The following is a 217,602-nucleotide window of genomic DNA, read 5'->3' on the forward strand; positions in this document are numbered from 1 at the left end:
ACTCTGTATATATGAAACTTCTAGAGAGGACAAAACTTACAGAGAAGAAAGCAGATCAATGATTGTCAAAGCCTCGGGCAGGAATGGGGATTGACTACAAATGGGAAGAAGAGAATTCAGTCGGAGAAAGAAATATCACATGATCTCACTCATTTGTGAAATATAATGGACATAAACTGATGAACAAAAATAGAGCCAGAGGAAAAATATTTTAGAATATAATAGAAGTAATCCTGTTACTTGCAGATTTTTAATATTTCTTACAACTTTTGTGATATTATACTATGTTAGTACAGTTTCGGTAATATGTTTAAAATATTTTTTCTTAAAATATTAATATTTATTGCATGTAATATTGTATTTAAAAACATTTTTCTTGAAATATTAATGTGTATTGCATATAATGGCTAATTATTTTGTATCTACAATCTGGTAATAGATTTATTTTGTATACTGGAAAAAATAATTTAAAAAAAGAATTTTTGGAGGTGATGAAAATGTCCTAAAACTGAGTGATGGTTGCACAACTATATAAACTTACTAAAAAATCACCAAACTGTACATTTGCAATAAATGAATTGTATGGCAGATGAATTATACCTCAATAAAGCTGTTACAAATGTTTTTTTAAAAAAGTAATCTCCTTATTTATTTTATCCTAACTTATGTTCTGTGGGAAATTGTGCCAGAGAACAATTGAATCTCTTTAGTGACAGAACTTCACTTTTTTTTTTAGAGCCTCAATTTTTAACTTGTCATCTAGCCAATAAAAATACCATATTTCCCAGCTCCCTTTGCAGCTTGGTGTGGTCATGTGACCAAGTTCTGGCCAATGAGATCTAAGCAGAAGTGATGTGTAGTATTTACAGGAAGGCAGTTTAAGGAACATGAGTCAGCTCCACTTTTTCCATTTTTCCTTTCCAGTTTTCCTTCCAAGGACATGTGGACTGGTGCTCCAGTAGCCATCTTGGACCATTGAAAGGAAAGCTAAGGATGGAAGAGCAAAATTACCAAAGCCTGGACTGCTCACAATACCACAGAGCTGCCATACCACTCTTGGACTACCTGCTTCCCAGTTTTCTTTAATACAAGGCAAAAAAAATAGACCTCAGTCTTATATCCTTGTTCTTTTTCTATTATATGTAGGCTAATCTAATCCTAATATCAGTATTAAATGAAAAGGGGGGGGGGGTCTATGGTCAAATAATTTTGAGAACTATTATGTTAAAGTTTAACAGATTTCATTAATTCTCAGAGTTTTTAAATATACTACTGAGCAACAATAGGAAAGAGCTGGAGTATGTGCAATTTACCAAGCCAACTTGACCCCAAAACCTCTTTCAATGGAGCATCTTATGGAATGATATGGGGCAAAGGGAAATGCTGCTTTAAAAAAATCCATATTTTTGCTTTCTCCTTTTTAATTCATCCTTCTTCTATGCTGCTAAAAATATTTTTCTTAAACATAAACTTGATATCATATCCCTGCTTAAAATCCTTGAGTGATTCCTGTAGGATATAGTTCAAACTCCTTCCATAATGAATAAGACCTTTTGTGATCTGGCCCTCCTCTGTAGCCTCATCCTAGCCATTTCCCTCTCACACCATCAATCATTTGCACTATTGAGAACAATGTATGTTCTCCCAAGTCTCTCTGCTCTTCACATGCCATGAGCCTCTGAATACACCACTTTCAACCTGCTACCTTGTTTGACATTCTACCACTGATCCTTTAGGATCAGATTCAAGTATCAGCTCATTCATACCCATGTATACCTTGAGCAGTGCCTACTACTATACGTCAGGCATCATATAAATACTTGGGTTACAAAGCCATATAAACATGATCCCTGCCCCTGAGGGACACAGATTTTTTATTATTATTTTTTAATCCTCACCCCAGGAGCTAGGATATTTTTCCCATTGATTTTTAGAGAGAGTAGAAGAGAGGGGGGAAGGAAGAAAGGAGAGAGAGAGAGAGAGAGAGACATCAATGTGAGAGAGACACATCAGTTGGTTGCCTCCTGCAGGCACTGGAAGGAACCTGCAAACCAGGTATGTGCCCTTGCCTGGGAATCAAACCCTTGACCCTCTGGCTTACAGGCTGTTGCTCTAACCACTGAACATACCGGCCGGAGCAGGGGCACAGAATTAAATGGAGTCAGGCAAGTACTGTATTAGTCAGTGTGCTAACAGCTGTGACCAACAACCTTCATATTTCAGTGACTGGACACCATGACACTTTATTTCTCCCTCACAGCACAGTCTACGGCAGGGAAGCACAGAGGTTCTGCTTCATGCAGTCAGTCAGGGACCCAGACTCACTCCATTGCCATTTTCTGGGATGGTACTTCCCAGAAATATCTTTGCATCTGGCCAGCTAATAAGGAATGGAGGGGAGCTTGAGGATAACACAGGAGGTCTTAGGGGATGCCCAGAAATGGGATATATCTATCACTTCTGTCTAAATTTCATTACCCAGAGCTCAGTCACATGGGCCTGACTGATTACTGAGAAATGTAGTTTTGCTATGAGCCTATGAGGAAAATGAAATGGGCTGATGAAAATAGCCTTTTCTCTGCCACAGATACATAAATAAAAACAATAAAGAAGCTCACCATCGAATGGAGGAAACAGACAAGTGAACGGAGGCAGGAAGGTAGAATGCACTTGTGTTTATGGAGTTACTATGAGAATGTTCCAGAACTGCTGGAAGCCCTCTGTGGCTTCACTTCAGAGCTCTTAAGGATTTGCTTTTCTGGGGATTTTGTAAATGTGGACATACTATATAACACAGAAAGTTGTGCGTTACTGGTGTCACCCCATAACAGACCTTCAGAGCCCCTAGTGTCAACCATCTCTTGTTCCAGCAGTTGCTGTGGGACCCAGTTCTGCATGGCCTCCATCTGATTTGCAGCTGTACCCTGATAATGCTTTAACTCACAGCCCTGAGTTTTGGGATGCCACAGAACCCCACTTGGTGCTTATTTGTGCACAACTGGAGTAAATCTTTTAGCCAATGGGAGATGAGCAGGTGGATAAATTTCCTTCTCTTCCCCCTCCCACAGGCTATACTGAGACTCATTTTATGTGGCTTCTCAGAGGGTAATCCGTGGAGTAGAAGCAACCAGCCACACTTAGTGGAGACCAGATGAATAACCACCCTGTCTTATTCCTTTTGCCTTTCACATCTGACCAATAGAACCAGATGGTGCATTCTGGTGAATCCAGGCTAAATCATCTCCATGAATGGGTATAGCTAAAAGCCCCTGAGCTGTCTGTTTCCCTTCCAGTGCCTAGCCACAGGTCCCTGGAAGCTGTGGAAGTATTTTAAGGGACAGAGTCCATTAATCCTGCACAGTCCTGCAAACCTGACTCTTTGAAGGTCAAGTCTGCTGCCTCTCCTGAGTGCAGCTTCCAGATCTTTCCATTGCTTATACCTGTTCCATTTATTTGTGAATCGATCATGTACTCCTCCTGATTTATTTAGTGACATATTGTGTCTCTGTGTGTGTTTAACTTATTACATGCTACTAACTTTACTCAAGTTTAAGAACAGGAATTATTGACAAGTCTATCTCCCCCCTCCCTCCTGCTCCCACACCTCCCAATGCTGTCTCTTGCTTCTATGCGTTGGCATATGTATACGGTGCTTCCTCTGTCTGGATCCCATCTTTTGTGTGCAAAGAGAGGGCTATGTAGAACATCCATATAGGATTCAAGTCTATCTCTAATATAACTTTGCACCCATCCCCTTTCCAGAAACTGAAGTGCACAAAGCTGAGCCCCATGATCACTCTTGAGACTTTTAGACCCCTTGATCCTGGTGTCAAAGTGAAGAGGCTGTGGCTATCAGTTGCCTGGTCCCGCCTTAGCCCCAGTAGCAGCTGGATCAGGAGAGCAAGTTCCTTGTCCCATGAGGCAGGGGGTAGGGGGCAGGGGACAAGCTGCTCTCTGCACACTCACTCACCAACAGCTTGGCAGGATTGGAGGTCCACAGGATCCATGTGTAAATCTCTATCTTGTCCTCAACTAGTTTATGGGTTCCCTGAGGATAGGGATGTTGTTGGCCTTATTTAATGTTGTATCCCTTGCGTCTGGAACAATACCTGGAACACAGTTGGTGCTTAATATTTGTTTAAGGAAGAAAGAGGAGGAAGGAAGTACCATGAGCCTTCTTTACCAGCCTGGAGTCAAGTGAGAGACAGACATGTACACAGGTGAGGTAGACAGGTAGCAGGGGGCTGCTATCTCTGTATTTTAAAACTGGTGAACTTTCTGGTATCTGCCAAGAAGAGAAGTGGTCCTCAGAAGAGAGTTAAGACCACAGGCTGAAAACCACAGGAACCCTGGGGGTTTCAAAGACACTAAAAATATCCTCTCTCAGGGGATGCAGTAAGGCTCTGCTAAAGCGTTATAGCTACCCCTGACAAAGGCAAATTATGTTTATCTGAAACTCCTCTTGAAATCATCAGGACTCAGGTCACTGATACTTTAATGAAGGTAAAAATGAGCCTCTGCAGTTAGAATCCAACCTTTTTTAAAAAAAATGTTTTTATTGGTTATAGAAAGAGGAAAGGAGAGGGAGAGATAGAAACATCCATGAGAGAGAAACATTGATCGGCTACCCAACTGGGGAGTGAGTCCACAACCCGAGCATGTGCCCTGACCAGGAATTGAAATGGTGACCTCTTGGTGCATGGATTGATGCTCAACCACTGAGCCACACTGGCCAGGCAGAATCCAATTGTGTGTGTGTGTGTGTGTGTGTGTGTGTGTGCGCGCGCGCGCTAAGAAAACACCCATGGTGGGGACAGGCAGAGAGTGAGGGGTCAGATGATTCACAAGGTCCTAGCAGGGGGGCATTCATGGGATGCCATACTCAGCAAGTCAGGGCAAACTCCCCATCCTTCCCTGCCTCCATATATTTTCTCCAGAGCATTTATCACTGCCTGCCCCTTGTATTTATTGTCTTTCTTTCCTATTAGCTTGCCTATTCCCTGCGGGCTTTGTCCTATTGACCGCTGTATCCCCTGTCTTAGATCAATGCCTGGCATTTGGTGGGCACTAAAAAATTAGCTACTAATGAACGAATGAAAAAATTTTAAGCAATTAGTTGAATCTCTGCCCTATGCTGGGCCCTGTCCTTGAGGATGCTACAAGGATGGTGCGGGAGAGAGGCCTGAAAATATATACACCATAGCGCAGACACCTGCTTTTACGCAGGTATATCCAAAGCGCTACAGGACCCCCAGGCCTGGAAAACTCCCGGGGTGTGCGAGGGCCTTGGGAAGAAGCAGGTCGAATGTCAGGGAGCCAAGCTCTGGAGAGACGGAAGATGTGGCTGGAGACAGAGCATAGATTTCCTTGGCTATTCGCTTAGCTTTTTGGCACCTTCTTTTCTTGCCCTGCGGGACCCTCGCCTCTCCTGGATTCTGTCTGCGGGACCTCGGCCCCAGCGGAATCTCTCGGTCGCGGGACTCCAGTCACATCCTTTCCCATACCCGGAGACGCCAGGCCCAGGTCTTCCAGATGGCTAGCCGGCTACCTGCGAGACCTCCACCTGCGGGCTGAACCCCGGCCCAGCTCGCGCGCTCTCCAGGTCCCCGCCCCCTGCCTGCTGTCTACAGACCCCGCCCCGACCCGCAAAGCCCCCAGGACCCCGGCCCCGCCCCGCCCCCCGTGGCCCCTCCACTCAGTCCCGGGGGGCGGGGCCGCGCGCAGCGGCGTCTCCAAGGCGGGGGGCACGAGGCAGGGGGCGGGGCGGTCCCAGCGCTGGCCAATCAGCGCCGCGCTCACATCCATGCAAATATGAGCACAATGGAGCGAGCCCATCACTCGCCCCTGCAAGCAAGCTTGAAATGGGCTTCTACCTGAGCGGCAGCCAGACTGACCAATGACTCTATGTTTTGGGCTGGCGAAGCCCAATGATGTGGCAAGGAAGGCGGGCCCGAGCCGGGTTAGGGTGTCCTTGCAGGGTGTCTGAGCTAAACTTCACCAAATAATAGCTGTTTGTATTTTGGCTGCTGCAGGAGCCATTTTAGGTAAGTTCTTCTCTTAACTTTTTATTTTTCTCCCCGGCCTCGGGGGGCCGGCCTTGTCCGCGGGTCCCCGGCCCCGCCCCGCTGGCCGGGCTGGGGTGTTCCTATGAATGGAGTCGGGATGAGGGGCTGCAGTGGCGTCGAGGCCCGGTCGGGCCGGGTCCGAGCTGGGCCAGCGGCGGGCTGCCTGGCGGAGGGCAGGCGGCGGCCTGAGGCCTGAAGAGAGGGGTCGGCCACTGCCGCGCCTCGCTCCCGCTCGCGCTCTGGCCGCGCTCGGGAGGGCGGCCGTCCTTGGGAGCGCGTTGCTGCGGGCTGCGCGGAGGGGCGGGGGTCCGGGCAGCCCCCGGCCCTAGGCCTGACGGGCGGGGGCGGGGCGTGTGGAGGACCCCTCGGGACAGGTCGAGGAGTGACCCCCCAACCCGGCCGCGCCGCGTCTTGGCGGGGGTGACCGCTATTCCGCGGCCGCCCCCGCGGAGAAGTTGCTCTATTGGCGTCTTGCGTCTGTTTGCAGGGGTGGAGAAGGGTGGGCTGGTGCCAGGCTGCTGCTCCGGGAGGGGGCGGGGGCCCCCGCGTGTCCTCCGAGCGCGCACTCCTCCGTCCCCTTCTTACGCACTAGCGCGCACTCGCCCCCAAAATTGGCACCCTGGAGGTGCCCAGCAACCCCGCAGCCAAGTTTTATGCTTTATTAGATTGCATGTTTGAGCTTTCAAAAACAGGCATCTGTCCTCTTCAGGGTATTTATTTCCTTCGCTGTTGAGAAGTAACGGAGTCTGTTGCTCCCAAATTTCCAGGGACGTGCCTGTCAGATGTGCAGAGCTTTGCCAGCGACTTGGTTTTTAAAAAGATGCTATTAGGAAATCCCCTCACTAGTGAGATAATTGAAATTTGAGTTTGTTTGCAGCTCCCGTTTTATTTGATCCAATTAAAAATACATAAGCAGGCACTTATATTTGTGTACATAAAGTATTCCTAGTTCCAGTTATGACTGATGGGACTGTGGTTTTGATAGTGTGGGATCTAATAAGGCAGTATAATTCAGTTTTGAACTTGTAGGCCCATGTGCTCCAAATTAGGGTTTATGTACCATTAGTAATCTGGCCAAGGATTTTAGCGAGTCCTTGGCATCTCCAGGCATCTGTGGGGCTGTGTGTGGGCATTATTCTCTCCCTCCCCCAAGACTACCCGTTTCCGGTATAAACAGGTCCATGAACAGAGAAAATACATACTTTTTTTTTTTTAAATAATTTTTAGAATGTCTGCACTATTTTTTTAAAAAAATATATTTTATTGATTTTTTACAGAGAGGAGGGGAGAGGGATAGAGAGTCAGAAACATCGATGAGAGAGAAACATCGATCAGCTGCCTCTTGCACGCCCCCCACTGGGGATGTGCCCGCAACCAAGGTACATGCCCTCGACCAGAATCGAACCTGGGACCCCTGAGTCCGCAGGCCGACGCTCTATCCACTGAGCCAAACCGGTCAGGGCTGAATGTCTGCACTATTGCCTGAAATTTTATTGTTTCTCAAAAACTGTAGAGGAATACCATCCTAGTAGGCCCCAAATTTTGACATACTTGGTAGGGATACATTTGTGGCCCTTAGAAAAGTCCGGACAGGAACCATTCTGTGGTCCTGAGGCTGAGTTGTCTTTCTTATTGCGGATGTGTACTCATTAACTGCATGACACCACAGAGTTTGTTGGTAAGCCAAATTGGAAGATCAGGTTGGCAAACTCAGGGAGAGAGTTTTGGTGAACTTTGTGGCTCTCTGTCGATAGAAAGGCGGTTTGAGATTCATGTGTGATAACATGATTAGGCATGAATCGTCAAGTAACATGGTTTATGCCAACCAGAACAGGTGGTTTCATATAAGCCATGCATGACTGTAACCGCAGGCCTGGGAAAATGTGGAGTGATAAAATTATTAGTTTTGGACTGCTTTCTGTACCGGGATAATTTCCGAGATGAATTATGATGAGTTATTTAAACATTTTTTTTTTTTATTAATGGACTATTAAAAGCTATCCTCTATAATTTACCCCCCTCCGTTTTGCTAACTTTGGAATCTCCCTTATCCAGCCGTGGGCAAACTATGGCCCGAGGGCCGGATTTGGCCCGTTTGAAATGAATAAAACTAAAAAAAAAAAAGACCATACCGTTTTATGTAATGATGTTTACTTTGAATTTATATTAGTTCACACAAACACTCCATCCATGCTTTTGTTCCGGCCCTCCGGTCCAGTTTAAGAACCCATTGTGGCCCTCTAGTCAAAAAGTTTGCCCACCCCTGACTAGACTATGATACTGTTCCTTCTGTAGTCTGGCTATGGCAAGTAAATCTAGACCTTTTGTGAAATTAATTGTGTCTTATCGTGGTATCACAGTCTGCCTGGAGTCACATCTTCTATACTGCAGTTATTTCTTTGCTTTTTACATTTAGCTCTTTTGTTGTTATAGCACTGAAAACTCTTTCAGTGTGATCACTTTTACCACAACTTGTTAATATTCTCTTTATAATTATTTTTATAATTTATTATTAGTAGAGCTGGAGTTCTCTGAACTCTTCAGTATAATACTTCATGCGAACCACACAAGAAGTTGAAAGGCCAGTTCTGAGTGAAATGGGGAAGCCATGACTAACACCACTGCATTCCTGGAAAATCCTTTGGCTGTTAGTTTTTTGTATTTTGTAATTTACTTTTTTTATAACTATTTTAAATACCAAAGAAATTCTGAAGTAGAATTATATCGCTTTAGAAACTAGATCTCATTTGTGACTGTTGCCATTATATTACAGGAAACCTATCAGAAAGACAGGCCCTTGGGCTACTGTGTCTTGGAAGTCTCTGATTTATAGAAGCTTCAAAGGAGTTTTTTGGTTTTCTTGAACCCAAGCAGAGTTTATGGTTATGTCTTCCTGTGTTAAACCAGGAGGGAAACTGGTTTCACATCCTCAGGCTTATTTTTCAACTTTTATGGAAAGACTTTGTATTAGTTATGACCAAATGGAGTCACAGTGGACCACTCATGTTCTGAATCCTTTCAAACAGGTTTTAGGATTCAAGGATTCTTCTACCTGGAAAAATATCTTTGGTATATGACAATGATAGCAATTAGGATAGTGACGGTATCCAAATCAATTGAGGTGACTGACTATTCTCTCCTTCCCTCTTCTTCCCCAGTATAGCAAGGCTTAAAATAGTTTTATTTTTAATAAATATTTAGTGGTTCTCTTTATACTGTCATTCCTCATACAAAGCTTTAGTTTAATTTTGTGGAAGAGCTACAGTGAATTTCATGGTACTTGCCTGAATTCTCTAGTACCAAGTTACAATGGTAGTCCCCCTATATCCAGATGGCTATATTCCAAGACCCCCAGTGGATGCCTGAAACCAAAAATAGTACCAAACCCTGTATGTACAGTTGACCCTTGAACAACATGGGGGTTAGGGGTGCTGAACATCTATGCAGTTGAAAATCCACATATAACTTTGACTCCCCAATAACTTAACTAATAGCCTACTGTTGACCGGAAGCCTTAGTGATAACATAAACAGTCTAATAACACATATTTTGTATGCTATATGTATTATATACTGTATTCTTACAATAAAGTAATCTCGAGAAAAGATGTTAATAAGAAAATCCTAAGAGAAAATACAAATAGAGTCTGAAAAAAATCTGTGTCTGAAACAGCGCCATCCAAATCTGTATTGTTCACGAATCAACTATACTATGTTTTTTCCTATACATACATACCTGTGGTGATTGAATTTATAAAATTGGTGCGGTAAGAGATGAACAACAAAAATAAAATAGAACAATTATAGCAATATACTGTAGTAATGTAGTCTCTCTCAAAATATCTTATTGTACTATACTAACCCTTTTGATGATGTGATGATTTAATGCCTGTATGATCTGAGGAAGTGAGTTGAACGATGTAAGCATTGCAACAGTGTTAGGCTACTATGAGGTATAAGAGTTACTTGAACACAAGTACTGCGATACCAAGACAGTGTCTCTGATAACTCAGATGGCTACTAAGTGACTAACAGGTGGATAGTGTATAGAGCATGGATAGGCTGGACAAAGGGATGATTCATATCCTGGTGGGACAGAGCAGAATGGTGTGAAATTTTTATTATACTACTCGGAAGGGTGCGCAATGTAGACTTACGAATTGTTTATTTCCGGAATTTTCTCTTTCATATTTTGGACTATGATTGACTGTGGGTAACTTGAAACCATAGAAAGTGAAACCGTGGATAAAGAGGGGCTACTGTATATTGAAAACTCTTTGAAATACATAAAATAATAGCTAGGGCTTAGATATCTGTTCCCTAGAGAACATTTTTGTTTGCAGAAGAATGTGGCATAATTGTAAAGGAAGCAAAAAAAGGAGCATTGAATGATTACCTGGTGTGTGTTGAACACTCAGCCAGGTATTGGGACTAGAGATGAAAAACTATTCCTGTTTTCAAGGCCACTTGGTGAGTCTGTCATGTTTTAGTGGTATGGTGCTAGGTAAAGTAACACACCTTGTCTTCGTTCTTCTATGCACACATCCATTTTTTTTCATTTAAAGAATTTGTCACTGGAAAGGCATATTGGAATATAGTGTGGACACCCTTTTCTCCCCTTGTCTCTACATTGTAGGAATGGTCTTCCTAGGACTTAGGAGTTCAGGCATAGCTGGTACAGTAATAACCATGAAATGCAAAAGGAGAGTGCAGTCACTTTTCCCTTGCCAATATATTCTTTAGTTCATTGTGTGGAGGCATTGATACCCCCATGAAAAATTGTTACTTATATAAAACTCCCAAAGGCAGTAAAATGATTATTTAATATCCATCCCTGTTCTCATTTCTGAACTAATTTATTTGCATAAAATGCAGAGAAAAATATTTATTTTTGCTCATAGTACCTGTATTAGTTGTTTCTATAGTTTTTAATAGTGATTCTTTACATCATCCTAAATTTATTCCTTACGTCACTTGCCATTATTGGGACTTTTAGAATCTTTGATAGTATATATGACATAAATAACTCCTATTTTGAGGATTTAAAAAAAATTGATAAATCTTTTTTCTTTATAGTCATGATGGAGGACTTAAAATTTTTAGCAAGGAAACTACTAATTTTTCAATAGACTCCCATTGTGCTTTTATCTGCTAGTTATTTCAGAAGAGAACATACCAAGACATAAGACAGTATTTGAAAATTTCAAGAAAACTGGAAAGTAGAATTTTAAGGTAACTTCAGGAAATGAATTGAAACAACTACAAAGTGATGGACACATATTTGAACTTTCTAAATAAGTAAAGAGAGTCTTTAATTTTTCTGCTCCTTTATTAAAATTCTATGGAGAGTATTCATTGATCTAATATAGTATTTTCTCAGTAAATTTATATATATACTAGAGGCCTAGTGCATGAAATCGTGTGTGGGTAAGGTCCCTAGGCCTGCCCTGCGATCAGGGCCATAGGCGGTTTGCAGACTGGCCACCCCCCTGATCAGAGTGGGGATTCCCGCTGGGGGGCAGGGCCGGCTGGAGCGAGGGGCTGCAGTCATTCTGGTCATTCTGCTGTTTTGGTCTCTGGGCTTTTATTATATAGGATACATATTACTGATTTTAGAGTGAGGAAGGGAGAGAGAGAGAGAGAGAGAGAGAGAGAGAGAGAGAGAGAGAGAGAGAGAATATCATTGAGTGTAAGTGAGAGAAACATGGATTGAACCTGCAACCTGGTTATGTGCCCTGACTGGGAGCCAAATCCACCATCTTTTGGTATACGGGATGACACTTCAACTAACTAAGCCACACCAGCCAGGGATCTCAAAATTTTTAATATGCTTTGGATTATCTTGTATACCATGTGACCAAGATATTTTATTTTTGGAATCTCTATTCTTTTTATTCAAAGATTCTTTATGTAAAAAGATCAGGCTTCAGGTTAAAAGAAGGTTTAGCTACTGTGGTAACATTGACCTTTAGTTCTTACCTTTTTAGATTGAGACTTTTTATCCTGGGCTTCATGGAACCCTAGAGTGTCTTTGGTCTGTGAACTCCCCTAAATGGTATGCAAAATTTTGTTTGTGTGTGCACTTTTATGTGAAGAGAATCTTTGCTTTTTAGGATCTTAGAGGGGTTTGTGACTCCTACTCTCCTGTCTCTCCCCCATCTCTTCTCACTCACATGCAAAAACAATAAGGATCATTGACTTAGGTTATCTCAGAACATTGGTTTTGTGTGACCATAGTGTTTTGCCTGGAGCCTGACTTCTTTTTTCCCCTTTAGCAGGACCTGCAGTCTCAGTCTGTATCAGTTGGCCTGGGCTTGGGGAAATACTTTTGCAACCCTCCTGGCAGCATCCAGACAAGGATCCTCCCCAGAATTCTCCCTTGCCTTGTTATACTTAGGAAGCTGTTCCACACTCTTGCCCATGCAGCCTGATGTGGAAAGGTTGAAGCGGGAGGCATGAGGGCAATTGCAAGACAGTCTTAGAGGGTCCTGGGCCTCAGTTTCAGCCATCTGCCTCTGCAGATGGGACTGGAGGGGTGGCCATGGCAGAAGCTCCTGACATTTTCTTACTTTGAGTACTATTTTTTATTCATTCTGTTACTCTTTATTCAATATGTTGGAAGGAAAAGAGTTTTCTTTCATACACTGTAAGAGGAGCAATTAAAAAGAATCCCTCCATTTTTGTGTTCTCCAGACTTTGTATGAGATACTTTGCAACTTCTTTTTTTAAGTAAATCTTTATTGTTATTGTTGAAAGTATTGCATTTGTCTCTTTTCCTCCCATTACCCCTCCCACCCCCATCCCTCCAGCAACTTTTATTTTAATGTGCATTTTAAGTGGAATTTATCTTAATATAAAGTCTAGTTGCGTGTATAACCTTATTTTACATGCATATCTGTCAAGTTCTATTGAACTAGCTGTTACTATAGGAAAAAGGATCACATATTAAAAGTTCTCTGAACCTTATTTTATAATTTACTTAATTAAAAGTCAAGCAAATTGGCAAAGCAAAATTCTAGAGGGACAAGAAAATCCTAAGATTAGTGTCTCTAGGAAGTGGTTGAACTTAAAGTTACCCTGAAGATTTTCATAAAAGTCCATTTGTGGGGCTAGACCAGAAGTTGAAAAATCTGTTTGACTTGATAGTAAATTGGGGAAATCACCTAAGTGTCAGGCAGTTCCTTCCTGAAGTGTACCTGGTAAAGAAGTGTACCTGGACTCTTCATTTTGGCTTCAGGGAAACCATCAGTACGCTAAGAAATCTTTTGCAAGACTATTCTGATAAACTAGATTCAGATTTTATTGACTGAAAGCAATTTTACATAATTTAACAGGGATTTTATTAAAGTTCATTGTGTATTTTGGCATAACACCTCTTGCAGTGTTAGCAGCCTAAATTCAACCATGGGTTAGCATGAAAAAGTCAAGCCATCATGCATGTTTTACCATGTGATAGACTTGGATCACATTATAACTGATGATGCCATCAGATTGCTTCTATAAGCGAACCCTGAATAGTGTCATTTTAAGGGCCTCAAGGGTATTCTGCATAATGGCATTAACAGTTGTGCCTTGAGTTGTAAAAATCCACTGAGGAAATGATAGAGGGTATGAAAGATACCATTAATGACCAGCTCCAGAAAGATTATTGTAAAAATGTAAAATAAGCCCTCTTAGGTGTGGGCTACTCAAAGTTAGTCCGCAGATCTGTGCAGGTCTATGGACTGTTTGTGACCTGTCTATGATGGGTAAGTCCAGAACTTGAAAGGAAGCATTTAGATCAGCGGTTCTCAACCTGTGGGTCGCGACCATTGGAAAACACATATAGCATATCAGATATTTACATTACAATTCATAACAGTAGCAAAATTACAGTTATGAAGTAGCAACGAAAATAATCTTATGTTTGAGGATTACCACAACATGAGGAACTGTGTTAAAGGGTTGCAGCATTAGGAAGGTTGAGAACCACTGATTTAGATGCTTTTGTAGCAGTTTTTAGAAAAAGAATTTTTCTGTTGAATCTAATAATAAAGAATGTAAGTTTATAGTGTAGTCCTTGTTTAAAAAATATTTTTTTCTGGTAATTCATTTTTCTAGTATTTTAAAGTATTGGTCCACAATGGATTGGGAAAAAGCAAAAACTAGTCCTTCATTAGAGTACACTACTCAAGATGATAGGCAACATTAGTATTAACTTGGAGCTTGTTAGACATGGAAATTTTTGGCCCCAATCCCAGACTGACTGAAATAAACTACCTTGACTGGGGACCCAGTAATTTGTGTTATAACAAGCTGTCCTGGTGATTTTTGTGCACATTAAAATTTGCAAAAGTGTTCTAGATCAGCACTGTCCAGCAGAACTTCATGATGTGATGGAACATGTCCTATGTCTGTGTGTGGCCTGTTAGTTACATGTAGTTTCTGAGCCCTCAAAAGGTGGGTAGTATGAGTGAGGGACAGAATTTTAAATTTTATTTACTATTAGTTAATTTAATTTAAATAGACACATATGGCTAGTGGCATTGGCATTTGACAGCAAAACTCTCTAGACCCTTTCGCTGCCTCACAACCTTTTCTAGGGGTGGGGGAAGTAGAATTTTTTTCTTCATTTAGAAAGGAAAATACATTATAGGACAAGACTACTCTTTAGCCTAAAATGAGACTAAGCAAATCATTTAGTAAAATTTGGCACTGTATACCCATTTATATTTACCTATTTATTTTTATCTGAAAGTTGATCTGATGTTAAGAAAATAGTAGGATCAAAAAATAAATTTAGATCTGTGCCTTGTAAGGTTTTGCAAATAGCAAAGCTGTTCCAGTGACCCTTCATGGCTGTGACTAACGTGCATGATGTCTTTCAACATGATTTCTGAAGCTTTTTTTCTTTCGTATAAAGATTTAAGACAGGCAGCTGTTAAAGGCAATACTGTATTTTTCAGTTCTCAATATAAAACACTGGTTATTGAGGGTTCTCATGTCTTTAGTTAATGGAGATTTTTCTATGTAAAGTATTTCTGGTTTTTCAACTTACTTAGAGGATGGTTTTTCAGTTTATAAAAGTAATCTTTGTTTTTAATAATATTCTTGAAGGCTCCCTAGAAAGATTGTCCCCAAATATTTAAAAATTGATTCATTAAAAGAAAGGTTTTTGGTTTTTTTTTTTACTCATTCAGGGTTGTTTATGCTTCCCTGCCTCCAGCCCCATCTTCCTGTAATTCAGTTTTTAAACTCTTAAAAATCAAGGGTAACAATGATTCCAACATATTGTTCAATATCCATTTCAAAATTGGAAATTATTTTGTGATTGACAAGTAGAATGAAACATGGCCATAGAAATAAATGAAGCGCTGGCCAGCATAACTCGCTGTTTAGCATGTTGGCCTGTGCACCAGAGGGTCACCCGTTTGATTCCCCCTCAAGGGCATGTACCTACCTGGGTTGTAGGTTTGATCCCCATCCACAATGGGGGCGTGTGTGGGTGGCAGCCAATTGATGTGTCTCACATTGATGTCTCTCTCTCTCTCTCTCTCTCTCTCTCTCTCTCTCTCTCTCTCTCTCCCCCTCTCCCTCTCTCCCCCTGTCCCCCAACCCCCCCTGTTCCACTCTATAAAAATTAGTGGAAAAATGTCCTCACTCCTCAGGAGAGGATTAAAAAGGAAAAAAGAATGGAAAATGAAGATCCACATGTGGAATCTTAGCTTTTTAAGATTCTGTTCAGGCATAATAAGATGAATCTTTCTAATCATACCATAATTTTATTAAATATATTTGCCAGGCTTTAGGTTTTCAAGCAGGAGATTGTTAGTCACTTAGGCAGTGACTCTTGAAGCATGAGAGGCAGTAAGGGATCCCAATGTGCTCTATATACTTACAGAATGTTGGGATCGGAAGGCTTCTTAAAGATCATGGATAGGGCTGCAGGAATAGCAGAATTATTAATGCAGCAGTGTCTGTTGCTTTGTTGTAATGATAGTCTTATATGCTCAGACATGGTTGTCTGGGCAGAGGCTTCTGTTTAATCGAAAATGACACAATTATCACTGATTGGGGCCTTATTGTTTTGTAACATGCTTTGGGCTCTTTTGTTTGACTTTCTCCCAAGGGTTTCTAGGCATATATTTGGATTATTGTGTTGGGGTCTTACGGGCTTGGAAAACCCGACCTGTTGGGTTTGAAATCTGATAGTTGACAGATCCTAAGCTTAGAAGGTTTGGAAGTTCCTTGCTTCAAGTTTGTACCCATCACTGTCACTGGTTCCCATAGCTGTGGCTGGAATGTGGTATGAGATGTTACTAGAAGATGGATTTCATAAGCCATTCCCCAGTATCAGTCTCCTTATTTATACACGATAGACTCTATTCACTCCTCTGTGCTCTGACTGCAACATTTCATGCTAGCAGGACTCTCCTTGGATACTCTGACTTTCTTCCATGTTCACTCTTGAAAAAAAGTTTTGTTGCCGCCATTATAGGTGTGGTCGTGGCAGTTATTTCTGGTTCAAGATTTAAGCATTATCAGGTTTCACACAATTCAGCATATTAACTAGGTTCTTCTATATCAAAGCCTCTTTCTAGCTTCTCAGAATTGCAGAAGAGTAGAGTGGGAAGGGACTTCAGAGGCCATCTAGTCCAATTATGAATGATGCACAGAGTCCTAGTCATGTAAATATTTTTTGATGCCATGAGTTGCTTTATGGCCAAGTCAGGATTAGAATTCGACTCTTTCCCTAACTGATGGTTAGGGTCCTGAAAACTCATATAGAAGAATTTCCCTTAAGAACTTTTGGGGAAAATATGGGGGAGGAGTGTTCTGAGATTAGAAATAAATATGTGAAAATCTACATAATCCTTTTTTATGTTCTTAAAAATAAAATAAAGATAATTATTAATGAAATTTTTCATGTCTTAAATGAGTAAGAATGAGTGGTACTATTTTGGTAACTCTTGTTTACTAGGAACATTTTGGCATGTCCTTCCCTCTTGGTAGCTCTGTTTACTATGTTTTGCCTACTAGAAACTTTTGGCATGTCTCTCTATGACATCATGGTGAAATTGACCTTTGCTTTATTACAAATAACATGCATGATAGATTTTTTCACATCTGCACAGCTTTATGACTTAGGGTTATTAGAATAGTTTTTTCCCAGACCCCCTCAATAATCATGATAATAATAATAATAGCAGCTATGCCAGGTATGGTTGTCGGTGCTTTCATGATGTGGTCGTCATTAGGACCATTCACCAATATTCTCTTTCTTCTAGGTACATTGTCAGACTGCATTTGTCCATCACCTTGAAGTTGAGCATGGCTGTGTGACTGCTTTGGACATCATTTCCACTCAAATTTCAATATCCAAAGCAGAGTGGAAATGATGTGAGACACTTTGAGGCAGATACCTTTTTTTTTCTGAAAGAAATCTGCAATGGTTATGTAATGTAAGCAAGTAAGCCAGTGCTTTAAACCACCAAGGCAGTGGTTCTCAACCTTCTGGCCCTTTAAATACAGTTCCTCATGTTGTGACCCAACCATAAAATTATTTTCATTGCTACTTCATAACTGTAATGTTGCTACTGTTATGAATCGTAATGTAAATATCTGATATGCAGGATGGTCTTAGGCGACCCCTGTGAAAGGGTCGTTCGACCGCCAAAGGGGTCGCGACCCACAGGTTGAGAACCGCTGCACTAAGGTTTTTGTTAATCCTCATCCCAAGTATTTCTTTCCATTGAGTTTTAGAGAGAGTGAAGTGAGGGAGGGGAGAGAGAGAGAGAGAGAAGGAGGGAGAGACAGAGAGAGAAACATCGATGTGAGAGAGAGACATCAATTGGTTACCACTCTGTGTGCACCCTGACCAGGGCCAGGGATCGAAACTGCAGCCCAGTACATGCTCTTGATCAGAAATCAAACCTGCAACCCTTCAGTGCGTGGTGCTAAAGCTCTAACCGCTGAGCATATCAGCCAGGGTGCCACTGAGTTTTTAAAATGGAGTTTTAACTGCACATAGCCAAGCCATCCTGATGAATGTATATGATTATTGGTTATGCTCATGGCTAAGTGCTGATACTAAGCCCATTCAACAGTTGAGTAAATAAGACAGGAATTAAGTTGTCTGTAATTGCAGAACTAGTAACCCAGGCAGTGTTAGCCCTACATTCTTAAGCACTAGAGTTTGCTGTCATTCTCTATGCTGTGCTATCTCAATACCCACTATTATATACAGACTATGAACTCTGCCCATGATAACTTCATGCCAAAGCTTACACTTACCTCTGTTTCATCCCTTCCTTCAGATGCCCTTAAAGTTTCAGTCTCAAGGGTGATTGTCTCTTATTAGCACTTGTCTTTCCCAATCTTATACTGCAAAGATCTCCATTCCTTTTATATTACCTGTTACTACTTTTACTGTCCTCTGGAATTCCATCTTTCATGTGATGAGGGTACTTTTTTGCCTTAAATATCTTCACATCTCTGATATTCTAAGTAAATTTCTCAGAAGGCCGCCTTTAGCTTTATGAATAGGAGGCTACCCAACAATCATGAAGGCATTACAACTAGTGGTTAAATGCATGAATTCTGCAACCAGACCTGGGTTTGAATCTTTGCTCTGCCACTTAATTGGCTGTGTGAACGTCTCTATGTCTAAGTTTGCTCTTCTGCAAAATGGAGATAAATAATAATACCTATCTCATATGGTTGTTTTGAGGATTAAATGAGTTCACTTATGTAAAGCCTTGGAATATACCTGACACATTCATTATAATATGGTATAGGTGTTGCATATTTTATTTTATTTATTTTTTTAAGTGTTGGATATTTTAAAGAATCAGGTACTATAGAACCATGATGAACGGAGATAGGTCATTATTGATCTTAATCTTTCTGATGTTAATATGACAATATTAAAGGTTTAAAATCACCTTTAATTTAATTTTTCCTTTTATTCAACAGGGATTACTGAAAAACTCTACAAGACACTATGCTCTGGAAGCCTGGAAGCTGAAGGTGGGGGGAGGGGGGGGATGACCTAGAGCTTGCCCTCAAAGAATTTACATTATAAAGGGGGAGATAAGATATACTTGTACACAAATAATTTTGCTATTAAATGTAGTCTGTAAAAGTGTTATAAGACAAGAATGATAAAGGGAGTTCAGAAAAGGAGAGTTGGGGAGTCAGAAAGCCTTAGAGTCAGATAGGACATTTGTTAGCGTTTGGGAGGATATTTGGGAGGATAGGCAGGATTTCGATGTGTGGAGACTGAGGTTGTCTTCCTAGGTGAAAGGGAGCATTAGAGCAGAAGCCTATAATAAATATGTTCATTTACCCTTTCAGCAAATATATATTGGTGCTAGGCACTGATATTAAACCCAAGGACAGACAACAAACAAAAGGAAGTTCTTGCTCTCATGGAGCTTATGTTCTAGTGCAGCGGTTCTCAATCATGGGTTGCGACCCCTTTGGGGGTCGAACGACCCTTTCACAGGGGTCGCCTAAGACCATTGGAAAACACATATATAATTACATATTGTTTTTGTGATTAATCACTATGCTTTAATTATGTTCAATTTGTAACAATGAAAATACATCCTGCATATCAGATATTTACATTACGATTCATAACAGTAGCAAAATTACAGTTATGAAGTAGCATCGAAAATAATTTTATGGTTGGGGGTCACCACAACATGAGGAACTGTATTAAAGGGTTGCGGCATTAGGAAGTTTGAGAACCACTGTTCTAGTGAGTATTTGAATATGCAAAACCATAATGTATCAAGTGGTGATAAGACTTAGAAGAAAAATAAAGCAGGATAATGAGACAGAGTAGATTTATATAACTAAGAAAAGCATGCTTAATTTCTAAAAAAATTTTAGGGTATCTTTTGAGGAAACCCAAGGCACAGCTAAATGGCTTTATCCCAAGCTCATAGTTTTCTGCCCCTTGCTCTTGGCCTAGCTAGGTATTTTCCTTCTTTTGAGACTTGAGAACAAGTCCCAGTGTCATCTTGGGGCCTTCCCCCTGTATATCTGCCAGAAGCACTCTCTTTCCTCTACATTTCTGAGTCAGATTTTGTCTCTATAACTAATTTGCATTTCATATTGAACTGCCTTTTTCTTTTCTCATGTTACTTGTTTATTCCACAGTATGTGATAGCTATTTATTTAGTAAATAATTATTGAACTTTCATTTTGTTTCAGCATTACTGGGCATGGAGAACTTGAAGATAAATGCACTTGATCTTTGTTCTTGAGGAATGCACAGTTTATTAGTAGAGATAGAAATGTAAACTGCTACTATAATGTCAAATTCCAGCTATGTAGAAAGTTTTGTTTGGAAATAAGAGGGAGCAACCATTTACCCAGGGGAGTTGGTTAAGGCTTTGGAAAGAAAGAAACTTTAAATTGCTTTTTGAAAGTTGATTTGGAGTTTCATAATCAGAGACTGGGAGTAGTGTTTGAGTTTAGAGAGTCTCATGCATAGGAAGTATTCTCCGAACAGATGGAGGCAAATGGTAAGTTCATTGTGGCTGGAGTATAATGGAGAGCTGTGGAATTGTGGTGGGCGATGGGGCTGGAGAAGTAGGTGGGAGACATTGCAAGGTTTTGAAGGTCATGGTAAGGAGTTTAGAGTTGTTTTGCCATCGAGGAGTCATTAGAGGTTTTAATGCAAAAGAGTAGATTATATTCTATACTCGGCCAGCTGAGGTTGGTTTATAACAGTGATGCTCAAACTCTGCTGCATATTAGAAGTGAGAGCTTTAGCCCTACCTGGTTTGGCTCAGTGGATAGAATGTAGGCCTGCGAACCAAAGGTCCTAGGTTCGATTCCAGTTCAAGGGCACATACCTCAGTTGCAGGCTTCTCCCTGGCCTGGGCCCTGTTCAGAGCGTGTATAGGAAGCAATCAATCGATGTGATATTTCTCTCTGTATTTCCCTCTCTCTTCCACTCTCTCTAAAAATCAATGGAGCCTGGCCGGCATGGCTCTGTGGTTGAGCATTGACCTATGAACCAGGAGGTCCTGGGTTCAATTTCTGGTCAGGGCACATGCTCGGGTTGCAGGCTCAGTCCCCAGTAAGGCATACAGGAGACAGCCGATCAATGATTCTCTCTTATCATTGATGTCCCTCCCTCCTTCCCTCCCTGAAGTCAATCCTATCTAATGGAGAGGGAATATGCTAATTGACCCTCATGCCATCACAAAGATGGCAGTGCCCACAGCCAATAAGGAGGGAATATACTAATTCATTGCCACGCCCTCAAAGATGGTGGTGCCCACAGCCACAAGATGGCAGTGCCCAGTCCCCTCAGCCCTGCCAGGGTGGCAGACGCATGGCAAGACTGGGCCCGCCCCCAGGCAGGCCTGGTCACTCCACGCTCCTGCCTCCAGAGTCCCCCAGTCTCCTCAGCCCTCCAGCCACCCAGGGCTGGCCCAAGGTGCAGGCAAGCCTCGAATGGCGGCTGCCCAGGGATGCCCGAGGCTCAGGTAATTAGGGGCGGTTGAGGCTTGTGCTGCTGGCAGTGGCAGCAGCAGAGATGTGATGGGGGCATTGCCTTCCCCTGATTGCTGGGTTGCCTCCCGCTCCTGAGGGCTCCCAGACTGTGAAAGGGGGCAGGCCAGGCTGAGGGACCGCCCGTCCAGTGCATGAATTTTCATGCACCAGGCCGCTAGTAAATAATACTTTTAAAAAATCAATGGAAAAATGTCCTCCGATGAGTATTAAAAAAAAAAAAGGAGAAAAAATACCAGTGCCCAGGCTCCACACAATAAAATCAGATTTTCTGGAGGAGAGACCCAGATATTGGATTTTTTATGAACTACCTCAGCTGATTCCATTGTGCACCCAAGTTTGAGGACTGGTGGTCCGTGAGGTCTGAAAGGTTGGCAACTGCTGGTTTAAGGAAACCTAGAGGTCTGATGGCAGGCTAGGCCTGCAGTGGCCTGGCTAGGATTTAAATCTTTGAATTGAGGCATTGGGAGTGGAGACAAGGGAAGATGGAGCCATTATTATTATTATTTTAAAAATATATTTTTATTTAAGCCCACAAATAAAACTGCTCTGGTGGCAATCAAAGGGCTTGCCTTCCAGGAAGGTGAAATGGGCATTTTCATTCTATGATTTGGGGTGCCATCATCCCTTCTCCCTTCTAAAATAAGAACGTGATTGTGGGGTCGGAGTGGAGGGAAGGAAGATTGATTTAATGTTAGATAGTAGAGCCTGAAATTCTTGAAATCCTCATTACTTAATTGGATTTATCCATAAGAATATTTGAGAGAATGACTATAGAGATCTGTGTGTTTGATCAATTTACTGTCATTAATCTGTTAAAAGGGGATAAAGTACTAAGGAAATGAAATGGGAAACTAACAGGGGGAGTCAGCAGTGTAAAAATGGAAGCGAGTGGTGGAAAGGCCCAGAGAGTACATTTGGCCCCAGTACCTGTCAGGGCAGGAATATGATAGGACCAGATAAAACCCAGACATCCCCATCCCATCCTAGAGCAGCAGAATCATTAGAGCAAACATTTATCAAGTGTTTGCTATATGCTAGGAACTAAGTGTACATTTATTCTCTCATTTAACCCTTTAAAACTGTGGGAAGTTGTAGGTTGTGTTATTACCCCCCATACCCCACCCCCGTTTTGCTAATGAACAAATTGAGTCACAGAGAGGTAACAAAACTGTTTAGGGTCACATCGTTACTTGTTCTTCCATATAATATAAGTGCAGGAACTTGGAGAGCCTGCCTTGAAGTGAATGAACCCACTGCTTCTGGGACTATGTCTGCTGTACCATACCTCTATCTTCTGGAGCATAGCCTGTCTGGTAGGTCCCATGATCTTCATTTAAGTCATTTAGTCTCTAGGTTGCTTCTCTGAAGTTCACTCTTAGAGGCTGTTGACTACAATACTAAAAATAACATTGTCCTGGAGAATATTTATAGTTTTTTTTCACTCACTCTGCTTAAGTACAGACTACGCCTTATCTGGGAAATACTACTTATTTTAGGACTCTGTAGTTAGACATTTAAATGGTAGGGTTTGGTTGGTGGTAGTTCAACAGATATTTGCATGCCTCCAAAGTACTCTGCCATGCACTTGGTGCTGGGGTGAGAGATGTGATTACAGTCTAGAAGTGTAAAAATGCCCAAATAAACATGATCAGTATTTAAATTTCAGTGTAATAAAGTATACAGAGCAATAAAAGGAACAGAGGAAAGTGCAAGGTTAAGAAGAACTTCCCAGAAGAGTTAACATCTGAATTAGGTTTTGAAGGATGAATGGGAGTTTGCCAGGTAGGCTGCAGAATAACCTACACTAATAAAAGAGAAAGATGCAAATTGATCATACCTTTGTGATGCCCACCAGCCAATCAGGAGTGAGTATGCAAATTAGCCCAACAAAGATGGCGGGTTAATTTGCATGTGCAGGCGCTGAGCGGCCGGGGGCGGTGTGGAATACCCCAGCAACTCCAGGCCTCTGGGCAGCGTGGGAAGGTGGAAAGGCGGCTCTGGGCCAGAGCGAAGGCGGTGCCGGCAGCCAGGGGAAGTAAGGCCCATTCTTGCACGAATCTTCGTGCATCGGTCCTCTAGTTAAGTCATAATTGCTAGAGAGTTGAACAGAGGATTCCTTCTGATATTATTGCCAATGTGTCTAGATTCTTAATGTGGTAGAACAAGTTGTGAAATTTCCTTTTTTCCGCTAGTGTCTTAAAATGTCATTGGGATTCTGTGTCTCAGCAGTAGGGCTGGTCATGTAGGGATTTTGCTTTCAGCCAGTTTTAGGAGGGAAAAATTGCTACCCATTTAGCACTTGCAGGCTTGCTGCAACTTGGGGCAGACGTGAGTTTCCTGCTTATGTGGGAATGATAATGTTCCCTAGCCTAGCTCCAGTTTAAGACTTTGATTGCAATGCTTGCTGAGACTTTTCTTCTCATATATGAAAAGAGTAGATTGATCATTGTTTTAAAAAGGTATTTAGGGCTCTGGCTAGTGTGGCTCAGTTGATTGAGTGTTGTACCATGCACCGAGTGGTTGCTGGTTCCATTCCCAGTCAGGGCACATGCCCAGGTTGCAGGCTCAGTCCGCAGGAGGGGGCATGTAGGAGGCAGCCAATCAATATTTCTCTCCCTCTCCCTTCCTCTCTAAAAAGAAAAATCAATGAGCCCTGACTGGTTTGGCTCAGTGGATAGAGTGTCGGCCTGCGGACTCAAGGGTCCCAGGTTTGAGTCTGGTCAAGGGCATGTACCTTGGTTGCGGGCACATCCCCAGTGGGGTGTGTGCAGGAGGTAGCTGATCGATGTTTCTCTTTCATCGATGTTTCTAGCTCTCTATCCCTCTCCCTTCCTCTCTGTGAAAAATCAATAAAAATATTAAAAAATCAATGAAAAAATTATTTTTAAAGGTATTTAGGCATTCAGCCACAAACGTTAATTGAGCACTGACTCTTTTGGATAGGAGGGTAGGTTAGGACCGTAACATAGAAATTGGGTTTTTTAAGTATAACATACATTCAGTAAAGTAAAATGGTTTTTTTAATATCTGTATATACATTTGTAACCACCACCTTCAGATTAAGATAGAGAACAGTTCCAGTACCCTGGAAGGTTCTCTCATAACCCTTCTCTGAAAATACCCATATTCCATTTCCCCCTTTCTCCACCCCCACCCCCACCTCCAAACACTGTTCTGACTTCTGTCACCAAAGATTGGTTTTGCCTGTTCTTGAACTCTATTTAAATGGAATCATACAGAATATATGTTTTGTATCTGGCTTCTTTTACTCAACTTTTTGATTATGAGATTCATCCAGATAGTCAGGGAACACTGATTACCAGACACACTGTTAGGAAGAGACCCAGAATAATCACATATGAGTTATGTCATTGAAATTTAGTATGAATTTATTGGTGGCATTCATTTATTCAGTACACATTAACAAGTACCATGCACCAGGTGAATTAAGATGAATAAGTTTCTGCCACCAAGGAGCTTTCAGGCTAATGAAGCAAATATCATTTTGGGAAGAATTTTTGGGGAAAACATTGATGTGTAAGTTTGACTGAAGTCTTAGGCTGGAGCCATGGAAGATGACCACTTTAGCAAATGGTTATAATGTATCATTGTGTAGAAGGCAAGGAATGGAAGTGAATTTTGGTGATTGCTGTGTAGCTAAGGAAAAAGCGTCCAGCAGTGTTTTATGAGGTTAGATAAAACTTTAGATGCTTATTATGAATGTGGCATTCCCCCCCCCCCGCCCCCATTATTGAGATGACTTTAGATGTTCCATTAAGCCATCAAAAATTTCCTAAGTGTGGCTTTAGATGCAGCATCTCTTCTTTAGTCAGGGCATTTTGTAGCAAAATGTGTTCCTGGTAGTATCAGTTTGCTGAGGCTGCTATAACAAAATACTAGGAATGGGGTGGCTTACACAGAAATTTATTTTCTTACAATTCAGGAGGCTAGAAGTTCACGATCAAGGTGGCAGGTTTGGTTTCTTCTGAAGCCTATCAGCTTGGCTTACAGTCTTTTCCACCTGTGTCCTCACTTGGTCTTTTCTGTGTGTTTGTGTCCTCATCTCTTCTTAAAAGGGTACCAGCCATATTGGATTAGGGCCATCCCCAGTGACCCCACTTTAACTTAGTCACCTCTTTAAAGGCCTTATCTCCAAATACGTTCACATTTGAATTACTGGGAAATAGAGCTTTGCTTCAGCATATGAATTTGGGGGGAGGAGGGCACACAGTTCAGTTCATAACACCACGTTTCAAAACCTACCATAACATTGTTGGACTGTCTGAGGGTTGTTACCAGAGAAAAGCAGAGGCCACAATAAGGTCAAAATAAGCAGATATCAGACCATTGTCTGGTGTGACCCTTGTGGGGCCTGGACTTGGTCTTAAAGTGCCATCTCTGTGTTCATAGTGTGTCATCTGCACACACAAACCCGTGAGCCTTTGGTAATATGTCTAACACTGTTAAGACTATGGTGTTTTATCCTCCTATATAATAAAAAGCTAATATGCAAATTGTCCCTTCGACTGGGAGTTTGAACAGGGGGTGGGGCCTGCCGGCCAACTGCCCATAGGCCCCCCCCCCAACCCATCAACCTCCTCCCCACCCCCACAGTCCTTCCCCCCGGCCAGCTGGTCCCATGGGCCCCAATCAGCCCTGATCCCTGGCCAGGCTGAGGGACCCCACCCATGCATGATTTGTGCACTGGGCCTCTAGTCTAATCTAATAATAAACAAACATGGTAATTGACCGTACCTTCGCTGCGCCTCCCATTGGCTAAGTGCAATATGCAAATTAACCACCAACAAAGATGGCAGCTAATTTGCATACTGCAGGCAGGGTGGAACAGCACAGCCGCCAGCGCGAGAGCCACCATCCAGGCCCCGGTGTGACCCCAGAAGCCGCCGGCCTGCTGCCAGTGATTGGATCCAATCCCAGCCACAGGCTGGCCTCAGAAGCCCCAGAAGCCAGTGATCGGGGGAGATGGGGGTCCCCTGCCCAGGTCTGACACCTCTGGCGGAGGCGTCAGGCCTGGGCAAGGGGCCGATCGGGCGATCATAGGGTGATGGAGGTTGACGCCTCTGGCTGAGGTGTCAGGCCTGGGCGAGGGTGGAGCCGGTGATTGGGGGGAGATGGGGGTCCCCTGCCCAGGCCTGAAGCCTGGGTCAGAGGCATCAGGCCTGGGCGAGGGGCCGATCTGGTGATCAAAGGGTGATGGGGGTCAATGCCTCTGGCTGAGGCATCAGGCCTGGGCCGGGCGGGGCCAAGCTGGCGATTGGTGTGAACTACAGAAGAAACACCTTTCTGAACGCTCATTGGCTAAGCTCCCTGTATGCCACTGGTAATATTCTTAGTAACTTGGGTAATAAGAATCCAAAAAGGTGATCTAGGTTTTTTTACCACACTCCTGGCGAAAAAAACGAAGGTCTGCTGCTGGAGGGCTAAGAAATGTCATATCCTGCCCTAGCTGGTTTGGCTCAGTGGATAATGCCTTGGCCTGCCGATGGCAGGGTCTGGGTTCAATTTTGACCAAGGGCATGTACCTAGGTTGCAGGCTCCTCCCTGGCCGGGGCCCAGGTCAGGGCTCATGCAGGAGGCAACCAATCAAAGTGTTCCTCTCGCTTTGATGTTTCTGTCTGTCTTTCCCTTTCTCTTCCACATTCTCTGAAAATCAATGGAAACATATCCTCAGGTGAGGATAAAAAAATAATAAAGAAATTATTATTATATGAAAGACACATCTTGAAAATGCCTAAAGAAAGTTGTCATTTTTTTCATGGTGAAGGGACTGGAGTCCGTGTTGATGAAAAAACCTTGCTGGCTGCGGTCACTGGCAGTGGCTGCAGCAGCGGGGTGATGGGGCTGGTGCCTTCCCCTGATCAGCCCGGTCACCTCCCATAAAGGGAGGCCAGACTGCGGCTTAGGCCCGCTCCCCAAGGGGAACAGGGAGCGGGCCTAAGCCATGACTAGGACATCCCCTGAGGGCTCCCAGTATGTGAGAGGGGGCAGGCTGGGCTGAGGGACAACCCCCCCAGTGCACAAATTTTGTGCACCGGGCCCCTAGCATTAATATAGTACTTGTGTTATCTTTAACTTGCTTAATTGTTTACTGAGAAATGAGGTCCTTTTAACAGATATTATCGAGTCATTGTTAATTCTTTAAACAAGACGGAACTTCATTGTTTGAAATGGGTCACAGTTCAAAAGTGTACCCAGAATTTTACTTACTTTTTGAAGAAACAAAATTGTCATTTTCAAAATTCTTCTCCATTTAGGAAACTAAACAGTAGTTCTTATACCTCAAGCAAATTAAATGTTTTAACTTTACAAAATTTTCTTTTTTTTTTTTTAATAAATACATTTTTATTGATTTCAGAGAGAAAGGGAGAGGGAGAGAGAGATAGAAACATCAATAATGATAGAGAATCATTGATTGGCTGCCTCCGGCACTCGCCAAACTAGGGATTGAATGTGCAAACCAGGCATGTGCCCTGACCAGGAATTGAACCGTGATCGCCTGGTTCATAGGTCGATGCTCAACCACTGAGCCACGCCAGTTGGGCCAAGTTTTTCTATTTTGTATTAATTCTGTTTTCTACCATTTTGTTCTACTCTGCTTTTAGATTTGACTCTATTTGCTTATTTTGATAATTCATTACTTTTTATTTTTTACTAATTAGATAGTTAATACTATTCTAGGAAAGTGTTTTTTAATCCATAAATATGCTGACTGATTTGAAATTCTGTGTACCTTGGTAGAGTGGTCTTATGTTTTATTGGCACCTTCCATTTATGGATATCCTTAAGCAGCTGCTGCCATATTTCTTAGACATGTCTTCTGACTTTCTTAATCTTTTTAATTAGAAGTATTTCAATAAAATAATTCAGATGGGCCCTAGCCGGTTTGGCTCAGTGGCTAGAGCATCGGCCCACGGACTGAAGGGTCCCAGGTTTGATTCCGGTCAAGGGCACATGCCTGAGTTGCAGGCTTGATCCCCAGTAGGGGGCGTGCAGGAGGCAGCCGATCAGTGATTCTCTCTCATCATTGATGTTTCTATCTCTTTCTCCCTCTCCCTTCCTCTCTCCAAAATCAATAAAAATATATTTTAAAAAATAATTCAGATGGTATCCTACCTCTAAGGGGAGAAGGGAGAGATGGGATTCAGAGGTAGAGTTGCATTGGGGAGTGGACACTCCCAGTGTAGTGTGTCTTTATACTACATAATTTTTCTAGATAATTATACTAGACTAGAGGCCCGGTGCACAAAAATTTGTGCACTCGGGGGGGAGGAGGGGTCCTTCAGCCCGGCCTGTGCCCTCTCGCAGTCTGGGACCCCTCGGGAGATAACGACCTGCTGGGTTAGGCCTGCTCCCGGGTGACAGAGGGCAGGCCCAATCCCTAGGTGCAGCCCCTGGTCGGGCTCAGAGCAGGGCCGATTGGGGTGTTGGGGCGCTGCACCCTGTCACACACAGAGCAGGGCTGATCAGGGGGTTGGGGTGCCTTCCCCCATCACGAACAGAGCAGGGCTGATAGGGAGGTTGTGGCTCCGCCCCCTGTCACACACAGAGCTGCAGGGCGATCAGAGGGTTTGGGCGCTGCCCCCTGTCACACTGATCCCGGTGCCAGGAGGCCTCTCAGCTCCGCTGATCCCGGAGCCGGGAGGCCTCTCAGCTCCACTGATCCTGGTGCTGGGAGGCATATTACCCTTTTACTATATAGGATAGAGGCCTAGTGCACGGGTGTGGGCCGGCTGGTTTGCCCTGAAGGGTGTCCTGGATCAGGGTGCGGGTCCCCACTGGGGTGCCTGGCCAGCCTGGGTGAGGGGATGATGGCTGTTTGCAGCTGGTCACACACCCTTCAGGGTGGAGGTCCCCACTGGGGTGCCTGGCCAGTCTGGGTGAGGGGCTGAGGCCTGTTTTCAGGCTGGCTGGTGACTGAAGCTCCCAACCGCTCCTTTTTTTCTTTTTTCTTTTTTTATTCTGGGCCAGCTTTAGCTCTGAGGCTCTAGCTCTTAGGCCTCCACTGCTGAAAGCAGGTTTCTGGCCTTTGTTTACCTTCTGTATTTGAAACAATGTTGCGATCCTGCTGGCTGAAGCCCAGCGACTAAAGCAGGTTTCTGGGGTTTTGTTTAGCTTCTATATTTGTAACATAGTTGCTTAGAGTTGCAGCTCAGAGGCCGGCAGCGGCAGGCGGGGAACGTTGGAGTCCTCCGTAACTGAAGCAAGCAAGCCTCATGTTCGCTTCCAGCTGCCTGGCTGCTGGCCACCATCTTGGCTGGCAGTTAATTTGCATATCGCCCTGATTAGCCAATGGGAAGGGTAGTGGTCGTACACTAATTACCATGTTTCTCTTTTATTAGATAGGATAATTTTTCTGATCTCTGTGTTTAGATTCTTTGAGTTGCAGTGAACAGAAATTTAGGCCAAGTTAGTTTAGAAAAGTGGTGTAGAGTGGTTGAGTTATTGGCCCTAAGTTTTGACTGTTGTAGTAATATTTCACATTTATACCCTTGCCATAACCTCGTAGTAGATGGAATCATGTCCCTACCCCTTGATTTTAGGCTTGACCTTGTGAGTTGCTTTGACCCAGGGGGATGTAAGTGGACATGATGAGAGCAGAGGTTTGCAGGACGCTTGTGCTGATGGGCTTGTCTTCCTGTGCTTTTGCCATCACTGTGGGTGAGAAGAGCCCTGAGTAGCTGTAGCCTTTTCAGGGTGGGCCTCAGAGGGAGGTCATCGAGCACAGCCACCATAGCAGACGTGAAGCTGAGCCAATCCAACTCAGATGCCTGAGGGAAAATTAAATGCTCTTGTTCTAAGCGCTGAGAATTTGTGGTCTTTTGTTGTGTAGTATTATTGTGGCAATAGATGACTAATGCTGGGCAGCTCTAGGCCTTTAGGAGCAGGCTTTTTTTGGATGGTCTTTCTTAGTACTTTGCCATTTACATGATGCCCAGTGGGTCTGCCCCACTCTACTCTTCTTACCCACTAGCTTCCTCACCCGATGTATTGCTCTCCTCTACTAGTACTTTACAGTGTCTGCCTACTTATATATTATGTTCTCTCTTAACTTTTCCATGTCCAAAGCCTCTTAGAGCTCCTCCAGGCTCTCTTAACTTAATGACTTCTGAGCTTCTACTGTTGTGTTTAATGCCTTGTTCTTTTGGTACTTTTCATTTCAGATTTCTGAGAAAACCGATTTTGCCCGACAGGGTGTTCCCTGCCTCCAGAAATGTCATGTCCTCAGTTGTTGGCCTTTTTTTAGGCATTGGCTGCCCTTGGATTAGGGGCCCACCTCTGGTCTAATTAGATGTGTCTGGGGTGTGTCTGGAGGAGGGACATGTCTTGAAATACATGGGTGCAGTAGCCTTATTAGTAGAGGCTGTGAATGTGTGGAAGGCTTAGTGATAAGACAAGTCTTTTACACAGTGTTGTATTTCATCTGGGGATTTTAGTATTAAAGCTTGTCAGTTTCTGGGTTCATCAGTCACCAGAAGGGAAGCTTTTAATTTGGATTTTGCAAGCTTTTAATTTTCTGGGGCTGCGTTCCATTTTTGTTTCTTAGTTCCAAGATATCAATCACACAGCATGAATTCTCAGGATGAATCTCTTCTAAGGGAAAATGTGAGGAAAGGGACCATCTACTGGAAGGAAAGCTTACTCATGAAAAACCTTCCAATGAGTTGAGAAGAAAATAAGTCAGCTTACTCTGAAGTTTTAGGCTATGTAGGCTTTACACAGCTTTTCTGTATAGAGGAAGAGACTGGTCAAATTAAAGCTGGTCAAATTAAAACAGTTAAAAGGTTGCTCTTAATTTTGATTTACCTTTAAGTACTTAATGTTTTGGGGTACTGTTGTAAATGGTACTTTAAAAAAATGTTAATTTATAGTCCTGGCTGGGTGGCTTAGTTGGTTGGAGCATTATCCCGTACATCAAAAGGTTGCGGGTTCGATTTCTGTCAGGGCACATACCTAGGTTGTGGGTTTGATCCCTGGTCTGGGATGTAACTAATTGATGCTTCTCTCCCACATTGTTATTTCTCCCCCTCCCCCCTCCTCCTCCTTCCTCCTCCCTTCCCCTTACCCCCTCTCTCTAAAAATTCATTAAAAACATATTCTTGGGTGAGGATTAGAAAAAAGTTAATTTATAGTTGTCCTTCCTAGTATATCAACACTAATCAACAAAGAGAAAAATGGTAATTGGCGTACGAGCTACCCTTTTCATTGGCTGATCAGGGCTATATGCAAATTAACTGCCAACTAAGATTGACAGTTAACTGCCAACTAAGATTGGCAGTTAACTGCCAACAAGATGGCGGTTAATTTGCATATGTAGGCACAATGCAGGGAGGTGAAAGGGAAAGCAGGAAGAAGCCCCCTGCCACTGACAGTGATCGGAAACCCAGGGGGGAGCTAAGAGCTGGGGGGCAGGGCAAAGGCGGCCCTGGGGCCGCCTTTGCCCTGCCCCCCAGCCATGATCGGAGAATCAGGTGCCTTTTCCGCCCTGGCCAGTGATAGCAGGAAGTAGGGGTGGAGCCAGCGATGGGAGCTGGGCACGGTCGAAGCTGGCAGTCCCGGGAGCTAGGGGTCCCTTGCCTGGGCCTAAAGCGGAGCCCACGGTCGCGGGGCCGCTGCAGCTGCGGGTCCCCGCTGCCCGGCTGGACGCCTAGGCCAGAGGCGTTAGGCCTGGGTAGGGGCGGAGCCTGCAACCGCGGGGAGCTGGGGGTCCCCTGCCCAGGCCTGACACCTCTGCCGGAGGCCTCAGGCCTGATCAAGGGGCCGATCCGGTGATTGGTGATTGGAGGGTGATGAGGGTCAATTCCTCTGGCCGGGGCATCAGGCCTGAGTGGGGGGCGGAGCCGGGGATTGGAGGGATATGATGGTCCCCTTGCCCAGGCCTGAAGCATGGGTCAGAGGCGTCAGGCTTGGGCGGGGGGTGGAGCAAGCGATCAGAGGGAGATGGGGGTCCCCTGCCCAGGCATGATTCCTGGGCCAGAGGCCTCAGGCCTGGGTGGGGGCCAGAGCCAATGATGGGGGGAAATGAGGGTCCCCTGCCCAGGTCTGACACCTCTGTCAGAGGCGTCAGGCCTGGGCAAGGGGCCGATCCTGCGATTGGAGGGTGATGGGGGTCAACGCCTGAGGGCTCCCAGTATGTGAGAGGGGGCAGGCTGGGCTAAGGGACCACCCCCCCCCCCCCAACACCCAGTGCACGAATTTCGTGCACCGGGCCCCTAGTAGATATATAATTGACTTTTGTATAGTGATCTTATATCCTATGACTTTATTAAAGTAATTTATGGTTCTAAAAGCTTTTTTTGTAGATTCTTTGAGATTTTCTACATTGATAATTATGTCAAATAAAGACATTTTTATTTCTTCCTGTTTAACCTATATTCCTTCTGTTTCTTTTTCATGTCTTATTGCACTGGTTAGGACCCCAGTGTGATATTGAATAGATGTGATGAGATTAGATATGCTTGCCTTATATCTGAGTTTAAGGGAAAATAATACAGTCCCATTAACTATACTTTTTTTGTGTCAGTGCTTTTTATCAGGTTTAGGAAGTTCTCTTTTATTTCTAGTTTGTTGAGAATTTTAAAAAAATTATAAATGGACTTTGGAATGTGTCAGATACTTTTTGTGTATCTATTGAAATGATCATATGGGGTTTTTTCCCTTAGTCTGCGAGACAAGGAAAGACAGAAATATCGATCTGAGAGAAGCACATTGATTGGTTGCCTCCTGCATGAGCCCTGACCAGGGCCTGGGTTGAGGAGGAGCCTGCAACCCAGGTACATGCCCTTGACCGGAATTAAACCTGGGACCTTTCAGTCCTCAGGCTGACGCTCTATCCACTGAGCCAAACTGGCTAGGGCACATTAATTGATTTTTTAATGTTGACTCCCTGTTGCATACCCGGGATAAATCCCACTTGGTCTTGATATATTATCCTTTTTAAATATTGCTGGATTCATTGTGATAGTATAGTTGATCCTTGAACAACACAGGTTTGAACTGCCAAGGTCCATGTATACACAGATTTTTTTTTTTTATATACAGTTGGCCCTTTGAATCTGTGGGTTTTGCATCTACATATTCAACCAACCACAGATCAAGTACAGTATTTTCAGTCTGCAGCTGGGAATCTGGATATGGGAGAGGGGGCCTACTGTAGGGATTGTTATGCCATCTATAATAATGAAAGCATAATATGCTAATTAGACTGGACGTCCTTCCGGACGAAGCCAGGCTGCGAAGAAAGCCCAGGTCCCGGGTGCCTGCTGGCAGCCACAGGGAAGCCCTGGTCCTGGGTGCTCGCTGGTGGTTGGAGGGAGTGAAGCCCGGGTCCCAGGTGCCAGAAGGAAGCCGGTGTCCACAGCCGGGGGAAGGAAGGCCTATTCTTGCCAGAATTTCGTGCATCAGGCCTCTAGTTTAATAAAAGGGACTTGAGCATTCACAGATTTTAGTATTCACAGGGTTCCTAGAACCAATCCTGCCCCCCTCCATGAATACTGGGGCAACTATAGTTAAGTTTGGGGAGAGTCAAAAGTTCTATGCAGATTTTCAAGGGTCAACTGTATTTTGTTAAGAATTTTAGTGTCAGTGTTTTGAACTTTGTCTTTAAACTATGGTTTTTTGTATTGCCATTGCTGGAGTTGGTGTTGGAGTATTGCTGGCCTCATAAAATGAGATAGGAAGTGTTCCCTTCTTTTCTATTTTTGATTAAGAACTTTAAAAAAAAACTGCATGTAAACTCTGAGGTGTCCAGAAAATTCATTTATGCAAAGTATTTTTTTTTCTGATTATGCCTAGTAAAAGGAGTGTCATGTAGAAAAGTATTTGGTTTTGAATGAGTTGTCTTTAAAAGGTTTTATGGGAACTGATTTGGCCTTATTAGCCATTTGTGAAATATTTTTATATACATTGGGGCTTGCTCCAAAGTTAACAAAGTTCTAAGGTTACTTTGGTTGGGGATTATGGATCATGAATTCATGTAAGTCACTTGAATCTATGTAGGTCATTTATTCTCACTACTGTGATCACATATTATTTTTCCTGTAATCCTACCTAGATGGCTGTTGTATAAATGTCAGTAGTAATATTTAACCTTATATAGTACTTCTATATGTCATATACTTTGTAATTTGCATGTACTAATTAATTAATCCTCGCATGATTATCATTCCTGTTTTACATATGAGGAAATTGAGGTAGAGAGATTAAGTAATTTGCCCTGATCATATAGCTAATAAATGGTGAGTGCCAGGATTTGGACCCAGTTTGGTTGCAGAATTTGTGCTCTTAGCAGGACAGAGTAGATTATATAGTCTCTCTGTTACTAGAAAAATACCTCAAGTGTACTGTCCTACGAGCCCTGGAGGATAATCAATATTTGTATGTAAATAATGTACATATATATTCTGTTTGCTGTGTGTGCCCCTCTCTCTCTCTCTCTCTCTCTCTCTCTCTCTCTCTCTCTCTCTCTCTCTCTTTATATATATATATATATATATATATACATATATATATATATATATATATACACACACACACACACACACACACATACATACATACATACACACACAAACATATACAAACATAATGTGTCCACATGGAGGAGCAAGTATGTAGGGTTTTCCCTTTAGAGAGATCCTTCTTATTCTAAAACCTTTTTTTGAATCTCTTAACTTGACATTATAGATAGAGGCATAAACAGCCCCTAGACTCTGGTAATATGCTCTGGTGTAGAGGGACTTATAAGGACAGAATAGATGGAAAGGTCACAAAGGAAACCTAGCAGACTGCTTGAGTCACAGATTCACTCACATAGGCACAGGATACTATTCTGGCCGGTAGATCCTTTCTGTCTTGAAGATGAAGCTGCTTGCTCTCTAAGCAGCCACCCAGATCTTAGCTACACAATTTCAAATTATTTTTGGAGCAAAAAGCCATATAACTAGTATCTAGTACCATAAAAACAAATTTTCAAATTCTCCAAGTCAGCGGTCACCAACCAGTGGTCCGTGGACCACTGGTAGTCCGTGAGGTCCGAAAGGTTGGCAAACGCTGCTCCAAGTCATGATAAATAGCAGCTATAGGTCTTGACTACAGAACCAGGAGGCAGGAGGCACTATAGATAATCTTGTCCCGTTTATCTCTACTGTCTCTTTGCCAAGTGATTTTTTTTTTTGCATTGATGTAATGTAGCTCATATTTTAACAAGCTATTAAATAATTCTCTTCCTCTCTTTTTCCGTCATTCTGTATTTACTTTAGCAAATGAATTTATTACTTCCACCAAATGTCAGTTCAGATGGGAACATTGAATAATTTGAGCGGTCATGTTCTTTCATAAAATATCTCTCCATTTATCTATGTTTTTATATTTGAATTGTGTGTGTTTTGTATGGGTCTGATAAGAGGTTAATCTGTGTGGGTAAGAAAATGACTAGATTCTCAAGAATGTGAACATTGTTGTAATAGTCTTATGGTTTGAACAGTTGGATATCATTGATAGGGGTAAGAGCTGAATGATAAGGATTTAGCTAGTTCTCTTTTAGTCTGTTTAAAGCTTCCAGCATTTGTGTGCCAGTGGTAAAATTTAACAGGAAAGACCTGAGTGGATTGATCCTCCAGGTATAAGAGTGAGTATGGATTTAAAAACAACACACTTCTTAATTTTGTTTTATTCTATCTATAGATTTAAATATTGACACTGTATATAACTTCGGTAATTATTATTGCATGGTTTAATTTTCCCCAAATTTAGAGAATTTCTTAAAGTACTAAATACTTTTTTTAAAAAGTAAAATGTTCTTGCCTTCTAACAGAAATAGATTTCCTGAATCATCTTTCTGACTTCTGTGCAGCTCTTCCGTTTTAATAATTTTGAAGAAAAAAATGAATTTATTACTCTTCTATCTTTAAAAAAAATCACAAAATAGTTTCTTATTCACCTAGAGAATGGAGAACTCAGTAAAGTAGGGAACATATTAATGTTTTTGCAGGATTCTTTTCCATAGTTGTTTTTTTATTTTCTCTTACTATGTAGCTATTATATGTACTGGAGTCATAGAATTATAGGATTTTAGGGCATAGGATTTTTAAAACCTTAGGTCAGGCACCCTCATTTTATAGTTGAGGAAAGAGTCAGTTCTTTAGTTTCTATTGATTTTTTTGAGGGTTTTTTATTTTTTTTATTTTTAGAGAAAGAGAGAGAAACATTGCTGTGAGAGTGAAGCATCAATGGCCTACCTCCTGTACAACCCCCACTGGGGATCAAGCCCACAATCCAGGCATTTGCCCTGACCAGAAATCAAGCTGGCAACCTTTCAGTGCATGGGGGACGTCCAACCAACTGAGCCATGCCAGCCAGATCAATTCTTAGGTTCATTGGTGAAACTAGTTTCATTGGTTCTGTATATCCTCTTGTTGGTTGCTGAGTGAGATGGCCAGCTCCTGAGATACACGATAAACCATAAAACGAGATGTAGAAATTTGAGAAATTCAAGATAATATTATGTTCATCAGGCTAAACATGGGTTGCCCTTGTGTGGGCTTTTGGCTGATTAGGTCTGTTTCAGTATGGTGCTAAACCATACTACAGGAGGTTGGCTCTCCTGGCTGGACTGTAAGTGGGCCTTTGCCTTGGCACCAGTCCCTGAGTAGGAAGTCGCAACCAGAGTAGTAGAATTGGTTTCACTTGGTATGCATGTCGTGACTCAGTAGCAAGTGCATACATGAAGCTTGAGTTTTTTTTCCACAAAGTTATTGATATTTGCATAAATATATTTTTACTGACCATCTTATAAACATTTTCTTGATTCTCATGGTTCTCAAATTATTTGTTAAAGGCTTAGAAGAGGAACAGTCACATCATATATAAATAATAATTTTGTATCTTTCTTTCCAGTTTATACATCTCATAATTTTCCTTCATATTCTCTAGAACGTCCAGAGCAATGCTTAATGGATGGTGTCCTTGTGTTGCAGACTTTTTAATAGGAGTGCCTTCAGCATCTGACCATAAGATCTGATTTTGTTGCAATTGGATATTTGTAAGGGTTGATACTACTTTACCCAGATAAAGTATCATAGTTCAGGTTTTGACTTTGCAAAATAAGGAGGATACAGAACATGGAAGGTTCAGGAAAGAGCAGAAAAATATATGGAGTATTAACTAATAATATTAACTATCTGAGAATATTTATCCTAGAGAAGGAAAAGAAAACACACCTATAGGATGATTTCATTATCCTCAAGTATAGGTACGACCTATGCTGGCAAATTAAAACTTCCAGATCATCTTTGAGAATGAGAAAAGTCTAATGCTCTGGGCTTGTGAATGGACCACCAGATAGATGTCCCTACATACTTTCACTGGTGACTCTGGAGTAGGAGCAAAAACAAGCAAAAGCACTGCACTCAAACGTTAAAGACCAGTTATCTTCCTCCTGCAATGTCCCTCCACTGCCCTCTCCTGACCAAGCTTAACATCATTCTGTGTAAAGGAGAAATACTTAAGAGCACAGTGCATTATCACAGAGCAGGTACTGAAGGGTGAATTTGGAGTTGAGAGGCAGTAGATGATAAGTATCACAGAAGCCACGACCAAGAATATATACTATGTAATTCCTTTTTTACAAGGTACAGAAACAAGCAAAACAAATCTATACTGTTAGAAGGCAGACTAGTGGTTATCCTTGGGGAAAAGTAGTAGTGATCAGAAAGGGTCATGGATAGGGCTTTCATTGTGCTAATAACCGTGTTCTGTTTCTGGATATGGATGCTGGTTAAATGCATGTGTTCATGTATATTATCGATATACTAGAGGCTCAGTGCATGAAATTCGTGCGCTCGGCGGGGGGGGGGGGGTGTCCCTCAGACCGGCCTGTGCCCTCTCACAGTCTGGGAGCCCTCAGGGGATGTCTGGTGGACAGCTTAGGCTGGCTCCCCAGGGGTAGCAGGCCTAAGCCAGCAGTCAGACGTTCTTAGCACTGCTGCGGAGCGGGAGAGGCTTCTGCCACCGCCGCTGTGCTCGCCAGCTGTGAGCCCGGCTTCTGCATGAGTGGCACTCCCCCTGTGGCAGCACACTGACCACCAAGAGGCAGCTCCTATGTTGAGTGTCTGCCCCCTGGTGGTCAGTGCATGTCATAGTGACTGGTCGTTCTGCTTGGTTGATTTACATATTAGCCTTTTATTATATAGGATAGGATATAAAAAGCTAGTGACCAGAACAACCGGAATGACCGGTTGACATGATGCCTACTATGGGCAGCCAACTGGCCTGATTGGGTGCGGGGCCGTCTGGCCAACCTCTCACGGCCCCTCCCCCTGGCTGGCCCTGCCTCCAATTGGCTGCCCCCACCCCGATCGGCCTGCAGCTCCTCCCCCTGGCTGGCCCTGCCCATAACTGGCCATGGGCCCCCTCCACTCCCCCTGGCCCTGCTCTCAGTTGGTCCCCCACATCAGGGGCGGGGGCTGTGGTCAACCTCCACGGCCCCTCCCCACAGCTGGCCTGTCCCCTATTGGCCCCCCACCCTGATTGGGGGTGGGGCTGGCTGGCCAACCTCCCACGTCCCTTCCCCCCCGCTGTCCCAGCCCCGATCCACCCCCATCAGGGTGGGCCGGCTAGACCCCAACTATGCATGAATTTGTGTACCAGGCCTCTAGTACTTCAATAAAAGTTAAAACGTGAAATAGTCTGATTCCAAAAGTAAACTTAAAAACAAGATTCTGTCTAGAATAGGGGAAATACAAAATAATCCCTGGAATCACAAACCTTTTTAAAAAAAATTTTGAAACCTATTTGAGGACTGTCCAATTTAATGTAAAAAAACAGGTATGCCTAGCTGGTGTGGCTTAGTGGTTGAGTATCATCGGTTCAATTCCTGGTCAGGGCACATGCCTGGGTCAGTTTTGGGCTCAGTCCCCAGCAGTGGGCGTGCACGAGGCAGTCGATTGACGTTTCTCTCTTTCCTTTTCCCTTCCTCGCTGAAATTAATAAAAACATTTTTTTTTAAAACTCCCACCTTAAAAAACAAAAACAAAACAGGTATCTCATTCGTTCAGCAAAAATATTAATTGTCAGACCACCTTTCTTTCCATTTGGGATCAAGTTGTTACTACTGAGGCCTTCTGTGGAGCAACTTACACTTCCTTTCAAATGCCTCTGTTCTTAGTCTAAATAAAATAACATCACTGGCAAGTATTAAAACTGCTGCAGATCAGAAGCTTTTTATTTTGATGTAGTCCCATTTGTTTATTTTTCCTTTGTTTCTCTTGCCCCTAGGCGATGTATCAGTGAAAATTCTGCTTCATGAGGTGTATGATATTTTGCTATGTTTTCTTCTAGGATTTTTATGGTTTCATGACTAACATTTAAATATTTTATCTATTTTGAGTTTATTCTTGTGTTTGGTATAAGTTAGTGGCCTAGTTTCATTTTTTTGCATGTACCTGTCCAATTTTCCCAGCATCATTTATTGAAGAGACTGTCTTGACTCCATTGTATGCTCTTGCCTCCTTTGTCAAATATTAATTGAACATAATGGCTTGGGTCAGTTTCTGGGTTCTCTGCTCTGTTCCATTGATTTATATGCCTGTTCTTGTGTCAGTACCAGCCTGTTTTGATTACAGTGGTTTTGTAGTGTAACTTCTTATCTGATACTAGGGGCCCGGTGCACGAAATTCGTGCACTGGGTGTGTGTGTGTGTGGGGGGAGTGTTCCTCAGCCCAGCCTGCCCCCTCTCACATACTGGGAGCCCTCAGGCGTTGACCCCCATCACCCTCCAATCGCAGGAACGCCCCCTTGCCCAGGCCTGACGCCTCTGACAGAGGCGTCAGGCCTGGGCAGGGGACCCTCATTTCCCCCCATCACTGGTTCTGCCCCCAGCCCAGGCCTGATGCCTCTGGCCCAGGCATCAGGCCTGGGCAGGGGACCCCCAGACCCCTCCGATTGCTGGCTCTGCCCTTGCCCAGGCCTGATGCCTCAGCCAGAGGCGTAGACCCCCATCACCCTCCGATCGCCTGATCGGCCCCTTGCCCAGGCCTGACACCTCAGCCAGAGGTGTCAGGCTTGGACAGGAGATCCCCATCTCCCCCTGATCACTGGCTCTGGCCCCCGCTCAGGCCTGAGGCCTCTGGCCCAGGAATCATGTCTGGGCAGGGGACCCCCATCTCCCTCTGATCGCTTGCTCCACCCCCCGCCCAAGCCTGATGCCTCCCAGGCCTGATGCCTCAGCCAGAGGAGTTGACCCTCATCACCCTCCAATCACCAATCACCGGATCGGCCCCTTGACCAGGCCTGAGGCCTCCGGCAGAGGTGTCAGGCCTGGGCAGGGGACCCCCAGCTCCCCGCAGTTGCAGGCTCCGCCCCTCCCCAGGCCTAACGCCTCTGGCCTAGGCGTCCGGCCCGGGCAGTGTGGACCTGCAGTGGCAGCGGGGGGGTGCCGCGATCGCGCGGGCTCCGCCCCTGCCCCTGCAGGACGCCTCTGGCTGAGGCGTCTGGCCCAGGCAGCAGGGACCCGCAGCTGCAGCGGCCCGACGATCGTGAGCTTTGCTTTAGGCCCAGGCAAGGGACCCCTAGCTCCTAGGACTGCCAGCTTCAACCCTGCCCAGCTCCCATCGCTGGCTCCACCCCTACTTCCTGCTATCACTGGCCAGGGCGGAAAAGGCACCTGATTCTCTGATCATGGCTGGGGGGCAGGGCAAAGGCGGCAGCTCTTAGCTCCCCCCTGGGTTTCCGATCACTGTCAGTGGCAGGGGCTTCTTCCTGCTTTCCCTTTCGCCTCCCTGCATTGTGCCTACATATGCAAATTAACCGCCATCTTGTTGGCAGTTAACTGCCAATCTTAGTTGGCAGTTAATTTGCATATAGCCCTGATTAGCCAATGAAAAGGGTAGCGCCGTACGCCAATTACCATTTTTCTCTTTTATTAGTGTTGATTGTGATACCTCCAACTTTGTTCTTTCTCAAGATTGCTGCAGCTATTCAGGGTCCTATTTTGGTTCCATATAAATTTTTGGAGTATTTGTTATACATCAAAAACTTATGCACAACAAAAGAAATCAGCATCAAAATTAAAAGGGAACCCACTGTATGGGAGAACATATTTGCCAATGATACATCTAATAAGGGGTTAATTTCCAAAATATATAAAGTACTCAAACAACAAAAGGAAGACAGTCCAATAAAAAAATGGGCAGTCGACCTTAATAGACACTTCTCCATCAATAAATCAACAAGCAACAGTGCTGGCAAGGATGTGGAGAAAAAGGAGCTCTGATACACTGTTGGTGGGAATGCAGACTGATTCAACCACTATGGAAAACAGTGTGGAGTTTCCTCAAAAAATTAAATGGGAACTGCCATTTGACCCAGTGATCCCACTTCTAGGAATATATCCTAAGAAGCCCGAAACACTAATCAAAATGAATATATGCACCCCTATGTCCATAGCAGCGTTATTTACAATAGCTAAGCTCTGCAAACGGTACAAGTGCCCATCAGTAGATGAGTGGATAAAAAAGCTGTGGTAGGTACATTTACATAATGGAATACTATGCAGCTGTAAAAAAGAAGGAACTATTACCCTTTGAGAGCAACACGGAGGGACCTAGAGATTATTATGCTAAGCAAAATAAGCCAGTCAGAGAAAGACAAATATCACGTGGAATCTAGTGAACAAAATAAACTGACAAAATAGATCCAGACTCATGGAAGCATGCAACAGACTGATGAATCTCAGAGGGAAGGGGGTGGGGGAGAGATTAACCAAAGAACTTAAGTGAATATAGGCATAAACATGAGCATAGACAATAGGGTGGTAATGGCCTGGGACGGGGGACAGGAGAGGGAAAAAGGGGCGAGAAGGGGAGACATCTGTAATACTTTCAACAATAAAGATTTTTTAAGAAGACAGCCCCTCCCTCAAAAAGAAAAAAACTGCTGCAGAAAGTTACCCCATGTGACAACAGAGCCAATTACTGCTCACGATGCCGTGTGATCATGTGCTAGTCATTTGCCCACATTGTTTATGAGTGCTGACTCTTGGATTTGAATATGTGGACTATAGTTGTAGATATGTAATATTTATTTATGTCAGCAAAATTACTCCAGTGTTTTTTCCAACATATAGCCTATTCACTAAAATTTGTTAAAAATAACAGTGAATTAATAACCAAAACAAATAAAAACCCCCAGTTAATTTAATTACAAGCAAATCTTGGTTAAAAGCATTTAAAAATGAACATGGTGTTAATTTTCACATATGGCACAGGGACCAGAAGTTTTGTCCATTACATCCAAAGTCCATTAAATTGAGGTCCTCAGAATTGTTTACCTGTTAGAAGTCAGTAGTTTTAATAATATGATGCTTGCAAATACATTAATTTAAAATAGGTTGACTACATATTTACCAATTTGTAGGCACATTAGATGGATCACCTATTATGTAGATGGTGTTACCGGATTTAGTTAATTGGCTTGCCTACGTTGGGTGGCTTCTTAAGTATTCTGCTTGTTGCCTGCAGTTTCTACTCTTGGTGCAGTACAACCAGAGTCAGAGAACCAAGGCATTGTATTAGTAGGAGACTCCTGTTGCCAGCCACCTGCCTCATCATTCAGCTTGCTTTTGCAAGGAGAACCTTTTCATCTCAGTCACATCTTGCTTTATGTATTCCCCCCCACAGACTGGTTCTGTATTTATCACAGCATTCTCTTTCTTTTAGGTTTCATAGAACGGGGAATTGAGGGTGAGAGAGGATTAAGAATAATTTTTTTTAAATCCAGAGCTTAAAAAATTCTTTGCAATTTCCATTAAACAGAAATCCGTAGGCCCTTAGGAAAGTGCAGGAGGTGCCAGCGTTAAACTGCTTTCAGGAGACAGAAATGACTATGGAACCCATCAGGATGCAGCATCCTCCTGGGTTGGCAGCAGGTGATTCAATGCAAGATGTGGAAGTTAGGTTTCAGGGTTGAAGGAAATTTGTGTCAGATTCAGAATCCGTTGTCTTTAGACAATAGGAGAAAACACTTCGTAAAAATCCTGGGTTTTTATTTTACTTTAACAAAACAGAGTTGTAGAAATAGGGGGAAACCCCATCTTAAAAGTGCTAATGTTAGTGGGGCCTGAGTGGCTCTGCCTCAGGCAGGCTTGTAGAGTGTGGGTTCTTGACTTTGTACAGGAAAAGATCTCACAACACAAGCGCAAGTAATTGTGAGAGTACGTTTATTAAAGCTGGGGACAGTGAAACAAAGAGGGCCTAGGGTAGAAGCAATAGGAGGGAGCCTAGGTGGGGCTGCTTTGCTCTCTAGAAATGTTAGGAAAGAAATGGGCCAAGGAGGGGCTGCTGTCAGCTCACTGGAAAGTCAGAAAAGGGGGCTTTTGGGACAGGTTCAGGGGCTTAACCTGGCATGAGCTGCTGCTGCCCATTGCTCCCCTGGTTGCAAGTCTCGTGGGGCCCCTTAGAGTTTGGAGAAAGTAAAAAGTTCACCAGGGTGTGTTCCAGAGAGAGTGCACCCTTGGCTTGTCTTCAGGGGTTTTATTTGCTTCCCAAAGGTGGGGAATTTAGGGGAGATTACAGGGGAGGATCTCAATAGAATATTCCCCAGTTTTTCCAGGTGTGATCTCCACTGATTGGTCAGTGCCAGGGGGTCATTAGTCATTACAGCTGGTCCTGGTGTCACCCCCCTAGTTTTGCTGCTTTTCTGGGCCTGAAGCTGAAATACAACTGAGGCCTACATGTTATCTCTTTGGAGGAAAGGTCACAGGGGTCTCAGCTGCATGGCAGCTGTATGTCAAGGAGGAAAGGCCATCCTGGGGGTGAGGTCTGGCACCAGTTTGCCTGTTACTAGGTCCCCCCGGGCTTTCCAACCCAGGTGAAGTGTATCTGGCTGTAAATTGCTCCGCCAATTTGTTCAGCTATCTGTCTTCAGTTTCCCCATTTGCCAAGGAATTTTCCTAGCTTCTTACTATCCTGTGCCTCATTAAGAATCCCACAGATGTAGTTGATAAAATGTTTTCATATTGTACAGTGGTTTGCACTTAGGCTCTTCTGTTTCATGTAGAATAGAGTGCATAGCCTGGATGACAATAAATATGTCATTTTTCTTTCATTTATCCCAAAGTAAAAACTCTGCTGAGTATTGTCTGTATTATGATTCTGTTGGTGTTTATTTTGTTTCCTGCTATCAGGTAGACTTTGTTCCTAACTGTAAATTGCCCCAAACAATTTTGTTTTTACAATTCAGTATTCAAATTGAAAACTTATTGAAAGTAGATAAATAATTTAAACAGAATTATTTGCAGTTATATCACTAAAGGTTTTATCTGTGTTTATCATATGAGTAATTTATATATTTTCTTCTCTTGTTTGTAATATTATCTGAAGGGTTCATCCGTCTTGTGTAAATGTGCTCAAAAGGTCCACATGAATGATAGTTATATCAAGCTGTTTTAATTGCTTCCTTTTTACCCCATGGATGGATCAAATAAATCCATTCTCTGCTACAGCCTGCCCCCCACCCCACTTTTTTTCCCATATGGGCTTTCTTTTTTTAGACTGTTGTAATTTATCTACAGAATAGCTTTCTAACCTCTGCCCACATCTCTGTGTCCCAACTAGAACATCTCCAAATTCTGACTTTTTACCTTATTTTCATTTGCCTACAAGGCAGCTTCATGTAGTACTAAGAGAGTTGAATTGGAATCCAGGAAATGTACTTCTGAATAACTTGTAAGCCTTTGGGCAACCAGGCAGCTTTCTTAGTTTCATTAATTTAAGATAAAAGGATTGCATTGCCTGAGCTTTAAGTTCCCTCCCTTCACTTTGTTGCAGTCTTTTTTTTTTTTTTTTTTTAAATATACTTTTATTGATTTCAAAGAGGAAGGGAGAGGGAGAGAGAGATAGAAACATCAATAAGAGAGAATCATTGATTGGCTGCTTTTTGCACATCCCCTATTGGGGATAGAGCCCACAATCAAGGCATCTGCCCCTCACTGGAATCAAACCCAGGACCCTTCAGTCTGCAGGCCGACACGAGTCTATCCCCTGAACAAAACCGGCTAGGGCTGTTGCAGTCTTACTATTCCTTCAAATTTAGCCCGTTCAGAATAGAACTCATCCATCTCCTCTCCCCAAAGATGGTTTTTGTCCCTATCCTACAAATGAAGAAACTGAGACCCAGGAAGATTGAATAAATTGTACAAATACTGCTACCTGAGTGAGTGTTCAGAACATACATATCTTCACTCCCAAATCTACAGGTTTTAATTTTTCTTCACAGCATTACTGGTGAGACCTGTTGAGTTTGAATGTGGAGTGTTATTTGTAAAACTTTTGGTCTTCCCACATATGGTTAGTTTTCATTTTCAGGGCTCTGATCCTTTAGTGCTGGACTGTCAGGAAATGTGATCATTTTTTATCTGGACAAGTTGTCTGGATTATGGTGTGTAGGGTCTAATGACAAAAAAAGTACAGTCAGGTTTTACTTTACAAGGTGATTATTTGAGAGCACTGATAGTAGTACCTGGTTACTTTCTTCTACTATCCTTAATAGTTATTCTTACCGAGCAAGTTGAATTTTATCACCAGATTAGGAGTTAAAATTATTTTCTCTGATTGAAAAGATGAACTGGTAGTTAGAGTTGATATTTCTTCTGTATTATGCAAATGTGTCTCTTTCATTATTAAAATCAAATGTTTGGCTGAAGTAGCTCAAAGGTCTCATTTACTTCTGATTCTGTGAATGCAGCAATGTTGAAATGTTTCTAGTCAATGGAGAACTTCCTTAGTTTACACCAAGCATGTCAAACTCTCGGCCTGCGAGCTGCACAAGGCCCACAACGAATATTTTTGCGGCCCAGCCAATATAACGGTATGTAAGAAGCGTGATAGACCCTCCCTTCCCCTCCCGACAGATCTTTCAGAACGTTTAATAAAAATTTTGTAACTTAATTTTTACAATATTATCCTGTTATACATAATTATTAATAACAAACTACAATGCTCACTAATGACTGATTACTATAATTTGTTGCATTCATTTCCCTTATGCGCCTTATGCGCAGGCACACCATCTCTCCACTAATACTAGCAGCGAATATTTTAGCAGCTGATTGCCACGTCATTAGTCTTGTACTGACTTGTTTGGTGTGCGCAACAGGAAATATTTTGCTTTCGGAGAACAAGAAAAATAGGTTTATTTGCGTTATGCATATTAATTTGTGCAGTTATTCAGTGTCTGGTAAATTAATGTTCAAGAAAACATATTAATTAAAATGTTCTATTATTTTAGGATAACGATTACTCATTTATTTCAGCCCTTTGTATTCAACATGTCTCTATTGAAATAAACCTACGTTTCTATGAAAATAGAAGCTTTTGTTTTTTTGTGGCCTACATAAACTTAAACCTTGTTTATTTGGCCCGTGTTAGCCTTTGAGTTTGACATGCTTGGTTTACACCTTTATACTATCTCAGGCACAACAGATTCTAGTAAGGAATTATACAAACACAAGACGGAAGTCATTAGTAATTAGTTTAAGTAACCAGAGAAAATTCATTCAGTTAGTAAAAAGCATTGTTTTGCAGTTGACCAATAAGAAGTCTTTCAAAATGGGGTTTTCTAAAACTTTTGATTCAGTAACAAGAGTTTACTAGAAGGTTATTATTACACTTACTGCTGACTATGCCTTATAGAGAAGGATTAAAATCACTACTCTTGATTTGCCTTTTGGCTTGCATCACCCACATATGGAGTATCACAGCTTTTATTATAATACATTAAATGTTTAAAACACTTGTTTTGAGGAGCAAAGTATATAAGTTAATGGTGGTGGTGGTAGTGTACTTTCCAGCCAGCAAGAGAGCTGCCTTAGTTTGGAAGTTGACAGTACTATGCCTTCTCACTAGTAATGTTTGGCTGTTATTTCAATTTAGGCATCTACATTTTTGGAGAGAACAGTGTTTAGTCCAAACCTGATATATATCCCTTACACCAGTATGATCCTTCTCTTTTGACCCTCCCATTGATAAATTTATTTGTAATATTAATATATTTAATTTATTGATTAAACTCTGTACTAGGAATTAGCTATATAGTAGTAGTCAAAATAGGTTCCCTCCAAAAATATAAATAAAAATTTAAAAAATAGAAAAAGCATTAACAACAAAAATAAACAAATAAATAAAAATAAATGAAAAAATTTAAAAAATTTTTAAAAAATACCCAAAATGATGAAAAAAAAAAAAAGGATAGGTCCCTATCCTCATGGTCCTCTTTGTCTTATAGATGTGAATGCTTTTGACATGTAGTTATGAGATTAAGGTGGTATGTTATCTCTAACCTGTAGTAGAGAGCATCAAAGATCAACCTATGCAGCTCATCCAGTGTGGCTCAGTGGTTGAGTGTCTACCCATGAGCCAGGAGGTCAGTGTTGGATTCTCAGTCAGGGCACAAGCCTGGGTTGCAGACTCAATCTTTAGTAGGGGGCGTGCAGGAGGGAGCCAATCAGTGATTCTCATCACTGGTGTTTCTATCCCTCTCTCCCTCTCCCTTCCTCTCTCTGAAATCAATAATAAAAAAACAACAACATATATACTATATCTATATATATAAGAGCCCAGCGATTGAACAGCAGAATGACCAGACCAGTCGATCAGTGGCTATGACATGCACTGACCACCAGGGGGCAGATGCTCAATGCAGGAGCTGCTCCCTGGTGGTCAATGCGCTCCCACAGTAGGAGCGCTGCTCAGCTGACCGGGATGAGCAGTTGCTCCTACAGCGGGAGCAGCCGCGAGCAGGCCCAGGGTGAGGTCGAGTCTCTGCACCTATCAAATACCTGAGACAATCCAGGCTCTAGCCTGATCCCACCAGCTGATGCAGGCCCTCTAAGGTGTGTTCTAGAAAGAGCATGGGGAGCTGGCATAGGTAGGTGGCAAGAGGGGATGTGACTGTGGACCCCCCAGGGAGGCTGTCCTGATGGCTGAGGATCCTGGGGCATGGCTGCCCTAAACATCCCTGATGGTGTCACCAACCTGGCATCACACATCAAGGACATTCACCGAGTGGCTTTGGGGTGCAAAGCTCTCCTCCAGGTTCCTCCAGGACACAGAACACGCTTTTACCCAAGACATTACCCCAAAATATCAGCTCAGACTAATTTCCTCATTCAGCAGCCACTCACAGGGCGGGTCCACAGCCATTCAGCTGACTGGGATGAGTGGCACTCTCACAGTGGGCTGATCCCCGCAGGCCACGCCCCCCCACCAGTGCAGGAATCCGTGCACCGGGCCTCTAGAGAGTGTGTGTGTGTGTGTGTGTGTGTGTGTGTGTGTATAAATAACATCTATATATATATATAAAAGCCTAAGTGACCATCGCAACCAAACAGATAACCAAACAGGCTGTGTGAGGCTACTATGCTGGCAGGGGGGTTAGTGAGGGGCAACCAAATGACCAAACAGCAGGCTGCGTGGGGCAAACAGGCCCACAGGGGGGTTAGTGAGGGGCGACCAAACAACTGAGCAGCAGGCTGCATGGGGTGACCAGGCCGGCAGGGGGTGGGGCAGTGAGGGACAACCTGGCCAGCAGAGGGGGGCAGTGAGGGGTGACCAGGCCAGTAGGGGGGCAGTTGGGGGTGACCAGGCCAGCAGGGGGGGCAGTAAGGGGCTACCAGGCCTGTGGGGGGGCGGTTAGGGGTGACCAGGCCAGTGAGAGAGGCAGTTGGGGGTGAATAGGCCAGCAGGGGGGCAGTTGGGGGTGCCCAGGCTAGCAGGGGGGACAGTTAGAGGCAATTAGGCTGACAGGCAGGTGAGCAGTTAGGAGCCAGTGGTCCCGGATTGTGAGAGGGATCCCCAGGATCAGGCCTAAACAGGCAGTCGGACTTCCCCTGAGGGGTCCCGGATTGGAGAGGGTGCAGGCTGGGCTGAGGAGACCCCCCCCGCCCCCTGTGCATGAATTTCATGCACCGGGCCTCTAGTATCCTATCAAATAATAGACAAAGATTGAAACTAACCGTACCTCCGCTACGCTTCCCATTGGCTAATCAGCGAGATATGCAAATTAACCGCCAACGAAGATGGCGGCTGGCAGCCACACAGCTGAAGCGAACAGGAGGTTTGCTTGCTCCAGTGATGGAGGAAGCCAAGGTTCCCCACCTGTCGTGGCCAGGCTCTGAGCTCCAAAAGCAACAAAGTTGAAATTATAGAAGCTAAACAAACCCCAGATACCTGCTTTCAGCAGGCTGTGGCCTCGGAGCTGGAGCGGCAACAAAGTTTCAATTATAGAAGGTAAATAAACCCCAGAATAAAAAAAGGACAGGCTGGGAGCTTCAGTTGCCCACGGGCTTGGCCAGCCTGAAAACCCTCAGCCCCTCATCCAGACTGGCCAGGCATCCCAGTGGGGACCCCACCTTAAAGGGAGTGTGGCCAGCCTGAAAACAGTTATCAGCCCCTCATCCAGGCTGGCCAGGCACCCAAGTGGGGAGCCCCACCCTGAAGGGGGTGCGGGCAGCCTGAAAACAGCCATCAGCCCCTCATCCAGGCTGGCCAGGCACCCCAGTGGGGACCCCCACCCTGAAGGGGGTGTGACCAGCTGCAAACAACCATCAGCCCCTCACCCAGGCTGGCCAGGCACTCAAGCGGGACCCCCACCCTGATCCAGAGCACCCTTCAGGGCAAACCAGCCGGCCCTCACCCGTGCACCAGGCCTTTATCCTATATAGTAAAAGGGTAATATGCAAACTGATCCTAACAGCAGAAAGACTGGGAATGACTGGTCACTATGACACACACTGACCACCAGGAGGCAGACGCTCAATGCAGGAGCTGCCCTCTGGTGGTCGGTGAGCTCCCACATGGGGGAGCTCTGCTCAGCCACAAGCCAGGCTGATGGCTGCCACTACAGCGGTGGTGGCGGGAGCCTCTCCTGCCTCCTCAGCAGCACTAAGGATGTCCGACTGCAGCTTAGGTCTGCTCCCTGCTGGTAAGTAGACATCCCCCGAGGGCTGCCGGGCTGCCAGAGGGATGTCTGACTGCCAGCTTGGGCCCGATCCCCCAGGGAGTGGGCCTAAGCCAGCTGGTGGACATCGTCCAAGGGGTCCCAGACTGCAAGAGGGCATAGACCGGGCTGAGGGACCCCTCCGAGTGCACAAATTTTTGTGCACCGGCCTCTAGTAGATTATAAAAGTTCATGTTCATTATGGAAAATTTGAGGTGTATCTGATTTTACAGTAGTTTCCCACATACTCTTTGTCCCAAAGGGCCTGACAGAGTAGAGGGGATGGGGGCCTGTTAACAGCAAAAGTCCCCAGGATCTCCTTGCATATAAAGGACCATGGTAGCCATCTGCTGTGTGCGTGCACTTGTGTGTGTGTGTGCATCAACACACACTCTTGTAGTGAAATAGACCAGGGGAACTGAGAGGCATTATTAGGGTGGCAGAGTTCTCAAGGTATAGTAAATGTAAATCTCTGTGAATGAATGGTGGAAGAGTGTGTACCTGTTTTATTATTTTTAATTGTCCATAATGGCACCAAGGAAGTTGAAATGGCACAAGCACTGTTGCAGAATTTTTGAAATGGAGAGAGACAGTAATAACAGTAACTTTCAAAATGTTTTATTTGAAACCTGGCACCCACCCATTTTTCTTAAGGGAAGCAACATTAGGTGGGTGAGAGTAAGAAGGAATGGGAATTTTTTATTGTTTTCTTTTTACATTATTAGCTTATCTTCTTGTGAAGGTAATTAAATGCTATATTCATACATAAGCACTGAAACACAGTGAGGAAGAGAGCAGGAGTCCTACTAGTTTTCATATAATTCAGAAGTTATACACATTTCCCCCCCTGCTGACAAATTTCTTGGTTTGCCCATACAGTCTGTATTATGTTCTAATTAAGTTGTGGGATGCTGAAGTTACTGTTTAATTTGTTCTTTATTGAGCCAGAAAAATTTAACCACAACTTTTGAGGAATGGCAATGCAGCAACAGAGGCTGCAATGCCATTTCCAGTGTTGTGCAGAAGTATGGGCTTTAGTGTGCATCTGTTCATCCACTCCTGCAACATAAAATTTCTCTTTACAAAAAGATTATGTAGTTTTGTATTTTTTAAATGTGCACCATAAAAGAGGTAAAAAAAAAAATAGAGGTAATTTAAGAGAGAGTGCTTTGTAAATCATTAGTTGCTGTTTGTAGAAATAAAAGTCATTCAGCACCTATTGATGTTGTTGATGACATCTGTTACGTTGTGGAGTGGCAGCATGCTGGTGTGTGACAGTCCATCCGGGTGCAATAAATGATTTCACAATAATAACATGAGGTTTGCCAAAGATTTCAGTGAACTAGAGCAGTTATTATTATAGTAGCATCACTTCCACTCCCTCAGAATTCACACACACACACACCTCAGAGTATGGGGTGGGGTTATCTGTGCAGCATGAATATCCCTGAAGGTGCAGGTAGCAATATCTTACATGTGAACAAATTGGGGGGAGTGGAATATTTGGTTTCCTTGATGTCTTTTCCTCCAAGTCTTCTTTCTTTGCTGAGTAATCTAATTCAAGCCATACTTGAGTCAGTCCCACCTCTTTCCCAGTCATTCCAGCCTGTGTTCTCTGATCTTCTCTGGCCCTATGATAACACAGGCCCAAGGAGTGGTGGTCCTGTGTGATCTCTGCCTGTGTGATCTCCGTGGCTGTCTCCAGTGTCAATATTATGTCACACTTCCACCTACCTCATCCCTGAGCTCCCGCTAAGGCCCGGGTTTATTTCCTCCTGACTTGTGGGATTGGCAGAGAAAAGGACTGCAACAGTTTACATATCTCATGGCACATTGCCCGAGTGCTCTTCAGAAAGCTTGAAAGAATTAAAAGTGCCATTAGCAGTGATAAGTTGGACCTGGTTTCCTCACATTCCTGGCAATGTTGTGGCCCTACTTATTTGCATGCTAGTTTGTGGTACTTTATCGGAAATTGTTTTTTGTTTTATGTGTGTTTGTGTGTTTTTGCGGTGAAGGGAGCTTTATTCAGTGCAAAACAGCTCAATTGTGATACAGCATGGCTGTAGGACAGCTCTGCTCTGCTCCTCCATGCTCTGCTTTGCCCTGTGCTGGTCTGCTCTGGTCTGCTTCACTCTGCTCTGGCGAGACATCTTCAGTGTTTCAGCTAAGTCTGGGAGACGCAGTCTTTATTGTTCGGTGGAAAGAAAGTGCGCTTGGAAATCCAGGCTGCGAGTTCGATCCCTGGGCTGGGTGCATACAGGGGCAATGGATTGATGTTTTTCTCTTTCTCCCTCTCCCTGCCCTTCATATGCCGCGCCCCCCCCCCCCGCATCCCTCTCTGTAAAAAATAAATTAAAAAAATTTTTAAAGGAATTTTTATTAGCATTGGTGAAATTTTTCTCTATTTTTTAAATGGTTGATTTCATTTTGTTGGGCAGAATGTTGAGTACATATGTCCGATTATAATATACTAGGGGCCCGGTGCACGAAATTCGTGCACTGGGTGTGTGTGGGGGGGAGTGTCCCTCAGCCCAGCCTGCCCCCTCTCACATACTGGGAGCCCTCAGGCGTTGACCCCCATCACCCTCCAATCGCAGGATCGGCCCCTTGCCCAGGCCTGACGCCTCTGCCAGAGGCGTCAGGCCTGGGCAGGGGACCCTTATTTCCCCCCATCACTGGTTCTGCCCCCAGCCCAGGCCTGATGCCTCTGGCCCAAGCGTCAGGCCTGGGCAGGGGACCCCCAGACCCCTCCGATTGCTGGCTCTGCCCCTTGCCCAGGCCTGACGCCTCCGCCAGAGGAGTTGACCCTCATCACCCTCTGATCACCAATCACCGGATCGGCCCCTTGACCAGGCCTGAGGCCTCCGGCAGAGGTGTCAGGCCTGGGCAGGGGACCCCCAGCTCCCCGCGGTTGCAGGCTCCACCCCTGCCCAGGCCTAACACCTCTGGCCTAGGCGTCCGGCCCAGGCAGCAGGGACCCACAGCTGCAGCGGCCCCGCGATCGTGGGCTTCGCTTTAGGCCCAGGCAAGGGACCCCTAGCTAACGGGACTGCCAGCTTTGACCGTGCCCAGCTCCCATCGCTGGCTCCACCCCTACTTTCTGCTATCACTGGCCAGGGCGGAAAAGGCACCTGATTCTCCGATCATGGCTGGGGGGCAGGGCAAAGGCGGCCCCAGGGCTGCCTTTGTCCTGCCCCCCAGCTCTTAGCTCCCCCCTGGGTTTTCGATCACTGTCAGTGGCAGGGGGCTTCTTCCTGCTTTCCCTTTCGCCTCCCTGCATTGTGCCTACATATGCAAATTAACCGCCATCTTGTTGGCAGTTAACTGCCAATCTTAGTTGGCAGTTAATTTGCATATAGCCCTGATTAGCCAATGAAAAGGGTATCGCTGTACGCCAATTACCATTTTTCTCTTTTATTAGATAGGATACCCCTTTTTATTAGCTGGATTCATTTCTCAAACTTTCTTCATTTCAGAATTTGTGACAGTTTGTTACTTGAGAATGGTTTTCTGGGGTTTGATAATTTAAAGTTGAGAAATAAAGGAGGTAAACTTGTACTAACATAATTTACCTAGAACTCATTCCACTAGTGAAGATTGAGGGGTAAAATTCATTTAACTACCTTGATTCAGAGCACTTACCATTTCTCTGGTATTTATAGTTTTCTTGAGGTGAATAATTGTTCCATCAGTTGCTAATCCTCACTGTGATTCTTAGAAATATCCCTTACTAACTGACTTTCCTTTTCCAAATCCCTCTCTGCCCGCCTCCCTTTCCCCTTGGTCTACTCTAGGCTGACTACACCCACTTTGAAGCTTGTTATTACCTCCTTGTGAGTACCAATATCCTGGCAGCGTTTTAGGGTCCTTTTTATAGAAAATGCCTCTGACTCTTAGAGGAAAAAACACACTAAATATACAAATATTAAACTGGTAAACTGTAATTGTGGCCCTAAGGATGCTTGGAATCATGAGTCCTTCATATTTCATCAAACACACCATGAATGCAGAAAATGGGACCATCTCACTTTCAAGTTCTGCTTAATTGCCTACATGACACATTGATTTGGGTATGAGAAATAATCGTGAACATAAGGATAATTATGTGCCTCTGATGGCTTCCTGAGGGTATGGTATTCTGTAGCTCTGTGGGATGTTTAGGAAATCAAAGTACATAATAAATATGAGGCAGTGTCTGTCTGGGCTAGAGTGGGCAGCTGAGACTCTATGACCTGTTTGTACACTGTATATGAGGGAAGGTGAGTGCTTCAGACCCCAGGCAGTACAACTAAATTACAGGTTTCCTAGACTAGGATTGTTCCTGTTCCCCCTGATGCGCAGTGCACCTCTGAGCCAATTGCTGGGCTCTTATTACTATGGTGCTCCAAAGTCATTTATTTATTTATTTTTAAAATATATTTTTATTGATTTCAGAGAAGAAATGGGGGCGGGGAGAGAGAGAGAGAGAGAGAGAGAGAAACATCAGTGATGAGAATCATTGATTGGCTGCTTCCTGTACGCCTTCCAATAGGGATTGAGCCCTGACCAGGAATCGAACTGTGACCTCTTGGGTCAGGGGTTGACATTCAACCACTGAGCCACACCTGCTGGGTTCTAAAGTCATTTATGAGGAAAAGGTCAGTGTCATCCAAGGGCATTGTGGTTGAAAATGGGACTTAAGTCCTGGGTAGCATAAAACCAGTCATTTAGAAAGTCATATGAGCCCAAGCTGGTTTTGCTCAGTGGATAGAGCATCGGCCTGCAGACTTAAGGGTCCCGGGTTCAATTCTGGTCAAGGGCACATGCCTGCATTGCAGGCTTGATCCCCAGTGGGGGGCATGCAGGAGGCAGCTAATCAATGACTCCCTTATTATTGATGTTTCTATCTCTCTCTCCCTCTCCCTTCCTCTCTGAAATCAATAAAATATATTTAAAAAAAATAAAAAGTCATATGAAATATTGGAATGGAATTTATTTTGTCAATTAAAACCATATATGCACATGGTTTTAAACATCAAGTAATACAGGATAGCATATTATGAAGTGCAAGAGTGACCTTTCCTATCTCACACCAGTTCCTCTCTCACTTTTTTTTTTTTTTGGTTAATCCACATTTTTTTTCATTGATTTTTTTTTTTTTTTTAAGAGTGAAAGGAGGGAGGGACGGAGGAGGAGGGGGGAGAGGGAGGAGGAGGGAGAGAGGGGGGGGGGAGGGGAGAGGCATCAGTGTGAGAGAGACACATCAATTGGTTACCTCCTGCACACGCCACGACCAGGGTCAGGGTTGAACCTGCAACCCAGGTATGTCCCTTGACTGGGAATTGAACTCTTGACCCTTTGGTGTGCCAGCTGAAGCTCTAACCAGTTAGAAACACTGGCCAGAGCTCACTTTTTCAAAAGAAATAATTTGAACTCTTTTACCTCTCATTTTTATTGTGTATATTTGTATTTCGTGATTTATCAATTACTGATATTATTTATTGATTTTCTTTCCAAGGAAATAAGAGCTTAGCTTATTTCTATCCCCTCTCCTCCAGTTCTCTCAACATAGTCATGCCATTTTTTTTTGTTCCTCTTCTGACTTCTTTTGTAATTTAATATGCCAGCATCTTTTATAACTTATATACAAAGACAGTGTCTTTTTTACTTGACCCTATCTGGAGAAATAAATTAGGGTTTGGGATAGAATTGGGTAGCACCAGGGCTTATACTAAGGGCTCTGGGGATTGTTGGACTAGAAGACTGCTGATTACAAATGTTCTGAAGAAGTATTCTTTTCTTTGTTCTGTGTATTCCTCATGTGTCACAGTTAATCCTGAGATAATCTAAAATATTTTATTTTGGATTTTATCAGAATCTTTGCCTTTTTTTATATTTTACAGAAATAAATATCTTCCTTCAATAGATGATAATGAAAATACAGAAGAAAGAGAAGCAGGTAGGTGATGTCACTTATCTTTTTAATTTTTTTAATTAACCCTCATCTGAGAATATTTTTCCCATTGATTTTTAGAGAGAGTGTAAGAGGGTTGGGGGGAGGGAAGAAACCCATGTGAGAGAGACACGTTGATAGGTTGCCTCCCACATGCACCCCAACCTGCAATGGGGATTGAACCTGTAACCCAGGTATGTGCCTTTGACTGGGAATTGAACACGAGGCCCTTTGGTGCACGGGCCGACACTCTAACCACTGCGCAGCCTGATTTCACATATCTTTTAAGTGAATGCATCTGGCATACACTTGTGCTTTTTTAACAAAAAGAGAGCCAGCAGTTTTGGATCCTATCTTAGTCTCTGGTAGTTACCCTGTTGCCTCTGTTTCCCATTCTCCATGTGGTAACTGAGAGCTCTGTTCTGAATGAGTTAATATATGGATTTCTAAGTTTTTATAAAGAGCAATGTGATCAATTATTTATATGTTTGTCACTTTTGATGTTTGGCTAAAATAAAAGGATTCTCATTTATAAATTCTGTGGACGTTTCCTTCTAGAGAAAACATTAACTATTTGGTATTTGGTTTCTGCAAGAGAGGGGAGTTGATAAAAAAAAAAAATTGGCCTCTGTGACCGATCCTTCCAGGATCTTTTTCCTTAGTTAGTACTTCTATGCTCCAGGTGGTTACATATTTAAAGGAACCCAGAGACCTCAACCAGTGAAGCTCAGGGAGGTGAGATGGGGGGACCTGCTTCTGTCTCTTGGAAACAGGCTATCTCTCATGGGCTGGTTTTCCTTTTATAGAATCAAATGACCACCTGGTAACTGGGGAGTTCTGAATTCCTGCCCTTCACTGGCCCCCTGTGCAAATATGTTGCGTGGGATCAGCCAACTTTCCTCTCCACTCTGCTCCTAAGCAGCAGTGACCAGTTAGATAAAGGGCAACTTAGGGATTTGGTTATAAGGACTACCTTCTGGTCTGTCCTCAGTGGATAGGTCCTTGTGAAACCAAAACAAACGACCTGTTTTGGGAAATTAATTGACTCATCTGCTGCCAATTCTTAACAGGAAGAGCAGTGATTTCTTCCTGTTCTGGCCCTATGGGGTGTCAGCTGGTAGACAAAAATGCAGTTACATCTGTCAGGCAGTTATCCTATGGGTATACTTAGACAGGTATGCAAAACTGTATTTACAGGGCTTTCATTGCTGCTTTGTTTAGAAAAGCAAAACTGGAAAGACTTACATGTCCCTCAAAAAGGAGACTATTTAATCATAGCATATCCACCTAGTGCAGCGGTTCTCAACCTGTGGGTCGCAATCCCTTTGGCGGTCGAACAACCCTTTCACAGGGGTCGCCTAGGACCATCCTGCATATCAGATATTTACATTATGATTCATAACAGTAGCAACATTACAGTTATGAAGTAGCAATGAAAATAATTTTATGGTTGGGTCACAACATGAGGAACTGTATTTAAAGGGCCAGAAGGTTGAGAACCACTGACCTAGTGGAATATTATGCTATTGTTAAAAAGAACTTGTTATGGAAGAGAGCCCCCAAACCCTCAAAACAATTGGCATGTTTAATTTTTAAGACATTCTTTAAGGCAGTGGTTGCCAACCTTTTGGACCTCACGGACCACTGGTGGTCCGTGGACCACTGGGTAATCTTTTATTTCAATAAAAACATTGTTTACCAGAATTACCTCTAAATGAATTAGAATTTCTTTCTTTTGTGGTTTTACTTGTTCATATTAAGACCTTTGGTATGTCAGCCAGCTATTGAGTAGCCTCAGAGGGGTTTTCATTTTAGGCTTCACAGTAATGTTGATAAACAGGGCATTATTTAAAAGTTAATATTAGCTGTGGTAGAGGAGCAAGTTAATTAAGTGAAGACATTTTCAGGAGGAATTGATTCTACTCCTCCTAGAGCACTGGTGATAGGCCATACTGATGACTGAACCACAAGAAGTTTCAGAGCGTGAAAACAGAAAATTATGATTATGCTAAAGCAATCCTCAGACTTCAGGACCGAGCGTAAGTGTAGAGAGTTCATTGCCAGAGAAAGAGGCACATAACCTTGGTTGCAGGCTCCCAGCCCTGATCAGGGGCATGTGGGAGGCAACCAATCGATGTGTCTCTCTCACATCGGTGTTTCTTTCTGTCTCTCCCTCTCCCTTCAACTCTCTAAAAATCAATGGAAAAAATATCTACGGGTGAGGATAAAAAAACCTATACCATTCCCCAACTGGCATGGCTCAGTGGTTGAGCATCAACCTATGAACCAGGAGGCTACAGTTGGATTCACAGTCAAGGCACACACCCGGGTTGTGGACTGTAACCCTGGAGGCTGGGCATGAGGAGGCAGCCGATCAATGATTCTCTGTCATCATTGATGTTTCCCTCTCCCTCTCCCTTCCTTTTTGAAATCAATAAAAATATTAAAAAAACAAAAATCCCACACCACTTCTGGTGGGTTATTGACAGATAATAAGTTTATAATTTTTATTACTAATATCTGCCTTTTGGGGAAAATCCCCCTTTTCATCATTGACTAATTGTGCTGCATTTTGTGGGTTTCCCTTCTCTACAGTGGTCGGCAAACTCATTAGTCAACAGAGCCAAATATCAACAGTACAATGATCAAAATTTCTTTTGAGAGCCAAATTTTTTAAACTTAAACTATATAGGTAGGTACATTGTTATCAACTTAATTAGGGTACTCCTAAGGCTTAGGAAGAGCCACACTCAAGGGGCCAAAGAGCCGCATGTGGCTCTTGAGCCACAGTTTGCCAACCACGGCTCGAGTATGTTCCAGCCCTGCCATTGCCTAGGAATGTACCATGACAAATTTCTTCATCTCTTTGAACTAATGGTCTTTTTTTTTTTTAAAAAATAAAGCTTTATTGTTGAAAGTATTACACATGTTTTTCACTTTGTGTAAAGTAGTGAGTCCTGCCAGAATGACCAGTTTCCCCTGGCTTTAGTTACGATAAAGATCCTCCCCCCCCACCCCCACCCCCAAAAAAATCCTTTCTTTCATCTTTTTTCTCCTGTGATTCTGAGTGTTATGCTTGGGAATAATCAGATGAGGGGAGGGAACTGGAAAGAACAGAAGGGGAATCATGCAGCTGAATTTTGTACTCTCCATCACTCTCAGGGTGGGCCAGGAAGTCTGAGCACAGATTGGGTAACCAGACAGACCTCACCACCTGGCAAGTGTCTGTGCCCTTTCGCATCAGCCAGGCCTCTTGTTAGGAGAGCAGGCTACTCACATGGTGCTGTTCCTGAGCCATCAAAGATCATTGTAACCATCTTCCTGGAAAGCCTGCTTGTCCCTCCCAGGTTCTCCTTAAGTTAGTTTTTTGTTCCTGACCCAAAATAAGGGAGTTATTTTGGTTATTACAGGAGAGTGTGTTGCTCTGTGAATCTAGCATCCATGTTTTTACCAGATTACTGCCAACCTTAGCTTAGTTATGAAATGACAAATGCACTTTGCCACACCAGACCTGAAAGTATGAGCTGTAACGTATGTTTCCAAGGAGATGTTTCTTTAAAAGTGGTAACTTTAGGAGACTGTACCTTTATTTGATGGTGCTCAAAAACAGCTTTGGAACTTCCTTTTTAGGGTTGCCTTTAGCCTCTGTGACACATTCTTTCTAATGGCATCCATTACAAGAAAGCTTTCTTCTATATGGTAGTTGTTTTTTTCATGTGGCCAAAGGTTGTTTGGTGCGAATCTGGTGAATAAGTTAGGCTATCATACAGTAGAACACTATTTTTACTTAATAATAAAAGGCATAATTTTGAATGATGCAAATTTTCTTATTGAAAATCAAACCAGCTGAATTTTGATGCTGCTTAATGATATGTGAGAGCAAAGATTTGGGGGATATAAAGCAACATACTGAGTTTGATGCTGCAGCCTTACCACCCCATTTAATATTACTTTTATACATGAACACATTTGAACAGAATTTTTGTGTATGAGCATGATAAGTGCAACTCTAGGTGAGAACGGTGTGCCTTGGGTTTGTTTCTGCTAGTGCCATCTAAAGGTATTTTGTGGGAAACTGTTGTTGTTACCTGTTTAACAATCTGGAGCTTAAAAAATGTTTCAGAATTTTGCATATAACGTGGAAAATCCTTGAGGTTTTTACATATGAATTTCTCACATAATTTCTTATTAACAATGACTTGGTATAGCTCCACCAGAGGAAAGGCAAATAATGTGTGTCCTGTTCGCCACCATATCCCCAAGGCCTAACCCAGGACAAACTGACACATAGTAGGAACTTAGTAAATGTTGAACAAATACATGCCTTCAAACTTAATAATGTTCCTTGCATGAAGCATGCAAAAGACGAGTAATACTCTTGTTTCTCTCTTTTTATAGTTGTCACATTTAAAAGTTCTGAATCACTCCCCAATGTCTGATGCCTCCGTCACTTTTGACTACAAATCCCCCTCCCCGTTTGACCACAGCACTGATCAGGAAGAAAAAATTGAAGATGTTGCCAGTCACTGTCTGCCCCAGAAGGACCTGTACCCTGCTGAAGAGGAAGCTGAGACCCTTTTTCCTAGGAAAATGACATCTCATAATGGGATGGAGGACAGTGGAGGAGGGGGCACTGGAGTGAAGAAGAAACGGAAGAAAAAGGATCCAGTAGAGCAAGAGGGGGCAGCAAAGGGAAGAAAGGACAGGGAGCCCAAGCCAAAGAGGAAGCGAGAACCTAGAGAGCCAAAGGAACCCAGAAAGGCCAAGGAGCCCAGGAGGGCCAAGGAGCCCAAGGATCCTAAGCAGAAGGATGGAGCAAAGAAAGCACGGAAGCCCCGGGAGGTCTCGGGCACCAAAGAGGCCAAAGAGAAGAGGAGCGGTGCTGACTCTACAGCCAGGACGAAGTCCAGGAAGGCCAGGTGCGTCCCTTTCACCCCATTCCGAGCTCTTGGCTCTGTCTCTGCCTTTGGGCTTACTCCAACCCCTGGACACAACTTTACTATGTTCTGCCAAAATGAACTATTTTCTCATCTCGTAATGAGAGCAAGATAACCTAGTACTGGCCCTACAATTTCTTGCCATTCCGTTTGAATTAAAAATTAGAGTATGTTAGCATGCACAGCATGGAAGGGAAGGGACGTCACAAGTGTGATTCAGGTATGGCAGCGGGTTTTAGAACAGCAGCAGCGTACAGCGGCAAAGAAGGGGTACAGTCCTGGGAATCAGTGGTGTAGGTGACCTGCAAAAGCCATGGGTGTGCACAGAAGAAAAGGATGCCAAACTTCCCTAGGCTGTGAGCTCTTGAGTGCAGGACCATTCATTCGTAGTCTTTATTTGCATTCAGTAATTAACACCGCACCTGACAGGACGTAGGTGCTCAAGAAATGGTGAGTAAATGAGACCAGAGGAGACCATATGTAGAGAGAGGGGAGATCAGAGGACATGGACGAAGTACGGAGTTGGGTGATAACTGAGGGCCCTGGCTGCAGATTCTATCAGGATCCAAATGCACTCAGGGAATTCAACATTTGTCATCTGTATACAAATGTAATATTTTATGTTTGGTTTATGTCTCAGTTCTTGGTGCCGAACATATTTTGAGGACATACAAAACAACAAATATATAACTTTTTATTATATTTAAGAGGAATTTAAGTTTCTAAAATCTAAGTGCAGAGGTAGAATATAGACCAGGGGCACCCATAAAAACACAAAAATGCAAATGCTAACAGAACATAAAGTAGTGAGTCCATCCTGTTTGAAGTGAGGCATGGAAGAAGTAACTTGAAGAGAGAAAGCATTGTAGGTTGTCTGCTGCGACTCTGAATTTACTATATGGTTCAGTTCATTTTCAGAAGGACAGTTGGTTGAGACCAGATGGATGATTTTGTAATCCAAGTTAAGACTGTCTTATCAAGTTCATTTCCTTCTGTCTGGTGGGAGATTTCATCTTTTGTCTATTGTAGAGGCTTGGGTGGGATCCTAGGAATGTCTGCCTGCCCCAGAAGGTCAAGACAGATAGGTAAAATCAGGATTTTGGCTAATGAGAAACTTGTGGGCTCTGTTTCTCAATGAACCTAGTGTGTATACTCTGATCTCTGATGTGTGTAGGGGGTGGCAGAGTGAGTTTCTGTCTTCTGCCAATAACTTTCCTCTTCATATTTCTTTGGGAAGCTGAAGTGGTTCTCAGGTAATAGCATGTGTGAAGAGGGAGAGTCAGATGTGAGCTAGTGGAGTGACTTATTTTGATTATTATAGAAAACAGAGAGGATCCTGAGGATAATGTGTTAGAATCAGGGTAATTGGAGGAGAGCTTCACAGCTCTAATAAGGGTCTTGGTTTGTATGTAAGGCAGTAGAAAGCCGGAAAGCCATAGGTGTCTGAACTCACTTTAGCCACTGGTGCTTACAATTTTCTTCCCTTTCTAAAAGGAATTCACATTCACTTTGGATAAAATGTGAAACAAGGTGATGAATACAGACATTGTTGGAAAGTCCATTTTGAGGCAAATGTATGTGTAGAAGATATTGAAGGAACCTGATTTTGATCTGATTAGTCTGTATATAATATGAGTTGGACAAGTGTTTGGTAGTGCTTTCAAGGGCTGCTAACTTAGAAAACAGAAATCTCTTGAGGTTTAGAAATTCTGAAGATACCCTTTGGGAGGATGCTGATGTATAGATAGGGCTAGTTATTCCTTTATAAATGTGGGCAAGTTCCATGAAGCTTTCTCTCTCTTGATTTTGGGACTATGTAAGAGTGACTTGTAACATAATAGAATTTTTCTGTGTAGCCCATTGGGGTTCTGGATGGCAAGTCTTTCACTTCTTGTCCTTTATATATTTATAAAATTGTTTTTGTTCCTTTAATTAATGACCCTACTGGTCAGCAAAAGCAATTTTAGTTATGACAGGGTGATTAATTGGTAAAAAATATATGTTGGTAATTAAGTCTCAGGTTTTTTTTAGCTCTTTGATTTATCAACTTGCAGATTGGCTCAAGTACATGTCTTGATGTAAGCAGTTATTGATTAGCCCCCAGATAATACTTGATGGTTACAAATGGTTCACTGAATGCTTGGATTATTGCAGTTGCTCCAGAAGTGATTTAGGGGCTTCCAGTCTTTTCCTCCTTCAGTCCATCTTGCTAGCTGCCACCTGGCTAATCTTTCTGAAGCACTGCTGTTTTCTTATTTATGTTTATAATTGGTGGTATAAATCAAACCCCCTCTTCCCCTCTCTTCCTTCACACCAGCTGAGAAATAGTCAACAGAGATGGAGATGCACTTATCAGCTTTATTACTGATAAACTGGATTGACAAATTTCCATTGGCTTGTTGCCAGAATCAGGCTTCTTGTAAGTTACTCGCTCCATTGAGTTTATCCACAGAACTGCAGGCTTGTCCCTGAGCAGAAAGGGCGCTGGGCTACACGTGCTCCATTCCTTTTCCGAGTCTCACTAGTCTGGTAGGTCCCCAGTCAGAGAAGTGAGAAGAGTTTGAAGAAAGGCTGAAAATGGGTTTTCAATATTGTTCCCTCCTTGGTAGTAAAACATGATTTTCCTCATGAAAACCCTGGGACAGGGAAATGAGATTTCCTCTAACATTTTATACCTGCTTAGAAACTTCTGATTGTTCCTGCTGCCTCCAGGACAAAATCCAGACTCCTTTTTCTGTTATATAAATCCTTTGGGGTCTGACCTCTCCCTGCCTTCCTGCCTTCCTGCCTCTGACAACAGACCTTGCCAGGTTGAACTCACTACCCCTTAAAGGTACTTGACTCATTTCTCCTTCAGATTGCTCTTGCTCTTTGTCCCAACATTATGCCCTTTGTCCTCCCAGTGTTCCAGGTCCTCTCCATTCTTCAGTTCTCAGTGCAAGTCCCAGTTCCTCCACAGAGCTTCCCCAAACCAGAGTGCTCACCCATCCCATCTCAATTTCCATGGCATTTTAAACCTTATTTTGCATTGTCGGTCAGAGATGTTTACACCCGGGAAGACTGAAAGAGACCTAGTCCAACCCTGTTACTGCAGCCAGGGAAATGGAGACCCACAGAGCAGTAACTTGTAAACAAGACGTCCTGACCGCCAGTTTTGTACACTTCCCTCTGCAGTAGGCTACCTCTCCATCATACACTGTTGTTTTTTTGTTAATCCTCATCAAAGGATATTTTTCTGTTGATTTTTAGGGAGAGTGGAAGAGAGAGGGAAAGAGAGAAATATCGATGTGAGAGAAACACAATTGATCGGTTGCCTCCTGCACACGCCTGACCAGGTCTCGGGCCTGGGAGGAGCCTGCAAACAAGGTATGTGCCCTTGACCAGGATTGAACCCAGGACCCCTTCGGTCCACAGGCCGGCACTCTATCTACTGAGCCAAACCGGCTAGGGCTGTGGTCGGCAAATCGCGGCTCGTGAGCCACATGTGGCTCTTTGGCCCCTTGACTGTGACTCTTCCACAAAATACCACGTGCAGGCATGCATGTACAGTGCAATTGAAACTTCGTGGCCCATGCACAGAAGTCGGTATTTTATGGAAGAGCCGGTATTTTGTGGAAGAGCCACACTCAAGGGGCCAAAGAGCCACATGTGGCTCGTGAGCCGCGGTTTGCCGAGCTGCAGTTTGCCGACCACTGGGCTAGAGCATACATACACTTTTGTTTTCATGTATGCGTGACTTGTCTCCTCAACAAAAGTTAAGTGCCTGAGATCAGGACTACCATGCTTTTTGTTTTTTTATGGTTCTGGGGGTCCATCACCAGAGAGGTTTGTCAGGTTATTGGCTACATAGGAGGCATAAAATTTATTTTATATAAATATATTTAATTTATATATAATGTAAATTTAATTTGTGTATGAAATATGTATTTATATAATACTAGAGGCCTGCTATACGAAATGCATGCACAGGTAGGATCCCTAGGCCTGGCCGGCGATCAGGGCCGATCGGAACCTTCTGATTGCCGGCCAGGGCCTCCCTTCCCCCACTGCCAGCTGCCGGATGTTGGCCGGGGCCTCCCTGTGTTTCATGCTGACCACCGTAGCGAGTGATAGAACTCCTGGTCAAACTCTCATAGGGACACTTTGCATATTAGCCTTTTATATATATAGATATGATTTTATATATTATTAACATACATTTTATATCCACACACACACACTAGAGGCCTGGGGCACGAATTCGTGCATGGGTGGGGTCCCTCAGCCTGGCCGTCAATCAGGACCAATCAGGGTGTCTTGCCCAGACCCCTGTGGGAGGTTGGCCGGGCTGGGGAGTGGAGGGGCTGTGGGAGGTTGGCCCGCTGCAGGAGGTTGGCTGGCCACAGGATTTTGGCTTGCCATGGGAGGTTGTCTGTGGGAGTGCACTGACCACCAGAGGGCAGCTCCTGCATTGAGCGTCTGCCCCCTGGTGGTCAGTGTGTATAATAGCACCTGGTCCACTGGTTGTTCTAGTCATTCAGTAGAATGTATATATTTATATATATCTATATATATAAAATTTGATTGTTTTCTTGGAACTAATGGATAGAGCTCTTCTCCCTGAAAATAAGATTCATATAACATAGCATATAATAACTTCCATTGTTCAATAACAGTAAGTGGTGTTTTCATTTTATAATTAAAGAAGTGAAATGTTCTAATGAGGCAACTCTGGGTGGGTTCCTGAATGGCTACTGGGGGGCTGGTCACTAAAGACCAACCCATGATTAGAAGCTTGGAATTTTCAGCCGTACCCCTTTATCCTTCGGAGAGGGGAGAAGGGCTAGAAATAGTTAAAATTGATCATGCCTCATGCTTATGTGAGGAAGTCTCCATAAAATGTCAAGTGTAGGGGATTTGGAGAGCTTCCAGGTTGGTGAACACATTCATGTGCTGGGAGGGTGATGCACGCCAGCTCCACAAGGAAGAAGCTCGTGTGCTCAGGACCCTCTCAGAGCTTCTCCAATGTATCTCTCCCTCTGACTGTACATCTTTGTCCTTCATCATATCGTTTATCAAACCGATAAACGTGCTTCCCTGGGTTCTGTGAGCCGCTCTTGCAAATTAATTGAGCCCAGGGAGTGGGTCATTGGAACCTCTAATTTATAGCTGGTTGGTTAGATCATGGGTGACAATCTGGGATGGTGACTGGCGTTGAAAGTGGGGTGGGGGGGCGGCCTGTCTTGTGGCACTGATCCCTTACCCTGTGGAATCTGCTGCTATCTCTGCGTAGATGATGTCAGAATTGAGTTAAATGCTGGTGTCCGAGAATTGTTTTTGTAGGAGGAGAAATGCTTGGTGACCAGAAGTGTCAGAAGTGAAGTGTTTTGTGTGAGTAGTAAAGGGACTCACAGGAGAGGAACATTGTAAGAACTGGGTTTTCTCTGCACAGGAAGGTGGAAAACTTAGTTTTTCCCAACACAAGCACCAGTTTCTGTGCCTCAGCTTTTTACCCTCTTTGTTGTTGTTTTGTCAGCTCAGAGCAGATTTTTCTCCCATCCAATAAGTTTAGTAACATCTTGGAAGTAAGGTTTTACCTTTCCTGATTTCCTTCTTGGATGGTTGCTTCTAGAAAGTTAAGCCCCAGAGTTTCTGATCATATAACCATTTGAGCTGTTAGTCAGCTGATAACTGTGGTTCAGGATGAGTAAAATTCAGTCAGCTCAGCTCTGCCTCCCTGTTTGAAGGTCATCTCCTTTGTAGAGTGCATATCTTTATTGAGGAACTAGAGGCCTGGTGCACGAATTCATGCACGGGTTGGGTCTAGCCAGGGGAAGGGGCCGCCCCCAATCGGGGTGGGGGGGTGATCAAAGGTGGGGCTGGTGTGTGTCGGGGAGGCTATGGGCAGCCCCACCCCCTGGTGGAACTCCTGGTTGGACTCCTGGTCGAGGGGACAATTTGCATATTAGCCTCTTATTATATAGGATTCTTAGGCTCCAGAGCAGTCAGTTGACCAGATTCTTTCTGTTTTTACAGTCTAATAATTTATTAGAAGAAAGAAGACAATGAATAGACACCTTGTGCTTTGAACCCACTGGGCTTTATGTTAAGTAGGGGAAGAATATAAATGATAAGGGCAGAGACCATCTCTGACGCTTTGGACTAAGTCTCCATTCCTAGTTTTCTAAGAATACCTGGAGTGCTTCCCCTGTAATCCCAGAGCTTTCTAAATTACGGTCTCATGTATGGTGGACTTTGACCTGATCGATAAGGAATCAGTTACTAAAATACTAATGCTTGATTTATTTTATTTTAATACTAATGCTTGATATATTTTATAAGATATATATTTTTCTGGTATATATTTAGTGTGTCCTGTGTGCCTTGCTTTGTTTATAAGTCCTTTTGTTGGGAATGGGATAGTTGAGGAAGGAAAGTGTCATAGAAGTATCATCTACAGTCCCTATATTTGAGGAGCTTTCAGGAGTTAGAGAAACAGCCTTGCAAGCATTCAAATAAAATAAAAAAATACAAGCAAACAAAAGAACCTAGTATAACTGTGTATAGGATAGCTGAAAGAATTTAGAAGATTAGGAGTATTTCATTTCTGTTCCAGGGAGTCCCTTGGAAGAGGTGAATATTGAGCCAGGTATTAAAGGAATTAGTACATGAGAAAAAATGAAGCAAAAGACCAGAATGCATTTAAATAAATGTTCTTTGGGGGGTATTTTCAATTTTATGATGGTAGACTGAGCATACTTTTATTTTCCATTCATTAAATCTTAATGAAATGACTGGAAGAACAGAGGGAGTACATTCTTCAAAGATGAGCAATGTTAGGAATTTCTGGATGAGGAAGGCCAGTGGTATCTTACTGATGAATAAATGCTGAGGAGGGAGTCCCAGCTCAGAGCACGTGCAGGAGCTATGCTTGTGGCAGAGGTACAAGTGCTTCCTCCTCATAGTAGACCTGCAGGGACTATCTGCAGAGTGGCAGAGTGGTTTGTCAGCTCTAGGCTGAAGTCAGGCAATTGCTCTAGAGCCGTGGTTCCCAATGTGGGGCACACACCCTACAGGGGGACAATTCGAGACTGAGATATTAACAGTGAATTTTTTTAACAATTTCTTAGTGTATTTCTTCCTTAGTACTTCAACTGTCCTTTCGTTCTTTTATTTTTCTCTTTCATGGATGCCATGTTCTTTGGAAGCTTGTTTAAAGCAAGTTAATGGCCTTTTAGGCTTCCTCCACTGCGTAGGAGTTCACTTTTTGAATAATAAGAATCATATGTCACGGGGTGGGGGGTAATGAAGTTTAAGAGATGCTGAGGTGGAGCATCTACACTAATAAAAGAGAAACATGGTAATTGGCGTACGACCGCTACCCTTTTCATTGGCTAATCAGCGAGATATGCAAATTAACTGTCAGCCAATATGGCGGCTGGCAGCCAGGCAGCTTGAAACTGACATGAGGCTTGCTTGCCTCAGTGAGGGAGGAAACCAATGTTCCCCACCTGGGGCTGCAGGCCTCTGAGCGGGCAGTTTAAGAAACATTGTAACAAATACCGCCGGACTTCAGCCAGCAGATTCGCAACATTGTAAGCAAAGGCCAGAAACCTACTTTCAGCCGGAGGCCTAAGAGCTGGAGCCAAGCCTCAAGGTAAAGCTGGCCCAGAATAAAAAAAAAAAAGAAAGAAAAAAAGGAGCGGTTGGGAACTTCAGTCACTCCCAGCCTGAAAACAGCCCTCAGCCCCTCACCCAGACTGGCCAGGCACCCCAGTGCGGCCCCCCACCCTGATCCAGGACACCCTTCAGGGCAAACCAGCCAGCCCCACCCATGCACCAGGCCTCTACCCTATATAGTAAAAGGGTAATATGCCTCCCGGCACCGGGATCAGCGTGACAGGGGGCAGCGCCCAAACCCCCTGATCGCCCTGCGGCTCTGTGTGTGACAGGGGGTGGGGCCCCAACCCCCTGAGCAGCCCTGCTCTGTGCCTGATAGGGGGGAGCTCCCCCCCCCCCCACGGGCCCTGCTCTGTGTGTGATGGGGTAGAGCCATAACCTCCCCATCGGCCCTGCCCTGAGTGTGACAGTGGCGGCGCCCCAACCCCCTGATTGGCCCTGCTCTGTGTGTGACGGGGGCAGCGCCCCAACCCCCTGATTGGCCCTGCTCTGTGCGTGACAGGGGGTGGCGCCGCAACCTCCCCATCGACCCTGCCTTGAGTGTGACGGGACGGTGCCCCAACCCCCCAATTGGCCCTCCCCTGAGCGTGACTGAGGGTGGCATCACAACCTCCCAATCTGCCCTGCTCTGTGCATGACGGGGCGGCGCCCCAACTCCCCAATCGGCCCTGCTCTGAGCCCGACCAGGGGCTGCACCTAGGGATTGGGCCTGCCCTCTGCCACCTGGGAGCAGGCCTAAGCCAGCAGGTCGTTATCTCCCGAGGGGTCCCAGACTGCTAGAGGGCACATGCCGGGCTGAGGGACCCCCCTTCCCCCCGAGTGCACAAATTTTTGTGCACCAGGCCTCTAGTGTCCAATAAAAGGTTGGGAACCACTGCTCTAGGGATATTGAGCAGTTTACTCTGGGGGAGGTTCTAGGGCTCCCAGTAGAGACTGACATCCACAAGAAGGGAGTCAAGGGGCACTAGCTTCTCTGCCTTTCCCTGCCCATACTCTAAAAGGGAGGGGGTGGGGCGGCACCTTTATGCATGTTCCCAGGCCTGGCCTCCCAGTCCAAGGCTTGTTGGAGAAAGTAACTTATTAGGCAGCAGATAGCCTCACCAGACACCTGCATTGTCAACCTCATTCATTTTAAATAGGAACAGTTCACCAAAGATCATGAGACTGTGAGGAAAGCAAGCAGCAAAGAAGAGGAAAAGAGAAATGAGCAGAACAGCTGTCTTCAGGAGAAACAAGTCAAAGAAAAGAACTTGTAAGATTTTAAGTTAGAATCCTCAGTTCAAGATGAAGCTTTGTCTGCAAAACAAAAATGGGTTATGAAAAAGAAAGTTTAACAAGAAAAATTAAGGAAAATTTAAAACATGATTGCCTTGATTAAAATCAGCAAAAATATTGAGTAGAGGAAGAAGTGGGGAGATATGTAAGATTTAAATTAACTTTCAAATCAGGATGCCTGTAACTGGTCTTCATGTGGATAACTAAGGAACTAGAGGCGTGAGCACATTTGGAGATAGGGAGGTATCAGTGAAGAGCGATTCTGACTGGAAAGGGGGGTTTGTTTTAAAGGGACTGAGGACAGGGTGATTTGTTTCTCATTTTGTCTATAGCTGACTATATCTGCACCAAAACAAGTAGGGGTTTTTTGCATTTTTTTTCTTTTAACCAATGATCAAAAAACCTGTGCCCAACTCAGTTCTCTGGATATAGGCTGAACTAATATGGGCATTAAGTAAAAGTTGAATTAATTTTGCAAATGAGCTCTTTGGGGCCAGTATCCCTGTTTTCAGTGTTGTACTCCTAGGAAGAAGATCAGAGCCTGTGGCAAGGCCTGCACTGGACGCTTCTCTGAAGAGTTGTTCCTAGGGTGGAGCAGTGGCTCTCGGGCTGGACTCCCCAGACCTATGCATGTCTGTGGAGCAGTGATTGCCATCATGAGCTGTTTTCAGTCATTCTGAGCTTGGGAATTGTGGCAACTCACTATGGCAGTAACTGATTCTTATCTGCTAAGACTTTGATGGACATGTTATAAAATTTAATTTAAAAATGGGAAGATTAATCTTTTTTCAAATAATGCAATTTGTTTGGTAAATAAAAATTTTCATTACCGGAATCCATGGGAGCAAAGCAATAAAAGAAAAATCATTGTAATACAGTGCTGTGACACATACCCAGACTTTTCTCCTCATACTCAGATCTAACACCCAGTTTCTAACTACCAATTTTAGCCTCTAGTAGTTTTATATATTTGAAGTTTCTTGCATGTCATAAACACATGGTAGATGCTTTCTTTAAAGTGAATATATGTTTTATTATAAAATCAAGGGGTTTTTGTTTTAATTTTAAATATATATTTTTTTTATTGTTGATAGTATTACAGATACCTCCCATTTTCTCCCCCTTTTACCCGCCTCCTCCCAGCCTCTACTCACCCCTCTAGGTTTTCACTGCCCTATTGCCCATGTCCATAGGCTATGAATATAAGTACATAAGTTCTTTGGTTTATCTCTTCTCGCCCGCCCAACCGCACCATGACATATGTCAGTCTGTTCCATGCCTCTAGGCTTCCGGTCTTATTTTGTTGGTCAATTCATTTTATTCATTTGATTCCACAAATAAGTGAGATCATGTGATATTTGTCTTTCTCAGATTTCACTTAGCGTAGTACTTTCCAGGTCCATCCATGCTGCCCCAAACGGTAAGAGATTCCTCTTTTTTATAGCTAAGTGCTCGTCTCTGCTTTGCTGCTGACTTTGGGGCCTGTGCTGCTTTCAAACCTGTTTCTTCATCTGCAATAGATGACTCATCTGCTCTGCTCCCCCATGGAATCGCAGTTTTAACAGTTCAGTGAGGCTCAGAACACAAAAAGTGCTTTGTAGAATATAAATTGCTATACAGTTTTCTTAGTGAGAAGCCACATAACATGAGATACATATTCCTTTGAAAATTTAGCATCTTTTAAAACTGTTTCACCTGAGTCTCCTGTCCTGAACTGATAAGTGGGAGAAGTTTTGCTTCCCCGCCCCCTGCTTGAGAGGGCAAACCTCTTATTCAAAGGTGTAATCCTCTAAAATGGCAGGACCCCTTGAGTTTCATTGCCTTCAGTTGGACCAGAATAATTTCCATAACTTTCCTGATAGGTAGACCCGTCAGTCTTCAACCTGAGGAATTGAGGGTGGGCTGTTTATGCTGACCAGTCATCACCGGCTGCTAGTCCTGCCACAGTTCATCATGCTGGATTTCCCTTCTCCAAACAAGGCCTTCGGTTCTCCTTTCCCTCGACACCGTCCAGTAACTCACTTGATGGAAAATATCCACATTTCCCATTCTGTCATTTGCCAAGACTTACTGGTTCTACTTCAGCTGAATCTTTAAAATTATTCCCACCTTTGAGTTTTTATTGATTATGTCTAGCCTAGGTCTTCATTGCCTCTTGTGTGAGCATACCATCATGGCCCTTTCACACAGAATGAAGTTGAAATCTAAACTCTCTAGGCTGGTATATCCCTGGTTTCTTTTCAGCTCTGTCACTTAGTACTTCTGTTCACTTCCTTGTCACCCAGCCACACAGACTGTCTTTTACTAAATGTGCTCTTAAAACTCTTCCATTTCCCAAAATGTCATGATGGTTAAAAGCATGTCTGGGTTCAAATCTTTTCTCTGCTGTTCACTAGTCATGTTACCCTGGAAATCTAACTGAACCTCATTGTGCCTACTGATAAAATGAGACTAATAAGACTAGTATCTGCCTTATAAGGTTCTTGTGAAAAGTAAAGGAGGTAATTCACGTAAAGGACTTAGAGAACTGTGTCTGCATGTATCGTTTATAAGTATTAGTTGTGATGATGATGAGGATGATGGTGATTGTGCCTGCAAGTATTGTTATATAAGTATTAGCTATGATAATGATGATTCCTATCTTCTGTCAAAATTCTATGTATATCCCCACTCAAATACATTTTCCCAAATCTCCCCAATGATAAGTAATCTAATCCATCCATTGATAAACTCCATGTGTCTATATATTTAATAAATATTTATTTAATACTTATTATGTATAAGGCATAAGGCTAATACACAGCTTAACCAAATACATATTGTCCTCTAGGAAAAGTTGTCCATTCAGCAAATGTTTATCGAGCAACTGCAGAGGATCCAGGCACTGTATGGTACTGAGCCCATGTCAGAGTTAATGACTAACTTTGGTGACAGATCAGAGTTTGAGTACCTTAAGGAAAGAACAGTTGAAATGCTTTGGCAGTGTAGGAAAGAGATTCTATGCGGTAGGAGGGTCAGGAAGGCTTTTTAGAGGAGATGTTGCCATCTTAGCAGGGTTGCAGAATGGGTGGACTTTGGACTGTGGCTCTGCATGGTCTTTGGAATTTTCATAATTGTAATCTCCTCAAGGCAGGGACAGTGTTGTCTTCATTTTTCATTTTTGAGTTTTTAGTACTCACTTTGAGTCTTATACATAGATTATTCTCAATAGAGGATGATGACAGATTAGGGAGATGTCTCTTCCCATGTAACTTAAAGAGAGATTGAAATTTGATGTTTCTCAATATCTGCAAAGCAAGTGTATTTCCTAGAGAAGACATTTATATAAACTGGAAGTGAGGTTTTTGGCAATGTTCATATTAAAATGGGACCTCGTTTCTCGAACTCAAATCGTTCCAGAAGGCTGTTCAAAAACTGAATTATTTTTTCCCATTAGAAATAATGTAAATTGAATGAATCCATTCCAGACCTCTAAATGATTCCCTGTTTTAACCTTTCTTATATATATTACATGTCTATTGTACTGTTTAATCTATAAACACTTTAAAAACAAAAAGGACATGAAATGTAAATGATAATTTAACAAAAAAGAAAGGAAATGTACAGTAAAAAATAAAATATAGCAATAATTATAAGCAGCAACAAAACAAAAAAACCACGAAAATATTCACAGCACAGTATCCTGAGATTTTAGCAGTGGTAAACTGACTCATATTCGTGGATTTTCTCCTTTGTTTGTCACCTGAGAGATGCGTGACTGATCATACAGGTATCAGCATGAAAGGGTTGTCAGGTTGAGAAGCGAATTGTTTGAGATGGAAGACATTTGAGAAACAAGGTTCCACTGTATTTTATTTCTTATCACATTAATCATAGCCATAGGAGTCACAATAGGGGTGTAAAAAGTGAATTCTGCATGGAAAGCTATTTCTTCCCATGTTTTTGTATATTTTTGGGAAGAAATTCTTTTAGATTTTCAGCTAAAGCCTACCCTGGTCCAAGGATTCCAGGATGTGATATCATAACTTTGATCATATGAGAAATCTTAGTTTCAAAAACTGCCCAACAGGTTTAATTCTGAATTTCTCCTTGTAGCAAGGAGCAAGGACCAACCCCAGTGGAGAAAAAGAAGAAAGGAAAAAGGAAAAGTGAAACCACAGTGGAGAGTTTAGAGCTGGATCAGGGCCTGCCGAACCCATCCCTGCGGAGTCCTGAGGAATCCACTGAGTCTACAGACAGCCAGGTACAGCTGTGACCCGGAGCCCTGGTGAAGGTTACGGCTGCTAGATGGGATCTTGCTGACGCGATCCTGTCACTCCTCTCCCTCTCAAGCCTACATCCCTTGTGCACAGGCCTAGGCTGGGCTTTCATTGTTTTGGTGGGTAAGCACCAAAAGACCACAGACCTTTTCCCTAGCGTCCTGACCTTTAGTATAATATTATTAATATGAAATAATCTCCCAGTTTTTTAGTGGTGTTTGCTTCCTTCTTGCAAAGGAGCATATTTGGCTGCAGAGAGAATGAATGTGGAAAATGAAGTTTAGAGCTAAGCTAGGTAAGGCACAGGGCCTTGTTTTGCAATGTAAGTATGCATTTAGGACTCAAGGCTGGGCCAGTCTGCACAAGGACATTTTCATAGTCCTAGATGCTGGAAAAGTCAGGATGTATTTATTATGCCAAAATAGGAAGGAAAGTTTGGCCAAACATGAAAACAAGGAGTTGCCCACCTACATGCAGTTTCTGACAATATGCCAAGTATGCTCATGCCCGTGGTAGGACATGACCTTGGTGAGATATGACCTTGGTCAGCATGCGCTCCCTGAGTGAAGCAACATGAGTCTCCCGTTTGAAGTGCTATCTCCTCTGATGCCCACAGCAGTTCATCTGAACTGTGCTGCTGCAGGGGACCATTGAAAGTAAGACGGACTCACTGTAACTTCAGTGCCATCTGGATCCTCATAGGTTTCTAGGTGATCTTCATTGTAGGAAGGTGTCAGCTCCTGATGTCATCGTGGTAATAAGTAATAGTGTCTGGGGTGTCAGAGCCACCCCCCCCTCACTGCCTATAAATTTGGGCTTGTGGCTGCTAAATATCTGATTGGCAGAAAAGAAAGCACATTGGGTTGATGGGAGTTGGCAGGGGGTTAAGTGTTTCTAGGATGGTGATCTGTATGTGGGACTAGGGGCAGCTTTCTATGTAGAACCCCTCATGTAAAGTTAAGCATCAGAGGTGACACAGTGAAGAAAGGAGGGGAAGGCTAAGAGAGGCTCAGGAGATAACTTGTAGGAAATAAGGGAGGCGGGGTTTTGCTTTTGTTTTGTTTTTTAAGGTTTACGTACTTGAGAGTGAGCTAGCTGGTGAATGGTTCCCAGCGTGTTTCTGCTGCCTGGATGATGTGTATACAGAGATGAACCATGTGTTTTTATGTTGGAGGAAAGCCACTGGGCCACTTTGTTGCAGAATGTTGTCTCTGAAAGGTCACAAGCTGCTTAATTATAGACGAGTCCTCAGATGGTGACTCATGAGTCTTGTTTTGTCACACTTAAGATGTCTCATGTCTCCCTGTATTTCAAGGAGTATTATAAGATTCTAATAAAATTGGTATTATTTAATTTAGGAATTATGTAAGTTGGTGAATTTAAGCAAAGCCAAAATCAACTATTATATATCATTATCATAAAATCAGAGCTTCCAGCTAGGCTGGCTAGAAGGGACCTCAAAGATGATGGAGTTTACCTCCCATCCCTGTTTTACTGGAATAGAACCCAATTCTAGAAGGAGGTGAAAAGTCACTGCTGTTGATGAATAAAACATGCCTCACTGGATTCCAAGACTACACCTTCTCAGTTCCCCCCAGTTTGGATCCCCTCCCTCAACTAGGTCCCATTTTGAGCAAATTTAGTTTTAAAAGAGTTTTGTTTAAGGAAGACTCCTTTTGTAATGTAAGAAAAGTCTCCTTTACATGTTAGTGAGTGTAGTTGAGAGTATTCTTTTACAAGTTTTTTGCCTTTGACTCACAGAGCTCTCTGATGTGTTTTCCTTGCAGAAACGACGCTCTGGACGGCAAGTGAAGCGCAGAAAATACAACGAGGACCTGGATTTCAAAGTGGTGGATGACGATGGGGAAACAATCGCTGTTCTTGGAGCTGGCCGAGCATCTGCCCTCTCAGCTTCTACCCTGGCTTGGCAGGCAGAGGTACGCCTTTGCATGCGATGTTGGTCTACCTGATGGAGTTGTTCTGTGGCTATTTGCTAACACAAGTTAGATCATTTTAAATACTGCTTATAAAATTCAGACCCTCACTGTGCCAAGCAGGATCCTCTACCATTACACTATTTCACCAAATGTATTTTTCAGATAAATGACTTTTCCTTATCCCTCTCATGACACTGCAGCCAAAAGACTTGCTGTCTTTTAATGCCTCAACTAGCAGTTCTTTCCCACCTACTGGCCTTTGTATGTGTTGTCCCTTCTTCCTGGAATGCTCTTTACCATGTACTTTACATTTTACATGACTGGTTCACCGTCTTTTAAAGTAGGTATCTGTCCCTCAGCCTAGTGATTCTGTATTTCACTCCTGTGTGTTTCCTTCATAGCATTTACTACACTTGTAATTTGGATTTATGATTTAATTTTGTTGTCTCTCTCACTAGAATGGAAAAGTCTGATATGTGATAAATAGTTGTTCAGTGAATAAAATCATGTGAACTAGTCATTACAGTTGGAACTTGTGTACTGAGAGTCCACCACAAGGCCAGGTCCTGGAATTCAAGGATGAGCATGAAGGGTTGGTCCCTGCCTCCCAGGAGCCTTAACACATTGTGTACCGCATAGAAATCTCTAAGACATACGCCAAGAACCGCACGTTTTTGGGCAAACTGCACGTTATTTAAATCATCATAATGCACTTTAGGTGTTGTTTTTCAATAATTATAACATTTTTATTTACAAAAACAATTAAACAATTAAAAATTAAAGTTCCTAGTACTTTTTTAACGTATGGTACTGCGTAAAACATTTTCCTCTATGAAGAGGGACCAAACAAAATTTACATAAGTATCTAGATTCGCTCCTTTTTCCATGGGCATGAAAAACGAGAACACTCTTGAGCGGTCCTTAACAGATGGCGCGCGAAACACGAGAAAACTCCTGAGCAGTACAAAATGTGTTAACTAGGAGAAGGAGCGTATGGCTGACCTACTACCGTGATAAGCGCAGTCCTAGAAGTATGTGCTGGATACTGTAACTGCACAGAAGGAGGCATGGACAGGAACGGGAGGGCAGTCAGGGCTTTAGGAGGGGAATGTCCAACATGAACTACAGCCCCAGAGCCTGGATGGTACCACAGGCTGGTATGATAGACAAGGTGGCTGAGTGCTGCGGTCTAGTTTGCAGAGCGCTGGGAGATGAGGTCTGAGTGGTGGGTAGAACAAGTCACATAATGTAGATCCTTGGATGTCAGCTAAGGTATTTGGCCTTTATACTGTAGATCAGAGAGGGATAGGAGGCATCGATGGGCTCAAGCAGAGAAGCAGGATGGCCATGTTTGCATTTAGGACTTTCCACTGGCAGCAACATCAAGGAGGAAGAAGATAGCATTAGGACCTGATGCCCAGATGTTAGAAAGGAAGAGCGGTAAATGTTGAAAAGGAGGAGGTCTGTGCCAAGGAGCTTATAGAGAAGAAACTAGAAGCAAAAGGAGAAGCAGGCTGAGCATGTAGGAGGGGCATCATTGCCACAAGCAGCACATTCTGGCTATCTGTTGGTTCGGAGTCACTGTTGCTGACTTGGCAGAATTCACGCTCTGCATGTGCAGCAGCAGCACAAATACCTGTCCTTTCTCCTGGGCGCCGGTGTGGCTCACTGAAGCCGATAATCCTTTATCTGTTGAAACCACCTGGTCTCCAATTTGAAGCAATTTTACATAACTTCACATGTCCTTTCACTCTCTTGGCATGGAAGGTAGCTAGAAACAGGGTCATTGTTCCTTTTTTAATCAAGAAAGGCACAGAAAGACCCAGGTCATAGAATTATATAGTAGGTGTTGATCAGTGACCAGCACTAAGATTTGGTTTCAGGTGGAATATAAGACTTAATAGGAATAATAATTGATGTATTGTCATTGTAGTACTTTTCAAGCAAATAGTTAAGAGTAGCCCTCACAGACTGCCGTGCATTGATAGGATTATATTGCTTTATAATGGGTTTTCCTTGCAGATTTTATGGTTGGTTTGGTTTTTAAAAAACTATAAGGGAGCCCCAGCCGGCATGACTCAGTGGTTGAGGAGGTCATGGGTCGTCGATTCCTGGTTGGGGCACATGCCCGGAGTTGTGGGCTCGATCCCCAGTGTGGGGCATGCAGAAGACAAGCCAATCAATGATTCTCTCTTATCATTGATGTTTCTCTCTCTCCCTCTCCCTTCCTTTCTGAAATCAATAAAAATATATATTTTTAAAAATCAATAAGATATTTTATTTTCTCCTCCTAGCCATTTAGCCTAAGTCATTAACTATATTTCAGTTATTGTTATGACTTCTCTCCTGGTACCTGAAGGGCAGAATTAGCAGATCTGACAGAAACAATTAGGGAAATTGTACATATCTTAAAGCTCTTTTTATCCTCTTAAGGATACAGCAAAGAGAGGGAAATATATGGTGAAATACAAGATAGAATCTGAATTTGCATTAATTATGCCTCAACAATGGTTACTAAATTTAAGCAAGAAAGAGGCCTGATAAGAGGTTTTGATGCTGATGTTCAGAAAAGCAACCAGACCATAGGCCTGGCCCAGCACCCAGGGCAGACCAGATAGCTTGCAAGGGGGGTTGAGTGGGCTTCAAAATCAGTGCTCCATAAAGTCCTGGCTGCTGCAGGACCAAAACAGCTTCACTTTCATCTATTGGGCTTCCTGGTGAGGTGTGAACAAAGATTTCCCTGGCTAATGCAAAGCTTAAAAGCCTTGGATCTCGTCTTGGATTCCAGGCAATCCTCAAAGCATCCAGTGGCACAGAAAATCAGTTGAAGAAGATGAGGCTCTCTTTCATCTTTCTCCCAAGGCCCTTTGGATGGTGTCTGCTTGCTTGCTGACTTTAGCTTAGGGCAGAGAAGGGTGTGGAAAAGGCATAAAAAAGGTCCCGCTAGCACCTGTTGGCAGTTCTGTGCTATCTCTTATCAGCATGCTCAGCCCAATTCTGTGGCTGCTGGCCCCTGTCCCAGCCCCAGATTGCAACCTCAGTATTGGTTACCTAGTGGTGAGTTGCTAAAAACATCTTTACACATGATTCATTCTAGTTCAAGACTGGCAGATTAGCACAGCCTGCTTTAGAGTCCAGAGGACAGTCCCCTTACTAGGAGCTGGGATTCAGGGGCTGGAAATAAGTTTCCACCCTGACACGAACTTCTTGTTTTCCTATTCTTTGTCACATGGATGTTAGTACTTGGAACAGAGGGAACTTTCACAGTTGTACATTTACAGGGTATAGATTTTTGCAAGATTGTCTCAGGTTTTGCCTCCTACAATTTGTGTGGTTTGTATGATTTTGCCTTTTGGAACAAAAGGACTTTAATTTGAATGAGGTTCAACTCATGGTGCTCCCCTGTGCCTCACCACTGTGTCTTTGCAGACAGCCCCTCTGCTTTGGCCTTTTCCTGTGCCTGGCAGGTTGAACTCAGTTATTGCCTCCCCCAGCAAGCTCCCTACTCCCCCTGAGCTGGGGATAAGTTCCTCTCTCCTATGCTCCCACAGCATTCTCCTATGATTAACTTTTTCATTGTCCTTTAAACACCTGCCAGTTTTTGCTTTCCTTCTAAACCAGTTTTCAACTTTTTTTCTAATAGCACTCATAAACTAATTACTAAAATTCTGCAGCCCACCAAAAAATACACTGTATTTTGCCTGAACAACAACAACAAAAATAGGTGTAATTTGGTTCATTTACAATGGATGGCTATTGTTGTGTTAACGATTGTCATTTTTTTAATTTGACAATCTAAATAAAAAGAGGTCAGTGTCCCTGACTAAATAGTCAGGTATTATTGCATGTTTCAAAATTTCTTGCAGCAGACCAGTTGAAAATCCCTGTTCTAAACCATGAACTATTTAAGGATAGGGCTTGTATTTTTTTTTCTTCTTCTCTGTATCTCTCAGGCATGAATTTCAATAAAGTAAAATTTACATGAATTCCCAGGAACTATTCAGGCAAAAACTCACTTATGGCACTTTCCAGCCTCTGTTTTGTGGTGTTACAACTGTTTATTTATTATTACCAAAGTCAGGAGTCAGTTGGAATCCATATCCCACTTGTCCAGAGCCTGTGACTCTTCAGATTTGTCAGTGCCTCTGTCACACTGTTCTGAATATTACTCCCCATTGTTCCCTCAGTCAGATTATAAACTTGCAAAACAAGTATCACTTTTTAGTTTAGCATAATGTTCACCTAACATAGGTAGTACCAACGTAAAGACTTGTACTGAGTTGTACTTACATATTTATTTAATATATGAATAATGAATAAATATGCTTAAAACCCATTATGTAAACAGGTATGATTTTTAACTCCTAGGTTAGAAAAACAAGAATGAGATATTTTTCTTTTTTCTCTCAGCCTCTTGTTTTCTCCATTTCTTTATACTGGCATATTTTTCCCATTGGTATTCATTTACTTCTTGCTCCAAGCAGACACTCTAGCCTGCAAACAGACCCCTTGGCAAACATGACTTGGTGCTCTTTGGCATCTGGCACTGCTCTAGTTTTGTACCAGCTTCCATGATTCAGTGCTTTGGCTCCTATCCACTTGGCCTGGGTGGATGATCTCGATTCTTCCTATTTCTTCATTGGCTACAACCACCATTTCCCACCCTGAATCTTTCTTCAGATCATCTCCTGTACTTGTTTCCTCTTGGTTTCTGCTGCTACCCATGTGCTGAGGCCAGTGTTCAGGTTATGGCAGTATGCACTTGTATAGTCTCCTGCTGCAGTCTCTGTCCTCCTAATCCATTACCAAACATTTTCCCACAATACCAGAGAAAGTTTGGTGTTTCTCAGTGTCCTGCTCAAGAATCTAAGCTGGTTACTTCTTAACTCCTTTAAAAGGTTGAAACTCCTGCCTGATTTTTTAAAAAATGTGGCTGCACCTGTTTACCCTCATTTATTTCCATTCCTCATTGTGTATAATGCTTTTGCTCTACTGAGACTGGTTACTGAGTGTTCCAAATATGCATCCTACTCCCCATAGACTCCTTCTTTCATCCTTCGGGTTCATTTTGGCTTTTCTTCCTGTTTGCTGACCTCTTATGAACCACCATTCTTTTGGGCCCAACTAACACCATCTATTTTGTGAATTCCAAGCTGTTCTTGCCTTCTGCATTCTGGTTAGCGTATGGTTGCTATCATACTAATTAGCTTTATCCTGGGACATCTAAGAAAAATCTGTTTAATTTTGCTTTCCCTGAATGAGTGTAAACCCCTGAAACTGGGCATCTTGTTTGATGCTACTTTTGTATTTCCTTGACACTTGGGAAATACTTGATGATTTGAAAAGGTGATGTGCTTCTTGTTATAGTCTCTCCTTATGGTTAGTTAAATAGAAGTAAATCAGGTGGTTGGTTGAAGTTGGGAGCAAATTGGTTTGAAATGTTTGAAATTTTTTCTAAGAAAAACTGTTTAATTATGTGAGTCTCTGACATGAATGTGAATGAATTAAAATGGTCTTCTTTGAAGGATGATTTGAGAAAATTCCAAGCAGTTGAGAACAGATGGTTGTTATGGAAGTGTGCTTGGCAAGCAGATTTAGTTTATATCTGTGTGTATCTGTATACACTAAGTGTTTATATACACATGATCTTGCTTTTATGCACAATCTCTGTTTAGGAAAAAAAAAATCTTGATTTCCCAATTTCCTTCCAATTTTGATGCGTATTTTGGAAATGCTGCTCTCCTTTCCTTTTATTAGGATAGAGTAAGACCCTGTTTTCAGTATTTTGATGATGACCATTGATTTTTGTAACCCCTGCCAAAAAAATAAATTGAAAATTTATTTCAAATTTCTTAATTTTTTACTTGAAAATTTTCTATAATTAAGAATGTTTTAAGTCCTCCATCCTTTTAGTAGTCAGAATAAAGTCCTGTGCTTTCTTCATCCATGTGTTACTGTTTCCTTGGATTTGGTCCTAGTTAAAAACTCTGAATAGCAATCAAAATTCTACCCTCAGAAACCATCTTTTCCTGTTTTCCATGGTAGGTAAGAATAAAAGAATATTTGAATCTGGTAGTGAGGAAGAGGCAGTTGTTCCTCTCAGTATGTATGAGTGCTTGCTGGCTATTCTAGTCTGGATTATGCAGACTTAGCAGTAGGTTGGAAAGGTAGTTGGCAATTATGACACTTCAGTGCTGGCTAGCAGAGGTCTAACTCAGGTGTACTGTATTTCCAAAGCCTCTGCTCATTTTCCCACATGCTCGGCTTCTGTGGTCCCATAGCACTTGCTTTATACTGTTACCAAGTTGTATAGCAAAAATCTCTTGACATTATTTATTCAAAAAATATTTATTGAGCACCTACTATATGCCAAGTAGTGTTCGAGAGAACATCAAGAAACAAAAGAGACAAAAATGTCTGCCCTCATGAAGGGAGCCTACAGCAAATGAAGAAGAAGCCTGCAACCAACACACCATCAACCTCTCCCTCCAGATATTTGCCAGATTTTGAACCCATGTGTGATGTGAAGCCAAACAGACAAGTTCAAAACTTCCAAAGGGTAAAATTTTCTAGGGAATGGCTGCTAGTAAACCTAAAAATAAGAAAAGTGTGTAGTCAGTGGTGGTAAGTGCTATGGGGAAAAAAATTAGAATAAGAGAATGATAAGGATTTCAAGAATGGGGATTACAGTTTTAAACAAGGTGGTCAGTGTTGGACTATAAAGGTAACATTTGAGCAAAGAATTGGAGGAAGTAAAGAAGCAAGGGAGTTATGTAGGGGTGAAGAGCACGTCAGGCAGAGGGAATAGCCTATGCAAAGTCCCTGAGGTAGAAGCATGCCTGTATATATGAGGAACAGGCAAGGAGACCTTAAAGGTAACAAGATGAGATGGGAGACTGGGTACAGATATTATAGAGTTTTGTAGACTTTTGGAAGATCTTTGACTTTATTGTTATTATTTTTTCTTTTTTTATTGATTTTTAGAGAGAGGAAGGGAGAAATATCAACATGAGAGCAAAACATCAATCGGCTGCCTCCTGCACGCCCTCTACCAGATCAAGCCCACAACCCAGATATGTGCCCTGACTGGGAATCAACCAGCAATCTTTCTGTGCATGGGACGATGCTCAACCAACTGAGCCACACCAGCCATGGCTTATTCTGAGTTAGAGAAATATTTTAAGCAGTTTAAGCAAAAGGTGTCATAATAAAAAAGGACCCTTGTGAATGTTTGAGAGCAGAGTAGCAGGGCAACTAGTGAGGAGGCTCTTGGGAATAATCTGGGTGAGAAAAAAAGTTGGTTTAGATCAGGGTATAAGCAGTGGAAATGGTGAGAAACGGTTGGATTCTGAACATATTTTGAAGGAAGAGCCAACAAGATTTCTTTGCTAATCAGAAATACATAAAGAGCTCTTGCAAATCAAAACAGAGGACAATTTTAAAAATAGGCAAGTGGCTTGAATAGGAGCTTCACAAAGAGGATATCCACGTGGCCAGTGAAGCATATGAAAAGGTTTTCAGCAGCCACAGTTATCAGGGAAATGTGAATTAAAGAGACAATAATATTACATATCCACTAGCTGGCTAAAATTTTAAAGACTGACAATATCAAGTCAGGTGAACCATCCATACCTTGCTTGTGGCTGTAAAAAATGTTGAGATCACTTTGGAAAAAATGTTGACAGTATCTGTTAAAACCCAACATACAGTAGTTTAGTAATTCCACTCCTATGTATGTATCCAAGATATCTGAGTGGAAAGACATACATGAACATTGGAAGCAACCCAAATATTCCTCAACAGTAAAATGGATAAATAAATGTTGGTGTATTTATAAAACAAAATACTACACAGTAATACAGAAGAATAAACCATGTACTATAACGATTCAATTTATATAAAGTTTAATAAAAAACAAAACTAATTAATAGTGGTAGAAGTCTGAATAGCAGTTACTTCCCATGAGAGCACAAGGGTTTTCCAGAACGTTGGAAATGTTATATAACTTGCTCTGGATGGTACTTAACACAAGTGTGTATGTGTATATGTAAAAATCCATCAACTGAACACTTGAGGTCCCTGCATACTGTATGTATGATGCCATACCCAGTAACTTTTAAAGCGTTATGTTAGCATGTCTGGTCATTCCTTGATGATGAAGACTATAGCTCATTTATTTCTGTAAGACCAGTGCATAAACTTAAGAGACACTCAGTAAATAATATGGAAGGAAATTAGGAAGGAAGTAGGAAGTTAGGAAAGAAATTAGTTCATTAATCTAGTTTCTCTTAACCTAGGACCTGCCGGCTTGCCATAGAGCACTGTTTGTTGGCTGCAGGGTCGGGGTAGTGATCTTTACTGCTCAAGAAAATACATCTAGCTCTGGCTGGTGTGGCTCAGTTGGTTGGGCGACACTGAAAGGTTGTGGATTCAATTCCCAGCCAGGGCACATACTTGGTTCCTGGCTTAGAAGGGTTTGTGTAGGAGACAGCCAATTGATGTTTCATTCTCACATTGATTTTTCTCTCTTCCTCTCTCTCTGAAAAATCAATAACAAATGTTAAAGAAAGAAAGAGAAAGAAAGGAAGGAAGGAAGGAAGGAAGGAAGGAAGGAAGGAAGGAAGGAAGGAAGGAAGGAAGGAAGGAAGGAAGGAAGGAAGGAAAGGGAACACCTTGCTTTGGCCCTTTTTTGTTAGCCATGCTGATAGTATAGGATAGGTCCAAGGATATGGAGAAGAGGGAGCCTTTTTAATTACATGATGTAGATTAAGAATAATAACAGTCTGCAGTTTGTGGTCCTTGTGAGTTTGATGCTTTATTTCCTATTAAAGCATGAGACAATACTACACATCCATTAGAATGGCTAAAATTTTTAAAGACTGACACTATAAAGTCTTTTTCTTTCTCTTCAACAGTTCAACAAATATTTGTTGGGACTCTCTTCCAATTCAACAAATATTTGTTGGTCACCCACTCTTGCCTGGCATTTTTGAGGTATTGAGCAACATCAATGAATAAAGCAAATAAGGATCTCTGCCCTCAAAAGGTTTATATCGAATGGGAGAAGACAAGCATAAGCAATAAACTGCCTCCTCCTTTCCTAACTTGTGCTTAAGAATCAAACAGAACAAATACTTAAACAGAAAAACAAAAGCTTCTTCCTGTTGTATGGTAGGCATAGTTCACTTGCCTTCTTGTTGAGCTGTGGGAAAAAGACTTGTCATTTTGGATTAACTTCTGCATGGTACCTAGCACAATGCCATGTGTCTGGGGGGACGTAATATTTGTAACCTTTGGGAGCATCTGTCCGCGCCTGCTGATTTCCACATTTTTTTTCCTACCATCTGCCCTCCTAATTTTTTGTACACTATCACTTTTCTGGGAAAAGCTTGATTTTAAGATCTGAGAAAATACAAGTTTTCTGTAGTGGTATGGCTTTCTGACAACCGAACCCTAGAATGGGTAGACAGTGATACACAGAATATACCGTCCTTTTGGAAAGTTCTGATCAGGCACCCAAATACTAGGTGTACCGGTTAGTAATGCGCATTTTGTAATTAAAGAAAACACGGTAATTTCAAGAGAAACATCGAAAATGCTTTATTCAAAGTAATGTCCATCGCTAGCTACACATTTCCCCATCTTTCAGGTAATTTGAAGATAACTTCCCAATAGAACTTTTCTTGTTTTGAGGCAACCCATTCAGAGACCCTATTTTCCAATTCTTTGTACGTTTTGAAGTGCTGCTCAGAAAGTGTGTGTGCCATCGATCAGAACAAGTGGTAATCTGAAGGAGCAAGGTCTGGTGAATACGGAGGGTGAGTTAATACTTCCCAGGCAAGATCTTTTTTTATATATATATATTTTATTGATTTTTTTACAGAGAGGAAGAGAGAGGGATAGAAAGTTAGAAACATCGATGAGAGAGAAACATCGATTCAGCTGCCTCCTGCCCACTCCCTACTGGGGATGTGCCCGCAACCAGGATACATGCCTTTGACCGGAATCAAACCTGGGACCATTCACTCCACTGGTCGATACTCTATCCACTGAGCCAAACCAGTTAGGGCCCAGGCAAGATCTTTTAACATGTCTTTAACTGGTTTTGACGTGTGTGTTGGTGCGTTATCATGAAGCAAAATTACTTTGCCATGTCTTCTGGCCCATTCTGGTCGTTTTACGATCAAAGCGTGGTTCAAATTGATTATTTGTTGTCGGTAGCAATCAGTATTAATGGTTTCACCTGGTTTTAGTAGCTCATAATACACCACACCTTCCTGATCCCACCAAACGCAGAGCATTGTCTTCTTTCCGAAGCGATTTGGCCTTGCAGTCGATGTTGACCTGGATCAACCCATGATTTTGTGCACTTGGGATTCTCAAAATAAATTAACTTTTCATCGCCAGTCACAATTCGATGCAAAAAAGACTTTCTTTGGTGCCATTGAAGCAACATTTTACTGTTGACTTTTCAGTTTTCCATTTGTCTTTTCGTTCAGTTGATGTGGCACCCATTTTCCTTCCTTTAAAATCTTTCCCATTGCTTGTAAACGATCAGAAATTGTTTCCTGAGCAACGTTTAATCTTTCTGCAAGTTGTTTTTGAGTTTGACACGCATCTTCATCCAGTAATGCTTGTAAGTGTTGGTCTTCAGACTTTTGCAGTTGACCTGGATGTTCTTTGATTTCACATCGAAATCGTCACTTTTAAAGCGTTTAAACCAGCGTTCACAAGTATCTTGAGATGGGTCATGTTCACCATAAGCTTCCCGAAGTATAAGATAACTTTTTCTTCAAAATAATGAATTAAAACTTCCCACAAATGCTCATTTTTGGCACGGAATTCGACATTTTTAAGTGTAAAAATATCTATGATGTTTACACCTTCAGCAAATTTGACATATGAAGTTTTGAAGCTTGCTGTCAATACAACAAAATAGCATAGATATCAAATCGCATATATATCAACATATGTGTAACTCCATCTATTGAAAAAAATCCGCATTATTAACTGGTATACCTAGTAGTTATTTTGAGAGTTACGGTTGTTGTGATGAACATTCTTTTTATACACAGTTCTAAATTTCATACCATGATAAATACAAGATCTGGGACAGTCTTATAGTGCATAGGAAACCACTGAAATAAAACTACTTAAAGTCCTAGAAAGAATGTTAAATGCAAGAGTGTTCTGATTCAATGCATTCTTTTTTAAAGTTTTTCAGGGGTTTTTTGTTTATGTTGTTTTTAATCCTCACCCGAAGATATCTTTTACATTGCTTTCTAGAGAGTGGGAGGAAGGGAGGTGGTGGGGGGGAGAGAAATATGGAGGAGGGAGAGAGAGATCAAGAGAGATCAATTGATTGCCTCCCTCACACACCCCTCCCTGGACTGGGGAACCTGCAACTGAGGTTCTTGCCCTTGACCAGGAATTGAGCCTGAGACCCTTTGTTCTGCAGGAGAATGCTCTAACCACTGAGCCAGGGCAAGTTTGTCATTTTTAATGCAGATTTTTAAAGATTGCATACTCTGTAAAAGAAATTGCATGGAAATTAGTAGCATAGAAATGTTGATGTGTATCTAGAGTAGTAAAGGAAGAAATTAATTTGTGTCAGTTGGGATTTGTAGTCAAAGTCAAAGGATGATCAATGAAACAGCTATTTCCAGATACTGAGGGGAAAGATGGTACAATTTAGAAGGGAGTAATTACACCTTCCATCTACATAGGGCTTACTCTCCAAAAATGTTTTCATGTGCCATTTTATCCTCCCAGTGATCCAGTGAGATATTCATTTTTAACTCCTTTATTAATAGATTTGGAAACCATGAGGTGTTCATTGACTTGCCCAAAGACAAAGGCTGGTAGGTATTAGGATTGAGACCTTCTGCCCTAGCCAGTTTGGCTCAGTGGATAGAGCATCGGCCTGTGGACTGAAGGGTTCCAGGTTCGATTCCAGTCAAGGGCACGTACCTCAGTTGAAGGCTTTCTGGCCCTGGAGGGCATGCTGGAGGCAACCAATTGATGTGTCTCTCTCATATTGGTGTTTCTATCTCTTCCACTCTCTAAAAGTCAATGAGAAAATATCCTCGGGTGAGGATTAAAAAAAAGAGAGAGAGAGAATTGGGACCTGCTGATTCTAAAGCTCCCAGACGGTAACTTCTACACTTTTCTGAAAGTTACATGTGGCAACATGTAGGCAGTTTTGGCAGAGGAAGGAAGTCCTTGGACTTTTTTAGTGATGCATAAAGGCAGATCTGAAATTAAGAGTCTGAAAAGCAGAATAACTTTTCAGCATGTGTTTGTTTGTGGAGGCGGGTAATAGGATTGTGCCCAGAGGTTAAAAGATTTTCTATCTTTTGATCACTCTGTGGTCTTATAGAAGGGAGGCATCAGTATTCAAAGGTGAACTTTTGGATTTAGTAGTACCTATTGTATTATTTCTTAACAGAATTATTTCTTGGATTCTGTGCTGCTAGTGATTCTCTTTCCTTTTAACCCCCATCTCCAGGAGCCTCCAGAAGATGATGCAAACATCATTGAGAAGATCCTGGCATCTAAGACTGTCCAGGAGGTCAGTGACTTATTATTTTGGCTTTCATATCACTAGCACAGATTATATCCTCTGTGAAGAGAAGTTTGGCTAGCCCAGCTGGTGTTGCTCTGTGGTTGAGCATCGACCCATGAACCAGGAGGTCACGGTTCGATTCCCAGCCAGGGCATATTCTGGGTTTAGGCTCTATCCCCAGTTTGGGGCATGTAGGAGGCAGCTGATCAATGATTCTCTCTTATCATTGATGTTTCTATATCTCTCCCCCCTCCCTTCCTCTCTCAAATCAATAAAAATGTATTTTTTAAAAATAGAGATGTTTGGCTAGAGAATCTGGGATGGTCATTCCTAGCTGGAGTATCAGATAAGCTAGTCAACACTTATTGTAGGACATAAAATTCTTAAATATTTGTGAATGGCCCAAACTGATATTTTCCACCATTGTGATCCTAGCAAAAGATCTTTATCCCTTAGTTTCTGTAGGCCATTGAAAGTCATCAGAGAACCAAGACGAAGAGATGGCAAGATGGAAACATTGGGGTTTTTCCTTTAGATATCCCAGGGCCATTGTAAGTATTCTCTAGAGAAAGTTCCTGAGTGAAAGTGCCAGTGAGAGCATAAACACTTCAAGTATTTATGAAAGTAACATTCCTTACTTTGAGAGTGAATACCACTGGTGTTTGGGGTGACGGTCATGGGGGAGGGGACTCCAGAGATGTAACACATGTTCTTAGTTCTGCACCAGGCTCTGCTCCTCGCGGGTCTCAGAGCCCTGAGCCAGTTTGCGGTTATCAGCTGAACCAACACTGTCCCAGCCTGGACCTTGGAAGGACACTGGGAGGATCATTTTTTTCTTTTTTACCTTATAGCTAACTGTGTATTCAGCCTTATTAACCCTGCTCAGTAGCTGTCAGAAAAAGACCTGGAAAAATGAATATGTCCTCAAGAAATCTGTATTAAAACCAGGCAGAGATGTTGATTTACGTTTTCTTTTGGCATACAAAGGCGATCTGCAGATATCTGGGCTGATTAACTGCTTGCTCTTGGTTACAGGTTCACCCTGGAGAACCCCCATTTGACTTGGAGCTGTTCTACGTTAAGTATAGAAATTTGTACGTCTATTTAATATATTATTGTATTTGAATTTTATATAAATGAAACTTCCTTTCCCTTTCACTTCATCTTCTATATTTTCAAGGATGACCCCTAAGGCATGACCCACAGTTAGTTGACTCAAGTTCACTTATGTGATAGTGCTCAACTTTGGCTGCACATAGTATCACCTGAGAGCTTTCAAACTACTGAAGCCCTTGCTCTACTCAAGACCTGTTGACTCAGACCCTGGGAGTATGTCCTAAGAATTGGTGTTTTTTTAAAACTCCCTGTGTGATTCTCATTTGCACCCAGGGTGGAAAACCACTCTTCTTATAGCCTATACTTTCCCCCCATGCATTTTTCTTTAGTTCTCTGTTACACACCCACTTTCACTAATGTGTAATGATAGCCTGCCTGCATCTGCCCTCTGCTCTGAGCCAGTTTCTTTCTATAGAAGCTGCAGAGTGCTCCATTGCTTGGAATTGCTCCATTGTTTCTCCTGTTTTTGCCTTTAAGGCAGTGGTTCTCAACCTTCTGGCCCTTTAAATACAGTTCCTCATGTTGTGACCCAACCGTAACATTATTTTCGTTGCTACCTCATAACTGTAATGTTCCTACTGTTATGAATCGTAATGTAAATATCTGATGTGCAGGATGGTCTTAGACGACCCCTGTGATAGGGTCTTTCGACTGCCAAAGGAGTCGCGACTCACAGGTTGAGAACCACTGCTTTAAGGACAAAGCCCTTGTAGGCCAAATCTCCAGCAGTTTCACAACAAACCACTCCAGTTGCTTCTGTGTTAGATGGTTATCCTGTTTATTGGAACATTTTAAAGCTTAGTGATTTGCTAGTTCTGTGCTTGTCTCACAAGTTATGTGTCATTGGATAGTTCCTACTTACACTGTAAATGGGCCACGATGGAAGAGCTCGAAAAGGATCCTCGCATCGCACAGAAGATCAAGCGATTTAGGAATAAACAAGCCCAGATGAAGCACATTTTTACTGAGGTGAAGCAATATTTACTGATTAATCTGACTACTGCTTTTCTTGCAGAATTAAATACTGGGTGTAAGTTTCTTTAAATTGAAGTTTTGTGCAGATCTGTTAGTTAAGTCAAATTGATAAGTATGCACTGATTTATAGCAAAACTAGTCCAGATTTAAGGCAAAGAAAACAAATTATCCACCGAGGTATGAGGAGCAAACCTTACAAACTAACAACCCATAAGAACAGGCATCTTGGTCAGAATACCAGTGAACAGCTAGGGCAAGAGGAATATGCACACAATTCTTTCATCCCCCAACTCCAAAGGCAATTCCAAAGAGACCCAAAATTTGAATGTAAAAAAATAAAAACAAAGTCCAAATGCTCAAAAATAAATAAATAAATTTATATTAAACTTGGGAATTTCTAAGTATGGGTCCTATAGCCAGAGGAAGGATTGGTGGATTTGGATCTTAAACAAATCTATAGTATCTATACATTAGAAAATACCATAAACAAATCTTAAATTGTATGTAAAAATATTTTTAATTATATACATATACACATACATACATAGTAATTAGGAAATATCTATATGCATTATATATACATATATATTTTCTAATGATACACATATACACATACATATATACATGGTATATATTTTTTATCTAGTATGAGAACCTTCCTATTTATGTTTTTATACATACACATTATATATATACATATACATATAACCAGCAGTTTAATAAGAAATGCTCTTATAATTAAGAAAAATATAAAACCCAAAATAGAAAAAAATGGACAAATTAACCTACAAAAATGTAGTCAATTTGACTACTAGTCAAAGAATGTAAATTAAAATGGGAATCTTCTAATCTTTTCTTATCAAGTATTTGAAGGTTTTAAAAATAAGTACTGTCTATTGCTGGTGAGGGTGTAGGGAAGAGACACTTGGCACATCACTGGGTGGGAGCATCAGGCCATGTGACTGTCAGAAGAGCAGTATGACAAACGACATCAAATGTCTCAAAATTTGCATGTCGTCTATCCCAGCAACTAACTCTGTCCTTTATTTTAAGGAAACTATCAAGTCTTTGTGCAAAGATTTAACAATGATAAACAGTTGTTTATATTGGTGAAAAATTGAAAATGAAGTGTTAGATAATAGACTTTTGTTAAATTATACAGCCCATAGGATGGAATACTATGCAGCCAGAAAAAAATGGTATTGGAAAACAGTTATTAATGACATGGAAAATCTCTTCTCTGGCTGATGGGCTTGTGGTGATTTTTATTTTATTTTTTAGCATGTGATTTTTAAATTTTATTTAGATAACTTTTGAAGAAAAGAAGCAATAAAAATTATTCTTAAAATGTAGTCATAAGTACTGAACCTTAAGAGAGCACTCAGATGTCATCAAATTATAGTAAATTGCTACAGATATTTACCAATTATTTATGTTGTACTCCCTTTTCTTGTGACAAAAAATTATTTTAGGACAATGTCAATAAGCATTCTTCATGTCCTAATGTGGGGTTCTTCCTCTTCAGCCTTAATGTTTGGCCCAGGACCTCCCCCCTACTCCCCCAATAATTGTTCTAATGCCTGTGAGAACTGTTTTCATGGCATCATCCCTCTGGTAGGGAATTGGGGAAAGGAAGGTGACTACTAGAATTAGAAAACCATCTTGAAACCCTATTGGATACTCTCCCTCTGTTCTTGGAACATCTTTTCCACACCTCTATTTTAGCAAGTATTTGCAGTGCAGTAACTTGTTTACAACATGTCTGTATCTTACATTTTGAGCCCTGGAAGACAGACAGGGCCCTGGTCTTCCTCATATTTCTAGCCCTGGTACTAGGCACAGAGTCAGTGCTCAGTAATTATTTGGCTGTTCCCAGGGAGTGAGGATGGTTTGACCTATGCTGTTCGTTACCCTGCTCCAGAACCTTCAGAATTTCCCATTTTCTTGGAATAAAGTTCAAGCTTCTTAATATAGCCTTCAAAGACCCATGTGTCTATTTTCTGATTTATTCTCAAGGGTGTGAGCTTTCCTTGGTTGGGAATAGAGAGAGATGAAATTGTGTTGTTTTTACAGAAATACCATAACAGCAGTTCACACACTTGTGGGGGGGAAAACAAGGTTGGAGGACATCATGAAATTAAGGAGTAATCCTGGGGAATAGTTCCTATAATACTGTCTTTGGTTTTAACATTTTTTTTTTAAATATATTTTATTGATTTTTTACAGAGAGAAAGGGAGAGAGATAGAGAGTTAGAAACATCGATGAGAGAGAAACATCGATCAGCTGCCTCCTGCACACCCCCCACTGGGGATGTGCCCGCAACCCAGGTACATGCCCTTGACCGGAATCGAACCTGGGGCCTTTCAGTCCGCAGGCCGACGCTCTATCCACTGAGCCAAACCGGTTTCGGCTGGTTTTAACATTTTTATTAATAACTTGGATAAATGCTATTCTTATAAAAGAAATGATAACTTAGTTTTGAGTAGAGTGTCTTCATATCTATTATTTCCAGGTGCTTTATGAGGTAGCCAGGGGAGAGGGTAGTCTTGTGAAGGAGACTCCAGCTGGAGAGACTGGAGTTCCCATACTCCATAGGGATAGAGGCCCAACTAAAACCCTTTCTGAAAACCAGAAATAATGCTGGGAGAATAAATGACAAAGACAATGTTCAGGTTTACCTGGACAGGCCAGGATGAGTGAAATATAATGACTGTAAAATGTAATGTCATACATGTGTATTTAAAGATCTTTACATTTTGGAGTGTAGAGAATGACTGGATAGCAGTTCTAGGGAGGAAAGATGTTGCCAGTTTAATTACAAGTTTTCTGTGGGCCAAGAGTAGGGTGTGGCTGTTTAAAAAGTAACATAAATCCTGCACTGTACCAATAGAACAGTCCTGCTGTGCCTTGCTGTTTTGATTCCTAAACTAGAGGCCTGGTGCACAAATTCATGCATGGGTAGGGTCCCTTCGGGCTGCCGGCTGGACCTCCCTTCCCCGGCTGCTGGCCGAAGCCTTCCTTCATTTTGCACTGCACCCTAGTGGTCAGCGCATGTCATAGCAAGCAATAGAACTCCCGGTCTCCCAGTCGAACTCCCATGGGGACACTTTGCATACTAGCCTTTTTATATATATATATATATATGTTATGTTTATTTTTGGGTACCAGGATTCAGTGAGGTTCTGCAAATCCTGAGGGCAGCTGCAGGAGGACTGTAATGGTGATAAAGGATTCCAATCATAGCTGAGTGATTGAGAAAAAAAGGTGGAAAGCAGACTGCATGCTGCTAGGAGCCTGGGTTCTGGAGCCAAACTATTCCCCCCACACTCATGCACACACCTGGGTGGCCTTGGGCCACTTGCATAACATCCTTCCTAATAGTATCAACCTCACAGAATACCTGGGAGGATTAAGTGACACAATGTTTGTACCCGTAGAAGTGCTGAGCACAATACCTGACCCATAGTCACTCTTCCACAAGTGTGAGCTCTGTATCATTAAGGGATCTGGAAACATTAAAGCATCTGAAGGACACTTGGATGTCTGGGGCTATTTAACCCAGCTAGGGAGGGGTTGTTGAAGAGCCAACACAGAGAGGTAGAATCAACTTGGTCACCATTGCTGGAGAGGAAGCAGTTCTCACCAATGAGTCACAGTTACAGGATGGAAATGGAGCTGTAATTTAATAGTCATAACGATAAAGATCATGATGCTACTGCCGAGCAGGCAGAGGTAGAGCTGTCTTGGCAGTGGGTCAGGTCTTAGAGTGCAGTATATTCCTGAACATGAGAATAATTGAATCTGAGGGTGGATTTGCCAGGAATGCTATATAAAGTATTCTTGCACTGGTTAGATTCTAACTGTTAGAAGATGAAACTAGATAGCGTGTAATGAGCCTTCCAACTTAAGAGGCCATAAGAACATTCTAGCTGTCCAGGATTGGGGCTTCTGGGTAAGAAAGACCTAGGTAAACCTCCAGCTCTCACAGCTCTGTGTTCCTTGGTCATGTTACTTAGCCGCTCTGAGTTAGCTTTCTCATCCGTAAAGTAATTGTAGTACCTACTCCATAAAGTAGTTTTGAGACTTAAATGAAAGCATTTAACCTGATTCCAGACACACATTAAATATTTCTCAGTGCTGTTTATTGTTGTTTTATAAGTACACTTTTTTTGAAGCATCCTATATAATAAAAGGCTAATGTGCAAATCGACCAAATGGCAGAATGACTGGTCGCTATGATGCACATTGACCACCAGAGGGCAGACACTCATTGCAGGAGCTGGTAGTCAGTGTGCTCCCACAGGGGGAGTGCCGCTCAGCCAGAAGCTGGGCTCACAGCTGGTGAGCACAGCGGAGTAGCAGGAGCCTCTCCCACCTCCGCGGCAGTGCTAAGGGTGTCCGACTGATGGTCCAGACATCCCCTGAGGGCTCCTGGACTGCGAGAGGGTGCAGGTCGGGGTGAGGGACGACACCTCCCCCCCAAGTGCACGAATTTCATGCACTGGGCTTCTAGTAATGTATATAAACAGATCCTAAGGGTACAGGTCAGTGAATTTTTACAAAATAAACACATCTGTGTAACCACCTCCTGGATCAGGAATTAGAACATTATCTGCACCCCAGAAGCTCCTCTCATGGCTCCTTCCAGCATTAGCTATTACTGTTATTTATATTAAGAAGGAAAAGAAACCAGCGTTTCCAAGGGTGATCTTTGGAACAGGGAGCAGTAATAAAAGGGCATCCTCTTTGTGCTGATTTTTGCACAGCACTACAGTAATCAGAGGGAAGTCTTCCCCTGGCTGAGGGCAGCCTGTGAGGTGTGGTTGATTCCTTCCAGTTTAGTCATGGAGAGCAGGATTTAGGACAGCGAAGAGTGTCTGAGGTGACTTTTATTCTCAGGTGAACCATTTCATGTGTTTCCTGATAGGTCCAGAGTAGGGGTCACTTAGTGGTAAAGCATGAAGTGGTATTTGAGGTCAGGGGGACACTCTTAAACTCCTCTCTGTTTGCATTAGCCTGACGAAGACTTGTTCAACCCAGACTATGTAGAAGTTGATCGCATCTTGGAGGTGGCCCACACCAAGGATGCAGAAACAGGAGAGGTAGGTGTTTTGCTATGCTGACTCTCCTAGTGTCTTCCCTTCTTACCTTATATTGTGCATGTTTTGTCAACATGTGGTCTTTGTTTGAATGGCATTTGTGTGTTATATTATAGGGTGGGTTTCCATAAGTTGGACAGAGTATGATCGATGCCTATAATCTAGTAGAAAGAACTTTTTTCTCTTTCTCCTCTTTCCCACCAGGAAGTGACGCATTATCTGGTGAAGTGGTGCTCACTGCCCTATGAAGAAAGTACATGGGAGCTAGAGGAAGACGTGGATCCTGCTAAAGTTAAAGAATTCGAATCTCTTCAAGTTCTTCCTGAAATTAAGCATATGGTAATCTATCAGTTTTATGTAGAATTTGGTGTTTCATATGGAAAGATAAAGTAATAAGATTGCTAGTGTGTTTATGAAGAATTTAAGGAATTTGAAGTTTTGATTATCAGGCTTTTTGCCTGATGTTCTGACTCTAGAAACTAATCAAAATATTTGACCCACTGTACTTTCCTAAGCTCATACCACAGGCACAAAGAAATAAAAGAAATTCTGTCTATAGAAACCAAAAAACCTGACTAATATTGGCTTTCAGGGAAATTAAAATGTAAGTAGGATTGATATCTAAGAGTCTAAGTAATACAATATAATGGTAAGATTTAGGTGGGTCTGTTTCTCTTTTTTATTAATTACTTGTAAATTTTAGAGAGATATTCTTAGTTTAATCCAGTGAAACCTAGAAAATGTAGGGCCTATACATTAGTCAGAAAACAGTCACTGTAGTTTGAAGCCAGATTTAGGGCAGTGTTTTGAGATTTACTACTTTCCCCATTATTATTTTGTGTCCTTATTTGTTTTATGCTTCTAAAACATAATTCTCTACGTAGTGTGCTCTCTGCTTTTTTCTACTAGGAACGGCCTGCTTCAGACTCCTGGCAGAAACTCGAGAAGTCTCGTGAGTATAAGAACAGTAACCAGCTCCGGGAGTACCAACTGGAGGGAATGAACTGGCTTCTATTTAACTGGTATAACAGGTGAGGATCCAGACCATTCCTATCTTGGGTGATTTTCTTTTTTTTGTTAAATATATTTTATCGATTTTTTTACAGAGAGGAAGGGAGAGGCATAGAGAGTTAGAAACATCGATCAGCTGCCTCCTGCACACCTCCCACTGGGGATGTGCCCGCAACCAAGGTACATGCCCTTGACCGGAATCGAACCTGGGACCCTTCAGTCTGCAGGCCGACGCTCTATTCACTGAGCCAAACCGGTTAGGGCATGGGTGATTTTCTAATCAAGTGTTTGTACTTGAAGGTGGGTTGCTGCCTTGGCCCACTTAGAGTAGAGCAGCAGAGAGCTGAGAGGACAACACAGCCATTGATTCAGGCTGGCAGTCCTTGCATGTCCCGCATACTAGGATATCATATTTTTATGTCAGGTATTTCTCCCAACCAAAAGGAACGGTCTTTATACATCATCGACTTTGTGCTTTTTTTTTCGCCTTTGCCAATCTAGCCAAAAGGTAATGCTCTATGTTGGTTATGCTCAAAGGATCCTTTAAACATGTTTTCTATCTCTATGTCTTTAGCAAAAATTGGCTTTAAAGGGGAATAGATCTGAATTCTTGCCCCAACTCTGCTACTTGTTTGTGAGCCACAGATGTTCTAGACTTGTACTGGAATGCTCAGGTTGGACTCTTTGTGCTTTAGTTCCTATCACAATAGATGAAGCAGATGAAATTTGAGAAAAATGGGTTGAGATTTTCTTAACATTCTAGACAGGGGTGGGCAAACTTTTGACTCGAGGGCCACAATGGCTTCTTAAACTGGACCGGAGGGCGGGAACAAAAGCATGGATGGAGTGTTTGTGTGAACTAATATAAATTCAAAGTACACATCCTATCTAATAAAAGAGAAAAATGGTAATTGGCGTACGACGATACCCTTTTCATTGGCTGATCAGGGCTATATGCAAATTAACTGCCAACTAAGATTGGCAGTTAACTGCCAACAAGATGGCGGTTAATTTGCATATGTAGGCACAATGCAGGGAGGCGAAAGGGAAAGCAGGAAGAAGCCCCCTGCCACTGACAGTGATCGGAAACCCAGGGGGGAGCTAAGAGCTGGGGGGCAGGGCAAAGGCAGCCCTGGGGCCGCCTTTGCCCTGCCCCCCAGCCATGATCGGAGAATCAGGCGCCTTTTCCGCACTGGCCAGTGATAGCAGGAAGTAGGGGTGGAGCCAGTGATGGGAGCTGGGCACAGTCGAAGCTGGCAGTCCCGGGAGCTAGGGGTCCCTTGCCTGGGCCTAAAGCGAATCCCACGATCACGGGGCCGCTGCAGCTGCGGGTCCCCGCTGCCCGGGCAGGACGCCTAGGCCAGAGGCGTTAGGCCTGGGCAGGGGCGGAGCCTGCAACCACGGGGAGCTGGGGGTCCCCTGCCCAGCCCTGATACCTCTGCCGGAGGCCTCAGGCCTGGTCAAGGGGCCGATCCGGTGATTGGTGATCGGAGGGTGATGAGGGTCAACTCCTCTGGCCGAGGCGTCAGGCCTGGGCGGGGGGCGGAGCTGGGGATTGGGGGGATATGATGGTCCCCTTGCCCAGGCCTGAAGCCTGGGTCAGAGGCGTCAGGCTTGGGCGGGGGGTGGAGCAAACGATCAGAGGGAGATGGGGGTCCCCTGACCAGGCATGATTCCTGAGCCAGAGGCCTCAGGCCTGGGCGGGGGCCAGAGCCAGTGATCAGGGGGAGATGGGGGTCCCCTGTCCAAGCCTGACACCTCTGGCGGAGGCGTCAGGCCTGGGCAAGGGGCCTATCAGGCGATCAGAGGGTGATGGGGGTCTACGCCTCTGGCCGAGGCGTCAGGCCTGGGCTGGGGGCAGAACCAGTGATGGGGGGAAATGAGGGTCCCCTGCCCAGGCCTGACGCCTCTGTCAGAGGCGTCAGGCCTGGGCAAGGGGCCAATCCTGTGATTGGAGGGTGATGGGGGTCAACGCCTGAGGGCTCCCAGTATGTGAGAGGGGGCAGGCTGGGCTGAGGGACACTCCCCCCCCCCCCACACACACACCCAGTGCACGAATTTCGTGCACCGGGCCCCTAGTCATTACATAAAAGGGTACGGTCTTTTTTTTTTTTTTTTTTTTTTTTTTTTTTTAGTTTTATTCATTTCAAACGGGCCGTAGTTTGCCCACGGCTGTTCTAGAATGTCCGTCTCCTCCCCCGCCCCCCCCCCCCCCGCCATCCCCCGACAGCATGTTGTAACGGAAAACACACCAAGATGGAACTCTGGAGGCGTGTGTTCTGGCGTAGTCTTCTGCCCTTATTCTCAGACCAGAGCGTTGCTTTCTAGGTCTGAGGTTGCCCTCTATGCAGTGAGAGGTGAGACTGGATGGGGCCACACCCTTGCTTCAAGTGTCTTGGCTCTGTGCAATCTGTGACCCTGAATCACCAGAAGAGATCAGCATCTTTTCTCTGATTAGAAATTTATTATGTGGGTTAATTTTGTCCTTTGATAACACAAGTGAAAGACAATGAGAATCATGTAACTTATCATTTTATTTTTGCCTTTGCTTCCATGAAGTTTGTTGGATACAGAAACTGGCTTCAGTTTGAGGCATATTTTTGTTCTCTATTATTTTAATTTTTAGTGTTTTTAGATTTTATTTAAATGGACCCATTTCATGTATTTTCTCACAATCTGCCATAATTCTTTTTTGGAAGCAGGCAAGATATGACTAATAATAACAAAAACTTGCCTTAGTTGCATCTCTGACAAATGCTCATAAGACCTTCACTTACAGGTCGAGGTATGCTTCTAAGGTATCTTTTTAGTTATAACCACCCTCTACCTCTGTCCTGTATTGATTGTGAATCGCCTGTATTTCTTACTCTCTGCAGGAAAAACTGTATTTTGGCTGATGAGATGGGTCTAGGGAAGACCATCCAGTCCATCACATTCCTTTCAGAAATATTCCTCAGGGGAGTCCATGGCCCTTTCCTCATCATCGCCCCCCTCTCCACTATCACCAACTGGGAACGGGAGTTTCGAACGTGGACAGAGATGAATGCCATTGTGTACCACGGCAGCCAGATCAGTAGGCAGATGATCCAGCAGTATGAGATGGTGTACAGAGATGCACAGGTGAGCCTTATGCTGATCACAAAGACCCAGTGACACCTCGATGTCACAGTTGAGAGCAGCATTTCTGTCACTTTTCTTCTGGAGTTTAGTGTCTTGTGCCTTGGGCTACTATTTACTGATTATGTAGAGTCAGTCATATGCTTATTGAGGCAGACTTCTTACTCCTCCCTGCTAGTTTAATTTATGATAAAACACGGAACTATAGGGCATGCTTTACACTCCCTGAGATATACCAGAGGACTCTGAAAGCTTGGCTTCTGGGTTGGATTATGAAGTTACTTTTACACACAAAATTTTATCTGAATTGCTATATGCTCAGTGAAGAAAGTGAGCAGCAGAATTGGTGTATAGAGAATGGGTTCCTAGCCAGGGAGATTGGAGAAGACGTTAACAGATTTGACAGGGAAGGATAAAGAGAAAACAGGATTCAAATTGTTAAAAGCACAATAGAATTTTTAAAAAGCTTTTGTTAAGTATAAGGACTTTGCCAAGTATGCTTGTGTTCTTGTTCTGGGCACTGAATTTTATAATTAAGGTGAAAATTAAAAGAATCTAATCAGAGAAAAGCCAGCCGGGAGCTTTGTAACTGCAGGAGACACTTGGAAGGAATTTACGGTGTGCTCTGACATGATGCAGCTCTGTTCTTTAAATGTGATGGCAGCACTGAGACAGGCTAAAAGACAAAGGTGTGCCCTCCTGGTAGCACCTGTCCCAGGGTAATCAAGATCTTTACTGTCTATGCATGGTTTAGACAGACTCGTGACTAGAATGTTTGAATCAAAACCCATCTGCTTTCCTTACCCTGGCAGTTAATAAATAAAAAGCTTCCTTGCTGTGCCTTCCGTACTGCTCATCTGTCTCACCTTTGTGAGGGCACATGCTCTCTTCTGTTTCACCCATGTAATGAGGTCTGTCTCTTGTCTATATAGCTGGTACATTCTTGTGTTCTCTCTTTTCTCAAATGAGGAAGAGCAGTGCTTATTGGCTTCTTACCTAGGCCCTAGCATTTCTAGTGCTGGCTCCTCTTGGCCAGCTGATGCCCATTAGCTGGATTCTATAGCCATTGCATAAAGTTTTGCCTGCTGTTGTATCATCCTCAGGGAAACCCCCTTTCTGGAGTCTTCAAGTTCCATGTTGTCATCACAACATTTGAGATGATCCTGGCAGACTGCCCAGAGCTGAAGAAGATTCACTGGAGCTGTGTGATCATCGATGAAGCTCACAGGTTGAAGAACAGGAACTGCAAACTTCTGGAGGGTCTAAAGCTCATGGCCCTGGTGAGAGTTGCAAGCTCTTCACCTAAACATGGGGGCTTCTCTTCACTATGGAGGAAGCATTCTTCATGTAACTTACTTTTGCGTAGTTTCTTTACTCTAGATTTTGTTTGCTCTCTATAGCTATGATAGTGTAGGAGTCAAATGTGTTTGTTTTTTGTTATGAACTGGGTTAACAGTTTGACCTTTGCTATAGATTGATTCCCAAAGGGACCCAAGGGAATCTTAAATCCAATTAAATTTGTGACCTGGAAATGTAAGGTGTTTTGATTTGTTTCTGGGTACCTGAATGATCTGATACCAAAAATGATGGGTTTTTAACATTATTGTCTTGGCACAGTGCCCAGAATGTGAGGGAAGGCACTCGGTAATGTTGAACGAATGAATGAATGAATGGTTGCTTTAATTAACATGAAATTGCTGCTGGAATTATTAATGTGAAAGGAAGGTTGATCTATTAACTGTATGCCCATGAAATGTTGGCACCCTGTCTTTTCATTAACGCACAATAGAATTGCCCCAAATTGAGCGCAGAATGCCCTGGCCTACTGTTTGGGGAGCTCAAACACTGTTCATCATGTGTTAATTTGTGCAGGAACACAAAGTGCTGCTCACTGGGACACCCTTGCAGAACTCTGTGGAGGAACTCTTCAGTTTGCTCAACTTCCTGGAGCCATCACAGTTTCCTTCAGAGACTGCTTTCTTGGAGGAGTTTGGAGATCTGAAAACAGAGGAACAGGTAAATAGGGGCCTGTAGAATCGAGGAGACAATGTGATGATTACTTATCATCAAGGAGAGAAACCACTGTGGGGACAGGAGTTAGCAAGTTCTGACATCCTTTATTTAATGTGTTTTTTGTTTATGTTGAGGAGGATAAGCTAGTTATCCAAAGAATAAATGAATCAGCACCTAAAATATTTTATGTTAACATATCAGGCCTCTAGCCTTCACTGATCTCACACGTAAGTTCAGTGATTTTGCTCATAGCTGTGATTTCAGGATCTTGGTGCTTTCTTTTGCTCCTCTCACCCTTCCTCCTTCCTCCTAAATAATCTGCAACATATTCCCAGGCTCATTCTTTAGTACAACAAAGTACTCAAGAGCAGTGAGGAAAAGAAGGCAATTATATATTAGAGTAATTGGTAAGTCTAGCTTTGTCCATATCAACTAAATTTCCTCAGTTTTGAAAGATGTAGTCCTGAGTCTGGCTTATTGGACTCAAAGCTGATTCAAAACAACCAACATTAATAAATAACTGTCTACTAGGGTAGAATTATCTACTAAAGATTACAGAAATAAGCCAGACAAGTTTATAACCTCTTGTTGTATTGATCCCTTTAGTATTATGAAGTGGCCTTCCTTATCTCTTGTTATGGCCTTCACTTTGAGGTCTATTTTGTCAGATATAAGTATTGCTACCCCAGCTTTTTTTTTTCATTTCCATTTGCCTGGAAGATATTTTCCATCCCTTCACTTTCAGTCTGTGTGAGTCCCTTGTTCTGAGGTGGGTTTCTTATAGACAGCATATATATGGGTCATGTTTGTTTATCCATTCAGCCACTCGATGTCTTTTGATTGGAGCATTTAGTCCATTTACATTTAAAGTTATTATTGAAAAGTACATGCCGAAACCGGTTTGGCTCAGTGGATAAAGCTTCGGCCTGCGGACTGAAAGGTCCCAGGTTCGATTCCGGTCAAGGGCATGTACCTGGGTTGCAGGCATATCCCCAGTAGGAGATGTGCAGGAGGCAGCTGATCGATGTTTCTCTCTCATCGATGTTTCTAACTCTCTATCTCTTTCCCTTCCTCTCTGTAAAAAATCAATAAAATATATTTTAAAAAAAAAGTACTTGTTTGTAGCCATTTTTACTTTTTGTGCCTGTGTTCTTTCTTACCTTTTTATTTCTTCTTTTTACACCAGTCCCTTTAGCATTTCTTGCATTGCTGGTTTGGTAGTGATAAACTCCCTTAGCCATTTTTTGTGTGTGAAGCTCCTTATTTCCCCTTCAATTTTGAATGATAGCCTTGCTGGGTAGAATATTCTTGGATTCAGTCTCTTGCTTTGCATCACTTTGTAAATTTCCTTCCATTCTTTTCTGGCCTGATGTGTTTCTGTTGAGAAATCATTTGATAATCTAATGGGAGCTCCCTTGTATGTAACTTTCTGTCTCTCTCTTGCAGCCTTTAAGGTTCTCTCTTTGTCCTGAACATTTGCCATCATAATTATGATGTGTCTTGGTGTGGGTCTTTTCAGGTTCATCTTGTTTGGGACTCTGTGCTTGTGTGACTTTTTTCTTCCCCACCTCAGGGAAGTTTTCTGATATTATTTCTTCGAATAGATTTTCTAATCCTTGTTCATCTTTCTGTTGTTCTGGCACCCCTATTATTCATATGTTGCTTCGTTTCATGTTGTCCCATAGCTCCCTTAGGCTCTCCTCCTGTCTTTTAATTTTTTTCTCCAATTGCAGTTCAGTTTGAGTGTGTTTTGCTTCCCTGTCTTCTAATTCGCTAATTCAGTCCTCCGCTTCGCCTAGTCTACTGTTGAAACTTTCCATGGTGTTTTTTATTGAAGCTATATCAATCTTCATTTCTTCTTGATTCTTGCATAAGTTGTTGATTTTTTCCTCCATCCGGTTTATGCACTCTACGACCCTTATTCTGAATTCTTTTTCTGACATATTGCATGCCACCAGACAAGTTTAAATGCCTCAAGAGAAACAAAGAATGGAATTGGGGGCTTTATTAGGAGAAAAAGGTTACATCTGTTTGGAAATCAGGAAAGATTTCAGAGAGAGAATACAATTTGAAAGTGGACTTGGAAGAGTGGGTAATTTTTCAGTAGGTGGAGAGAGATGAGGTGGTGACTATTTTACATAGGAAAAATGGAAATTTATTGTTTATTAAATAGAATTTGTTCAGGAGTAAGGAATCATTCACATAAGCTGGAAACAGAATGGATGATTATGGAGTGTGAGGACTAAGGTTCAGAGCTGTATTTTGGGAAGATCTAGAAAGACAGGTTGAAGGATTTGGTGGGTATTAGAGGAGCAATGCAAGGCTTTGATTGCAGGAGTGACATAATTAGTTCTGCTAAATTAATCTAGCAATGGTGTGACAGTGGGTTAGGGCAGAGAATGTGGGGACTGAGAAACCTAAGGACTTTCACTAACAGATGTCAAGGGTACACTCTGTGGTTCCAATCTGTTTACTTCTACTTCTGTGGCAAGGCAGGCTTTGAGAGCAATGAATAATCAAACTGAATTCCACTTCTGCTACGTGTGCAGTATCTATTGATCCTTCAAAAGCCAGCTTCAGCCCCCTCTCCATTTTTGGACCATTAGAAATGCATTCTCTTCTTCCATTGCACTTATTTTGTGGTATGCGTTTTTTCTTCTTCCTAGACAATGACCTTCTTGAGTAAAAGGCCCACATCTTCTCTAAAGTTATGTTTGTTGTATTGAGCAACGCAGTTTCTGGCACATAGTATACTCTAAATCAGCGGTCGCCAACTGGTGGTCCATGGACCACTGGTGGTCTGTGAGGTTCGAAATGTTGGCGACCACTGGTTTAAGGAAACCTTTGGAGCAGTGGTCGCCAACCGGTGGTCTGTGGACCACTGGTGGTCCGTGAGGTCAGAAAGGTTGGCAACTGCTGATCTAGATGATCCAAGGTATGAAACAAGTGAAGGGCAAAAGCGGAACCTAGCATGTGGCAGATGGGCATTTGTGCCTATTTCTTTTCTCTCTGGGTTCTTATGTAGTAATTCCTTAAACACTTGGGGGATTAGATTCCTAAGTACCATGGTAGGTAAAATGAAAGTCTCAAATGAGGTAGGTTTAAGATTGGGGTTAGTTAGGAGAAAACCACAAAAATGACATCAAATGTGTATGTTTTAAATCACAGTAAATAAAAGGTCTAGAAAGCATCTGTTTCAAAGTAAAGCATTTCCATCATTGTTTAAAACCTGCTCCAGTAAGTAGCTCTTCTGAATCACTCTCTTCAGGAAGCATTGGCACCTGCACAACTTATGTATGCAGAATCTACTCCTTTAAAAGTTTTGAACAGGCCTTTCTGACTCGAAACTTGATCTTTTGCACTTCCATTTTCCCTTATTTTATTTCCCACCAGGACTACTCTTATTGGTATCATGTTTTATCTCAGAGTTAACTTAGATGCCTTGACTTTGAATTGTCTTCTTGGGAGAGGGAGCAGGTCTCTGGTCAGTGCAGTCAAAGTGAATAGAGTTCTGTTCTCCAGGCCTGGTCAGTCAGAAGAACAAAAAAATCATAGCAAAGAACACTATCAGGCTGAAAGCGCCCCTGATGTGACAGCTTGCATGATGGAATGGTAGAAGTCACCTTATAGCACCAGCTTTCTATATTCTGCTACACCCAAGCACGTTTGCTACAGTTATTTGTAAGATATATGAAGAATCTGTTTCCAGATTGCTTCTACTTCTTATGTGAGATATAATTGACATACTTGTTTTAAATGCACATCATAATGATTCAGTGTATGTATATATTATGAAATGATCACAATAAATCTAGTTTAGTTAACATCCATCACAGTGCATAGTGACAAATATTTTTCCTAGTGATGAGAACTTTTAAGATCTACTCTCAGCAACTTTCAAATATGCAGTACAGACTTATTACCTATGGTCACCTTGCTATACATCCTCGAGACTCATTTATTTTATAACTGGAAGTTTGTACTTTTTGACACTTTCATCCTTTTCGCCCATCCCAGATTGCCTCTACTTCTTACTTTGCTCTTTCAGCATCTAAGTCTTCCCTTTATAATATGTCACTTATACCTCTTAATGAGGCTTAAATATTTCTCAGTTAATTTCTGCACACATGTGCATGTTAGAGGGAGAAAGGTTTGTTTTCTACAGGCTGGAGAATAGGTACTGTCTTTTGTATTTTTCTTTCTTTCTATCTTGTAAGGTTGTCACATAGTTTCTCAGTAAATACTAGTGAATGAAAACCAGACCCCTTTTTTCCTTTCAGCCTCATGTTCAGGGATCAGTGATGAGCTTTCATTTAGTCTGCTACCACAGTACTGTGCTCAAGAGATTGTAGTGAAGGGTGGAATACCCCAGTAATCATTAAATCAGGATTTACCTGGACAGGTGAAGAAACTGCAGTCTATCCTAAAACCAATGATGCTTCGGCGGCTGAAAGATGATGTGGAAAAGAACCTTGCTCCCAAACAAGAGACGATCATTGAAGTAGAGCTGACCAATATCCAGAAAAAGTACTACCGGGCCATCCTAGAAAAGAACTTTTCCTTCCTGACCAAAGGGGCAAATCAGCACAACATGCCCAACCTCATCAACACCATGATGGAGCTGAGAAAGTGCTGCAACCATCCCTACCTGATCAACGGTGAGTGGGCGATGCAGGGGGATACTCAGGCCTGTTGTGGGTCTCTGCCACAGGCTCATGATAACCAACGATCCTAGGTATTGAGTTCCCATTAGATGCTAGGATGTATGTATGCTCACCTTTTTACAGAGTATTAAACTGAGGTTCAAAGAGGTTGATAAATCTGCCTCAGCAGTTTAATGAGTACAAAGAGCCACATGTTGAAACTGTCTATCTGAAGATGGGGCTGTTACTCATCAGTCTGTTGTCCATTATGTGCTTGTGGTTTAGTCCACACTTTTCACGTTGGGACAGAACATGTGTTACTTCGTTGGGTAAATGGTCATGATGCAATGAGATGAAAACTCTGTAGATAAATGAAGTTGCCTATACAATAAGAGTATATATTGGAGCCTTTTTTTTTTTTTGCAATAAAACTTTTTGATATACTTTTAAATCAATATCTGGCTTGGATTTGCTTATAGTTAAATTTTTATGACATTTAAAGATATGTCTTTTTGTCAACTTTCTGTGAAGGTTTCTTTAACTGCATAAGTCATCTTGGTATCTCAAATTCTTTCTTTACCTGGTGAGACTTCCCAGGAGAGCACAGCACCTGAGTTCTCTGTACCTGCTGCCACTGCAGAGCCCTCTGCTGGGGCACAGACTAGGCATGCACATACGGCATTACCTCACTAGTCTTGGTCCTGGACCCAAGAATTCACTTAATTTCTCCTAGGATCTGTAAAGCAGAGAGCAGCTTTTACCCTTAATGTTTTTTCAAGGAATATTTTGTTTTGTTTTGTTTTGTTTTCAGGGGCAGAGGAGAAAATTCTGGAAGATTTCCGGAAAACCCACAGCTCTGATGCCCCTGACTTTCAGCTGCAGGCCATGATTCAGGCGGCAGGGAAGCTGGTGCTGATTGATAAACTACTCCCTAAGCTGATTGCAGGTGGCCACAAAGTACTTATCTTCTCCCAGATGGTGCGCTGTCTCGATATCCTGGAAGATTATCTCATCCAGAGAAGGTGAGACTGATGTCAAAGCTGTGTGTCAGATGCTGCAGGCACTGCCTTCTTCTTGATACCTTTTGATTAATTCGAAAATTGTGCTTCAACAACAACAAAGCATTCAAAAAGGAAGGAAAGGAATCTCTTCTTAAAGATTCACTAAAACACAGAGTTAAATCTTATGACCAATATATCCAAGTTTAACTCTCTAGAGTGAATTTCATAGCCTATATTGTAGAGCCCTGGCCTTGCTTAAAAATGATATCCTACATGTTTGTTTATATTCTTTATAGTTGGATGAAACAATTTAATCAACATTAGAAAAGGTTAAAAAAATGTGTTTACTTTTGTTGTTGTTTTTTGTTGCTTAATGATGATGAGAGAAATACATCCTAGAAAGCATCACTATGTGTCCGGTTACTAAAAGAGCATGATCTGACAACTCACAGGAAAATAATGTGGGGATATTTCATGTCCTTTTTCAGCAAACTCTCTAAAGTTTTATGATACACTAGCTATGGCATCCCATTTTATTTTCTTGTTCACACTCCTATAATTTCTTGATCCTAGGTCCATTACTCATGAAGGTGGAAAGTCAATGGTGTTATTTGGATTCTGTGTGGGTACTGCATTTGTTACGTTGGGATACATCAATGATCTGAAGATGATAAATGGATTTTTAACAACTCTTAATGATAAAGGATTTTTCAAGATCATAGAAACTATTAGTCTAGGCCAGGGGTGGGCAAACTTTTTGACTCGAGGGCCACAATGGGTTCTTAAACTGGACCGGAGGGCCGGAACAAAAGCATGGATGGAGTGTTTGTGTGAACTAATATAAATTCAAAGTAAACATCATTACATAAAAGGGTACGGTCTTTTTTTTTTTTTTTTTTTTTTTTTTTTAGTTTTATTCATTTTAAACGGGCCGGATCCGGCCCGCGGGCAGTAGTTTGCCCACAGCTGGTCTAGGCATTGCTAAGTTTATAGGAAATTCTTGTTTTCTTAAAGTAAAATCATGGCAAATCTCAGTTGTCTTAAATATTCTTGTCCTGGAAGATTCTGTTTGGTCTTCTAACAAGTAATTTCTAGAAGAGTATTAAATGCCAAATTTAGGTATGGGTTATGCTGACATTTAATAGTTATATAAATAATTCCTTGAAATCGGAACTCACTTTAGATTAGGAACCCATTGCCAGAACACTTGCTTTTCATAAATATATTATCTTACTCTTCAAAATATATACAAAACAACTCGTAGTTTTCAGTTTTTTTAAAGAACCCCCCAAAATGAGTAACAGTATAACACACTTTTTTTATTTATATTTTTTATTATTATTTTTTAAATTTTGTTTTATTGCTTAAAGTATTACAGAGAGTATTACATATGCCTCCTCCCTCCCCTAATTTACACACTTTTATTAAGTAGCATATCTTTATTTAGCTCCCTTTATGCTATTTTTATCATTTATTGCTTATTTTGTTTTCAAATTACTTAAGTAACACAGTGTCTTTTGATAATATGGGCACATATAACACCAACGCCTGCCCAAAGCCCCCATTCAGACTTAGGTGTTTATCTTCTTAGTCGTTTTTCTTTGTTCATACATATATTTAGCTTTGTTGTTTACTTGTTTAAATATTCTACATTCTACTTTGTAACTCGCATTTTTATTTAATATATTATGAAATTTTTTTTCTTTTAATTATTTTCCTACGACACAATTTTGGTGATCTGTCTGATATTCTTATTCTGTCTTATGGGTTGTTTTCAAATTTTCAGTACTTTAAGAAACTCTGAATATCCCTTTACATTAATTGTAAATGTTGCCAGTTATTTCCTTAGGACCAATTCTGATGTACATTTTTAAAAGCATTTAATACACATTTTCAAAACCCCTGTAGATATTTAAATTATGATTTAGTTTGTATTTCTGATTATTAATGAGTGAATTTTTTTCATATATCTTTATTTATTTTGCTTTTTTATGAATTGTTCATGTTCTTTCTCCATTTGCTGTTGCTCTTTGTCTTTGTTTATTAATTTATAAGAATTGTTTGTTTACTTAAGAATATGGTGCATGTATTTCCCCACTATTGTTTTTGACTTTTTACTTACGGATGTGGGCTTTTGTATGTTTACTTTATTCCCAGAAGCTTTAAATTTTATAATAGTTAAATCTCTCCATCTTAAAACAGCTTTAAATAAATTTAAATGATTAAATTAATATGCTTAAATAGCCTTCATTCACTGTTAACCATTACATCATATGAATATTCTGAGGTGTTTCTTTTATAGTTTCTTCATCCTGATAGCACCTAACAGAGTTCTTCTGGGTTTAATATCATCATTACTCTTCTCTTTTTAATTCAATTTTTTTAATGTTTTTATTAATTTTAGAGAGAGAGAAAAACATCAATCGGCTGCCTCCTGCAAGACCCCTACTGGGGATTGAGCCCACAACCCGGGCATGTGCCCTGACTGGGAATTGAATCAGCAACCTCTTTGTACATGGGACAACTCTCAACCAACTGAGCCACACTGGCCAGGGCTAATTCAGTTTTTATTTTCATTAAAGTTATGCATTCAACATAACTTAAAGAGACAAATTATTCTATTAGACTTATGAAAAATTGCATTTCCTAATTTACTCCCTGCTGGCCCCTGAGTTTTTCCACCCTCAGAAACAATTAATTACTTTAAACTCTTTATGCTATTTCTTTTGGTATTTATAGCTATATCTAAAAAATGTTAATGATTATAATTTTTTTTCAGTTTTAGATATTATCTGTTCTCACTATGTAAATGCCACATGTGCAACTTCCTGTCCTCCCATCTTCCCAAAATGCCACATATTACTTCAGATTAATGTTCAGTGTTTATTAGGATTTATGTAAATGCTAAATTACAGCTTACTCATGTAGTACCCTTTAGTGCATAATTTTTTCCCCCTGAAGCTAAAAATTAGCTTTTTATTTCATTGCTTATTTTTCTGTGTAGTTATTATAATTCAGCTCCAAAGTTTACCTTGGTTGCCTAAATCTCCTCTTGTGGCGGTCAAGCACATCAGTTTCATCTTCTCAGGGCCATCTCTCCTGGGACCTTCTAACATGCTCCTCTCTGTTCAGGGCTCTTCTCACCTAGTACACAGTTGTCATCTGTTATCTCCCTTCCCTCATCATGCTGACAAGTTTCTTTCCTTCCCACTTGAATCAGATTTCCTTATTGGTGGATCCCATGTACCTCTTCTGGCAGCTTCCGAGAAAGGGTGAATGATAAGTGAGTTTTGAAACTTTGAAATGTTTGTCATCCACTCTCATTCTTGAGTAATAGTTTGGCTGGGTTTGAGATTCTAAATTAGAAATAATTTTCCCACAGAATTTTGAAGGGTTATTAGTTCATTGTCTTCTCGCATCCAGGGTTGTGGTTTAGAAGTTCAAAGCCCTGCCCTTCTGATTCTCAATCTGCGTATGTGACTTTTTTTTTCTTTTTCTGTTTAGAAGCTTTGATATATCCTCTTTGTCCCAGTGCTGAGAAGGTTTACAATGAACTGTTGTTTTTTTTGTATGGGATGCATTGAATTAGATACTAAATAGTTTTTCCTATCTGAAATCTAAGTTCATCAGCTCTGGAGAATTTTCTTGGATTTTATCTTTCATTATTTTTTTATGCTTTGTTTTATCTTTGTGGAACTCCTGTTATTTTAATGTCAGATCTTCTGGATTGATCACCCGATTTTCTCTTTTTTCTCCATCTTATTATATTTTGCTATATTTTCTGATAGAATTCCTTTACTCTTTCTTCCAACTTTAACCCTAGGTTTTCTTTGTATAATTATATTTTTAATTTCCTAGAGCATTTTTTCTCTAAATTTTCAATTCTTATAACATTCTACTGGTTATTTCATAGGTGCAGTGACTTCTTTCGTCTTTCTGAAATTTATCATGATAGATTTGCTTTTTCGTCCTACAGTTTTCTCCAAGTCAATTCTTTGTTGTTGTTGTTGTTGTTTTATATCTCTTCCTTTTACATTAAAATTCTGGGTTTGTTTGTTTTTCTTTCTTTCAACACTTTTAAGTATTATTCCACTGTGTTCTGGCCCCCATAGTTTCTGATGAGAAGTTTTGCAGTCATTTAACTCACTGTTCTCTTGTATGTAATGTGTTATTTTATTCAGTCTAGTGAGATTTTCTTTTGATTTTTGATTCGCAGTTTGACTGTGATGAGTGAAATTCATCCTGTACAGTTCACGGAGCCTCTTGAATGAATGTATAAACGTATATCATCAAATTTGGGGGGATTTGAGTCTCTATTTCTTCTATTTTGTTGTTCCTTTTGCCCCCACCTCTGGTTTCTTTGTAAGACTTCAATTACCTGAATGTTTGACCTTTTGATATTGTCCCACAGGTCCTTGTTCTGCTCCGCCCCCCCAACTCCCCCAGTCCTTTTTCTCTCTGTTTTGATTTATCTGTCTTCAGGTTCTGCTTCTTTGTTATTTCTTTCATGCTTATTAAGCCCATCCAATGCTTTCTTTATTATACAAATTATATTTTAGTTCTAAGAGTTTAATTTGTTTCTTAGTTTGATGTTTCTCTGCTGTGATCTATCTTTTTGTTTATTGCATATATTCCTTCACTTTATTAAGCATAATTATAACAGCTGTTATGAAGTTCTTATCTGATAATTGTAACTTTTTGATTTGACACCTGTTGGTTGGATTTTTTGCTCTTGAGAATGGGTCACATTTTTCCTGTTTCTTCATATGCTACATAATTTTGGGTTTTTCCATGGACATTGTGAATATTTTGTTGTGGAGATTCAGGATTCTGTTATTTGCCGTGAAGGTGATGGTTTTTATTTGGAGGTATTATATGAGATGTGACTCAAAATGCAAATTCTGTCCGTGTCTCTAGTAGATAACAGCTCCAGTCTCAGCTCAGACTACTCTCAGTCTGCCCCAAGCATGTGTGAGTCAGAGGCCAGCCAGAGACTTGAGTAGAGTTTATAGCCAGAGTTTGGGGTACACCCTCTCTGTTCTTTCTACATTCTAGAGTTGTCTTCTCACCCTCTGGCAGTCCTGATTGCCCGATTCTCTTTCCCCTCATGCCTCTGGTTAGAAACACGGTGACTTTTTATCAGATTTGTAGTTGCCCTGCATCTTTGCCACCATAACTGTGTGGCTTTTCCTCTGCTCAAAACCACAAGTTTCTGTTGCTCTCCAAAATCTGCCTGCTTTCCTTTAACTCTCCAGGGCCCTCAGAGAAATTTCTCTGTTCATTTGTTTTGTTTTCTGTATTTCATCTGGACCTTGTGGTTGTTATTTGCTGAGAATTGGTGTGTTAGGACCTGGCCCCTCCATACCAGAAGCAGAGCCTCTGTGTTTCAGATCTTAGCCATCAGTTGATGCGCACTGTCGAGCTGCTTGGAAGCTCTGGGTATGTGGGCTAGGACTGCTGGTTCTGGGTCACACCCTGCATCTGTAAACACTAGTCGTCTAGATGGACTATTTCATTGGGGAATCTCCAGTGTCAGTATTTTTGGATGTTTCCTTCCTTTCCCTAGCCTAAAGGCTGGGAACTTGATTGTACTTGGAGCTGACTGTAGGGAAGCAGGGTGGAGAGAGGTAGGCACTCTCTCTTTCCTTTTTTCAGTCTAATACTTCTACCTTTAACTGTGATTGGTACCCCTTAGGGTAGAGAAGGGTATGGTTCTTCTGTTTTACCCTCTCAGGGCAGGGATGTGTGATCTGTAGGGCTGATACTCAACCATTTCCCCTGGTTTTTAGACGCTTTGCATCCCCATTTTTAGGAGTATCTGATGCCATCAATGCCCTATCCCTTTGGGTATTCTGCAGTATTAAATCAGGTTATTTCTCACCTGGCATTCTGCTTTCTTTAAATTAAATACCATTTAGCTGACTTTCCATCTTCTAGAATTTAGTTATAATTTCTCCTGTTCTGTTTGGGGTTTATTTGGGGGAATGTATTATGCATTTTAAAATAAACAACCTTTAGCTATCATTTTACTAGAAGTTTGGGAAGATAAACGGATAAAATATGCATGTTAATTCATAATCTTTAACTGGATTTCTTTTTTTTTTTGATATGTCAGTCTGCAATCCTTCTGTAATTTTGATAAGTGGTATATAATGAGCATCTAACCTAGTTTATTTCTAAATATGTCTAATTTTCTATTTATTAAATAGTCCATGTTTCCCCCCTATTCATCTAAAACACTATCCATAAAATATACTGAGCTATTATATATGCTGGGTATATCCCTAACCTTTCTGTTCTTTTGATCAATAGTTTTAGTCCTTTCTCATATATTGTTGCAGATGAACTTCAGAATTATTCTTTTTTAGTCTACCCTTGACTACTTCAGTCTCCCACTATTAAAAAATTGTGTGTGTGTGTGTTGTGTGTGTGTGTGTGTGTACACACATTTACACATCTGTGTTTATCTCTATATACATATATCCATGTATTGGGATTTTGATTGGCTTTTACACATTTAGTAGAGTAGGATTGACATCTTTACAGAATTGAAGAACATAATATTCACTACACTTATTCAGGTCTTTTATATACACTGTTGATTTAATAAATATTTATGAAGTGCCTACCTTGTGCTCGAACCTCTGTAGGTGTTAGGGACATGGTGAACAAACCAACATAGCTCCTAGTGTCATATTGCCAAATCCTTCATATTTCTTACTAATTTTCATGCTAAGTGTTTTATATGTTTATGGCTATTGTGAATGGGTGATTTTTCACTCTTTATGTTTTCCAGCTGTTTATTGCTGGGAGACAAGAAAGTCATTCATTTTCCTTTAGGCCTTGTGAGAACATTTTTCTGTTATGCCAAAATGTGTCCTTCCACCCCCTCCTCCTCCCCAAACAAAGTGCACAGAGGTTTCCCAGAGTGCCACCTGCTTCTCATTGATATTTGACAATGACTCAGAATTACAGTTTCATGAACCACATCAACTCCTAGGGATTTTGTTCACAATACAGTTGATGCAGAGGGTTAATTGCTGCACTGATGTTTGGTGTGGGGAATTTTATGATGTCTGATTTCTTCATTCAGACTTACTCGCCCTCAGATTTTCTTTGTTTTTGAGCCTCATTGCTTCTCCAGCTGTCAGTTTGATTTTGTTCCCATTTAATTTCATGCCATACTCTCATCCAGGGTGAGGGCATAGCCAAAGGATTTGGCTCAGAAGTGAGGGGATGAGGAACAATTGGGAAAAACTCTAATAATTGAATTTTTATTTTATTTTAGTTTTGTGTTCTTCGAGAGCACTCCCTCAAAACTGAACAAGTGATGCAAATGAGAATTAATGTTCCAATCATCCTGCACAATTTCTAAAACCATTGTTAAGTCATAGCTGGCAGAACGGTATCTAATTTTATGGAAATAACTTTCCCTGGGTGATGGCCAAGCTATGTCATCATATTCATTGACTTCTCCCAAGGCTATGCTAACTCCCTGCCTCACTCAGATCCGTGGGCATCTCGCTCCTCTCTGATGGCTGCGGTGTTTTGTCAAAGAACATTGAGTCCTCTGTGCCTGTGGTGTTAATCGTTGGCATGTGTGATGGTGGGGGTGGTAGCTGCTATTGTTTCATTGTGTCGGCCCTGTCTCCTGCCTCCAAATCCTGTGCTTCTTCCACACATCACATACATGGCCCAACGGCTGTGAGAACCCACCCAGGCCAGATCCTTGCTGCATTGATTTATCAAAATCATTTTGATACCTGTAGTTTCTTTTTTCATTTTATACCAGAACTACAAGTTTCCTAAGTTTACTGGTGTCTCTTATTTAACTTTCTCTTCTAAGTTTTTAGGAAAATCTTTCTGTTCTGCTGCATTGAAATGTAGGGCACAATATGAAGGCCACACAGCAAACTGGTTAAGAGTATGGACTTTGATTGAATCAAATAGATCTGAGTTAGCTCACTTACCAGCTAGGTAATAGCAAGTTATTTGACTGTCTGGGTTTTTGTTATTTTTGAAATTTCCTCAAGTGTAAAATGGGGATGGTAACAGTAAAACTACCTCATAGGATTATTGTGAGAGTTAAATGTGATGGTGCATGTAAAGCATGTATCACAGTGCCTGGCACTGTGCAGAAATTGTGCAGGATGAGCTTGACACTTTGGTTGCTGCTAATATTGTTGCTGTGGCTGTTATAATAAGAACTAGAGGCCCGGTGCATGAAATTCGTGCACAGGCCGGGAGGAGGGTCCCCCTCAGCCCAGCCTGCACCCTCTCCAATCCAGGACACCTTGGAAGATGTCCGACTGCAGTCGGAGATCCCTCTCACAATCCAGGACTGCTGGCTCCCAACCGCTCGCCTGCCTGCCTGCCTGATTGCCCCTAACCGCTTCTGCCTGCCAGCCTGATCACCCCCTAGCCACTCCCCTGCCAGCCTGATTGACGCCTAACTGCTCCCCTGCCGGCCCAATTGCCCCTAACTGCCCTCCCCTGCCGGCCTGGTCACCCCTAACTGTCCTCTCCTGCAGGCCTTGCCCCCCCCCAACTTCCCTCCCATGCAGGCCTGGTTCCCACCAACTGCCCTCCCCTGCAGGTCTGATCGCCCCTAACTGCCCTCCCCGGCAGGCCTGATTGCCCCTAACTGCCCTCCCTTGTAGGCCTGGTTCCCTCCAGCTGTCCTCTTCTGCCAGCCTGGCCACCCCCAATTGCCCTCCCTTTCAGGCCTGGTCCCTCCCCTGCTGGCCTGATCGCCCACAACTGTCCTCCCCTGCCGGCCATCTTTGACCACATGGGGCGGCCATCTTGTGTGTTGGAGTGATGGTCAATTTGGATATTACCTCTTTATTATATAGAATGATAATTTTATTTAATTGCTTCATCGTTTTATAGAATTTAGAATGTAACTCTTATCTTTTATCTTATAAGATCGTCATGACAATCCTGTCATCACCACTCATTTTATTTGCTACTATAGTTTCAAATATTATTCCTAAGTTTGTTACATTAAAAAAAGAAAAAAGAAAGTCTACGCCTGTAATTCCAGGTATGGGTGCACTGCAGCTTTGTAAAAGGAAGACATATGTTCGGACTTGGTTCTTTGCTGTGCTACATGTCCCTTAGAGTCTGAGTTGGTTTGGTTTCTTTACATGGATTTCCTTGGGTGATTTCTTTACATGGAGTTTCCTTTTCCTCAAGGAAGTCAGGATTGTGTTGCCACATTTAGTTGTCTAGAGTCATCCCCACACAGACTTATCTGCCCCTAGACTGTCTATTCTTATTCTCTTGCCAATTATTTATCTGAATTTTTAGAGGCCAGATTTCCCAAATTCTGGCTACTGATAAGATTTTCATCAGGATTCATGTTCTTGACTGTTGTTGGGTCTAGGATGACTTGGTCCTCTTCTCACAAGGTTCTGTTACTTCTACTTTACTAACCAATTCATGCTTGGAGGTCAAATTGGGTCCAGGGCAACATTCCCTTGTTAATTCATGTGTTGGCAGGGGTAAGTAAGAAAAGAATAAGACTCTAAGCAGCTGTCCAGGTTGCTACAATATTTTAATGCTCTATTAATTACATTATTTCATCAGAAAGGTGCCGTCTGTGTTTTCTAATTGGGTAGACAGATAGTAATATGACCCCATAGTGTTTCATTCTTATTCTCTTTCCTCTTCCCCTCTCCTCCACCATGCTTTCCACCTTTATTTCTTAACTTCCACACAGGTATATGCCTTCTTAAGGATATTCAGCTTTACTTCCTCACTTTATTTTGCTTTAAAAATTCTTTAGTTCTCCCCACCCCTGACATAGTACAAAACATTTTCTGTGAGTTCTCCCTACTTGCTTGGCAATATACTGCCCAGAAGACCTTGGTTTCCGCTGTAAGCCTGGAGGGTTTGCTGTGCACCTCTAAAGCGCTGAGTTGCCCTAACTGATTTGGCTCAGTGGATAGAGCGTCGGCCTGCGGATGCAAGGGTCCCAGGTTCTATTCAAGTGAAGGGCATGTACCTTGGTTGCAGGCACATCCCCAGTAGGAGGTGTGCAGGAGGCAGCTGATCGATGTTTCCCTCTCATTGATGTTTCTAACTCTCTATCCCTGTCCCTTCCCCTCTGTAAAAAATCAATAAAATATATTTAAAGCGCGGAGTAACTGTTAGGTTAGAGACGACCAGCCCAGACATCAAGGGACTGCCTGTCATTATAGTCTTCTTCCCATTTTCAGTTTCCCAGAAAGCAGCGAGGGGCTGATTTGAACTCTGATTCCTTTTATGAGCACAACTGAAAGCAGGTGGTTGAGGCTTTTATTTGCTTTTCTGGGTCTTAGGATCACATTCAGTGCAAGTTAAAACTGGGAATAAGTTATTTGGGCAGTGGGAATTGATATTTTTTTATGTTTACAATTCTCCTAGTCCTCCTTAGTTTGTGGCTGGTTTTTTGTTTTGGTCTGGGTTTTGAGGGGCAACACTTTGCAATGCAGGTTTAGATGTCTGCCCTGCTGCATATGTAGAGGGTGGGGATTCTTACTGTGGACATTTGGTCCATATTTAGAAGTGAGGGATTTAAGGCCATCGGTCAACAGCTTCTTGCATTGTTTGCTGTTCTCCATTGAAGTCATGATTAACACCTGGGCTTTCGTTCGTTTGGGTCCCCTCAGATACACCTATGAGCGAATTGATGGGCGAGTACGGGGAAACCTGCGCCAGGCAGCCATCGACCGGTTCTGTAAGCCAGACTCAGACCGCTTTGTCTTTCTTCTGTGCACCAGAGCGGGAGGCCTGGGGATCAATCTCACAGCCGCTGATACCTGCATCATATTTGATTCAGACTGGAACCCTCAAAATGACTTGCAGGTAACCATTAGGATGATTGCTGTTTGCCTGAGCCACCCCGAACCCAAGAACATTATGGCAGGGCCTGGCTTGGCTATAGAGTGTCTGCCATGTTCCATGCTATGGTGTCAGCCAGAGGGCAGGCTTAAGGCCTCGACCTGGGGGAACTGAATGAAAAGTAAATGCTGGCCCTTCCTACTAATCAGAGAATTGTTTTTTCCTTTTACTTTAAATTAAATGATATTTCATAGCATGTAGCCTCCAAGTATAGAATTGAACTACTTTATTCTTATCATCATCAGACATAAAGAAAATTATTAAGCTTGACTAATCCTCAGTTCTGGCATTTTCACTCGGCTTGTTTGTTAGATGGCCATATGTCGTATTCCGCTAGAGAAATAACACAGGGGTGGGAAAGCTCCACGGTGTGTCAGGGCTGACAGGCATCCTCACTAGCTCATTTGTTCTGCACTTAATGCAGAGTTTATATATGCCCTTTTAAGTGGATTTACAGGGTGTAATTTCTAGTGTTACCCAAGTTAAGTAATGGTGACTTTAAAGGATGATTTACAAAGATTGAAGTTATTCAAAGATTGAAGTTCATACATTTAAAAAGTAAGCAGAGACAAACAAGAAAATGACAGAGCTAACACTTCCAGTTTAGAGTTCTTCATCAACCCTGTTTGAAACAGTGACCAGACTAGACAGTAAATTAGCCAAAGAGATTCTAACTTTTCAAGAAGATCATTTAGAATATGGATTTACATTATTATTAACGATAAATTTATCCTAAGTGTATCTTCTAATACTCGGAGTGTGAGTGTAGGGTAGGGAGAGTAGTGGGTGCCTCGCAACCTTTTCATGGCACAGTGATTGATAAGAGAAGTTTGGAGGCTGCTTCTTCACAAAACTGAAGAGGCATCCCAGGGGATTCCACAAGGGAAGGGAGGCCAGGAGGGAGAGCCAAGCTGATGCCTGTTGAGCCTTCTTCCATGGCCACCACTTCACACAGAGCATTCTGCTTTGTCCTTTTCATTTAATGAGTTTCCAGGCAACATTTTATTTGAAGAAAGCAGTCTACTAGTTAAACAACCAGTCCTTTAAATTATTAAATTGATGACAATTGGCTAAAACTCAGAGGGAAAAGTCATTATAAAACAAATTGTGTGGCACTGTTTTCAGTAAACAAGGAAAAATATATGAGTTGCAAAGAGCAATACTTATTACAAACAAATAAAACAGGATAAGGGGATAAGAATGATGAGGGTTGGATGCCCTGGTTTAGAAAGTGGTCTAGGAAGGTTCCTTTAAGAAGGTGATCTGAGCAGAGACCTCAATGATGAGGAAGGATCTTAAATTACAAGGTCAGAAGGAAGAATGTTCCAGACATAGGAATAAAATGTATACCCACTTAGGGTGGGAGTGAACATAGGTGGCACCCCTGAAGCAGGTGGGCCAGGCCCTTACTGTACAGTCTCAATCCCAAATAAAGTGAGTCAGGTTTCTTTGAGTTCTCTCCTGCCTCTCTTGTCAGTGTCTCTTTTTCACTCCCTGTTCCTTTTTTCCTGCTGCCCTAAAGTATCCTTTTCCATTTCCCATGCTGTCAACTCCTCTCCTTCCTATTCTCAGCCAGCTCTTGACTGACTTATTGACACATTTATTGAGCCCAAATGTAGGCCTGCAAAAGGAAGGGCCTCTTCCCAGTACTCCCTGACTCATGCTGCCAAGAGTCTAATTCCTCTTTTGCATGAGTAGGTGACCTGTGGAGGCAGACTTTTAGATTGGCAGGAGCAATGTAAAATTGCTAGGCTTGAAATAAAATACTTGTGTGCAGAAACAGGGCTGCAGTATTATACCAGCATGCTAAAAGTGGTTGGGTTCCAATAGCACTGTAGTAATTTCTTTAACCTCTCTGATTATGCAGTTTTTACATCAAGTAATAAGTAGTATTTTTAAGTATTAAAGAAAATCTGCTTTTTAAATGTAATAGAGCTAATGACTTGAAATAGTAGTATAAAGGTCAAGAAAGGATATAGCACTATGCTTGGTTCTTTGTACCAACTATTTTATTTTCACATGATTGTAAAGGCATGGTGAGAGGTTTTGCCAAGTTCTGGACTTGAAAGTGACAATAGTCAATTAAAGGCCTGAATCAATTTAAAATCTCACTGCTTGGGCAACTAAGCCACTCCCCCTTTCTTCCCTTTGCAGTCACTGGGATCTGAACGTCACTACTTTTTTTGTAGGCCTTTGTTCACCTCAAATATATTAAAAACTAAAGAACTAACGGTGGGCCTGCAAATTGTGCAGGAGCACATCAGAGCTCTATAATTTTTCCTGTGTGGGGGTGGCACCACTGCTCCCACTTGCCTAACTACTCCAGGGTTCTGTATATATATCTTTGCTGATGGATCTTATTTGGACTTCATCTCGGTTGCTGCCCTAGTTCTCTCTCTACCACATGTTTTTGTATGTGAGTTTGAAAAATTAGGAATACCTGATTAACTGTTGGATTTTTTACTGTAAAATGACGAGTCTCTAAATGTGACAGGATTCATCTTGTTATCTTTCAGGTAAGTCATCTTGGTAGAGCATATGTTTACCTCCTGGTATCATTTAGCTGCCTGTGGCAGTGGTCCCCCAAACAGGTTTGCTTTTCTCAGTTAATGAGAAGTCCAGAGATGTGTAGTCAGGACTAGTGGGCTGGCTTCATAGTGTCATCAGAGTCCCAGGTTCCTTCTGTCTTTCTGCTCCTCCATCCTCAGTGAATGTGGTTTACATCCTCTTGATTCCCAGATGGATACTTCATGTCCCAGTCAGGAAGGTGTGGTGCTTTTTTCAGGAAGCAGAACCTTCCCAGATATCTCCAGTACACTTCTGCTACATCTCACTGTCTAGACCTGTGTTACCTTGCCATCCCCAGGAGGCTGGAAGTGGTTTCATGTGGACATGTTGCTGCCCTTTGCAAGAATCAGGGTTCGGGTAATGAGGAAGAAAGGAAATGTGGATACCACAGAGGTAACTAACAGTGTCTGCAGTGCTCCTCTTATTAGACCTTTGCTCAGAACCTTTCTTAAACTTCCTCCTGTAATTTACTCTCAACACTAGATGAGCCAGAAAAAGAAAAATCAGTGTAAATTCTATGGCCACATATTGTTGCTGCTTTATAGATTCCATAAACTGTATTACTTATCTTGATTCCTTTCTTTACCAGAGTTATCCATCAAACCTTCCCCTGATACTAAAGATTTAACTACCACTAAAGATACAGAAAGAAGTTGTGGCAACTAATTGTAATAGTCAAAGACTAAACGGCTTAGTTGTCCAGTAACAGAAGACTGATTGACTAAGCCATATATAAAAGAATGAGGACTATGTTTGCAGACACCTAAATATAGTGTTGGGTGAAAAAAATAAGGTGGAAAAGTATGCAAGCATTTATCTAAAAAGGCTGTCTCTTCCTTCCCCTGCCCCATGGAAAGATAAAACAAAAGCTTTTTTATTTTTAAATATTTCTATTGATTTCAGAGAGGAAGGGAGAGGGAGAGAGAGAGAGAAACATCAATGATGATAGAGAATCATTGATCAGCTGCCTCCTGCACACCCCTACTGGGGATTGAGCCCGTAACCCGCACATGTGCCCTTGACCGGAATCAAACCCAGGACACTTCAGTCCACAGGCTGACGCTCTATCCATTGAGCCAAACCGGTTAGGGCAAAAAACTTTTTTAAATGATTACCTATGGGGGGAGTGAGGAAATACGATGGAAGTGACAGGGATAGAAGCTAGTTTTTCCAAATACGCCATTTTGCATTTAAAAAATATTTTTATTGATTTCAGAGAGAGGAAGGGAGAAGGAGAGAGAAGTAGAAACATTAGTCGGCTGCCTCCTGCATGCCCCCCAGCAAGGATTGAGCTCATATGCCCTGACTGGGAATCGAACTTTGACTTCCTGGTTCATGGGTTGATGCTCAACCACTGAGCCACACCAGCCGGGCACCCTATTGCATTTTTGACTTTGAAACCATCCTAAGTATTTTATAGCATTATAAAACAAAATTAATTTTCTAAATGTATCTTTTTTGTTAAAAGTATTACAGATGTCTCCTTTTTTCCCCCTTTGACACCCTCTACCCCATGGCTGCCCCCTACCCAGGCCTTCACTGCACTATTATCTGTGTCCGTGAGTTATGCATATATGCATATAAGTTCTTTGGTTTATCACTTCCTGCCCCCACTCCCTCTGAGATTCATCAGTCTGTTAAAAAAAAAAAAACTTTACTTTGAGATCATTTTAAACTTTAAAAATGTTGCAAAATAAGTGCAGAGTTCTAGGACCCTTCACCCAGCTTCCCTTAATGTTAATATTTTATACTAGAGGCCCGATGTATGAAAATTCGTGCAAGAGTAGGCCTTCCTTCCCCTGGCTGCCAGCACCGGCTTCCCTCTGGCACCCAGGACCCAGCTTTCCTCTGGCCACAGGCAGGCACCCGGGACCCAGGCTTCACTCTGGCCCGGCTTTGTCCAGAAGGATGTCTGGTCTAATTAGCATATTACCCTTTCATTATTATAGATAACCATAATGCAATTATTGAAACCAGAAAATTATCATTGATGCAATACTTTATCACAGACTTTTCTTCATATTCCTTCAGTTTCCTACAAATGTTTTTCTTGTGGTCTGAGATTCAATCTAGGATCTCACATTTCCTTTAAAAGTCATGACTCTTTTGCCTGTTCCAATCTGTATTCGCTTCCGTCTTTCCTTATTTTTCATGACCTTGACACTTCTGAAGGGTACTGACCAGCTGTTTTCTAGAACTCAATTTGTGTTTGCTTGATGTTTTCTTATCAGATTTTGAAGTTATGCATTTTGGACAAGAATATCATAGAAGTGATGTTATGACCTTTTCTGTGTATCCTATCATGGGGCATATGATGTCAATACCTTACTCGTGATGTTAATCTTGATTACTTGGTTGAGTGGGATCTGCCTGGTTTCTCCACTGTAAAGTAACTCTTTTTACCTTTAAAATTAATCATTATCTTGGGAGGAGATATTCTGAGACTTTAACCTGTTTTTCATCATACTTTTGCCTATTTTAGCATTCATCAATGGTTCTTGCCTTCATTAATTATTATTATGGTGTTTGGCTAAGAGTAATTTTCTGTTTCAGTCGCTCCTTCTGCAGATATTAATTGGAATTCTACTATAAAGAACAGTTGACCTTTGCCCACCATTTATTTACTTGTCAGTATGGACTCAATAATATTTATTTTATGGGTTTTTAATTCACTAGAGGCCTAGTACACGAATTCATGCACGGGTAGGGTCCCTCTGGGTGGCCTGCAGGGATCGGGCTGAAACCCACAGTCCAACGCTGCTGGCAGCTCCCACTCATCCCAGCCCCACTGTGCCTGCCGCTGGCTTGTGCTCAATCAGTCCTGATCAGGAGAGGCTCACGGTGCCACAGCAGCACTCCCCAGCCATGAGCCCTTTCAAGGGGAGTAGCCTGCGGGATCAAGCTGAAACCAGCTCTCCGACAAGGGGTCCCAGATTGCAAGAGGGCGCAGGCCAGGCTGAGGGACCCCACTGGAGCATAATTGGGCCAGGGAGGGACCGCAGGAGGGCTCCAGGGCATGCCCAGCCTATCTCACTTAGTCCCGATTGGCCAGACCCCAGCAGCAAGCTAACCTATCAGTCAGAGCATCTGCCCCCTGGTGGTCAGTGCACATCATAGCGAGTGGTCGACCGGTCGACTGTCTGCCCCCTGGTGGTTGGTGCATGTCATAGCGAGCAGTTGAGCAGCCTTAGCATATCATTAGCATATTACAGTTTGATTGGTTATTTGGTTCTGCCGTTTGGTCTATTTGCATATTACCCTTTTATTATATAGGATTATTCTCATTAGTTAATTTGTTGTTCAGATTTGGTCATTTGTAGGTCCTTCACGTTGGCTCCTGTGTTCTGTGACAGGCTGCCATCAGTTTTTGAGCACTTTCTTCCTTTCTAGGACCATGAGGTGTTCAGGTTCATGTCCCATTTTTCTTGGTCTAGCCATGGAATCGGCCATTTCTCCATGGATCCCTCGTTCCTTTTATTTGAAGATGGCATTTAGAAACTATTTGGTACTAGGTATGCCCATTGCTACTGGAGTATTATTGCTTCTAGACTCTTTGAGCAGACAGAGCTAAGAAATGTATATATATATATATATATATACACACACACACACACAAATGCTCATACCACACATCTCTATTTATTCCATTTCTGTCCATCCATAGTGAGATTTCTGATTCCAGACAAACCCCACAGAATTCTTTCTAGCCTTTCCCACTTCCTTATTTGTAACTCCTTTCCCTGGCTGTGAGGAGCCTGGATCTTTTTTATCATAACAAAGTATATTTATTCATTTGTTCAATCCTAATATACACATAAGTATACTAATTTCAGAATTACTAACCCATATTCTGTGAAAAGTAAATTTACCAACCTGCAATATTGGACTACATAGTGGTTTTTTTGGTTATTAGTCTTACAGTATACAATCAAAATATCATTTTCCAAAGATACTGGGTCTAGTTTTTTTTATTCCCACCCTCTTCATTGTGATTAAATTAATGTAGGGAAAAATTTATTTTTAAAATTCTAAAGCAAAACAAAACAGTTGAATCTGGCTGTATATCAAGTAAACAGCATGAACTCAAGAAAGAAATTATTTCAAATGCCTATATTTAATATTTTTACATTGTCATTTTGATATGATTTCAGTTTGCGAGTCCTATATACCCTTTATCCAGATTCACCAACTGTTTACATTTGCCGCGTTGACTCTATTATTTTTGCCCTTTTTAACTCTCTCCTCTGTGTCTCTGAGTGCATTCATAGACATAATATGCGCATGCACACAGACACACACCATTTTTGTCTGAACCATTTGAGTGTAAGTTGCCCGCTAAGCACTTTAGTGCAGCAGTCGCCAACCTTTCAGACCACACGGACCGGCAGTGGTCCACAGACCACCAGTTGGTGACCGCTGCTTTAGAGTGTATTTCCTAAGTGCCAGGACATTCTCTTATATAAACACAGTTCAGTTCTCAGAATCAGGAAATGAGAATACTGTCTCCAATCCATAGTCCTTAATCAAATTCTGTCATTTCTCTCAACATTCGTTATAGCTATTATTCCCCCTAAGATCCAGTACAGGATCACCCATTACATAAAGTTCTCCTCTCTCTAGCCTCCTTTAACTTGAGTCAGTTCATCGATATTTCTTTTCCTTTTATGACTTTGATGTTTTTAAAGAGTACAGGCCAGACATTTTATAGACTGTCCCTCAGTTTCTGTTTGTGTCTCCTCAGGATTGATTCAGGTTTAGTAATACTACTACTGAAGTGATATGTCCTTGTCAACATATCATAAGAGGAACATATGATGTCTGTTTGTCTGATAACAGACTTTGGTCTCTTAGTTAAGTGGCATCTGCCAGACTTCTCTACTCTAAGTTGCTATTTTTTCCCTTTGAAATTAATAAGCAATTTTGGATAGATAGTTTGAAACAATGTAAATATCCTGTTCCTCATCAACATTTTACACATTGATTTTAGTGTCCATTGATTATTTTTGCCTGAATCAGTCATCATTGTGATGGTTGCAAGGTGGTGATTTTCTGTCACCATACATTTTGTTGGCTACTACTATAAAAAAGTTTTCCCTTTTCTCCCATTTATTTATGTCAGTATGTACTCATGAATTCTTTTTTATTCAGTGGGTTATATTCCACTGCTATCTTTATTTCTTTTGATGTTCAAATAGTCCTAGACTTAGCCAATGGCAGCCTCCTCAAGTTTCGAGTGTTATTTTAATATGTCTCCATCATTGTGTGAGTACTTCCTTGCATCCTGGCACAGTAATATGTTTTAGGCTCATCTTATACTTTGTCTGCCCCAGCCCTTCAATTGGCCATTTCTCTAACATGACTTTGTTCTGTCTTATGAACAATGGAATTTAGAAACCAAGATCAGAGAGTCAGTTGTATTCTTTGCCACTGGAATGCTATTGCTTCAAGACCCTCTCAGTGAACATAGCTGGAATACATACACACAGAGAATATAAATATGCATATATATATATATATATATATATATATATATATATATATATATATATAAAACATGCCTTCATATGTATATGTGTATATGAACAAGTGTATAAACTTAATTATGAATATCCACATCTATTACATGTGTGTATATACACATGTGCACACCTAACCATGAGTTAACACTGATAACCTCCAACCCATTCTAACACCACAGTCATTCTAGTTTTCCTCCTTTCCATATTTGTAATTTCCTTTTTCAACTCTCAGTGTATGTACTAATTTGCTCAATCCTAGATTACACAGAAAGTAGTTTCGAAACTGCTAACCCTACCACTGTGAAAAAGAAACCTACCTGCAAGTGGGTATTTAAAACACTGTGATTTAACTGTATATATGTAGTGGGATATAACCCTAAATGGGTGAAAACAAAAATCTTACATGTTTTTCAGTAATTATGTTTTGGTGAGATTATAATGGTACTGTTTTTCTGAGACTGTTTTATATATATATATATATATATATATATATATATATATATATACACACACATATATATATATAATATATAGTGGGATAAATCAAATGAGTGACGACGTTGTAGTTAACTGAGCTTTTAAACATGGTTGAAGAGATACAGATACATGGTTAATGAATGTAAAATATTGTTATGATCTCATGATGTGTTTTGTCTTGTATGTGCATTGGCTATATATACTGTACACACACACAAACACTTCCATTTTTGCCCATTTAATAGGCTAGAAACAATGACAACCAGTAGCAGTGAGCACCTCTAGAGCATCCAGGCTGTTGTCTCCAACTACCATTTCCTATCAAAGAAACTAGGACGCCTTGAAACATACAAACACAAACACAGACATACCCATATCTTTTTCTTTATCTGTATGTGTATGTATGTATGCATGCACATGTGTGCATGTGTGTGCATGCACATGTGTGCATGTGTGTGCATGCACACACACACAGAGACTTTAACCATGAGCTCATCCTGATACCTCCTACTCCATTCTAATACCAGAGTTTATTCTAGTCTCCCTCCTTTTTATATTTGACTGGATCATGTCAGAAAAACTCAGGAGCCAACTTGAAAATGTTCTCACAGGCCATTTTTGAACAGTAATAGAAATAATAACAGCAGTGCAATAAAACATAGGACATGTATTTAAATGTAACTTCATTGTGCTTCTTAAACCAAATAGTAAAAATCTTCCTTATTCACTTTTGGTGGATATTATTTTGGAAACTGATTAAATAAAGAGAAGGAATTAAACATTTAGCTTGTCTCCTATATGAACTGTATCATCAGGGTAACCAAAAATTTGATAAGGGGAATTATAATCCTAATGAAACAATTGATCTAGACAGTGATCATCAATTCAGAATAAAGACAACCAGACATCATGTGCCTCTTGATGGAAATTCAGCACTATCTATGAAATACACTTGCCAAAAATGAAATCTTTGCCTGCTTAAGTCTCAAGATATAACTTCCACTTTAGAGGAGATACAAGGAGCAGGGGCACTTATTCTCAGACACAGCCAGAATGAAGATGGCAAAATGTAGACTGTCTTAAACTATAAGACAGATATCTGGTTTCTTAAAAAAAAATAAAAAAAAATACATACGAAAAAAGAGATCAAAGGCAGGGAGTATTTATAGATTAGGAGACTTGAGACATATCAACCAGTTACAGTGTAATGTCTTTCCTTGGATCCTGATCCAAACAAGCGAGCTTTAACAAGTATGTATGAGATAAGCAGGAAAATTGGAAGAAACTGAGTATTAATTTTTTGAAGTATGGCAATGACAATATGTTTTACAAGAGTTCTTATCTTTAGAAATACATATTGAAATGTGTAAGGATGAAACAATACAGTGCCTAGGATTTGCTTCCTAATGATCTTGGCGGGTAGAGGCATAATAGATGAAACAGGATTGTCTGTACGAGGTTATTATACTTTACTTTTGTGTGTGTGGAATTTGCTGTAGTAAAATTAAAAAGTGGTGCTGCCAACCCTGAGGCATTTCCCAAAAGAGCAGGACCGGATCCTGGGAATGAGTGCCTCCACTAAGATCACAGGCTAGGGAGGGGAGTACGCCATGTTCTTCTCATCACTTTACCCTAGCACACAGTGGTCACTCAATAAATAGCGGGTGATGAAATAAGTGACCTTGAAAGAGCAGCTGGCATTTTGGTGAATTCTGTCCCATGACTCATAACTTTGAGACCTGACCACTCATACCACATGGAACTTAAGCATTTTCCTATTCATTGGGCCACTGCCATTATATCTAGTGACATGATGTGTATGACCCTCCTTCCTTTCCAGGCTCAGGCCCGATGTCACCGGATAGGCCAGAGTAAAGCTGTGAAGGTGTATCGCCTCATTACTCGGAACTCCTATGAGCGAGAAATGTTTGATAAGGCCAGCCTGAAGCTGGGTCTGGACAAGGCTGTTCTTCAGGACATCAACCGAAAGGGCAGCACCAATGGAGTGAGTATGATGGTACCTGCGCTGGAGCCTGAGCATGTGTCACACAGCTGGGGCCTCTGGATTCTTCCTTCCTACAGCTGTTTTAAGATGAACTCTCAACCAAACTCAGTCAGGCCAAACAACTTTGTTGGGTAATACCCTACACTAGAGGGTAATTCGGGTCAGGTCTCTGCATCTGATAGATGGATGAAGGAAATCTGTAGGAACAGTTATGTGGTAGGACTGCCCAACATGCAGTAACATTTCAGGAAACAGAGTTTTTAACAGTGCCTGTTAGAAGTGAGTAGATCTTAACACTTAACTCTAAATGATCTATTGTCACCATGCTTTTACCTCATACTCCAGACAATGGAACCTATTTTATCTGTATCCCTCAGCGCCCATAACCATCCTTGGCATATTAAAGATGTTCAATGTGTGATGGTCAGTGAATAAATGAATGAATAGATTAGCAGCTTAAAGTAATAAAATCTTTTTTCCCCTCTAAGGGGGATAAAAATTGCAGCTAAGATTCTTAAATTTATTAAAGTATAGACAAACAAAGTAGAATATCTCCTTAATCTCTGGGCTCAGGGCATCAAAGGTTGGGAATTAAACTTTCTAAATGAATTCTCTTTAGTCCAGATGTTCTATATCCTCGTAGCTATGCATGTGTTGCTAAGTATAATACTTCAAGTTACCAGTGCTGCGAGTTATGGAATTCCCTCTTGTGATTGATATAAAGAGAACCAGATTCTTAATTAAAACCAGAAAGGGCTGTTTTGAACTCCCCATTTCCTGTTTTCAACAAGCAATTGAGAAGATCACACTTGGCACAGGATCCTCTCTTTAGTTAAGAAATGACATCATTTCCAATACTAATGTATTTATTTAATAATGAAGAAATCATTCTTTAGCCCATTTGGTACATCTGGAGGTTTTTAAAGATACAGACTCAAACTGAAATATAAAATAAACATTAAATATATCCTCTTTAATGGTGCATAGTTTTAATGGCTTGTGACATTTGGTAATAACCAACGTCCTGAGGAATGCTAGGGTCATTGAGTCATGGGCTGGGTTTTATTCTGGAGCTCCCTATAGAGGATCGTCTGCCTTCCCTCCCCATAGTTCTCTTGAATGCCTTTATCTGGGCTTTCATTTCCTAAGGCTTGTTGTTTATGTCTTTATTCCTCTGATATGTCAGTTAGTGGAGGTACTGTGTACTGAGTCACAAGGGCCAGATTTGAGGCTGTTTTTCTCCTGTGCATTTTCCACTTTGTGAGTAGCCTTTGGTGACCTGTCCAGGTACAGCAGCTTTCAAAAATGGAGGTAGAGGACTTGCTCCGGAAAGGTGCTTATGGAGCCTTAATGGATGAGGAAGACGAAGGCTCCAAGTTCTGTGAAGAAGACATAGACCAGATTCTGCAGAGGAGAACCCACACCATCACGATCCAGTCTGAAGGACAGGGGTCCACTTTTGCCAAGGTATATAGGACCTTCTCTCCAGAGTCCGTGTGGGGGGAGCAGGAAGAAAGTTGTTCATGGTTTGACCCTCATTAGCCAGACTTCTGTTACCCTAAATACACTATTGAAATTTTCTGGCTACACATTTATTCTGTGTGACACTCTGAAGAAACAGGTTCTTAGAGGATGTGTCAGTCATGAGCCAGAAGCTACAGAAAGAACGCCACTCCTAACCTCTGGGAGCTGGTTTCAGCGAGCAGGATAGACACCTTAGTTCGCACGTCGCACTATTCACTGTTCACAAAGCCTGCTCTGAAGCCTTTGGTCACCTTGATTTCCTTGCAGAGCACCTCTTGGTGAGTTTCTAGTGAACACCCGAGTCCTCAAACTCAAGCAAGTATCTTGTTGAGTTCATGAGAAAATACATGTTAGTCAGTAATCCCAGCTAGGTACTGCCCTGCAAGTTACTGGATTTAGAATTCAGCTAATTAGACCACTTAACCATATCACTCTCAGGTTTCCCTGACCACAGGCTCCATGAGCTTTGTGACCTATCTGATTAAATTCCTGTTCGACATGGAACATTTTCAGTAGGAAATTTTGTGCTTTATAGCCATCACTTATCTGTCCACCTCATACTGCCCACCTGAGTGCTTTTTCTGTAGCAGGCATTTGGCAACTGGTGAACTGAAAGAAAAGTTTTATCTAGGGAAGTTTTAAGAATAAATTCTTTCACAAGGAACTAGATGTCAAGTCATACATTGCCATTGTCTTCCAGAGCTGTCTTCCTGCTTCTAAGTTTAAGTTTCAGAAAATGATCCTGTAGTTTGAAATTGTAATTTCCTGAACCAGTCTTTTAAAAGAGAAGAAGCGTGGCTGTGAGGCTCTGTTTGAGTTTCTGGTACATTTAAAAGAACCAGGTGTTTAGTAACGTGTGTTGTGTTCGGGCACAGCGTATTGATGCTTGTCTTCTTCACAGGCTAGCTTTGTGGCTTCAGGAAACAGAACAGATATTTCCTTAGACGACCCGAATTTTTGGCAGAAATGGGCTAAAATAGCTGAACTGGACACTGAAGCAAAGAATGAAAAGGTACAGCATATTTTATTCCATTGAACATTTCACTGTGTCTTAAGGACCATAAATTCCCACACAGTTCAAGTCATTATTTACTCCTGAGCCCTAATTCTTAAATGAGATGGTAGATGTAATATACTTAAAACATGCTTAGCTTCGTAAACATTAACTGTTAGAATTTAAAATGACCTATGGGACATACTGGGCACCTGAGAAATCAAGGCAGTTAGAACTGGAACTGGCCGAATAGGTCAAGTTTAGTCCTCTGGCCCAACCAAGCCAACATCCCAATCTTGGTATGTGACCATTTTACCTCTTTTTCACCATTCCTATGAAAGAAACATGAATATTGAGAAGAGGGGGAAAGCACGATAAGTAAAGTTTGTTGGCTTCACTTCCTTTCTTTCAGTATCTTGAATTTTTCTATTTCTATACATAAGAGAGAGAATGGTCTTGAAATAAAGACAGAGTTTGAACACTGCCTCTGCCCCTGACTGAATATGTGCCTTTGGGCAAGGTACTTGGCCTCACTGAAACCAGCTGGAAAGGAGGTGGGGATAGCACTCATGACTGTAACTGCCTAGCCCAGCAATGGCTAACCTATGACACACGTGTCAGAGGTGACACGCGAACTCATTTTTTTGGTTGATTTTTCTTTGTTAAGTGGCATTTAAATATATAAAATAAATATCAAAAATATAAGTCTTTGTTTTACTATGGTTGCAAATATTAAAACATTTCTATATGTGACACAGCACCAGAGTTAAGTTAGGGTTTTTCAAAATGCTGACACGCCGAGCTCAAAAGGTTCGCCATCACTGGCCTAGCCCCTTGTGAGGCACCCCACGCCCTAAGTGTTAGTTCCCCCTCCCTCCGCCTCAGACTCTATCGCCTCACTGCAGGATGAGCATACATCCCTTTTTACCTGTCTTCCCAGGTGAGTATTGAACTCTTGTGAACCCACAAGCCCCGGAGACAGTTCTGCAGGTATCCAGCTGATTGAATAGCCAGCATCCAGCCTTAACTCTTCTTCTGTAGGATCACCAGAGGTTGTTTAATTCAACTCTTTTCCAAATAGGAAGATTGTGCAGTCCTTTAGTAATCTGTGTTTTATAGTTGCACAGTCAAGAAGTTACTCAGTGTGCAGGGAAGTTGGCAAAGTGGGGGGAGAAAGGGTTCTTGCCCTATGGACAGTAAGAAGCAGTTGGAGCAGGTGGGAAGTAAGGTGATTGAAGCGGGGATGACACTAGAAATTTACCTGGGCTACACAGGGGAGTATTCAGGAGCTTAGCCTGCCTTTGGGAAGAGATGTAAGGGGAAGGAGTGAGACACATGAAATGATGGAGATAAGAGAAGAGGCAATGGTTGTGGCCAGGGGAGCCACCAGAATGAGAGGTTCCTGAGCTAGGAATAATCTTTTTGGTGAAAGACAAAAGGTTAGTATTTAGTGCCAGTGGAAGGCAAAAAGTGGAACAGCTGGAATATGTATTTGTCTTGAGAAAGTTGCTGAGCAGATGGAATTCTCCAACTGGTCCTGTCTCCAGAACGCGGCCTGCCTCTGCATGCTGGGCAGAACGGCTGGGGTGCACCACTCCGTCTTTCTTGGCAAGAGCAGACTGTCACTGTGGGCACTGGGGGGCCTTGCCTGTCCGTACTGTTAGAATGACTGCAGAGGCAGCAGATGGTGGCGGATGACACGTCAACTTCAGCCAGTCCCAGAGAATCCCCGCTGCTAGTCATGGACATAGCAGGTGTGCTGGGGACAGCCTTTCCTGCTGGAGGATGAGACCAGGGTGTGGTTCTTTCCCAAATGTGTCTTGAGGAATGTCAACAGGATATGCTTGTGCATCGTGATGGGGAAGAGAGAAGCAGGGCTTTCTCCCCAGTAGTCCTCTCTGTTTCTAGGAAAGCTTAGTGCTCGACCGGCCTCGTGTGAGAAAGCAAACCAAACACTACAACTCCTTTGAGGAGGATGAGCTCATGGAGTTTTCAGAGTTGGACAGTGACTCTGATGAAAGGCCCACGAGGTCCAGGCGCCTCAATGATAAAACCAGGCGCTACCTCCGAGCCGAATGCTTCCGGGTAGAGAAGAACCTGCTCATCTTTGGGTGGGTATTGGCTGTGCCTATTTGTTGTTGGTGTTGGTCCCTGAGATTTGTCCAGTGTGTCTCTCCAGTCACCTCTGGAGTTATGGGCTGATGCAGGCTCGGTTAGAGCAAGAGAGAACTGTGCTTTCTGCCCATGACACCCCCACCTCCCACTACCACCACCCCAGTCACTGTACGCTCTGCTGCCCTATTGTAGATGTGCCATGACTTCTCATATGCTTGTCGCAGTGAATCTCTGCTACTAATTTGCTGCCTGGTACTGATTTCCTGCCTTTCTGCCCCCGCCCTCCCCCCCCCCGCAAGGATATATAAGGAGTCAGTGCAACAGATGTTCCCATTAAGGCATGATTCGTGCAGGGCTCTGGCTTTGATCGAAATAGAAGGTTTACCTTCTGGGAGCTCACCATTGCTTTTGAATGCTGCAGCTGGACTCCTTTAATTCCAAATTTTTATTTCATGATCCAAATATTTTTGTCCCTCTCTTCTTAATCTAGTGACCATATAAAGCTCTCAGTGGCCAATGTCCAGGTCACCTTAGTGACATTTGGTTTGCTACAACATGCAGGCCTCCAGGGCCTCCCAAGACAAGGCCCTTGGACCAGTTAATAGACCCAACAGAGGATGAGAAGCTTTCTTGGCCCCTCTTTGTCCTGCAGTGTTGAGGGCATGCATGGCCCTCGCTCCCCCCAACAGCCTTCTGTATTTCCACTCAGCTGGGGCCGGTGGAAGGACATCCTGACTCATGGGCGATTCAAATGGCATCTGAACGAAAAGGACATGGAGATGATTTGCCGTGCCCTGCTGGTGTACTGTGTCAAGCATTACAAGGGGGACGAGAAGATCAAGAGCTTCATTTGGGAGCTTATCACACCTACCAAAGATGGGCAGGCCCAGACCCTCCAGAACCACTCAGGTGAGGTGGCCTGAGAAGCACAACTCTCTTCCACTTGCAGCCCTCTTCCCATGTTGGTCCATGTTGCTGTGCTTTGGGGACTTCTCTCTCTCAGGTCTGTTTCAGAATGTTACCTGTGGGAAAGGGTGATGATTCTTTCAGTTCCCCCTCAGAGTTATCCCAAGCTACTGTGATGTTTTGTTTAAGTACTACTGGGCCCTCCAAAGTTTGCCAGGTGCCAGTCCTGCCCATTTACTTGAGCATCACAGGGGTTCCTCTTCCGATGAGACTCATAGCATGTGCTCCATGGTTTGTCTTTTGCGTTTCACAATGTTATCTCCACTCCACCTCTGTCTGTGCCTTTCCTTGTGCTGTGCTTCTCCTTCCTGTGCTTGGCCATAGCTCACCTTCAGGTTTCAGATCAACTTCCTTTTCCCTGGCTGTGTTGTAAGTTCCCAGAGTGCACAGGTTATGGTACACCTTTCTTGATCCTCATGGGGTACTTGGTAAATTTTTACTTCCTGACTGAACGGTCCTGAGGTTTCCTAAGTTGGGGACCAGGCACATCTCTTCACCACCATCAATCACTATTTGGTGGATGAAGGAGTGGGGTCTGTTGTCCAGAGCCACCACACACAGCCTAGCTGCCTATTTGCAATACCAGCCCAGCTCTCATGCCCATGTTTATGCTGCCTTGTCTCATCGACCAGCCTTTCTGTTTCAGGGTTGTCTGCTCCAGTCCCCAGAGGGAGGAAGGGGAAGAAGACAAAGAACCAGCTTCTGCTCCCAGAGTTAAAGAATGCAGACTGGCTGGCCACCTGCAACCCCGAGGTGGTCTTGCATGATGATGGCTACAAGAAACATCTCAAACAACACTGCAACAAGTGGGTGTACCTCCCCCTACCCCTCCCCTACTGGTAGCTCCACTCACTGTCCAGGTTCTTGGGACCCCTGCAGGAGCACGTGATGTTCCTGTACTGCCATGCAAGGTTTGGAAAAGCAAGATATGGGTCTAAGCTGGGTCAGGATTCACTAGCTTTAAAGCCTCTCTGATCTCTTCTTCACAAAACCTAACCTTTCTGCTAGTGCAGTTTTTACCCCAGAAGGTGTTTTTTTGCCATGACTCCAAATCCAATTAAGACCCTGGTGATTTCACTGTCCTTTTATTTGCCTCCCTCTGCGCGGAGGTCACATTAACTTGCGCAGAAGACCAACCTAGTTGCCACCACTCGCAGTCCCTCCTGCCAAGTTGCTTCCTCTTCTCAGTTTCTGTTGCCTTTCGTGGCCTCCAGGTATTTGATAGACATGCATCTGAGATAGTATTCTTATATCCCTGGGCTGACAGCTAGGCGGGGTAGGGAGAGACGGAGGAAAAAATGATAGATAATGAAACTCTGTTTGTATGAAGTTTGGTTTTGAGGAGTTAAAGCACCCAGCCACTGAAACATTGATATGCTTACACATGGAAATTGCATCACTATATAGTGTATCTATTAGAATTAAAAGGACCCTTGGAACCCATCTAATCCAGCTTCCTAGGTCATGCAAGAATTATATCCCTGGCATTCCTGGTAGGCAGTGAGAGGGCCTCTGTTTACACATCTCTTATTATAAAGAGTTTAGGACCTTATGAATGAAGAGGTTTTGCTAGCTTTTCCCTTCTTCCCTATAACATCAACCTAATGGTTTTATAGTTGTTTGGGGGTTGGTTTTTTTGTTTGTTTGTTTTTTCTTTAACAGATGAAGTCTAGTCCTTTCCCTTCATTCTTCCAAATATTTGAAGATAGGTCTCATGCCTAATACTGTCACAAAAACTACTGTACACAAAAGTACAAGCTCTTTAGGGATAGTAGATCTCAGTCTCAGACTTCAAGGTCACATGCTGTGGATAATGGAGCCTGATTAGTGCAGGACCCACTACCATGGTTGCTGTGACTAAATGAGAGTCAACGTGTAAGACACAGAAAGAGGAGGCTGGCTAAGCAAGAGGACCTGTTGATGGCAGTGCTTATGCAACAGACTAAGGCAGTGATGGCGAACCTATGACACGCGTGTCAGAGGTGACACGCGAACTCATTTTTTTGGTTGATTTTTCTTTGTTAAATGGCATTTAAATATATAAAATAAATATCAAAAATATAAGTCTTTGTTTTACTATGGTTGCAAATATCAAAAATTTTTTATATGTGACACGGCACCAGAGTTAAGTTAGGGTTTTTCAAAATGCTGACACGCCGAGCTCAAAAGGTTCGCCATCACTGAACTAAGGACTGTATTGTAAATAAATATTAAGCAACCATTGTTTCTTGAACAAGTTAGACATGATAAAAATAAGGTATTTGGTGAGAAAATTTAATGTGGCAATAATTTGCAAGATGGAGAAGTTAAACCTAAAACTGAATAGCCAACTAGAAGGGTTCTGTCATAGTTTAAGTATTGATCATAAGGACTTAGATTAGAGTGCTAATTAGAATTGGGAATAAAAAGTTAAATAGGAGACACATGACTAAAGAAGAATCCATAGTGTGTGATGAGGAGTACAAAAAGCAGCTAACTCCATGACGATAAGCCTTGACGGAATGAGCAGTGACGGAATGAGAATCGTTATGTTCACTAAGAGATGAAGAGCAAAACGAAGGGCTCAGGTTTTGCCTTGTTAAGTTAGAGCAGCAACATTTGGCTATTCCACCTACCGCTACAGATGTGGGTCTGGAGCACTAAAAACAGGCTGAGCTGGAGAGGTTGACACAGAACTTCCCTGTACACCTGGAGAGATGATTGCAGTGTCCTGACAGGGTGTCTTCCAGCCTCTGCTGAGCCTTCAGACTTACGGGAGTTTGCCATTTCTCAGCAAGGCTCATTTAATTACCAGATGACTTTAATTAATTGTCCTTCTGTATATGAAATCTAAACTCTGCTGCCTTGAAACTTCCACCCTTTGATCTTGAGTCCTGATTCTATCCTCAGATGCAGTGGAAAACAGGCAGAATTTCTTCAACATAAATGACCATGAGCTCTAGATTGTGGGCTCTCCTATATTAGCAAATATACTGCCACCCAATATCAGATAAGGGTTAAGACAAGCTCTGGGGTCAGGACTGCCTGGATTTAAATCCCAGCCCCATGGCTGACCAGCCGGTGAATTCTTTAACCTCTGTGTGTCTTTTCTTCACCTAGAAAATGAGATTAACACTAGTACCTACCTGTTAGTATTGTTATGAGGATTAAATGAGCTAATACATGCTGGCACACAGTAAGTACTAAGTACTCAACGCATTGTTTCTTATTAGTGGATAGTATTTAGGGACATGAAATTGTCATCTAAAGAACTTGGAAATGTTAAAAATCAGCTGCTTCAAATCTAACCTGTAAGAAGTCAGGACAGTGGTTAGTCATTCAGGGTGGAGGTAGTGACTGGAAGGGGATACCGGGGTGCCTGTTGGAGAAATAAATGTTGTGCTTCCTGATCTGGTTACTACATGCACATGTGTGATCACTTTGTCAAAATCCCACCAAGCTTTAAGCTTATGCAAAGGGCACTTTTGGGAAGTATATTTCATATTAACAAAATGTTTTGGGGTTTTTGTGTGTGTGTGTTTTTTTTTAAGAAAGAGATGCAGCCCTGCCGGGTAGTTCTGTTGGTTAGAGCATCGTCCTGATACAGCAGGGTTTTGGGTTCAATCTCCAATCAGGGCACATACAAGAATCAAGCAATGATTGCATAAATAAGTGGAACAACAAATTGATGTTTCTCTCTGTGTGTCTTTCTTTCTCTCTCAAGTCAATAAGTAAAAAATTTAAAGGAAGAGAGATGAAAGAAAAAGCAATACTGGCACTGAAATATTAATGGGTTTTGTTTGAGTTCAGATGCCAACTGGGATTATCATCTCACTCTGGGAGGAGATGGCTCTCTAAGAGGAGTTGTCCATCTGCTCACTGAATTGATTTGCTTCTCATATGGAGACAAAGTGAACACTGTTGGCTTTAACTTCTTTTCTCTTGTGCGATAGGTACTGCCACATATTAACACTTTGGCTTCTCTTTAGAGAAGTAGGACCAGTTCTGTGTCCTACATCTTCAGGAAAGCCTTGCTCTCACTGAGCTAAATCTAAGCAGGCAGGAATTCTATAACTCAGACACCCTTGTTCTGGTTCTTACTAAGGAGGTTGTCGGCTGCTGCCAGCAAGATAGAAGGATCAGCGATCGTTGTAAATTCTTAGAGTACTTATTCTCTGAACTTTTTAAAAACAAAAGCAAAAAAACCCTCAAAATTATTTGAGTTGATTGACAGCCGAGGTAAGGAATAGCATACCAGAAAACTTAGGGTTCTTTCTGATCTAAAAGTTCACTTTGTGTATTGCTACTTACAACTTGAGCTACAGTGGCACTTTCTACCTGCATCTAAGAAATTATGCTTTCTTAGAAGCCTCGACCCATTATTAACATCTTTAGAATAGTTAATACATATATGTGTTAAACAATTTTCTCAAAAGTAGGATTTCCTCCAACCTCCAATTCCCCTATTTCCTCTCCAAAGGCTGTTAACCTAATTCTTCCAGACAGAGGTACTCTGCACATGAATTAGCACAGGTGAATGTACAGCCTCCTTTGTCTTCCCTAAAATAGCACACATCTAACATACTGTTTATGCTGTCTTTCTTTTTTTTAACAACTTATGTAGAAATCAGTTCCTATATCAGTATATATAAATGGGCTTTTATTTTTAACTAGAGGCCCAGTGCGTAAAATTCATGCGGGGGGTGGGGGGTGTCCCTCAGCCTGTCCTGCACCCTCTTGCAATCCGGGACCGCTGGCCTTTATCAGTTTCTATATCAGTATATATAAATGGGCTTTTATTTTTAACTAGAGGCCCGGTGCACAAAATTTATGCATGGGGGTGGGGTGTTCCTCAGCCCAGCCTGCACCCTCTTGCAATCCAGGACCACTGGCTCCTAACTGCTTGCCTGCCTGATTGCCCTTAACCAATTGCCTGCCTGCCTGATTGCCCCTAACCGCTCACCTGCCTGCCTGATCACCTCTAACTGCCTCTGCCTCGGCCCCTCGCCGCCACGGCTTCATTGGGAAGGACATCTGGAATGATGTCCAGAAGGTCATTTGGCTGCCCAGTCTAATTAGCATATTACACTTTTATTATTATAGCTAGATAGCCTTTACTCTTGGCTAGTATTGGCAAGTTACAGGTACTCTTCTATACCTCTTTTCAGCTTAGCCATGAATATGAAGCAGTTTCTGGAACATGGTTGGCTTCTCTGTGCCTACCCTTACTTTTACCATTTTTGCATCAGTGAGCCTTTCCCTCTCTTGACCCCGCTGTCACCCTCTGAGCTCTGATTCTTTCTTGGTTGGTGTCATTTCACAGTTAGACTGCTGTGGGCTCCTCCAGAACAGGGTGAAATTATTTACTTCCGTATGTACCTCACAGTACCCAGCATGGTGCATGGCACACAGTGCTGCCCAGCAGATACTTCCTTGATTGCCTTGTCTCAAACATGTTTGGTGTGTTCCCCATGGGGCTGGAGTGTGGTCCTTGCAGAATCACAGTGAAAGACGTTACTCTCTGATAGTATTGCCACGAAAGGGACTTTAAAAGGTTCATTTAATGATGTACAAGTGGAACTGTTTGAAAGCAGTGCCATTCACCATGACTCACTCTTCAATAAACTGGTTACCAGCCTCTTAGAAGGCAGTTCTGCCAAAGAGACCATTGAGGCCATAGAAAAGGAGTGATGAGAACTCTTTTAGGGACCAGGAGGAACTGTTTCTGCTGTCCCCCTCGCCCCACATGGCTCACAGGGTGACTTAAAGATAACTGATGAAATGCGTTTTCTTGTGTAAAATGGGATGATCACAATAATGTCTGCCATTGGTACCTAGTGGTTTGTTTTTGTAGTGCTTTTTCATATGTTACTTCATTTCACTAATGACATGGGAATACCCAGAATTTCTCTGTCAACTGGGGGTGGCAGTTCCTAGGCAGCTTCTGGGTTCTAATGTGTTTGCATTAATATGTTCACCTTTCATAGGGTACTTTTGCGAGTTCGGATGCTCTACTACCTAAAAGCTGAAATACTGGGAGAAGCAGCTGATAAAGCATTTGAAGGAACTCCTGCCAGGTAAAATGAGTCAACCCTACCTCTCTGAGGTAAAGAGTTGCCATAAATGCCTTTTCCTGGAAATGGGCCAATGTGTCCATGTTCCCACCTCACCAGTCAGTTACTTAGTTGAGAGAGCAGGTAGGTGGACTAAGGACAGTTCAAGGAGAAAACACTTTCTTAGAAACACAGCTTTCAGTGAGGTTTTAAGTTAGTGTTTTTGTCTTAACAGTGTTGCAAAATCTCTCTCAGAACAGTCATTTCTCTTCCTTAATCATTGTAGAATGAGCGTTAATTACTTTCATATGCTTGATCTGATGGGTATACACCAGAAGTTTTACTCGGAATCCCATTCTTGGCCTTTGAGTGCTTCTCCTTTATTTGCTAATCCTGTCACCTCTGACCTGTTTGATTTCTTGCACCTTGGTTTTGTGAAGTAGTGTTTCTGAAGCTGTAGAATTCTGTGGGAACCTCCCGAGATTTGGGGGAATAAGGCTGTCAGCTCCCAGCTCCCACTTGATGAAGCTGTCAGGTTGTAGGTGGGATCACCAGGCAGCCCCCTTTCCCTGCCCCACACGTGCAGTTGGCTCCAGCCCTGTGCTATGCCCATCATTTCCAGAAGTCACCAGAAGAGTTGGTATTTGAACTTTGCCTTGAGATGACCTGGGGCTATGGTTTCTTCTTCCTTTTTTTTTTACAGGCAAGAAATAGAATAGGCTTGTTGGAACCTTTAGAGGTCCCCTGTCTCAATAGGCATTAATTCTTTAATTGCTAGAATTTGGGGGTGGTCAAGGGGAGGGCTGCGCATTGAGGGGCAATTTGGGCCTCAGGAAGTGGCTGCTTACCAACCTGTAGTTGACATTCAGTTTGGCTCTATCAGAACATCCTGGCTGAAAATCTGCTCGCTTAAGGGGAGTACAGGGGTTTGGCTTTCAGGTGTGGGACAAAGGGATGTTGGCAGTAGAGCCCTGTGCAGGGCAGGCATGGGGGGGGGGGGCAGATTATGATCAGGCGAGTATTCTCTGGGCACTTCCAGGCTCTGGCACTGGAAGGCCAGGGAAGCCTCAGCTCCCTGCAGCTCCTGAACATTTGAGCAGCACCCTCAAATGGAACATGGCTAGGTTTTCAGGTCCTCTTATCTTCTAGACTTGGGGAAATCCTTCCCCTTCTGTTGGGGTCCAGCCCCAGCAGGTCCAGGGGTTCCCAAAGGTGTGGACGGAGTCGGCGAAGAAGGAATGACACGGAGACAGCGTTCAGTTGATCAGCATAGCGAGGTTCTCCAGCCAGGTTCTGTCTCTTCTTTTTCTTCCTTTTCATTGGGCAATGCTAATGTTTAGTAATCGTAGCAGCACTGAAGAAAGAGAAGGATGAAGGACATTGACAGCCCTGTTCATGGGCAATTTGCAATCCAGAGCAATCATCACAGTGACTATGGTTACTTGGTAGGCTTTCTGTAGTTACTGTAGTTATTTTTAGAAGGAACAGGGAAGTTGAGTGTTTAGTTAAAAAGGTTCAATTTTTGAGTCATATAGATGCAGCAGAATTCAAACGATCATTTGTATTAGGTGTTACATGCCACAGGTAATCTATCTGAACATCCTCATCCCCATCATTGCTTTTGTAAACCTGTAGATAGATGGAAGCTAGGCAAAACGTGGAGAGTGCCAGTCCATTCACCACAGTTTTTCCTCCTCTCCTCTCCTCAATCCTGGCTCTCCCTCGTCCTATTCAGGTGTAATGTCTTATTGTAGAGATTGCCATAGAGAATACATCAAAGTTCATCCCAGAAAAGTTGTTCAGCCCATGGCTCACACAGGCAGAGCAGTGGGCCCTGCAGGGGAGCCAGATAAAGGGAGCTGCCTAGAAAGGTGTGTCTGGGGATACCATCCTCACAGGGGAGCTGGGCCTGGCAAGGGCATCAGCCCTGTGTCACAGTAAAATGAGCCTGATGCAATAAGAAACTTCAAATGCAGCAGAGGAACCATCCAGGAGCTGAAAGGTGGGAGAGGAGCCATGCAGGTAGAAGTTCTCTCCCAGCGCAAGACAAATGAAGACAGTGAGCTGAGGATCCATGTGAGCTCTCAGAACATGGACAGAACCTCAGAGAGGGGCTGATGGTACAGGCCTGCTAATCCCCTCATGTCTACTCCCTAGGTCACAGTGGTTGGCAAACCATGGCTCGCGAGCCACATGCGGCTCTTTGGCCCCTTGAGTGTGGCTCTTCCACAAAATACTGGCTGTTCCACAAAATACCGACTTTTGCACATGGGCCACAAAGTTTCAATCGCACTGTATGTGCGCACCCGCACGTGGTATTTTGTGGAAGAGCCACACTCAAGGGGCCAAAGAGCCACATGTGGCTTGCGAGCCGCAGTTTGCCGACCACGGCCTAGGACATGTCATTGTTATTACTTTGGCCAGGAGCAGTGCAATTTGTGGTCATTTTTGACCCTACAGAGCATTAGCAGACCACTGCCACCTATTGTGGCCCATGTCCTCTGAAGGGCTCTCTTCATATCCCTGCATGTTCCAAAGCACATCATCTTGTTTTTGAATCGAGCTTGAGATATATACATGATTTGGAAACTCGTCTTCTCAGCCTTTGATCATGTATAAATTCAGCCATTTAAGAGGTGTTCTACCTTCAATGAATGGTATATAGATGGATTTTACTGTGGTTCTCAATTGAAGTGCACATCAGAACTACCTCGTGTGTATAGATCCTGAGGCTCCACTCTAGACCGACAGTGAGTTCTCCACAAAGTTTGCCAGTCAGTCTAGGGTGGAGCCTGGGAGTCAAGTACACATGCAGCGATAGCTCACTGGGAAAGCCCTATAAGGAACCTTGGCCCACAATTCCTGCATCCTGTTACTTCGTGTCTAAGCCTCCAACTAGGATGTGGCTTAATACCAGGGTTCGGCCAGTAGCTCTGACGTTGTTTTCTGTCTGTTGAAGGAACTCTGAGTCCATGCCCTTCCTTCCACAGGGAGCTGGAAGTGCCTCTGCCTGACATCGACTACGTGGAGATTCCAGTGGACTGGTGGGATGCTGAGGCCGACAAGTCCCTTCTGATTGGCGTATTCAAACATGGTGTGTATTTCAGTGTTTCCCCCTTTCCTGAAAACTCCACAGTCCTATTGCACGTCTGTCTTAGAAAGTAGAGCCTTACCTCTGTCCTCTCAGAATTTCAACCGGAGGAATGTGGAGTCACGAAATTACAGTTGATGTTAGTATCAGTGAGGAACTTCAAGAGAGTGAGTTGGCCATAAAGACCTTGTATCTTCCCCACCTAGCCTGTCTGTATGCTTGGGCCGGGACTGCCTCACACTCATTTATTCCTATTGTCCCAATATCTGGCCTAGTGTCTGGCATGTAGTAGTTGGGGAAAATGTTAAGGTTTTAGCATTTCATATGTATATAGAATTCTAAGGTCATTCCAGATATCCTACACATTTCTAGTTTGCCCTACTGGGTATAAAAATTTGAGAATAGAAGATGGCATGGGCATCTTTCTTTTTAATGTGGTAAGCAAGAGACTAAAAGATATTGAGAAGCATTTCATAAACATCTTTGATCTAATTCCTTATTTAGACAAGGGGAATGCCATCAAAACAACTGATGTGGAGGGTTATTTGAATATTAACTAGGACAATATATGTAGACTGCCTAGAACAGTGCTTGGTACATAATAGATGCTTGGCATTATTTCACTGTTGCTTATTACTCTGCCTTTGGAAAGTAAACTAACACATGCCTTATGAGTAGGATTCTTCAATACTTACAGGCAATAACCAGTTGCATTTCCTCCTTATCTGCGGGTTTCATGTTCACCGGTTCAGCCAAATGCGGATCAGAAATATTTCCCAAAAATAGTCCCAGAAAGTTCCAAAAAGCAAAACTTTGAATTTGCCATATGCCAAACATTACACTGAATCCATGTGACTGAAGCGCTGTGTAGGGATACCCTCTGTAGCCTCTATGCAAATATAGGTTTTATGCAAATAAAATGCCATTTTATGTAAGGACTTAAGCATCTTTGGATTTTGGTATCCTCGGGGGCATCCTGGAACCAATCCTCCCTGGATACTGAGGGATGACTGTGCATATGTTAATGAGGAATTCCCTCAAAACTTGGATTCTGGTGTTACCAGAGCAGGCTTCAGGAGGTCCAGTGCTGCTGAGAGCTCTTTGTCAAACCACTGGGTTAGGCTGGAACAGTGCTGCCACAGGACTCCCTGTGATTATGGAAATGCCTTTTCTGTGCTTGAAGTCAGCTATGGAGGAGCCACATATGGCTGTTGGGCACTGGAAATGTGACTAATACAACTGTGTTTTTTATGTAATTGTAATTAAAATAGACACGTGTGGCTCCTCTTTTGGACAGTACAGGGTTGGAACTCAACTTTGAAGAGAGAAGGAGAAGCATGTGACCTCCCTGTTAAGCACAAGGGTCCACAGTGTAACTGAAACTTGGTTTAATCTAATTTTGGAAAGAATCCAGAAGTAGACCAGCTGCTGCAGGCAGCCACATTCCAGAGCATGTGAGCTTGGTGTGTGCGGGAGAGTCCATTGACCGTGTCTTCAGTGGTGTCTGTGGAGCACATTGCCAACTCCCTGATGGAGCCAGTGTGCTGTCAGGAGGGCACACCTGCAGCCCCAGCAGGGTGGCAGGCAGATGCACGTGCTTCCTCTCCCTCCCTCCACCCAAGACACTCACCACAGACATGCGGAACGCTGAGGTGAATTATAGCTGAACCTGAAAGAAATGAAGGAAAGCCCCAAATGGAGAGGTCACTCCAGATATCCTACACATTACAGCCAGAGCTGCAAGCTCAGGAGCTGACAGGACAGCAGACCAGGCAGTCTGGGTGTTTAATACCCACACTGAAAGAGGAAGCAAGTCCCTCCAGGGAAGGAGGGCAAGAAATGGCTCTCTGACTGGCCCAGGGAAGCAGTGCTGGAAGTGAGATAAGACCAGATGGAAGATAGAATGAGATTGACATCTAAAGAGTGAAATAAGATATTCCAGGCAAATACTAACAACCAAAACAAAAACCTGCTATGGCAGTCACTAAGCTTTCATTTTAGGCCTAGCACTACTCAGAGGTGTCTACTTTAGCTCAAGGTTCTTCCCAGATAGGAAATCTTAAAGGATCCAGTTAATCTTCAATAAGTATTTTTGTTTTGCTTTTACTTAATAAGGGAAACAAAATGACCATCTAGAGCCCAGGGCAGATTGTGCGAGTTCTGACGACTTCTGACATTTCTCATTACTCCTGATCAGGGTATGAGCGGTACAATGCCATGCGAGCAGACCCTGCACTTTGTTTCCTGGAGAAGGTTGGGATGCCAGATGAGAAGTCCCTTTCTGCAGAACAGGGTGTTACGGATGGGACCTCAGACATTCCTGAAAGGTGAGAAGCTGCATAAACCAACTGTGCCATAACTAACGTGTCATGCCACAAATCTATGACCCCTTCCACCTATGTCCAGCACACTCAGTCTCCTCCTCACACTGTGGCATCTCCCTTAGCCTTGCCATGCTGGAGTCGCCTTCTAGAATGGCCGCTTTGGTTCCATCCTGTTACACCTCAGGCCTTTTCTTTGACTTCTGAGCACTTTGAACCAAGTACTGATTCCTGTCCTACATGGGCTCCCTAAGCTGCTGCTCATCCTCATCGCTTACCTGGTCAGAGGATTCTTGAGGAAGAATTCAGACTTCTCCTACCTGGCAGAAAGCTAAGAAGAGGCACAACGAGTACAGGCTTCCTGCCCTCGGCATTCCTCAGATGAAATTCCAGCATTATTTAAGGATTGCATGGTCTGTGACTAAGGTGGATTTAGGAGCCACACTGCTTGACAGCTGTGGAATAATAGCCTTATCCCTGGGTATGCAAAAAAAGTATGGAGGTATCCTCTTTGGCTGAATTTTACTATTGGCATAACCTCCAAATGTATAAGTTTATAGGAAAGCTAAATAACCAAAAACTGGTTCTCCAAAATACATGTGTATACATTTAAAATAACATAACATATATGTCTTACTTTGTGTTTGGTGAGCTTTTGACCTGATCTTTTCCCCCAAAGTGGCAGATATGCTTTTCATTGCCTAGGGCTGTGGCCAAACCTGGACATGAGGGTGTGGCTCTGCGCGGAGCCCTTCACTATCTGCTGTAGTGGAGAAAAGAGTGAAATGCATTTTCCATTTGTTCTTAACTCCTGATTAACATTTTAGCTACCATAACATTCTCTACCTATGGGTGTTTCCTCTAGCAGAAAGTAGATGCAGTCAGAGAGATGTTAACAAATGCCCAGGTGACCAGTGTGGCTATTAGATTCACTGGGTATGGGAAAACATTGCCTGAGTGAGTGAGGTACCTGGATGTGGCATGAGATTCATTTTCTTATGGGCTGGTTGTTCTTTATGTGGTTAAGCAGTGAAGGTATCCTACATACCTATCAGAATGGCTCAATTAAAAAATAGTGACAGTACAAAAGCTAGTGAGGATGAGGACACATTGCTGGTGGAAATGTAAAATGGTATAGCCATTCTGGAAAAGCAGTTTGGTAGTTCATTAAAAAAACTAAACATGTAACTACCAAATTATCCATATGCCTCCAGGATCTGAGCAGCAAAGATAAGAATATTTCAGACAGGAATACTTCAAAGGCAGTTTTAAAAGGAATGATGAAAAACAGATAGACACCAGCAGTGGTTAAGTTCACAAGAGAAAAGACATTAGTCAGCTAACCTAGAGGCAAGTGATTGGTGGTACAGGGGGCAAAATGTCCTTTCTTGGAAGTGTCAGCAGAGCTTCCTTTCGAAGCAGTGACTGCTGCCAAGAGTGAGTGATTCTGTGTGAAGAGCATCCTGTTGTGATTCAGGGGTTGGCACATCAGGACTGGCTCGGTTTGCACAGCCTTCAGTCTCTAAAGTCTTCTTTTGTCAAAGCCTCATATCCGATAACCCTGGGTGGGTTATGATAGAATCATTGTTGAATAGCTGGCCTCTTACTTGACTGAGTAGATGCTGGAGTCTCAGTCTGACAGGGGGCCTTGCCCTTTGAAGTTATGACATTGGAAAGACCCAGATTTTGAGGCCTGTGGGGAAAGGGATCTACTAATATTCCCTTTGCTCTGTGATTTAGGAGGCTTTCTTATAAGCATCCTGGTTGCCAAATAGCCCTTAAGTAGTATATGATGCCTTTTTTTTTTTTTTTTAACTTTTATTTAGAAGCAACACGGATAAAGATGACAACACTGAAGACAAACTAGATGGCCTCCGGAAACAAGTGGTGAGTCATATGTACTGTATTGGTAATTCCCATGATCTGCCATATGAAGAAAGAAAACCCCATCTTAGCAGTGCTTTGGGGGAACTTGATTGCATTGCGTTTTCCCCAACATTTTATTATAAAAATTGTCAACATACAGACTACATTGTACTTTCATTCTAATGAAACTTGATTTTGAGATAACTGTAAATTTTAGGTGTGATTTTAAGATACAATACAGAGTGATCCCTTGTACCTTTCATATCCATTTCTCCACCGGGGAACATCTTGCAGAACTATAGTACAAGATCACAACCAGGATGCTGACATTGATGGAGTCTTAACATTTCCATGGCCACAATGATCCATCATGTTGCCCTTTTATAGCTACCTACACTTCCCTCCTGCCTTCACCTCCTTTTAATCCCTGGCAACCACTAACCGGTTCTTTATTCCTGTAATTCTATCATTTTAAGAATGTTATATAGCCCTAACCGGTTTGGCACAGTGGATAGAGCGTCGGCCTGCGGACTCAGGGGTCCCAGGTTCGATTCTGGTCAAGGGCATGTGCCTTTGTTGCGGGCACATCCCCAGTAGGGAGTGTGCAGGAGGCAGCTGGTCGATGTTTCTCTCTCATTGATGTTTCTAACTCTCTATCCCTCTGCCTTCCTCTCTGTAAAAAATCAATAAAATATATTTTTAAAAAAGAATGTTATATAAATGGAATCATAAACTATGTAACCTTTGGGAATTGGCTTTTATCACAAAGCATAATTTCCTGTAGGTTGTTGTAACTCATTCCTTTTTATTATTGAGTAGTAAGTATTCCATGGTGTGGATGTACCACAGTTTGTTTCACTATTCATCAATTAAAGGACATTAGTTGATTACAATTTTTGAATATTACAAATACCTCTATAAACATTTACATACAGACTTTGTGTGAACATACATTTTCATTTCTCTGGGATAAATGTCCAGGAGTACAATTGCTAGGTAATATGGTAGTTACATGTTTAGTTTTTTTAATAAACTACCAAACTGTTTTTCCAAAATGGCTATACCATTTTACATTTCCACCAGCAATATGTCCTCATCCTCACTAGCTTTTGTACTGTCACTATTTTTTAATTGAGCGATTCTGATAGGTATGTGGGATATCTCTTTTTTTTATTTACATTTCCCAAGTGGCTAATGATGTTTTGCATCTTTTTTATGCTTAACTGCCAAATGTATACCTCTTGAGTGAAATGTTTTTTTTATGTCCTTTGCCCATTTTCTAATTGCACTGTTTCTTTGTCTTACTGTTGATATTTGAGAGTTCTTCATTTATTCTAGATACTAGTGTTGTCAAAAATATAGTTTGCAAATATTTTCTCCCACTAGTAGTTTGTCTTTTTATCCCATTTACGTTGTCTTTCACAGAACAAAAGTTTTTTATTTTGATGAAGTCCAGCTTACCAATATTTTCCTCTTATGGATCAGGTTTTTAGTTTCAAATGAGTACTCTGCCTAGATGTAGATTTTCTTCTGTTTTTTTCCTAAAAGTTCTTCAGTTTTACATTTAACTCTGTGATCCATTTTAAATTAATTTTCATATAAAAGAAGAAAATTAGGTTGAGGTTCATTTTCTTACTGACATCCAATTGCTCTGGCTCTATTTGTTTTAACAAGCTATCTTTCTTTCATTGAACTGCATTTGCACCTTGGCCAAAAAATCAGTTGAGCATATTTGTGTGGCTCTGTTTCTGGGTTCTCTGTTCTTTTCCACTGATCTATTTATATATTCCTCCTCCAATAGCTTCTATATTGATTACTGTAGCTATATAATAAGTTTTAAATTGGGTAGACTGATTCATCTCAGTTCTTTTTTTAAATTATTTTATCTTTGCTTGTTCCTGTCTTTGCCTTTCCATATAAGTTTTAGAATTATCTACATCTACAAAAATTCTTGCTGGAATTTTGATAGGAATTGCACATTAAACCCATATCACTTTGGGGAGATTCACACCTTTACTACATTGAAGCTTACCACATATCTTTCCATTTAGGAGTTAGTTCTAGGAGGTGTTTATAGGTTTCTTGAGATCTTCTACATCAACTAACATGTTATCTGCAAATTGGGATACATATAGATTTTCCTTTCTGATCTATATGCCATGTATTTCCTTTTTTTTTTCTTTTTTCTTTTCTTTATTGTACTGTCTAAAACTTCCAGCATTGTGTTGAATAAGAGGGATGAGAGCAGGACATCCTTGCCTTGTTCCTGACATTAGGAAGAAGGCATTCAGTTTTTCATCATTAAGTATAATGTTCTAGATTTCTTATAGATGCTCTTTATTGAAAGTGAGGATATTTCCCTATATTCCTAGTTTTCTAAGAATTTTTGTCATGAATGAATGTTGAATTTTGTCAAATACATTTTTGTACCAAGTAATATGGTCATGTGATTTTTCTTATTTAGCCTATAATATTAGTAGATTACTTCGATTGATTTTCAAATATTGAACCAGCCTTACATCCATGGATAAACTAGGATAAAATGCTACTTAGTAATGGTGGATGATTTTTATTGTTGAGTTCTATTTGTTAATATTTCCTTAAGGATTTTTTCATCTCTATTCATGAGGGATATTGGTCTGTAGTTATCTTGGTACCATCTTTAATCTGGTTTTCATATGAGGGTAGTTTTAGCCTCATAAAATGAATTGGGCCGAACCAGTTTGGCTCAGTGGATAGAGCGTTGGCCTGCGGACTCAAGGGTCCCAGGTTCGATTCCGGTCAAGGGCATGTACTTTGGTTGCGGGCACATCCCCACTGGGGGGCGTGCAGGAGGCAGCTGGTCGATCTCTCCCATCGATGTTTCTAACTCTCTATCCCTCTCCCTTCTTCTCTGTAAAAAATCAATAAAATATATTTTTAAAAAAATGAATTGGATGTTCCTTCCCTCTTATTTTCTGATAGAGTTTGTCTAGAATTGGTATTAATTTTTTATTTTTATTTATTTGTAAATATTTTTTTATTGATTTCAGAGAGGAAGGGAGAGGGAGAGAGAGATAGAAACATCAGTGATGAGAGAGAATCATTGATCACCTGCCTCCTGCACACCCCACACTGGGGATCGAGCCCGCAACCCAGGCATGTGCCCTGACTGGGACTCGAACCTCGATCTTTTGGTTCATAGGTCAGTGCTCAACCACTGAGCCACGCTGACCAGGCTTGGAATTAATTTTTTAAATGTCTAGTAGGATTCTTCAGTGAAGACATCTGGACCTGGAGAGCCCTTTTGGGGGAGTTTTTAAATTATAAATCCAGTTGTGAATTTATATTGGGTAAGTTGTAGTGGTTTGTGTTTTTTAAGAAATTGATCTGTTTCATCCGAGTTGTCAAATGTATATGTTGAGTTGTTCATAATATTCTCTTATTTTCCTTTTCATGTCTGCAGAATTTGTAGTGAAATTCCCTATTTCATTCCTGATATTGGTAATTTGTGTCTTTTCTCTTTTTCCCTTACTCATCTTGCTAGAGATTTGTTGCTTTATCTTTTTAAAGAATCAGCTCTTTGTTTCATTAATTTTCTCTATTGTTTTTCTGTTTTTAATGTCACTGATTTTTGTTCTTTATTATTCCCTTCCTTCTACTCGCTTTTGTTTTCTTTTCCTCTTCTTTTTCTAGATTTTGGATGGACACTTAGATTACTGATTTGAGACTTGACTGCTTGTTTATTGTATGCATTCAGTGCTATAAATTTTCCTCTTAGCATTGCTTTAGTTATGTCCCACAAATTTTACTATGTTCTATTTTCATTTTCATTAAATTTAATGTATTTCAAAAAAAACTCTCTTGAGACTTCCTTTATGAAGCATGGATTATTAGGCAGGTATTACTTAGTTTCCAGGTGGAGACTTACCTATATCTTTTTGTTTTGGTTTCTAGTTTGATTACATTTTGTTCAGAGAACATGATCTGTATTATTTTAGTTTTAAATTTGTTAAGGTTTGTTTTATGGCCCAGGATATGGTCCATTTCAGTATATGCTCCATAGGCACTTGAGAGAAAAAAAAGTGCATTGTGCTGTTGTTGGGTGGAGTGTTGCATAAATGTCACTTAGATTCTTCTGGTTGATAGTGTTGTTGAGGTCTTCTGTATCCTTACTGGTGTTCTGTCTAGTAGTTTCATCAGTTTTTGAGAGCAGAGTCTTGAAGTCTCCAACTGTAATTATGGGTTTGTCTATTTCTCCTTTCAGTTCTATCAGTTTTTGCTTCATGTATTTTGCAGCTCTGTTGTTTGGTGTATACACGTTTATGATTGTGTGTTCTTGGTGGATTGTCTCTGCTATCATTACTAATATATAACGTCCCTCTCTGTCTCAGCTACTCCTGGTTTCCTTTGATTAATGTTTGTATATCTTTTTCTACCTTTCTACTTTCAACCTGCCTTTTTTTGTATTTGAAGTGAGTTTCCTACAGACAGCATATAGTTAGGTCATATTTTTTCATGTATTCTGCCAGTCTCTGTCTTCTAGTTGGTGTATTAAGCCATTTACAGACATTTCATTGTTTTCTCTGCTTTTTGAGGCTCTATTTTCTTTTCCCTGCCTCCCTCTGGGTTCCTTGAATGTTTTTAATGATTACTTTTTGATTTATCTATATTTCATTGCTTTTTAGTAGTTATTCTAGATATTTTATTATCCTATGTAATAAAAGCCTAATATGCTAAGTGTCCAGTTGACCAATCAGCCGTTCAACCAATCAAAGCGTAATATGCTAATGATATGCTAAGATCCATGATCCCTAGGTGGTCTGCCTTATTCTCTTTGCATAAGAGTTTTCTTATGTTTGTTTTATGTATAATGTCCAGGGGTTTTAGCTGTACTTAGAGTGAGGAGTGAAGAAATGTGCACCTTCCCAGAAGCATAAGTGTGCATTGCATTTTACAAATGAGTTTCTGAGACTTTGCAGAAGACAACAAAACCTTACCAGGACTCAGGCACCATTTACTATTTTTTCCCTGGCTTTGAGGAGTGGAGCTAATTTCATGAATTCTGGATCCCACAGGCTACTGTAGCATTGTCCCCAACTTACTTCATTGCCTAAATAATCTCTCCTCTTCTGGTCACTACCTAAAAGTTATCAACTCTTTTCTTTTGGTTCTAGTTTGGAGAATGTGTGATATTTACTTTGGCTTCCATCAGCTCTGATTCCTGTAATAGCAATAATGACATCACTTTTCCCAGAATAGGAAATAATTATTTTTCGAAGCTATGTTTTCATGTCTCCCTACGGTGAATTGGGGAGTGGCAGATTGAAGCAAATCAGCATGAAGCTTCAGAGCCTGGACCTGAGGGAAACTGAGTACTGGCCTTGACGATTAAAATCCCAAATTCTGCCATTTTGGTCATAGCTTATTCTGCTACTTATTTTGTCTGGAATTTGGGGTGTGTTTTTCATAGACAACAACTCTGTTGCCAAAGAAATGAAAGCAATACCTTATACTTATGTGGAACTTGACTCTTTCCAAAGAACCTTTTCCATTTGTTTCGTTTGATTCTCACCTCAACTTTGTGAAGTAAACACTTCAGATATTACTGCCCTCCTTTGAGAGCTGAGCAAATTTAGGCCCAGGAAATTAAAGAACTTGGCCAAATTCTCTCAGCTACTAGATGTTAGAGCTCAACCTAGGTATTCTCTCGATATTCTGGTATTCTCTTTTCCAATCAAGTATTCTTTTCATAATGAAGAAGGGAGAAGGTATTTCAGCTGTGCATACATGCGCCGTCCTCCCGGCAGCGCTTCTATGGAAAGGCAGTCACCAGACCTCCTGCAGGCCAGGCCGGTGAGAGCTGTTCAGTAAAGTTTACCTATCTAACTGGTCAGTCTTTGATCTTGGAGAGCTTTGAGCACTGAAGAGGTTGCAGCAAAGTTTTCTTATAGTAAGGTAAAACTCCTTTGGAACTACATTTTGATTCATTTATAAAATTGATGCCAATATTATTTCTTTTGCTCTTGAAACCTCTAAAACCTGGGCTATAAATACAATATAATCTAAAGCAGATGGAGTGGAGAGTGGCTTCCCCCAGATTTTGAGGTGAGCAGATTATGTAACAGGTAAGCTTGATTTCTAGTTCATGTGCTAAAGTAACAAATACAGAAAAACAGCCAACATCTGAAGCAAGCCTGCTGCCCAACCCCTACTCCCCTCCCCTCAGGCAGATCAGCAAGCAGGGTTCAAGAAGCCCAATGAGCCTATCATCCATACCTAGAGTAATTCCTCTGAATTAAACACCTGGACGCAGAAAGGTTAATAGTTAATAGATTGGGAGACTCTTAGCATTGCAAGAAGCCCTAACAAACGTCTGAGTGTCCATCCCTTGGCAACTTCAATGTCAGGGGGTCATTCAGGTAGGTTCAGGTACTTCCAGGAGTCCATGGGGGAAGAGGAGGAATGTGCTGCCCTCCAGGGAAGCCCATTTCATTGGGTGAGGCTCCCTTACACTGACCCAGATATCTGGCTCCAGTTGGTTCCATAGATTGTGTCTAGTTTTCTTTGGTGCTGCAAAGAACAAAACTCTTCTTTCTTTCCTCTCTGATAGGATTTTAATTCTTGAGGCCAGTTAGCAACCTTAATCTCTTTAAGTCTGCAGGTGCAATTTCCCTGGTTTCTCTGCCTTTCTTCATATCACATCGTCTCCAGACCCTCACTACTCTGGTGCCTTTCAGAGCACACTGTGACAGCTGTCCTCTTCAAATGTGGCAGACGAAGAATCATGGAATGTTAGAGTTAGAAGGGACGTTTGAGATGATCTAGTGCAGCAATCACCAACCTTTCGGACCTCACGGACCAAGTGGTCTGCGGACCAGCGGTTGGTGGCCGCTGCTCCAAAGGTTTCCTTAAACCAGCAGTCGCCAACCTTACAGACCTCACGGACCACCAGTGGTCCACAGACCACCAGTTGGTGACCGCTGATCTAGTGTACTCCCTTTCCCCAAACTCTCCCTCTGTTTAATAGCAGAAGAACTTTGGTGAACAGATTTCAGATGCAGCTGGAGTCCATGAACCTACAGAGACCTTCAAAAGCAGTTGGTCTAAAAGTATACTTGTGTTTAGAATGGCCTGGAGTCTTTCTTTACCAAACCCATTATGTAGGGAAATTAACATCTCTTAGAACAGAAATAGGAGTGAGTAGTGGCACAGCCTCCTCTCATATACCTAGCTGCTGCTACTCGAAGTGCCTCTGAAATCTCCACGGTGAGCCTGAGAAAGATTCTTACAGGGAAATATAATGCCTGATGGTCTGATCCCATTGTAAGAAAAATTCGGTTTGGAACTGAAAAATCACCCTTTTCTTCTGAGTTAAGAGTTTGAGGGTTCTCTGAACACAACAGTAATATTTGGATATAGAATACTTCCAGCCTTACAAGCGCGGCCCCCTTCAGTTAGGCATTACTCTTATCCTTGTTCTAGAAAAGAGGAAGCTCAGTTTTGTTTTGTTTTTTTTGTTTTGTTTTGTTTTTTTAATTTTTTTTTATTGCTTAAAGTATTACAAAGGGTATTACATATGTATCCTTTTTTTCCCCCACCCTTGACAATCCCCTGGCCTCCCCTACCCCCCAGTGTCTTCTGTCCATTAGTTATGCTTATATGCATGCATACAAGTCCTTCGGTTGATCTCTTACCCCCCTCCCTCCTGCCCGCCAACCCTCCCCGGCCTTCCCGCTGCAGTTTGACAATCTGTTTGAGGCAGCTCTGCCTCTATATCTACTATTGTTCATAAGTTTATAATGGTCTTTATTATCCATGAATGAGTGAGATCATGTGGTATTTTTCCTTCATTGACTGGCTTATTTCACTAAGCATAATGCTCTCCAGTTCCATCCATGCCATTGCAAATGGTAAGAGTTCCTTCCTTTTTACAGCAGCATAGTATTCCATCGTGTAGATGTACCACAGTTTTCTAATCCATTCATCTACTGATGGGCACTTAGGCTGTTTCCAGATCTTAGCTATGGTGAATTGTGCTGCTCTGAACATATGGGTGCATATATCCTTTCTGATTGGTGTTTCTGGTTTCTTGGGATATATTCCTAGACGTGGGATCACAGGGTCAAATGGGAGTTCCATTTTTAATTTTTGAGGAAACTCCATACTGTCTTCCATAGTGGCTGCACCAGTCTGCATTCCCACCAGCAGTGCACAAGTGTTCCTTTTTCTCCACATCCTGGAAGCTCAGTTTTAATCTGCTTCAAAAAAAGTTAAAGGACAAAAGCAGTGTCTCCCCTCCTCACATCTTTTTCTAAATTCCATGATCTCTCCATTTTATGTTACTGACCTTTGATGTGTATTTACTTTCCATATGAAGTTTATGCTGGAGTGGAAGGATGCTTGATTTTCCTGCAAAATGGAAATGGTTGTGGGATCTTTCTAACTCCGTCATTGTACCTCCTGTTGCCTTGACACCGAGAGCTCTTGTCTTCTCCCCCTGGCGAACGCCTGTTTGTTCTTTAGTGTGAAGCTCGGAAGTCACTTCTTGGGTATCTTTCCCTGACCTGATTTGGGTCTGGTAGAGTTGGTGACTCTTGTTTGTCCACTGTGTTTAGGAGGACTTATCACACTGCATGGCCAGCATAATGTGTCTGTCATGCCATCAGACCACGGGCTCCAGAAGGATCAGGGTTCCATATTTCCCGCTGTCGTAGCCCCAGAACCTAGCATAGTTACTGGCACTCGAGACACTCATTGTTTGCTAAATGTGAGAAGACTACTCATCAGCCTTTAATGAGGGCATAGAGGGAATTCTCTGGGTCTGCAGGTCCCACAGGATCTGTGCTGCCACTGTTACCACCTATACCTCCACCCAGACCAAACAGGGGAGGCAGCCAGGCCTGGAGGAGCAGCCACGAGCTAGGGAGACTAGACCTTATGTTTTCAGATAAGAACAGAGCCCCACACCCTCAGAGAAGTGATGGCCTGGAATTAAGTTACGGTTAGTACCGACCATGCTTTGGATCAGCGCAGTGTGCCTTCTACCCCCCAGAGGTAATGCTGCACAAGGGTTAGAGCTCACCAGTCATGTCAGACCTGGGTTTGCATCCCATGCACCACTTAGACGCTGGGTAATCCTGGACAAGTTTGTCAACCTCCCCACTCTGCAATTTCCTCTTGTCTAAAATCCCCTCATAAACAAACGGAAATGTATAAAGTACAGTATCTAACTCAATAGACTTCTGTTGCTGATATTGTTGCCATTTTATTATGTTAGGAAACCTTCCTGAGAGTACACATTTTATTTTATCTATTTTTTAAAAGTATATTTTATTGATTTTTTACAGAGAGGAAAGGAGAGGGATAAAGAGGTAGAAACATCGATGAGAGAGAAACATGCATCAGCCGCCTCCTGCACACCTCCTACTGGGGATGTGCCCGCAACCAATATACATGCCCTTGACTGGAATCGAACCTGGACCTTTCAGTCCGCAGTCCGATGCCCTATCTACTGAGCCAAACCAGTTAAGGCAAGAGTACACATTTTAGTTGAAAAAGAAATACTGAGTGATTACCTTATAGTTGGGACTGTTAGTATTTCTTCAGTCCCAGCTACCATTTGCTGGACATTTGTTTTGTACCAGCAGATTAAACGCATTATACAATCAACCCATTTACACCCCACAGTCACCCAATAAAAGTATTATCTCCATTTTACAAATGAAGAACTGAGCCTGAGAGAGATGGAAACATCTTGCCCAAGGCCAGATGAACTGTCAGACTCCAAACCATATGTGTGCTCAAGATGGAGAAATTGCCGGTTGTAGTCAGTTTCCTTTGTTTTGACATTCTTGTTGTCAGCACTCTCTGGGACCCTTCCCTCTGAAATGATTGACTCATACCTCTTCAAAGGTGAACATTTCTTTCCATTGTTCCTTGTAGGCAGAACCTGAGATAACTAGTTCAGCCGCTGGGCTTTGGGTGTGCTTGTGTGACCCCCGTCTGTCACTGCTGTCCACACCACACACTCCCATTAGGTGGCTATTAACCAAGATTATGACATGTTTCTCCATTCTGTCCTTTCTAGAGAGGGGACATGCCTCCAAGAGAGGGCAGGATTCAGAAAAGGGTGGTTGGTGTATAACTGCAGCAACAAAAACCGTTAGATTGACTGGAAGGGAAACCTGATGTCGTGTGTGCCTGCCTCACACCAAGCTGGGAGCCACCCCATTTGTGTGGGGTATGGTGATGCCCACAGCAGCCTCCCATGCGTCATAATAAGGAACATGTCAGCTCCGGCACCTGACTCCCGCATTGTATAGGCTGTAGAACATTCCTCAGTCTGAAAGTGTTTGTAATTACAAATTTCAGCTTTCAGAGGATCTCTGTGGATACTAAGGATACTGAAAAATGTTCTTGATGGAGGAAAGGCTATAAGGCATGGCTGTGGGCTTTTTTGCCTATTTTTTACCTACCTAAGCGGTGGGGGGGGGGATGAGATGGCATGTTCAAGTGCTACTTCAAACAGGTACGGTAGACCAGCTTGACATTTTCCACTTTTCGCTAACGTTAGATGGCCGGAAACAGTTTGGGCTGAGAAAGAGAGGTTAAACTACTGTTTTCCAATTCTAAGTATATTTCACTAGGGGCCCGGTGCACGAAATTCGTGCACTGGGTGTCGGGGGTGGGGTGGGGGGAGTGTCCCTCAGCCCAGCCTGCCCCCTCTCACATACTGGGAGCCCTCAGGCGTTGACCCCCATCACCCTCCAATCGCAGGATCGGCGTCAGGCCTGGGCAGGTAACACTCATTTCCCCCCATCACTGGTTCTGCCCCCAGCCCAGGCCTGATGCCTCTGGCCCAGGTGTCAGGCCTGGGCAGGGGACCCCCAGACCCCTCCGATTGCTGGCTCTGCCCCTTGCCCAGGCCGGATGCCTCGGCCAGAGGCGTAGACCCCCATCACCCTCCGATCTCCTGATTGGCCCCTTGACCAGGCCTGATGCCTCCGCCAGAGGTGTCAGGCTTGGACAGGGGACCCCCATCTTCCCCCGATCACTGGCTCTGGCCCCCGCCCAGGCCTGAGGCCTCTGGCCCAGGAATCATGCCTGGGCAGGGGACCCCCATCTCCCTCTGATTGCTTGCTCCACCCCCCGCCCAAGCCTGACGCCTCTGACCCAAGCTTCAGGCCTGGGCAAGGGGACCATCATATCCCCCCAATCCCCGGCTCCGCCCCCCACCCAGGCCTGATGCCTCGGCCAGAGGAGTTGACCCTCATCACCCTCCGATCACCAATCACCGGATCGGCCCCTTGACCAGGCCTGAGGCCTCTGGCCGAGGTGTCTGGCCCGGGCAGCGGGCATCCGCAGCTGCAGCGGCCCCGCGATTGTGGGCTCCGCTTTAGGCCCAGGCAAGGGACCCCTAGCTCCCGGGACTGCCAGCTTCGACCGTGCCCAGCTCCCATCGCTGGCTCCACCCCTACTTCCTGCTATCACTGGCCAGGGCGGAAAAGGCGCCTGATTCTCCGATCATGGCTGGGGGGCAGGGCAAAGGCGGCCCCAGGGCCGCCTTTGCCCTGCCCCCCAGATCTTAGCTCCCCCCTGGGTTTCCGATCACTGTTAGTGGCAGGGGGCTTCTTCCTGCTTTCCCTTTCGCCTCCCTGCATTGTGCCTACATATGCAAATTAACCACCATCTTGTTGGCAGTTAACTGCCAATCTTAGTTGGCAGTTAATTTGCATATAGCCCTGATTAGCCAATGAAAAGGGTAGCTCGTACGCCAATTACCATTTTTCTCTTTTATTAGTGTTGATTCTCCAAAACAGAAGTTTCAGCCGGACCCTCTTGTCCCTTGTTTTTCATAGCCAGTGGCTGAAAGTGTAGGCTCTCCTCAGACTACTGTGTTTGAAACCCAGCTCTGCCACTTACTAGCTGTGTGACCTTGGGCAAGTTACAGAGCCTTTGGAACAACTTGTTTTCTGTAAAATGTGGTTGGTAATACTTTCTCCCCCGTAAAGCAGTTCTGAGAATTAAATGAGATATCATGTAAAGGGTTTTCCACTGTGCTTTAAGTAACACATAATTCTCAGTAATTTAGCTCCTCTCACTATTCTAGTAAGAAACAAATGCATTCAGAAAATGCACCCCTATTCCTGTTGCCTTTTCAGAGTGTTCTCTTTCAGGGCCTCCCAAGAGAGTGCCTTGAAATAGTTTTTTAAAGAGAGATGGGGCGGGGGGGGGGGGGGGGGGAGAGACAGAGAGAGAGAGAGAGAGAGAGAGAGATATCAGTTGCCTAATACACACGCCCCAACCGGAAATCAAACCTGAAACCTGGGTATGTGCCCCAACCAGGAATCAAACCCTCCACCTTCGTGTGTATAGGACAACGCTCCAACCACTGCTCAGTGGCCAGGGTGAGAGTGGTTTGAATTTTAACTATTGTCCATCATAGGTGTCTGTCCATTGCTCTATGCCTGGGTTACTGGCCCCCTGTGCTGTGTGTTCGTCCCAGAGGCAGCAAGCATTTTCTGTAAAGGACCAGGTAGTAAATATCTGGGCCAGGGACCACATCAGTCTGTCACCCATCTTCTCCCTCTCCCTTTCCCCTTCTTTTCCTTCTTCTTCCTGTAAAAATCTAAAACCCATTCTTACCTTGAAGGCTATACAGAACAGTTAGCTGGCCTACCTTTCTCGTCTGACCTGTGCTCTAACATGGCCAAAGTCTTTGCTCTGGGGTCATTCTCCCATCATTCAGATCAACAGATATTGGTCAAAAACAAGTTTTCATGTTAAAAATGGAGTCCAGTGGAAAAACAGCACTCTCTCCTCCCACCCCCACATTCCATATGCCTTATATACAAGGAGCTTTTAAGGTTCCATTCCTGAAACCAAGGAGTTCTTGAAGGAATCCATTAGTGCCAGTTTGAACAATGCTCCAACTTGGATAAGCTTCATGCCTGTGATACTACTCCAGATTCAACCAGAGCCTCAGAGCGAGAATTTATTTTTAAATTCCTGGGACTTTGCACCATTAGTCTCAAACCTGCAGCAGCCATGTTTCAGGGAAATAGCATTTTTTTGTTGTGACTAAAGTAAGCTAACCATAATGAACATGAGCATGATACTTTGCACAGCAGAAATGTAGGCACAGCCTTTGTGAAATGACTATTACATTGCATGGTAAAGCAAATATTTAAATTCACAGCTAAAATAGTGCTTGTAAAATGTAACTGCCAGAGAGAACATTCAACTTCATCATTCTTTGAGCTGTAATTCTCTGCATTCCACACAGTTCAGGGGAAAAGTGCTTATTTTAAATAAACTGCTTTCTGGCTCTTTTACAATTGTGCCGCAGTGAGCTTCATTTCTCAGGGGCCATGGCCTTGGAGCTGTTCCTGGGCAGATCTCTGCACCTTTGTTCCTTCTGAACAAGGGCTGCCTGGGTGCTTTCCTCTGAGCTGCAGCTTTGCTGATGGCTTCCTTTATCCCCAGGAGAGTTCCAGTGACGGAGGGGATGGCATTTTTGGTGAGGAGAAGAAGGATGACAGCCGGGCAGGTGAGACTGTGACCTTCTGAAGGCAAAGGAAAGTAAGGTCCCGGTTCATAAAATGCTGTGTTTTAAGGAGGGTCTTTTAAAAAGCCACGGAAGTGGGCCTTGGTCAAACTCCCCTGGAGTAGTACACGGAGCTACAGCTTGGCCCTGGCCAGCCTCCTCCACCTGTCATTGAAGTTCAAAACTGAAATCACTGATGGTCTCTGACATCAGGTGGAGTCTGAGGGAAACAAAGGCATTATGGTTTCCTTTCTCTTTTTTTTAATTTAAATGTTTGGCGGGGGAGAAAAGTTAGGAGGGTTTGGTTTGGTTTGGATTTTTTTGGTTTTGTTTTTCTGAATTCACACTTTATAGTCTTTGGCAGTTGAAAAGCCCAGCTACACAAAAGCCCATAGTTCTCCATGGGGGAGGCCTCAGAGGGTCTGCTTGTTCCTGGCTTAGAGCAAGGTTCTCAATCAGTTCTACCCCCACAGACAGGCACGTTTGTATTTGAGAGAGACCAGCCAACCACACCAAGCTGTTTCTAAAGCAAAATTGCAGCCCACTAGCTAGGCCTAACACTTGAGCTCATTCAGTTATTCAGTCACCTCTGTTGGGTTCTGTTTGTAAATACTAATGTCCTCACTGATGTTTGAAGCCCAGGATGGCTCCGACCCAGACAAATCGCCCTGGCCAGTTTCATCTGCGCTCACAGCTCGGCTCAGACGACTGGTCACTATTTACCAGCGTTGCAACCGCAAGGAACTCTGCCGGCCTGAAATTCTGGGACCAGGTAACCAAGGATACTGGGTCCAGGAAGAGATGTTCAGGAGGACTTCTGAAATGGACCTCATCAACAAGGAAGCCCAAAAGAGGTAAAATAAAAGCCAGTAGCCGAGAGGGCATGCTGGGCTGCCCACTGGGGGAAGGGGCAAAAAGGAAAGCTGAGAGCCACAGGGAAGTGTACTTCATGTTCTCTCATGGAGATAGGGGTCTCCAAAATTAATTAGAGCCAGCCTCCAAATGTTATTATTGTCTTGCTGACTGGGGAGTCTGATGAGATCTAGGGGCTTCTGTTCACAATTCCAAGACGTTTATGATTTTCCAACTTGACCCTCTTTCCTAAATGGGACCCCAGTCTCTGGGGATGGGGCTTAAAAACACCTGCTGGATAAAAGTGACACCAATCAGAAAGGATACATGCACCCAATGTTCATAGCAGCACAAGTCACCATAGCTAAGATTTGGAAACAGCCTAAGTGCCCATCAGCAGATGAGTGGATTAAAAAACTGTGGTACATGTACACAGTGGAATATTATGCTGCTATAAAAAGGAACTCCTTTTCCTTAAAAAACTGAAAATGGAACTCCCATTTGACCCTGTGATCCCACTTCTAGGAATATATCCCAAGAAACCACAAACACCAATCAGAAAGGATATATGCACCCCTATGTTCATAGCAGCACAATTCACCATAGCTAAGATCTGGAAACAGCCTAAGTGCCCATCAGTAAATGAATGGATTAGAAAACTGTGGTACATCTACACGATGGAATACTATGCTGCTGTAAAAAGGAAGGAACTCTTACCATTTGCAACGGCATGGATGGAACTAGAGAGCATTATGCTTAGTGAAATAAGCCAGTCAATGAAGGAAAAATACCACATGATCTCACTCATTCATGGATAATAAAGACCATTATAAACTTTTGAACAATAATAGATACAGAGGCAGAGCTGCCTCAAACAGATTGTCAAACTGCAGCGGGAAGGCTGGGGAGGGTTGGGGGACAGGAGGGAGGGGGGTAAGAGATCAACTAAAGGACTTGTATGCATGCATATAAGCATAACCAGTGGACATAAGACACTGGGGGATAGGGGAGGCTAGGGGACTGTCTAGGGCAGGGGGGAAAAATGGACACATATGTAATACTCTTTGTAATACTTTAAGCAATTAAAAAAAAAAAGGAACTCCTACCATTTGCAACAGCATGGATGGAACTGGAGAACATTATGCTAAGCGAAATAAGTCAGTCAGAGAAAGATAAATATCACATAATCTCACTCATTTGTGGAATATAGTGAACAACAAACTGATGAACAAACACAGATCCAGAGACAGAGAATCATCGATCAGACCGACAAACCTTAGAGGGAAGGTAGGGGAGGGTGGGAGTAAGGGGGAGAGATCAACCAAAGGACTTGTATGCGTGCATATAAGCATAACCAATGGACACAGACACCAGAAGGGTGAGGGCATGAGCGAGGGAATGCGGGGGGGGGGGGGGGGGGCAATGGGGGGGATAAGGACACATATGTAATACCTTAATCAATAAAGAAAAAAAAAATTTTAAGAAGTGACGAAGGGCATATATCAGATGTTCTTTTAGCAGCAAAGTGAATAGTGTGCATTGAAGCTGTCTTATTATAGCTGCCAGTCCTTGTCAAGCCTTTGAAAACAGTAAATACCAAGAAATGCCAGGTGTGGTGGCTCAGTTGACTTGTGCATCATCCCCTACACCCATGGTCGGCAAACTGCAGCTTGTGAGCCACATGCGGCTCTTTGGCCCCTTGAGTGTGGCTCTTCCTAAGCCTTAGGAGTACCCTAATTAAGTTAATAACAATGTACCTACCTATATAGTTTAAGTTTTAAAAATTTGGCTCTCAAAAGAAATTTCAGTTGTTGTACTGTTGATATTTGGCTCTGTTGACTAATGAGTTTGCCGACCACTGCCCTGCACCGAAAAGTTGTGGGTTCAGTTTCTGATCAGGGCCACTTACAGGCTCAATCTTGGTTGCTGCACATATAGGAGGCAATTGATCGATATTTCTTTCTCTCTCTCTCTCTCTCTCTCTCTCTCTCTCTCTCTCTCTCTCTCTCTCTCTTTTTCTCTCTCCCTCTCCCCTTCTTTCTCCCTCCTTTTCTCCCCCTCTCTCCCTCCTTTCCTCCCTCCCTCTTTCCGCCCCCCTCTAAAAAAATAAAAAAACATATCCTCATGTAAGGATTTTTTTTTTAACAAAGCAAGCCTAGGAGGAAGATATTAATTGGCAGGAGTTACTTTCCTGCCTGAGAATTAAGCTAAAAAATGGCTACAGAAGGCCAGGTTAGGAACGATACCACCAGAAAAATTAACAAAGCTGCAATTCTTTTTCTTTTAAATATATTTTATTGATTTTTTACAGAGAGGAAGGGAGAGGGATAGAGAGTTAGAAACATTGATGAGAGAGAAACATTGATCAGCTGCCTTTCTGCACACCCCCAACTGGGGATGTGCCCTCAACCAAGGTACATGCCCTTGACCGGAATCGAACCTGGGACCTTTCAGATCGCAGGCCGACGCTCTATCCACTGAGCCAAACTGGTTAGGGCAAAAGCTGCAATTCTTTGAGTTTTTATATACCTCCATCCCTCTGCTGTAACACCCAGTGAGTTAAAGCACCACCACATAACACATTCAATTACTTCTTTGCGCTCCTGGCTTTATGAAATTTGGTGATACGGGGGAAATAGTTCTTCCGTCTTTCGCAGCTCCGAAGAGAAGAGCCAGAGCCCCTTCTTCCCGTTTCTCACTCTTCCTCTGGTCCCCTTGCTGCACTCCTTACCCCACTTCTTCTGGGGGTGAAGAATGCAGTGCCCAAAGCCCCTCAAAGACTATTGTGGAGTATAATCATCCAACCCCCTTAAGTCATTATCTTAATCCTACAGGATATAAAGACTAGAGAGTCTTTGTGTTCTAGAGAAAATAATTGATATGGGCAACCTGCCTATACGTAACCAGGAAGAAAGCCAATGAGCAGTAAGGAGTCGGGAGGTGTGTGGCTGAGGGAGGTGCTTTCCTTCTCTGGACCAGCTTCTTGTCTGTAAAACGAAGGAGGTGAATTTCAAGGTCTGGAAGGTCCCTCCAGGATTCTGTGATTCTGGGATGTCAAACAGGGGCAAAAAATATGGCAAAATGTGTAAGCATACAGAGGATTATAAAAATCTTTCTCACAAGAGGAAATAAACTAGGTAATTTCTCAAACTGATGAGTCAGGAGATCACAAATAGGCACACAGGGTTTAGAAATGGAGAGGTAAGTACCAGGAGAGAGCTGAAAGGTGTGCAAGAGCAGGTCGGCTGGTAGACTGTGTTCATTATAAGTCTCTCAGCCCAATTTAACTTACGTAAAAATAAGCAATAAAATAGACAAACCAGCCCTACCTGCTTTCTTGACTTCACAGTCTCTTTAGGTAGGTGTTTAATAAGTTAGTTGTTGGTTTTTTATAAAGAAAGGGAAACTGCTCACCCTCCCTTTCTGATTAAATCTCAGGTGGACAAGGAGGGAGCAAGCTGACTTCTACAGAACAGTGTCTTCCTTTGGTGTTGTTTATGATCAAGAAAAGAAAACTTTCGACTGGGCGCAGTTCCGCATCATTTCTCGTTTGGACAAGAAATCGGATGAGAGCCTGGAACACTATTTTTATAGTTTTGTGGCCATGTGCCGGCACGTCTGCCGTCTGCCCCCGTGGAAAGATGGCGGTGAGAAAACTCTGTCATGGTATCCCAGATGAGACAAGGAAAGAACATGCTTATTTTCCAGGTTCAGAATTATTTTAGGTATAATTATAAAAGTGGAGTCTACCTGAAGATTTCAGGTAAAAACAAGTGGGTTTTCACAAATTCATGAACTCCAAATTGGGTCCACCCTCATAAAATAAAATCTCGCTCCCAAAATGATGTAACTCCAACAAAAATTGAAATTCAGATTAAAACCTCACAGAAATATTGAGACTACTATTAATCACCTTTTCCAAAGTATAGTTTTATTTCATTAAGTCTCATAGACTTATCCTGCTATGAACTTTGCACCTTCTGCAGATTAAATCTTAACTTTAACTTCATTTATCATGTATTGACATGTAGCTAGAGAAAGGAAGTGGCTGTCATTTAACATCTGGTCTGATAGAGACCTCTTCTGAGAAATTTCTTCCTGCTTGGAATTATTTGCAGCAGTTCCTCCGAGGTCCTCCTCAGCCTCATCCTTGTAGATAAACTTGTTCTGGGCCATGTGACTATATTTTAGAAAAGCTAAACACACATTGAGGCTACTCAGTTTGGGTGCTGTGCTGTTGGCAACACATACAGATGCCCCAACTCTTGCCCCTGGGTGGCATGACTAGCGTGTTTTCGCTAAAGCCGAGGAGCTTGGATAGAGTGGGAAGAGCTGGACCTTGGCATCCCACTGACAAGACCTGGATCAGAGTCCTGGTTCTGCCACCTTGAGCAAGTTAGCTTATCTGAACATGTTTCCTTAACCTTAAAACAGGATGGTGTTGGTATATCTTAGACTTTCTGTGAGAACTAACAGGTGTAAAGCACCTAGTGTTGAGGGCACATAGTACATGCTTACTGCAGGGGAACTAATCTTACTTCCAGAACTGAAGTTTTTGTGCTCTTTTCTGACCCTTGCTGGGTCTGTCCTGTTTCATAAAAAACCTCCCATTCTCTTTTAGCTTTTCATCTTGGCAGGGGCACACACACTGAGACTGCCGTGCTGAGGAGCTAGGGAGTTAAACTTAAGACCAAAGAGCAGGGACTCAGGTGGGCAGCAAGTAACCGAGGGCTCCCTGAAGTGATGGGCTTTCTGTTTACCTTCCCAGGTCCCCCAGATCCCACCATCTGTGTTGAACCCATCACTGAGGAACGGGCTGCAAGAACCCTGTACCGCATTGAACTATTACGGAAGGTCCGAGAGCAGGTGCTAACGTGTCCCCAGCTGCACGAACGCCTCCAGCTCTGCAGGCCCAGCCTCTACCTCCCAGTGTGGTGGGAGTGTGGGAAGCACGATCGGGACCTGCTCATCGGCACCGCCAAACATGGGCTGAATCGCACTGACTATTACGTCATGACTGACCCCCAGCTGTCCTTCCTGGACGCCTACAGAAACTACGCCCAGCATAAAAGACCTGACACCCAGGCTCCAGAGAGTCTCTATTGCCTTTACCAGACCAACTCCAAACTCTATGAATCTCCTACATACACACAAATGAGCAGGACTTCAGAGTCCCTTGAAACTGAACCTGAGAATCTAGGACAAATAGAAGGTAGGGATGATCATCTTGGCCCACCTGGGGGCAGCTTATCAGACATCACGTGTGAGAACTTTATTTCTAAAGTTCAGGATGTCATCTCTATCACCCATGAGGAAAGCCTGCTGCCTGAGTCCTTGGAGAGCATGATGTATGGTAAGAAGGGGCTCAGCCGAGAGCCTGGCTCTTTTCAGGAGAGCCCACATACCAACACAGAAGCCAGAACAGATGCCCTTGGCATTTCAGCAAGCAGAGGTGCGAACTGCCGGCCCAATGGCCACGAGGCAGCAGTAGCTGCAGGCCCCTCTCTTATGGATAGTTTGGAAGCAGGAGTAGCTCAAATGAACATTAAAAATGGAGAACACGTGTTGATGTCTCTTGCAAGAGACAAGGAGCTCTGCTGCAACGAGGCAAAGCAGAGGCCTGAGAGCGTCGGGCAGCTGGAAGCCACGTTCTTGGCTTCCCCTTCCTTGGATCAAGGAAATGAAAGTGGGTTTGTTGATATGTGTAACCTTAGTGTCTGTGACTCCAAAAGAAACCCGTCATCAGAGCAGCAATTAATTGATTTACTAGAAAACAAGAGTTTAGAAACTGATTTGATACTGAATCAGAACCACAGTGATGAGGAGGAGGAAGAGGAGGAAAACGAGGAGGAAAACTTGGACGTAGCAGCAGGCGGGAGGGGTAGGCCAGAGGTTCTGCCTCTGAGCGAGCCCACCGCCAGTACTCCAGGAGAGAAGGGCCGAGGCCTCCATGCAGAGGAAGCCCAGACAGGCCGCCTGGGGGCCGGGAGCCGGAGTGCCGGGCTGCAGGGGGCTTTTCCTCAAGTGGCCTGTCAGTGCCACTGCAAACACTTGGAGAGGTGGACACGCGGCCTGGAGAGTGATGAATTTGAAGTGGAGAAGCCCAAGGGTCATAGCCCAGACCTGTACAAAAGCAAAACTAATAACGTCACAATGGAGGGTGAGCTCACGGCCATTCCATTGGAGCCATTTAAAGTGAAGCATGAACTTGTAAAAGAACCTTGGAAAGAAAGTGCAGAAGGGAAGAAAGGGTTCCCTACATATCCTCCTGAAGGAAGTGAGCTCAAGTCAGAAGACATGGATTTCGAGAGTAAAGATGACTATGACAGAGATGGAAACTGCCATAATCAAGGTACAGTATGTGGGACTTTGTGGTATCTTGGATAAGCCAGTTCTCACATGACAGGGAGGAAGTGGGGAGTGCTAAGAGTTTTACGGCTTCTGAAACAGGTCTACCAGCACTCACCATGTGTTTAAAACTGAAGGTCCCCCAGGCCTTGGTCTGAAAATGAGACAGTAGCTTAACTCTGGTCATTCCAGAAAAGCGAGGAGGGTTGTAGATGATCATAGCAACTTTACCGCATCAGCCATGTGATTGGGGCAGAGGCTGTGTGCTTCTTATCCAATAGATGCTAGGGTTGGCATCAAGGGGAATAATTGGCTATTCCACTAGATAGGGCATTTCAAACTAAGTAGAACAGAACAGCCGGGGAACCTCAGGAACCTGCAGCTTAATACAGATGGAATTTTTCAGGCACTCCACAAAAATACAAATGTGATCTTTATTAAGGTGAAGAAAGATAGCACTGTTTATTCATTCATTGTTGAAACCCTGTGACTTAATGTTGGGTCATTAGTAACTCAGCAGAGTCATTTTAGTAACTCAGCAGAAATTAAAATCCTATCTAATAAAAGAGAAAAATGGTAATTGGCGTACGACGATACCCTTTTCATTGGCTAATCAGGGCTATATGCAAATTAACTGCCAACTAAGATCGGCAGTTAACTGCCAACAAGATGGCGGTTAATTTGCATATGTAGGCACAATGCAGGGAGGCGAAAGGAAAAGCAGGAAGAAGCCCCCTGACACTGACAGTGATCGGAAACCCAGGGGGGAGCTAAGAGCTGGGGGGCAGGGCAAAGGCGGCCCTGGGGCCGCCTTTGCCCTGCCCCCCAGCCATGATCGGAGAATCAGGTGCCTTTGCCGCCCTGGCCAGTGATAGCAGGAAGTAGGGGTGGAGCCAGCGATGGGAGCTGGGCACGGTCGAAGCTGGCAGTCCCGGGAGCTAGGGGTCCCTTGCCTGGGCCTAAAGCGAAGCCCACGATCGTGGGGCCGCTGCAGCTGTGGGTCCCCACTGCCCGGGCCGGACGCCTAGGCCAGAGGTGTTAGGCCTGGACAGGGGCGGAGCCTGCAACCGCGGGGAGCTGGGGGTCCCCTGCCCAGGCCTGACACCTCTGCCGGAGGCCTCAGGCCTGGTCAAGGGGCCGATCCGGTGATTGGTGATCGGAGGGTGATGAGGGTCAACTCCTCTGGCCGAGGCCTCAGGCCTGAGCGGGGGCCAGAGCCAGTGATCGGGGGGAGATGGGGATCTCCTGTCCAAGCCTGACACCTCTGGCGGAGGCGTCAGGCCTGGGCAAGGGGCCAATCAGGCGATCGGAGGGTGATGGGGGTCTACGCCTCTGGCTGAGGCATCAGGCCTGGGCAAGGGGCAGAGCCAGCAATCGGAGGGGTCTGGGGGTCCCCTGCCCAGGCCTGATGCCTGGGTCAGAGGCATCAGGCCTGGGCTGGGGGCAGAACCAGTGATGGGGGGAAATGAGGGTCCCCTGCCCAGGCCTGACGCCTCTATCAGAGGCGTCAGGCCTGGGCAAGGGGGCGATCCTGCGATTGGAGGGTGATGGGGGTCAACGCCTGAGGGCTCCCAGTATGTGAGAGGGGGCAGGCTGGGCTGAGGGACACTCCCCCCACACACACACCCAGTGCACGAATTTTGTGCACCGGGCCCCTAGTAAAATTATAAGTAACTCAACAAATATACAGACATACTTGATCTTTTTTTAAATAGGGGGATCTTAGATGAGGGTTCAAGTTAGAAGGAATTTTAAAATATTAATCTAGATGCCCCTGAGATTTCTCATGTCTTGCAGGGATATAGATACAGTGATTTCCCAGCCTTTGGTTTTAGTTATTGTGATGTGATTATCTTGGAATATCTTCTGAACCCAAATTAAAGTTGGCACACTAACTAGGATAAGGCTTGTGGCCCCAGCTGACTCAGAGGAGCCAGTCTGACCTGCCCATCCTCCTCACCCCAGGCCACAAAGGCCAGCTGCCATGTGTGAATTATAAAACCCACTTTGCTTTTTGAAACCCAGGCAGTCAAACAAGTGCAAGGTATAGACGAGTATGGTTTACTGGAGAGCTGCAGGGCATTGATGTCCTTTGGGGGCAGTGTTAGCCTTGCTGAGCAGAGGTGGAAGGGACAGTGGCAGCCTTGCTGAGCGGAGGTGGAAGGGACAGTGTTAGCCTTGCTGAGCGTAGGTGGAGGGGACAGTGGCAGCCTTGCTGAGCGGAGGTGGAAGGGACAGTGTTAGCCTTGCTGAGCGGAGGTGGAAGGGGCAGTGGCAGCCTTGCTGAGCGGAGGTGGAAGGGACAGTGTTAGCCTTGCTGACCGTAGGTGGAGGGGACAGTGTTAGCCTTGCTGAGCGGAGGTGGAGGGGACAGTGTTAGCCTTGCTGAGCGGAGGTGGAAGGGGACAGTGGCAGCCTTGCTGAGCGGAGGTGGAAGGGGACAGTGTTAGCCTTGCTGAGAGTAGGTGGAGGGGACAGTGTTAGCCTTGCTGAGCGGAGGTGGAAGGGGACAGTGTTAGCCTTGCTGAGCGTAGGTGGAGGGGACAGTGTTAGCCTTGCTGAGCGGAGGTGGAAGGGACAGCGTTAGCCTTGCTGAGCGGAGGTGGAAGGGACAGTGGCAGCCTTGCTGAGCGGAGGTGGAAGGGGACAGTGTTAGCCTTGCTGAGCGGAGGTGGAAGGGGAAGTGTTAGCCTTGCTGAGCGTAGGTGGAAGGGACAGTGTTAGCCTTGCTGAGAGTAGGTGGAAGGGGACAGTGTTAGCCTTGCTGAGCGGAGGTGGAAGGGACAGTGGCAGCCTTGCTGAGCGGAGGTGGAAGGGGACAGTGGCAGCCTTGCTGAGTGGAGGTGGAAGGGGCAGTGTTAGCCTTGCTGAGCGGAGGTGGAAGGGACAGTGGCAGCCTTGCTGAGCGGAGGTGGAAGGGGACAGTGGCAGCCTTGCTGAGTGGAGGTGGAAGGGGACAGTGTTAGCCTTGCTGAGGGAGGTGGAAGGGACAGTGGCAGCCTTGCTGAGCAGAGGTGGAAGGGACAGTGGCAGCCTTGCTGAGCGGAGGTGGAAGGGGACAGTGTTAGCCTTGCTGAGCGGAGGTGGAAGGGGAAGTGTTAGCCTTGCTGAGCGTAGGTGGAAGGGACAGTGTTAGCCTTGCTGAGAGTAGGTGGAAGGGGACAGTGTTAGCCTTGCTGAGCGGAGGTGGAAGGGACAGTGGCAGCCTTGCTGAGCGGAGGTGGAAGGGGACAGTGGCAGCCTTGCTGAGTGGAGGTGGAAGGGGCAGTGTTAGCCTTGCTGAGCGGAGGTGGAAGGGACAGTGGCAGCCTTGCTGAGCGGAGGTGGAAGGGGACAGTGGCAGCCTTGCTGAGTGGAGGTGGAAGGGGACAGTGTTAGCCTTGCTGAGGGAGGTGGAAGGGACAGTGGCAGCCTTGCTGAGCAGAGGTGGAAGGGACAGTGGCAGCCTTGCTGAGCGGAGGTGGAAGGGGCAGTGTTAGCCTTGCTGAGCGGGGGTGGAAGGGGCAGTGTTAGCCTTGCTGAGCGGAGGTGGAAGGGACAGTGGCAGCCTTGCTGAGCGGAGGTGGAAGGGGACAGTGGCAGCCTTGCTGAGTGGAGGTGGAAGGGGACAGTGTTAGCCTTGCTGAGGGAGGTGGAAGGGACAGTGGCAGCCTTGCTGAGCAGAGGTGGAAGGGACAGTGGCAGCCTTGCTGAGCGGAGGTGGAAGGGGCAGTGTTAGCCTTGCTGAGCGGAGGTGGAAGGGGACAGTGTTAGCCTTGCTGAGCGGAGGTGGAGGGGACAGTGTTAGCCTTGCTGAGCGGGGGTGGAAGGGGCAGTGTTAGCCTTGCTGAGCGGGGGTGGAAGGGGCAGTGTTAGCCTTGCTGAGCGGGGGTGGAAGGGGCAGTGAACTTGATAAGCTTGCGCATATTTGTGGGTGAAAGTTCTTTGCACTGATGCTTCTAAAAGTGCATCTGCAGCCCTCTGAAGGGCCCTCACAAGTGTGTGATAAGGACTAGGTGGGGCGGGGGGTTAACTGTTTCTGAGACTGGAATTCTACAGCTGAAGGAGCAGTCTTTGGCACGGCTATTGGGCCAGTTCCCAGATCTCCTGGCTCCTTTTCCAGGGTTTTCTCTCACACATCATTTTGCTTTTCCTGAAAACTTAAATCCATCTCCTCTGCTTAACACCTTTCAGTGGTGCTCCCCGTAGGATCTAGAATAAAAGTGGCATTTACTTTCATGGCCTAAAAACTCAGCATGACCTAGAGGAGTCTGCCCCTCCAGCCTCATCCCTGTGCCTTTCCCCGGATCTGTCTCAGTTCCTCCACATGTCCAGAGCACCCTTCCCCATTGCCTCATCTTCTCGCCAATGGGATCCCCTCTCCACCAGCCTTCCCCTGCCAGCATGGCACCTTGTTTCTTTCCCTTTCTAGCACTCACCATGGCTCATAATTGTAGTTATTTGTTTATTATTGCTGTGGTGGTTTTTTATTTGCTGTTTTCCTTTCTTTCCCCATGAAACTGTACGATCCTTGCGGGCCAGGGCAACATCGCTCTTCTGTATCCTTGAATCCCCTGGCCTAACAAGGCCCTGCTCATGGTAAGGGGTCTCTCCAGTTCCCCAAGAGACTTGTACAGTCAAAAGTGAGCTCTATGTGGTGCCAGGTGGGCACTTCAAATATTGGGGGGCCACTTTGTAAAGTATGTGATTGTCTGACCACTATGTTGTACACCTGAAACTAATACAAAATATTGAGTGTAAACTGTAATTGAAAAATAAGATTTTTTTTTAAAGTTAAATCTGTACCTATCAGAGGATACACATTCCTTGTCATTTCACCAGGAAGAGAGGACCCCCTCTAATTCACTCCCTGTCCTTCCTGGTAAGTGGATCTTTAAAGATCCACTGAAGCTTGAAAGAATAAGTTGAATTTCCATTTCTTTGTATCAGTGAAGTAATTTAAATGTCCTAGGTTCCTATGCATCATTTTTTACACAAATCGTGTCTGTTTTACCTTTGCAGTAGGTTTTATGACTTTTCATCCTTTTCATTAACAGCCTGTTGCCCTAGCCCAGTGGTCGGCAAATTGCAGCTCGCGAGCCACATGTGGCTCTTTGGCCCCTTGAGTGTGGCTCTTCCACAAAATACCGACTTCTGCGCATGGGCCACGAAGTTTCAATCGCACTGTATGTGTGCGCCTGCACGTGGTATTTTGTGGTATTTTGTGGAAGAGCCACACTCAAGGGGCCAAAGAGCTTCATGTGGCTCACGAGCCGCAGTTTGCCGACCACGGCCCTAGCCGGTTTGGCTCAGTGGATAGAGGGTCGGGGCACGTGTGGTGCCGGGGTCCAGCCCCAGCAGGTCCAGGGGTCCCCAAAGGTGTAGACGGAGTTGGAGAAGAAGGAAGGACACGGAGACAGTGTTCAGTTGATGAGCAGCCTAGCCAGGATCTCTAGCCCGGATCTCCAGAGAGGTTCTGCTTCGGATCTCCAGCAAGGTTCTGTAGCCATGTTCCCTCGCTAGGTTCTCCAGCCAGGTTCTGTCCAGGCTCTCCAGTCAGGTTCAGTGTCCAGGTTCCAGTCAGGTTCTCCTGCCAATCTCTGTAGTCAGGTTCAGTCCAGGATCCCTTGCCATGTTCTCCCGCTAGGCTCTGTCTCTAGGCTCCGAGGCCAGTCCCTCTCCAGGATCCTCCGGCATGCTCTCTCCAGCAAAGTTCTTCTGTCTCTAGGCTCCGTGTAGATTCTGTCTTCTTGATTCTCTTCTAAGTTCTGAGTCTTTCTGTCTTCTGAATTCTGTCTCCTGATTTCTGTGTTCTGAGTTCTGAGTGTTTCTGTCTTGTTACAACTGTATTTATACCAGTTGATTCAATCCTATCAATCTCTATTACAAAGGTTAGGGCGTTTCTTATCTCCATTCCAGGGAGAAAAGATTATGTAGTTTAAGCATGATTGTTCATAGTTAAAGGGATTAATTACCCGCCTGGCACTTAGTTGAGGGGTTTTATTCCCTCCCTAACTTCAGGGGAAAATCCCTACCTGGGGATTCAACCTTTCTCAGAGGTGACTTTGGTTAAAACACAGCGCCAAGAAGGTGAGCAAACATATTAAGAACCGTATGCCATATATGCCAGGTCCCTTGAAACAGCAAGGATGGACCGGCTCCTGGCAGTGTGGGAGGCAACCAATTGATGTTTCTCTCTCTCTGTGTCTCTCCCCCCTCTCTTCCATTCTCTCTAAAAAATCAATGGGAAAAATATCCTCGGGTGAGGATTAACAAAAACAAAACATCAGCTTTTTGCTGTGATGCATTTCATAGACTGTCCCTTCAAATGCATCTAAGGATTATAATGTTTGATTTCCTCTTATCCACTAGTGAATGTGGTCATTCACTCCTCTCCCTCTTGGGTCCACAGGAAAACATCCTCTCTCTTCTATTTCCTTGTTGTTTTTGTCGGGGTGTGGATGCAACTCTTCTCATGACTTGTATGGGTTGCCCTAGAGCACATCTACCTTTACAGTTTAACCTGTGTGGTCCTTCTGGAGATAGAAGGCATGGTAATTAATATTCAATTTAAAATAACACAGAATGGGCTAATTTTAAAAAGAGATCAGCTATCCTGATCTTTCAGATCACTCCTATCTCTCAAGTATCTAAATTTTTAACCTTTCTTCCCAGATTACCCAGGGAAATACTCTGAAGAGGAGAGCAAGAGCTCGACGTCAGGCCTCACTGGCGACATCGGAGACGACCTGCAGGAAGCCCGGGCCCCGACCATCGCACAGCTGCTGCAGGAGAAAACCCTCTACTCGTTCTCCGAGTGGCCAAAGGTCTCTCCCAGCGCCTCCCCTCTTCCTCCAGGCCATTCTCAGCTCTGAATTCTTTATATTTACCTTCCAGAGTATTTCTGAGTAACAGTCAGAGAAAGGTTTAATATCTGGAAAAGGTATTAGTATTGTAACATTTGAACATTTGAAGGTATATGCACTTGACTAATTAGACCATAAGACAAAAGTGTTAAGTTGTCTTCATATTTACAGCAGCTGTGGCTTTGATTTTTATTGTCCAGCTATGAACTTTATTTTAAGGATTATAAAGTGAGCACTCTTTTCTAATCAGTTTTTCTGGTTAGAAAACTTGATCTCAGGGGACTTTTCAAACTTGGTAACTTGGTACTTATTCCTCAGAGATTTTGTCTTTTTCTTTTTTTTACAGGATCGAGTGATAATCAACCGCCTAGATAACATCTGCCACGTGGTGTTGAACGGGAAGTGGCCCCCCAGCCAGCAGTATGAGCCCTCGGGCACCCTGCCCGCCCCTGTGTTAGCCAGCACTGTTGGCTCTCGAAGCAGCCTCTCGGAGCCTGAAGTGTCGGAGCACAGCTTCAGCAACGGTGCAGCGCTGGTGGCCCAGATCCAGAAGGTGAGGCCGCAAGAATGGTGTTGACCATGAAACAGAGAGTGGGGCACACTTTGCACTTCTCAGCTGAGTCATCCATTCAACCTGTTTACTGAATGGATAGGGGTTTGGGGGGCGGGGGGGAGGTGGTTGGTACAACCCTTAGTGTTAATTGAAGAATTTGGATTTTTATCCTGTAGGCAGCGAAGCACCATTACAAGTTTTAGAGCAGGGAAATGCGTGATGAAGGCAGGGTTTTGCAGGTCAGCTGGAGTGGTGTGCAGGCTCACGGGTGCAGGTCAGGAAAGAGGGGTGCCTCAACAGCTGGAGACCATGTGAGGAGCTGCAGAAGAGGTGAGGTTCTAGACTAGGTCAGTGGCAGAGTGAATACAAAGAAAGGCAAGGAAATTGGCAGGCATATGAGGAAGAGGGGCATGAATGGATTTGTGTGTTCAAAACATGGAGGACTAAGAAAGGGTGGCAGCTGATAGAAATTAGGAAAATCAAAGCAGGAATGAGTTTTATTTTATTTTTATAACTTCAAATTTAAAAGTCACGATTAATTGGAGGTACACTAATGAGCACACTTACCCTCACTCTCAACTGCACATTGGAATCCACTGGGAACCTTGAAGAGCTGCTGGTTCTGATTTAATTGGTGTGTGTGTGTGTGTGTGTGTACTGAGTATTGGAGTATTTTTTAAACTTCCCAGTTGATCCTGATGTACAGCCGAAGTTGAGATTCCCTAAATTAAAATCTTGCAACTCCAGGTGTAGGTCATGGACAAGCAGCTTTAGCAGCATATGGCAACCTGTTAGAAATGCAGACTCTTAGGCCCACTGAAGTGGAATCTGCATTTTAACAAGCTGTCCAGGTGATCTGGTACTAAAGTTTGAGAAGGCTTGAGCTAGAAGATGATTAGAAATCATACTCAGCCCAAGGAAGTCGGGCCTGAAGGAACGGCTGGCATTCAGCCACATGTGTGTGTTCACAGGACAGCTTCTTGGCTCCAGTTTTCCCAAAGGATGAGCAAAAGCACAGACGTCCTTACGAGTTTGAGGTGGAGCGGGATGCAAAGGCTCGGAACCTGGAACAGTTCTCTGCCACCCATGGGCACCCCCCCATCATCCTCAATGGCTGGCATGGGGAGTCAGCAATAGACCTCTCCTGCACATCTGAGGGGTCCCCAGGAGCCACCTCCCCTTTCCCAGTGAGTGCCAGCACCCCTAAAATTGGGGCTATCAGTTCACTTCAAGGAGCCCTTGGCATGGACTTGTCTGGGATTCTACAAGCTGGCCTGATCCACCCAGTGACCGGGCAGATTGTCAACGGGAGCCTCAGAAGAGATGATGCTGCCGCGAGGAGGCGGAGAGGGAGGCGGAAACATGCTGAAGGAGGGATGGACCTCATCTTTTTGAAGGAGCAGACACTTCAGGCAGGAATCCTGGTGGGTATACAGGGCCTTAAAAACATTGGCCTTTCTACACAGAGCAATAAACCTTCCTCAGGCACAAAACTTTTTGGTTTGTGCCTCTTTTCTCCCTTTTTCAGTTGTCCTGCTTACTTTCACTATGTCTTCATTATAAGTTACCCTCAGTTTTTTCTAGAAATAGATGGTATTAATCCACCAAGGGCCCTTAATCTGCAGGCATCCTGGAGAAATGAGCCAGGAGGTCTTGCCATTTCAAATGGAAACAATCCAAATCCTTGGGTGTCTCGAAAGAGCCACTGGAGATGAATGAGCAAAGCGAGACAGCAGGGTGGAGTCTGTGGCCAGTAGTTCCAGGTTAGTGGCTTTCCAGGAGCTGGGGTGGGAAGAAGGATCAGGAGTAGGACTTCTGCAGGTTGATCCTGGCTCTACTGCTCGACTTCCTGGTCAGCATTAGGCACGTCACCGCCTCACTTAGCTCCTCCGTGAAGTGGGGGCCACAGCATCTCCCGCAGAGGGTCGCTGTGAGGATTCCCTGAGATCACACTAAGACGTTCTAAACTCAAAGGAGATCATTGTAAAGAACAGGAAATGCTCAGCAGCCAAGAAAGAGACCCCTTTAGACTTTGTTTAATGTGTCAGACCACTGACTTCTCTTTATATTTTGGTTTTTCCCATTTATTGATTTTTGAGCTCCAAAACAGGGATCACATTTATGTTTTCTTATTTTATTCTTTTCTTTCTTCCTTCCTTCCTTCCTATCCTTTCCCTCCCTTCCTTCCTTCCTTCCTTCCTTCCTTCCTTCCTTCCTTCCTTCCTTCCTTCCTTCCTTCCTTTCTCCCTTCCTTCCTTCCTTCCTTCCTGTCATTCTTTCTTGATTTGAGAGAGAGGGGGGCGGGGGGGAAGGGGCCTGGAGAGAGAAACATTGATTTGTTATTCCACTTATTTATGCATTCATTGGTTGATTATTGTATGTGCCAAACCTGCAACCTGGATGTATCAGGAGGACGTTCTAACTGACTGAGCGACTCAGCCAAGCATGTCTTCTTATTTTAAAAGGAATAATAATAGCCAGTATTTGTTGAGTACTTACTATGTGCCAGGCACTGTGTTCAAGGTTTTACATGATTGTCCTATATGATCCTTACAACAACCCTGTGAAGGTGGTATTACTATTCCCACTTTATAGATGAGAAAACTGAAGCTTACAAATATGAAATAGCCTAAGATTATCCAGCTAGTAAGTGGCAGATCAGGGGACCAAGCCAAGGACTTCTTTCTGTATTCCTCAAGCAGCTTATTGCTAAGGTATATTGTTTGAGATGGGTCTTCCTCTTAGACTTTCTGTATCATTTGGGAAGCTGAAGTGGCAGGTTCTTTCCCTGCCCAACCCTGCAAGCTTTTGGGATGGTTGCCTAATTTTTCAGAGGTGCAAAGCCATAGTTTCTCTGTAATGATGGTGAAATTCCATTGGAATGACTGGTGAAATTTTCCCCTTGAGAGTATTTTTTTAGATTTATTAAGCAGACATTTATTTAGCATTGACATTGTACTTTATCAGCAGTCCCAAGTATAGGCATTGGGAATACAGAAATGAGTAAAAGAGGTATTCGAACGATAAAGGGAGAAATAGGTAAGCAAGTTGCAGTGAGGCGTGGAAAGCCTGCGAAGAGTGCTATGGGGAACTGGACAGGAGTGGCCAGTGTTGCCAGGGGCTGCCAGTGGGGACTGCCAGTGACGGTGACAGGGGAGGTGACCCTGAACCGGAGCAGATAGGGTGGAATTAAAGTTTACCAAGAAGACAAGACAGGGAGAGGCTTATTCCGGTGGAGGGAACGCCCCTCATGTGCAGTGGCGTCTGTGTGGGTAAGTAGTTGTATGGTTCTTACTCGAGCACCCAGCAGGGTAATATTCAGGTAGAAATGGACAGAAAGATTCAAAGCATACCTTGCACACTTTCCTTTTAGAAACTAGTTTTCATTCTGGCATGATTAACCACACATACTTATTTTCCCTTCATCCAGGAAGTCCATGAAAACTCAGGGCAGGCCTCCCTGAGCACCTCCCACCCTGAAGGGCCAGTGCCCGCCCCTTCGACCCCAGAACCAGCCCCAGCAGCTGGCAGCCAGGCGGAGAAGACCATTCCCAGCAAAAGTCTGCTTGACTGGCTGAGGCAGCAGGCTGACTACTCCTTAGACGTCCCTGGCTTTGGAGCAGTAAGTGCTTTTGGTACTACCTGGGATTGCTGTTTTACTTCCTGCCTACTTGGTGCTGTTTTGATAAGGAGTATGCTGAGGGAGACCAGGAAGTTTTGGAGAAATCTCTGTCAACTAAGGACATCATTTTAAAGTCAAGAAAAAGTTATAACCCATGTCAGAACACTATGCCAAATAGACAAGCAAAATATGAAGACGGCTAGCCTACGCTCAGCCCCTTCCCCCCTAGAATTACCACACAGTATCATAAGTTCACAGAGAAATCTTTAGGTTGCATAAACACTGCCACTTCATGAAAATGTTCTGTGTGTTCCTTTCAAGTTAGTACATTATCCTTTTATAGGAGTGTGTCTGTTCTTAGTTATATAGTTCTTGCTTTGGGACTTTTCCTCAAGTCCTCTTACTGCCTTAGCCCTAAATCTTTCAGAGGGCTACTGAACACAGATGTCTTACTGGTTTTTCTTTCCTTATTTGCCCGTCTACCCACCACCATCTGTGTTTTGGGTACATCTAGCTAATAAGAAACGGAGGTAGAGAGCTCACAGGAAAAGAAAGGGAATGCATTCACAGATGCACACCCTCAAAGGACAGGCAGAGCTTCTGGGCAGGTAGCAGTCGAGAGAAGCTGAGAAAGTGCTGATAAGGAAAGGGCTGGGGATTAGGCAGTGCCCTGGGAAACTGTCTGGACAGCCGAGGTGTTCTAGTCTGGCCCCCCACAGCCTGTTTTCCAGCTTGCTGCTGCTTCAAGAAGAGAGCCTAGGTGGGGGCCAGGTGGCTTTTTCCTTCAACATGCCCTGGCTGTGTCCTTTGCAGAGGGCCATTAATAAGAAAATAGCAAAACCAATTGACATGCACCACCCTCCTCAGACTCTGTGACAGAATGTTCTGTAATGTTGATTTCCATTTGTCTCCTAGACTTTTTCAGACAAACCAAAGCAGAGGAGGCCACGCTGTAAGGAACCTGGGAAATTAGATGTCAACTCTCTGAGTGGGGAAGAGAGGGTTTCTGCTGCCCCCAAGGAGCCAGGACTGAGGGTAAGGAAGAGGGGCCTGTCCCTGCAGAGCCCAGCCTTGCAGACTCAGAGAGAGAACGCCGCAGGGAAGCGGGTTTCCCAGGCGGTTCCCAGAGGACAAGGGGCAGCACAGGACGTCTGTAGGTGCTGTGGTCATTTGTTTTCAGCCTTTACCTGCAAAACTTTTAGTTATGTATTTAACCCATTACCAAAGCTTGATATTTTTCCCCATTTGTACAGTTCAGGGAAAAGATACCTTAACTCATTAGCAGTCTGTTTCCAGTGTTTAACAAACTTCATTATTGGGAATTTTAATTTTCTAAGCTAAGCTTTTCTGGCTACCATTTAAGATATTTCCTCCTAGTCCGTCCTCACTGACAATGAGAAACAGCTGACTCCAAGCTCGGCCCTTTTTCTATTACAGAATCATGAGCCTGGAAGAGACTTCAAAGACATCTGCAAAATACTTCTAGTGTAACAAATATGAGTTAATTATTGTTTACAGATGAGTACAAATTTGGAATAGAAAATTCATAACCTCTAGAGGGCGGCAATATCATTGCAACCTGAAAAGGCGTTGAGCTTGGGAAAATTATTCCTAAATGTGTTATTAACCCCCTAAAAGTGCATTCTGCTCTAATGGGAAGCCTCTAAAGATCCTCACGGGGGCCTGCTCTTCCTGGGAGTCCCCACGCTCGCAGCCTTCCTGAGTGCCTCTCAGTGCTCGGCCAGCGCGGCAGTCCTGGGATCCAAATTCCCTTCTTCGTGAGATTGCTGGAGGTGATTTATTGTTTTAGCTCCAAAGACCACCCACCCTAGTCATTTCCTCCTCTGTGCAGAAAGAAGCTGTTACTTAATGTTCTCCAAGCTTGTCACTGATTTGTCACCTGGATGATTCCTCTTCTCTCCAGCAACTCGGCAAACATAACTGCTCTCTCATCTCCATCCACTGCAGCCACTCGGGGAGGGAGGCCCGTCCCGTCCCTGTGGCCTGCTTCTTAGAAAGTTTGTCACGTTGAAAAGAGGCCCTTTTTCCAACTCTCTTGTTCTCTCCTTAGAAAATGTCCCTCCCGCCCTCTTAGACTGGCTTGTGCTGGGCAGGCTGATTCAGCTTCGGTTCTTACCCCATCTGTCTCTCTCCAGCCCTCACGCTGCCTCCTACCTTCTGCACTCAGCAGTGTTGTCCCGTAGAGACCTCCAGTTCTTGCTTTGTTGTAAGTCAGAGCTCTTGGTTTAGAGACTTGTCAGAAAAACCATGTGGTTTCCCCTTGGCCCTCTCATGTCTTTCTACATGTCTAACAATTTCCCTCATGTTCTCTGGAAATTAATGTTCATCTCTCCCTACAGACACTGACCCCTTGCCAGAAAACCCATTTCTAAGCTGTTCTTGCAAGTCAGCCTCTTACCAGAGATGCACTTTCCCTGCTTTGTTAAATAAACACAGTCCCTGCCTCGGAGGCCCTTTCCTGCAGCTCAGCAAGAACAGGAAGCACTTGTCCACCTGGTCCTCAGGGTTGCGCGGCCTTCCCACGGGCAGGGCCGGCTTGGCTCTGACGTCGACACTCTGCTTGGCTCCAGGAGGGCCCATTTCTCAACCATGTCACCATCTCTCACACGCTCCTCCTGGGGAGGAGCCCTCTGGTGCACTGCACTCTTATCTCCCAGGAGACCCTACCCCTCTAGAGACAGGCTCCCATCCCACAGGGGCTTCTCACTGCTCGGTGGGCTGTGGCTCACTGGTGCGCAGTAAGGCCAGGGATTCAGCGTCAGAAGGCCCAGTACACAGTGGTTGCTCATTAGATGTATGTGTGTACACATACATACTTCACATATTTCATATGTGTAAGTTACATTTGTTTCATGTTATATGCACACATGTGTGTATGGTTTTGCTGTTTGTTTCTCACTGGGCCATTGACATGACACGTCACCCCAAAATACTTCAGCATGCATCTCCTAACAGCGTTTTCCTGTGTAACTATTCCCACTATTGCGCATGTGAGTATTAATATCTAGTTCAGATTCAGATTTTTTCATTTGTCCCAAAAATGTTTTTAGAGCTAGTTTCTGTTTTGTCTGTTTGTGGGATTTTTAAAATTGGGACCCACGTGCTGCATCTATCTTGCCACTCGCTGGATATTTGTGGGCTGAACCTGCTAACCTTCCTGGGAGGAGCAGGGGCGTTTCCGTTACCCTTCCTCCGCCCAGGAGTTGAGTTTTAGAGTTGGAATCTGCAGGTTTTGGAATAAGTGCTACCAGGTGCTGATGAAGACAGCGTGCTTCTCGTGTGGGAGGCCCCTGTAATCATCTGCAAAGGCAGCTTTGCCCCAGTGCCGCTTCATGGCTGCCTCTCTTTTCCTCGCTCTCCTTGCCCTCTCCCCAGGCCTCCCCTGGAAGGGAAGCAGGTTTGCTCCCAGGGTATAATTACCAGGAGGGAGCGCTGCCAAAGCCCGACTTGCCGCTGTGTGTGGTCGCTGAGCTGCTGGGAGGGGCATCTGACAAGGGTGGGCAGCAGCTGGGTGGCTGGAGCAACTCTCCCTCCCACAGGAAGTGGTGAGAGCCGACTTCCTCTGCCAGCGCGCCTCTGGCTTTGCTGTAGGTGAGAACTGTGCTCCTCACGCCTGGGGCCATTCTGCAGCTGCTCTCAGTCTGAAGGGGAGAGAGTGGCCAGCCTGGGCCTTCTTGGCATGTTCCCAGTTCTGAAAGGCCCCAGCGTTCTCTTGGCATCAGTGGTTCGGAACAAGGGCAGGGAAGGGATATTTTTAGACATCTTGGTGCCTGAGGAGTGCGACGTGAACTTAGTGGGCAGGGCCAGAGAGCCCACTGGTCCTGCAGGATGCAGGCTGTCCTAGGTGCACTGTCCAGTCCTAATTGCCCCGATGAGCTCAAAATCAAGTATGTTAAAGAACGTCTGTTTTATAGCAGATTGTTTTAAAATGAGATGGGGGGCGTTATTCACTGAGCTCTGGGTTTGCTTGCTTCCCACACAAAGACTTCCCTCAGGAGAGTCATAGGGAGAGCGAGGAGGGGAACGTTTGTGGGTATAAAGGAAAGAGACCCACCGGCACCTTTCCCTGGCTCTTGCTGTGGGTGGGCTGTAGGAAAGAGGGCTTGGAAAAGCCTTGTGGTTGAGCTGTGGTTACCCTGCCAGGGTCCTGGGCTGAGGTGCTGTGCCCAACAGGGACCTGAGACTGTGGTGGAGTCCAGAATGAGGCAGTTTTCCTTAATGGGCTCAAGACAGACTCATGAGAAATGGCACTTGTAGCCTGGCCCCAATCCATCAAGTCCTACTACCTCAGTTGAGGAATTGTTCCCCCAGCATCCCCAGGCCCAGAGTGAGCCGTTGCCCAGCACGCTCCGGGGCAAAGCAGCCGTGCACATCACAAGTGCTGGTCACGGGTGGGGACAAGAGACAGTGTGGTGTGGTTCAGGGCCACCAGGCCTGACCAACTGTGCCCCAGCGTCAAATCCCTGCCCCCTCACTTTGTAAGGAAGAAGGGGGACCACGCACGACAGTGTCAGAGGTTTCTGCTCTTCTAAACCAAAGCTTTTGAGAGAGGACCATCATAATGCTCTTTGCCTGGCTTATGGTGACCTGGTTTTTCTTTCATATTTTTTGGAAAACAGATGTGGGACTTCAAAATTAACATTATTTGGGGGAGTTGGAAACATTCAAGTGCACGTTTTTCACGTATCTATGAATTTGTAAACGCCCTGTAAAACGGCTCAAATAACAGTACTAACTCTGTGGGGTTGTTGTGATTAGTTGCGATAATGCAGATGGAGCACTAAGCATAGTACCTGACATGGGTAAGTACTTATTTAACCTACTGTCAGCACTCCTGCTGCTGCTGCTCCTCTTATCCACTCCCCCTGCATGAGCACCTGGCAGCCAGTGTCCCTTGCATCTCAGCTATTTCTCATACACGTGTGTTCTCGCAGCTCATGGAGAACCTGACCCGGTGTCACTAGCACACCCTGTCTCTACAACAGCCCCTTAAACAAAGATCTGTGGGACTTTCTAAGGATTTGACTTAGCAGATAAGGGAGAGGAGAGGCAGTGAACCAAATGGAAACACCAGAGCAACTCAATTAAAGTTCAAAGGAGGTGTCCTTGGGAAGTTTGTAAAGAGATTTCTTAACTGCTCTGATCACCAGCCTCAGCCCTTTGATGTGCTTAGCTGCTCTGACTTCTTTCTCCACACTCACCAGGCCCTAGCAATGTTTTTCTGGTCCGTCCGCTATCTCTTGGTGAAAACTTTCCCTCCTTTCTTGCTCCGAGTGCTCCATTGAGGAGTGCAACTGGGTCCCTGCGTCTGAGCTTCAGTGGGCTTACAGGAAGGGAAGGCATTTACACAGATGCCTGAGAATCCTGGAAAGGCAGTACAGCCATCATAGAAAGCGTGGCTCCTCCAGCATTCAGAGGCCAAGCTGAGAAGCCTCCCACCCAGTCCAGGAGCTTCTTAAACCTATCACGTGTCCACACTCCAGCCCTAACTGACCTGCGTCCCAGGGCAAATCCAGGGTCACAGATCCCACAAGGCCACTCTGAACATTTTTTAGCCTTACCATTGCTGTGATCAAAGAGAAGGTTGTAGCCGGCTGGTATGGCTCAGTGGTTGGGCGTTGACCTATGAACCATGGAAGTCATGGTTCCATTCCCAGTCAGAGTACATGCCCGGGCTATGGGCTTGATCCCCAGTAGGGGATGTGCATGAGGCAGCTGATCAATGATTCTCTCTTATCATTGATGTTTCTCTCTCTCCCTCTCCCTCTCTGAAGTCAGTACTTTTTTTTTAAGAGAGAAGGTTGTACAAGAACACCCGCTTTGTGACAGGAACCACAGGAGGAGACTCCAGAGTAGCTAGAGATGCTTCCTCTCACTCGCTCAGAAAGGGATGATGAATGACTCCCTAGGATCCCACAGGGGCAGGGCTGTTCCTTATGCTCCTCTGAGCAAAGAAGACTGAGGCTGCTTAACAACAGAAGTATAAGTGGCCTTTAATACTGTGGACATGCATCACCTTGATAAACCTAATGATAGCTGTGAAGAGTACGGGGCGTAGGCATCACCCAGAGGCTGTAGGCATTCAGACGAGTCCTGGAAGAAATGTCGCCCTTTCCGTGAGGAAAACCTTTCTCCCTGCACATGGGGTTATTCTGGCCATTTTTGAAACACATGCAGAGTCCATTACATTGTAATGGCAGTGGTTGGTATAATTCTCTGTAGCTGCTGCGCTGGGGGAGCAGGTTCTGCCTGCATCGTTTCCCCCCAGAGCTCCTGAGCCACAGTCACAGGAAGCACGTGTGGCTGCAGCAAACCCACTCTAGGCGGGTGCTTTCTCCCCCCATCTGCCTGCCGCTCACTGATACATTAGACAGTAGGCCCTCTGTGATTCTCTGTAGCTAAATCATCCAGACGTGTGGTGCCAGTGACCTGTGTGCAGGCATAGCTGTAAGTCCCCGGCACAGTCACAGTTCAATCCACGTGGAGCAGAGTGCTGAGTTCTGGAGCTCTCCACTAAGTAAGAACACTGGGGAGTACCTCTAAACAGAGGAAAGTAGATCGTCTCCTTGAAGGGGAACCAGAATACCGCTGCTTTCTGATGCGTTTCCCCAATGATAGTCAAGAATGCTTTCATTTTCTCGGCAAATGCATCGGTGTGTTAATCATTGCCCTCCAGGAGCTCACGATCCAGAGGGGAGTGGGGCACACACAGCTAATAGTGTCCCTTCCTGTGGGCCGGGTAATGTATTAAACACTTCACTTTCAGTTCCCTACTCCGCTCTGGCTGATTGAAAACCTTCCTGTGCCCAGCCAGGGTGGCTCAGTGGTTGAGGATCATCCTATGAACCAGGAGGTTATGGTTCGATTCCCAGTCAGGGCACATGCCTGGGTTGCAGGCTTCAGCCCCAGTAGGGGGCATGCAGGAGGCAGCTGATCGATGATTCTCTCTCATCACTGATGTTTCTATCTCTCCTTTTCCCTTCCTCTCTGAAATCTGTAAAAAATTATTTTAAAAAATTTTTTTAAAAAGAAAAGAGTCATGAGGAAGACAAATGTTGGGATCATTTGTCAAGGAGTCGCAACCACAAGAGTCTTGACTGCACACCTTGGTAGCACATATACTACACTTGGGACGATTACGAGAAGATGAGCATGGCCCCTACACAAGAATGACACAGTCCATTGCACCAAAAGGTGGCAGGTTCGATTCCCAGTTGGTGCACATGTCCAGGTTGTGGGTTCCATCCCTAGTAGCGGGTGTGCAGGAGGCAGCTGATCCATGTTTCTCTCTCACATCGGTGTTTTTCTCTCTCTCCCTCTCCCTTTATCTCTCTCAGGAACCAATAAAAACCTATTTAAAAAAAAAAAAAAGACATGCAAATTCCTGCAGTATTCCATATGGTTTTTACATTGTACAACCAAAACTAATATGTTATGCCAGTTATACTTCAATAAAGTTTTTTAAAAGGAGTCTTGACTAAGACCTGGGCGTCTCCTACTGGTCTCTAGCTCCCAGCACTGTCAGCTTCTCCACAGGGTGGATGCTGCCTTTGCACAGTGAGCATGTTGATGGCACTGCTTGGTGGTAACCGGCTGTCTGTTGGCCTCGGAGGGAGAAAGTCTTCAGGTGCAGAGAGTCAGGAGAGCTGCCTGTGCCATCGGGGATCCTTCGCAAGCTGGGACCGATGATCGGTCACACGTCATCCAGTAACCTTCAGCATCTTCTTTCTTTGTCCCTTTTCAGGGGTTTCTCCCAGAAAACAAGTTCAATCACACCCTGACCGAGCCTGTTCTTCGCGATGCAGGCCCCCGCAGGAGGGGGAGGCGGCCTCGGAGTGAGCTCCTGAAAGCTCCCGCCATTGCAGCGGACTCACCCTCTGGAATGGGGCCACTGTTCATGAATGGACTGATTGCTGGGATGGACCTGGTAGGACTTCAGAACATGAGAAATATGCCGGGCATCCCCCTCACAGGGCTGGTGGGGTTCCCGGCCGGCTTCGCCACGATGCCCACTGGTGAAGAGGTCAAGAGCACCCTGAGCATGCTGCCCATGATGCTGCCGGGAATGGCCACCATGCCCCAGATGTTCGGTGTCGGGGGCCTCCTCAATGCCCCCATGGCAACTACCTGCACTTCGACTGCTCCAGCGCCTCTGTCAAGCACAACAAAAAGTGGCACGTCAGTGACCGAACAGACTGCAGAAGACAAGCCAAGTAGCCGTGACGGAAAAACAGACATGTCTGCGGAAGACAAGCCCGGACTCAAGCCCGGTCCTAGTCCGTATTCCGATCAGTCCGAACCTGCAATAACTACAAGTAGTCCTGTGGCTTTTAACCCGTTTCTCATCCCAGGAGTGTCTCCTGGACTCATCTACCCACCCATGTTCCTCTCCCCTGGCATGGGCATGGCTCTGCCAGCCATGCAGCAGGCCAGACACTCTGAGATAGCAGGGCTGGAGAGCCAGAAGAGGAAGAAGAAGAAAACAAAAGGGGACAACCCGAACCCCAACCCAGAGCCTGCTCCCGGGTCGGATAGGGAGCCGGGCAATGACCAGAACTGCCCCGAATCCAGGGCACCTGTGCCATCAGATAGAGAACATGCGGCACAGGCCGGGGACAGGGGCCTCAAAGACTCCAACAGTGACACCAATTAGAACTTTTTCATTTAAGAAATGATGTGACTTGTAAGTTTCTTATCCCATAAAGGTTTGTTACTTCCCTCCCTTCACCTTCATAAGAACCTGTGTTTCCATAAGTAATATTTACCTACCTAATTTCCTGTCTGAGAACTATGGTAACAGATGTCAATAGCTGCAGGGTCTTGCCACTTCATTAGATAAGTGTTGTCGACCTAGTCTAGGAGGCACAGAATTCTCCCTCTGTTATCCAGTTGTTCATTCCAGCAATCGTAGTTAATACAGTACTTGGTGACACGCCCTACCCCCTTCTCTTCCAAGTTTCCCACGTATTTGAGGAGGAAAAATGGCATAAGAAGGCTGTCTAGGGACTTAACCGTTAAAGGGCCGAAGGACAGGCGGAGCAGCTCTTTTTCCATGAGCTGTGTTGGATGGGAAAGAATGTAATGGGGAACCAAAAAGCACAGGAAAAGGAAGTGCTGGTGCACATTTTTTAGTTAAAGTATTTCCCTATTTTATCATGATTACTAAATGAGTAGTATAGATAGAAATATATAACTAATGATTGAAAATGCATATATTCATTTCTTTATAAAACAAAATCCTTATTGGTAGTAAATTAACTTCCCCCTTTATGGTTTTTCAGCACCTGCAGCAAGAAGAAGTACTGACTAGGCATTATTTTATATGTGTATGCTTTCTCCCAAGGTAAAGGATGATTCTCAGTATGAGGACACTTTACACACCTTGAGTTATTGCTGGCGACGGGGGTGGGTGAGGGGCTCACCCTCCGTGGAGCTGCACGCTGCTCACAAGCACATGACTAGCACTCCACTCCCCTCATTCTCCAGAATTGCGCTCGCCACCACTGGGCCTGATGGGTTTTTATTTTGTGCTTTCGTCCACCAAAAATCAGGCTCTTTCTGGAGCTTGCAAGAAAACAGTCACTCAACACTTTTACACTTGCCTAGGTCCTTCTGTCAGAGTCATCTGAGGTTGTCAAAACGTGTGTGCCACCTTTTATAAAATGACTGTGAAAAGTTTTATTCTCCATTTTTTTCTCTATTTGGTTTTACAGTTGGACCCAGATTCCAAATCATCAAGTTAGTCAAGACTGTTGCAAATTAACATTATTTTTCCTTCCTCCTGCCCAAGCAGCACTTCAGCCCGTTTCCTTTGGCCTTCCCCCTTGTGTTCCAAACCTTCCAATGACCTTACCCTTTCCTGACAGTCCACATTCTGAGACTTGAAATAATAGCTCATGGCTCAGAACTCTGGGGGCACAGGGCGGCGCAGGACCGTTGGAAATGTCAGAAGTGTTACTAGTACCAGTTTCACTTTTTGTTGTCACAATTTACTGTATTTTTTACTTTTTCTGTTACCGTTTTGCTAATTTATCAGAAGGTCCAAAAGTTTGACATAACTATTTCAGTTTGCATTATTTATTTATGATGCTTTTGTCATTGTCTTTTATACATTTGGGATTATAAATTATGTAAATGTTAAAATGAGCATCTCAAAGAAGTCTGTTAAATCATGACCGAAAAGAATCAAATGTATTTTCAAAAAGTGGAGTCCCAGTTTTGTGAATCAAAGCTATAAACCAGAAAATCTATAACTGATCGTGTAAGAAGAAAGAACCCAGTAATTGAACAGATCCTATTTAATTACATCTTTGTAGCATAGATGGTCTGTAATGCTGACAACAGATTTCTTAGAAATGCTGCTCTCTCTATTTAACTAACATTTTGTTCAGTTTTGCCTCCAGTGGAAGCAGAAAGGGTTTTTTCAGCTGTTAAATCCTGAAAATCAATATAATTTATTTATGTAAAAAAAAATCACTCAATCAATATATTTTTGAACCTTTTAAGTACTAATTTTCTTTTTATCAAGTAGAAAAAAATGTATTTGCCCTAAATCCTTAAAATACAAATGCTATAAAAATTCATGTATCTTGAAAGCCTTACTGCAAATGAGTATTATAGACATCCAGCAGAGCCTGGGCTCTTCGTCGTCGTCGTCATCGTCCTTGTTTTGTACGGAAAAGCTGCTTCCCCAGGTTCCACTTAGAACCTCCAGTAGGTCACAGGGTTCAGTATGGATTTGCTTTTGAAACCCACCAGCATGCGAAAACCCCTGTTACCGCTTCCCGAGCCTGTATGTTAGCTCTCTGGGCGTTTAGGCTGATTTTGACTGCTATTGTGTCCCTGTTTGCAAAATGAAAATGACACTTTGTGGATTATTTTCTCTGTAAGGCATAAGTGCTTCTTATTATTTTGACGTTATTAAGAGCAAAAGCCAAATTTAAACTCTCTTCAGCCAACTTGAGCCTTTTCATCAAATTCCATGTCACTCACAGCCATAAATTCCCTTGATCGTTCCTCACCCCATGTCTTACATAATAAATTGTCTGTGGTCTTGATGCTGGATTTAAAAAAAAAAAAAAGTTGAAAAGTCAAATTTGTATGTGAGGACTTCAGTGGCACTTGGGTGTCTCTTGCTGCCTGGGCACTTTCTGAAGGAATCATCTGCATGCAGGAATTCGGTCTTTCCTGGGTGCACCCTGTTGCGGGCTCGTTAAATATTCACTCAGGAGGGTTGACTTGACCTGCCAAGAGCACCTGGTTAAAGGAGATGCCATGGAAGGGGGTGCAGCACAGATTCTGGGACTCAGGGCCTGAATGCCTCAGTGAAGCACTTTCTTGAGCTCCATTCCCGAAGTCCCACCTCAGACCGCACAGCTGGAACTTAAGGGTGCAACTAGACCTCTGGGTTGGAGCAGGTCCATAAAACCCGGGGATGCCTCAGTAGCTGAAGTTCTTATGCTTATTGAGAATTTCAGAGTCCTTCGTTTTGAGAAGCATCACTTCTCAGGCCCCAGAAAGCCTGTCAGCAGTTGTCCACAAGACTGGCAGGAAGTGCTGACGTCTCAGTGAGACAGAAAAGAGATGACCTTCCTCTCCCTTGCTGGGTCCCCACTGAGTACCAATAAGTGGTGGATGACTAGCCTGGAGGATGGTGGGGCACCCTATCTAATAAAAGACAAAAAGGGTAATTAACCGTACCTCTTCTACGTTTCCCATTGGCTAATCAGGGTGATATGCAAATTAACAAAGATGGCGGCCAGCAGTCACGCAGCTGAAGTGAACATGAGGCTTGCTTGCTCCAGTGATGGAGGAAGCCAAGGTTCCCTGACTGCCGCAGCCCAGCTCTGAGCTCCGGAAGCAACACTGTTTCGATTATAGTAGCTAAACAAACCCCAGATACCTGCTTTCAGCCGGCAGTGGCCTCAGAGCTGGGAGCGCCAGTAATGGCAACAATGTTTCGATTATAGAAGGTAAATAAATCCCAGAGTAAAAAATAAAAAAAAAGGAGAGGCTGGGAGCTTCAGTCGTTGGCCAGCCTGAAAACTGCCCTCATCCCCTCACCCAGACTCTCCAGGCACCCCAGTGGGGACCCCCACCCTGAAGGGGGTTGTGACCATTTGCAAACAGCCATCAGCCCCTCACCCAGGCTGGCCAAGCACCCAAGTGGGACCCCCCACCCTGATCCGGGACACCCTTCAAGGCAAACCAGCTGGCCCCCACCTGTGCACCAGGCCTCTATCCTATATAGTAAAAGGGTAATATGCAAACTGACCCTAACAGCAGAAGGACTGGGAATGACTGGTCTCTATGACACACTCTGACCACCAGGGGGCAGACGCTCAATGCAGGAGCTGCCCTCTGGTGGTCAGGGTGCTCTCACATGGGGAGCTCTGCTGAGCCACAAGCCAGGCTGATGGCTGCCACTACAGCGGTGGTGGTGGGAGCCTCTCCTGCCTCCTCAGCAGCACTAAGGATGTCTGATTGCAGCTTAGGCCTGCTCCCTGCTGGCAAGTGGACATCCCCCGAGGGCTGCCAGGCTGCCAGAGGGATGTCTGGTTGCCATCTTAGGCCCAATCCCCCAGGGAGCAGGCCTAAGCCAGCAGGTGGTCATCCATCAAGGGGTCCCAGACGGCGAGAGGGCACAGACCGGGATGAGGGCCCCCCCCCCCCCGTTGTGCACCGAGCCTCTAGTCCTATATAATAAAAGGGTAATATGCAAATCAACCAAACAGCGGAACAACAGGTCGCTATGATGTGCACTGACCACCAGGGGACAGACGCTCAACACAGGAGCTGCCCACTGGTGGTCAGTGTGCTCCCACACCGGGAGCGCCACTCAGCCAGAAGCCAGGCTCACGGCTGGAGAGTGCAGCAGTGGTGGCAGGAGCCTCTCCCGCCTCCGCAGCAGCGCTAAGGATGTCAAACTGACGGCTTAGGCCCACTCCCTGTGGGGACATCCCCCGAGGGCTCCTGGACTGTGAGAGGGTGCAGGGCCCCCCTCCCCGAGTGCACGAATCTCATGCACTGGGCCTCTAGTTGTTTTATAAGGCTTTACAGTCCTGCTACCATTTTTAAAGTAAGGATTTACTATAGTCTTTGTAGATCTTTAGTTGAGACTTGGAGAGCTCTGGGTAGAGGAATAATTCTTCTTTTAATCCTCACCCAGAGATACGTTTGTTGATTTTAGAGAGAGAAAGAAAGAGAGAAGGAAACATCCATCAGGTGCCTCCCGTACATGCCCCAACCAGGGATCAAACCCACAACCGTTTGGTGTACGGGACAAAGCTCCAACTGACTGAGCCACCTGGCCAGGGTGAGGGATGATTTATGCAGAATAAGTGGGAAAGGTTTCATTTGTGACCTCAAAGCCTGCCCCAGTAGAGGCTTTGTTGGCCAAGGGCAGAGGAGTACATGTAGCCCCCAGTACAGTACACTGGGGCAGTGTTTAGTGTTTTATGTGTGTTTGCCGTAAGTGACCTCCTTTGTCCTCCTGCTATCTTGGTTGCTGGGTAGAGACTCGGGCATCGATCTGTTAGCCTAATGAGAGCCAACAGAAGGCTGCAAAGCTACCTCATCAGTCACGGAGCACAGAGCTGGGGCTAGACCCCTCAGTGCCACAGCCAAGGCTGGAACACTAGCTTTTATGATAGTCTGGGACCCCTCAGCCTCAGAAACCAGATCCAGCCGGAGTGCACTCAGAGAAGTTGAGGCTGGGAAAAGCGGAACAGTCAGATCACACCCCCTGGAAAACTTTATGCTGGTTCATCTGCACCAATTTTCTTAAAATGGTTTCTTGCAAGAATTACTGTTCATTTGTCTGGGCTGCAAGTCACTGAAGGCTCTTTCTCAGGTCAGCAGTGGAGGACTCACCCAGCCCAGAGGCCGACACCTGGCTTCTCAGGACCCAGTCTCAGGTGCAGAAGCACGAGGGCAGGTCCTCAGGACACAGCTTGTGCAGCTCATAGGCCTCATTTTCCAAACTGGGCCCGGTATCTGTGGGATAAGATAGGAAAGGAGGGAAAGGGAGAAATTAGGTCCCGGCTCCTACAAGGAGGGTGTTCGTAAGATCCGTTTGGGAATGAAGACCTGAGCATGATGGTGACTGAAGTGGTTGGTCCCGTTGTCTGCACTGTGGCTCAGCCCTAGCCCAGGCCTGGAGGACAGAGGGAGGGGAGAATGGGGAGGAGGGGAGAGGGCAGTGGAAACCTGGGAAGAAACATGGCTTCCCTGAGGGAGGCAGAAGCAAGGTCCCCACCTTCCACAAGCCTCAGTTTCCTCCTCAGAACAGGGGTCATTATAACTTGGACCTCCTATAGGGTTGTTGTGGGGTTGATTGACAGGATCAATGCCAGGTGCTTAAAATTGTGCTTGATATATTTGATTTGTATATCTGCTCCTTTGGAGTAGCTGGGAGGTGAGGATTACCAGTCCCCCGGAAAGATAAGATAATCAAATCAATGTTCTAGCAAGAAAGTTAAGGAGAAGGAAGATCTTGCTCCTAGCCTCAAGGGATTGGACTCAAAGCACTGCAAGAATCGGGCTTTCTGGCTGGCTCTGTCCCCACAGCCCTGCACACAGCCCAGGAGGGGCCTTTGCATGTGAGCCCTGAACTAAGGGATGGGAGCAGGGAGGCCCCAGGTCTGTGAAGCCCCCTCAGTGTAGAGTTGCCAGGTTGGGGGGGGGGGGGCGGGGAGGGGGGAAGAGAAATGACACCTAGTTATATTTGAATTTTACATAAACTATTTTTTTTTTTTTGGTATAAGTATATCCAATTTTACTCAAAATATTTTATCTGGAATTTAAGCTCTTGCATGCAGACATTTTCTTTGGTAACCTTACTCAATGTAGTAACACATTTACTAGGCACTTCCTCGAGTGGGGCTTGTTCTCAGTGCTCCATGGCCATGTTTTTCATCTCCACAGTTACTCTACGAGGTTATCCCCATTTTACAGATGAGAGAACTGAGGCCCAGAGAGGCTAAATAACTTCCCCAATCACCCAGCTGGTAAATGGCGGGGCTGGAATTTGAGGACTCAGGAAAACAGGTTTCAGAGCCATAAACTGACCAGTAGGGGAGTCAGGATGGGCAGCTAGCCTGAGGCCTGGGGCTGGCTGCCCCTCTAAGGTGCAGCTTTGTAAAATAGCCATGGAGTGATGAGCAAGGGGAGAGGGGCTGTTCTGGCCACGCTGCCCCAGGCCTACAGCTGCCAGCCCTGAAACAGAGGAGCAGGGACCCAAGGAGAAGATATTTCCTTCCCATCCTGCTGTGTGAGCCTAGGGATGTTCTCGGTGTCTGGTCTCACCAGCCCAGGTCCAAGGGGCCATGTGAGAGGCAGCGTCCAGAAGGTGGAAAAGAAGGTTTAGGGGGTCAGGGTAGCTGCTCAGCTAGAAGGGCCTGGGGAAGGGGCAGGGGGAGAAATCTGGGTTAAGAGAGGGGCAAGTTGCAAATAATGAGGAAGGAGCCTCCCTGACAGTGGGTCCTCTCTGAAGGCAGAGCCTAACTTCCAGCCGGTGTGAGTCATTCCCGGAAGCAGGACCAGGAATCCCAACTAGGAGAGCCTTTTGGTATGAAAACTGCTCACCTGTCGCCCTAGGGGTGTTCGTGGATCGCCCACCTACAGTGCTGGGCCTGCAGGAGCTGCCGGGAGGAGGCAGCACCAGGCCCTGGCCGAGGCCTTCCTCCACCCAGCGTGGCTCAGCCACCGCCAGCTCCAAAGGTGCCCAGCACTGCCTCCGGGTGCCCTCTCTGCTGCTCACTGCCAGGCCTGGCCAGGCATGCGCTCATCCCAGAAGGCGTTTTCAGGTGAGGACAGCACTCAGGTAGGCTGTCACCTGCCTTCAGTGGCACAGTTCAGGAATAGAAGAACCAAAATTTAGAAGGGGTCTGATAGCCCAGAGCTCAGGCCCAGCACTGTCTTCCTAGGCTGGCGTGGGCAGTGCACGGCCCGGCACCGGCCTTGGTGCAGCCTGCAAGCCAAGAATGGACTTCGCAGTTTTAAATAATGGAAAAATCAAAAGAAGAATAACACTTCATGACACGTGAATCTCGTGCCAAATGACATTTCAGAGACCAGGAGCAAAGGTTTATTGGGGCACAGCCGCGCACACTCCTGTACATACCATGTGGCTGCTTTCACGCCGCAACCGCGTCGCATCGTCCACAGAACCACGTGGCCTGCAAAGCCGAAGAGGTTTACTGTCTGTCTGGCCCTTTACAGAAAAAGTTGACCGACCCCTGTTCTACAGCATCAATTTTATTCATAGATTCAGTGAAAAAACTAAGTTATTTAAAGCATTTTTATATCAACTCAAAAATGGTTTTGTAGAAATATGAATCACACGCTAGTATATGAATGACATCTACTCTTAAGGTAAAATAAACTTTAGGGAAGCCCTGGACTTGGGAGTTCCTCTGAGGGCCCCCCCAGACCCGCAGGGCATCCTTTCACTTGGGAGGGAAAGCTGAGCTGCCCTGCCCTCTCTCTTCACACCACATCCTGTTTGGGATTAAGAAGGGGAGCCAAGGACAGGTTGAAGCTGCTGGTGAGAGAGAAGAGGTCGTTTTCAGAGAGAAGACCCAGAAAGGGGAGGGGGCACAGGCAGAAGGAGATGCAGGATGTGGGCTTAAGGACCAGGAGGCAGAACTGCCCCTGCTTTGGGAAGGGGCCAGCAAGACGGTCCTGATCAGTCAGGCGCTGTGGGCCGGTTACCTGCATATGCGCAGAAGGGAGGCCTCCCAGGAAACGGGCCTAGAGGATGAGCAGATATTGGTCACTTCCCACCTGGAGCTCAGGCAACAGGAAGGCCACATGTGGGGGAGCTGAGTGCCAGGAAGCAGTGGCTGGGAGCCCAAGGCCCAGGCAGCCACATCCTGGAAGCAGAGTTCAAAGGAAGACAGGAAAGAGCAGCTGGGACCAAGTCTATGCAGGAAAAAGTGAGTTCCAATCTTTTCCTGTCTCACTCCTGTAACTGAGGGCAGCAGGCCCACCATCAGGCCCAGCCCATGGCCTCCCAAAGGCACTGAGCCCTTGGACACGGCCCCGAGGACTCTAAGTCTCTCCTGCTATCTCAGGGAGACACCATCCTGTCAGGCACCTCAGAGTCTGGTTGGGGAAATGACCAATCCAGGGGCCATGAAATCTGCTAGACGTTACCCTCTCCTGACTCCGCACCAGACATTGAATGGGTTGCACTCAAATCTCTTCAACCAGTGTGGATTCCGCAGGGAGCAAGGGCCACGGATGGAGCTGGTGTCGGCCTCTGAGCCGTCGTGAGTGAGGGCCGAGGTGTGGGAGGAAGTGCCACCATTCTCAGGAAAGGAAGACGGGAAATTCAGCTCACCACAACTTTGTGAATTTGACATCAACCCTGGTGGATGAAATTGTAGGGATGGTTTTTTTAAAGGATTGTGCCAAGTGTTTACTAAGGACAAGTCAAGCCAGGCGTACCTCCATCCCCTTTTGTGACCACTGTTGGGTGAAGAGAGCAGCTCCAGGTGGTTTTCATGGTGATGGGCAGAGTGGAGAGCTGCGGGATTTTGTCCCTGCCTGAATGGCCAGACCCAACGGGAACTAAGAGACGGGCCTGTGTCCATCTGGGCACACCCCAGTGGCTCTGGGCCCTTTTCTCCATATATAGCAGCGTTTGTAAACGCGCACACACACCAGGTGAGGCAGGTGACGTCCATGAGTCGTGGGCCAGATGTAAGGCACTAAGAAGGGTGCCCTGCTAAAGGGACAGCCACAGCCAGCTGGTGCCACTCGGGAATGTGGGCCCTGTGTTGCCTGACACCCTGATATTTTTTTTTTCCAACAGAGGATGGAAAGTCAGATATTTATATAAAATCCCCTGATTTTTAAATGTGTGCAATAAATTCAGATTTTTAAAAAATCCTCTGAACGGACACATATCTGCCTGCAGGTTGGATCTAGTGCACAGAGCACACATTTGCTACCTGAGTAATTGGAGAGCTGTGGGCTGTGGCTCCTGGTACAACCAGCAGGCGACCTGAGAAGACAGAGTCAGCTTGCATTCCCAGGACGACGTCCCCCACTGGGACGTTCAGCCGGCTCTCAGGAGCAGAACCCTAGGACAGGCTCAGGAGTTCAGGCGGGTGTGAGGCCGGCAGCAGCGGGCACCCCCGAGGGGTGAGTGCTCCACCCCAGAGGGGGTGTCCAGGAAGGTGTGGCAGTCCCATGTGGGGCAAAGCTGGGCACTTGCCAACATTACCCCAGTCCAGTGGTTGGCAAGCTCATTAGTCAACAGAGCCAAATATCAACAGTACAACGATTGACATTTCTTTTGAGAGCCAAATTTTTTAAACTTAAACTATATAGGTAGGTACATTGTTATTAACTTAATTAGGGCACTCCTAAGGCTTAGGAAGAGCCACACTCAAGGGGCCAAAGAGCCGCACGTGGCTCACGAGCCGCAGTTTGCCGACCATGGCCCTAGTCTGCTGTACCGCTCCCTCAGGATGATGCCTGGACCTCACCCATCTCGGTCCCGGCACGTTCGGGTTCCCTGAGAATCCTCGGGGCCTCCCAGCGTGTGGATCACACCTAGGGCCCCTCTATAGGTGCAGTGGGGGAGGAGGGCGGGACCTGAGGGGCCAGGCCCAGCAGGGCTGCTGAGGTATTTAGCCTTTTTCCTGGCTCGGACCAGGAGGAGGCCAGACCAGGAAAACTCAAGACTCTGCTCCCCCCCAACCCCCCCACCCCCGCTTCCACCCCATCCCCACTCCAGCTCTGACCCAGGCTTTTCCATTCACAGATCCCAAACTTTCCAGGCCACTGAAGAGCCAGACCGGAGGGGCTGCCAAGGCCCGGGTGAGTGCTTTCGGCGGGAGCTAAGGGACACGCAGGCCTGTCGGGTGGACTGGAGGGGCCTGCGGAGAGTGCCCAGCCCAGCCCCTTGTAGGATTTCCCCATCAGAAGCAGGTGTGTGTCTGTGAGGAACGGAGCCCTCGATTCCGGTGTTCCCGGTGTGGGTGTGCATTGTGCATGTGAGAGAGAGTTGGACAGTGGGCCAGGGGAGTGGGTGCTCTTGCTGGCTAAGTTCCTGCTTCTGCTCCCCAGGTCAATTAGAGATCATTAGCATCCCATTCAGGGAGGGATTAGAGAGGCCTCTCCCCTGGACTGGGGGCGGGAGAGGGAGGGAGCAGCACAGGTGGGCTCAGAGCCTCTCCAACAGCACTCTCTGTGCACACCCAGCACCCAAAACAGGCCCCAGGGTCAGGGACCACGGTCCATGGCCAGGCCCCACCGGCCCGGCCATCCAGCCTCTACAAGGAGCAGGGGTTCAAAGAGATTAAACACCCATTCAAGTGCCTCTTTTCGGAGTCACTGTGGTGCACAGACTGCTCAATTCCTGGCCTGGTGTGTTTCGGTTTTTGGTTCCTCCTTGCACCGTGGGCTCCCCCTCCCCTTCGTGCCCCCATCAGCTAGTCTACGCTCGCTTCTCAGGGACAGCGGGCACTGGAAAAAGGAAGGCAAGATTGTCTTGCTGGCTTTTGAGTTTCCAAAGAAGCCCCTGGCCTGGACACCTGTGCCAGGTAAGAGCGATGCTTCCCAGTACGTCCCTCCCCAGCGAGGAAAGGGTTTCTGGAGGGAAAAGGAGAGGGGGCGGTTGGTGGAGGCCATGGGGACTGGAAGGAGCCAGCCTCCCGGCCACATCCTGTTCAACTCTAGCAGCCACTGTGCCCACGGGCCTGCCCTCCTCACATGGCTGTGGCACCTCTGCCAGCAGCAGCGCCCGGGTCCTGTGGTGAGTGGCTGCCACCTGTGCCCTGAGCCTCACTCAGATCAGCTCTCACCCCATTGGACAGCCCTCCTGCCAACAGCCTGGGGCCCCTGTGCCATTAGAGGTGGGGCCCCGGGTATCAGTGGGGAGAGCAGTGTGGGAAGCCCCCACCCCTGTGCTTCGGGTCAGGGGTGCGGAAGGGGCTGGGAGAAACCAGCCGGAGGGCCCCGTAGGCCCAGGTCAGGTGGGTGCTGGACAGAACCCGCCCTGTGACATCGGTGCTGTTCAGACACCGACTTCCTGATTTGGAGTCTGGAGGCTCAGGGCTCTGTGTAGGCAGAGCGCCTCCCGTGAGGCTGTGGCACTGGTGGCAGCACCCTGGCCTGGGCAGACCCAGGCTGTCCCTGGAAGGTGACCAGGGCCGGGCAGCAGGGTGCCGGGAAGGGGCTCGGCCCCCTGAAGGCCTGAAGCGCCTCTCTGGGCCTCACCTTCTTTGTGCTCTGCCATCTGGGCATGAGGCCCCGAGATGCTGTGTCCCCTCCTCGCGGGTGGAGGGTCCTCAAATGGAGCTCAGCCTCAGGGCACAGAGCCCTTCGCTGGTGAGGCTCCATGGACCGATGTTCCCATTTCATCTTGGGGCTTGGAACGGGGGTCCTGAGCCCCCTCGACAGGGTCCCCACCTTCCTGTTAGACTATTCCCCACAAGTCTTTTTTGCACAGAGTTCGGCAGGCAGCCAGGGAACTGTTGGAAAGTGTATGGGCCAGGCCAAGCTGTACAAACCTGTCTTCCTCCCAGAGCTGAACGGGGCCAGGTTGTTCCCAGACAAACGCAGAGGCGGGGGTAGGGGGTGGGGGGCGTGGAGCTCGAGGAGGAAGGGACAACTACAGGAGGCCTCGCACTGCAGGAGCAGCAGCCAGGGGCGGGGAAGGATGGGGAGGCGCGGCCAGAGGGCACAGGGACCTCATGTAGACACACACGTGAAACATACCCACACACCCAAGCACTTGGGTACAGAGATAGCTACACAGGTACCTAGGTGCGCAAACGCGTAGGTGTGTGCTGGTGTGCACTGGAACATACATACATCTAGGCAGTCACACATGCCGCTGCAGAGACATGCTCAAACATGCTCACACATACAGGCCCAGAGAGGCACGTACGTACACGCACACACACCCACAGATGTATAAAAAGGATGCAGACAGAGAAATGCTGGGCCACACCCAGGCAGTGGGCAGGGAGAGGGCTTGACGGCCCCATGACCCAGCTCCCTGGGACCCAGTGTGCGCACGCCCCCACACACACACGCACACACATACACACACAGCCTGGGAGGGGACCACTTGCTTCATAGGAGCTTTCAGATTCAGGGCAACATGCAATCGAGACCTTGTGCTGGGAAAGAAAGCGCCTTTGTCTGCTGGGACCAGGGCTGTGGGAGCAGCTGCAGCCTCCTCCAGGATAAGGGCCAGGCCAGTTGCTCACCCAGGGGAGGCAGGTCAGGCGAGGCCGGGATAGAGGGAGAGGGAGCTGGGCTCTGGCAGACCCTGCTACCACCCTTGGGACACTGTTTCCTGACTGGCTACACAGGGCCCAGAAAGCCAGTCTCTCTCAGGCCTGGCCACTCTGCCCCTGGCCCTCGTCTGGCCCTGACCTCAGACTGACCCCCAGCCCTGGTGCCGCACTGACCCAGACTGAGGCCGGCTCCGGCCCCGCACCATGCCTGTCTGGTGCCAGTGGCCTCGCTGTTTTTAGCAGAGTGAAAAAAGGTCAGTCTCTGGAACTAGAAAGATGTGAAATTGAGTCTTGGCTCATCCTTCACTAGCAGGTGACCTTGAGAACAGACCTGGCCCTTTTGAGCCTCAAATTCGAGTCCTGGTTATACAGTTCTCACCACCCGGAGGCACATCCTCATCGTTGAGCCCACAGGCACAGCAGCCTTCTCTCTCTGCAGGTTTCACCTCTGGGCCTGGCTGCTAGCAACCTGCTGTCCCAGGGAGCGGGGTCCAGGCCCAGCCCCGCGGCTTCCTGCTTTGGGCTCCCCTCCTCCCTTACCCCCACCTTGTGGTCCTTGCCTCGGCCTCACAGGTGCCCCGTGCCCTCTGAGCCTCCTCATCACGCTGGAGGCACCTGTCCCTCCTCCCCTGCCCCAGCCTCTGCTCCCTCAGAGCTGGGTCCTCTAGAGGCCGAACCTCCAGTGAGAACAGCCCCACTTTCTAACTCAGGAGTGTTCAGCCTGGGGAGACCCCCCAGAGGTGACTTCAGCCCCTTCTGCAGGCCCTGTGCCCGACTCATTCCAGTCACTCGGTGCACAAACGTTCACTGAAGGCCTCCTGTGCACCAGCTGCTTTTCCAGGTGCTGGGCAATGAGGGACGGACGAAGAGACAAAACTCCCGCCTGGGAGGGATCCACTGGGCTCACCTCCTGGTTGTGCAGCACACGTTCCCCCACGTCTGCCCCCAGAGCTCCAATCCTACTGCAGGCGCTTCCCTTCCTTCTGTGTGTCAGCACCAACCCTGGGAATGCCGCTGTCATAGCTCTTTCTCCCCGAGAGGCTGGGCATCTCAAGGGCAGGGTGTGCTGGCACCAAGCCAGGTATGAAGCTATGCTTGTGGGTCTCAGCCATGGCCATCCGTAGTTGAAGTGCGTTCACATACCATTGCCCCTCGGTGCGCTTCTTTCTTTTACTTTCATTCGTACTGTAACTGGGCACCTCTCTCTAATGTATTTCTCATTACATAATAGTCACATAACCTATGTCCAATAGTGAATGAAATTATATGGTTTTAGGAAATAACTTGATTGACCCTAAAGCTCAACCAGCCAGCATAGGGAGTGTCATATCAAGTGCCCTGCTCTGTCAATCACAAGGCAATTCATTTGTTCATGCAGAACTGGTTAACCGCTGCCCCGAGCCAGACCTGGAGTGGGGAAGGGGAGCCCATGGAGGCCCTGTCCATCTGGGGGACCAGATAAGCAGAAAAGTGCAGCTGGGTGGGAGAACGATGGGCAGGCGCTGCGGGAGCCTGAGGGGACTTCCGTTGGGCGGTTGGGGGAGGGGGGGAGATGGTTTCGCAGAACAGGGGACATTTGAGCTGAGCCTTCAAGGAGCAGTTGAATCTTTTTCTGGTAAAGAGAGTGAGCCAAGCAGAGAGACCAGCGTTTGCAAAAGTCATGGAAGCGGGAAGTGCCTGGTGTGTGTGAAGGAATGGGAACATGTTAGATGTGCCCGGAGGGGCGTGTGTCAGGTTGGACTGGAGAAGCTGGCACCCGATAGGATTGTGGATGCCAGGGAGACTGGGGAACCCCTGCCACATGGAGGGCACCCAGCCCGGCCCTGGAGTGCCCCATGAGCTCTCCACTCCGTTCTGAACCCTCTGGACAGCCCCACCCCCCAGCCTCAGCTGCGCTAGGAAACTCAGGGCTCACTGTGGTCAAATTCCCTCTATTCTTGTCTTGGAAAAGAAATGAGGGGCAGGAATTTTTGTAAAAGCTCTTTATATACTGACAGTCTTCATTCTTTGTTATGTAGGACTCTTATCTGTCTTTTTTTCTCAGTTTGACCTTTATTATATTTTGTTTTGATGGAAAGGGGGATACTATGTATTTTGTTATCAAATCTATCAATCTGTGCATTTGAGGTCTTCTTAGGAAAATCATTGCCTATCTAAAATCATATATGTTCCAGGGTTCTTTTTTTAAATCATCATTCAAGGGTACATGTATTGATTTTAGAGAGAGAGAGAAACATGGATGTGAGAGAGAAACATCAATTGGCCGCCACCCGTATGTGCCGAACCGGGAATCGAACATGCAAACTAGGTATGTATGTGTCCTGACTGAGACTCGAACCCGAAACCTTTTTGGTGTACCGGACAACGCTCCAACCAACTGAGCCACCGGCCAGGGCACGTTTCGGGATTCTTTCATGGTTTTACTTCTAACATTGAAATCTTAAAGCCATATGAGGTTATTATGGTATAAGGTAGGAACCTAACTTTATTTTTTCCAAATTGTTAGCCAGTTGTCCAGAACCATTTGTTGAGTAATCCATCATTTCTGCACTCGTTTGTTTATTTTGTTCAAAATTCATTCCTCCTCTTTTGATTTTTAAAGTCACACTTGGAATCAAAGAGAGAAGGGGAGGATGAGAAGCGGTCCAAACACCATGGAAATACATGGCATAGACGGCAACAAGCCTGGCCGGGGCCCACCTCCCAGAGATAACCAGCGACAGGGTGTCACATGCCCTTTTATTATTAGTGTTACAATACCTCTTAGGTTTCTCTTAAACACAAAGATGTACAAAGGAGAAAACCCAAAGGAACTAAAATCTCTATTTAACACATTGACATAAAAATATGTTGACATTTAAAAAAAGAGTACTACATGTATAAAGTTAGAAAAGTCAGACATTCTGAAAGATACAAAATGAAAAATAAACCATCTCTCACATCAGCTAGCATTGCATTTTGCTTTAGTTTGAAATGAATTTCTTTACCACATTCCACATTCTCACCTGTAGATGGCTCTACTTCTGGACTTTTAGTTCTATGTGCCATTATTTCTCTGCTATTCTGGTGTTAGAGCCATACTCTTTAAACCATTAGAGTTTCACCATATGTTTGGGGTATTTGGTTACTCCTCACCCAAGGATATTTTTCCCATTGATTTTTAGAGAGAGTGGAAGTGAGGGAGGGAGGGAAAGAGAGAGAGAAATACATCGATTGGTTGCCTCCTGCACACTCCCTGACCAGAGCCTTTGGCTGGGAATCGAACCCATGACACTTTGGTGCACAGGCCGATGCTTTAACCACTGAGCTACACACCTGCCAGGTGTTACCATTTGTTTTAACAGCTGGGAGGGTAGGTCCTCCCTTATTGTTCTTCCTTCACAGAGACATCATGACTCTCTTAGTCCCTTTGAGTTGCCATCACGAAATACCATGGACTGGGTGGCTCAAACGACAGAAATGTATTTCTCACAGCTCCAGAGGCTGGAAGTCTGAGCTCAGGTGGTAGCATCGTCGGGCTCTGGTGAGGGCTCTCTTCCTGGTGGCAGAGTGCCCACCGCTCACTGTGTCCTCACGAGGCAGAAGAAGGGTGAGAGGGCTCTGGGGGGCTCTGCCATGAGGGCACTAACCCCATTTATGAGGGCTCTGCCCTCTAATCACCTCCCATAGTCTCCACCTCCTGATACCATCACCTTGGGGATTAGAACTTCAATATAGGAACTGGGGGTGGGGGACAACCATTCAGTCCCTTACAATGACTACTCTACACTTATTTTTCATGTCACCTTTATATTGTCCCACCCTCCACCTCCACCCTCCAGTTTGGTTGGGAGTTTGCTGGAATTGCATTGTTTCCACGCATTAACTTGGGATGGTCATCGTCCTTACCATAGCAGTGTTCCTGGCGTGGAAGGGTGTGTCTGTCTCCTGTGGTTACACTTAGGTTCTGGGCTCTTTCTCATTCGGACCTGCACATCCCTCCTAGAGCACCACCACCTGAGTCCACCGGATGTTGTAGCTGCAGACAGCTGAGAGGAAGAGGATCAGGAGACTGGTCACTGCCTCCCGCACCTGAGGGCCCACAGGTAGGCGAGGGAGTGGACGCAGTCAGCAAGGCTGCAGAGAGCGGAGCTCCGACCAGCTGGGGGTCCCCCAGAGGCTGCCTTTGGCTCAGCCAGGAAGAAGGTTCTGTCTGTGGGAGCTGCAGGGCAGTGGGGCAGGTGCTGGGGGTGCGGGTGTGGGTGCGGGTTCTAAGCGCTGCATCACTGGCTCCCTTCCAGCGTCCAGGAAAAGGCCGCCTGTGCCGCCCAGGGGCTCCCGGCCTGGGGAGGGGCATTGGGGGTGTGCTGGGTTACAAGGGATTGTTCTTCCACGGACCAAGGGGAAAGGCCCAAGGCTTCCCAGTCCTCCTCTGTGCCCCTCACCTTGCTTCACACTTCACAGGGATCCGTAGGGTAGCGTGGAGCTAATCCACTGTACCTGCAAGGACAGTGAGGATCGGCAAGGCCGAGAGACCTAACCAAGGTCACCAGGCCGCAATGGTGCGGCCTGATTCCCAAGCACACACCCCTCAGGCGGTCTTTCTGTGATTGTCCACTGGGAGCCCTGCTCAGAGTCAGGACTGAGCAGCAGGAGGCGGACCCCCCCCCCAACCCCCACTCTCCCAGTCAGGGGATAGCTGCTGGGCAGGTGAGCGGCTCAGTGGGCAGCAGGAGGGCACCACCAGCTCCTCTCCCGTGCCTGGTTCTGCATGTCCGTCTGCTCTCTGCCCGGGCAGCTCTGGGCTTGGCTCACCAGGTCCCCAGGGGGCCAATGGGCTTCTTGATTCCAGGCTGCACATCTGGAAGTTGACGCTATTAAAACAAACCCCATTATATAACAAACGGACATCTGGAACCCGTTAGCGCCGCGTTTTTAGAAAAAGAAATTGTTTTGGATGTGCTCTCTCCTAAAAACGTGGCAAGGCGCCCTCGCCCTGGCTGTCCAGGAACCCAGAGACCCAGCAGCCTCCGGGCCCATTCCTCAAGGCATCGCAGGCCAGGCCAGAGGTGGGCCTGGCAGAGGCAGAGACTGCCCCGCCGGACAAGCAACTTCACCGTCTCCCGAGGATTACGTCCTGGGAAGGCCCCTTTCCAATCTCTTTAAATTCAGTACTTGTGTGCCTACTATGCGCTGCCAACTCCATGTCGTTCACATGTCCACCCCAGCACCCTCACTGAGCCTAAATGGAGCCATCACGGCTTAAGGAAACAGATCATAGACTGTCCTGGATTCCAAACCACAGTGCACCTCAGCTTCCTCTGACCCTGAGCCTGCACACCTTAGCTGGTCCCAGGAACTCCCTCCCACCCTCAGGCCTCTCCCTGAATCGCCTTCCTACCCTTCCTCCTTGGACATAGGCGCCCTGGGGCTACTAAACACTGTGGGCGCTGACCCACCAGTGACTCGGCAGGAGTCCTGGTCATTCCCTCTATGACTGGGCCTTGACCTCGTAATCAAGGAGACTTTATGAGAAATGTCTGGCTAACATTTTTTAAGTGGAAATTTTATTTTTAAAAATATTTTCCCCCAGCATTTTGTGATGAAAATTTTCAAACATACAACAAAATTGAAAGAATTATACAATGAATACCCACCCACATAAACCCACCTCCTGGACTCTGCAATTGTGAACATGCTGCTGTATCTATCCATCTAGTTACACATCAATCAATTTAAAAGCAATTTCAGACATCACTACACTTTGCCTCTAGACACTATGCAAGCATATCATTAACTAGAGTTCAATATTTGTTTATGGTTTGCTTGGAGGTGAGATTGACACCCAGTGAAATGCATATGTCTTAGGTGTATTATTCCAGTAAGTTTGACAAACACAGATACTTGTGTAACCCAAACGCCTGTCACTGTATACTGTTTACCGTCAACCCCAGAAAGTTCACTGTGGCCCAGTCAACCTCTATCCCACGCTGCTCCCAGAGGCAACTACTGTTCTGGTGTGTTCCCCGTAGAGTAGGTGTTGTGGGCTGAATCATGTTTTCCCAAAATTCCCACATTGAAGCCCTAACCCCAGAACCTCAGAATGTGAGTGTATTTGGAGATGGGACCCTTAACGAGGTAAGTAAGATAAAATGAGGTCACATGGGTGGGCCCTAATCGAGTTTAAGCAGTGCCCTTACAAGAAGAGGTTGGGACACAGACATGTGGGCACACAGAGGGAAGACCCTGAGAAGACACAGGAGAAGACAGCCATCTACAGCCAAGGAGCGAGGCCTCAGGAGGAACCAACCCTGGCCACACCTTAATCTTTTTTTTTTAATATATTTTTATTGATTTCAGAGAGGAAGAGAGAGAGAGAGAGAGAGAGAGAGAGAGAGAGAGAGAGAGAGAGAAACATCAATGATGACAGAGAATCATTGATCAGCTGCCTCCTGCACACCCCACACTGGGGACCGAGCTGAAACCCGGGCATGTGCCCTTGACCGGAACAGAACCCAGGACCCTTCAGTCTGCAGGCCAGTGCTCTATCCACTGAGCCAGACTGGCTAGGACCACACCTTGACCTTGAGCTTTTAGTCTCCAGAACTATGAGAAAGATTAATTTCTGTTGTTTAGCATCCCCATCGATGGCAGTCGGTGCTAGCAAACTGATACACTAGGTTTTCCTTTTCTAAAACTCTATATAGATAAAACCATACAATATCTATTCTTTTGTGTCTGTTTTACTCTACCCAGTACAAGACTTTTGGGATTCATCTATGTGGCTGCATGAATCAGTACTGTGCCCCTTTTCATGGTTGAGTACTCTTCCATTATGTAAATATTGCACCATTTGTTTAGCCAGGGAAATTTATTTTTTAATGGCAGAGGAAGTTTTCATCGTATCTCACTGTAACGTATGTCCTTTATGTCATCCCAGCATCAGAGAAGGCGTGCCAGAGCCAGCACTGCTCAGCAGAGCTTCAGAATTCTATGGGAATGTCTGGTCACCCAGAAATGTACATGAAACACATGATGCCTCCTGAAATGAAAAGTTCTTTGAGATGAGATTAAAGTGGTAGCACATTTTTTTTAAAATATATTTTATTGATTTTTTTACAGAGAGGAAGGGAGAGAGATAGAGAGTTAGAAACATCGATGAGAGAGAAACATCGATCAGCTGCCTCCTGCACATCTCCTACTGGGGATGTGCCCGCAACCCAGGTACATGCCCTTGACCGGAATCGAACCCAGGACCCTTCAGTCCGCAGGCGAATGCTCTATCCACTGAGCCAAACCGGTTTTGGCGGTAGCACATTTTTATCTCAGCTAATGCAGAAGGCTCCATGCCCCGGCTCCGCCTCTGTTTGCTCACAGATAACATAGTGATTATACTGGCTCTGGTGTCTGGGGCTCTGGGCCTGAGGCTTCCTTGCTGTGTGACCTTGGGCAAGTCACTTACCCTTTCTGAGCCTCATTTTCCTTACCCGAGAAATGAAGCGTTAATCCCTTCCCGAGGGTTACTTGAAGACTGAATGAACTCATGAGTTCAGGGTGTTCTCCGTGGCTGGAGGAAGTAAGGACTCAGGACGTGTTCACTGTTGTGGATTCGTCCTACTTGGCAGCCATCAGAGTCAGTACCTCCCTCGTGGTTGGGCAGCAAAAGTGGACATCCAGGCCACAAAGAGTGGAAAATTAGCTTTCTGCACGGCCGTCTTCAGTAGCTGAGTTGAAGGAACAGGGTGGCGAAGACCTTGTCAATCAGCAAGCTGCGAAGATCCATGAGGCTGAGGCAATCACAGCAGAAGTGGTACTTTCAGAGTTTCATAAAACATGCTCTGGCCGAAACCGGTTTGGCTCAGTGGATAGAGCGTCGGCCTGCGGACTGAAAGGACCCAGGTTCGATTCCGGTCAAGGGCATGTACCTGGGTTGCAGGCACATCCCCAGTAGGAGATGTGCAGGAGGCAGCTGATGGATGTTTCTCTCTCATCGATGTTTCTAACTCTCTATCTCTCTCCCTTCCTCTCTGTAAAAAATCAATAAAATATATTTAAAAAAAAAAAAAAACATGCTCTGAATTGTGGGATCAAAAGTTGCACGTGGTTGCCCTGGCCAGGTGCTCAGTGGTTAGAGCATTGACCCACACACCAGAGTCATGGGTTTGATTCCAGGTCAAGGACAGATTCTGAAGCTCTCTGCAGGTCCTATCCCTGGCCCCGGTCAGGGTGCATGCGGGAGGCAACCAATCAATGTGTCTCTCTCACATCGATGTTTCTCTCTCTCTCTCTCTCTCTCTCCCTTCCTCTCTTAGATCAATGAAAACATACCCTCATGTGAGAATTGAAAAAAAAAAGTTGCCAAACAAAAGTTGCTCATGTTTAACCATTCCTATTTATTATTTCATTCCATCTGAATGGGGCGGTTCAAAAATTTGTTTCACTTTGTCACGATTGTTTCTAGGAAAGTGTAAATTTAAATCAATAACCTAGGGACCCCTCCTAGAACAGTTATTCATTCATATCGCACTTTTCTTCCGACAAAGCAGAAGAAATGCCTACTCTGAATTGCCACCATTTATTTTATTTCAGAAGTTTTTTTCTTTGGAAAGAAATATTTTTCAACTTTGAAGTCCTTAGGAATTGTTTTTTGGCATAATCTATCCACTCTGTCCCAAGCGGCTTTGCAATGTTCATAATTTCTCTCAGATGACGATCCTTGCTAGCTTTTAAAGACAAAGAAAATGTCTATAGTTTCCCTTTGAAGCTCTTTAGAAAAAAATTCCCATGACACTTACCATGTGGTAAAGAAATTTAAAACAAACGATAAATTCAAATTTGGAAGCAGGGCTATCAAGTGGACCACCGGTCTCTTGCAGGATGAGAAGAATCCTTTGCTGCCACGTCCTGTGGTCTGACGGCACCTGGACCCCTCCCCACCGCTGCAGGTGTCGGCAGGAGATCACCGTGCCTCCTGCACCTCCGTCTGCACCGCTGCCAGAGGTCTGGAGAGCTCCCTGGTAGGTGTATCGTGTTGTGCCAAGAGCAGAACTGAGAGCCTCGAGGTCCTTTCCTCCCCTCATAAAACTTCGTTATTCTCAGAACCAACAGATATGCAGAACTCCTCAACGTTTCTTCAATTTGATTTGCCAATTCCACTTTGCTGCTTTTCCGACCACAACAGAATGACACTGGAAATCAGTAACAGCAAGGAAAACAGGATTGATTTATTTTGCTGATATGTTTGTTTGTTTTTTAAATCCTCACCTGTGGATATCTTTCCCATTGATGTTTTAGGGAGTGGAAGGGAGGGTAAGAGGAAGGGAGGGAGATAAAGAAAAAAAAAAACATCCACGTAAACATCCAATTAGCCCAGACCGGGGCCGGAGATCCAACCTGCAACCAAGGTAAGTGCCCTTGACCGGGAATCAAACCCGAGACCCTTCAGTCCAAGGGCCTATGCTGTAACCACTGAGCAACTGGCCAGGGCACGGATATGTTTTTATAACCCTGCATGAGGTGGTTGATCCCAGTCATCTCTTCAACATGCATGAACCCCGAGAATCTCTCTCTCATGCAGCCTCCTGGACGAGGGCTGCCTGCTTCCCAGCTCTCAGGCTGCTGCTCAGCACAGCTCCAGGGCCAGCAGCAGCACGCCGGGCCGCTGGGCGGGGCCCTGCACTCAGAGGGCTGGCTCCCCTGGGCAGACAGTAGAGACCCTCGCAGAGAGAGCTCAGCGCAGGGATTCATCCCGAGCTGGTCCAGCCGCCTTGGGTGCTGCTGGGAGGAGCCTCAGAACCCATTCCTGTCCCTGGGAGATGGGGAGCCGGAGTGCTCCCTCCTGGGGCACCCCAGGCACAAGCCAGCCTGTCAGCTGGACCGAGCCTTGGGGGTGATGAGAGCCGCAAGAAGGCAAAGGGTAGACTTCTGTTAGCAGCTGCGTTTGCCGCATCCCAGAAGTCTTGCTGTGTTGTGCTTGCATTTCCATCTGTCTCAGGATATTTTTTTCCATTTCCTTTTGATTTCCTATTTGACCCAATAGTTGTTCAAGAGTGCGCTGTTTACTTTCCACATGTTTGTGCGTTTTCCTGTTTCCTTGCTGTTACTGATTCCCAGTGTTGTGGTCGGAAAAGATACCTGGAGTGAGGTCAGATGAACGATGGAAGGAAATGTGGTGCATGCAGGGGTGGGCAGAGGTAGGTTTACAGCTGTGAGTACACAAAACACAGTTTGTTCTTGTATTATTATTTATTGTATCATTTTCCATATGAAAAACTGTAAACCTACCTTTGCCCACCTGTACAGATGATGGGGAATTACTCAGCCTTTCAGAAGAAGGAAATTCTGCCATTTGCAACGATGTGGATGGACCCAGAGGACACTACGATAAGTGAAATAAGCCAGACTCAGAAAGACAGGCACTGTGTGATCTCACTTGTATGTGGAGTCTAACTGAGTCAATTCCTAGAAGCAGAGAGTAGAGTGGTGGTGGCCAAGGCTGGGGATGTGGGGGGATGAGGGGGAGAGGGGGTGGGCAGCGGCAATGTTGGTCAAAGGCTACAAAGTTTCAGTTATGCAGGATGAACCGGCCTGGAGGTCTGATGTGCAACAATATGGCTACAGTTAATGGACTGTATTATATTAAGAGAGTTTTTCTTATTGTCAAAAAAAAAGGTGACTGGGGTGATGGGTGTGTTAATTAGCTTGGTTTTGGCAAGCATTTCACAGTGTGTCAGTGTTTACTTATCTCAAGACATCATGGCGTACATCTTAATATCTTTTTACCTGCCAATTATACCTCAATAAAGCTGGAGGAAAATTGGAACTTAATAACATTTATATCGACATTCTGGGGGAGAAAAAGACAAAGTGAAAATAATAGGCAACTGAGGGAACCCAACCGCCAGGAGAAAGAGCCTGACATTCACTCAGAACCGCGGGAGGAGACACACCGCGACCTTCACAGCCACAGGAAAAAGAAAACTAAGCAATACGAGAGCACTTTTAAAAAGTCAGATGCAAGAGAAAACACTCTCTTCAACTAGGGAAAAGGGGTTTTAAAGGAGAGGATGGAGAACTGGAAAACCAAGGGGAAGAGATGATGCAAAACCCAAAGCAAAAAGCAGAAGGCAGAACCCGTGCGGAGATAAGGAGCCTGAGAGGAGAGAGACCCAGGAGGCAGCCTGTGTGAATAATGAACCCAGAAGGAAAAAAGCAACAAATGGAGGGGCGGCAATAACTTGAAGACGGGAAAGAAAAGTTTCCGTGGTTTGAAGAAAGATGGGGTTTGAAAGGGTTCGCTGAATTCCAGGCAGGAATGATGGAAAAAAGCAGACATGCAGGCACAGCCTGGGGAGATTCCTGAATTCCACAATTAAAGGGAAAAGTCTTACAAGCTTCCCAAATGAACGAGCTACACGGAAAGAAAAGAGGAAAAGACTAGAACCGCACATCTCATTTGCTAGAAAAGAGCAAAGCATTCCGTGCGGGCTGAGGTGCTAGCCACCTGCCCGGGAGAGAAAAAATACCAGGGTCCGTTGAATCTCCCCGTACAGGGAAGTGCCCGAGAAAGGAACGGATCAGCTTGGCGACAGGAAGATGAAGGAAAGAGGACGCCATCGCTGGTGAGCCAAGGACCTATTGCCAGCCTGCAGCTAAAAGTGCTAATCGGGCTTGGCAAAAGGTAGGCACTGAGGAGGGGAAGGGAGCCAGCAGAAGCATTTTAAATATCTCCGTTGGGTGGGGAGAAGGGAGAAGGGGAGGGAGCCCCTCGGCCGGAGGAATTGATGGACACCTTGTTGACAAGTCACAGAATGTTTTTTCACTATGAAAACCAGGAAGGGGCAGGGCAACGTTAGTGGAAGACAACATATAGCAGAGCTTCCAGAATGAGAAGGGGAAAAGAGGAATGACCAGCATCTATTGTCAATTGTTCCATCCTTTCCCCTCTCTTTTTTTAACTCAAAAAATTTTTTATTATGGAAACTTCTAAATACACCCGACAAGAGAGGGAATAGCTCAAGGAGTCTCTGTGGAACCAAGGCCAGGGTTCATTATTCTTTTTTTTTTTTAAGCTGAGGGAAACATTTATTGTCGCAAAATGCAACATTTCACTTTTTTGGTTTTTGGTGCGTTGTTTTTTTCCCCCCAACTATTTAGAATTTGTACACTTTTGTAGAAATCAGCCCTCTTCTTCACTGATCAAAAGAGCTCTTTGCCTAGCCGGTGTGGCTCAGTGGTTGAGCGTCGTCCCCATGCACCAAGAAGTCACCGGTTCGATTCCCGGTCAGGGTACATGCACAGGTTATGGGCTCAATCCACAGTTGGGAGCATGCAGTGGGCAGCTGATCTATGTTTCTCTTTCATCAATGTTTCTATCTCTCTCTCCCTCTCCCTTCCTCTCTCTATAAAATCAATAAAAACATTTTTTTAAAAGCTCTTCTCCTTTGGTTCCTATTCCGACCCCCAACAACTCCAAAACTATGCCTTCCTAAAATGACTTCCACGGATGCGCTGTTCCTGGTGAATGGTTTAGCTTCTCCGCTTTAGGGCAGACAATGGGAAAAGCCACACAATGCTAACTCTTTCTGGTCACCAAGGCTCTTTAAAATCCCACAGCTCGCACAGAACTCTGTGCTTCTTGATGGGCTGTGTCGACCCGCCCACCTTCACTCAGTGACACCTGGCTCCAAATGGTATCCGTCGCTCTGTTTTGGTGCCAGATGTTAAGATTCTGGAAAACTCTGTACCGTCACTTAATCCCCTGGGAAGATTCTTGGTTTTTGTTGTTGTTGTTTTTTTTTTTTAAAAAAATGGCAATAGAGCATGCTTAAATAATCACAATTACTAAGCAACCACAGCCAACTTTGGTCAAGACAGAGAAAACTCTCACAGGACACGTTTGCAAGCAGAGTGAGGAATGAGCCAGGCAGGTGGGCAGGCTGGTGACACCAGGCAGCTTGAAGGGCACACGGAAACGCCAGCATTAGCCGAATTGTTCCCAAACATTCATTATTTTCCGTTTCTTTCTCATTGGGAAGGTGTGATTTATTTTATTGCCACAAAGCAAACAGTGGAGCTACGTTTAATCACTTCGATACCTGGTTTCAGGTATCTGCCAATCCTGAATGTATTTCTCTGGGAACCTGGGTGGGGGAACACGTACTTCTGACTCCATCAGGTCCTCCCTGCCCTCCCCAGGTCCGCACTCACAGCCTTGGGTAAGCCCATAAGCCATGGTTTGGCCCCACCTCAAGCTGCTAAGTCCTGTGGTCAGTGGGAAGACACTGGGGCCTACAGCCACCATCCACCCAGCTACCACACACCCCGGTCTGACTCCGCTCCTCACCCCTTCACCATCCTTCACCCTGTTGGAGCCCAGCTTGGCCCCGGCACAGGGCTGCACTGCCTTCTCGCGGCGTTGTCACCTTGAACGCCCCCAGCTTTCCTTTCCCACCACCCAGGGGCCCCTTTGAAGATGGCTTCGTTCCCATGGCCTTCACTTTAGCCCGTGAGTTAACTTCTCTCCAATTTCAGATCCACCAGATGGGGCAGGATTTAAACCTTCAACTTACTGTGGTTACACCAACTTCTTCTTTGGCCTTTATTTCCCCTGTATTAGGAGCCAACAGCCCGTCCCGCGGAGGCGGCCCTCTCGGGAGTGGGATGGAGACACCTCTCTCCTCCTGGGAGCGCCACCTGGCCGCCCTGGATGTCTGACCTCCGAGCCCTCAAGGTGGGGAACCCTTCTGTCGCTGGCCATTTGGGCTCCAGGGATAATGGCAATTGAGGTTCTCCTGATTATGGGACAAGGAAGAGAATGAGGTTTGGGGTGAGAGGTAGGAGGGTTCCTGGGCAGGAAGGCTGAGAGGCTGGGGAGGCAGGGGAAAGGATGGGGACACACCAGGGTCCCAAAGCTGGAAGGTGGAGCCATAGCCTGGGAGGGGCCCAGCCAATAGAACAAGGGCAGCACCACCTCAGGGGCAGCAAGGGCCCAGCACCTCCCGCAGCTGCCCAGGCCCTCATGCCCTCTGCACAGGCACCTCTGCCAGCCGTCTCAGGAGCGGGGTCTCCAGGGCCACAACTTGGCCCCTTTCCCTGCGGCTTCGATAGGAACCCTGGACACCAATGGGATGGTGAGTGTGAGCACACGCCAGGGGGCCAGGCCGGGCACACGCCTGCCGCCCAAACTGGAAAGGGGCAGTAGGCAAATGGGACACCTAAGCTGCCTTCATATCCTGGCCACCCATCTCCAGGGCATCTGCGGACACCTCCATGGCTTTCCTCCAGCGTGCGTCCCCCTCTTCCCTTGTCCCAGCAAAAAGGGACCCCACAGCTGGACACCCAGAGGCACCTGGGAGCCCCTCAAAGATCACCAAGGCTTTCCTGTTCTCCTAATCTTCCTGGGTGCTTCCCACCCCTTCCATCCACACCTACGTGGCAGCAGCCTGGCCTGCACCCTGGGCACCAGCACAGCCTCCTAACCACGTGGCGGCCCTTTCCTTGTCCCTCCCCGCTCTGGCACCCAGGCACTCCACAGAGGGTGGCCGAGGGACAGCGAGCCCTTCCCCCGCTGGGAGGAGGGGTGTGAGGGCAGGAGGAGCTGAGGTTGCAGAGGCAGTCCGTCAGTGGAGGGCAGGGATGGGACACACTGCGGGCGCGAGGAAGCAGCCCCGGGCAGGGGGGAGGGATAAAGTCCCACCGTGGGAGCCGCCTGCCTGCCCTTTCCCAAAGGAGCTGGGGCTGTCGGCCAACGCCAGGAGAGCCAGGAATGTGGGAGTCACTGGCTGCAGAGACTCAACCTGGGGAAGGCCCCCTTGGTCACTTGGTGGGTGGGCTGCTCTGGGGGGTCAGAGTGGTTTGGCCCTGGCAGGGAGCTCTTTACATAGGTGCTAAATATACCATCTAGCCCTAAGCATGAGATGGGGGGAGACAGGCCTGTGACCCTGCAGGTTGTGGGCCCCATGACTCTGACCTTGGCCCGGACCCATCTCTCCAGCCAGCTCCGGGAGGCCCGACAGCCCTCCCTCCAAATGCCTGCCCTGTCTCATTCCCACCATCTCTTGCCTAGGTCCCGGTACCAGCCTCCCCGTGACCACGGAGTGACCCGTCTAAAGCCCACAGTTCATCCGCAGAGCAAGCACAGGCAGCAAGTGGCCCCTGCATCAAGCAAGGACTGTCAGTCAGGAGGGAGCTCCATGCAGAAAAACATCAGCATTGCAGGGAGGAAGTGGCAAGTGAGGGGTGCACAGCGCAGAAGACCAAGTGTGTCTGTGCACCACCTCCGAGTCTGAGGCCTGCACAGGCCCCTCCCCGATCCAGCCACACCCTCTCCTAAGCCACTTCACTCTCGTTGGAGCATGCCCCCCACCACCGGTTCAGGGAGTCTCCTGCCCCTGTCCCCTCCCCAGGCTCCTTTCCTGACCCCTCCTGGGATGTCTCCCAACTACCAGCCACCTCTCCTGCCCCTAGTCTGTGCTTCTAGCACCGAGCGGGGCACCCAGCAAATGTCCTGAGAATTAAGGAATGAAGGCAGAGCAGGTCTGAGGTAAGGGCAGTGTCTGGGTGGAGGTCAGGTCCTGCCTATCCAAGCATGAGTTTCCATAGCAACGACTCCCCCCCACCCCTATCCCAGTGGAGGGCAGCCCCCTGCCCGGCCTGGCTTGGCCTCGCTGCCCCCACCCATCGCATGCCTGGCTCCTCTGTCACCGGCGGTAATCCTGTGTGGTTTTTACTCCGCTGCCCATGAATAGAAGAGTTAGAGGAGGGCGGGCAGGAGCCCTTCCCAGGGCCTTACACCCGCCCCTGCAGCGGGGAGCAGCTCCCGGTCCCCTGGAATCCGGCCAGCTATGCCACCCACTCTTGTCAGCACCCGCCTTCACGGAGGCCTCCCACTCAAGGCTCAGCCTCCTCAGCCTGGTTGTGGCTGCCCACGGCCAGCACTGGGAATGTAGGCCCGCCCCGCTCAGCTCATTAGACCCTCCTCTCTCCCACACTTGCCCACACATGGGCGCCCCTATTCTGATGTTTTGTCTCCCCTCTGCCTGGCAACTTCCAGAATCCTTCCCACATTCACAGTCCCCAAATCAGCCAACAGGGCCTG

At 44.5% G+C, this 217,602-nt stretch overlaps 1 protein-coding gene and 1 non-coding gene across 3 annotated transcripts; both read left to right on the forward strand.

The window, feature by feature from the left end:
* Positions 1–5,853: 5,853 nt before the first annotated feature.
* Positions 5,854–191,321, forward strand: CHD6 (chromodomain helicase DNA binding protein 6). 2 transcript variants are annotated; one of them, XM_059707057.1, is made up of 37 exons: positions 5,855–6,044; positions 56,473–56,528; positions 60,921–61,441; positions 74,489–74,636; positions 76,440–76,589; positions 89,098–89,160; positions 90,190–90,248; positions 91,122–91,239; positions 96,262–96,348; positions 96,550–96,684; positions 97,255–97,376; positions 100,233–100,476; positions 101,577–101,753; positions 102,346–102,489; positions 106,889–107,144; positions 107,941–108,151; positions 118,786–118,981; positions 129,422–129,586; positions 130,874–131,053; positions 132,012–132,122; positions 134,013–134,215; positions 134,929–135,128; positions 135,832–135,991; positions 141,152–141,241; positions 144,208–144,311; positions 146,506–146,635; positions 148,456–148,516; positions 161,963–162,026; positions 162,661–162,877; positions 166,314–166,522; positions 167,644–169,227; positions 175,878–176,029; positions 176,415–176,621; positions 177,593–178,045; positions 180,052–180,243; positions 181,159–181,278; positions 188,009–191,321. In XM_059707057.1, exons 2-37 carry the CDS (start codon positions 56,496–56,498, stop codon positions 188,915–188,917), a joined length of 8,175 nt encoding a protein of 2,724 aa, XP_059563040.1. In that variant the 5' UTR covers positions 5,855–6,044; positions 56,473–56,495; the 3' UTR covers positions 188,918–191,321. The 2 variants fall into 2 exon arrangements, with proteins under 2 accessions (XP_059563041.1, XP_059563040.1); XM_059707058.1 differs by lacking the exon at positions 181,159–181,278 and having other exon boundaries at positions 5,854–6,044.
* On the forward strand, positions 187,364–187,470 carry LOC132240344 (U6 spliceosomal RNA). The gene has a single exon (XR_009454267.1). It is a non-coding gene; the product is annotated as a U6 spliceosomal RNA (small nuclear RNA).
* Positions 191,322–217,602: the final 26,281 nt, after the last annotated feature.

Source organism: Myotis daubentonii, chromosome 8, assembly GCF_963259705.1.
Source record: "Myotis daubentonii chromosome 8, mMyoDau2.1, whole genome shotgun sequence".
Classification (NCBI taxonomy): Eukaryota; Metazoa; Chordata; class Mammalia; order Chiroptera; family Vespertilionidae; genus Myotis; species Myotis daubentonii.

Coding starts and splice junctions, on each gene's coding strand:
- CHD6 (XM_059707057.1), top strand. CDS start 56,496: ATGATAATGAAAATACAGAAGAAAGAGAAGCAG. Junction 141,242..144,207: donor TTTGAAGGAACTCCTGCCAG/GTAAAATGAGTC, acceptor TTCCTTCCACAG/GGAGCTGGAAGTGCCTCTGC. Junction 146,636..148,455: donor ACCTCAGACATTCCTGAAAG/GTGAGAAGCTGC, acceptor ACTTTTATTTAG/AAGCAACACGGATAAAGATG.